Genomic DNA, 288358 nt, shown 5'->3' on the forward strand with positions numbered 1-288358 from the left:
CCACTGAGATACATTTGCTCCATTCCTTGCATTACAGGTGGATGCGAAAATTCCCAGGTAGGCAAGTTGGAAACTGCAAGGGATGTGGGGATTCTGCCTCCTTTTCCTGCATAAATCCAAGCAACCCCTGTCTCACCCCTGCTGCCTCCTTACACGCTTTCACTTGAATTCCCTCTGTGCGCCCTACTACTGTTTCCTCCTGTAAAACAGTTTTCACTTTCACTTCCTCAATGTCTATTTGGAACTTTGTATCCAGCCTTACCCTGCTCTAAGCTGTTTACTGAAAAGTGTTTTGTATACTTATTTTTTTCCCTCAAATACCTTTCTAAATCCTGTGTCTAGTGGACACAGGACACAGCCCCTGCTCTAACAGCTAACAAGCAATGAAGTAGGCAAATCGATTACACTGAGGTAAGAGTAGTGACAAAGTAAGTCACAAATATTGATAGACAGTGGATAAAAGGGCTCTTATGTAGAGATTTGAAGCCACACTCAGTTGAGTGTGAAAGCCAATACGTGTGAGGGTTTTCTGTAAGGCTGTGAACTCTCCGCTGTGCAAACAGAAGAGATAGCACATGTATCAAGGGCATTCTAATCAGCGAGTTCACTTAGTCATAAACTCCACAATTCTGTGAGTTGATGCTTTATTTTTAATTTCATAAACAGATTTACAGATTGTATTCTTCCAAATGAGTATATTTTTCAAATTAACACACTTTTGCAATTCTTCTCTGGAAATGCATCATAGGCTCTGTGCAAGCCATAAAATAAAAGTTATTATCCCCTTAATTTTTATCAGAAAAGGGGCAACTTTGTTAGTTATCTCATTCATTCTGGCCTCTGAATTATCATCTTTTCGAAGGGAAACTGGACAGTGAATGTCTTGACTCATCAATGTGTCTCCCACTGTCCCTTCCACTTACAATACTACATTTGTCCTTTAGTGGAGCAATAAAAATAAAATCAGAAATCATGCCTATCAGTGAATTGCCATGATTAAGAATGTTCAAATCAAATTTTGCAGGTTTTAAAAGCTATTCAAAAAGAAGAATTCAAAGTACTTTAATGATATTGGAAAAAACAATGACATCTTGCTGGAATAAGTTTGATACCTTCCAATGAGATGCCTGAAAAGATAGTAAGACCATTTGTATGTGGAACTCTGGTGCATTTTTTAAGCTATTAGAACTGACTCTCCCTATTACTGGGTTCCACATCCATGAATTCAACCAAGCTTATATCTGAAAAAAAGATTTGTCTGTACTGAACAGGTACAGACTTTTTTCCTTGTCATTATTCTTCAGAAATACAGTATAACAACTGTTCATAAAGCATTTACATTGTATTAGGAATCACACATAATCTAGAGATCATTGAAAGTATACAGGAGGGTGTGCATAGGTTATATGCAGGTGGTACCTATTTTATATCAGGGTTATGAACATCCATGGATTTTTTTTGTGTCTGAGAGGGGTCCTGGAACCAATCTTCTGGGGATATTGAGGGGCACTTTTACTATGCAATTGGAATGAGAACAGGGGGCATGTATTGAGTGCTTACTTCTTACCAGGTACTCTTTGACATTTGTCTCCACTATAGTCTCATTTAACGTCTATCATCATTCTATGAGAGATTTCATCATATCCTGGTTATCATGCTTCATGGTCATTTATGTCACGTTAGCATGAAGTACTAAGAATGTCAGACATCAGCAGCAATGTTGCAAAGGAGGGCATTGGAAGGCTGCAGCCACCATGAAATCTCAATTAGCTCCTCAAACTATCCTACAGACACTCCATCTAAGAAACACGTGATATGCTGGGTCACCGAGAGTCCCACTAATATTTTCCTCTTTCAGGTTTCCTTGGTAGAAACTTAGGAGCCATCACTGATAAGCAATATGAAAAATGTGAGACAATAATATTCCCGGTTTTCTTTGTTCATCCGTTGTTCCTTTCTCTTCTTGACGAACAAGTATGTGCTCACACACACACACACACGCATGCATATGCACAGACTGCACACACATACATGCATAAGTGCACACACACACGCAGCGTACATGTGTGTTCTCTCACAGAGAACAGTATAGTATCATAACATAGCAGAATTAGGAATACATTTCTAGCAACCTTCAGTTTGCTCCAGTCCTTAGAATAAACCTTGACTCTCCACCTGCCAACATCTGTATGTGAAAAATTCATTTTAAAACACATACTAGTATTTGATGATTGTTTTCTATTTGATATTGCTGCTTTTCTAGAAAGGCTGACTTGAACACTCACACTTTCATTTAACACACACACCACTACCATGACTAGAAAATTGCATAGAAGGGACAGTCCCTATCTGTCTCCACACACATTTTTATATGCTCTATGAAAATCGTTTACTTTGCCAATTATATTTCACTGTGCCTAGTTACTAAGGCATCCTTTGTGTCACATTAATGCCTGTGAGGATAGCCTCCATGCTTCCAGGTAACATTAGAGTGACTTCTGATTTCATTTCGGTATACATTTGTCCTGAAGTCCCTCTCATTAGACACCTTTACCAGTGGAGCTTTCAGGTGGCATATTGGGGTTTATGTCACCGTGACAGGTCACTAAAACTTGCCAGTGCTACACTGACATGCGCTTTGCAGTTTGCTTTTACATTTGTTGTAACCTTAATGAAGGCTTGTGCCAGAAAGACAGGCTGGCATAGCAATGAAGTATGAGTCATTACAATCCTCTGCAATCCAGAAAGAAATGTCAGTGCAGCAGCTCAATCTTCTTTGCTTTTTATATCTGAGTGCCAGGTGGATTTTAAATTTCTTTAAAATACTTTAACTAATCAAGCTTCCATTCCAGCCTCTTCTCTTCCCCCAAACTGCAATCTCTTTCATTTTACTTTCTTTCTATTCAATGAAAAAAAGTAATCATTTCGACAAGTATTTGTACTGACTTTTTGTTTGGCTTTCCCAAGAAATTACTAAAAAATATAATCATGCATTAGTTGTAGACATTGCAGCCTAAAGTGATGTAGTTATGAGACAAATTATTAATCTTTACTTCTTAGGTATAATACAGGAATTAACATAAAAAATATTAAGTACATTGAGTTGTAAGTGTTTATATGTTTTAGACATATGCTTATTGACACAGGTGTTCTTTTAAAGGATTTCTTTAGAGAACAGTTTCTGTTTTTTAAAAAAATATTAACTTTAATTTGAGTTGGATAGTTTCCATTTGTATTTAGGTAATTTAAATAAATACCAATATATAATCTGTGTTAACACTCTAATATTATTCTGCTCTTGTCTTTGTTTTTTTTTTTTTTTTTTGTGACACACGTAAGTATCCTTGCCCTACTTAATGAAGAAATTGAATATAGAATTCTAGGTGGGCAGGGTTTATTTATTTTCAAGAACTATATGACATGAGAGTCAGCCATGAGTGTGTAAGGATATACATTTCCACAGGCTTGCCAACTAAGATATTATAAAACTATAAACTTTGACAACTGAATGGGTGAAAACTTTAACTGTAGTTTAGTTTTCATATTCTGTAATACTAGTGATGTTCAAGAGTTTTTCATTTATTATCAAATATTTAATTTTTATTATTGTCACTTTCCTGTGTTTATTTTTTTGAGTGGTCATTTAAAAATTAATTTGTAGTTTTTTATTAAGTTTTACTAATATTATTTCCTTGTTACATATGTAGAACATAATTTCTTTTTTTAATTAATTAATTATTTATTTATTTTTATTATACTTTATACTTTAAGTTACATGTGCATAACGTGCAGGTTTGTTACATATGTATACTTGTGCCATGTTGGTGTGCTGCGCCCATCAACTCGTCAGCACCCATCAATTCGTCATTTATATCAGGTATAACTCCCAATGCAATCCCTCCCCCCTCACCCCTCCCCATGATAGGCCCCGATGTGTGATGTTCCCCTTCCCGAGTACAAGCGATGTCATTGTTCAGTTCCCACCTATGAGTGAGAACATGCGGTGTTTGGTTTTCTGTTCTTGTGATAGTTTGCTAAGAATGATGGTTTCCAGCTGCATCCATGTCCCTACAAAGGACGTAAACTCATCCTTTTTTATGGCTGCATAATATTCCATGGTGTATATGTGCCACATTTTCTTAATCCACTCTGTCACAGATGGACATTTGTGTTGATTCCAAGTCTTTGCTATTGTGAATAGTGCCACAATAAACATACGTGTGCATGTGTCTTTATACCAGCATGATTTATAATCCTTTGGGTATATACCCAGTAGTGGGATGGCTGGGTCATATGGTACATCTAGTTCTAGATCCTTGAGGAATTGCCATACTGTTTTCCATAATGGTTGAACTAGTTTACAATCCCACCAACAGTGTAAAAGTGTTCCTATTTCTCCACATCCTCTCCAGCACCTGCTGTTTCCTGACTTTTTAATGATTGCCATTCTAACTGGTGTGAGATGCTATCTCATTGTGGTTTTGATTTGCATTTCTCTGATGGCCAGTGATGATGAGTATTTTTTCATGTGTCTGTTGGCTGTATGAATGTCTTCTTTTGAGAAATGTCTGTTCATATCCTTTGACCACTTTTTGATGGGGTTGTTTGTTTTTTTCGTGTAAATTTGTTTGAGTTCTTTGTAGATTCTGGATAATAGCCCTTTGTCAGATGAGTAGATTGCAAAAATTTTCTCCCATTCTGTAGGTTGCCTGTTCACTCTGATGGTAGTTTCTTTTGCTTTGCAGAAGCTCTTTAGTTTAATCATATCCCATTTGTCAATTTTGGCTTTTGCTGCCGTTGCCTTTGGTGTTTTAGACATGAAGTCCTTGCCCATGCCTATGTCCTGAATGGTACTACCTAGGTTTTCTTCTAGGGTTTTTATGGTATTAGGTCTAACATTTAAGTCTCTAATCCATCTTGAATTAATTTTTGTATAAGGAGTAAGGAAAGGATCCAGTTTCAGCTTTCTACTTATGGCTAGCCAATTTTCCCAGCACCATTTATTAAATAGGGAGTCCTTTCCCCATTTCTTGTTTCTCTCAGGTTTGTCAAAGATCAGATGGCTGTAGATGTGTGGTATTATTTCTGAGGACTCTGTTCTGTTCCATTGGTCTATATCTCTGTTTTGGTACCAGTACCATGCTGTTTTGGTTACTGTAGCCTTGTAGTATAGTTTGAAGTCAGGTAGCGTGATGCCTCCAGCTTTGTTCTTTTGACTTAGGATTGCCTTGGCAATGCGGGCTCTTTTTTGGTTCCATATGAACTTTAAAGCCGTTTTTTCCAATTCTGTGAAGAAAATCATTGGTAGTTTGATGAGGATGGCATTGAATCTATAAATAACCTTGGGCAGTATGGCCATTTTCACGATATTGATTCTTCCTATCCATGAGCATGGTATGTTCTTCCATTTGTTAGTGTCCTCTTTTATTTCGCTGAGCAGTGGTTTGTAGTTCTCCTTGAAGAGGTCCTTTACATCCCTTGTAAGTTGGATTCCTAGGTATTTTATTCTCTTTGAAGCAAGTGTGAATGGAAGTTCATTCATGATTTGGCTCTCTGTCTGTCACTGGTGTATAAGAATGCTTGTGATTTTTGCACATTAATTTTGTATCCTGAGACTTTGCTGAAGTTGCTTATCAGCTTAAGGAGATTTTGGGCTGAGACAATGGGGTTTTCTAAATATACAATCATGTCATCTGCAAACAGGGACAATTTGACTTCTTCTTTTCCTAACTGGATACACTTGATTTCTTTCTCTTGCCTGATTGCCCTAGCCAGAACTTCCAACACTATGTTGAATAGGAGTGGTGAGAGAGGGCATCCCTGTCTTGTGCCAGTTTTCAAAGGGAATTTTTCCAGTTTTTGCTCATTCAGTATGATATTGGCTGTGGGTTTGTCATAAATCGCTCTTATTATTTTGAGGTACGTTCCATCAATACCGAATTTATTGAGCGTTTTTAGCATGAAGGGCTGTTGAATTTTGTCAAAAGCCTTTTCTGCATCTATTGAGATAATCATGTGGTTCTTGTCTTTGGTTCTGTTTCTATGCTGGATTACGTTTATTGATTTGCGAATGTTGAACCAGCCTTGCATCCCAGGGATGAAGCCCACTTGATCATGGTGGATAAGCTTTTTGATGTGCTGCTGAATCCAGTTTGCCAGTATTTTATTGAGGATTTTTGCATCGATGTTCATCAGGGATATTGGTCTAAAATTTTCTTTTTTTGTTGTGTCTCTGCCAGGCTTTGGTATCAGGATGATGTTGGCCTCATAAGATGAGTTAGGGAGGATTCCCTCTTTTTCAATTGATTGGAATAGTTTCAGAAGGAATGGTACCAGCTCCTCTTTGTATCTCTGGTAGAATTCAGCTGTGAATCCATCTGGTCCTGGACTTTTTTTGCTTGGTAGGCTATTAATTATCGCCTCAATTTCAGAGCTTGCTATTGGTCTATTCAGGGATTCAACTTCTTCCTGGTTTATTCTTGGAAGAGTGTAAGTGTCCAGGAAATTATCCATTTCTTCTAGATTTTCTAGTTGATTTGCGTAGAGATGTTTATAGTATTCTCTGATGGTAGTTTGCATTTCTGTGGGGTCGGTGGTGATATCCCCTTTATCATTTTTTATTGCATCTATTTGATTCTTCTCTCTTTTCTTCTTTATTAGTCTTGCTAGCGGTCTGTCAATTTTGTTGATTTTTTTCAAAAAACCAACTCCTGGATTCATTGATTTTTTGGAGGGCTTTTTGTGTCTCTATCTCCTTCAGTTCTGCCCTGATCTTAGTTATTTCTTGCCTTCTGCTAGCTTTTGAATGTGTTTGTTCTTGCTTCTCCAGTTCTTTTAACTGTGATGTTAGAGTGTCCATTTTAGATCTTTCCAGCTTTCTCTTGTGGGCATTTAGTGCTATAAATTTCCCTCTACACACTGCTTTAAAAGTGTCCCAGAGATTCTGGTATGTTGTATCTTTGTTCTCATTGGTTTCAAAGAACATCTTTATTTCTGCCTTCCTTTCGTTATGTACCCAGTAGTCATTCAGGAGCAGGTTGTTCAGTTTCCATGTAGTTGAGTGGTTTTGATTGAGTTTCTTAGTCCTGAGTTCTAGTTTGATTGCACTGTGGTCTGAGAGACAGTTTGTTATAATATCTGTTCTTTTACATTTGCTGAGGAGTGCTTTACTTCCAGTTATGTGGTCAATTTTGGAATAAGTGCGATGTGGTGCTGAGAAGAATGTATATTCTGTTGATTTGGGGTGGAGAGTTCTGTAGATGTCTATTAGGTCCGCTTGGTGCAGAGATGAGTTCAATTCCTGGATATCCTTGTTAACTTTCTGTCTCGTTGATGTGTCTAATGTTGACAGTGGAGTGTTGAAGTCTCCCATTATTATTGCATGGGAGTCTAAGTCTCTTTGTAAGTCTCTAAGGACTTGCTTTATGAATCTGGGTGCTCCTGTATTGGGTGCATATATATTTAGGATAGTTAGCTCTTCCTGTTGAATTGATCCCTTTACCATTATGTAATGGCCTTCTTTGTCTCTTTTGATCTTTGATGGTTTAAAGTCTGTTTTATCAGAGACTAGGATTGCAACCCCTACATTTTTTGTTCTCCATTTGCTTGGTAGATCTTCCTCCATCCCTTTATTTTGAGCCTATGTGTGTCTCTGCATGTGAGATGGGTCTCCTGAATACAGCAGACTGATGGGTCTTGACTCTTTATCCAGTTTGCCAGTCTGTGTCTTTTAATTGGAGCATTTAGTCCATTAACATTTAAGGTTAATATTGTTATGTGTGAACTTGATCCTGCCATTATGATATTAACTGGTTATTTTGCTCGTTAGTTGATGCAGTTTCTTCCTAGCCTCGATGGTCTTTACATTTTGGCATGTTTTTGCAATGGCTGGTACCGGTTGTTCCTTTCCATGTTTAGGGCTTCCTTCAGGGTCTCTTGTAAGGCAGGCCTGGTGGTGACAAAATCTCTAAGCATTTGCTTATCTATAAAGGATTTTATTTCTCCTTCACTGATGAAACTTAGTTTGGCTGGATATGAAATTCTGGGTTGAAAATTCTTTTCTTTAAGAATGTTGAATATTGGCCCCCACTCTCTTCTGGCTTGTAGAGTTTCTGCCAAGAGATCTGCTGTTAGTCTGATGGGCTTCCCTTTGTGGGTAACCCGACCTTTCTGGCTGCCCTTAAGATTTTTTCCTGCATTTCAACTTTGGTGAATCTGGCAATTATGTGTCTTGGAGTTGCTCTTCTGGAGGAGTATCTTTGTGGCATTATCTGTATTTCCTGAATTTGAATGTTGGCCTGCCCTACTAGGTTGGGGAAGTTCTCCTGGATGATATCCTGAAGAGTGTTTTCCAACTTGGTTCCATTTTCCCCCTCACTTTCAGGCACCCCAATCAGACGTAGATTTGGTCTTTTTACATAATCCCATACTTCTTGCAGGCTTTGTTCATTTCTTTTTCTTCTTTTTTCTTTTGGTTTCTCTTCTCGCTTCATTTCATTCATTTGATCCTCAATCACTGATACTCTTTCTTCCACTTGATCGAGTCGGTTACTGAAGCTTGTGGATTTGTCACGTATTTCTCATGTCATGGTTTTCATCTCTGTCATTTCATTTATGACCTTCTCTGCATTAATTATTGTAGACCATAATTTCTAAATGTCTTTTCTTTATCCTCTAACTTTGCTTTTAAGTACATTTAAAAGTACTTAATTTTGATGAACAACATTTATCAGTCTTTGCTAGGTTTTGTTCTGGAGACTTCTTTATAAGCCCTTTCCTCCCTTTCCAACTTCATGAATATACATAGATATATAAGATATATATGTGTGTGTGTATAATTCATATGTATATATTTGTTTTTATGTCATTAATTCTAGTCCATTCATCTATTCATTTAATACAAATCCTACACTCTTGTAGTAACTTGAAATGTAAAGTAAGTTTCGATATTTTGAAGGAAAGCTCTTCCTTTTTTATTTTCCATAATAGTCTTGGCTCTTTTTGTACATATATTGCATTATATAAATTTTACGACTGTTTTGTCAGGGTCTATAAGAAGTCATTTTAAAGATTTGTCTATGACTATGCTGTACTTATGGGTTAATTTTGGAGAGATGGTATATATGTCATATTGAATATTCAATTCTTGGATATAATATCTCTAGTAATTTGGGTAACCTTTATTTCCTTAGCAGAATTTTTAATTTTTTCATAAATCCTTTCTAGAGTTTTATAGTTTTTATAGTTTTCCTAGGTATTTTGTTTTGCTACTTTAATATTTTATGTCAGTATTTTCTAACTTGTTTTTGCTGATGTATTTGATATTTATTCAGCTATGCACCACCTAATGATATTTCAGGTTGACAATGGGCTGCATATATGATGGTGGTTCCGGTAGATTATAATCTAGCTGAAAAATTCCTATCACCTTGTGACGTCATGGCCATGATAACATCATAGTGCAACACATCAAGGGCTTGCAGTAACGTTGCTGTAAACAGACCTACAGTGCTGCCAGTTGGATAGGAATATAGCACATACAATTGCATACAGTGCATGATAATAGGTGACTGCTAGTGGTTTATTTATTTATCACACTACATTTTCATCATTAACTTAGAATGTACTCCTGCTTCTTACTGAAACAATGTTAACTGTTAGGCAGCCTCAGGCAGGTCCTTCCAGAGGTGCCTAGAAGGCACTGTGATCATAGGAGATGACAGCTCTATGCCTGTCATTGCCCCTGAAGACATTCTAGTGGGACAAGATGTGGAGGTGGAAGACAGTGATATTGATGATCCTCACCCTGTGTAGGTGTAAGCTAATGTGTGCATTTGTGTCTTAGATTTTATTTAAAAAAATTAAAAGTGGGCCGGGTGTGGTGGCTCAAGCCTGTAATTCCAGCACTTTGGGAGGCCAAAACGGGTGGATCACGAGGTCAGGAGATCGAGACCATCCTGGCTAACACGGTGAAACCCCGTCTCTACTAAAAAATATATAAAACTAGCTGGGTGAGGTGGCGGGTGCCTGTAGTCCCAGCTACTAGGGAGGCTGAGGCAGGAGAATGGTGTAAACCTGGGAGGCGGAGCTTGCAGTGAGCTGAGATCCGGCCACTGCACTCCAGCCTGGGCGACAGAGTGAGACTCCGTCTCAAAAAAAAAAAAAAAACTAAGAGTGAAAAAATATATTAAAGAGTTTTCCCTGGTGCACATGTACCCTAGAACATAAGGTATAATTAATAATAAGAAGAAGAAATTCAAAAAGAAGTTTTCCCAATAATGATTTAAAGACAGAAAGTATATTTGTACAGCTATGCAATGTGTTTATGTTTTAAACTAAGTGTGATCATAAAAGTTAAAAAGTTAGACAATTAGAAAGTCTTCTGCAAAGTAAAACAATTACACTAAGCTAAGGTTAATTTATTGTTGTAGGAATAATTTCTTTTTAATTCAGTGTAGCCTAAGTGTATAGTGTTTATAAAGTCTACGGTAGTGTATGGTAATGTACAAGGCCTTCACATACATCCGTCTCTCACTCAATGACTCACCCAGAGAACCTTCCAGTCCTGCAAGCTTTATTCCCGCACCCCATACAGGTATACCATTTGTAATCTTTTGTGCCATAATTTTACTGTACCTTTTTGATATTTAGGTATGTTTAGATACACGAATACTGTTGTGTTACAATTGCCTATGGTATTCAGAAAAGTAACATGCTGTTCAGGTTTATAACCCAAGAGCAACAAACTCTAACACTTAGCCTAAGTGTGTAGTAGATTAAACCATGTAGGGTTGTGTAAATACACTCTATGACATTCACACAAGGATTCTCAAATGATACCTCTGTCATTAAGTGATACATGACTGTATTTTCATTTTCCATAGGCTGTTTTATTTAAACTCTGGTTTTCTAGTGGATTCTTCTGAATTTTCTAGGTTGTCTGTGAAACTACCTAGAAAATTGTCTGGAGTTGTTTGCCATTTTTCTCTTGTGTTTAAATCTTTGTACTTAATTTTATTTCTTTTCTTATGTAATTCACTGGACTTTTAATACAATAGTGAATTTTAATGGCTTCTAGATTCTACTAAGACATTAACGTTACATCAGCTTTTGAGATTCTCCCCAAAATGAAACTTTCACTGATAAAAAAAGCAAGAGAGAGCTTGAATGACTAGAGAAACTCATACAACAACCAAAAGCAAATTGTGGGGATGGACGCAAATGTCTGCATGTGATAAAATGACACAGAATATCCCCGAAACTCACAGATGCATGTTTAGAAAATGGTGGAAATTGAATATGATCTATAGCCTAGTTAGGAATAATGAATCAAAATTAACTTCTTGGTTTTGATGATTGTACTATTAAGTTATGAGATGTCACCATTGAAGGAAGAGGAAGATGGGTAGGACTCTGTACTATTTATGGAACTTCTGTTACTTTTATAATTATTTCAAAACAAAACGTTTAAAAAGTCAAGAGAGAGCACAGTGGAGCCAGGTGCCATAAGGTGGGTAGGTGTGCGAAGGTTGGGGGGATCAGTGCTCTCTGTGAGGTTAGCAACCAAAAACAAAGAAGGGCACCTGCCTTAGCCAGGAACAGGCCGAGGAAATGCCATGTGGAGCTCTTTTCCTTCCTCCACCTTATCCAGGAGAGTCCCTGTCCTGCTTAATGTGAGGTAGACACTAGCCAGGGACCAGCCCGAGAAAGCACAGAGCTTGAAGCCTGCTAGGATTGGGAGCTGGTGCAAACAGGGTGCTGCACCCCGTCCACCCACCCACACATCTCCTTCTCTATTCCGTGTTGTAAGGTGAGGTTTATAGCCGGTATTCCGGTTCATATCTACTTGTGTGTTTTTGCTAATAATTTCATCTTTACTTCTACAGTATAAAATTATTACACAACCCATCTTATTTGGTTCTATAGTTTGTCAGTTTTCATCATTCTTTTTCTTTCCTTGATTGCTCGTCTCAGAATTTTATCTTATTGATCTCTCCAAATAATTAGCTTTTGGATTAGATGACCTACTCCAGTGTTTTTATCCTCTGTATTTTTATTCTTAATTCATTATTTTCTTTTTTCTTGTTTACTGAGTATATTCAGTTCTTCTTAAACTGTTAGAGAGAAGCATTTAGTAATGTGTTTTCAGTCTTTCTTGTTTTCTGATAAATATATTTGAAGCTGGAGTAAATAGCACCTGTTCCTGGCACACTGATACCTGCTGAGGGGCTCATAGGGGCTGAAACCCTTCCTGTCCCCATGGCCAAGCCTGCAGTCTGCATTAGAGGCAGCCTTGAACCTAGTGAAGCTTTGTCTTCCTGAATCCTGGGGGTGTCTGTTTCATTGCCTTTCGGCATTTCCATTTACTGAAGAGAAGTAGCAGGACGGCCTGCTGGTTTTTACTTTGAGAATGTTTTACAAAATATTTTTAATTGTCAGATTTCAGTGATTTTATCCTTTTTTGGCTAGGTATGAAGTCAACCCTTTCTAAAAGTAAGTGTATGGCTTGCTTTAGCCTGACAAGGACTTTGCAGATACATTTTCTTTTATCGTATTTCATTACATCTGTTGCATGTGCTATTCTTTATTAGTCTGAAATTTTCCTGCAGGCATTATACATATATAAACATATTCTATTATTTGTTTTTTATATCTATCATCTTCTTTATTTATATTTCTTCTCCTTGGAATTATAGGCATACATGATCGCTTCATCTCTGATTTATTTTTCTGCATTAATAAATTCCCTCTTTATTTTTAATGTCCTCTGAATTATCTTATGACATGATTAATTTCACTTATTCAACTTGGGCAATCTCTGTTTTCCTTTAAAATTATTATTTTAAAATTTACTAATGTGTATATTTTGTTTCATAGTGTTCTTGTTTTATTTAATTTTTAGAGAAATTCAAAACATGCTGTCTAAAATAGTTTTATTTTTAAAAACATAGAAATCTAATTTACTCTATTTCCTTAGTGCTGGTTGATTACGTCTTTATATTATAAAGTAATTTCACAGGACTCATGCTGGTTTTTCATGCTAATCATTGAGCAAAGAGAGACTAATAATTGATGCTAGTGATTTCTAAAATTGAAAATGAGGGTGTTCCCTCACAGTTCATTTGAATGCTATTAGATATTTTTTCTTGGATTTTATGCTGGGGGAAGAGATAAATGATAAGAGTTGAGAGAGTTGGATTTCAGGGAAATGTCAACATTTGGATTTTATTTCAACAAAGGGTATTGTTTATCTGGTGAAGCCACTATGCCAAGAACCAACTTTCTTTACTTGAACTGTGTTCATGCCATTTGTTTATCCCCTAGAAAACTGGCACCTCCATCAAGAAATAATGCCTACATGGACTTAGTTGTTCAAGCCAAACCTGGGGATTACCTCTGACAGCTATCTCTTCTTCAGCCTTGAAAGTTCTATTAATGCAACTCCAAGGATATTTCCAAAAAATATCCATTTCACTGATGCTTTATTGCCAGTACCCAAGATAAAGTGACCATGCTGTCTCAATAGACTAGAATTATCCCGACTGATCTCCAGCTTTCATCCATGTCCCCTACTATTCATTTTCTAAACAACACCCAAATCATTTTTAAACATTCTGTAATGATATTTTTGATGGTTAGTTTTGTGTCAACTTGTCTGGGCTAAGACATGCCCAGATGACTGGCAAAACATTATTTCTGGATGTGTCTGTGAGGGTGTTTTTGGAAGAGATTAACATTTAAATCAGTACACTGAGTAAAGAAGATCTGCCTTCATCCATGTGGGCAGGTATCATCCCACCCATCGAGGGCCCAAATAGAACAAGATGGCAAAGGGAGGATGAGTGAATTTACTCTCCCTATCCTTGAGCTGGAACATCAATATTCTCCTGCCTGGGACATTGAAGCTTCTGGTCTTAGGCCATCAGATTATGAAACTTAGCCCAGAAGCCCTCTTCTCCACCCCACCCTGGTTCTCAGGCCCTAAGGCTTGGAGCAAATTATACCACCAGCTTTCCTTGTTTCTCAGCTTGCAGATAGCATGGCGGGACTCTTCAGCCTCCATAATGCATAGGCCAATCCCATCTATTTCTGTCTTGTTCTATGTCTATGTCTGTCTATGTCTATGTGTCTATGTCTATGTCAAGGTTGATGTTGATGTTGATGTCTATGTCTAGGTCTATGTGGATGTCAATGTCTATCTCTAATTCTATCCTATTTGTCTGTTTCTCTGGAGAAGAATACATTATCTTTTTTGTCAATGCTACATCATTTATTCAGGAAAAGTTCAAGTTGGTATTCGGTTCTTCAGTGTTCTTTAGTAAAAACCATGCTCAAAGAGTATTGTATGGAGACTGTGTTTTCCAAGTTTGCTGAAGTGATTTTTCTCTCTCAATTTCATATTATGTTTGTGGATTGTTAAGTTGATTTCTGAGGAACAGCAGGAATGAGTGGGTGGGGATCAGTGAGAGGGATGGTGGGTTGGATATCTTTATTTGTGTTATTGTGCTATTGTTTACTCTTCTAACAGTTTTGAAACCTCTGGCCTATATTTGGCTGTTACTTCTTTGATGGTGTATCAGTTTCATGAAGCTGCCTTAACAAACTGCCATAAACTGGGTCCTTAAAACAATATAAATTTAGTTTCTCATCATTCTAGAGGTTAAGAATACAAAAAATAAGCTTTTAGCAGGGACGCAATCCCTCCAAAACCTCTAGTAGAAGATTTTTTTCCTTTCCTTTGCCTGCTTCTGGTAGCCCCAGTGCCTTGGTTACAGAGGCATCACCTTCATCTCCACCTTTGCACCTTGTTGTCACATTACTGACTGTCACTTCTCTTCAGGTCTCTGTCTTCTGCTTTTTTTTTTTTTTTTTTTTTTTTTTTTTTTTTTTTTTTTTTTTTTGATGGAGTCTCGCTCTGTCACTAGGCTGGAGTACAGTGACGCAATCTCAGCTCACTGTACCTCTGCCTCCTGGGTTCCAGTGATTCTCCTGCCTCAGCCTCCTGAGTAGCTGGGACTATAGGCACGCACCACTACTCCCAGCTAGTTGTTGTATTTTTAGTACAGATGGGGTTTCACCATGTTGGCCAGGATGGTCTCGATCTCTTGACCTCGTGATCCGCCCACCTTGGCCTCCTATGAGGGCCCACCCTAGCAACCTCTTCTTAACTTGATCATATCTGCAAAGACCCTGTTTCCAAATCAGGGAACATATACAGGTACCAGGGGTTAGAACTTCAACAGATATTTTTGAGAGACAGAATTCAACCCATATCAGGTGATATTTATGGTTCTTGAAAGCAATTGTGACTTATTCACATTTAAGTCTTCAGAAGGGGAGAGAATAAAATCTGATAGCACAGTTAGTGCCCAGAACATGGTAAAATCATATGGTAATAAGATGGGTTTCTATTGTGTCTGCTAAACTGCCCTATGAAGAAAATTTTAAATTCCATTGTGCAATGGTGGCACCATTGCAGTAAATATATATCTCTCATACAGTCTACTTGATTTATAGTTTCTGATAGATATGATAATACCTAAGCCTTGATATATCTTATTATTATACTCATGATACATATATCTAAGTCACTTCTAAACTGTCATTAGTTTGCACATTTATTTTTGTTGTAACAGGAAATCCAAATGCCCATTTTCCAGCTATGAGTGCTAAGCTATGAGTAGTTGTTCTGTTTATCTTTTCTATCTCATTTGGCTTAAAATGGATGCTTAGGATGCTTAGTTAAGAGTAACAGGATTTAAAGCCTTGTCATCAGAGAGCTACTTGATAACTAGTCTCTTTATGCCAATGTATTCTAGTCGTTGCAGTTGAAGGCAGCATAACCAAACAGTGTAGTATTCAATAGCAATAAAAACAATCTTAGGACAGTGATTTCTCTGGAATTCTTCATTCTTAATGAGTGGTATTACTTCTTATGTGTATCTGGTGAAGCTAAGGCATAAGATGTTACTAATAGATGCAAACTACTCTATTCAAGTGATCATCTGCCCAGTGCTTAGGAAACAATTTTGACTGGTGCTGAATGCATCTGAATGAGCAAATCACATGCTGTGAAACTCAGTATAATAATTGGAGAAGATGCTTTGTCTTCCTGTTTTGTAAATTCTTCTGTATGTCTAGTAAGCTGTGGATAAACAGGTTCAGACAAATATTATGACTGGAACGCCAGTTCTAGATTGTGCAGGAAAAGATTTTTTGTCAATTTTTTCTGACCCTCAGAATTGTGCATATTTTACAGCAAGCACGGATATTAAATCATGTCCCTCACCTTTCTTTGTTCAAACAATGAACACTGCTAGCTTGAGTTGCTATTACAAAGTACTATAGACCAGGTGCCTTATAAACAGTGGATATGTATTTCTCATAGGTCCAGAGGCAGGGAAGTCCAAGAGTAAGACACTGGCAAATTCTGCATCTGGTGAAGGTTGCTTCCTGCTTCCTAGATGATGGCTCTTCACTGTAAACTCACAGTGTTAAAAGGGGCAAGAGAACTCTTTGGGGGTCTCTTTTAAAGAGGCACTAATCTCATTCATGAGGGCTCCACCTTCATGATTTATTCATCTCCCAAGGACCCCACCTCCAAGTACCATCACATTGTGAATTAAGTGTCAACAGCTGACTTTAGGGAGGACACAAACTTTCAGTCCATAGCACACACTTTCGCCCTGTCTAGCGTAGCAGCTAAGAACTCTAAACATTTTCTGGATCATCACTCTAAGTTGCAGTTGACTTAGGTCACAGGTGACACATACCCAAGTGATTAATTCTATGACTCTTTTACAATGAGGCCAAGACAGTTTTCTATATTAGAGAACGTTTGCTATGTTATATCATACAGTTTTCTATAGTATAAAAAAATTTTGACCAAAAAATATTATTTGATTTTTATCTCATCCAAAGAAAGAAAAGTTGTGGAAGAAAGTAAAAAAAAAATCTTGGGAAACCCTGTTAATATTCTTATATGGTATAATGCTGCAGAAATCCTTTGATAGCTATAATACATTAAAATTGTGGATTCTTTTTTCACTGGGGTAATCAGACTCCATTGCTGACTTGTTTATGTAAATAAAATTGAGATTAATGAACATTCCTCTTATGCAAGAAAAAATTGTGTGTATTTTTTAAATTCAGTAGCTAGGACATACAGTGATGAAAATGAATGTTTACCAATTGAATTGACTAAACAGGAAGAGGTAGTTTCTAAATGTCATTGTATTTTTGACCCGGGATATCATTACTATACAGATAGGTCCAACATGAAGAAACAATAATATATTCCTTATCACACAATTTCTTCTTACATGGATTGTAAATGGGTGAAAATTGAAAAAGCTGTACTTGCTTTTTTCATAGTAAATGGAATCAAAACAAAAACAACATGAGTATTTGCATTAAATGCATTGGCATTCACTAGATTCAGTTAGCATAACAACCAACTAGGTGGGCTGATATGGGTATAGCAGCTGCCTGTCATCAAAGGGTAAGGATTTGGTATTGTTTCTAACCCAGATCTAGGGTTAAGTGAAGATTTGTTTTGATGAATAATACAAATTTTAAAATCTTTTAAAAGAATTTTTCCTCCATAGAAATCAATTTACCAAATACCCAAATAAAGCAAACTCTCAGGCACAAAAATATAATTTGTGTTTCTGAAAATATTCCAGTATATATAATGGATCTTCATTATGTTTGGCATTTGTCCAGCTCTAATCAAGTTTTCTGTGCAGTTCTGAAATTTTTAATTAATATTGTTTTTTAAATTTTCTATTTGTATCAGTTTTTTACTGTGAGATTATATTCTTCTATGTGTATTTTCCACTTTTCCAACATGTTTTGAACCATTTGACTTTTTTTTTTTTTTTTTTTTTTAATAGACTGTCTTGCTCTGTCACCAGGCTGGAGTGCAGTGGCATGATCTCAGCTCACTGCAACCTCTGCCTCTCAGGTTCAAGTGATTCTCTTGCCTCAGCCTCCTGCGTAGCTGGGACTACAGGCACACACCACCATTCCCAGCTAATTTTCTGTATTTTTAATAAAGACAGGTTTCATCATGTCGGCCAGAATGGTCTCCGTCTCTTGACCTCGTGATCTGCCCGCCTCGGCCTCTCAGTGTGCTGGGATTACAGGCATGAACCACCGTGCCTGGCTGAGTCATTTGAATTTAAAGTCACATGCTGGGCCCGTTTGTTTACTATTTGGTTGTGTGCTGGGTGTGGGATCATGAACAGACTTTGTTCATAAAGCGCCTCTCTTTTAATATGACTTGTAAATGCTATTTTAGCAAATTGGTTTTAGTCATATGTCATCTGAATCTTATGGCACTATTGACTATCTCCTATCTTTTCCTAGCCAGAGAAGATAAATTATTTTCTCATTCATGTTTTTATACCACGTTTTTGGTATAACATAAAACAGTCTTTTCTGATAAATTCAAACTCTTTAGCATCAAGAGGGTAGGCTGCTGAGGCAACCTCACAGCATCTCAAAATGACTCTTAATCTGTCACTTGTGGATGCAGATTAGTGTGATCTGCCACCTATCGTGTAACACTGCCGGTTAAGTCATTTATCTTTTCCCCATTGCTTGCTATGTAAAGCCCAAATGACCCATCATGGCAGACACACTGTGACCCTATCTTTTACACTTTATGTCCTACCCCATTTTTATTTAAGTACCCTGTGCTTTGGCCATACCAAATCTCTTGTTGTTTCCCATATTTACTTACCTGTCATGACGCACATTCTCTTTCCTCTATCTGGAAAACATTTTATCTTAATTGTCCAACAGATAAAAACCTCTAAGTGCCATTTAAGCCTCTGCTCACGTGGGGTCTTCCATGAGAAGTCTTTGGGCATTTTCAAGGGCTCTTGGTCAGTTTCTCCTCTGTGGGGATCACTCCCTCCCATGGTGTGCTAGTCACTCCTTTACTGTGGCATTTATCATGTGAAGTGGCAGTTTGCTCATTGTGAGTCAATGCTTTCATGCTTCTGGAGGTAGGGATGTGTGCTTGCCTTCCTCTGACCCAGAACACCGCTTCCCTGTAATGCCTCTTCAGACAATGCTGGTGGAACACATGTTCACTATTTCTCTTTTGAACTGGAGAATTGTCCCCTCCATTCTATATGTAATTGACACATCCTAGAGATTTACGATCACCTACCACTGGGTAGATTATAGCATCATTGATAACAACAAGAAGGAAGATAAAAGGAAGCTAGTGAACATTAGTAACTCCAAAGGCACCATACGAAAATTTGTTTGGACATCTCATAAAAACACCTTCAGTAAGTGCTGAAAATGTAATGTTGACTAAGCCAGCCTGTTCTATTTTACGTATGAAACTAAATTGATAAATTTATGATCGCTCTGAGTTTCTTTGTGCCTTGTAAATTAAAAAGTTATGGATCTAAAGGTGACGCATAGTTTGCCAATATAAATGTGTAATGCAAGCACACTGTTTCACTTCTGCTATGAAGGTCTAGTTTGCAGCAAATCCGCTGGATAATGGGAGGCTGGAGAAAAGCGGCATACAATACGTACACAGGAAATCATCTCATCTGTATAAAGGCATCCAAAAGATGCAAAAGCACCCAGGACTCGAGGTACCAAAATCCTGGAGAGAAGGAAAACTCATTGAGGAGAGCTCAATATTTCATGTACCTTCGTAAAACTCATTGAAGAGAGTTCATATTTTATGTACCTTCTCCTTTCACCGTATTTGCCAACTTACAGTTGCCTAAACAGAGAAACAAAATTAGCCCAGAAGAAAGCCCAAGTCTGCTGGCATTGAAGGAAACACAGAGGCATAGGACAGTGGACCGATCACTTTTGGCATTGACTTACAAACTTCATTTCAGCTTTGCCAACATGGAGCAAAGAGAGTGAGATACTCAGTACAATTACCAACATTCTCATGGCACTGGAGAGATACAAAGTTTAGTTCAGGGATTGTCATGTGGAATGACCCTGGGAAGCATGTATCCTGTCAGTTGGCAACCCTGGAGGCTGGAACTCCGGGAGGAAGTGGGAAGCAGAAATGGACCAGCACTCACACAGACTCCCACTGAGAATCAGGACAAGTCCTGATGGCGTTAGGGTGATTTTCTCCCTCATTTAATACTGGAAGTAAGCTCAGCTAAGTCTCTTACCAAAAAAGAAAAGCACCATCCAGAAACTCTCCATTTTTAAGATGCATGAAGTCCAACATTCAATAAAATATAATTACAAGCATGGCAAGAGACAGAACTCAGAGAAAATAAAAGAGAAACCAGTGATAGAAATATTGAGTTTATCGGACATGGGCTTTAAATAACTCTGATTAGCATATTCAATAAAAAGACATGAAAATAGGGATAATTTTGCCTGTAGTCTATATCAAGCCTTCAGATGAAACTTCTAAAGCCAAAATTAAGAATTAAATCAATAATTGTTTTAACTGCAAAGTTGAAGTAAGGATTTATTCACAGTTTGTGAATTCAAAGTTTATTCACAGTTGAAGTAAGGATTAGGGGTCAGTAGAAAACATACTGTCAAAAGCATAAAGAGAAAAAAAAATGGAAAATGTAAAGCATGCAAGAGCCATATTTGACACGGAGAAAACTATAAAGTATTTGTGACTGTAGTCCTAGAAATTGTGTAGAAAATAGATAATGAGAAACATTTGGAGAGATAATGGGAGACAATGTTCCAAAACTGACAAAAATATTAAGACATAGATTCAAGGACTATTACAAATTCCAAAGAAGAAAATAAATAAACATCTACACGTATTAACCAAAATAAAGAGAAAAATCTTGAAAGCAGCCAGAGGGAAAAAATATGCGTCTTCCTTCAAGGAACAAAAATAAGACTGACAGCTGTCTTTTTAACAGAAAGAGTGAAAAGCACAAGATGGTAAAATGCCATATCTAAAACTCTAAAATAAAATAATTATCAAACTGGAGTTTGATTGCCAGTGAAAATAGCTTTAAAAAAAAAAAAAAATCAGTGACTGCCAACAGCACAAGTCCCTATTACCTATCCCTTCCCTGATGACCTCTGTAATCTCTGGACAGATTAAGGACTCTGAAAAATAAACACAAGCAGGCAGATTATGTAAAAGAGTCATCATTTGGGACAAATGACACAAACAGAGATATTTTTCTCATTTTTTCACTTCTCATGGCTTTGCCCAAAGACAGACCTCTGCCAAGTAACATGGTGGTGCAAAGATCCCATTGTGTTTCAGATTAGAGAACCAGGGAAAGAAGTACCAGAAGTCGAGCTTAAGAGGGAAGATCAAGAATTGTGAGGTCTGGGGAACAGGATTTCATAATTCTGCATATGAATCTTCACAAGCCTTAAGCTGATCCCTGAACCAAACACGTGTGAGACATACCCAATCCAGTGTGGCAACAACAATAAAAACTGAGATTTCAAACACCAGCCACCTAAGGTGAGAAATAACAACATTTGATACTAGATTGATTGTTTGCCAACAGTAAATATCATGTTCCAGGAAATTACAAGTCAATTCAGTGTCTATGCCAGGTGAGATTCACGACGTTCAGGATCCAATCCAAAATACCTCAACATACAAAGAACCAAGATAATGTACTCCGTTCATGAAGGAAAAAAATCAGTTAACTGATGCCAATCTTGGTATGACTGAGATCTTGCAATTAGTAGAACAAAGCTACAAAGTACTACTATGGACTGAAGTATGCTCCCATCACACACACAAAATTCATATGTTGAAGCCCTGACCCACAATATGACTGTATTTGGCCATGTGGTTTTTAGCAGGTAATAATTGGTCTGACGATACCTGATCCGTGGTAATGTGTTATGGCAGCCTGCAAGCACCTATATTAGCTCTGCTCCATGGGTTAAAGAAAAGGACATCTGAAATTAATGAAAATACAGGAAACTTTAGGAGAAAAAAATGACAGCTAGAAAATAAGACAAATGAAATTGAGCTCAATAGTAGAATAAAGATGGTGAAGTAGATAGTCAGAAATTGAAGATGAATAAATAGATATTGTTCAATCTGAAGAGCAGACGTAGGATTAAAAAAAGTAATAAAATGAATAGGATTCCAGAGATTCATCAAAAGTTCTAAAGTATGTTTATTCATAGTATGAGAAAGAAGGGATGATGGGGTAGAATAAATAAGGGTAAAATTTCCAATGACCAAAATATTAACAAATTTATAAAGACATAAATTTAGAGATTCGAAAAACTCAGCAAGCCTTGCATAAGTTAAATTCAAAGACACTACCTCTCTCTATATATGTATCATCATAAAACTTCTCAAAAACAAAATTAAATTTAAAATGTTGAAAGCAGCTAGAGAAAATGATGGACTTCACATGAGGACAATAATTCAAATGGTTCTGATATCTCATCAGAAAGTTCAGATAACAGAAGACAAACATAAGTATTCTAAGTGTTGAAAGAAAAACGAATGAACATAAGATAAAGAAAACCACAGAAATCATTTCCTATATGGAGGGAATGAAGAAGAAATTTCAGTTGGAGGAAAACTAATAGAAAGTAATAGAATGTGTTACTAGTAGCTATTTTACAAGTAATACAGAAAGGGCATCAGAAATGAAGTTAACATATTCTACATACACACACACACACACACACACACACACACAAAACATGCACACAAGAAAAGTAATTGCATGGATAGTCCATCATACTATCACAAGCTATGTATTTACCTGCCATTTTCCTCAAGACATAGCCAGCATGGTACAATCATTGTGTCTTTAGAAGTTTTGGTATCTGCAACACAGATTTTTCTCAGCTTTATTAGCTTTAGGGTTGACCCTCTGTCACTTGTTCACATTCCCACTCCAGTAAAAATGCACACATGGTTTTGAACATCAAAGACAAGATGTCTGGACCCCACTTTCCATCTTCCCAGAAGATCTTTCTACATCTCTGTAGATGCAAACAGTTGCACATTGCAAGGAAGCAACATCTGTCTTCATTGACCTTTCTAGACACTAGGCCTTAGACCAGGGCTTGAAAACCAAATCTGGAGGGTAAATCTGACCTATGACCTGTTTTTGTATTAATGTTTCCCTGGAACACAGCCTCTCCCTTGGCTCAAGTCTTGTCTGTGACTGCTTTCACATGACAACAGCAGACTTGAGCCGTTGTGACAGAGAACAGATGGCCTTGAAACACTCATCATTTGTTTGTTTCTATTGGAAGGTTTGTCCTCTAAACAAAGGAAAATAAAATTTGGTTATTTTACTTAGAAGAACTATAAGTGGATGAACCTTCTAGTTTTAAATAATAAAAGGAACATTGTAGTGATACTTTCGAAGTAAAATTAAATTTTCCTCAATATACATAGGCCTATTAACTTAGAAATTAACAACCATCGGCAGTTCTTCCCATATTGCAGATTAAGATGAAAATGTTAGACCTGTTCCTGAGCCCGTAAGTTTTCACGGGACATCCCATTGTAGTGGCACATACATGCACTTACACAAGGAAATAGGGCATAGCATCCTAAAACAAACAATCCAAAAGTAAAGGGGACACTTATACTTCCCTAGAAAAACAAAACCAGAAGCATCTCCTGCCCGCAGCAGTGTACCTAAAGAAATAGTAAAAGTTTTTCTTCAGGAAAAAGGATATCATGGGAAGGCAGGGATAGTTAACAACTAGGGAAAGGTTACACATGAAGTGAATCTAAATGAATATTGACTGTATAAAACAATCATAATTTTGTTTAATGTTTAATCTTCAATGGCAAAAATCATAGAACATAAACATTTAAAATTTACTAAATTTCAGCCCTGAATGTAGAAAAAACACTGATATATATGTATGTGTGTATATGTATATATACACACATATACATATTTTAGATTTTACTAACTTATGGATGCTAATAAGGTAACCAATAAAATAATGAAAGAATAGAGTGATATAATAAAAGTAATAAAAAATTTTTGTTTTATTTTATTATTATTTTGAGAGACAGGGTCTCACTCTGTCACCCATGCTGGAGTGCAGTGGCATGATAGTAGCTCATTGCTACCTCAAACTCCTGGGCTCAAGTGATCCTGCCACCTCAGTCTCCCGAGTAGCTGGAACTACAGGCCTGTACCACCACAAAAGTGTGAATTTTTTTTTATCTAAAACAAAGCAAGGAAGAATAAAAGGAATATAGAACATAAGGAACACAGAGACTTAAATGAAATGTCAGTAATTTAAATGTAGATGCAAATAGATTAAATACTTCAATTAAAATGTAAAGGTTATCAGACTAAATTAAAAATCTCCAGATAGATATAACTTGCGAGAGCTACTCTTAAATACACATAAAGCTTGGAAATAAGGAAAAATAAGCAAATCAAACACTACCTCAAAGAAATCTGGTATAGCTTAACAATATCAAAGTATACTTCAAGGGAAGTAAAATTAGTATAACATGGAGAATAATCTTTTATAAAGTTATGTATCACCTTACCAAGAAAGAGATCAATTATGAATTTGAATGAACTTACCACTATACCTTTACATCATAGGATAAAGATCGATAGAACTAAAAGAAAGGAAAAAAAATCATAGCCAAGTTGGGATCCTTTAATGTACCTTTATTATTATATAACAGAAAGATGAGATTAAACAAAATCAGTATGAATTTGAAAGATCTGAAAAATACCAATAAATTTGATCTGATTGACATATAGAGAACGCTGCATAGAATTGACCACATGCTGGACCATAAAAACTCTTTCAACCTAAGAATGAAAATCATTCAGAGAACAATGTCTAAAAGAGTAAAATTAATCTAGAAATCAATAAGAAGTAGGCAAGTAGACCTCTGAATGTTAGAAAACTAATTAGTATGTTTGTAAATAACCCATAAATTAATAAAGAAATGACAAGGGAGTTGATAAAGTATTTTGAACTGAAGATGATTAAATATGCCATATTTAAGATTGCTAAAGTGAAGAAGACAACATATGAAGGGTTGGCATGACTATGTTGTAACTGACCGTTTCACAGACTTCTTATAGGAGCTGATGTTTTATAGTTTAACACTTTGTATCAACTAAAGTTGTATATATTTATACCTTATTACTCAGAAATCTGCAATTTACCCAATACAATTTCAGTAATATGGACCAAAGACATGTAGAAGCATGTTCATAGCAGAACTATTCTTACTAACTAAAAATTATAAAAATCTAGTTGTCAAATAGATAAATAATGACCTAGGCTGGACACGGTGACTCACACCTGTAATCCCAGCACTTTGGGAGGCTGAAGCTGAAGAATGGCTTGAGCCCAGGAGTTCGAGACCAGCCTGGTCAAAATAGCGAGAACTTGGCTCTGCTAAAAATAAAAATTAGCTGGGCATAGTGGTGCACACCTGTGGTCTCAGCTACTCAGGAGGCTGAGGGAAGAGAATCACTTGAGCCTGGGAGGTTGAGGCTGTAATGAGCTGTGATTGCACCACTGCACACCAGCCTGGGAAACAAAACAAGACCCTCTCTCAGAAAGTATTAGAAAATAAAAAAAATTGATGGTCTATTCACACAGTGATATATTATATGACAACAACAGATAACAATGATTCTCATAAATATACAGTTGAGTAAAAGAAGTCACATACATAAGATTATCAAGTCATTAATAAACATATTTAAAAGGTAAAACTCATTGATAGTTTATGAATTAATAGGGTGATTCCTTTGGAAATGTAGTAGGGGCAGTAAAGATGCTGAGGATAGCTCTGGGTGCTGGTAATCTTCTATTTTTCAAATTTCATGGTCATCAGAATTTATTCACTTTATGAAAATTCATTTAGCTGTACATTTATGATTGTTATACTTTATTATATTGAGATGAGATTAAAAAGTTCACCTAAAATTCTGTAATGCAAATAAATATTTTGAAAAATACCTTTTGGTTAAAAAATGAGAAAGCCAAAATATCATTGCATTTTGATATTTTTATTCAATGTATTAATTATATAAAGTTTTTTTTACATCAATGACCCTCATGTGGGCACATGTATAAAATTTTTCAATGTTGATATTAACTAACGTTTTTGAGAAACTGGTAAGTTTCAGTTTTATTAAAGCATAGTGTCAGTATTATTAAATTGTTGTAAATAAATGAGAGAAAGGTTAAATGACCATAAAGTTTAAATGTTTAAGCATTATGTGTTGAAAAAATGACTTGTCATTAATAAAAGGACAGCACACAATTAAACCTGGTTAGATAAAAAAATAAATATTAAGTAGAATTAAGTGGGTCATATCTGATTAGTCTAAAATTAAGAATTGTTTTCATTTTTATACTTCTATTGTTTACTGTGCTGTTGTTGAAGATACAAAATGTTTGGTTAGCGAATAACTTAAGAGATTTTGAAAAACTTCAGAAGGATGTAATAAAACTAGATAACTAAACAATTTGTTGTCAAATGAAACATAATACACAGTGGAAGATATAATACACTATAAGAAATATTTAATATACATCCACTGTTTTGTAATGATTGCAATCACTGAAAAATTAAATATTAATATACACTTGTACAGACTGTCCTTAACTTACGGTGGTTTGAGTTACGATTTTTTGACTTTATTACAGTGTGAAAGCAGTACATATTCAATAGAAACCGCATACTTCAAATTTTGAATTTTGATCTTTTCCTGGACTAGGAATATGCAATAAATACTCAGCTCCCAGTCATCCACATGATCATGAGGGTAAACAACTGACAGTGATGCCAAATGATTTTGCCAAACTCCAGGCTAGTAAGTGTTCTGATTTTGTTTAAAGTAGGGTAAGCTAAGCTACGATGGTCAGTAGGTTAGGTATATTAAATGCATTTTCAACTTACAATATTTTCAACTTACAATGGATTTATCAGAATGTAACCCCAACCTAAGTCAGGCAGTATGTGTACTTAGTTCATCCTCAATATTTTATTTAGATAATTATGGAGTACCTATTATGGTCTTTAGATTCCGTATATCTCATCTTTCAAAATTATATGGAAAGATCAAGGACCAGGAATAACCAAGACACTCCTTGAAAAAGAAGAACACCCAAGACAAGGTGTGTCCTATTACATATGGAACTCGTTGTAAAGCTGTGTTGCGTTTTATAGGCAGTATTGAAGTAGGGATCGATAAATACACCAGTGGAAAAAATAAAAGAGACACATTCCAGAAACAGATTCATGCATATGTGAAAACCTGATAAATATCAGAGCTGTTGTGTCATATCAGCGGGAACAATAGTTAACACAGAATAAAGGGAAAGCAATTGACTATTCCAGTAAGAAACAAGAAACAGACCCCATCTCAATTGATAAGCAAAAATGTATTCCATACTGACATTTGAATATAGTCTTGATTTTAGATAATCGTTTTGTAATGACATCAATATTCTGGTTGTTATGATTATACTACGGATTTATAGTATGTTAACATTAGGGGAAGTTTGAAGAAGAAAGTAAGTGAACTTCCTGTGTTAGTTTCGTAGCTGTTCTGTAAGTCTATAATTCTTTCAAAGTAAGAAGTTTTTTTTAAGAAAGGTAGTACAAGTAGTATGTGATCAATAAAAATTGAATTCCATGTTGATCATGAGTTTTAATGCAAATAGCAAAAGTTAATAGTCTTTTGAAAACAATATATAAGAATACCTTTAATCCTTTGTACTTGGAATAATTTTCTTAAATGAGACTTAATAAATACAAATCATAAATAAACATATGGATAAATCCAACTACTTTAAAAACAAGATTTTCTGTATATCATAGTTTCTATCTCATTACCACAATTGTTACCATATGTATATATATATATATTTTTTTTGAGACGGAGTCTTGCTCTGTCACCCAGGCTGGAGTGCAGTGGCGTGATCTTGGTTCACTGCAAGCTCCACCTCCTGGGTTCACGCCATTCTCCTGCCTCAGCCTCCCAAGTAGCTGGGACTACAGGCACCCACCACCATGCCCGGCTAATAGTTTTTTGTATTTTTTTTCAGTAGATACAGGGTTTCACCATGTTAGCCAGGTTGGTCTCGATATCCTGATCTCATGATCTGCCCGCCTTGGCCTCCCAAAATGCTGGGATTACAGACATGAGCCACCGCATCTGGCCAATTGCTATATTTTTAAGAAACAGAGGTTCAAGAGGTCAATGATAGCTCATAGAAAATAGTTATTTAGATATGGAAATCTAACTTAAATCTCATTTCTGCCTAATTCCAAATCTTTTTCCTTTGGGTGTTATAATTTTCTCCTTCTCAAAAAATATATTTTAATCAGTAATAGAACTAACCTATAATTGTAAAAGAATGCATGGATAATATAACCTGCATTCATGGCATAGTTGTATGCTCACACCTACCTAAATTTACAAGAGAAGACAGCTTTTAGTTTATTAAAATCCATTTTTCTTTGATTTTGACATTTTGAAATTAGGCATAAATAAGGATATCCTTATATAAAAACGTGTCATGCATATTGCAATTACAAATATAGATTGATACAAGGATGTTGGATTGTGACATACCATGAGCTGTGTGGTTATTGACACTATGATTTTCTGAAATTGTAAACAACTTTTGGTAAAAGTCTGAGCAGAAGTATATGTTTTATTTAACTTACATGATAATTGTATTTCTGAATAATCCCATAAATATTAAATCTCAGTAAAAACTACTTCACGTTTCAAAAGAGTATTAGGTTTTGTGCTCAGTCATCCACCAATAGGAATATTAATGGGACATTTGATTTTCCAGTAGAAAAAACTTAAAAAACTTTTTATTGTACAGGGCTGTTCTGTGAATTTCAGTATAGCTAACCAATGGGACCCAACCAATTACATTCAGTGCATTGCTTTTCTTTGTGACGATGCAAAATCATTCACATGAGGGATCTTCAAAAAGTTTGTGAAAAATGCATTTTGTGAAAAAACTAAGAAGAGATTCTAAGATTGTTTTGGACCCAGATAAACTCATACTAACTTGTTATAACATGTCTAAGCAGGATCTAGTTTGAGGCACTAAGAAGGATAAGACAGTTTGAAAAAAAACCCTATCAGAGCAACATGAATTCTGCTAAAATTAAAGAACACACATAAATTTATGGTGATGCTAAAGTGGAAAAATGGTAAAATCATCGATGCTTTACCTAAAGTTTACGAGGGCAATGCCCTAAGGGAATCAGCAGTATACAAATGGAAAACTTGTTTTAAGAGACAAGACGATGTTGAAAATGAAGCCCATAGTGGTTGATCATTCTCATCAATTTGTGAGGAAAAAAAAAAAATCATCTTGTCCATGCCCCAAATGAACAGAACTAAAGATTCACAACACAAACACAAGCCAGCACCATAGAGAGATTGACTAGTGCGGCTTACACAATTTGCACAATTCTGACTGAGAAATTATAGCTAAGCCAATTTTCCAATTAATAGGTGCCAAAACCATTTCACCCAGATCAGCTGCAGACAAGAGAACTTTCAGTGGAAATTTTCAACAAGTGGGATCAAGATCCAGAAGCATTTCTTCAAAGAATTATAACAGGAGATGAAGCACAGCTTCACCAGTACAATCCTGAAGACAAAGCACAATCAAAGCAATGGCAACTGAGAGGTGGAAGTGGTCCCGTCAAAGCAAGAGCAGACCAATCCATGAGCAAAGATCATGGCAACAGATTTTTTTTTTTTTTTTTTTTTTTTTTTTTGTAAGCTTAAGTTATTTTGCTTGTTGACTTTCTGGAGGTCCAAAAACAATATCATTTGTATATTCTGAGAGTGTCTTGAGAAAGCCAAAGTTTTTGCAGAAAAACACCTGGGAAAGCTTTACCTAAGAGTCCTTTTCCACCATGACAATATTCCTGCTCATCCTTTTCATCTAACAAGGGCAATTTTGTGAGAGTTTTGATGGGAAATCATTAGGCCTCCTCCTCCAATCATTACTGTCCCAATTTAGTTCCTTTCAGCTCCTTTTTTGTTTCTGAATCTTAACACATAAATCTGTAAAGTGTGCTCACTTTTCTTCAGTTAATAATGTAAAAAAGACTGTGCTGACATGATTCATTCCCAGGAGCCTCCACTGGTATTATTGCTTACAAAACTGTCTTGAACTTAATGAAGCTTATGTTGAGAAATAAAGTTTATATTTTCCCTTTTATTTATTAATTCCATTCTCCACAGACTTTTCAAAATCCCCTCATACATTTTGAAATAATTTAACACCTTATTGGGAACCACTGGCTAATTCATATCAAGCTTCAGATTAATGTAATCAGGCCTGGACAGTTTTATGTTTGATAGAAACAACAGAACAGCAGTTCCTTGTGTTTGCTGGTTGTTCTACCACCTTCCAACAACTTTCCAAAATCTTTTCTCAAAAACTTTAGAAGGTAGCCATCTCTTCATCTTAGATAAATGTAAGTTAAAGAGGTCTAGTGCACTTTTGGAGGCTGAGGTGGGCAGATCTCTCGAGCTCAGGAGTTCGAGACCAGTCTGGGCAACATGGCGAAAACCTGTCTCTACAAAAATACAAAAATTAGCTGAGTGTGATGGCACATGTCTGTGGTCCCAGCTCCTCAGGAGCCGGAAGGATCACTTGAACCTTGGATGGGAGATGGGAGGATCACTTGAGGCTAGGATGCAGAGGCTGAGGTGGGAGGATCACTTGAGCCTAGGATACAGAGGCTGCAGTGAGCTGAAATTCCACCGCTGCACTCTAGCCTGTGTGACAGAAGAAACAAAACAAAACAAAATTCTAGAGATTTTCCCCAAGTCAAACACAATTAAACAGCTAGGTAAAATGGATCTCTTATTTAGTTGTGAGTTTTCATTATGACAACCAGAGGGAAGTTTAGCCTTCTACAGTTTTGCTATGGGGTGGATCCTTTCACATCACAACGTGCCATTTTCTTGGCTGAATTCAGCAAAGGATGGCATGGCAGTGGCCATGGCTCTCTGCAGCCTCCTGTGTTGGCTCTGCCACAGGCATCCATGGGCAGCAATTGTTTCTCCCTTGCCTGTATTTCACAGGGCAGCCAGCCGGTCTTTGAGATGTGCACCCAGCACTTCTTGAAGTCTGTGTGATATATTAAGGAACTTTGTTCACTGTTGAAGGCAACCATCTGGTACAAAGTGCTGACACATTTGTTCTGATAGCGCACTGGGAAGAAGCCTACCAGAGCTGCTGTGGGGGAGGTGAGGACAGGAGCAGCTAACAACCCTGAAGCCCCATGAGGACACATGGGAAGACTCTATGGGAGCTGAGAAAGACCAAAACCACTCTTGTGCAAACACTCAAGGTTAAGAGACCTGAAGTATCAGCAAAAGTACAAAGTGCTTCTCTCACCCAGGGAATGTGGGGAGATGTGGGGCAGTCCTGGGGAAGCATACACAAGCATGTGCAAACTCAGCCCGCTTTTTTGGAATAAACAATTATCTTATAAAAAGACAGCATCAAATTCTATTGTTAGATACCCCTTCTTATCTTCTTTTAGGCATAAGCTAAGAACTAACTCGTTCTCCTGTTGTTAACAACACAATGGTGACACAGGTGAGAAGTTATATATTATAGAAGTCTAGACAGGCTTTCATGGAAATAATACCTAATCAGGCACAGAAAGGTGGTATAGTAGACAGAATAGCCTCTCCTACCCAAAAATATCCACATCATCATTTCTGGACTCTGAAAATGTTATGCTGTATAGCAAAAGGAAATTAAAAATGTATATGGAATTAAATTTGCTAATCAGATATCATGAGATGGGGAGACCATCTGGATGGTCTGGACAGTCCTGATGTAGTCACAAACGTCCTTATGAGTGAAAGACAGGAAAAACAGTAAGTTTCAGAATGGTGCAGCTTGAGAAAGACTCAAGAAGCCATTGTGGGTGGCTTTGAGGATGGAAGGGGGCCATGAGCCAAGGAATGCTGACAACCTCTAGAGCTGGAAAAGGCAAGAGAACGAATGGACTCCTAGAGCCACTAGAAAGGCATGCAGCCCTACTGAGATCCATTTGAACTTTGGATGTGCAGAACTGTATAATGACATCTTTGTGTTGTTATAAGCCATAAGGCTGTCTATAGCAGAAATAGGAAACTAATATAGGGTGGATTAACTAGTGCCTTTTTACTTTATTTGTGGGATGGCAGACTTAGAGCAGCAAGTCGATAAATTTAGCAGCAGTGACTTAGTGATGAGAAAGAAAGATGTTTCATGGCTGCTTGTCTTTGCATCATATGTTAAATTCTATCCTAATTTGAGCTCTCCCAATGTAGAAGTAATAGGGACTAGAATCAAACAGTTTCTTTGGAAATAATTCCAGTGTTCTGCTGAGATGAAATTATGAACGATGCCCAGGTACATGAATTTTGCCTACAGTATGAAGGATTTTGTGCTTTGCATTGCATTTCACATTTGTCAAAGGTATAGTAATTTTGAGAAGGGAAGATTCAAAGAATAATGCTTTAAAGAGGCATATGAGATTAACTGAAGGGAACTGAGGCCAGCTAATGTCTTTTGCATTATTTATTCATTTACCAAATGTGTTTAGGAGCTGTGCTCAGTGTAGAGACAATAAAAAAATGGCCAAACTTAATTTGTGTTCTCAAGAGGTTAATCGTCCATTGAATGAGACAATCCTATGGATGATTAAAAGAGGACACAGCAAATACTTCCCTGGAGGCATGGACAGGATGTGGGGAAACAGGGCATGGTGTTGGAGTGTCCCTGGGGAGAATGACCAGCAATAGTTCACTGTGTGATTATCTCGCCTGAGTATTCTTGTTGCATCCATGAGCACTCTATTCTTGAAACAAATGTCATATTGGACTGTTTTAAGTACTTACTTGTCTGTCTTCCCTAGTTATTTTTTATATCCTTAAAGAAAGGCCTGTATATTTTCCCATTTGAATTCCTAGTGGAAACCCTAAACAATGGAGAGAGAAAGAGGCTCCTGAAAAGAAAATGGTATGTATTCCAGAGTAAGCATTGCAATGGGAATACAATGGGCATATTCAGGGAAGCAAAGGAAGGTGAGGGTTTAAAAAGGAGACATGAGGAGGATTACATAATTGTTTTTGGGTAATTATCCTTGGGTGCAAGAATCGGTACCAACGGGAGCACCAGTCTGAGGTTGGACAGGAAGTTGCTGGACAGACATCCTCACAAACATACTATTTTGTGTAAGGTTGCAGTGGCCTTTGTGCAAGCTTGTGGTTTTTGCAGAGCCTTTTGCAGAGTTCTTATCATCAGGCGTACGTGAATGAGAACCCTCCCTCATGGCCTTCCCCGGCGCCATTCGTCAGGGTTTTAACACGAGTGACTTCGTGAGTCTAACAACTTTTACACTAGCAACTTGCTACCGTGTGAATGTTTGTGTCCTCCTCCCCCACATGCATGTGTTGATACCTAGCCCCAAAGGTGATAGTGTTAAGAGGTAAGGACTTTGGAAGGTGATTAGGTCATGAAGGTAAAGGGCTTCCTACCCTTACAAAAAAAAAAAAAAAAAAAAAAAAAAAAGAACATATTGGTACCAAGTAAAGATGCAACAAGAAGGCACCATCTATGAGAAATAAGCCCTCATCAGACACAATACCTGCTGATGCTTTGATGTTGGTCTTCCAGCATTCAGAACTGTGAACAAGAATGTTTTCTCCTTATAAAATCCCCCGTCTGTAGCTGTAGTACCCTTTTATAGCAGCCTGTACAGACTAAGACACAACTACTTCAGGTTACTCACTTGCAGGCTGAGTAAATGAATGGTAGAGTGAGTGAATGAGAGGGTGACTGAGTGAATCAGGTGACATTTGATCTGAAGGATCTTGAAGTACAAGTAAACAATCAGTGATATGGGAGATAGATATATGACAGGTGCCAGGTAAAGACTATATATATATATATATATATATATATATAGAGAGAGAGAGAGAGAGAGAGAGAGAGAGAGAGAGAGAGAGAGCAGGTAAAGCTAACAATATTGTTCCACTTTGATCTTAATTTCAAAGACATCTTTAACACTTTACTATTCTTATATACAAATGCCACGTAAACCTGGGTACAGTCAAACTTGAAGATACTAGCAAGAACTGGTGCCCCTGGGGTGGCCCTGTAAGCAAACTATCCTCTTTCTCCTGATGCATAGTCACAATGGCAAACACAAATGACTCACAACTGTGGACCCACATATCAAGGCTCCAGGACAACACGGCATATGGAAAAGGGGTCCTTGCTTTGTCCCTGGACTCAGAAATGCCCTTCCTTTCTCTCTCTGTTGTTTCCCTTGGACCACTCGCTGTTCTTCCTTTTCCTCCATTCTTTCTTTTGTTCACATCAGCTCTGGCTAAAACCAAAGTCGCTGCATGGTCCAGAATCAATAGCTAAATTCAAGCATTTTCCTGTGTAAAAGGGCTACGAGGACTAAAACAGTCAGAGCCAGGCCGATCATAACCCATTTCTACCACTTCTGGAATTCACATCTATCATGTGTTGTTTTGTATGTTTGTTTGTTCTCCCATCTTCAAAGATACATGAGTCATTTCCTCTCATTTTTCTTGTTCAAGAGAAAATTAGAAAAGAGAGGCTAAAATGATAAAAGACAGGAGTGGGGTGTGTACTCCCCTGTTGCTGTATCAGAGCTCATCAGAGAAGAAAAGTTTGAAGTCCATAGTTTTTAAGGAATAAGTCATAACCAAGCCATGTGAGCTATTTTCCCACCAACAACTTAGAATTGAAGAAGTTTTTGTTTAAATATTCATGTAACAAAGTTATTTAAATTGTACTTTTGATAGTAACATACTGTGGACACTAATGAGCTTTTGTGATGATAGATAATTATAAGAGGTGTTTCAGATGGTTTAACAAGGTAATTTTTGAAATTTTAATTATTAACTAATATTTATATGTGGTTCTTAAAAACATGATTTTCGCATACATTTTATTGGAGAAGAAAGAATAAATTCTATAGTTTGAGGATTTTATTAGGAAATTAAAATTGCTATTATTTAGATTTGCATATATCCAAATGTACTAAAACCCTCTCTTGGATTTTCTTGTTTATAATATTCCCAATGGTTTACAGATTTGCAGAATCATCATTCCCAGAGTTATAAAAAGGCAATTTTCTGCCTCGCTGGTTATTTTCATATAAACAGTTGAGTACATTTAGTTGAGTACATTTAGGGGTTACATTAATAGCAAAATAGAATCTTCTAGAAACAACATTAAAACATGTTACAAAGTCCCAGCATTTACATCACATTGTATGGGTGCCTTTGGAACCGAGTGGTAAGTGCAGGGGCATAGATTTGGAGCCAGTATTAATTTCTTAAATTTGTTCTAAATATTATAGATGGCTATGTACACATACATACAATTTAATCCAAATTTTATAGAATTTGTATGTTTTAAAGGCAGTGTTAGGCTTCTGGGAGGGGAATGATGATATTAATAGTTCCATTTTACAGATGAAAATGCAGAGACTGGTTAAACAAGTAAGCTACCTATTTCAGAAGAGAATGCAAGCGTATGTCACATGTCACACACACACACAGTCACACATTTAGCACAGACTGAATGGGAGAAAGAAAATCACAAGTAACCCAGAAGATCTGAATATAGGGTCTAAATATCCAGAAGGAAAAACAAAGGTATCTGGAAGAAACATTAGAAATATCCCATAAAACTCAGGTCATTTACTACATAAATTCTGAAATATGGCATAAGAGCATTTTTTGGACAATAATGTAAACATTGTAAATTTTTCATTAAGGTTGCAAATGGCAAATCAAACTAATTCATGGAGAATGTTGCAGCTATTATGTTAATTTTTTCCATGGTGTACATCCTTTCTCTCTCATTGTCTCTCTGTGTTTTCTCATAGTGGGAATGGGAGGTTGAAGCCAATGACACACCTTTTTCAAAACTGAAGTTCTCTGATACTGTGGTTTTAAAGCAGCTACAAAATTATGCTCTCTTACTTCTTCCTTCAGACAACTAACAAAAAGTCTAAGAAGTGGAAAACCTACATTAAGGAAACTCCTACAACCAACAGTCTTGAGAAAACTAACCATTTTTGACTTTAAGACTTGAATCCGTTTTGATGTGACCTTTAGCTTCTTAAGAAATTTTCCCAGAGTCCCTTACGCATGAAGCTTAACAGCAAATGGCAAGAGATAGCGGGAAGGTCCTGAAGCAATAAGACTGGGCATCCTGACACAGGCATGTCCACAAGATGATTGACAACATGACATGTGAGCCACTTCTGTATGTCATCAGATGAAGGTGGGGGTCACCTCAGGAGTATGAGTTAAAAAACATGGCATGTGACCTATGGAACCACATCTTCAGACAGAGCTGCAGCAGTAGGCATGCATCAGTGTGCCGGGCAGCACTGTGAGAAGGGATGATTCATTTTCGTCCAGAAAGGCAGCCATCCAAGAGGCAGAACCCTAAATAATGACAGGCCTCAAAGCCGAGACTACCACTGTGCTCCAAACAATATGTGTCTGTTCTACTGAAATAGCTGCTGTGCATGCTGTCAGGAGTGACATTTGTGAAAGTACTCAGTGAAGGACAAATTCATCGAGATGGCAGCTTCTGGGAGGTTGTCAATACAGTGGACACTTAATGTCACTGCAACAGATTTGATAAAAAATCATTTGTTTATTAAGGATGTAAAGTCACTTTTCCAGTATCTTAGCTTCTGATGATCTATGGCAAGGTAAACAATTAAAATAAGGAAAATGAAGACGAAGATAAACAAAGGCCAAAGAGATGGGACCTTAAGCATTTCACTACTGAACTGGGCCTGTAGCATTAGATTGATGAGTAGCGTCATGGAAATAATAAAAGAGTGCTTTTCACACAAAACTACAGAAAATTGGTAACAATTCATTGGGTGCAAGAATTCAAACAGTGAGCCTCTTTGATACATCTTTACTACCATAGATAACATTAGAAATACATCATGATACCATCACACTCCTCTGAGGATGAGAGCTGTGATGAGAGAAACGTATCTTGAGTATGATAACATACACACCAGCGTTTTCACACTATTAGGAAATTCTACAAAAATCAGATTTATCCTTTTATGCCATATTTTAAGTACATGCCACAGGGAGGGAGAGGACAGTGTTAGACATTGATGGTATAGGGATAGAAAAGTTCTAATTCCTGTACCTGAAGCAAATCAGGCCAGACCACCAGATACTTTTCAGTCCTGAGGAGTAGACTATCGAACACAATAATTAAAGCATATTATGGTAAGTATGATTTAACTTATAAATAATATGCTAAAGAAAACAGAGAAGAGAAATGCCTTTTGCTGTTTGGGGAAGGAAGAATGTGAGGTGTATGCCCACACACACTGGACCAAATAGTTTTTTAAATTAGGTGACAACATTTAAACATCAAGAACTATAAATGGTCGCTGGGCACAGTGGCTCATGCCTGTTATGTGAGAACCTAGTCAGGGTTCTCTACAGGGACAGAACTAATAGGATAGATGGATATATGAAGGGGAATTTATGAAGGAGAATTGACTCATGCTATCATAAGGTGAAATTCCACAATAGGCTGTCTGCAAGCTGAGGAGCAAGGAAGCCAGTCCGAGTCCCAAAACCTCAAAAGTAGGGAAGCTGACAGTGCAGCCTTCTGTCTGTGGCTGAAGGCCCAAGAGCCCAAGATGCCCTGGCAAATCACCGGTGTAAGTCCAAGAGTCCAGAAGCTAAAGAACTTGGAGTCTGATGTTCCAGGTCAGGGAGCAGCCAGCACGGGAGAAAGATGAAGGCCGGAAGACTCAGCCTGCTCATTCCACTTCCTTCTGTTTGCTTTTTCTAACCACACTGGCAGCCCAGGGGATGGTGCCCACCCAGATTAAGGGTGGGTCTGCCTTTCTCAGTCCGTTGACTCAAATGTTAATCTCCTTTGACAACACCAGGAACAATACTTTACATCCTTTCCACCGAATCAAGTTAACACTCAATATTAACCATCACAGGAGGCTTTCTGAAGAAGAAAATGTAAAAGTTGAGTCTTGACTGTCCACAAAGAGTTGGCTATTTGCAAGAAGTTGAGGGGAATTTGTTGAGAAGAATTCCTGGAAGAGAGAGTAGCTTATTGGTTATTAAGTTAGTGTGAGAGGTCTAATGTGTTTCTGGTACCACTTTTGAAATATTTTAGCCTCAGGATACTTTATGGTTTTAAAAGTTACTTAGAACACCAAGAAATTTCTGTTTTTGAGGATGACATTTATTAATAAATACTGTATTCAAAATTTAAAAATAAATGTAAAATATATATTTATTAATATATTTTAAAATAGCAATAATAACTGTTGACATCAGCTTATTTTTTGAAAAAATGACTATTTTATTAAAAGAAAGTAGCAGTTAGAGAAGTGGCATTGTTTTCCATTTGAAATCTATTAATATCTGTCCTAATAGAAGACAGACTGGATTCTCATCTGCTTCTGCATTTCTTCCATTGAAATATGTAGTTTTAGTTGAAATTTATAAGGAAAATTTGGTCTCACACAGATATATATCTGAAAGAGGAAGAAGTATATGTAGCTTGCCTAGAAAATTGTGGCTATTCTTCTTTAATATTACACTAAAACTCGGCCAATCATAGTTTCTCAAAGTTGAATTGAATTGCAATGTAGAATATATAGCAATATCAGCAAGCTTTTCATTTATTGTTCTTGTTTTGGTCTATCTTGTAACTTTCAATGGATTTTTACCTATGCATAATTTTGGTCATTTGGAAAATAGTGGTTTAGTGAGGTCTACAGATCTTTAAAACATGGTATATTTTATTGTAGAATATTTTTTAAAATCACATTTGTTAAATATCACCATAGGTCTTATCAAATCTCTGAAATATTAAGAAGTATTTAAGCTGATGTGGATTGGTAGTTCTTTTCCAAAATACTAAATTAAACTTGAAGGCTCAATTTTTATCATTGGCAGTAAATACTATCAGTTATTTTCCTTTGATAAGAACCTTTAAATTTATTAAACAAAATGGCAGTTAGTCAAATATTAATACCTGCAGTAAGTGACTGGGTCATCCTGTTAAGTATTCGTGAAAAAGCAGGTAGTTCAATTTGCCTCTCAAACTGTTCTGTAAGGGCTTTACCTTGCGACAAATGCTTTAGGCATACTTCTCATTTCGTTTTTCAGTATTACAAGATGGGATGCAAGGATTGAGATTTAATAAATTGATACATTTTGCCTCTCTATCAAAGACATTTAGCATTTTCTTGAATCGTGGGTTGTGGCCATGGAGAATTCATTGGTGTTACTGACTTGATTCTTGCTTCTAAGGGATGGGCAAATTCACTGCGACTGCTTCCGAGGGCAAATGGCAACATAGTGTTAGTAAAAAGGTGATGACTTATCATTACTATAAAATTAGTCTTAATGCACAGCACCCTTGTGCATAGATGGAGTTCCTATGGGCAGCCCCCATGGTTCCACAGTTGAGTCCTTAGGATTTGCGAACATGCTGAGATTTCACTTCCTGGATTGTGTTATGTGGACAGTATAAAGAGATGACCTGGATATGGCCAATCTCATCTACAGGAGCTGTGGACAGGAGAGGAGAGCAGATCTCAGAGAGTTTGAAACGTGAGACCTTCACCCACTGTTGCTAACTTTGGAGATGGAGGAGGTCATAGCCAAAGAAGACAGGCAGCAACTAGAAGATGCTAGAACTAACTAGAAGTGGTAAACAGCCCTGGACCAACACACAGCACGGAAATGGGACTGTGGTCCTATGACTGCATGAAACTGAATTCTGCAAACAACATGAATGAGGCTACACATGGCTTTCCCCTGGAATATCCAGTAGGCAGACCTGCCAACACATTGCTGGTGGCCTTGGGAGACCCGGGACAGGGACTCTTCACATTTTACCTGGACTCCTGACCCATGGAAACTGTGAGACCATAAATGTGTGTTGTGTTAAGCCAAAAAAGTTTGCAGTAATTTGTTTGACATGAATAGAAGATTTAGAAACAGAAACAAATACACCATAAAAGGGTCTCTGGGACTCTCAAGGGCCCATAGCCTATATTTTGAGAACTGCTGGCTTAAGACATCATTTGGTAGACAAGCAGGGAGGACTTATCTGGGGCCTGTGCTACCCCTACATCTTATACTTTCTTACATTCTATTTTGGCACAAATGTCTTTTGTATGCTGAATTCAGGCTTTTCTAGGTCAACTGAATCAAGTTTCAGCATTGTGAGATGAAAACTTGGGCACTCATGGCTACATTTGGCCTATAGATGACAGTGTGGACCACACACACTGGACCAAATAGTTTTTTAAATTAGGTGACAACATTTAAACATCAAGATATATAAAAACAGGCGCAGTGGCTCACGCCTGTTATCCCTGCACTTTAGGAAGCCAAGGCAGGAGGATTGCTTGAGCCCAGGAGTTTGGGACCAGCCTGGTCAACACAGGGAAACCTTCTTCTAAAAAAAAAAAAAAAAAAAAAAAAAAATTAGCTGGGCATGGTGGCATGTGCCTGTGGTCCAAGCTACTTGGGAGGCTGAGGTGGGAGGATTGTTTGAGCCTGGGAAGTTGAGACTGAGTAAGCTGTGATCACTCTACCACACTCCAGCCTGGGTTTCAGAGCAAGACCCCATCTCAAAAGAAAAAAAAAAAAGGAAATATAAATGGTACACATGCACAATAAAAACTATTCATCGTAAGAATAAATGAAATTGTGTCTTTTGCAGCAACATGGATGGAACTGGAGGCCATTATCTTAAGTGAAACAAGTCAAACACAGAAAGACAAATATTACATGTTCTCACTCCTAAAAGGGAGCTCACAGATAGTTGAATCATAGACAATGGAGACTTAGAAAAGTGAGGGGGTAAGAGGGGGTGGATGATGAGAAATTACTTAAATACTTAGTTATTCCGCCAAACGCCCTGATTTACACATCACACAATCTATGCATGGAACAAAATTGTACTTGTGCCCAATAAGTTTATGCAAATAAAACAATCCAGACTGCTTTAAAATCCAGGCTTTTCTAAAAACTCACAATGTACACCAAGGTGGGCCCTGATTCTGTCAGGCTGACATTCAGTTGAAGCCCACCTAGTCTTCTAAGAATGTGCCTTCCAACGAATCCGAGGCTGCATATCTGCTCAGGTGCTCCTCAGTTCATCTTCTCTTTCACCTGTGGCGTCTTTCACATCACCTTCCTGATGCCTGTATTCAGTAGCTCCCAGTTAGCCTGGGAGATAGACTGAGTCAGGGGCCAGGTGATTTCCCTTCGGGGAGTCCCTTCCCTCTTTCTTTTCCCGTCTATATCCCTGGGGCTATATTGCTCCTTGGCTATAACTATAGACTGTTTGCTAGAAGGCTGGACTCCTGCTTCGCTTAGTGAAGCTTGGTTTGCCCAGAGAAGGGGCAAGAGAAACAGAAACAGAAGCAGTCCAGATGAGAGAGAAGGTGCTTTAACTTTGATTGCTGCAGATTTTCTTGGCATTTAAATGCTGATGAAGCAGGTATGCTTTGGGAAAGATGCTTGCAAGGTTCCTAACTGGAAATTTTTAAGTTTGTTTTTTTAACTTTTTCTTTGCTGATTGTTAGATCTGGGGGTCCAGGTCTGGCCCATGCTGTGGTCTGAAGGGAGTGGGTGGATGGGCAGAAAGAACACTGAGGAGGGGAGAGGGAGGCCGTGTGCAGGTTAATATGGTTTTACTCAGCATCAGCTCTTATCAACAGCTTTCTCACCCTAGCTCTTTACTGTGTACCCTGTCTTGGCTGCTTGACATGGCTGCGTGGCCGGCTCTCCCCTGCCTTCAGGGTCAGCAGCTTAACTCTTTCTCTCTCTGGGCATGAGTGCAAGCCGTGCATTGCTGTGCCATGCCGACCCATGCCCTGGCTCCCCTCTGTCCATCTGCAAGACAGACAGCTCTGATTCTCTCTCTTTCTCCGGGTGCCAGTGTGCCTGCCATGTCAAGCCATGTTGAGCCGAGCCAAGCCCAGTGCATGTCATCAGCAGGGCAATTATACCCTCTACAGACAATAGTGGCTCCAAGCCAAGCATGAACTTACACAAGGAGGTTATATAACAAGTGGAGGTGTTATATTTGTTATAACAGATATAACTCTGGCATACCAAACTCTGAGTCATGCAGGCCTGGATATTCACCTCGGCCTATTCCTTGACCAGAGCACATCCATGTACCTTATAGAGATAGAAGTCCCCTTTCAATGTGCATGTCTATTGTGAGACTTTGGGATATTTCTAAGCATGAGGAATGTGATAACTGTGAGGGGCTCTTAGCTGCCCTTGTATCTGAGTGTCGCTCGCAAACATAGGGAACTTAGAGTGGTTTTAGCTTTCACCAGGCACACTACACTTGTGGTCAGGTAACACTCTGCTGCTCTTTTCAAGGGGCAATTTAGAAAGTCTTTTCTTTTTTTGTTCATTCATTTGTTTTATTTTGAGATAGAGTCTCACTCTGTCACCCAGGCTGGAGTGCAGTGGCGCGATCTCGGCTCACTGCAACCTCCGCCTCCTGGGTTCACGCCATTCTCCTGCCTCAGCCTCCCATGTAGCTGGGACTACAGGTGCCTGCCACCACACCCAGCTAATTTTTTGTATTTTTAGTAGAGATGGGGTTTCACCTTGTTAGCCAGAATGGTCTCGATCTCCTGACCTCGTGATCCACCTGCCTTGGCCTCTCAAAGTGCTGGGATTACAGGCATGAGCCACCGTGCCTGGCCGATATAAAGTCAGTTTTGAATGGACTTGTCAAAACAGATAATTTTTTAAGGCTTTTTGGATTACATTATAAACAGAAAGGCACACAAATCGTAACTAAACAGTTAATGATTATCCCTAAATCAACACATTCATGAACCTCAATTCAGTTCCTTGCAATTTTTACCTAACAAGGTATCTGATGTGATAGCCATCCTTAAAATCTTTTCTTCTGAATATACTCTTATTGATTTGAGTTTATAATTATATCCATCATGTTGGGGGGAAAAAAGGGATCTGCAGTAGATCAGAAAACAATTGTTCTTTTTCTGTCCCCACTGAGCTTTCAAACCCACTCTGTGGGACAAGTTTTTCTCCTATGTGTGAATGAAGTAGAACACAGATGCAATACATTTTCAGTTCCCTCTTCAGTGATAGACAGTTTTCCAATCATTTTTATCCATCCACAAATAGCCTCAGTTCCATCATTAAAATGTTTAATTCAAGTGAAAAAAGAAAACTTCCAAAATTCATTGGCGATGAACTCCGTTGGTTGAAGCTTGCTAGAAGACAGGGATCCTGTTGTTAGGGAAGGGATTTTGTGCTCTTATTTTCCCCACCCCATCTAAGAACTTTGTTTTCTGATTCCTGTAGAGTTATGGGTGTAGAAGAGAAAGAAGTAGAGAATGGGCAGGAAACTGATCCTCTCCTAAAAACTCCCTGGACGTGGTTATCCCCCGAAGGTGCCTCTGTCTAGGTCTGACACGTAATCTGCAGACTCATCCTCTTTGCTCATTTGTGAGTCTTGCAGGGACCCTGCTGCCCACAGCTGAGGAGCTTTTGTCTTCAGCGTTCTTGACCCCACCCATTTGTGCCTTAGCCTTTTGTGGTCCATGCATCAGTTGAGGTCATCTTTCCATTCCAAATATTTTACCCGGAGAAGATCTAGGGGAAATCCAAGTTCTCTCTCACATCCACTACCTAATGACACTGTCAGATAGGTAAGATTCCAGGGGATGCATATTGATCGCTGCAAAGGGGTCCTGGCAACCTCTGTTCATAAATGTTTACAGGAGGCACTCATTGCTGAGGGGCACTGCAGAGGAAACAGAGGGGATGTTTTTCTTAAATAAATCATCCTTCTAATTGCTTATTCCTACCCTCGTGTATCCTTAATGTAGTGAGGGCTAAGAATGTACAAAACGGGTTTCCAGGACCCCTTTGGAAGTTTTACTTGGTGAATATCATACCTAATTTTGGAATACGGACACAGTAGGTGCCTATTAAGATGCAGTTTTGCTGGAGGTGAGTCAGAGAAGCATCCTATTGTTGTTTTGTGATACAGTCTATGAAAATCTTTTGGAAATCTTGCTGTCCATATAAATGTGTTGTCCTCTTCAGCTTGTTTTTGAGGCAGGAGAGGTCCTGCTCCTTGTGAAGTGGGGCTACCACATAGGTAGTGTGCCCAGAGCACCAGCTTAAAGGCAGTTCTGCAGTCATATTTACATCCACTTTTAATCACATGCAATTTAATCTGCCCTTTTATGGGCAGATTATGCAGAAATCTATAGAAAACGGTGGCAACTTCTGGTCATCAAGTCATTGCCATGAAAAGAGGTGGTAAAATTTGGATGTCACCACGGCAGTGGTAAACTGACATGGCACACGGATGGGAGTGTCTTGTGGAAAGCCGCTTTTTCTGTGTCCCTGTTTTAGCTAGTCCTCAATTTGGTTTGATATCTGAGCTCCATCTCTGGAGTCAAGACCTACATCCTGTGCCAAGTCCTGCCTTCTACCTCAGTTTCGCCCATAGATTTGTGTGCATGTCTCTGATGTCATTAACACTTTAATTAGCAGTTGGAAGAAACTGGCATGATCAGGGGTAAATTGCACATAGTAGGTAAAGATGACTGCTTCTGCGTTGGCAGAATGTGATCTATCAACACTGCTCATGTATGAGCAAAACTGCAGTGCTACCTAACCTCACTATTCCATCGACATCTATGTTATGTTCAAAATTATGTATTATGATTTTTTCCAAATATTTTGTATAAATCCACAGAAATTAATTGTATTTTTAAAAGAAGTTAATTCAAAAGAACATACAAGAAACCCAACGAAAAATTGGCAGTAAAAGGAAGACTATTTTAAACTTGAGATTTCTTGGCATGAGCTTCTGAGATGCTAGAAATTGATAAACTAAGTTTGAAGATCATTAGAAAATTATCAGTGTGAGTAAAAGGCAAATTAAAAACTGGGGAGAATATTTATGACATGAGAGGAAAATGATTAATGCTTTTATGATTTCAATATCTTCATGAAATCAGTGAGCAAAAGACAATGACTCCATTAAAACTGAACAAATATATAAAGAGCAATTCATAAATTACCATGATAAAGTCCAAAATTGTCAATAACCTAAGCAAGGCAAATATAAAAAATTAGAAGCCATTTTTCATCTTTCAAACTGGCAATGGCAAATAGTAATACACAGAGTTGGCAAAGATTCAAGATATTCTCATGTAAAGCTGATAGAAGAGAAAAAATAGATCTCAATATGGAAAAATAAATAAAAATACTTAAAATATGCATGTGCTTTGACCCATTAATCTCATACATAGAAATTTAAATCAAGGGAATATTAAGGGATGGGTGCCAAGATTAGCTACAAGAAAGTAGAGCATTGTGTCAATAGTGAAAACTTTGAAAATAAAATCAAACATAAAACACTAGGTCAGTGGCTGAATAAATTTGTATTTCTTTATAGTGGTATACCTTCTAACCACTAAGTTAAATAGAGCAAATTAAATGAAAAATAAGTATTCTTTCAGAATTTGTATTTACTGAACCTCTGCTTTGTGTGTGGGACTCTTCTAGCTACTGAGGATAAAGTAGTGAGCAAGACAGTTAAAATCCCTATTCTCACAGAGCTTACCGACTAGTGAATGCAAGATAATTTCCAATAAGTGCTTTGATAAAAATAGTGCAGATTAATGTGATAGAATAAACCAGAGTATGAAATAGTATATATAGCATGAACTCATTTCTTATTTTTAATTTCTGTGGGTACCTAGTAGGTATTTGTCTATATGTATGGGGTACAGGAGAAGTTTTGATATAGGCATGCAATATATAACCATCACATCATGGAAGATGGGGTATCCATCCCTTCAAGCATTTATCGTTTGCGTTACAAACATCCAATTACACTCTTTTAGTTATTTTAAAATATGCAATTAAATCATTATTAACTCTAGTCACCCTTTGTGCTATCAAACACTAGGCCTTATTCACTCATTCATTCTTTTTTTTTTTCTTTTTTTTTTTAAGATGGAGTCTCACTCTGTCATTCAGGCTGGAGAGCGGTGGCGCAATTTCAGCTCACTGAAACCTCTACCTACCGGGTTCAAGTGATTCTCTCACCTCAGCTTCCCAAGTAGCTGGGATTGCAGGCATTTGTCACTATGCCCAGCTAATTTTTGTATTTTTAGTAGAGACAGGGTTTCACTACGTTGGCCAGGCTGGTCTCAAACTCCTGACCTCAGGTGATCCACCTGCCTTGGCCTCCCAAAGTGCTGGGACTACAGGCATGAACCACCACTCCCAGCTTATTCATTCTATTTTTTCAAACACTTTAAATAGCCTCACCTCCCTCTCACCACCGACTACTACTCTTCCCAGCCTCTCGTAACCATCCTTCTACTCTCTATCTCCATGGGTTTGTTTTAATACTTAGATCCCACAAATAAATGTGAACAATCAATGTTTGTTTTTCTGTGCCTGGCTTATTTCACTTAACATAAAGAGCACAAGTCCTCCAGTTCCACCCATGTTGTTGCAAATGACTGAATCTTGGTTTTTTTTTTTTTTTTTTTTTTGGCTGAATAGTACTACATTGTGTATACAGACCACCTTTTCTTTATCCATTCGTCTGTTGTTGGACACTTAGATTGGTTTCAAATCTTGGCTATTGGGAACAGAGCTGTAGCAAACATAGGAGTGGCAGTTATCTCTTCAATATATTGATTTCCTTTCTTTTGGGTATATACCCAGCAGTGGGATTGTTAGATCATATGGTACGTCTCTTTTTAGTTTTTTGAGGAATCGCCAAACTATTTTCCATAGTTGTTTTACTAATTTACATTCCCACCAACTGTGTATGAGGATTCCTTTCTCTTCCTAGCCTCATCAGCGTTTGTTATTGCCTGTCTTTTGGATACAAGCCATTTTAACTGCGGTGAGATGATATTTCACCATAGTTTTGATTTGCATTTGTGTGATGATCAACGATATGTGCACATTTTCATATGCCTACTAGCCTCACAGAATGCGTTTGAAGTATTCTTTCCTCCTCCATTTTTTGAAACAGTTTGAGTAGTATTGATATTATTTCTTTAACTGTTTAGTAGAATTTAGCAGTGAAGCCATTAGGTCCCAGGCTTTTCTTTACTGGGAAAATTTTTATTTCAGCTTCAATTTCTTTACTTGTTATTGGTCTGTTCAGGTTTTGGATTTCTTCCTGGTTCAATCTTGGCAGGTTGTAAGTGTCTAGGAATTTATCCATTTCTTCTAGATTTTCCAATGTATTACTATAGAGTTGCTCATAGTAGCTGCTATCTTTTGAATATCTGCAGTATCAGTTGTAATGTCTTCTTTTTCATCTCTGATTTTGTGCATTTGAATCCTCTCTCTTTTTCTCTTAGTCTAGCTAAAGGTTTGTCAATTTTGTTTAACTTTCCAAAAAAAAAAAAAAAAGCAACTTTTTGTTTCGCTGATCTTTTGCATTATTTTCTTTATTTCAATTTCATTTATTTCTGCTTTGTTCTTTATTATTTCTTTTTCTACCAATTTTGGGTTTGGTTTGCTTTTGCTTTTCCAGTTCTTGAAGATGCATTGTGAGGCTGTTTGTTTAAAGTTTTTCTTCATTTTTGATGTAGGCACTTACAGCTTTAAACTTGCCCCTTATATTGTTTGTGTTGTATCCCATAGGTTTTGGTCTATGTTTCCATTATTATTTGTTTCAACAACCTTTTCAATGTCTTTCTTAATTTATTCATTGATCCAATGGTCATTCAGGGAACCTATTATTTAATTTCCATGTGTTTGTGTAGTTTTCAAAATTCCTCCTGTTATTAATTTCAAGTTTTGTTCCATTGTCATCAGAGAAGATGCTTGATATCATTTCAATTTTTAAAAATATTTTAAGATTTGTTTTGTGACCTAATATATGATCTATTCTTGAGAGTGAACCATGTGCTGAGAAAAAGAACATGTATTCTGCAGCCATTGAGTGAAATATTCTGTAAATATTTATTAGACTCATGTGGTTTATAGTACAGATTAAGTCTGATGTTTCCTTGTTGATTTTCTGTTTGGAAGATTGGTGCAGTGCTAAAAACAGGGTGTTGAAATGTACACCTATTATTGTATTGGGATCTATCTCTTTAGCTCTGATAATATTTGCTTTATATATCTGGGTGCTCCAGTGTTGGATGCAAATGTTTAAAATTATTGTATTCTCCTGCTGAATTGATCCCTTTATCATTATATAGTACCTTCTTTGTCTCGTCTTATATTAATAATTTTTTTCTTGAAAGCTACTTTGTCTGATGTTAGTAAAACTCCTGGCCTTTTTGGGTTTCCATTGGCATGGAATATCTTTTTCCATCCCTTTATTTTCAGTCTATGTGTGTCTTTGTAGGTGGAGTGTGTTTCTTATAGGCAACAGATCAATGGGTCTCTTTCTTTTTTTTTTTATTTAATTCATTCAGCCACTCTATGTCTTTTAATTGGAGACGTTAGTCTATTTACATTCAGTGTTATTATTGATAAGTAAGGACATGCTCCTTCCATTTTGTTATTTGCTTTTGGTTGCTTTGTGGTCTTTATTTCCTTTCCTTTCCTTCCTCTCCTCCATTAGTGAAGGTGATTTTTCTCTGGTGATAAGATTTAATTTCTTGCTTTTTATTTTTTGTGTATCCATTATATGTTTTTTGTTTTGAGGTTACCCATGAGGCTTGCAAATACTATCTTATAACCCATTATTTCCATTATTTTAAGCTGATAACAACTTAATACTGTTTGCCTAAACACACAAGCAAAAAGAAAACTAGTAAAGACACATCACCATAACTTCATTTCCCTTCTTTTTTAACATTTTTGTCACTGTTTATATCTTATTGTATGTTTATATCTTGAAAAGTGTTGTAGTTATTATTTTTGTTTGGTTCATGGTTTAGTCTTTCTACTTAGGATAAGAGTAGTTTACACACTACAGTTACAGTGTTAAAATGTTCTGTGCTTTTCTGTTTACTATTAGCAGTGAGTTTTATACCTTCAGGTGATTACTTATTGATCATTAACATGCTTTTCTTTCTGATTGAAGTACTCCTTTTAGCATTTCTTGAGGTAAGAGAGCCCTCAGCTTTTCTTTATCTGGGAAAGTGTTTATTTCTCTTTCATGTTAAAGAATAATTTAATCAGATATACTATCCTAGAGTAAAAGTGTGTGTGGTTTTTTCCTTCAACACTTTAATTATGTCATGCCACTCTCTCCTGGCCTGTAAAGGTTCCCCTGAAAATTCTGCTGCTGCCAGATGTATTGCAGCTCCACTGTATTTTATTTGTTTGTTTTCTTTTGCTGCATTTAGGATCCTTTCTTTCTCCTTGATCTGTGGGAGTTTGATTATTAAATACCTTGAGGTAATCTTCTCTGGGTTAAATCTGCTTGGTGTTCTGTAACCTTCTTGTACTTGGATATTAATATTATTCTCTAGGTTTGGGAAGTTCTCTGTTATTACCCCTTTGAATAAACTTTCTACCGTCATCTCTTTAGCTCTTCTTTAGGGTCAATATCTCTTAGATTTGCCCTTTTAAGGCTACTCTCTATATCTTGTAGGTATGCTTTATTTATTTTATTCTTTTTTCTTTTGTGTCCTCTGACTGTATATTTTCAAATAACCTGTCTTCAAGTTTACTAATTCTTTCTTCTGCTTGATTAATTCTGCGATTAAAAGACTCTGATGCATTCTTCAGTATGCCAGTTGCAATTTTCAACTCCATAATTTCTCCTGTATTTTAAATTGTTTCAATCTCTTTGCTAAATGTATCTGATAGAATTATGAATTCCTTCTCTATGTTATCTTGAACTTCATTGGGTTGCCTCAACACAGCTGTTTTGAATTATCTGTCTGAAAGGTACCATATCTCTGTTTCCCCAGGATTGGTACCTGGGGAAAATTATTTAGTTCATTTGGTGTGGTTATGTTTCCCTGGATGGTGTTGATGCTAGTAGATATTCTTCAGTGTCTGGGCATTGAAGAATTAGGGATTTCTTTTGGTCTTTGCAGTCTGGGCTTACTTCTCCTTCTTGGGAAAACTTTCCAGAAATTCTAAGGGACTTGACTGTTGTGATCTAAGCTGTATCTCCTTTAGGGGGAAACCCAAATCCAGAAGTGCTGTGGTTCCAGCAGACTTGTAGAGGTACTTCTTTGATGGTCTTGGACAAGATCCAAAATAATTTTCTGGATTACCAGACAGAAACTTTTGTTCTCTTCCTTTACTTTCTCCCAAACAAGCAGAATCTCTCTCTTTACTCTGAACCACCTCTACCTAAGGGTAGAGTGACATAAGCACCAGTGTGGCCATCACCTCTCGGACTGAGTTGAGTCAGACCTGAAACCAGCACAGCACTGGATGTTGCCCAAAGCCTGCTCTAATGACTCCCTAACTACTGCCTATGGTTGCTGAAAACACTGGTGCTCTAAAATCAGCAGATGACAAATCTAATCAGGCCTATGTCCTTCCCTTCGGTACAGCAAGTTATCCCAGGCCCTAGGGGCATACAGAGGTGCCAACCGGGAGCCAGGAGCTAGAGTCAAATACCTTTGAAGTCTACCTCGTGTTCTATTGTACTGCAGCTGAGCTGGCAGTCAAACCACAAGGCACAATCCTTCCCACTCGTTCCTCCCCTTGCCAAAGGCAGAAGAGCCTCACCCCATGGCCACCAGCACCTCAGGCCCATTAGAAGTACAGCCAATCAGGTGGGTGTGGTGGCTCAACCTGTGATCCCAGCACTTTGGGAGGCCAAGGTGGGCAGATCACGAGGTCAGGAGATTGAGACCATCCTGGCTAACACGGTGAAAACCCATCTCTACTAAAAATACAAAAAAAATAGCTGGGCGTGGTGGCGGGTGCCTGTAGTCCCAGCTACTCAGGAGGCTGAGGCAGGAGAATTGCTTGAACCTGGGAGGCGGAGGTTACAGTGAGCCGAGATCATACTACTGCACTCCAGCCTGGAGACAGAGCGAGACTCCATCTAAAAAAAAAGTACAGCCAAACCACTGTCGATGTTCCCTTTAGGCCCATGGGTTCTTCAGTTAGCTTGTATTGAATGCTGCCTGGCCTGGGGCTCCCCCTGGCTCTTCTCTAGGCCAGAGTGGGTCCAGAAATGCCTTCCAAGAGCCAAGTTCTGGAACTGGGGACCTTAAAAGCCTGCTTGCTGCCCTACCCCTCTGTGGTCAAGATGGTACTTAAGGTACAAGATAAAGTCCCCTTTACTTTTTCCTCTGCTTTTCTTAAGTAGAAGGAGTCTCGCTCTGTAGCCACCACAGTTGTGAATGTCCTCAGTTTCACCTGAGGTCAGCGAGTTTCAGCATCTCACCTAAGGCCCTCAACATAATACTTGGGTGTCACTGCTGGTTATTCATGGCCCAAGGGCTCCTCAGTTAGCAGGTGATGGATCCTTCCTGAGCTGAGTTCTTTCCTTCAAGACAGTGAGTTCCTTCCTTTGGTTCTCTTCTGGCCCAGGGTATGTCTACAAATGTTCGAGAGCTAGGGCCTGGAACAGGGGCCTCACAACTCTGACTTGTACTTTATCATGCTGTGGCTCAGCTGGTACCCGCGATGCAAGACAAACTCGCACCCACTCTTTGATATCCTCTCCTCAAGAAGGAAAGAAGGGTCTGTTTTGGAGCTGTGAATTGTGTGGCCTGGGGTTAGGGGAGGGGTGATGCCAGCACTCCCTTAGCCACCCCAGTTGGTATCTCAGTAGGTTGTGCACTCTCCCAGTCCATTGTCTCAGCCCAGTTCAGCCCTAGGACTTGCTTGGGTGTTGCAGTCCTTGTGGTCTACATTGTCTTTCAAGTTTATTTAAGGCCCCATTGCATCTTAGCCCGTGGTGGTGAGGCTTATAGATTTTTGCATCATCATTCTCTCATTAATTAATTTTTATGGAAATCCCTCCTGGCGTGCTATTCCCAATGAATTAGTCTCTCTCTCTCTCTCTCTCTTCATTTTTGTACTATATATATAGTACTTCATATATATATATATAAATAGATTATATTTGTATACATATTCATTTTGTTTATTCTTTTTCTCATTTAAATAATTTTGCGAGAAACCTCTTTGTGTTCTAGTACTTTAATTTCTATGGGCTAAATTGAAGAGTGAGGTTTTATTGTTAGAATATATGTATGTATATTATTCTTTATAATTTGATAGATGTGGTCAGATTATTTTCTAAACAAAAGTAGTTTCATTTCTCACTTTCATCAGAAATGTTTGAAAGTATGCTTTACCGCACACACCCTATTGAAAATAGTTTTATAGCTTATATATTTTCAGCCTGACTGATATTAAGTTATATATTACTGTATATTTATTTACATTTGTCTGAATACTAGTGAATTTGATCTTTTCATACGTTTCATGGCCTTTCAATTTGCACTTCTATTGATCATTATGTTCCAGTTGCTCTTGTATTATTTGTTTCCTTCTTGCAAATCTGTAGTTGTCATTTTATATTATAGCTAATAACACATTATCATCTTTATAATAAATTTTTCCAGCTCACATGTTTTTCCACTGGCATTTTTCACAGTAACTTTTGCTATATAAAAGTTTAAATTTTTCTGTAATTCAATATGCCAATTTTCTTTTTAAAAATGCCTGGGCTTCAAGCCTTGGTTAAAAAGAGAATCTCTCCGACCCTTATTTTTAGTCCCCTAGGTTTTCTGTAAGCATTAACTTTTCTATAGGCATTTACTTTTTTAACATCCAGCACCTTTAATTTATATAAAATGTGTTTTAGAATATGGTTTAAGATACATGTGAGTGAATGTAGAGTCCCTATATTTGTCTTCTGGATAGACAGTCAACTGTGGCAATACCATTTATTAAACAATCTATTGATTTTTGATTGAATTATGCTAATGCCTGTGTCTACATACTGACATCCACATGTGTTTCACTGATTGATTTCTCTCATTTCATGTTTCAGTAGCAGTCAACTAGCTTATTGTGTTTTACAAACACCCCAAAATGTCCTTGTTTTAAACCAACAAATGTTGATTTGCTGCTCATTCTGCACGTGTGATGCACCTATTTTGAGATCCATGGTGAAGCAGTCTGTATTTACATGCATCCACTATCACACAGTAAAGAGAAGGGACACATGGTGAAGCACTCACTTGTGTTTCTGCCTAGTGACACACTCAGTATTTACGTTCACATTTCATTGACTAAAGCAAGTCACATGGTCATATTACTTTAAGAAGAATGGGAAAATACCAGAAGAAGTAGAATAATTATTAACAACCATAACGTTTACTCTTCCATACAAATACCATACTGATTTGATTAGTATTTTAATAATGTGAATCAGGTCTGTTTTATCAGTTTGAAAATTCCTTTGACTTTTTCTCTTTAAATATTGCATCCACCACCTTTTCTATCTTTAGTCTTTTACTAGGGGAATAGACTATGTCTGACTTTCTAATTTTTTCTCCATTTTAAAAATTTTCCATTTCAGCCTCTTTGCCCTCTATACTACCAAAGAGGACAAAATAAGTTATTTTGATGTATTTTTCTATCCAATAATTTCTTTTCCTGTTATGTCTGTTTTAATATATATATATATATATATGTTTTTACTTCATTTGTAGCATTTTTCATTTGCAGAAGTTCTGGTTAGTGTTTTTGCAGGATTGCTAAGACATTTTTAATAGGTCCCTATTTTCTGAAGTTCTTTCACTTACATTTATTCAATCAGAGTAAGATAATTGCTGGTATGATTTGGCTCTGTGTCCCCACCCAAATCTCATCTCAAATTGTAATCATCGTGTGTCAAGGTGGGAGGTGATTAGGTATGGGAGTGGACTTGTCCATATTGCTGTCATAATAGTGAGTGAATTCTCATGAGATCTGATGATTTTAAAAATGTTTGGCAGTCCCCACATTGCCTGTTTTTTCTCCCACCACTAGGTAGGACTTGCCTTGCTTCCCCTTTGCCTTCCACCATTATTGTAAGTTTCCTGAGGCCTCTCCAACCATACAGAACTGTGAGTCAATTAAAAGGGAAGCAGACCATAAAGGTTTGAAAAAATTTGCAGCCTAACCATATGAGAGGGGAAAAAAAAGACATTTTCTGGGGGAGGAATTCAAGCCCAAAGAACTTTGCATAAATAACAAGGAGTCAAATGTTAACAGTTAAGACAATGGGTCGAATGTCTCCCTAAGCCCATACTCTAACTGAACTGGAGAACCACAGGTGAGAGAAGTCAACTTCTTGAGTTTTCTGGCTTTCAATTATCTCCTGTGCTGGATACTTCCTGCCTCGAACATCAGACTCCAAGTTTTCAGCTTTTGGACTCTTGGACTTACACCAATGGTTTGCCAGGGGTCCTTAGGCCTTTGACCACAGACTGAAGGCTGCACTGTCAGTTTCCCTACTTTTGAGGTTTTGAGACTTGGACTGGCTTCCTTGCTCCTCAGCTTGCAGACAGCCTATTGTGGGGCTTCACCTTGTGATTCTGTGAGTCAATTCTCTTTAATAAACTCCCTTTCATATATATATCTATCCTACTAGTGGTGGAAACTTACCCTCCCCACCCATGCTGCCATCAGCCTTTTCACCTTAGTCTAATAAGATAAACCATGCACTGACTGAGGCAACAGTGATGGCCTCTTCTGAGGCAGTTGCTAGGTGATTCCCCTCAGGACTCACCCTCAACACATCTATTTGCTTATAGACTAGACTCGAATCTCCGCAGGTTCCTAGAGGTGAGGTTCAGAGTGTGACTCATGAGGAGGTGTGCTACACTCCAAAAGAACTTCTTGAGTTTTCTAATTTATATAAGCAGAAATCTCGAGAACAGGCTTAGGAATGCATATTAAGGGTGTGGGATAATGATGGAAGGAACATAAAGTTGGATCAGACTGGAGAACAGGCATAGGAATGGATATTAAGGGTATGGGATAATGATGGAAAGAACATAAAGTTAGATCAAACTGAATTTATTGATATAGGCCCACTTAGCAGGGACTCTACATTTAATGTTGCAGCTTGGGGAGTTAAAAAAAAAGTTCTCATAGTTTATTAGCTTGATTAGCTGAAATATGAATTAAAAAATGGCCCACTGTGAGTGAGCTAGGAATGTCTAATCTCCCTTGGTTTAATGTAGAGGAAAGGATCCAAAGGTTAGGGAGACTGGGATGGTGATGTGAATTAGTCACTTTAGACCTACTCATCCCAACTGGGAGGTTCCAGAAGACATACCCATTATCATACCCTTGTGAAATTGATTTGTGATGGGAGCGCTTGAGTTTTTGAAGAGCTCTGTGATTATTTTTCTCTGTATGGCAGATCTTACAGTGGGAACCACAGTTACTCAATTAGAAAATTTAAATGCAATGGGAATAATTGGATCCCGAGCTGGCAGGGGCCAACTGGTGGCACTCAATCATCAAAGGCAATGTGGGCAGTAGTTACTGTAATGAACAGCAGAAATAAAGCAGCAATCAGAATAGTCTGACTCATGCAGAGCTCTGGCATTGGTTAATTAATAATGGTGTACCTAGAAGTGAAATAGATAGGAAGCCTAATGCATTCTTACTTAATTTGTATAAGCAGAAAACTTCCAGGTTGAGTGACAAAAGACTAATTTAAATTATGAAAATAGAGAATCATGACCCTTCAATCAATTTCCAGACTTGAACCAGTTTACAGACCCAGAACTACTTGAATAAAGGGGAAGCTGGGTCTCCTTGACGAAGGACCCCACTACACATACCGACAATTTATACTGTTTGTCTTTCTCCCATCCTTCCCCAAGCAGACCTCTGGCCTTTTACTAGGGTGACTGTGCACTGTGGAAAGGGGTATGAAGAAAACTTTCAGGGACTACTGGACACTGGCTCTGAGCTGATGTTGATTCCAGGGGAACCAAAACATCACTGTGGTTCTCCAGTTCAGTTAGAGTATGGGCTTAGGGAGTAAGTTAATCAATGGAGTTTTAGCACAGGTTCAACTTTCACTGGGTCCAGTGGGTCCCCAGTTTCATCCTGTGGTCATTTCCCCAGGGCCAGAACGCATAATTGGCGTAGACATACTTAGCAACTGGCAGAATCCCCACATTGACTCCCTTACTGGTAGGACAAGGTCTACTATGGCAGGAAAGGCCAAATAGAAGCCATTAGAGCTGCCTCTACCTAGAAAAATAGTAAATCAAATAAAATCACATCTCTGAAGGCATTGCAAAGATTAGTACCACCACCAAGGACTTGACAGACACAGAAGTGGTGATTCCTACCATATCCCCATTCAATTCTCCTATTTTGCCTGTGAAGAGGACAGATGGATCTTGGGAAATGACAGTGGATTATCATAAGTTTAACTAAATGGTGACTCCAATTGCAGCTACTGTATCGGATGTAGTTTTATTGCTTGAACAAATTTACATATCTCCTGGTACCTAGTATGCAGTCATTAATTTGGCAAATGTCTTTTTCTCCATTCCTGTCTATAATGCCCACCAGAGGCAAGGCCACAATATACCTTTACTGTCCTATCTCAGGGGTATACCAACTCTCTGGCTCTGTGTTATAATCTTGTTTGCAGGGATCTTGATCACTTTTCACTTCCAAAATGTATCACATTGGTCCATTACAATGATGACATTATGCCAATTTGACCCAGTGAGCTAGATGTAGCAAATGTACTGGACTCACTGGTGAGACATTTGCATGCCAAGGAATGGGAAATAAATCCAACTAAACTTCAGAGACATTCTACCTCAGTGAAATTTCTAAGGGTCCAGTGGTGTGGGGCCTGTTGAGAAAATTTGTGGAAGAGGTAGGCGGATGGACCTTTCTGAGTGGTTAAAAAACTGAAGATATTTGTATCCATCTGAATACTCATCCATGGGTGACCTCAGCAGAGGAGGATCAAGTGGTGACTCACTCTGTGGACACCACTCAGCTTCTTTCCCCAGCCATTCCTGTCATCGCCCGATGGGCCCATGAACAAAATGGTCATGGTGGCAGGGATAGAGGAGTTTATGGAGAACATGGAGTTTCACTTACCAAGGCAGACCTGGCTATGACCTCTGCTGAGTGCTTCATTTGCCAGCAGCAGAGACCAACAGTGAGCCCTTGATATGGTACCATTTCTTGGGGTGATCACTCAGCTACTTGGTGGTAGGTTGATTATTTGACCTCCTCCATCATGGAAAGGGCAGCAGTTTGTCTTCACTGAAATAGACATTTACTCTGGATATGGGTTTCCTTATCCTGCATGCAATGCTTCTGTCAAGACTAGACTCACAGAATGCCTTATCTATCATCATGGTATTCCACACAGCATTGCCTCTGACCAAGACACTCACTTCATGCCTAAGGAAGTGTAGCAGTGGGCTCATGCTCATGGAATTCAATGGTCTTATTCCCCATCTTCCTGAAGCAGCTAGATTGATAGATTGGTGAAATAGTCTTTAAAGTCACAATTACAATGCCAACTAGGTAACAATACTTTGCATGACTGAGGCAAAGGTTTCCAGGAGGTTATGTATGCTCTGAATCAGCATCCAATGTATGGTGCTCTTTCTCCCATAGCCAGGATTCACGGGTCCAGGAATCAAGGAGTGGAAGTGGAAGTGCCACCACTTACCATAACCCCTAGTGACCCACTAGCAAAATTTTTGCTTCCTGTTTCCACGACTTTATGTTCTGTTTGCCTACAGGTTTTAGTTCCAGAAAGAGGAATGCTGCCACCAGGAGATACAACAATGATTCCATTAAACCAAAATTTACAATTGCCACCTGGCCACTTTGGGCTCCTCCTACCCCCAAGGGTAGGAGGAATAACTAATAACTGACCACGTGACCAGTTGCAGAAATTAAGACTGTAATTTTCATGAATATAATTCTTCTTTTGTTAGAAATAGGTTTGTGCATGTATACACTTGTACTAAGAAAACATCTTACAGTGTTGGTTGGGGTGATTGACCCAGACTATCAAGATGAAATCAATCTACTATTACACAATGGAGTAACGAAGAGTATGTATAAAATACAGGAGATTCCACAGGGCATCTCTTAGTATTACCATGCCCTGTGATTAAGATCAATGGGAAACTACAATGGTCCAACTCAGGCAGGACTACAAATGGCCCAGACTCTTTAGGCATGAAAGTTTGGGTCACTCCACCAGGAGAAACAAAGCATGACTCCCTGAGGTACTTGCAGAAGGCCAAAGGGAATACAGAATGGGTAGCAGAAGAAGGTAGTCATCAAAACCAGACATAACAATGTGACCAGTTGCAGAAACGAGAACTGTAATTGTCATGAATATATTTTTTATTTTGTTAAGAATAGGTTTATGCATGTATACACTTGTATTTTAAAAAATCTTAATTTTATTTCCTTTCTTTTTCCTTTTCATGTGACATAAGATTTGCTGACTTCATATTAGCATTTAAGTGTTGTTAACTTTATCTAATAGCATTTAGGTTAAGGATTAATGTGCTTCCAGTTGTGCAAGGGATAGCTATATTTTCTTAGCCATAATTATGACTTCATTATAGTCTTTATTTGGAGATTATGTATAATTTCAGGAGATGTGTATGGGTTCAAGTTGACAAGGGGTGAACCTTTGATGGTTAATATTAAGTGTCAGTTTGACTAAAGGATGCAAAGTAGTGTTCCTGTGTGTATCTGTGAGGGTGTTGTCAAAGAAGATTAACATTTGAGTCAGTGGACTGGGAGAGGCAGAGCCATCCTCAATGTGGGTGGGCACCATCAACTGCCAGTGCAGCTAGAATAAAGCAGGCAGAATAAGGTGGGAGAAGTCAACTTGCTAAGTATTCTGGCTTTCATCTTTCTCACATTTTGGATGGTTCCTGCCCTTGAACATCAGACTCCAAGTTCTTCAGCTTTTGGACTCTTTGACTTATGCCAGTGGTTTGCTAAGGGCTCTCGGGCCTTTGGCCACAGACTGAAGGCTGCACTGTTGTCTTCCTTACTTTTGAGGTTTTGGGACTCAGACTGGCTTCATTGCTCCTCAGCTTGCAGAGGCCTATTTTGGGCCTTCACCTTGTAATCATGTGAGTCAATATTCCTTAATAAATTCCCCATCATATATACATCTATCCTATTAGTTCTGCCCCTCTAGAGAACTCTAATAAAGGAGCCAAGGTATAACTCAAGTCATGGCTTCAGAGGCTGCAAGCCCCAAGTTTTGGTGGCTTCCAGGTATTGTTAGAGTTGCGGGCAGGCAGAAGAAAAGAGTTGAAGTTTGGGAGCCTCCACCTAGATTTCAGAGGTTATGTGGAAATGTCTGGATGTCCAGGCAGAAGTTTGCTGCAGGAGTGGAGCCCTCATGGAGAACCCCTGCTAGGGTATTGCAGAAGATAAATATGGGGTTGGAACCGCTGTACAGGTTTCCCATTGGGGCACTGCCTAGTGGAGCTGTGAGAAGAGGGTCACCATCTTCCATACCCCAAAAATGTAGATACATTGACAGCTTGCCTCTGGAAATGCTGCAGGCACTAAACACCATCCCACAAATGTAGCCACATGGGCTGTATGCTGCAGAGCCACAGGGGCAGAGCTGCTCAAGGCTCTGGGAGCCCACCCTTTGCATCAGCATGCCCTGGGTGTGAAGCACAGAGTCAAAAGAGATTTAGGAGCTTTAAGGTTTAACAACTTCCCATCTGGGTTTAGGACTTGTGTGGGGACTTTAACCACTTTGTTTTGGCCAATTTTTCTCAGTTGAAATGGAAACATTTACCCAGTGCCTGTACCTTCGTCATTTTTTTAAAGTAACTAATTTGCTTTTGATTTTACAGGCTCATAGGCAGAAGGGACTTGCCTTGTCTCCACTGAGACTTTGGACTTGGATTTTGGCTTAATGCTGGAATAAGTTAAGGCTTTCGGGGACTGTTGGGAAGGCATAATTGATTTTGCAATTTGAGAAGGACATGAGATTTTGGAGGGACCAGTGGCAGAATAATGCAGTTTGGCTTTATGTCCTCATTCAAATTTTATCTCCAATTGTAATTGTCATGCATTAAGGGAGGGAGCTTGTGCAACATGACTGGATCATGGGGGCAGTATCCCCCATGCTGTTCTTGTGACAGGAAGTTCTCACAAGATCTGATGGTTTTAAAAGTGTTTGGCAGTTCACCCCTCCCCCACTCTGTTCCCTGCTGCCATATAAGATGTGCCTTGCTTCCCCTTCACCTTCCACCATGATTGTAAGTTTCCTGAGACCTCTCCAGCCATGTGGAACTGTGAGTCAATTAAACCTCTTTTGTTTATAAATTGCCCAGTGTAAGGTAGTATCTTTATAGCAGTGTAAGAACAGACTAATACACTTGCTTTATCATATATGTCTGATAAATATCATATCAAAAGAGTTTTACATCTGTTTTTTAAACTGTTGTCCTCTGATTACTATCAGTCATGGTGTCTTGATTCCTTGACATCTAATTACTTAGCTGCTAATTTTATTTGTGTGGATTGTTTAAGGCACAGGACAAAGTGTCATCAGTTGGAAAACATTTGAATTTGTCTCTGCCTGGTGCCTATTGACATCTTAAAATTGGAACCATTTTAAATTCAATGTATGGCCACAGATGTTTTGAGCCACTTATATTAAATAAATAAGTGTTCACAATTCACAAACATAGTCTTGTGGTTGTAAATCTATCCATATATACATACACACACACACTCACACAAACACACATATATATATATATTTGCATTTGTATGAATGTAGAACAAACATACATACTTGTATTTGCTCTCCTTTTGTTTGCTCTGAATAAGGCAACTTCCTTTGTAGTCACCTGGGAAAGGGACTAATGGGAAGAAGTTGTATTAAAGTGGGATTATCCATTATCAGGGGAACCCAGGTCCATAGGGTCCCACCTTTATTTAGATATCTCCTGTTGGAATTCCCATTTTGATGGGCTTTTTTTTTCTTCTCTCCCTGGTACCTTGCAAGGTCAGTCAAAACTGAAGATCAACTTTTGATTGGTAAGTGGAGTGGTTGGGCAAATGATCCCACAGGTAACAATTAGAAATGTGTTGATCTAGAAATGTGTTCTCTCTCTCTCTCTGTCTCTCGCGCGCACACACACACACTCATACACACACACACACACATGCATGCACACACACACACCTCACCGAGGGTTAATTACAAAGGAAGGCTTCAATTGACCTGATTCTTTTGTTGAAATAAGTGTTTTCCCTGCACAGTACTGGTGCCTAGCGAAGACACTAAATGTTCTGACTAATAGTGTGCTTCATCATCATGGGGACAAGGGGGGGTTGGAGGTAGTTTGTGTAATGGGATCAAGGATTTGCACTGATCCAGGTAAGGTCTCCAGAGGGCTCTGCCTGTGAGGCAGGTTGGATAGCAAGACTATGCCCATGTGATGAGCAGGGTGTTCTGGACTGAACTGTGTTTTCCTCACATTCATTTGTTGAAGTTCTATTTCCTAGTACCTCAGAATGTGACTGTATTTGGAGATAGGGCCTTTAAGAGTTAGATAAGTTAAAATGAGGTTAGTAGGATAGTGTCCAACTCAATATGACCTGCATTCTTATAAGAATCTCTTCTTACAAGAAGAGGAGATTAGGACACAGATGTTCAATAAGGAAACACCGTGAAGACACAAGAAGATAGTCATCTGCAAGTCAAGAGAAATGTCTCAAAAAGAACTGGCCCTGCTGAAATCTCGATCTTGAATTTCCAGCCTCAAGTACTGTGGGAAGATGAATTTCTGTTATTTAAGCTACTCAATCTTTGGTATTTTTTTTTACTGAAGCCTTAGAAACTAATAATATGTAGGTTTAAAATGCCCTAGCTGAGATTTGGAGGTATCCAGGTGCAGGTCAGTGATTCTGGATTTGAATAAGGGAGTGCATCCATCTACAAGGTCTTTCAGGGGAGGACTCTTGGGGCCCACTCTGAGTGCTATGGGTCTTGCTTTGTGGGGCAGCCTCTGGCTGCTGTGCATGTCCTTGCTTTAGTGCAATTGCTATGTTCTATCCTTTTCCTAAAGTAAGCTTGTTTCATAGGCATTGTCCTACGGGGTCCTATAAGTCTACTTTAGTAATCCAAACCCTGTCTGACTGAAGTCATTAGTGCCCTATCTATCATCTATCTATCTACATCATCTATGAATCATCTGTCTATGTATGCCATCTATCTATCTGTTATCTGTCAATCACCTATCATCTCATCTATACATCTCACTTAAAAATATATGATTTTTTAAAGCACAAAGTGTTTTTGTTTAATTTAGTTTAGTTCATAATGTATTTAGACATAATATACATGACAATAAGCACTAAGGATGAGAATGTTAAATAAAAATACATTTCTTTGAAATTTCCTATATTTTACCTGAAGTAATTAAATAATACCTCCAAGATGATTCTAAGTTAAAAATGCATATTGTAATAATTAGAGAAACTGCTGAAATGATTTTAAAAATAGCTGAAAATTCAATACACTAAATAAAATGGAATCATCAAAAAAGTGTTTAAAAGAATGACTAAAGGAGAAACAAAAAATAAAATGGAAAGGAAACATGGCAAAATAATACACCTAAAAAATCATATTAATAATGATGTTATATGTAATAAACTGAATAATCCAATCATATGATGGAAATTATCAGGATAGATCTGGAAAAAGTCATTTGTATTCTGCCCACAAGAGGAGGGTTTACAACACACAAACATACGAGGGGTGAAAATATAATATTAGAAATAATATTTCCTTAAAACAATAAACATCAGAAAGAGAAATAAGATTCAAACTAGACTTCAAGGCAAAGAATTTTACTAGAGTAAAAGAGAGAGAGAGGTCTTATAATGATAAACCTGCCAAAACATAAAGAAGTTATAAATACTGTATTTTGTGCCTAATGAGAGAACTTTAAAACAGGAAGCCAAAACTGTCAAGATTTAAGGGAGAAACAGACAAATCTGCAGCACATTTTGGAGGTATTAATAGATATGGTTGGTGATATTCGTGCATGTTTCTTTGTAACTAATTGGACAATTTGAGAAAAAAAAAAAAATCATGATATAGTAGATCCTAAGGACATTATTGGCCACCTTGACCTAACTGACATTTCTAGAACTGCTCATCCAACAATTGCAGAATACATTATTTTCAAGTGTCATATTAACCATCATATTCCTCCAATATTTCCTCTTCTTTGACGTTCACAAATCTTTATCTCTTCAGTTTTGTATTTTCATTTCTTCATTTGGCTAGAGCTTTCTCTCAGTGTTCTATGAGGAATATCTTTACTGAATTTTTACATACTCTAAGGTTAGACTTTTTTCTTTCTCATGATGATAGTTGTATTGTGTTCCTACACTCTGAAGCTCCTATTATAAACATTTTGTTTTCCTGGCACTACCCTATACTATCTTCCAGGTTCCTTTTGTGTGCTTCAGATGTCCCTTTTTTATGCTGTACGCCTCTAAATAGTTTCTTAACTTGAGTTTGCAGACCTCAGTTTCAACGGTGACCAAACCATTCCCCGGTGCATTTACTGAATTACATAGTATGAAAATCTTATTTTTTGTTTTTCTAAATCCCTAGAAAGATGTGTGTGTGTGTGTGTTACACTCAAACTCCTTCAGTTTGTGCATGTTCTCTTTCTTTCCTGCCTCTCCCTCTCTGTCTCTTAGATTTGTGGCCCTTCCCTGTGTCTTCTCAGGGGTCAGTGTCCCATTTTTTTCTCCCTGGCTTCCCTTTCTCTAGCTGTTTGGCTACCCAACCCAACCTAGATGGTAGGTTGGTTGTGTTGTATGTTTGTTTTTTGACTCCATTCCGTGCTCCTTCCCCCAAAACAACTGCATAGAAGCTGAGAAAATGCCCCCCATTTCCTGCTGAGCATTGGGAGAAGCTTTAGCTCTCTGGCTAAAATTTCTGGCACATGGAAGACTCAGCTCCTCTCATCAGCTGATGAGGCTCTTGACTTTTAATATAACAGAATAGAATAGAATAGAATATTAAATTTCTGTTCTATTTTAATAGAATAGTTTCATAGTAACTGCACTAAAACAATAGAGCTGACAGAATCTGTCATAATCATAGAGAAAGTGACTTAAAGCCACATCTTTAGGTTCCTTTCGAGTCTTTTCTCTGGCTATAATATTGTTTTCCAGTGTTTCTCTAGGGTGATGAATGACCGTAACACATATCTCGTACTCTCTGCTAGGACCTCCAGGGACCCCAGCCATCATGGTCCTAGCGGAGCTTTTTTTCTACCCGACATGCTCCAGTGTCACGTGACTCTTACATGCCCAGCCCCTTTGGACACAATGGCATCTTGAAACTGAAGTTAAAATAGATTTGTGAAAAATTTGACACAATGAGGGGTGACCATCAGCACATACATTACACGAAATTCTTTAGAATCTTGTGACGCTTCAAAGTCTACATGTAAAAGGTAAACTTTTTGTATTATCTTGACCAGAAGTTGGAAGATAAGAATGAAAGAACAATGAAAGTGTTTTAGAAGTCAGCAAAGTCTCATTTCAAATGATGGTGGAGCTGTGAGACATGGGGAATTGCAGGAGTGACCACAAGAGATGAGGCAGGGCATTGCATCCCGAAATACAGTGGCAGTTTGCTCAAGAAAAAATTCCAGCACAACTTTGATAAGGTGTCAGGAATAGAGCCAGGACCATTAAATCCTGAGCTTAATAAGAGTCATTAGTAACAAAGATATGGAAAGGAAATCAACTATATATTTTTGGTTTAGGATTGAGGAAATAGATTTAAATACTACATAAAAATCATCTAGCATTTAGTATAAATAACTCTAAATGATTGGCAGTTAATCATACTATTCACATAAAATAGAAATAAATACGTACATATATTCCACGTAAGGTGTTGAAATGATCTGAAACAATTTACCTCTCTTAATAAATATTCCAATTAAACTTCTCATCTCAAATATAATAAAAGGTAATCTATTAACAAGAAATTACTTTCTCTTTTATTCAAATTTTAGTTTGTATCGCTGGCTGTTAAAACCTTCTATAGAAAGGTTCTTCTATAGAACCCTTCTACAGAAATAGCATGCATATAGACTCAGGACAGAAGGAATAAAAGGATACAATATTGCTTTTCTTGTAAGAAAACTTTCTAGGGAAATGCCAAGTTGACATCAATGTAGAAAGAATATAGCAGGTGTAATGCATGTCCATTTAAATAAAAGGTATTGATCTCTACTTATCGTCAACTGAAAAGCCCAAGGATTGTTGACATTCTCTCTATTGGCTTTTTTTTTTTCAAAACCTGTTCTAGAAGATAGCAATTTGTTATGACAACCTATTCTATTCATCATGACTAGAAAGGATCAGGCATTTGTCAATACACATTCTGAGCAGTGTACTCTTTGTGCAAGGGACCTACTGTGGATGAAAATTAGTCTGCAAAATCAGCTACTTGATACAGTAAGTAAAATACCACATTTAGACCTCTTTTATTGGAATCACAAAATGCAAGAAGAAATTTTGCCATTCACTGTATGCATGTTTATCCAATTCCTTCATCACATTGTATGCTGGGTTGTACTTTGGGAAGTATGAAATGTAAATGGCAATAAAATGCATGCACATAAATTCAGACAACCTTACTTTAATTATAGAAAGTTGCTGAATTTTCTCTAGATACAAGTTGCATGAGTCAAAATAGTCTACATTATTCTGTAATGATAAACACTCTCAGTGAAGTAGTCTCAGAAATAGTGAGTTCACACACAAAGATAGTCCATTTTGTAGCTTGTGAATTCTCAGGACAGCTGTCTCCATGTGTTAGCTGGATATTCTAGGCCGCTTCCATTGAGTGCTACTGATAGGCACCTCCATATCAGTAAGTGCTTCCATGGTCACTGCATCTTGGGAAGGGTCAGCTGAAGAGGTGAGCACCGGCTCATAGGTGCTTCCACCTGGGAATGGCTTATGTCACTTCTTGCTTAGGAAATAGGATCTCAGGTGCCAGGACAAGTCACATGCACTTACCTTCGAGGAGATGAAGGAGTACAAGAATCCCATATGCCCCCCTATAGAAGAGAGCTGGATATTGATGAACAGTAGTTGTCTACTTTCTTTTATGCTCTTCTGAATTTTTCTGTCTCTCAAGGTCACCAATAACCATGCCCTATCACCTTCAAAACTGTAACAAAATAATAGTTAACTTTTACTCAGGTTTTCCTAAGAGTATAACACTGTACTCTACATGTTTGTTATATTATTTTACTTAGTCATTAAACAAATCTATGAGGCCCGTGTGTCATCATCTCCATGATGCAGATGATAGCCTTTTCATATCATTTAGTGTGCATGCAATTAGGCTTCAAATCCACATCTTTTTCTGATTTCAAGGCTTCATGTCCAAGCCATGTCTCCAATTGTAATTGGCTTCCATTTTCCAATTCTTTGCTGCCTGAACTATTTTATTTTAAAACCTAGCGTAACAAAGTGCTTAGCAAATTATATTTGAAAGTAAAGAATGGGAAAGAAAGGATTAGTAGCTGATGTATAACCCATTTTTTTCTATCATATGAACACCAAGAGTGAGAATACAAGGAAAAAATTATGAATAGGTCTTTTTAAAAACATGCTAACATAAATTATTGATGGCATTTACTAGTATAAGTATAAGGAAGAGTCATTATTGAAAGAATGCTTTTAGCAGGTTATATCTGGTCAACTTAGATTTTTTATAGTGAACCAAACTGAAATGTATGAATTTATGGAGCATGACCCACTAAAAATATCAATGACAGTTATGTATTTCCAAAGGTAAAAAATGGAGATATTTTATGATCAAAGTAGCTCCCTTTGTAACATAATATCCTATGTAACATCATGTAGAGATCTCATGTGTTTAATTTGGGCTAGGGAACATTCTGACCCAGTGAGGTATGGGTGCCAGGTGGTCTCAGACTTCATGCTTCATTGTGTCTCAAAGTCATTTATGCCTATCCCTTGGTTTACAGGAAGGTCTGATACAGGTTAAAATCTCTAGTTCTTTTTTGTCTGATTTAACCATCTCATACTTCGTGTATTTTAGTGTCTAATCAATTTTATTACCTCTCATATTATTAACACTTAAGAAATAGGGTTATTTTCCTGTTTTGGAACTATCTAAAGGTAAAAATCAAGACTTTTTGGATTTCTAAACAGGGCAAACCAGAAATCTCTGGACTGCATCCTGGGCAGACCTGGATGCCTGCTGAAGGATCTGGGGAGTTAGAAAAACTGAACAACTGAAGTAGTGGAGAATAGAATATCTTGAGTCAGGGAACTTGCTTATGCTCTAGGTCAAGGCAAAACCTCTTTTAAAACATTACTTATATTTGCAATGAGTAGATACTTAAAACTTACCTCACAGAGTTCAGCTCCTTGAAACCTGCACAATTCTCTGTTTTGCTGTCTGTCTGTCCTGTGTTTTGCTGGCAATGTCTTCACATATGTGGCACGATATTGATTCCATTCATGTGATGGTCAAAATTGAACAAACAAGTTTCAAAGAACAAGCAGAGCACTATCCCCACAGCCAGGGCAAGGCAAGCGTCCTTGGTGACCTTTCCTGGGCCACAGTGTTGGTGCAGGGTCACAGTGTTGGTGCAGGGTCACAGTGTTGGTGCAGGGTCACAGTGTTGGTGCAGGGTTTTATCCGGCAGCTGTGGAACTTGCACGTGCCACTTTGCATGGACCAACATCTGTGCACTGGCCCTGCACACTTGGCCATTTACTGCCCCTGGAACACTCTGGAGACCATGCTCTGGGCTTCAAGATCACATCCCGCACTCCTGGTCTCTTACACATGTTCTTTTCAGCTCTTCTTCATTCCCTGTTCTCTCTAAAGCCCTAACATACAAAAGATAGAAAAGTTTTATGATTCTTAACAACACTTTGAAAAGTCTGTGTACCAATCCCTGTGGATAAAGAGACACAGTTCTTAAAACTGAGATGCCTGATTTCCTGTCTTTGTAAGGAAGGGCACTTCCTTCTCTACCCCATCCCAAAGGCTGTGTGCTAGAAAAAAGAGAGTAAGTCCAAATTTAATTATTGGCTTTTATTTCTATTACTGATGTCTTTGATAGATACCATTTCTACACTTTAAAAAATGAATCTTGCATTTCTCGAAATGATTGTGAACTCCGAGCAGAGGCACTGTTTTGCATGACGTCGTTTTCCATAAAGAGCTGCATCTGGGCCCTGAATGTAGTAAGTTGTCTTTATGAATTCCTACAAAGGCACAGAGAAAACTTCCTTTAGTTGAATAACACATGCACCACACTTCATAATAACCTTGAATATATCACAAAGCCTGCCCAGAAGGAAAATCTATATGGTCAAATAGTTTGGGGAGGATGCATAGTTATAGTTTAGTTACTGTTATAATACATAATAGCACATTAAAGCTTTGAGAAGGATTGAGGGAAAAAACATTTTTCTGTGTTTACTTACTGTATCCTGAATTCTTTCAATATGGACCACTTTTTGTTACATCAGTGATGAGTGAGTTCTTTCTTAAAGGGGCAGTAAATAAATGTTTTAGGTTTCACTGTCAAACAAACATATACCAAAAGCAGAGGGGATTGTGTAGGTACTAAAATAACCATTGAAAATACAACCGTTTGAAAAGATGAAAAGTATTATGTGCTTGTGGGCCATAGAAAAAGAGGGAGCCAGTCGAGTTGGGCTGACAGGACATAGTTCACTGTTCTTTGGAGTAGAAAATACTCACTGGCATATTGGAGTAGTTTTTGGAGCATGCACCATGGAATAGTTGCTAAGTACACCTTCAGTCACTGAAACGTTAGGATTTAAGTCAAAATTTGCTCAAGTGTTTGGAAAATTCTTGCACAAAAAGTAGATTTTAATTTTTAAGATTTTCCTTAAATCTTAAATTTTTAAGATTGTTCATTCTCCTGATACTTGAGGAAAGACAAACATTCTCTTTCTTAAAATTACATACTGTTCATCCAATTATAAAAGGATTGCATACAAAAGAATAAAAGGAGAAAACAATCCCACATATCGGAGATAAACAACCTTAATGTGGTATATATTTTTAAGCTTTTAAATTCATATTTTAAATGCCAATACAGAATCTTTTGGCAGCACACGATCCATGTCCTTGCAGGTTTCAATGATTGGAATAAACTCTGAAGAATGATTTACGTACAGGTTAGAGAGGGGCTGTAAGTTAGCTCGAGTATAGTGGGGCTGCAGTGAGAGATGCCAGCCACTGATTTTCCATTTTGATGAATTTTTTTCACCAGCTTTCATTTTTTTTCTCTAAATTTCTGTTAACCAAAGGAGATGTGAACTGGAGCAACCATTAAGCAGACAGCAGTGATCAAGGTGAAATCTCTTTTTATACAGTATAATAGACCTGACGAAATTCACTCCTTGCACTCCATCTCTGAACTGACATGTGCTATCAACTCAAGGTCGCCTCCAGTCAAGAAATTGACTACCCGTTTAGGACACATGCCTTAATTATTAGGGAGCAGCTTCTTCTACCTGATTTGCAAAACATTTTCTTTATAATGAGCTAAAACCAAATGCAACAAATACTGGACTTCACTGGCATAGCTGCATGTTGCCAAACTCTTCTGCATTTCAAGGCATTTTGCGTTTTGTCAAATGCATTCTGCCTCCTCATGGCCTCTCAGCTACTGGTTCACAGTGAGATTTTCTGCACATTGCCACAAGTGTCTTCTGAAGATTTTTACTGAGATGTTATGCAAGTTGCAAACATATATTGTGTTTTTAAGGTTCAAAATTTATGTGCACGTCACTAATTATTAATGATTATTGTAATGATTAATTACAATAAGGACTGCTTCGTGGCTGTTGGATGGAACAGGGTCGACTGGCGAGTTTTACATCCGTGGGTCTAAAAATGGACTCTTGAAAAGCTCTCTAAATACATTTCCCTGCATGTTCCAAAACGAGGGAATAGTGCCAAGGAAAGAGAGACCAAATCCTGCCAAGAACCTAAAACACACAAGGCTGCCAACAATATATTAAGCACAAATAACAAAGAAATATGGTGTGGATGGCTCTGTCCTGCCAGCTTTATGCGGTCCCCAAATTTTTTCCAATTCTAATGTTGGCCAAGGCAGAAAAACACATCGAGCAGATTGAAAAGACCTGATTCTCCAGGCCACATTTCAGGAAAGCAAAGTGAAGGTTAAGCATCTGTGACAGAAAATAGTTCAGAAAATGAATTCTAGTGAAAAGAAAGGGAAGATAGAGAGAAAAAAAGAAGAGTCAGGGAAATACTGAGGCAGCAAACGTGAGACCCTTGATTACTCACTGTTTGTTACCTCATTTCCTAGCATGGACAGTTTACATTGAGCTTCTCATTGAGAGGGTGGGGTATATGGAAGGTTTAGTTTTTGAACGTGAAGAAACAGGGAGCTGGCTATGCCCCACGGAAAATGCCTCCGAGTGATGCCTGTAATGTGCTGGTGACAGGCCCTGTGAGGGGCTCCATTACCAGGCCACTCAGACATTGCTCGAGTGCTTGCCGATGGGTAGATCTTGACCAGGCCACATTTTCCAGACTCTCTAGTTCATTTTCAGCTTTCATGTGGAGTTCACACTGAAGGATAATGACACTGCATTTCTGTCACAAAAAGTGACTGAGCAGCTGGGAGAAAAAATTAAAAAAAGAGCCTTACTTACTTTTTAAAAGATGGGCTGATGACTTAAGATCGTAGCCATTTGTAATTTCTCCATGTGTCCTTTGAATAGTGACAATGGCATGGAAACATTAACTTCCATTTAGACGGCCAGTAATGGGCCAGTGGGTTGAGATCATCTTGGGGGGACCAGATGCATGCCATGCATGTCATATGGTGAGATTCTTAGGACTTAGGTCCTAGTTTCTGTGTCTAGACTCCATGTAGTTAATAATTTGATGACCGGGTGAAGATTGGCAGGGAAGACTTAACACTACACAGGGAGAAATCTAAATTGTTAGCTTAGGTAGAAGTTGGTTAAAACTTTATGTACCATCCATTATTTACCTGTGTAATTTGTAACTATTTTATAAATTGTTTTTCTTTCAATGTCCTTGAACTAATGTTTGATGCGTTTTTCTGTTGCTGTTCTTATGTCAAGGTTCTTGGATGCTTGATGGAAATAAGGATTTGAGAACATGAGAATAAACAGGAATATGCGGAAATCATTGAGGACACAGGAGACAAAGTCAACCTGTGGCTGAGGGAGAGGGAGGGACATGAGAAGCTTTGTGAAAGATATCAGTGCAAATGTCAGGCAAGTGCCACCCAACTTAGAGCTGTGGATTGAAGTTTGGCATTAGGGTGTCAGCCTGTGATTTCCTGATCTCCAACTCCACTCCTCTTAAGTCACCCGGCCTAAGGCACTGAACCATGTCATCAGAACCTCGGAGTCCAGCATCTTAACCATACCCTTGTAACCCCACTGTTAGGTGAGTTTCAAGTCCTCACTCCCCATAAGCTTCAGACTACTGCTCCCTCGAATGACTTTGTTAACTCCCAGGTCATCAGTTTCCTTAGTCTATTTCCAAGTCCTATCAATTGTAGACAATACGATTGATCATCCAAGTGACTATTTCACTTAAATTTGCATTTCCTCCTCTGTTTGCAATAACTGTCATACACAACTCTAGCTTAACATCCGCATTGCCCTCTCTGTTCTTCTCTCCAGGACAGCAGAACACTAAACATGAAGTTCTTCAATGCTAAAAAAAAATCCTGTAATCATGAAAATCAGCCCAGTACACATTCATGCTCACTACACGTGGTTCTCAGCTGTTGTGGGGCCTCTCTCTTCCCTTCAGTATCCGTAGACTTGCAACGTTCTTCTCAGCCTTTCTTCGTACCACTAAATTATCTCATTAAGTCAGGACCATCTGTTGGGAACTCCTTTAACTTCCCAGGGCCCAGGAAAAATACACCACATTTATCCATGCCTCCCTCTTTCTCCATGCGCCTCTTCAAGAAGAGAGCCTCTTCTCCCAGTTTCTCTCTCCCTGATTCCATACCACCCTCTCTTCTTTGGGATGCTTCTCCAAAGAGTGTGGTCTCTCAGGTGTCATTACCGTCTTATGACTGAGTCATTCCACTTGGCTCGTGAACCTCTTTGTTGCCTATTCCAGGCACTCCGAGTCTCCCCTGTATTCCGTCTCCCTTCAGCACACAACACTATTCATGATGCTTTTTGTAAAGACCTCTGCTTCCCCATCCTCCTTAGATCTTCTGCTACTACTCTGGCCAGTTTTTCTCTGTATACTGCTTATCCTTCCCTTTACCTATTACTTCCTTCCTCCTCCTGAAGAAATCTGATCTGCAGCTCCTCTTCTCTTTTCATCAGTGTCTCACTCTTGATGCTGCTGCTCCTGCAGCTACTGCCAAGCTTCACTTGATAGACAGTACCCACTCCATACGGGGCAAAAATAAAAATCACCAAAAATAGAGAGTTACAAACAAATGTCCCTGCCCATAAGATTTATGTAATAGTACTTTATCTGTGTGTTATATTGCCAAGGACATGGTGACTATGACAGATGTAACATAATAGATGCAATTGACATGTACAGCATTTCTTACAGCTAAACTACATCTAAGTTATTATATTTGAAAAATAACATATGAGATACATCAATAATTGGTTTCATTGTTAAAAATATACACACAAAGCATCTTAAAATAAGGGAAATGTAACAACCTGATAACTATAATAAATATAAACAAACATTATAATATAAGATTGCTCTTAATTTTTGAAATTTAAAGGATACCTTAAGATTTTAGTTAAATAACATCACAAATATATGCAAGATAATTTCAAATACTGCTCTTTTCCTTTTGAATATGTTATAACAAAAGACTATACGATATTATTTACTTGAGAATATAAAGGTTGCTTGCAAATGAATTACTCAATGAGACGTCAAGAATACTTGAACAGGTAATTTGTAGAAAAAGAAATAAGGCTAGCCATGGATATAGAAAGATTTCCTATCACAGAGAAAATCAAGAATGTGCCACCTTAAAACTATGAGATTGTTAGTATGTTAGCATGGGAGCATGCTTTAACAGCAATGGGTATAGCAACATATATGGTGTGGTGATGCACCAAATAAATCTGGCCCTGCTGATTCTTTTAAAAATATTTTCTAAGAAAAATATGAATAATACGTACAAAAATGCTTACACCAAAGATACTTACCAGAGAATTATTTTAAATAATGGAAAAACATGAGAAAAATATATGCATGCAATCATGATATCTTTTGAAAGACTAGGAAGTTACTGCAAATGTCATAAAAGAATACTACATCTAATCCTATTCATAATATACCCATGTGAAAAACAAAAGTGTTTCCAAGCTCTCTGCAGTGGGCTTGTATTATCTATAAAATTTAAAAGCTACCAAATATTCCTTTGACCTTAGAACTTCATCAAAATCCAGTATGTTCTCAATATACCATGTTTACTAATGAATTAGTTATTGCATGTAAAGCGCCTGCCTAGCATAATTTAGATGATGAAATGTAGCATAAATAACAATAGTCATCATAATACTTAAAGTAAAACCTTGGTCAACATTTTTTCTTATAAATTTGGTGTACTTCATGCAAATGTTTGAAAAAAGAATGAGTGAGTATCTTTGTAAAGGAGACTTGTATACTATCAAAACTATTTAATGTTGGGTGTTTTTCTCAATCAAAATTATAAACGCAGCCACTCATAGTATTACAGACATATAATGCTTTCATCTTCTCTTGTATTGGCTGCTATCAGAATACTCCACAATTCACTGAAAAAAGTCCTACTACAATGTTCAACTTATTCATTTTGACCTTAAGTTGTTGCTTTTGTAGTGCTGTATAGCATGACTAAGTTAGGCAGAAGCAGTGTCTTCATGGATCATATGTGTTGTGTTTTGTATATTTAACTATTTACAAAATGTATAGACAAAATAAAAGTAACATCTTAAACAAGAAGAATAAGAATAAATTAATAAGAATAAACCATAAATAATCAGTAGGAATAAACTATAAATATAAATATTTTAACAAATATATACATTAATAAATGCTCAAATGAATGAAATTAAACATGTGGCACACCATAAAATAAAGAGGACTATAGAAAAATAGGAAAATGATATTTAATATACATATACTTATACATATAATCACAATTAATGAATAAATAATATATCTTAAGTTGTATTTTCATCATGTAAGGATGTGAAATAGATACATAAATAATGCAGTGAAATCCTATTTGATATAATACATCAGGTGGTGATAACGTGCTAATATAAATTAAACTTTGTAAGATTATAGCCAAAATGCTTATATATCTTTAACATGATTAACAGTTTCCCAAATGAAGAAACCAAGAATATACTTATATACCTATTAAGTTTTGGGCTCTATGTTTTATACACACAGACACACACACACACACACACACACACACACACACTTCTCATAAAATCTCTTAGGTTTTTGTTATTTGATCCCAAAAACTAGGCTTAGATGAATGAACTGAAGGAAAAGTATACACCAAGTGGAAAAGTTTATATGAAAATCTAGTTATAACATTGCATATTTATGCATTATTTCAAAATGGTGCTGAGAATACAGAAGGCACTCAATAAATATTTGTTGAGAATATGAATAAATGAATGCTAATTGTAGTTTTCTCTTATTTGCCTTATTGAAGTTGTTGGAAATCCATTTATTTACTTCAGGTCCTGGGGAGCCTGAGGAACAAAGGTACTAAGGGTATGGCTGAATGTTACATGTTTCATTTCTCATTTCTTTGTGTGGCCCAGAGAAACTGAATGACTAAATATAAATATCCCAATTTACATGTTATTTGGTTCCTAAAGATAGAATAATGACTCTTCCTTATGAATCTTGATTGGATTATTAATACGGTACTGATACCTCCCTCCAAAGCAACAACAACAAAAAAATCACTCAGAGATGACAAGGTCTTCCACAAATAATTTTAAATATTTAATAACATTCATTCTAAGATTGTATAAAAGTCTAAGTGTGAGATTAAATGAAAAACAGATAACATATCAATGATACTTTCATTCTTAATTTTCAGGGAAAAAATCCAATATTAGGAAAACGCGGAACTCAGTGCCTATCAACTAAGCTCAACTTGCTTTTTGAGAAGTTTATAACATTTTCTCAAATTGACTAAAAGATAATATTAGGAATATAAGATGAGGACCAATATCCAGAAAATATGGCATGAAAAATATTATAAGTTTTCTTTCTTCTTACTTTGATCTAAGATCTAAAGCACTGACCATAAACCATTTGAAAGACCTTAGGTTCTTAAAGCTGTTACTTCACAGACATACAACCAAGTGTTGGTTCTGTGCACTTGGTTTGTTGATTTAAGTCATTCATATAGAATACTGAATGGAAACATACCAGTCTGTAATAGATTAAGTTGATTGTTTTTGCTGACAGATGTGAGAGAGCATCATTGCTCATTATATGGTTGACTTAATTGGTTTTCTCCTGGAATCCATGGATGGCATTCTTTTAATCTGTTCCACACAGAGTACTTACAATCAAAGCCGCTGAATTATTGTTTAATTGTTAGTATATTTTAGATCATGGTTCCATTCTGGGATTGGTTTATGATAAAACACTTGTTTGTCCTTTACACAGGGATTAATGTGGGGCAGAAAAAGGTCATTTCTGTTGTTTTCAAGCATTAGCCACTTGTTATTAGTAAAATGTTGAAATGAGAGTTCCCTGATTTTAAAAACCAAATACTGTAATAGGACACAGAATTTAATGAGAATATTCTCTCTTTGGAGAATGATTTTTGTTGTCATGTTTTATACAGCAGAAAGGTCAAATGATAGATGTGACTATTACAAATAGCAGTGATTTATGATGGGGTATCTGCAAAATAGACAGGTTTTGCTTGGAGAAAAAACTCAAAATCTCTGTTTCAAAGTAGCATTAATATTTTTGTTCTGTAACTAGAAAATTAAGAAACAATGTTTGCAAAGGCCTTTCAGTGGCGATTTTTGTGATTATGGTTTAAATCTAGGCTAGAGAAGAACACTTTAAAATTGTGTTTTAAAATCACATTTGGAAAACAGCCTTTCTTTAGTTTTCATTAAAAGATGGATGAAGACAATAAAACAAAATAAGGACTCAGAAGAACCCTAATTATAGACCAACAGATAACCTATACTCAGAACCTAGGAGGACGGACTTTCCTCTAACTTGAATAAAACTGGGCTACCTTGTAACCTGTCTCAAAACATCACATTCAGAAGAAAACCAGTATGAGACAAACAAAAGAATCAAACAGCAACTTAAATGTTAACTGCAGCTTTACCAAGGGCATCTCAATAAAATAGCAACTTATGATTCACAGGAAAATGACCTACAATCACCTTTATTCACCTGAATGTCCCTGAATCTTCAGAGAAATAGTTCATGTCTCTCCTATATTTCTCTCATCCTCAGAAAACCTGCAGTTCACACAGCCCATGCAAACCTGGGCTCTCATTCTATGGACTATCTGACTGGTATTAGATTTAAATATAAATTAATTTTGTCTCTCTTGGTTGTTTAAATGTCGCGCTATATGCAATAGTCCACATTCAAACAAGGACTAGGAACTAAACAAATACACATAATTAGGATTTCTAAAAGGCAGGAGAAGATACATTTGTGTTCTTGTTTCATTCCAGTGAGCATAAGTGATTAAGAATCTTCCCAACCAGTGCCCTACCCAAGTGTAACCTCACGAAACAGATAAACCTCGTTCACCTGCAAGAAGGAGAAAATAGAAACAAAATATAATATGGTCTAAAATCTGATCAGTGAAGACTTCTTTTCCACTTTTACAATTCTACTCATGCAAAATGCAGCATTTATTCGCAGTATTCTACCCACACCCAATAGATTATCTGCCATTGCCAAACGCAATATAGTCTTAAAGTGTTAATTTTGTGTACCTTTCTTATAGGTGGTCCTACTTGCTAGTCATTTATTATAGCAACGCCCTGATTTCAAACACATCTAGAAGAATAGCATTAGTGTATTGATCATGATAATGTTTGGAGAGCTTTGTAACTTAGGTTTTCATTGATGATCTAATTATATGTTGAGATACTTTGCTAAAAATGTCTTTCAAGACATAGTCTTTTACCAGCCCCTTAGATAGCTTTTTTTTTTTTTTTTTTTTTTTTTTTTTTTTTTTTTTTGAGACAGAGTCTCCCTCTGTCACCCAGGCTGGAGTGCAGTGGTGTGATCTTGGCTCACTGCAACCTATGCCTCCCGGGTTCAAGCGATTCTCCTGTCTCAGCCTCCCAAGTAGCTGGGGCTACAGGTGCACGCCACCACGTCTGCCACGCCTGGTAAATTTTTGTATTTTTACTATAGATGGGGTTTCAACCTGTCGGCCAGGCCGGTCTTGTACTCCTGACCTCTTGGCCTCCCAAAGTGCTTGGATTACAGGCTTTATTCCATATAATTTTTTTTCAATTTTTCCTATTGTTCCATATATGCATATATGTAGGACTATATGTGTGTATACAATTTTTGAATTCTTATTTTTGACATTGTTAAGCATATATAAAAATAAAGTATATGTATAATTAATCCATATGTATCCAATAATTTAAATCCAAAAATTATCCACATATTTCTGTTCTTTTATGTATTACCCCAATTGTTTTTCCTAGAATATGTTAAAAGAAATCCCATATAGTTTATAATTTCATCCTTAAATACTATGGTATGTACCTCTAATGGGTAGACTTGTTTAAGAAGCCCTAAATTGTTATTACATCTAACAAACTAAAATTCTCCTTTATCATAATCTATAAAAAAGTTCATGTAAAATTTTATCCAATTTCTTAAAAATATAATTGTATAGTCAATTCATATGAATCAGGATTCAAATAAGTTTATTCATTGCATTCGGATGATAGGTCTCTTAAGTCTCTTTTATCCATGTCAGTTCATTCTATTATTCCACCAGATCATTTATTCATTAAAAAGTGTGGCTTTTGAGCACACAACTTATTTTTTTGTTAAAACTGCTAAAGATGAGATAATAATCAGTTTAAACATTTTAGAAGAATATTTCATAATTGGTGGGATTTTTTTTTTTTTTTTTTGACCAAGTCTTGCTCTGTTGCCTAGGCTGGAGTGCAGTGGCATGATCTTGGCTCACTGCAACCTCCACCTCCTAGGTTCAAGGAATTCTCCAGCCTCAGTCTCCCAAGTAACTGAGATTACAGGTGCCCACCACCACCCAAAGTTAATCTTTGAACTTTTTAGTAGAGATAGGGTTTTACCATGTTGGCCAGGTTGGTCTTGAACTCCTGATCTCAGGTGATCTGCCTACCTTGGCCTGCCAGAGTGCTGGGATTACAGGTGTGAGCCACTGTGCCTGGCCCCAAATTGGTGTTTTTTACTTTCTACTTCATTGTAAATGCTTGATTTTTCTAACTTTTGTGATCTGACTATTGCTCATAAGTATACCAGTCACATATTGCTGCATAACAAAATTATTACGCATTTACTTAATTAATAATACTGCAAGGCAAGGATAGGCTGAAAGTTCTAATAGACACTTGGCTAGGGTCTCGTTGGTCTTAAATGGCTTTCTTTATATGTGTAGTAGTTAGCTTGGTGCAGGTTTTCGCAAAATTTTTCTTCAAGGAGAAGTACACACTTTGTTTGGAGAGTCATGCAACATATGCCACAATTATTTGACACTTCCATTAAGCTAAAAAACATACATAGATGAAAACATAAATAAATGAACAGGGCTGTATCCCAATAAGAATTTATTTATGAAAACAGCTGAATGGTCGATGGCTTGTAGTTTGCCAACCTCTGATATAATGGAAAATGACAGTGGGAATACATGGTGCTCTTCAGAAAAAAACAGATGAAAAACTAAGGTAATCTAATAAAATATAATAACAGACATTTAAAAATGTCTGATGAACTTACTATAAAATTTTCTATATTTGAAAAAGGAATCATTGGCTTGAAGATAGTGCAGTAGAAATGACACAATTTAAAAAAGAAGGTAAAGGTAAAATCATTTAAAAATTAAAGAAATAAAAAGAACAGGCTGGGCATAGTGGCTCACACCTGTAATCCCAGGACTTTGGGTGGCCAGGGTAGGCAGATCACCTGAGGTCAGGAGTTCCAGACCAGCCTGACCAACATGGTGAAACTCTGTCTCTACTAAAAATACAAGATTAGCGGGGTGAGGTAGCACATGCCTGTAATCTCAGCTATCCAGTAGGCTGAGGCAGGACAATCACTTGAACCTGGGAGGCAGAGGTTGAAGTGAGCTGAGATCATGCCTTGTACTGTAGCCTGGGCAACAAGAGCAAAACTCTGTCAAAAACAACAACAACAACAACGAAAAAGAGTACAGAGATGTGCAAAATAACACAGTAACACAAAGGGTCTAACTTTTGTATAACTGAGATCCCAGATAAAGATAAGAAAGAATGAGGCAGAAAAAATATTTGAAAAAATAATGGCTGTTTCTTTTTTATCAAAATGAAAGATACGAAACCACGCATCCAAGAATGTCACATAATATCAGCCGGAAACAAAGATACAGGTAGAAAATATTAAATACAGCCAGTGAGAAGACACATTACTTACAGTTGTCAGAGATCAATATTACAGCAGACTTTTTATTAGATACTATGTATACCAGAAGACAATGAGTGCCATTTTTTTAAATGCTGAAAGAAAAAAATCTCAAACTAGAATTCTGTATTCAGCAAAAAACATGTCTTAGAAATCAAAAGGACATTAAAGCTTTTCAAAAAATCAAAAACAGAAAGAGCTCATATTAGTCAATTTCCACTAATGACATTGGTAAAGGAAGCTCTTCAGGCAGAAAGAATAAGATGTCATGTAGACACAAGTGTTGCAGTAAGAATGTTGTAAAATTGAAATGATTATGCAATTCATTTTTCTGCTTTTTAAATCAATCTAAAAGATAACTGTGTATGGAATAAATAATACCAACATATTGTTTGTTTCTACATGTAAAATAAAATGCATGAAAGCAATAGCAGAAAGCTTGGGCAGGGGAATTGGGATGATATTGTTGTAAGTTTCATACATTATATATGAAGCACTGTGATATTATTTGAAGAAGGATTGTGATTACTTACAGATTAGTAATATAAATGCTAGTATACTCAGTAAAATTTTAAAGAGCAGAGTAAGAAATAAAGCATAAATGAAGTTAAAATACAGTAATTTAAAAAATCATATAATATGAAAGAAGGTATAAAAGAGGAAAAAATGAACAAATAATAAAAGGAAAATAGAAAATACCTAGCAGCATGATAGATTTTAATCCAAAAATATGAATAATCACATTAAATGGAAATGGCTTGAACCTACCAGTTAAAATAATTCAGATTTTATTAAAAGCAAGACCCAGCTGTATATATTTTATAAGAACTCTACCATAAATAAATAAACATCAACTTAAATATAGATCAAAAGTAAATCAGTGGCGAAAGATATTCCATACAAATACCAAAGAATGCTGGATTGGCTAAATTAACATTAAAGAGTAGATTTCTAAAAAAAAAATATCAGGTATAAAAGATATTTAACAATAATAAAGATTCAAATATTAAATATATATATATTTCCATTGGCATACATATAGATAATAATGTTTGTGTAGGAAAAGGTACACTTTTAAAAAAATTATTCTTACATTATTGTAAAAGAAATCTCTTACAATGTATTAGAATTTCCTTCATTTGGTAGTTATTTGCTCCTTGTCATTTTCCTATTGAGAATGTATACTTTCATTCTTTCCTATTATTTGTGTCAATATTTATGTATACTGCTGAGTTAAAAATAAAACGTTTGAACTGCTTGATTTGTTCTACTATTTTTTATTGTCTAATTAAATAATTTGTATTTCAAGTTTCTGTATCCAGTGAAAATATCATTTAAAAGATAAACATGAAATAAATATTTCCAGTTGGACTACACTGTATAAAAATGAAGTTCTTTGGGATGAAGAATAATGACACAACGTAGATAATCATATTTTCAGTAAAAATGAGCAAAATCAAAAGTAAATAAATTGATACACATATGTTTGTTTGTATGTATGTTTTTAGTCATAATTTTATTTAAGGTATCTAATTGTCTAAAACAAAAATTATAAATCTGAGATAGCTCACATAAAAGAAAAATATCACAACAATAGCACCAATTATAATGTGGGAATGAAATTAAACCGTTGTCAGTTCATTGCATTTGTAAAGTAGGAAATTGAAGCTTTAAGTGTGAAGTGAAAAATAAAAAGCAACTTTCAGATGTGAACTGAGAAGTGTGAAGTAGGACATGGAGAATGCCGACGTGTGATGTGCTACTGACTTTGTTAAATGGTAAGTTTTTCATATAATATGCCTTTCATATTGTATGCCCAAATCAATCATTTAGAGAAGGGCTAAAATGAGAGGTGGCCAACAGTACTTTCAGTAAATAAAATGGAGTGCAAAAATAATATTTAATCAACCCAGAGGATGCAAAAAAGGAATAAGAGAGAAAAAAAGTCATAGAGAAAAATGAAAAACGAATGACACAGTTTACACTTAAACATAACCCTATCAATAATTATATTAAATGTCAATTAGTTAAATATACCAATTAAACACAGAGAGTGCTAGATGGGATAAAATCATTTACTATATTCTGGCTAAAAAAGACATATTTAAAATTTATAGACACGTGTACTAAAATTAAAAGTATGAAAAATACACCATAGAAAGAGTAAGCATAAAAATGGTATGGCACATTAATATCAGACAAAAGCAATTGGAAGAACTATTGTACATAAAATACAATGGGAGACATTTTTAAACAATAAAACTGAAAATTTAAGTGGAAGCACATTCACAGTTGGAAATGTAAAGCCCTTCTTTAAAGAATGGATAAAATAAACAAACAAAACCCAGCTTGGATACAAAAGGGTCAAGCATATGGATATCCAGATGCTCCTTGGCTTACGATGGTGTTACCTCACAATAAACCCATTGTAAGCTGAAAATATTGTAAATCAAAGATGCATTGTATACACCTTACCCATGGAACATCATAACTTAGCTTTGCCTACCTTAAACACGCTCAGAACACTTCCATCAGCCTACAGTTGGGAAAATTGTATAACACAAAGCCTTTTACAATGAAGCATTGAAGATCTCATGAAATTTATTGAATACTATAGCTAAAGGTGGAAACAGAAGGATTATATGAGTACTCAAAGTACATTTTCTACTGAATACTGACCATTATAAATCAGAGAGTCAGGGACCACCTGTGATTTTTATTTACTCTAAACTGCTACAGAAATAACGTGGATGTGTCCATACCTTCTTAGGACTTTAGCATAACTGTTGGTATAAAACATGACAAGCACAACAAAAAATAAAATTTCTGACTAATTTCTCTAAAAAATTAACAAATATTAGAAACTTAAATTCCATAATACATATAAAGGATGCTACATGACAACCAAGTAGGGCTTATCATAAAACTCTGAAGTTGGATAACAATTGATTATCAATCAATGTTTCCTTTAACCACATTAAGAATCAAAGTCATAACAACCATATCATTAGATAATTTCAGAAAACATTAAAAATTTAATACCCATTCTTCATTAAAAATTACTATTAAACTAATAATGAGAGTCCTTTTCATTTAACTAATTAATTAATAATTTTGAGGCAGGGTTTCACTCCGTAGCCAGGGTTGGAGTACAGTGGCGTGATCATGGCTCACTTCAGCAATCCTCCTCCCTCAGCCTCACAATTAGCTGAGACTACAGGCATGTGTCACCACACCTGGCTAAGTTTTTAATATTTTTGTAGAGATGAGATCTTATGATATTGCCTAGGCTGGTCTCAAACTCCTGGGCTCAAGCAATCCTCTCACCTTGGCCTCCAAAGGGAGAGCACATTTTTAATTGAAAAAGGAAAACTATTAATAAAGCCATGATTTTCAATGCTGGGATATTGAAAACATCCCTCCACCACCTCTTAGATCAAGAAAAATCAAGAGATGCTTGTTACTCTTATTCAACGAAGTTCTGAATTATCTAGCCTCTGTTACAAGGCTAAAAAAGAATTGCACATGAATTTTAAAGGTGAAATCAAGCCTGTCATTGTTTGCAGATGTGATGGTATATCTGGAACATCCAAAGAATCAACAAACTATTTAAAATTAATATTTAGAATTAACAAGGTTGCTGGACACATGGTCATTAAAAAAAGTAATTGTATTTTATGTTCTAGCAACAAACAGTTGGAAAATATATATTTCTAAAAGCTGCCACTTGCTATTGCAATATCAATACAATATTGCAATACTAATAATATCAAACACTAGAAATAAATCTAATGAAATAAATCTAATATTTCCCAATTGTATGTTCACAGATTGAAACATTCAATATTGTGAAGATATCAATATTCCCAAAATTTTCCTATAAATTCATTTCAATCTCAACCAAAATTCAAAATCCAAGAAAGTTTTTTTAGAAAGTGATACAATGATACTAAAATTACAGAAATGCAAAAGCACAAGATTAGTGAAGGTGGTCTGGAAGAATAAATCTGGTGAATTTATATTCACAAAATCAAGACCTAACAAAAAACTATATTAATTAATACAGTGCAGTGGAAAAATTGGTAGTTGGTGCTATGTAACTATATTCTTTCCTGGAAAATAAAGTGTACATGGAATCCTATTTCAGACAAAACACAAAATCAAATTTCAGATGGAATTCATATTTAAATTGATATTAAAATGAAAACTATTTTAGCAGGAAACAAGAGAACATCAGGTTGACCTTGGAGTTGGGCTGATTTCGTAAAGAAATAAGAAAAAAGCAGTAACTACAAAAGAGGAAATATATATACTGAAATATATTACAAATTATTTAAAGTGATTAACATATTGCAAAAGCAAGCCCCATCGTGGGAGTAGATCTTCTAAATACACACAGTCAACAAGAGGCTGATCTCTGGAATACATAAAGAACTCTAATAAGCAAGTCAGTCTAAGATGGACAATCAAATTTTAAAAATGAGCAAAACTTGAAAAGACATTTCACAAAACAGAATACTCAAACTGCCAATAAACATATTAATTTACTCATCTGTGAGTCATCAGGGAAATGAAAATTATAACCATAATGGGATACAAGTCCACTTGTACCATATTAGGTAAAATGGAAAATACACTAAACCAATTACCAAGTGTGTCAAGAAGATGATGCAATTAGAACTGTCCTATAATGCTAATGGGAGGGTCAACTGGGAAAACTCCTCTAGAAAATTGTTGGGAAGTAGCTCTTCATATGGAACATGAGTAAATGCATGACCCAGCAATTCCATCAAGAGGTATATACTCAACAGAAATGCTCACCTGATGTACAAGAATACTCATAGCAAGATCGACTGTAACAGCTATGAAAGATATTTGATCATTGGCAGTAATGCCTTACAAGATCCATACTTACTCATTTGCAGTATTTAAAAAACATCTACCAAAAATAGAAATATGAAAAAAAGTACGAGATTATTTATATAAACAAAATCTGGAATATAAATAGTAAGTGGAAGATTATCATGATGGGAGATTTATTCTTAAGATATTATATAGTCATTAAAATCATACTCACAAATATTACTTAATATCAAAGATTAATGATTCTTAAAATGTGACCTGAGAACCCCCGAAGTAAGTGCAATCGACTTGTAGAGGTTTTGTGGGATCAAGATTAAAATGTTTTTTCTCACTCTTCTTTCTCTCGCAAGTGTACAAGGTTTGCTATGGTTCGAGAGTCTATATTTGCAACTAACTTTTTTTTTTTTTTTTTTAAGAGTTGGAGTCTCTCTCTGTCTTCCAGGCTAGGGTGAAGTGGCATGATTTTGGCTCACTGCAGTCTCAACCTCCTGGCCTTTACCAATCCTCCCACCTCAGCCTCCCAAAGTGCTGGGTTGTGAGCCACTCCTGCAGGAACTAACCTTTAAGAAACTGCTAACTATTGACTTTGGGTTATTTATACACATCACAGTTATCTAGAAAGGCAAATATAATACTCCTTCCTTTTCCAAAAACGTATCTGTGTGACGCCAGTTATTTTTAGTACATATATTAACAAAAGCAATATATTGCACTACATTGAATGCAGAAGCAGACATGGAAATTCAGCTGTCTTCTTTTAAGCCAGACACTAAAGAGATTTGTTAAAAACTTTAAAAGAATGACCCCCTTCTCAATAATATTTTGCTTTGACAAGCATAGGTATCAGAAGTTATATTATTTTTGTTAACATATAATAGATTTATTATTATTCAATGACTAAATACATATTTTAAGTTTTTCTCATTTTAAATCCTGATATGGCAAAGTCATTGATATATCTTACATAAACCAAAGTTCTTGGTGGACTCAATAAATTTTAATACTGTGGTTACAGAGATTAGAATGATTAAGGGCTACTGACACATGTAGCAACATTACAAAAAAAAATATGTAAAAACACAGAATATAAATTGAAGGCCTGGATTTTGCCAGTGTATGGCAGGTGACCTGGGGATAGGTTGCTCCTCCATGACTCTGTTTTCTTACCTTTGACATATGAAAAGAAACATATCTATCATGTGTGTTTTTTGTTTTAATAAAATAGATTTTGACTCTGGCGTACTAAAATGCTCATTTTGTATATCTACTAATAATTAGTATATATTAGGTTAGAAAATATCTAAAATTAATTTTGCTTTGTACATAAAAACAACTTTTGTTAAAATGAGAATAGTTAGACTGGATGTGGTGGCTCATGCCTATAATCCCAGTATTCTAGGAGGCAAAAGAGGGAAGATCACCTGAGGTCAGGAGCCTGAGACCAGCCTGGGTAACATAGCGAGACTCCATCTCTACAAAAAATTTTAAAATTAGCTGGGCATACCGGCACATGCCAGTAGTCCCAGCTACATGGGAGGCTGAGGTGGGAGGATCACTTGAGTCCAGGAGGTTGAGGCTGCAGTGAGCCATGATCATGCCACTGTCTGAGCACCAGCGTGAGAACCTGTCTCAAAAAAAAAAAAAAAAATTGAGGGGAGGGGTCGATCACATTTGCCACAACTGAGCAATTACATTCTTGATATCTAATCTTAAAATAACCACTAAGAATATGCTAATCCATTTCATTTTTAGTAAAATAAACAAATATGTTATTTCCATATATTTAATGAATATGGTAATTTATATCATTTTTAATTTTATTGATCATCTTGATTGGGACGTCCGGAAATCCTCACTTAGAAGGAAATCACATAGTCTCATCAGGGCTACTCTGCTGGTAAAATAAATAATCCTTATCATTTATCTTCACCCCAAACTCCAGGTCAAGTGACTGCATTGAACCTTGAACATCACATTGCTAACATAAGTGCTGCCAACCTACGGCAGTTATGGGAGAAATAAGGAGTCTCATACAGAATGTCGATAAAACAAGTAAAGTTAAATGCATTGAGCAATAAATGCAATAATGCTGAAATTGAATGTCATGTTTTTTGCTCTGATTTGAGGAGATGTCTTCTGTATAATGATCTGAAGAATATGGAGAATCCTTCTCAGGCTCAAGGAGGCAATGTGAGCCTCTTGCTTGTTGCAGTTGTTCTTGTTTTAAGATTTCTTCCATACTAGAGAGCTGTACCTGTTGAATGCTGAATGTTCCTTTCTTCCAGATCTATGGTTCTTCTGCCGTATGTTCCCCAAATTGAAAAGAGATTTCATTTTTTTAAACAAAAATTCTTTTGACATCTTAGCTTTCATAACCTAATCTACTCAGCCAAACTTCTTTTTCAATTATCATATGGGTGCTAAGATGTCATGTAAAAATTTTCATTTAATTTTGAAACTGCCATTGAACATACTTTATAATTAAAGTAAAAGCATTATTAAGATTGAGCTGCAATTGTATTTGCTTTGATACACTCTGCGTAATATTTCTTGAAACACGCTGATTCAATTGCATATTCAAAGACAAAGTTTGTCAAGTTAGCACCATGGAAGAATGACAGGTCTAAAACAAAGTAATCTTGCTTTTAAGAAAAGGAGAGAAAGAGACACTATGAATGTGTTGTGGGAAAGGAATCCCACTAAGCAATCCAAATATATTCTTTGCAAGTTTGTTTGTGGAGAAGAAAGTGGTTTTATCCAGATGTGTTTAATGTATTTGGTTAAAAAAGTGATGAGCTTTGAATTATAACTTTTTATCAATAATTTGGTGTCTTAGTATTGTATGTACTTACAGGTTATGAAAAGTTACTTTAATTTCACAGCAATTGTGAGGATCTCTGAACAGGAGCTATTTGTGCAGGAAGAGACAGGCAGAAAATTCAGTTAAATTGCTCTAATGGATTTACATAGTAAGGAACCAGGTATGTTTTTGTCTGAGGATTGTTTCTTTCTCTTGTATCAAAACTTCTTCCTGTCTCCATAGGGAGAAAAAAAAAAAGGAAAATAAGATATTATCTACAAATTTTCCTGGAGATTCAGTAACATACATTTCCTAGAATGTAGTGGACACATTATTCATATCTACTGAAATATGCACCCTATTGGTATTGGCATAAAGAGGTGTAGAACTGGTTTTATGGTTTCTCAATAAGATATTCTGTTAGATTATGAATTGTACTGGAAAATCCTGCTATTTATGTAAGTCGGGCAAAATTAGATATGTAATAGCTTTATGCTTTTAGCAATGATTTAATTTACAAACCCTCAAATAATACAAACATTTTAAACAAACAGACAGATGTGAATGTAGACATACAGATTTTTAACTGAAACAGTGTTGTGCACACTTGTACATGGGTCCGCATACGCAGTATGTGCAGTTCTTATTCTACTTTTATACTGTCATTGCAATAATGGTTCCTAACTTCTATTACTTTTATTAACTCATACCATACTCTGCCTCATAAGGTTTTATCAGAGCTTCGCAGAAACACACATGAAACAACAAAATGTAAAATTTAAATCAGATGGATGAGGAGGGCAAGAAAGCAAAGCTAAGAAACTGGGGGGGTAAGAAAAGTAAGAAAAAGATAATGAGAAAAAAACTAAGATAAAGTCACACAACATTTATGATGTAAAATTCCAGTGACGTCTCTCTCTCCCCACTTACCTCACAAGGCTCTTTAGGGGAGGGCCACATGTTTGGTTTCTGACTTTTAGAGACTACTACCAAGTCAAATGAAGGTCACATGCCTAATCAGTGGGGTCCCTTGGCTAAAACCTAACTGGTAGCCAGAAGAAACTTAGTCACTCCTAGATGTCGGCCAAGTCCAGTGTAGCATGTGCTTTGGACATTGTTGCTCTGCCCATGAGGATGTCCATGCTCTTCCAGCGGAGTTTCTACCACTCCCTTTTCCCTGGCAGGCGTGGCGCATCAATCCTGTACTAAAGGTATCTTCCCTGCCCACCATCGCACCTTCAAAAGTCATTTCAGGCATCTACTCCAATACACAAATCTCCTCTTTAAGTTTATGTCAGCTTGTGTGTCCATCAGAGGAGAACAAGAGAAAAATGAATAAACAATAGAAACAGTATCAGCAACAACGATGAAACAAGCATCTGGACAGCGCTTTCTGTTTCTGAGCTCGCAGTCATTAATTTTTCTGTCACTCTTTTTATATCAAGCAGCTGAGAGAGTGTTAGAATTTAGAGCTTATTTTCCATCTGTTACCGTGGCTCAGCCCATTATGTGCAAGAGCTTAACTGGAGCTGCTCGAGATGCCCGGGTCTTACGGTTGTCTAACGGTGGGAGAGGAGAGGAGGGGGTTCCCAAGAAGAATGAGGTGCCCACTGGTTTACTCTCCTCCAGTCACCCAGTACCACGACTAAGTGAAATACTCTATTTTACCGATAAGGGATATTTCTTTCTTTCCACATGAACAATGTTACTCAACAACCATCACCAAAAACAAAACAAAACCAACCAACCAAACAAACAAACAAAAATACCCACACCATTTTAATTTTACTAACCTGGAATTACCTGAAATTACCATGGTAACAAGTACTGAAGTAACATAAATTGCTTATATAACCATAGAAACGGTACTACAAAATGGGAATTATCTGTAATTTATCTCAGTTTCTTACCATGACAATAATATAATGTGCATTTTTCACAAAACACGTATTTTAGCTACAGTAGCAATCAAGAAGTTATTCAAAACTCATTTAAGGCTTTCCAAGAGGTATCAGTTGTTATTTAGTTGCTATGGTTATTTCTTATTAATAATTTTCTAGGTAAATGGCACATAAAATGAATGAAAATATAAGACTTAATGCAAACTACAAGCAACAAATTAAAATGAGAACAAATGTTTTGTGAAGGAAAACCAGATACTTCCGGAAGATACTGATACAAAGAATGCTCTGATCAGCCAAAGATGGAACAATTGTCTGTGTCAACTCTGTTTAGTTTCAGGTTTCTTTTTCTTTGAACAATATTTGATATTTCTATTTTTCTATATGTATTTATAGATATACAATGGTGTTATGTCTGTTTTATATACCCCACCAAGTCAAAACTGGCCCATCAGATCCCTACCTACATATACCGGCAGGGTGCAGGAGGCAGGAGCCAGGCCTTGGTTTCTTCGTACTCAGTTCCCACCACACGCACGTCAGGGGATCCATGCTAGCTGCTCAATTTCTCTAACTCCATTGAATCAGAGAGTCCCACGTTGGGCCCGTGAAATAACTGAAACCACCTGAGGCCTCAGGCTGAAAGACATACTCAGAGGGGCGGGGATATAAGTTCCCCGGTCACTTCACAGACTTCACCAATATCCTCCTATTTACTTTGACCGTGTAGCCTCTCTGGTGATCTAGAATAGAGTTCTAGCATACATTAAGCCCCAAAACCTTGCATTTGATTTCATTAATAATGAAATTCGTTCACCTAGTGCTCATGGATAGTATTTTAAATAGTTTTATTAAGATATAATTCACATACCATAAAATTAACTCATCAAAAGTGTAGAATTTCGTGTTTTTAGTATACCACTGAGTTGTGCCACTCAAGATCACATTTTAATTCTATACATTTTTACAGCCCCCAAAGAAACCCCTTATCCATCAGTACTCAGTTCCTATTCTCACTCTCCCACCCACAGCTACTAATCTACTTTCTGAATTTGTATGTACCTATTCATCCTTATTCTACTGCTGAAGCAAATGTGGTAAAATATCTGCATTTGGGAAATTCATATAAATGACAGATGGAAGTTCTTAAAAAAATTATTGCAACTTTACTACAAGTTTTACATTGTTTCAACAATGTAATAGGTACAAAAGCCTATTTTGCACCCTCTCATGGTCTTTTCTTATTTTATGTGTTTTAATTTCCAGTCATCTCTTATTCAATAGAGGTTATTTTGAAATATGTATATTACATATTTACATAATTATGTTCTTATACACAGGACATGCAGTCCTTAATAGGTGCTGTAGATCGAATATGGTCACAATTTTCTGCATAACCCCCTTTAAGAGATACAGTCTACATCACTGACCATTAGATCTGTTCCCTGTGATTTGCTTTCACCAACAGAACCTGGCAGAAGTGACACTGGGAAAGTGTCAGAGCCTGGGTCTCAGGAGCTTGCAGCTTCTGCCTTCAGTTTCTTAGATTGTCCTGCTGCCAAATACAGAAGCCTGGGCCAGCCTAGTGAATAAATGGAGAAGGGTACAGGGAGAGAAATGGGTGAGAGAGTGGTGGGAGAGAAAAGGGGTAAGAGAGTGGTGGGAGAAAAGAGAAGAAGGTTCCAGCACCCCACCAGCTCCCACCACGAGTATGTGAGGACAGATCAGAATTCCACCCAGGTCTGAATTGCTGACTGATGCCGTCATACATGTGAGCCAAGCAAGAGCAGCAGAAACATTATGGTTGTTTTGAGCCACTAAAATTTAGGGTGCTTTTTGTTCTGTTTTGTTTTTACAAAGCAGTAGGTTTGGAAACTCAGTCATTCTTTGTTTTTATTATTAGTTGTCTGCTTATGTATGGATACATTGATCCCTCAGCTAATCTCTTGTCTATTCTGTCTTTTGTGGACATTTTTGCCCTTCCCAATCCTGGTGCACTACTGACAATATTGTATTTGGTCTTCTTTTTCAAGCCCTCTTCTGAATATCTCTCAAATGAAGAAAGCATGTCTTAGACTGCTTTTGAGACAAACAAAAAACATCAGGGAAAAGCAATTTTATCTTCAATGAATGCTGAAATACCAAACTGCAGGACAGTAGGCCAGCAGAGCCAATGGGACCATGACTCCAGCTAAGTGGTTTCCCATGGGACTATGACTCCAGCTGAGTGGTTTCCCACTGTTCAGTTGCTGCTCAGGGAAAAATGTTTCTGGCAACACATTACGTATTTATTACATATTTAGCTTTGAAATCTAAAATATGTAAATACATATTTACATATAATAGCTACATATTACATATGTAAATTCTTACATATTTAGCTTTGAAATCCACTGACCCTTAGCATCAAAACAGGTCCTGGCCCATCGTAAGTAGTCCACAAATATTTGTTAATGAAATCAATAAATGACCTCACAGTACTAACTACCTCTTTGAATGGCAAGATATTAATCCACAGGGTTGAGCCCTTGAAATCTGAAATAGTCTTTGTCTCACTAAAGCGCCTGGATTTTGAGAGCTGGCTCCTTTTGGCTGTTTTTCTGATTTGATTTACTACACACACACACACACACACACACACACACACACACACACAAGAATGTCAAATGGTCAAAATTAAGAAGACTTTTGGGATTCAGGAATTCCCCGCTATCTTTACTACTTCCTGGGTTCGTTTCTTTACCAAAACATGATGTGTTTAATTTGGTCTTTTAACAGCATGTCCAATTATGCCACATTATGGCAAACCTGTAAATGCAGAGAGCAACGTAACAGTTTTAAACTTTTGTTTCTACATGGTTGAAAATTTTATCTATAGCAAAAATAATAACAAATGCAACAAAAGGATGGAGTTAGTGTTGCACATGGTTTATGGAATATCTGCAGAGACAGTAGATAGAGAGCAATTATAAAAATAATTGGAGTAGAGGCACTGGTTCTCCACTCAACCATTCTTTACTATTATTATGGTATCTGTATGCATAGTGCTTCTGCCTGCTAACAGACCACAACCAATCCATTCTGTATAATAAAACAGAATTGTCTGGAGCTTTATTTTATGAACCGATAATTTGAGTCTTACATTTCCCTTTTTCTGCTTATCAGGCTAAGTATTACAGATATTTTTCCATTGATTAAGGAGGGGAAAAAAAAAAAACAGAAAATAAATCCTTCTAACTGGCTCTTTCTAGTGGTCCCCCTGCTGCTGTTCCGCAGGGGTGGGTTGGGCTTGGCAGCTGCCACACTGAAACCTCTGACCACCTGTGAGGATCAGGAAGCCTTTTGAGTCACTGCAATTTTTCAGGAATAATTCTACACGAAGATGGAGACCAAGAGAGGCTTTATGCTGCATATATTTAATAGTTATTCTTTCCTTTCTGTTATAAACAACAGTAAGAAACAGCTTCTACTAGAAGTAAAGAAGAAGAATTTTTTTTAAGTAGTCATTAGATCAGTGCTCACAATACACACCCTAAATACTGAGGACTTTTCTTTTCCATAATTATAAGGCTAAAACCAAAATACAATCAATAGAGGTATTAAGTACATTATTTTTTAAAATCTAATTTCCATGCTTAGAATGGTGCCAAGGAAATAAAGGGCCCTTAACAAATATTTATCTATTAAATACATGCAGATAATTCAGTAACTTTTTTAAAGAGTAAGCATTTAAGAGAAAATGCTGAGTAACTATGATGGTCCCACAAATGACTGGCTAATCAATCACAGCTGTATTGAGTCATTAACTCATACATTTTAGATAATTTCCAAAGGCACCAAAACCCAATGTCTTAGGCCCAAGAATTTTGTTCGTTTCTTTGAAATCAAGCCTTTTTGTTTGCCAGTCTTTACATCATGAGTTTGCGTTTCTTGTGAGTTTTTGTTTGCTACAATATTTTTGTGAGTGTTTAGTTTGTATCATGACTACATTTACTGCACACAGCTGAAATACAACACTCAACGGAAGGCTTGACAGCAGAATGGAGGGGTGCATGCTGGCTGTTGTCTTAGTCTGTTGGCTGCCATAACAAACTACCACAGACTGGATGGCTTACACAGAAACTTATTCCTCACAGTTCTAGAGGTTGGGAAGCCCACAATCCAAGTTCCAGCTGATCCTTGTCCGGTCAGGGTTCTCTTTTGGGCTTGTAGATGGCCACCTGCTTGTTGCGTCCTCACATGGTATTTCTCTGGAGCACTCGCAGTAACAGAGAGCGAACTCTCTGATGTCTCATCTTATAAGAAAACTAATTCTACCTGATAACGACCCCACTCTTATCAGGACTCATTTAATCTTAATTACTTCCTTAGATGCCCCAGCTCTAAAGACAGCCACACTGGAGGATAGGGCTTCAGCATATGAATTTGGGAGGATACAAATATTCAGTCCATAACATTCCGCCTCTGACCTCCTGAAATTCATGTTCTTCTTGTGTGCAAATATCATCCTGACAGCCCTGAATATTTTAACTTATTCCAGCATCAACCTTGAAGTCTAAATTCCAAAGTCTCATCTAAACTCATCTAAATCAGACATGGGTGAGACTCAAGGTATGATTCATGATGAGGTAGAATGCCTCTTGAATTAGTCCTTTTTCACACTGCTGATAAAGACATACCCAAGAGTGGGTGATTTGTAAAGAAAAAGAGGTTTGATGGACTCAAGTTCCATGTGGCTGGGGAGGCCTCACAAACACGGTGAAAGGCGAAAAGCATGTCTTACATGATGGCAGACAATGGAGAAAATGAGAACCAAGCAAAAGGGCTTTCCTCTTATAAAACTATCAGATCTCATGAGACTTACTCACTACCATGGAAACAATATGGAGAAAACTGCCCCCATGTTTCAGTGATCTCCCACGGGGTCCCACCCACAACATGTGGGAATTATCAGAGCTATAATTCAAGATGAGATTTGGGTGGGGACACAGCCAAACCATATCACCTCTCTACCTGTGAACATGTGAAAACAGACAAGTATGTGCTTCCAGAATATAAGACAGGCACAGCATGGACATTCCTATTCCAAAGGAAGAAACAGCAAAGAAGAAAGAGGTGATGGATTCTATGCAAACCAAAAACCTAGCAGGCAAATTCCAATAGATCTGAAGACAAGAATACACTTTGGATCAATGCTGCTTCTTCCAGGCCCACTGAGATGGTAGCATCACTCCCATAGTTCTGCAGGGAAGACCTGCTCCTTCAGTTGTGGTGGCCCTGCCTTTGAGACTTTGCCAGGTGGTTCTGCCTATAAGGACTTGCGTGACAACAGCCAAGCCCATTGAAACAGAGGTGGTAGCTCCGTCTTTGAAACTGAGGAGGAAGCCCTAATGACCTCTGAATCCCCTTCAGGGACATTCTTTTCTTTTTCTTAAAGGCTGAAGCATGTTCACAGTTCAATAGCTTTATGGTCCCCTTCTGTAGATTCCAGAAGTCCAATAGCCTTCTTCCATTGTGTCACACTTTCTTAGGTTCCTTTACTTCAAACTGGCAGTGTCTCTGCAGGTATAATCCCATTTCTATTTCTGGCTTCTGCAGAAGTGGTTGATTACATTTGTGGTTTACAGAAACATGAATCTTATCAAGTAGTTGTTCATCTACACCCATAGTGTTCTCTTTGGAACATGTTTTCTCCTTTTTTGCAATATGGATAGTCTAGGAATTTTCTAAATCACCAAGTTCTGGTTCCTTTTTGCTGAATACTTTCTTCAATTTATCTCTCTCCTCTCATATCTTACTCCTCATGTAAGGACAACTTAATATGCTTCAATATTTTTCTTAGAAATCTCCTCAGCTAAATATCCAATTTCATCACTCTCAAAGTCCACCTTCCACAAAATGTCAGTGCACAGTTTAGCCAAGGTGCTTGGCACTTTATAAAAAGGATCACCCTTACTTCAGTTTCCAATAACCTGTTCCTCATTTCCACCTGAGACAACACTAGAATGACCATTCCTATCCATATTTCCAACAACAATCTGTTTATGATGATATATGCATTCTCAAGAAGAGGAAGACTTTCTCTTCAGGTCTTCTGTTTTCTTGCTGTCCTCCCCAGAGTCACCTTTAATGTACACATTTCCACCAATAGTCCCTTCATGGTAATCTAGGCTTTTTCTGGTATGTACCCCAAAACTCCTCTAGCCTTTACACACTACCCAGTTCTAACGCTGCCTCCTCATTTTCAGGTATTTGTTACAAAAGCACCGAGCTTTTTGTATTCAAATCTATCTGTTCAGGCTGCCACCACAAAATACCACAGACTGGGTTGCTTAAACAATAGAAATATATTTCTCACAGTTCTGAAGAGTGAGTAGTCCAAGATCAATCTTCTGGCCAACGTGATTTCTGGTGAGGGCTCGCTTCCTGGCTGGCAGACAGCTGCCTTCTCACTGTGTCCTCCCATGACTTTTCTTTGGTATGTGTATAAATATAAAGAGAGAAGCAGGGTCAGGAGAGAGAGAGAGAGAGAGAGAGACACCTGCACAAGCACAAGCTCTCTGACAAGGATACAAATTCTATCAGATCAGAATTCCACCCTTATGATCTCATTTAACCTTAGTTACCTCCTTAAAGGACCCATCTCAAAATACAGCCAAAATGGGCTTACGGCTCTAACATATAAAATTTTGTGGGACACAAAATTTCAAGCTTTAACAATGGGAAAATTGAAGATAGGACATTAGAACTTACCCAGTCTGAGCAATGGAGAGAAAATAGACTGAAAATAAGCAAGAGAGCGTCAGAGACTGTTAGGACTTTAACAAAATATACATTTATGTCATCAAGATCCCAGCAGAGAAGAGAAAGTAGTTGGAGCTAAAATAGTGCGTTAAAAACTAATGACTGGAAGCTTCTCAAATGTAGTCAAAGACATAAAACCACAGATTCAAGGGGCTGAGTGAAACAGAAATAAGGTAAAACCAAAGAGATTCATATTAAGACTCATCATAGCCAAACATCTGGAAACAAAAGAAAAAGAAAAAAATATTAAAATTAGTGAGAGAGCAATGACACCTTAATCATAGGGAAAGGACTAAAAACATGACAGTGTATTTCTTACCAGGAGCAATAAACACCAAAAGAAAGTGGCACATTTTTTCACAGGCTGAAAGAAAACAACTGTCAACTCAACAATTTCATATCCAGTGAAAGTATCCTTCAGGGACGAAGAGGGAATCAAGACATTATCAGTTCAAAAAAAAAAAAAAAAAAGAGAGACTATTTATTTTCAGAATACTTAACATGAAAGAATAGCTCCAGGAAAAAGAAAAAAAATTATACTGTATTAAAATATAGAGATATATATTATACAATGATAAAAGTGTCAATCCACCAAGAAAGATATAAAAATCCTAAACATGTATTCTCCAGAAAACAGAGCTGCAAAGTATTTAAGGTGAAAACTGATTGAACTGAAAGAAAAAAAATAGACAACTTCACAATCAAATACCCACTTATGATAAAAACTCTCAAGAAATAGTCAAGAATGGACTTTCTCCACTTGACAAAAAATATTTACAAAAAACCTATGCATATTATGATACTTAATTAGGAAACACTGAATGATTTTCTCCTAAGAGCTGTATCAAGGCCCAGATATCTGCTCTCACTACTCTCACTCAACACATACAGTAAGGTCCAGCCAGTGCAATTAAACAAGAAAAATAAATAAAGTGTATACAAATCTAAAGGAAAGAAATAAAACTACCCCCATTTGTAGACTGCATGATTACAGATGTAGAGTAATCCCCAAATGCCCATAAAAAAAGTACTAGAACTAATTTAGAGCTGACCAATGCCATAGAATATAAGATAAACATACAAAATTTAACCATATTTTAATATACTAGCAACAAGCACATGCACACTGAAGTTAAAAACACAACACCATTTATGATGTTTACAAAAACTTGAAATGACCCAGATATCCCTCAATGGGTGAACAGTTAAACTTTGATATATCCATACTATGGAATACTACTCAGCAATACAAAGGATAAACTATTAATAGATACAGCATGGATGAATCTCTTAAGAACTATGCTGAATGAGAAAACAAATCCCAAGTGTTTATATGTTGTATAATTCCATTTATATAACATTCTTCAAATGACAGAATTACATAAGCAGAAAAGATTAGTGACTGCCAACGTTAACGAGGGGATATGAGGGGCAGAAGAAGAAAAAAAGCAATATGAGAAATCTTTGTGATGATAAAAATTGTATCTGTCAGGGTTCTCTAGAGGGATAGAACTCATAGGATATATGTATATATATGAAAGAGAGTCTATCAAGGAGAATTGACTCACATGATCATAAGGTGAAGCCCTATGATAGACCATCTCTGCAAACTGAGGAGGTAGGAAGCCAGCAGTGGCTCAGTCCGAGTCCCAAAACCTCAAAAGTAGGGAAGCCGAAGTGCAGCCTTGAGTCTGTGGCTGAAGGCCGGAGAGTCCTTGTTAAACCACTGGTGTAAGTCCGGGAGTCCAAACACTGAAGAACTTGGAGTCTGATGTTGGAGGGCAGGAAGTATCCAGCATGGGGGAAAGATGAAGGTCAGAAGACTCAGAAGGTCAGCTAATTCCACTTTCTTCTGCCTGCTTTTTCTAGCTGCGTTGGCAACCAATTGGATTGTGCCCACCCAGATGGAGGGTGGGTCTGCCTCTCCCAGTCTACTGACCCAAGTGTTAATCTTCTGTGGCAACACCCTCACAGACACATCCAGAAACAATACTTCGCATCCTTCAATCTAATCAAGTTGACACTTAATATTAACTATCACAGAAATGTGCCATGTTGTGACTCTACTAATGTCGATATCCTGGTTGTGATATCGTCCAATTACAACAAGATGTTACCATTGGAAGAAACTAGATAAATGGTTGTATGAGATCTCTCTGTATTACTTGGTACAACAAAATATAAGTCTATAATTATATCTAAATAAAAATCTAATTAAGAATAGACATATATCATCCTTGCACTTCTGAATGAGATGGAGTACAGGATATATCCTCCCACTACAAACAACCTCCAGCAGACAAGATATGTGAGACCACGGTTAGCAAGGCAATAGGTATCAGACAAGTGGACAGTGATCCATAAAAGGAGAAAAATAAAGTGAATCCTATGACTGTCCCATTTCACTGCCTTGAGAGGGTTTGTAAGCCATATGGATAGGAACAGTAGACAGGAAGGGCTCCTGAAGACTCCCTGAGTTGAGAAGACCGAGATGAGAGTCTTGGAAGGAGAAGGTACTTGAGTTCACAGGTTGAGGTAACACAGAAGAGGAAGCTGCACAGCATCCTTCCCAGGGTCCCCAGGGAGTATTCAGTGGAGTCCCTTATCACCACACATATGCAAGGAAACTCCCCAGGGCCAGAGAAAGAGCCACCCTGAAGGATCAGTAGTAACAGTGCTGAGAATAGTCTCTTTCCATAGGTAGACGGGAAAAACTCCATATTCACAAGCAGCCTGTAGACTGTGCCGAAGTATCTGGCTGCAGGGTTCGGAATAATTTACATTAAACTGAGCAATGCCCTGAAAAAAAAAAGTAAATAAAAATTTAAAAATTTCAAGCTGTTTCCAAGTAACTGAAGTGCATTCCAGAATAAAGTTCAAGGATATTTCTAGGAGTTAAAAAAAATCAAGCACACAAGTTAAAATTTACAAACCTGGGCATCCAGTAAAAAATTACCAGGCATGTAAAGAAACAGGAAAATGACTCATAATGAGGACTAAATTATTCCATCCATCCTTCCATCCATCCATCCATCCATCCTTCCTTCAAAATTGACCCAGCCCTGACACAAATGTGAGAATTGGCAGAAAATTACATTAAAACAGTTATTATAACTGTATTTCCATATTTCAAAAAGTCAAGTGAAGACAGGGAAGACATAAAAAAGACCCCAATCAAACTTCTAGGGATGAAAATTATAGTATAGGACCTGTAAAATTTCTTGGACAGAATAAAAGTGAATTAGACCTTGCAGAAAGAGAAATTAGTGAGTGTGAAGACTTAGAAATAGAAATGATCCAGAATGAAACACAGTATGAAAAATGCATTTTTTAAAAATCAGCAACGCAGGAGTGAGCTGTGGGACAACATTAAACAACCCTAAAATGAGTAACTAGAGTCCCTGAAGAGTAAGGAGGGACTAGAAAAACCATTTGAAGAAATAATGGCTAGAATGTTTCCAAATGTAATGAAAATTACACTCATACTTCCAAGAGTCTAAAATCTCGCTAAGCATTGGAAACATAAAGGAAACACCACCAAGGAATATCAAAATCAAATCTCTCAAGAGCAGTGACAAAGAGAAAATCATGAAAGCAGAAAGATCAATTTGACATCATATCATCCATTGATGTAGCTGTCCACTGTCTGACCCTGGCTCTAGCAAGTAAGTGTGTAAGTCACCTATTTCTGCACATCAAACTACTACCAAAGTCTTTAACCTCAGATAGCAAACATATATCCCCTCAATGTTATTATGGGGCATGGGGCAGGGATCTGGGAGCAGCTTAGCCAGGTGCCCCTAGCTGGGGGTCTCCATCAGACTGTAATAAAGTTATTGGCCAAGGGCAGGCAGCTACATCGGGCTCACCCAGCGTGTCTTGCCCCAAGTCCACTCATTGGCTGTTGGTTCTTGATGGTCCTTGGGCATATCGGTTTCTCCCACTGTGGGCCTCTCTCAGGCAGCTCACAATATAGCAGGTCTTCTTGCAGAGCAAATGGGACAGAGCGAAGAGAGGGCACCCAAGAAAGAAGCCACAGTCTCCTGGTAACCTAATGTGGAAAATGACATTCCAGAATTCTTGTCAAATTCTGTTAGAAAACAGTCATTAGGTCCATTCCATGTGCATAAAAGGAGGAGGAGACTACACAAGGGCGTGAATGCCAGCTGGCAGGTATTACTGGGACCATGGTAGTGGTATGTATCATAGCAAGGTCCCTGGGCTCCAGCACTCTTGTTTACCACTGTATTCCCAGCTCCTCCATGGTGGCCGGCATCGAGTAGACATTTAAGTATTGGGATGTGTGAAAATACAAATGAATTGTCTGCTAGCCTGGAAATGCATAGTACAATGATCTGAACCAAAACAACAACTTTGATGTTATGATCCAGTGCCATCTGCATTACTAATCAATAACCTGGGACAATTGGTGGTACACATTTTTACAGTACCCTTTATTTTCAGAAAGCAAGGGTTTAACTCCCCCTGAGGTATTGAGCAGATGTGCCAAATTCTAATTTCACTTTTTAAACTAAATAGATTTTTTTCATTAAATCATTAGATCGTGGCTTGTGTTTTTATGAAGCAAGAAACAACAAGGAAATTCTTTTCATAGCCATAGAATGGGAGATCTAACTTTGGTAATTCCTTCAGCATTTCATAAACTTCTTGTATTTATATAGTAATGAAAAAATACAAATCCACACATATTTCACTGCAGGAGAAATAAATGAAGCCCAGTCTGGGGAGACTTGTCTTTAATCATGAAATGTGCAACATTTGGCTGCAGTGAATTCGCCATTTGTCTCACTAATGTAAACCCTCAAGGATGCTGAGGGCCCCCGCAGACAAATCCTCAGGGCTGTGTCTGTGCCCTCCAGGGACTTGGGCGTGAGTTAACCGTAGAGATGAGAAGATCCTAGGATTCTGATTCTAGATCATGTCTCTGTCAGGGAAGTCCTAACTTACACAATTCTCTTTACCCTAAAATGCCCCCATAAAGACATACATCAGAAACACTGCACATTTTCAGCCATAGGACACCAAATAAGAGACAGTGATGTTCCGTTGTCTTGTGATTTATCTTCAGGTCTGTTGGAGGCATTGTGGACTCAGTCACCTTTGCTGGATCCAGAGGTTCCTGTGTTCTTAGTATGTTTTCTGTACCTGTCTACGGGTTTCCTTGAATTAGGTGTTACTGCCTAAAACAACAGGAGAAAAAAAGTCAGTATCAGAATATTCAGATGTGCAAACAGACACTCACGGGAGATCATTTTTATCATAAATACGGCCATTTTTAATTACAATTATGGCCATTTTTGTTAACTTGGTCCACATGTTATTATTGCACACTGTTCATCAGAGCAGGTCAGTCCTACGTGAAGGCCATTAGTATTTGATAGTCTAGTTGAAAAGGCAGCAGAGGCACTAATCTTCTCAGCTGTGCATGACTCATGCTAGTTTACTATTCTAGTCTTGTAGGCCTTTTAAAAACTCACATCCCCACCAGATAGCATAGTATTTTCAGATCAATTTAACCAGATTTATTCTCTGACCTCATCACTCAGCTGGTGCAGGGAGATGGTTACCAGCAGTATTAAATCCCACTTCATCTGTAATCTTATATCTTATAAGGAATTTTATATTTTTCCTGTTTTCCTTACTTTTCAAAATGATGCCATTATTTAAAATATAATTATATGTAAAATATAGTAAGACTAGGCTGGGCGCAGTGGCTCACACCTGTAATCCCAGCACTTTGGGAGGCCCAGTGTGAGGATCCCTTGAGGCCAGAAGTTTGAGAATAGCCTGGATAACACAGTGAGACCCTATCTCTACAAAAACAAGAAAAAAGAAAAAAGAAAAGAAAATTATCTGGGTGTGTTGGCATACCTGAAATCTCAGCTATTCTGGAGGCTGAAGATCACTTGAGCCTAGGAGATTGAGGCTGCAGTGAGCCGTGATGATACCACTGCACTCAGCCTGGATGAGAGAGCAAGACCTTGTCTCAAAAAAAAAAAAAAAAAAAAGAAAATTGTAAGAGTAGAGCTATTTAAGAAAGTCATTTAAGGATGCTAAATACAATGACATATAAATGAGAAGCTGAGTTTACCTTCTTAGTTAATGTTGACATCCTAGAAATAAAAGGTTATCTTTAGAGCCCATCATAAAAAATACTAAAATTCTAATACATTTTATAGTTGTGTTAAAAAATAAAAACAAGACAATAAAAACAGAAGTGTAGGAGAATATACAGGTGGATTGTCCTTATCTAAAACGCTTGGTATATTAGTCAGCATTCTCTAGAGAGACAGGACTAACAGCATAGATGTATATATGAAGGGGAGTTTATTAGGAGAATTGACTCACATCACAAGGTGAAGTCCCACAATGGGCTGTCTACAAGTTGAGGAGAGAGGAAGTCAGTCTGAGTCCCCAAACCTCAAAAGTAGGGAAGGTGACAGTGCAGTCTTCAGTCTGTGGTTGAAGACTTGAAAGCCCCTGGCAAATAACTGGTGTAAGTCCAAGAGTCCAAAAGCTGAAGAACTTGGACTCTGATATTCCAGGGAAGGAAGCATTGAACATGGGAGAAAGGTGAAAGCCATAAGACTCAGCAAATCAAGTCCTTCCAACTTCTGCCTGCTTTATTCTAGCCATGTCAGCAGCTGATTAGATGGTGCCCACCCAAATTGAGGGTGAGTCTCTCTCTCCCAGTCCACTGATTCAAAAGTTAATCTCCTTTGGCAACACCCTCACAGACACACCCAGGAACTATACTTTGCATCCTTCAATCCAATCAAGTTGGCACTCAATATTAACTGTAACAGTTGGGATCAGAACAGTTTCAGATTTTGGATATTTTTTAAATTTTGAGATATTTGCATATAAATAAAGTATCTTAAGGAGGGGGCCCAAGTCGAAATATGAAATTCATTTATGTTTTATATACATCTTATACATGTAGCCTGAAAGTAATTTTATGTAATATTTTAAATAATTCTGTGCATGAAATAAAGTATTGACTGTGATTTGACTGCGTCAGATCACATGAGGGTGAAATGTGAAATTTTCCACACGTAATGTCATGTTGAAGCTCAAAAAGTTTTAAATTTTGGAGCATTTTGGATTTTGGACTTTCAGATTAAGAATGCTCAACCTACATATCTGATCTTGAAATCAAAGTCTTTTTTCAAACCCAAATCATTACAAAATACAAAGAAAAAAATAAATATAAATTTGAATTTAAACATGTTAAAATAATCACAAAGCTAACTTTAACAATTGTAAATGAAGGAAATAATGCAACAAATATATAAGAAGAAGAAATAAACTATTGTAGAACGAGCCCATGTAAGTAGGTAAGAAAAAAATGCTAAAATTCAATAGGAATTTAATTAAAACCTGACTATTAGAAAAGAAGAATTACAGATGATTTAAAAAACTATTAAAATTGTTCCACTTAATAACCAAACAAAGCAAAATTAAAAGAAAAATATGATTTTTCAATTTAAGAGATTAGTAATTTTTTCTTCAATGATAATACGCAATTCAGGAAAGAATGGAATAAAATGAGTTCTCTGACACTTATTGAAAAATCTGCCATTTTGAGAGATGGCAATGTAACCCTTTCTTTCTCTCTCTTAAAATGTTTGTTACTTCTTGGAAAGTATTTGTATTAGTCTATTTTCACACTGCTAGAAAGAACTGCCCGAGACTGGATAAGTTATAAAGGAAAGAAGTTTAACCTTAAAATTGACCCTTGTGTTGTTCAGGACTGAAACTGCCTTTGTAAGACTAATGAAAGGCCACAGATTAGGATTATGGGAGAGGCTTGAACTCTGCTAAAACATAGGTGTAGTTAAAGAATAATCAGCTGTGGTTCCAGAGTTCACAAGATTTTTAACTTTCCTTCATTATTCCTATAGATAACATCACTATTGTCAAAATTTAAAATTGGTCTTTGAGATGGTTTTCAGATTTTTGCATTCTGGTGACCAACTGACTCCACCAAGGTCCATGAATCATGACTCAACTGGTCCCATAGCCCCCATCCAGAGGCTGACTCAGCAACCAGGAACATTTTCCACACATCTATGATTTCATCCGTAACCAACCAGCAGCATCAATTCTCTAGCTCCCTTCCCACCACCCTTTGCTGACTCCTTTTTCGGACTCAGCCCACCTGCACCCAGGTGAAATAAACAGCAATGTTGCTCACACAAAGCCTGTTTGGTTGTCTCTTCACACGGACACGTGAGACATTTGGTGCCGAAGACCCGGGTCAGCGGGACTCCTTTGGAATAGCAGTCCCCTGTCCTCACCCTCACTCCATGAAGAGATCCACTTAGGACCTCGGGTCCTCAGACCAACCAGCCCAAGGAATATCTCACCGATTTTAAATCAAGTAAGTGGCTTCTCTTTACTCTCTTCTCCAACCTCTCTCACTATCGCTCAACCTCTTTCTCTTTTCAATCTTCATGCCACCCTTCAATCTCTCATTTCTCTTAATTTCAATTCCTTTCATTTTCTGGTAGAAACAAAGGAGACACACTTTATCCGTGGACCCAAAACTCCAGCACTGGTCACGGACTCGGGAAGGCAGCCTTCCCTTGGTGTTTAATCATCACGGGGACACCTCTCTGATTATTCACCCATGTTCCATTGGCATCTGATCTCCGCAGGGACACCTGCCTTGGTCATTCCCTTGGTGGTAAGTCAATTGCGGGGACACCTGCTTTGGCCGCTCCCCACCCCCATTCTCCGTGTCTCTACCCTTCTCTTTAAACGTGCCTCCTTCACTATGGACAATCTTCCACCCTCCATTCCTCCTTCTTCTCTCTTAGCCTGTGTTCTCCAGAACTTAAAACCTCTTCAACTCTTGCCTGACCTAAAATCTAAGTGTCTTATTTTCTTCTGCAACACTGCTTGGCCCCAGTACAAGCTGGACAGTGGTTCCAAGTGGCCAGAGAATGGCACTTTCGATTTGTTTATCCTAAAAGATCTAGAAAATTTTTGTCAAAAAATGAGCAAATGGTCTGAGATGCCTGACGTCCAGGCATTCCTTTACACATTGGTCCCTCCCTAGTCTCTGCTCCCAGTGAGACTCATCCCAAATCTTTCTTCTTTCCCTCCCACCTGTCCCTTCAGTCCCAACCCCAAGTGTCTCTGAGTCTTTTGAATCTTCCTTTTCTATAGATCCGTCTGACCTCTCCCTTTCTCCCCAGGCGGCTCCTCACCAGGCCGAGCCAAGTCCCAATTTTTCCTCAGACTCTGCTCCTCCACCCTGTAATCCTTCTATCACCTCCCCTCCTCACACCTGCTATGGCTTACAGTTTCGTTCCACGACTAGCCCTCCCCTACCTGCGCAACAATTTCCTCTTAAAGAGGTGGCTGGAGCTAAAGGCATAGTCAAGGCTAATGCTCCTTTTTTCTTTATTCTACCTCTCCCAAATCAGCTAGCAGTTAGGCTCTTTTTCATCAAATATGAAAACCCAGCCCAGTTCGTGGCCCGTTTGGCAACAACCCTTAGATACTTTACCGCCCTGGACCCAGAGGGGACAGAAGGCCATTTTACTCTCTATGCATTTCATTACCCAGTCCCTTCCCAGCATTAGAAAAAGCTCCAAAATTAGATTCTGTCCCTCAAACCCCACAACAGGACTCAATTAACCTCGCCTTCAAGATGTACAATAATAAAGTAGAGGCAATGTATTTCTGAGTTGCAATTACTTTCCTCCACTGTAAGAGAAACCCCAGCCGTATCTCCAGCGCACAAGAACTTCAAAATGCCTGAACTGCAGCTGCCAGGGGTTCCTTCAGGACTGCCTCCCCCAGGATCTTGCTTCAGGTGCTGGAAATCACTGGGCTGAGGAATGCCCACAGCCCAGGATTCCTCCTAACCCATGTCCCATGTGTGTGGGACCCCACTGGAAATTGGACTGTCCAATTGGCCCAAGGCTCTGACTGATTTCTTCCCAGATGTTCTCGGCTTTATCGACTGAACATTGATGCTGCCCAATCGCCTCGGAAGCCCCGTAGACATTCAAGGACACCGAGCTTTGGGTAACTCTTACAGTGGAGGGTAAGTCTGACCCCTTCTTAATCAATATGGAGGCTACTCCACATTACATTCTTTCCAAGGGCCTTTTCCCTTGCCTCCATAACTGTTTTGAGTATTGACGGCCAGACTTCTAAACCTCTTGAAACTCCCCAACTCTGGTGCCAACTTGGACAACATTCTTTTATGCACTCCTTTTAGTTATCCCCACCTGCCCAGCTCCCTTATTAGGTTGAGACATTTTAACTAAGTTATCTGCTTCCCTGGCTATTCATGGGCTACAGTCACACCTCATTGCCACCTTTTTCCCCAGTTCAAAACCTCCTTCACATCCTCTCCTTGTATCTCCCCACCTTAAACCACAAGTATAGGACGCCTCTACTCCCTCCTTGGTGACCTATCATGCACCCCTTACCATCCCATTAAAACCGAATCACACTTACCCCGATCAACGCCAATATCAAATCCCACAGCGTGCTTTAAAAGGATTAAAGCCTATTATCACTCGCCTGTTACAGCATGGCCTTTTAAAGCCTACAAACTCTCCTTACAATAGCCCCATTTTACCTGTCCAAAAACCGGACAAGTCTTACAGCTTAGTTCAGGATCTGCGCCTTATCAACCAAATTGTCTTGCCTGTCCGCCCCATGGTGCCAAACCCATATACTCTCCTGTCCTCAAAACCTCCCTCCATAATCCCTCCACAACCCAGTATTCTGTTCCAGATCTCAAACATGCTTTCTTTACTATTCCTTTGCATCCTTCATCCCAGCCTCTCTTAGCTTTCACTTGGACTGATCCTGACACCCATCAGGCTCAGCAAATTACCCGGGCTATACTGCTGCAAGGCTTCACAGACAGCCCCCATTATTTCAGTCAAGCCCAAATTTCTTCCTCATCTGTTACCTAGCTTGGCATAATACTTCGTGAAAACAGTGAGGTACTTCCACCTTTGGATACCTAGTTTTACCATCCCAACTAAACCATTATATAAACTCACAAAAGCAAACCTAGCTGACCCCACAGATCCTAAATTCTTTTGCCACTCCTTTCCATTCCTTAAAATCAGCCCTAGAAGCTGCCCCCACACTAGCTCTCCCTAACTCATACCAACCCTTTTTCATTACACATAGCCAGAGTGCAGGGCTGTGTGGTTGGAATTCTTACACAAGGACTGGGACCGCGCCTTGTAGCCTTTTTGTCCAAACAACTTGACCTTACTGTTTCAGCCTAGCCCTCATGTCTGCGTGCCATGGGTGCTGCTGCCCTAATACTTTCAGAGGTTCTCAAAATCACAAACTGCTCAACTCACTCTCTACAGTTCTCATAACTTCCAAAACATATTTTCTTCCTCACACCTGACACATATACTTTGTGCTCCCTGGCTCCTTCAGCTGTACTGACTCTTCGTTGAGTCTCCCACAGTTACCATTGTTCCTGGCCCGGACATCAATCCAGCCTCCCACATTATTCCAGATACCACACCTGACCCTCATGGCTGCATCTCTGATACATCTGACATTCACTCCATTTCCCCATATTTCCTTCTTTCCTGTTCCTCACCCTGATCACACTTGGTTTATTGATGGCTGTTCCACCAGGCCTAATTGCTACTCACCAGCAAAGGCAGGCTATGCTATAGTATCATCCACATCTATCATTGAGGCTACCACTCTGCCCCTCCACTACCTCTCAGCAAGCTGAACTCATTGCCTTAACTCGAGCCCTCACTCTTGCAAAGGGAGTACACATCAATACTTATACTGACCCCATATCCTGCATCACCATGCTGTTTTATGGGCTGAAAGATTTCCTCACTATGCAAGGGTCCTCCATCATTAATGCCTCTTCAATAAAAACTCCTCTCAAGGCCACTTTATTTCCAAAGAAAGCTGGAGTCATTCACTGCAAAGGTCATCAAAAGGCATCAGATCTCATTGCTCAGGACAACGCTTATGCTGATAAGGTGGCTGAAAAAGCAGCTACCGTTCCAACTTCTATCCCTTACCACAGTTTTTCTCCTTCTCGTCAGTCACTCCCACCTACTCCCCCACTGAAACTTCCACCTATCAGTCTCTTCCCACACAAGGTAAATGGTTCTTGTACCAAGGAAAATATCTCCTTTCAGCCTCACAGACCCACTCTATTCTGTCATCATTTCATAACCTCTTCCATGTAGGTTACAAGCCACTAGCCTGCCTCTTAGACCTTCTCATTTCCTTTCCATCGTGGAAATCTATCCTCAAGGAAATCACTTCTCAATTGTTCCATCTGCTAATCTACTAACCCTCTGGGATTGTTCAGACCCCCTCCTTTCCCTACACATCAAGCTCCGGGATTTTCCCCTGCCCCGGACTGGCATATTGACTTTACTCACCTGCCCTGAGTCAGGAAACTAAAATACCTCTTGGTCTAGTTAGACACTTACACTGGATAGGTAGAGACCTTTCCCACAGGGTCTGAGAAGTGCACCATGGTCATTTCTTCCCTTCTGTCAGACATAATTCCTTAGTTTGGCCTTCCCACCTCTATACAGCCCGATAACAGACCAGCCTTTATTAGTCAAATCACCCAAGCAGTTTCTCAGGCTCTTGGTATTCAGTGGCTCCTGGTTTTACCTCAAACTGCCACCCTCAAGTCTCTCTTTAAGTACATAGAAGATCTTCAGTGACAAAGTACACTCCAATACTTTCAACCTGCTGAAGACCTATTCTTTACTTTTATACTCACTCTTATTCTCATTCCCTGTTATTATCCCACCCTCTACCTCTCCCCACCACACTATCAACCTCACTCACACTCTCCTAGCCGTTTCTAATCCTTCTTTAACAAACAATTGCTGGCTTTGCATTTCTCTTTCCTCCAAATTTGATGAGGCCCTGACTTACTGCTAAAAAAAAGGGGGGGGGGCACTCTATATATTCTTAAATGAAGAATGCTGTTTTTACCTAAATCAATCTGGCCTGGTATATGACAGCATAAAAAATTTCAAGGATGGAGCCCAAAAACTCACCAACCAAGCAAATAATTACGCTGAACCCCCTTTGACACTCTGTAATTGGATGTCCTGGGTACTCCCAATTCTTAGTCCTTTAATACCTGTTTTTCTCTTTCTCTTATTCCGACCTTGTGTCTTTCGCTTAGTTTCTCAATTCACACAAAACCGCATTTGGGCCATCACCAATAATTCTATATGACAAATGCTCCTTCTAACAACCCCACAATATCACCCCTTACCCCAAAATCTTTCTTCAGTTGAATCTCTCTTACCGTAGGTTCCCACACCGCCCCAATCCAGCTTGAAGCAGCCCTGAGAAACATCGCCCATTATCTCTCCATACCACCCCCCCAAAATTTTCACCACCCCAACACTTTACCACAATTTTGTTTTATTTTTCTTATTAATATAAGAAGACAGGAATGTTAGGCCTCTGAGCCCAAGCTAAGCCATCATATCCCCAGTGACCTGCACGTAGACATCCAGATGGCCTGAAGCAACTGAAGATCCACAAAAAAAGTGAAAATAGCCTTAACTGATGACATTCCACCATTGTGATTCATTTCTGCCCCACCCTAATGGATCAATGTACTTTGTAATCTCCCACACCCTTAGGAAGTTCCTTTATAATCTCCCCCACCCTTAAGAAGGTTCTTTGTAATTCTCCCCACCCTTGAGAATGTACTTTGAGATCCGCCCCCTGCCCCTAAAACATTGCTCTTAACTCCACCACCTATCCCAAAACCTGTAAGAACTAATGACAATCCCACCACCCTTTGCTGACTTTCTTTTCAGACTCAGCCAACCTACACCCAGGTGAAATAAACAGCCATGTTGCTCACACAAAGCCTGTTTGGTGGTCTCTTCACAAGGACATGTGAGACAGGACTTATCTAGAGTTTTCATCATTTTGAATCATCCTGTCACTTATAAGTAACATTTGGAAACATATCTCTCTGTTGTTATTACCATGTGACCCATGGCTGCGGGTCAGTTCTTCTGTCCTTTTCTAGAACTCCTTGCCTTACTTAAAGTTTGCTGTATTAGCTCTCAGGCATGGTAGAAACAAATAAATGTCTACATTTTATGAGCAGATATGTAACTAATTAAAAACATAACTACTCTCTTGGGCTTCTAAAATTTAGTTTAAAGCACCAGTTTCTCCCACTCGCGTAGGAGCCTCCTTTGTCATTGTGGCTTCCAGCAGCTCACTGTATACTCTGGAAGCCCTGACGCAGAAGCAGTTGAAGGACTCCGACAGCCTCCGCTACTGTCTTGTTTTGCACAGGGCACTCTTAGCAGTCACCCTCCAAACCAACTCCCTGTGACTTTGTGGGACTCCTTCCGTCTGCGCTGCACAGCACAGATCCGATGATCTTCATACCTGGCCTCATTGCATCTGGCTCTCCAAGGCGCAGATCTTTAGGTAATTTCTTTTTTTTCTTTTTTTTTTTTTTTTTGAGACAGAGTCTCGCTTTGTCGCCCGGGCTGGAGTGCAGTGGCTGGATCTCAGCTCACTGCAAGCTCCGCCTCCCGGGTTTACGCCATTCTCCTGCCTCAGCCTCCAAAGTAGCTGGGACTACAGGCGCCAGCCACCTCGCCCGGCTAGCTTTTTTTGTATTTTTTAGTAGAGACAGGGTTTCACTGTGTTAGCCAGGATGGTCTCGAACTCCTGACCTCGTGATCCGCCCGTCTCGGCCTCCCAAAGTACTGGGATTACAGGCTTGAGCCACCGCGCCCGGCCTAGGTAATTTCTAATGAAGATTTTATTTGGTTTTCAGCATGGGGTTCATCACTCCCGGAAGTGTCCTCAATCAGACAAAAAAGGTCTGGGCTCCTCTCTGATGCCTCTCCATGAGTGCTTACCTTAGAATTTAGGGGGACACGCTGACATCGAATTCAAAAGGCAAGAGATGGCTATATATTATCCACAATATATTTTTCACCCATCACCCTTCATTAGGTATTAATCATTGTCTCTCAAAACCATGTGGTATTTCCTGGGGCTTTTCCTCATCACAGCTGTTAGAATCATCTCACCCTGCCCAAAATGCGTGTGCTTGGGATCCTGGGACCGTCCTTCTCAGCCTGTCAGATAGGATGCCAACTGGCTGCCATGGAGAGCAGGAGGGGGCCCTGGGCTGATCGATAGGCTCACACTAATGAGCTGTGTGACCTTGAGTGAGTCACTTGACACCCCTAAAATTTTGCAGTCTGCAGATTGAGCCGACTGGACAGGGCCATTGGGTTGCAAGAATCAATTTTTTGAAAAAAATTGTATGTGAAACTGATACAGATCATCTGTGCTGAGCTCTCATGATGAGCTCCTGGGCTGCTGAGCGGTATCTACATTTGCAAAAAGCAAACAAACAAACAAACAAGAAAACAAGTAGGGAGTGCCGGACAACATCCCACTTTTCTCACTTCTCACTGGACATGCAACACTCTGTTTTCTGCTCTCTTGCAGTTCAGCAGAGACCAGAGACTAAGTTCTTGCCAGGCTCAGCCACGCAGACACCTTTTTCAGGGAGTATGCACCAGGGTGAAGGCTGCAGAGCTGGTCTGTGGAGCCCAGCTTGGCTGCAGACAGAGGTAGCACTACTGTCTCTGGCTTCCAGGAGGGTAGTACCAGGGATGCTGTGGTAGATGGAGGTTTCCAGGCTGAGAGCAGCCACAGTGTTCCAAGCTGTCTCATGAGTTTTCATGGTGATGGCTGTGCTGTCCTCAATGGATGTCTTATGGGACAGCATTTTTGCCATCTCGTTTCCCCTGATTCTGTCCATTTTAAAATCTTGTTTTAAATCTTTCTTAGAATTCAGCAAGCTAGCTAATCCTCCCCACCAAAATCGTTTTCTACTTCAGACTGAGGTTTTGCTGCTTGCAAAATAAGTAAATAAAAATTGAAAAGAAAAGATAAAAAAAAAAAAGCATATTAAAAGAGGTTGTTAATGGCAAAAGACATTGTGATTGTACAGGACACAAACAAAATGATTTGCGACTCCCACCCAAACATAGGAAATGACTGTTTTCAGAGACTAGGGAGAAGGCCGGCTTCATGTCAGATGACTAGCATTAAAATAGCCAATGTCTCAAAGGTGAACGTCTGTTTATGGACCAGGTTTGAGGGGGATGGCTGTCAAGGAAGGAGCCTGGGGGAGTGGTGGAGGCACGAGTTAGAGGTGGGAGGTAGAGATGGAGCAAATCTATAAAAGCCCTGCTTTCCTTAGGACACATTTTACAAGCTGCCAGATAACTCTCTTAAGTCTATTTCAGCTTTGAAATACTATAAATCTAAAATTTAAATATTTAAGCATAGTACGAGGCCTTCATCAGACATTTGAGCATAAGAACTTCACCAAGAACCTGAACACGACAACACTGACCTCGTTCTCCTTTCAGCAGCTGTCAAGTACTGTTTCTAGTGCGCATAAGCTAGATAATCTCTCTACTCATGCTGTAGACTCTTTAAGGGTAAAAGCTGTGTCCCTTTTTTTCCCCCCCACATTTCCTTCAGCATTTGCATTAGGGCCGCTGTATCAGAGAATCACCAACATCTGGATGAAAACAGCAGAAACGTCTTCTCTCACAGTTCTGGAGGCTGGACGTCCAACACCCAGGCATGGCAAGCCATGCTCCTCTGAGACTCAGAGTGGAGTCTGGCCTCACTTTTCCCAGTTCTGGGGTAAGGGGGCGTGGGAGTGGGGTGGGCAACCTCTGGTATTTCTTGCCTTATAGCCACTTTACTCCAGTCTTTGTCTCTGTTGTCACATGGCCTTTTTCTCCCTGTGTCTGTCTCTGTGTCTCTCCTCATCTTCTTATAAAGACATCAGTTACGTTGTACTAGTGCCCACCCTCTATCCTCAGTATGACCTAATCTCGACTCCATCACATCGGCCAGGAGCCTATTTCCAGGTGAGGTCACACATTCACGGGACACAGTGGGTAGCACTTGGATTTATCATTTAATGGGGACTAATTCTCCCTATAACCTTGCCTGATCCAGGAAAACAAGCATAACTGTGCACTGTTGAGCACACATGCAATGTATTTCTCTTCTCCTGCTCTCTCTTCACTTCTGAATAAATCAGTTGCCCAGGCTTCTTTCTTCTCCTACCTGTATCTTTCCATGCATCTTTAACTTGGAAATTAAAATACTTTTCCCATCTGCAATAATCACATCCTTTTCCTTCTTGAGAAACGCCCAAGGGAGTTGTTGCAGCCAGTGATGCTTTTTTGCCTTCTCCACCACCATGACAAAGGCCAGGTATCTGATCTCAGTATCATTCCTCCAATCAGGCCTCCTCCTCCCCCTGTTCTGGGAATAGGACTGAACAAAACAAGGGGTGAGGTGGGTGTGTCTTATGAGAGTACCTCCTGGACTAGTCAATTCATTTTGGTTTCTTCCACCTTGGCTCATCTGAACCCATCACTTTGCTCCTTACATGGCAGAAAGAAAAACATCTGGAGAGGAGTTCAAACGGGAGCACTGATGGGAAGGAAAAACAATGCCTTAACTCTGCTGTGAGATAACCCCTGTCCCTGTAATGGATCCTGCTCTCAGCCAAGCTCTGACACACAGCTCCGAGGATGGATGACTTGGCAGCCGCAACACACATCAGCCTGTCTGGCTGCAGACAAGAGACATGTTTGATTTGTGTCTTTGCTGAAGCTCAGTAACAGGCAGAATCTTTTCTCTACCCTTGGAATAGACACAGAGGAATCCACTAACTTACGGAAAGAGAAAATCCACCCTGTTAACAAATTTAGGTGTTCCCCACAGCCCTCCCATTTCTCCAGCCTCTGAGGTGCTGTTTGGAAAGACTTATAGATTAGCATCTGGGAAGCTTTCCAAACTGCTTGTAAAATGAATAGAAAGAAGGAAAAGACAACAAGCCATATTAGGCTGCTTTTCATCTCCTTAACCACAACACTGTCTGTGGTGAGCTGAGATCAAGCCATCTTTTCTAGGGTTTCTCATGGAAGATTAGATTTCCAGTTTGTACATTGGCTTGGATCTAATTGCTCACCTGTTTCCACTCCTGGCTGTGTCCAGCAAAAGCTCTAACTCATTTGTCTGCAATAACAGTGGCGTGATGGGAGGATCTCCCCAGCCTCGATGTATTCCTGCTTCTTGGACAGAGATTTTTGCTCGGAGTAAGAATGCGTGGTCATTTCAACTCTAAATGCCCCACAGTAGCTAACGATAAATTTCATGGAGGGTCCCCATCCCTAAAAGCAATAATTAATTAACTGTACAAGTGACTAATTAACGAGTCTTCAGAAAAGATGACGTGAACAGAATCCATGTAAACTCTGACTGCTATAAGCATTATGGCAGATTCCATTATTTCAAAGTTTACTATGTGCCAGGCATGGTGGCAAATAATTGACAACCATTATCTCATTAGATCTTCTCCAAATGTCCATGAAAGAGGGACTGTTATCTCTGTTTTTCAGATAATGAAACTGAGAATTAGAAAGATTAAGTAATTTTCACAAAATCACAGAGATAAGCTATGGAACATTTGTGATACGAAATTAGGACTTCAGATTCCCAAGTCCTTAATATAATTACTGTGCTATGCTGAACAATCAAAGGGCAGAAAAATGGAAATATGGAATGGAAAAGCAGGAAAAAGCAAAAGCTTAAATATTAATTAGCAGGAGATTCAAAATAAGAAAATCAATGCTGGCATGAAAATCAAATGATCAAAATTGGAAAGAATTACAGGACAAAAGTTTCCTCAAAGAAGTAAGTTCCGAGCTAAATTTGGAAGCGGGAAAGATATATTTAAGATCCTATATTTCTTTATGTGTACTTTCTGTTTTAGAAGTACCATGGTTCTTGAAAAAGAGTCACATAGAAATACAGAGATAATACTGGTCTTGGATAGATTCTATAATCTGTCATGCTTGTGGTGAAGGAAAGGAAAACCAAAAACCATAAAACAAACAAACAAACCAAAAAAACCATGTGTTTGTGATAGCAGCCAGAGGCAGGTCAATGCCTAGGCAGATAGGGGCAGGTGCCTGGTGAAACTCCACCTTCAAGCTGAAGACAGTTCAAAGCCTAGCTACAAGTCTAGGGTAACTCTGCAGACCAGATTGAGAACCTGTCTTCCCATTTGGTGTGCTTTCCTCTAATTGATCCCCAGCCATCACTTGTTTTACATATGCCTCCCTTTTCCTAATTGGTTTTCTACACTGTCGTGCCCACCTTTGAGTGGTACCTTTGCTTTAGCTTTCTTTACATATTCACAAACCAAGCAGCATAGACTCCTGTATTCTGAGCCCATGAAAGTCCTGGACTCAGCCACGCTGAGAGAGAAACCACCCAACTGAGGGGATGAGGGACCATGTCGCATCCCCTCTCACTGCTGAGAGTGTTCCATTGTTCAATAAAATTATGCTCTGCCCTCCTCAGTCTTCAATCATCAGTGTATTCTCATTCTTCTTGGATGTTGGACAAGAGCTCCAGAACCACTGAACGTGGGTACAAGCTATAACACAGGCGAGCTGGGGCACACCTGGCCCAGCCATGGGCTAAGCCAGTGTGCAAGTGAGACTTGACCCAGGCGAGCTGAGTGGATGGGGTGCCCCGGCTGTGAGCCCAGCCAAAGGGCCGAGAAAAATCATGTGTCATTTGAACAGCAGATTCATTTATTTTATTGGTTACAAAAGGCCTTTCAATTGGCTTCCAATCATTGATATCCCTCGACAAAAGTCAGAATAAATAGGCCCTTACCTGAATTGGGTGTTTTTTCACTACATGGAAGGGAGAATTTGGGATGGCCTGAAGACAACTTTTTAGTATGTTTTGAAAATAAGGTGGAATCTTTGCCTAGACCTTAAAGTGCAGGAGTTACAGGATGTTGCCTGAATAGTTGTACTCAACCTGTGGAACTAGAACAAAACAGGACGATGACTGCAACACAGTATACAAGCTTAGAAAGTAGTTATTATGGGCTATGAAACCTGTAGTTTGAAAGCTTGGCTGTTTTTATGTTTCCTGTTTTTTTCTTTGCTGTTTCTGTTTTATTCTCTCTTTCGGAGTTTGTTAAAGATCTTTTGGAAAAGTCTAACCTGTGTCACCATTCGAAAGAGAATTGTTGAAGAGAATGCCTGTCTTTGGATGGAGCTTTTTGTTTTAAACAACTGTAGTATTGGTATGTTTTTTCCTCAAAACAACTTATATTTCCTAGACTACAATGTAATACATATTTTTCATAGATAAAAATAAAGAAAAGTATAACATAATTTTTCCATTCTAAGAGAACTTTAAAAAAGTTTTTGGTATCTTTCCACAATACATAGACTGACAACCTTGACTGAATCACATTGCACACGTTTTCATAACCATTTATTCATAAATATATTTCATGAAATCACTGGTGGCAGAGAGGTGGATCTCATAAAAATACTCTATTTTATTTAGCTTATCCACCACTGCTTCCAGTTCTGACTTTATAAGTAAAACTGTGAGGTACACAGAAACATCTCTGCATATATTTGTTTTATATTCTCAATTAGTTATTAAAAAATTTCCCTGAACATCCCGAGATTCTCATTACTGTCATATCTAAGAAAACATCTCTTTTAAATGTGTGTTATTTTGTCATTATAGTTTCAATATTCCTCTTTCTCCATCTATAGTGGCAAATTAAGATGTCTCATTATTTGCCTTGTTTAGGCAGTGATTAACACATCTATTAGCATGGTAGGAGTTAAGGAAAATTGTTAAAGAGTGTTGAAAACTGTAGTAACTGTTAATAGTTACCAACTGTTCATAATGCATTTAGCTTAATTTGCATGGAAAAATCGTGTTTGCAACAGTACTTGCCAATATGAAATTTTGCCATCAGTAATGATCCTTTGCTTCAAGACCTGTGATTGATTTCCACCTGGGGTCAGAAATGATTTCTCCCTGTGCTTGAGTTTTTCATGGTTAGCTTCATTGTGGGGCTGTCTGCTTTCCTCTGGAACATCTGGCACCAGCTACCATCACATGCAGAATCCTGACTCAATGGTCCATTAGTTTTTGTGCAGAAAGATATGTGAATTTTAAAAAGGCACTCCTGAGTGTCTCTAATCAAGGCCATGTGTTATCAATTGTAGAGAGGGGAGAAATTAGTTTTCTTCAAATCATTGCCATTCCCCCATGTGGAAACCTCTGTCCTAAAATAAACCAAGCACATCCTGGGGCTACGCGGTTAAAGACTATCAGAGACTGCTACTGGACTCCCCTCAAGTGGGCATCATCACGTGCTTGGAATCACCAGGTCAGGATTCCCTGCATCCAAGGCATTCCGCAAACAATGGGGAATCAGACTTCACCAACTGTAGAGACAGCGGCTGCTTCTAGTGTGATTTTAGGAGTACCAAGAAACTTCCTCTGGCCCCCAAATAATTCCTCCTTCCTGCCTTTGGCACCTCATTTCCAGAGTCAAATTATTTTTCCAATTTCAGTAGTCCATTGCTTATGTGTTAAAATAGTAACACCCCACGGAAAAGTCACTTCTAACCTGATAATGACTATTTATATTGAATAAAATGAGTTTGTAAAATGACAACTAGACATGTGTGGAGGAGCATTCATATGAATCAGTGAAAATTCATGTCAGTTTGAAGCATAGATGAGATAGAAGAGGAGTGTTTGCTGTTGGGAGTGCCCAGCGGGTGGGGGAGCTGCAGTGGCTTGGTGGCTGAGTTCAGAGCCCAGAGTTAGTGTGCACTGGGGGTCTAGGTTTAGGCTGTGGCCCCTGAAGAGCATGGGCCATTTTATCATTGTTTTTCTGTGGACATTTGCTCCTGATTCCCGTCCTCTATTCTCACACCCTGGAAGAGTTATCTTGGCCTCCAATTTCCTCCTTAGAGCCTCCCTCCATTATAACACATTGCACTGACTCAGATTGATTTACTTCCAGATCTAAGTATCCAGAGTTCTGCTGGCATTAAAGAAAGGGGCTGTGCTTTTCCTTTCCTCATATTCTCAGTGCTCTTAAGAGCACCTAACAGAGAAGAAGCTCAATAATAAAACTTTTCTGAAAAGAAAGTTTTAAAGTAACATGTGCTGGTTTACTCCTTAAAATACTGTATCTATACATTCATGCCTCTTCAGCAAAGGGAGAGTACAGGTGAACCACCAATAATGCATGTGTTGTCTAGTGGAAGAGTGTGAGTCCTGAGACCTCAAAAGCACACAGCAGAGATTCCTTGAACTTTTTGACTACTGTATGATGAAAATACAAATTAATAGAAAAAGAGAATTGAAAAATTGAAAATAGAATTGAGAAAGAATTGCTCCCTCCCAGTGGACCCATGACTCAACAGGACTGGGCATTGTTCTACGAATAGTCACCGAGCACATGGTAGAAGCAGGCACTGCTATTCCCCACCCTGGGCTATAGCATCAAATAAAACAAAGCACAGCCCTTCTGGAGCTTCCACTCCAACAGAAAGTAAACAATCTATGAGTAAAACAGAATCTACCCAATGGTGTTAAGAACCATGGAGAAACACAGGCAGGGAAGGGGAAAGGGGGCTATGGAGTTTCAGGAAAGACATTGTTGTTTGATGTAGGGTTGTAAGTAAGGTCTGCCCATGATTCAGAACCTAGAAGGGTAGAGGATGTCACTCATGATTCAGAACCTAAAAGGGTAGAGGATGTCACTCATGATTCAGAACCTAGAAGGGTAGAGGATGTCACTTGCATTGGCATCCTAGCCATGGCTGTTGAACTATATCTTACCAGATGATAAGCCTAGTGTCCTGCCATAGGAAGGTGATAGGATTAAAGGAATTTCTTCCCTATGTCGGCCTATTCTTCTAGATCGCCATAAAAATAGCTGTCAGTCAGTTTAAAGATAAGAGAATATTGGGCAGAACAGAGACCTACAGAAAGAAGATCTGAGTCTTCAGGTTTAGCACAGCGTACAGACAAAAACTGTGGCTGTGAATACTCACACTAGGGGCTGGCTACATGCAAATACACCAGACAGCTAGCAGTTTTCATAGGAAATGGTATTGCCAGAGACATCTTCAATAGCATCTATCAGGTAACCCCTGAAACAACCTGGAGTCCTGACTCATGAATCTGCTTCATGAAGAAGGAGGCTGAAAAGTCTATACAATGTCCCAGAAGAGTGGACTCCCTAAAGCTCACAATGAACAATATTAGAGAAGGAAAAACTTCCCAGGGAATAAGGCACCAAAAAAGACAATGAGGAAGTAAGTGGGGGCTCTTGGACACATGGAACCCGAAGCACTGAATCTGGCCTGGGGCAGCAGTGCATGGACTCATGCACGGAGTCTGAGATTATTCTTGCCCATCACTGACTGTGGGTTCCATTGCCCCCTTTCCTGAATAGAGGGTTCTCTAAAGTTATCCCCTTTCTACTCTCCTTTCCCATTGGGCATGTTATGGGCAGGTGACGTATTTTTTATCTTATTGACACCATGGCACAAAGATTCATATCTAGGTTGATGAAGAGGTCTGCAAATCTCTAGACATCCTGGCATTTGAATGATGTGCAAAATAATTGGAGAGTACCCTGGGGTCGTGTATTTTGGGGAGAGAGTATGTACAAGAAATATACACAGGAATATTCAGGTGACAAAAAAATAAAAGGAAAAAGAAAGAAAGAGAGAAGAGAAAGACTGCAAACAAAACAGTACTTTGTGCCACAAATAATGATAATTTCTCCTTCCTTAGGAACAGTACCTCTAAATTTTAGTGGAGCACAAGATCACCTTGAGTAGATACTACATTGCCTAGGATTCCTTGCATTCAGATGTGACCCTGTGACCACATCCCAGCTAATACGAGGAGAATAGTACAGTACTGTGTGTTAAAGATGAATGCTTTAACATCTGGTTTTTGTGAAAAGGGATTTATCCAAAATATTCTGCAGGCTTCTTTGTCTCCTAGAGGAAGCGGGGGCGGCTGTTGGTTTGTAAGTTTGGAAAGAATAACTATACATGCCTGTCTCCATTCTACCTTTCTTTCTCTTTGGAATAAGATGCTCGCAGGGAGAATGACCCCTGCTTCTCTATGGGGAATCTGCCTGTGGTCTGGTGTGAAGGTTCAGTGTTGTCTGCGACCATCTGACCAACATACATGCAAGCAGGATTCTCTGTGCCATTAAATTTATACGTTAGCTGGCCGGGCGCGGTGGCTCAGGCCTGTAATCCCAGCACTTTGGGAGGCCAAGGCGGGCAGATCACAAGGTCAGGAGATCGAGACCATGGTGAAACCCTGTCTCTACTAAAAATACAAAAAATTAGCCGGGCACAGTGGCGGGTGCCTGTAGTCCCAGCTACTCGGGAGGCTGAGGCAGGAGAATGGCGTGAACCTGGGAGGCAGAGCTTGCAGTGAGCCGAGATCGTGCCACTGCACTCCAGCCTGGGGGACAGAGCGAGACTCCTTCTCAAAAAAAAAAAAAAAAAAAAAAAAAAAAAAATATATATATATATATATATATATATATATATTATGTTAGCTTCAGTCTGCAACTTCTTTCTTTCTCAAATTCATTAGAAATGATGCATGGAAATATGTATTACATTTGTTTCACAGATCCTAAATTATGTGAAATTTCTAGGACGTGTCCTTAAAGGCCAGGGTGGAAATTTGTATATTTCTTAATCTTTCCTTACTTCCAAAGGCTAGTATGTATATTGGGTGGCTAGAATTAACTAAAGCATTTCAGCTCCTGAGGTGAGAGTCACAGTGTGAGCCTTGAAGAGCAAGAAGATGGGCATGGCAATAAGAAGACAAAAGCAAAAAGATAGGAGAGGGAAGAACGTGGCAGGAGTGAGAAGGTGAGAGGGTGAGAAGATGGGTGGAGTGAGGAAATGGGAGGATTGAGAAGGTGGGAGGGGTGAGAAGATGGAAGAGGTGAGGAGGTGGGAGGATTGAGAAGGTGGGAGGGGTGAGGAGGTGGGAGGATTGAGAAGGTGGGAGGGGTGAGGAGATGGGAGGATTGAGAAGGTGGGAGGGGTGAGGAGATGGGAGGATTGAGAAGGTGGGAGGGGTGAGGAGATGGGAGGTGTGAGAAGATGTTGGGGTGAGGAGATGGGAGGAGCCTATGATTCTGATTACTGTGGAGCAGTCATGTTGATCCTGGACTCTTCATGTTTCCATAAGGTTGAAAAAATGTTATTTTGCTTAGGCCAATCTTGTTTGATTTTTTTGCTCATTCAGAAATATTGCCAGGTCTGAAACAAAAGGAAAACTCAGCTTCTTTTGGATGAATTGGTATAGCAAATGGAGATGTTGAGTAGACAGCTGGACACAGAAACTTTTTAAATCTAGTTTGTGTCTATTTTCTTTACCAAATCGTGGCAAGTAGTTGATATTATCTATTAACAAATCCATCATATATATGAAAAGTTAAGTTAAATGCATATGGCCCAGGAAAAAATATATATTTTGCCACTCCTCAAAATAAATTATTAGAAGTTTAGTAGTAGTCGTCAGGAATGAGGACTATGTTGCAGTATTGATTGTGATGGTCAGAAATATCAGGAATCTGGGTGTTCGGAGCTGGGAGAGGGTATGTACAGATGCAATGTGGGTGACTATTATGCTATCCTCTACAAGAGTTAGTATCAAAAGACTAAGGGTACAGACTACATCATGGGTAAAAAATATATCAGTTATAGTAGTTACCAACCTAAAAATAAATTTTCCCCAAAGGAGGTAACTCTGCAATAGAACACAAGACTATTTCATGTTCAAGTAACATTCTTGAGTGGTACCAAGCCCAGGGCTAGGGGAAAGGAAGAGGCAGGATAAGCTGTCTTGCAGACATTTTAGTAATTCAGACAGATGGAAGCTCTGCCATCTTTGACATGCGGTTTCCAAGTCAATATTTTTTTCTACATCTGGTCTATGGAAAGATCAAAACATGGGATTATTATAAATACAGGATGTGGGCAGGAAAGGTCCAGACACAAGAGAAAAACAGATGTAACTTAAAGATGTGCCATAGCCTGGTTTATCACCACTAAATGCTGGTTTCAATTTTTCCCTTGATGTATATAATCACTTTTATCCAAGGGAGATGACCAGAGTCCCACGCAATCCCTGTATTCAGGCAAAGCCCAAGAATCTTTAGGTGATGATCATTCCTCTCTAGAGTTCTAAATATGGTTCCTTGGGCTCAGTGACCTAAAAGGACACTTATCTTCCCAACGCACCCCTATCAAGTATGAAAAGATCAACCAGTGACAAGAAATGCTGCACTCTGCAAAAGAGAAACCCTGACTGGGGAGGGGAATGGCATTTTTACCAGGAAGGCATATGAGGAACCCCTATCTGAAGGTGGGGGGATGCCTTGACAGGTTCTCAACTTTGCCTTCTGAGTTGAACTGTCTTGTTCGCCAGGGTTTTCTGGGAGTCCCTCCTTTGGCATTTCTCCCGATGATCTTCTCTGCCTTGGGGATTGAGGAGCACACCTTCCTTGGTTGCTGCCTGACGTTTGTAGACTGTTCTCTGTGCAATTTTGGATTGGGTTTATTCCTGAGGCTAGCAAAACTGTTACAGGGTTGTATTTTTTTTTTAAATCAGCCTCATGGTTTCTTTGACAACAACATTTCCTCCCAATCTTTTCCCTCTTCTAATCTGTTTGCTTCCTATGAGTTCTGTTGCCAGTAAACACAAAACAAACAGAGTATGTCCTTTTCTTGACATATTTTCAGGTCTGCTTTGTTAATTTGTTTCTTGCCGTCCTGCTTGTCTCTCCATTTAGCAGAAACTGTCTTGCTGAAGTCTGAGTACAAAGGCTTAAGCAGGAAGGCTATCTCCTTGAATGACTTTGCTACAAATCTCTTTGAGAAGTTTCAGTGAGCACCCCCATTTTTTGCTTTTTCTTTTTTATATGAGTTTGGATCCAAACAATCTTTTATTTTCCAGAACATAAAGGTCCCAATCTTATGGACTATTTTATTTTCTTTCTACTTCCAAACCACGCATATTTTTTCCTGAGTGGATCTCTTCCTCGTAATATCATAGTATTAACATATACCACTCAGCATATACTACTAACACACTGACTTCTAGTCCCTTCCCTTGAAACTGAATTACTCACGGACATGCTCTGCCTTCTTTGTTCTCATTGTGTCCTAAATGTTCTGTACTTGTTTTAGATACACATCATTTCTCAGACAAATGTTTTTCAAACATTTTTTCCCAACCTGTGGCTTTGCTTATTATTTTTTGACAATATATTTTGAAGAGCGAATGTTTTTAATTTAAATTTATCACCTTTGGTTATGGGTATCAGACTACCTCATTTGTGCTATCCAATAACATCACACAAATAAATATGTACCAATGTAGGTAGGAATAGCCTTGCCTTTTTTGTATGAGAGATTTACATCTGCAAAATAAATTTCAAGATATTGGTACAAAACATAAAGGCAATTCTGCTTTAGTTTTCATTCTGTTTTATTTTAATATATGCTGCCAATTGCCCTCCTTAATAATATAGAAGTTTGTATTCCCACCAGGATTGTTTTCAAGTATATATTTTCTTTTTACCTTACTAACAGACTATGCTGTCAAGTTTTCGTAAATTTTGCTGACCTGAAAGGAGATATGTGGCATTTCAGTGTAACTTTACATTTGCATATCCTTCATCTGAGTAGTATTGAGAACGAGGACTTTCTTGTGAATCTTCTTATGTTCATAAACTATTTGTGTATGAATTTTCTATTGAAAATATATGTTCTTATTTGTATCTTACTCTTCTGAGATGCAGAAATAATATCTTGGAGATACTTTTCTTTTGTTTTCGTGTGATCGACAGAGTGAAGCTTTAGCACAGAGGAGAGAATTGTCAGAACACGTTCCTGCATTCTTCTCAGAAGTTGCTTCCTGAGATGGGCTTCCTTTGGCTCCCTGTAGAGGGCTTCCTCCACCGTCCTTCCTGTCTCCCTCAGAAACCCCGCCCTGTGCATGGGGCTGCCTCCAGCTGGGTACTGCTGTTTCAGGTACCCGAGGCAGCACTCTTCTCCCTGCACTTCCCACCACACCAAAACGTCCCTGCAGCTTCTTCTGTGGATTCTGCTCCCCTCACTTCCTTTGACAACACTGGATAACAATTCGGAGTTTGCATGTTTTCTCAAGTTTCTCCAAAATTTCAGACTGTTGTCATTCAGTTTATTTCTCTCAATGTTTCTAGAAGAAGACAAGAAACAATTCAGAGCTTAACCAGCACCATATTCCTATCAGCTGTAGAATAATATATACACATATTCTATACACATGCATATAAACACACACTCATATATAAACACACACACATATGTAAACACATACACACATACACACAGGTATACACAGATATATATATATACACACAAACATATGTATACACACGTGTGTATATCCTCATTCGCTTGTAAATTATTTATAAATGCACATGCCATGTTATATTGCTTTCAAGAGGTTTGAAAACCAGCGTTCGGAGATAGACAGAGAAACATTTTTTAAGTGCAATGATACATTTTGGTGGGAGAAATAAAAATTTATGCTGAGAGAGTTAGGAGATGGAAGAGAAAGTTCTTCATAAAACTGTTCTTTAGAGTTTCCCGAGAGAGTAAAGCTACACATTTTTATTTCCCCCTTACAACTGAGATGTTTATGAGGAAGTAAAACACAAAGTTAATTCTATATTTGGTATACAACACTTGTAGGCTTGAAAGTTTGTCTTTTGCTTTAATGAGGACACAACAGACTCTGAGGTTTAATGTAACCTGCGACGGACCCTGGAATTAAGACCGTGAAGCCCATATGTGTTAAGGACATCTCTGTCTTTTTCATGGATTCTCTCTCTGGTTATTTTTCTTCTCCTCATAGAAGTAGGCAGTGTCTGATGAGCTTAACTCATGCAGCACTTGTGCTAAGCTTTTGATAGGGGATGTCTATGCGCAAGCAGAGGAAGTGGCTTTAAATTAAGAATCATAAGTTACTTACCTGTGGATACCGCCTGGAAAGCAAGCATGTGAGTGAGATTCTATTCATGTAGGTTTATGTGGTGGGTTAAGTTTGTGCAGTCTCTTCTAGTTTCTAGTTTCTCAGAGAAATAAAAACTCTTGTTGTCAACTGAGAGTAAGGAAAAGGGGGAAAGTACAAAGTTAAAAATGAGATGTATTTTCTCTATGCACCTATGTCTCTAAAAATCTACCAAGAGTGTTAGCAATTGAAAGGGTAAGCCATCCACCCTTTACTCTAGGTAAGGTAGACAAGGTAGACAGAGCGTCAGCCTCTAAGCTGTGATCTACAAGCAGACATCCATTTCCTGAGTATCTGTGAGCTGACAGCTCTGCAGGTTGGGTGTGGTTGTGCAACTGTGACCTGCTTGACTCTGGGACCTCTATTTGGTTGCTGTCCTTTGGAAGTTGTCTGATGACATATTCCCTAGATCTCCCATGTCTAGGAAGACGGATTTATGGAGATTGGGGAAGGGATTGAACTGAGGATGCTGAGACTTTTCCCAAACTCCCAATCCAGTGAATACAAAACATTTCCAACTTCCCTTTGGTTTTTCATCAGCTTTCTTTTCTCACTGTATTAGTCCATTTTCACGCTGCTGATAAAGACATACCTGAGAATGGGTAATTTATAAAGAAAAAGAAGTTTAATGGACTCACAGTTCCATGTGGCTGGGGAGGCCTCACAATCATGGTAAAGGGTGAAAGGCATGCCTTCCATGGCAGCAGGCAAGAGAGAATGAGAACCAAGCAAAAGCAGAAACCCTTTATAAAAGCATCATAACTCATGAAACTTACCCACCACAAGAACAGTATGAGGGAAATTGCCCCCATGATTCAACTATCTCCCACCAGGTCCCTTGCACAACACGTGAAAATTATGGGAGCTACAATTAGATTTGGGTGGGGACACAGCCAAACCATGTCACTTACCTACAAAAGATGTGATGTTTCAGGTTTTTCAGGTATTGGATGTGCCCAAAGCAAGAATTTTATTTTTGGATTTTGATTTGTTTTTCAGATTTCTCTCTTCTGGACGGGAGACATTAGGTTAGAAAACATTGAGGGTTGGTGATCTAGAGCTGGATTGACCTTTGGTTCTGACATTCGTCTCTTCTAAGGCCATGTGCAAATCATTCTGCTGCCATGGTTCATCACTTGTAAATGACAACATATATCTACTCTGCAAGATTGTGAAGATTGGATAGATTGTACATAAAGTGTAAAAGTCTAGCATAAAAGTGGTGCTAAATCAACTGTAGCTGATACAAGTTAACATTTCTTGAGTGCTCACTATCTGCCAGATGCTGTGGTAAGTAATCTGGATGTGCAGCCATGCATCACTTAATGATGGAGATAGATTCTGAGAAATGCGCCATGGAACATCATGGAGTGCACTTACACAAACTTGGATGGGACAGCCCACCACACACTTAGGCTCTACAGTATAGGCTGCTGCTCCAGGCGATAAACCTGTACAGCACATTACTGTGTTGAGTACTGCAGGCATCTGTAACACAATGGTAAATACTTGTGTATCTAAACTTAGAAAAGGGTCAATAAAAATATGGTATAAAGGCTTTTGAAAATAGTACACGTGTCTAGGAGACTTACCATGAATGAAGCCCGCAGGACTGGAAGTTCCTCTGGGTGAGTCAATGAGTGAGTGGTGAGTGAATGTGACATCCTGGGACATGACTATCCACTGCTGTAGACTTCATCAACACTGTACACCTAGGTGACATTAAATTCATATGTTTTTGTTCATCAATAATAAATTAACCTTAGCTCACTGTAACTTTTTTGCTTTATAACTTAACATTTTTAGCCTTTTTGACTCTTGTAATCACACTTAGCTTAAAATACAAACACACTGTACAATTTTACAAAAACATTTTCTTCATTTATATCCCTATTCTATAAGCTTTTTGTCTATTTTTAATTTTTTAAACTATTTTATTGAAAAAACTGAGATATAAACACACACATTAGCCTAGGCCTACACATGGTCAGGATCATCCATATCACTGTCTTCCACCTCCACATCTTGCCCCACTGGAAGGTCTTCAGGGACAGTAACATGCATGGACCTATGATTGCAAAGCTTTTTTCTGGATACTTTCTGAAAGACCTGCCTGAAGCTGACAGTTAACTTGCTTTTTAATAAGTAGACTCTAAATAACAATTAGAAGTGTATATACTAAATACATAAGCCAGTAACGAAGTTGTTTATTATCATTATCAAGTATTAACGTACTACTTGCATAATAGTTTTACAGGACTTGGCAAGGCAGTAGACTTGTTTACACCAACATCACCACAAACACGTGAGGAATGCATTGTGCTATGACGTTAAGATGACTACAGTGTCACTAGACAATACAAAATTTTAGCTCCATTTTAATCTTATGGGACCACTATAGGATATGCGGTTCATCATGGACTGAAATATTGTTACACAGGGCATGATTGTATTGACTCATTTATTCCTAGCAATAAATGACACACATACTCTTATAATTGTCATTTTACAGGAGAAGAAATTGAGACTCAGAGAGGAAATATTGCCTCCCTTACAGCCAGTGGTAGTAAAATTAGTTTTCAAACTCAGTCTGACTTCAGGGTCCTTGAATACTACACATACGTACAGATGCTACTATCTCTTTGGCTTCTATCAACAATGCTTATGCCTGCTTTGGTTTTGAAGTACTGTCGTCTGAAAGTTACCAAGAAAATAATGCCATCAACTTACGTTTATGTTCAAAGAAAAAAGTAACTTTCGTGAATGCCAGTGTGATTTTACAATACGAGAAATTCAGTGAGAAGCAGTCTAATCGTAATTTGAAAACTGCAGATTTCACTTTTCTTTTTTGCTCTTTCTCAGCAAAATCAAGCAAGCTTTATTTTAAATTGTGAAACTGTTACATTTTTAAATTTCAAACTTGGAAAATGAAGCTCTCAAACAAGAAAATTATCTGTGTGTACAGAGATGAAAGGAATCAGGGTGAGTTAAATAAAGTCATGGGAAGTTTTAAATGCAATCCTTAATGTTTGTGGTGATAATTCTTAGTCTCTCTGTTGTAAATACATGTACAAAAAATTCCAACTACAGGAGGACTAAAGCAAGTACAGTAACTTTGGTAAAAAATGATCAGGTGCTATGAAACTTTCACGGGCTTACATAGAATTTCCGGAGAGTTCTTGAATTTTTAAAGCTGTTTACAAAGTGGAGCTAAAAGGTCTAAAACCTGTGTGCTCTTAGTATTCCGCTGAGGCTGTGGGTGCATTAAATAATGAGTTAGAAGTTTGCAGGAACCACTTTGTGGCAATCGAGAAGCATAAAGCATATTTAATTAAATTAAGTAATCTCTATTTAGATGAAAATAAATCATTTTAGTGCTTACTGATTTTAACGACTCAGCTCTCATTCAAAAAGAGAACAGGAAACTGATAAACTACTTAGAACTCCATTTATGGGGCTTTTATAGCAAAGCACTAATGGGACTTTTCTTGCCAGGGAAATGTCATATTTTATTAATAAACGATTCTGAAACACTCACAATAATTAACAGTGTCTAACACAAAATGTGCCAGAAAAGAGGAAAGAAAACCACAAAGATATAAGCATTTTTGAAAGTACAAAAAGTTTTTAGAACATTTAAAGACTATGCTTATTTAATCCATTTTTAAGTAAATTTCTATTAAGAATATGAATAAGAATATTTACTAAAATCTCATTTTTTTTTATAAGAACACAATTAATGGTTCAAGATTTTTCCTTGACAAGACTATTTGTAGACCTCAGAGATTATAGGCCTTTTCATATTTGGGAATGTTAACTTATATTGAACATAGTCATAGGCAATACCTAACTTAATTTTTCCCTAAAATTGTTATTATATTTTATAATTCATCTTTTAAAAATTTGAAATTTTCAACTGGCTGTGTTTCTTCAGCACTGTTTGTACATACTTGAAAATTCTTGAAATTTAAATAATTGAATGAACTGATTATCTTCATTAATACAATTTTTTTGAATATCATAATTTATCCACTAATGAAATTGATACACTACTAAGTTTGGTGGAAACTTAACATCCACGTCATGGTTGGTTGTACTTTCATTTCTTAATTTAGAGATAATAATTCATTCTTCACATCTTAAACAATTCTGTAGTCCTCTAATAACTGTATAGGTTTAGGTGCTGCACCTATATCTGGCTTATACAATTCTCTTCTTAATTTGCAATGTTTTGAAGATAGGGATAAAGACAAATACATCTTTGATCATTTTGGGCATATGAGGAAGGCTTGTAAGAGATTTTGTTTTTGTTTTTTTTTTTTTTTGAGACAAGAGTCTCGCTCTGTCGCCCAGGCTGGAGTGCAGTGGCCAGATCTCAGCTCACTGCAACCTCCGCCTCCTGGGTTTACGCCATTCTCCTGCCTCAGCCTCCCGAGTAGCTGGGACTACAGGCGCTGCCACCTCACCCGGCTAGTTTTTTGTATTTTTTAGTAGAGACGGGGTTTCACCGTGTTAGCCAGAATGGTCTCGATCTCCTGACCTCATGATCCGCCCGCCTCGGCTTCCCAAAATGCTGGGGTTACAGACTTAAGCCACCGCGCCCAGCCAAAGATTTTCAATACGTATATGTTAAAATAGTAAAATGCTTAGATCATGTGGTCCAAAGAGAGTCCTAGAAGCCACTAGATCTTCCAAAATCCATTGTTTCCTCACCTCCCTTCACTCCAAAGAAAGTGAGCCCCTGGCATTTTGGTTAATCCAATAGTCTACTTGATGATGATGATAACTAAATTGTTTTGAACACCTGATACATTTTATCTTTTTCACCGTAGCCATCCTCTTGAGTATAGAGTACATGATGATTTAACTTACATGTCCTGTTGACATATGATGTTCAGCATTTATTCAAATGTTTATTGGTCATTTGGATCCACTCTTTTGCCCGTTATTGTCTGTCTTTTCTCTCACGATTGGAAGAGTTCATTATACATTTTGGATATTAGTTTTTTTGTGAAATACACCTACTGCAATCCACATTGGTTTTCTCAGCCCCTTTAATTTCCATATAATTTTAGAATCAGCTCATCAATTTTTATTTTAAAAAACCCTATTAAAATTTTAACTGAGGCTCACACATAAACTATAGATTAAGCTGAGAAGAAGAAATAAGTTCACAATATTGAATTTTATAGTATCTATAAACGTAGAACATCTTTCCATTTATTCTATTTTAGTCTCAATAATATTTCACAATATTTTCACATTGTGCACAAAGATCTTGAAAATATTTCATTAGTTTTTTTCTAAATGTAATATATTTTAACATTTTAATAAATCATTTCATAATAAGGTTTTATTGACTCTTGATGCTTTACAGAAGTATAATTGAGATCTATATATTGATGATTTTATTAGTCCATTCTCATACTGCTATAAAGAAGTGCTTGAGACTAGGTATTTTATAAGAAAAAGGTTTAAATGATGAACAGTTCCTTATGGCTAGGGAGGCCTCAGGAAACTTACAATCATGGCAGAAGGAGAAGCAAACACATCCTTCTTCACATGGCAATAGTAGAAGAGAAGTGTTGTGCAAAGGAGGAAAAGCTTCTTATAAAAGAGTCAGATCTCAAGAGAACTCACTCAGTATCACAAGCACAGCATGAGGGTAACAGCTCCCATGATTCTACTACCTCCCACTGGGTTCCTCCCACAACACTTGGGGATTATGGGAACTACAATTCAAGATGAGATTTGGGTTGGGACACTGTCAAACCATATCATTATGCCCCAGCTTCTCCCAAATCTCATGTTCTCACATTTCAATACAGAATCATGCCCTTCTAACAGTCCCCCAAAATCTTAACTCATTCCAGCATTAACTCAAAAGTTCAAGGCCATTGTCTCATCTGATACAAGGAAGTCCCTTCTGCCTATTAGCCTATAAAATGAAAATCCAGTCAGTTATTTCCTTGATATAGTGGGAGTATAACCATTGGGTAAATACAGCCATTCCAAATGGAAGAAATTGGCCCAAATGAAGGGGCTACAGGCCCCATGCAAGTCCAAAATCCAATAGAGCAGTTGTTAAACCTTAAAGTTCCAGAACGATCTCCTTTGACTCCATGTCTCACATCCAGGGAATGCTGATGCAAGAGGTAGGCTCCCATGGTTTTGGGCAGCTCTGCCTCTGTGGCTTTGCAGGGTTCAGACCCCCTCCTAGCTGTTTTCATGGGCTGGCATTGAGTACCTGCAGCTTTTCCAGGAGCACAGTGCAAGCTATCAGTGGATCTACCATCCAGTGTCTGGAGAACAAAAGAAAAAGATCCTTCCAGCATCCTCACACCAACCATTAAGGCTTGGGAAGGGCTATGGTGGAAACTCAACCAATAATGTCTTCTCTCTTAAATGAGGAGAAAAATCAATGCAAGAACCAGCACTCACCTCCCTTAGGTGAAGTCTTGCTTCCAGCCTGTAATTTCTGCAAAGGAACTGGATAAAACTCAACCACTAATTCTCCCTTGAAGAGACAAATAAATTGATTCAAGAACCAGCACTCACCTCCTTTAGGTCAGGACTTGCTTCCAGCCTGTATTTTCTGCAAAAGAACTGGATAAAAAGGGGAGGTCTCTGATTGGCCCTCAGTACGCAGGGCGGAGAGAGACCTTTCCTGCCCAGGGTGGAGCCGCCCCGCTGAGATTAACATTGGGTGATTCCCAACCACTGACCTCAGACTCACCTTGACATCACCTGGGCCCCATCCTCAGGGATTCAGCTGTAATTGGGCTGCAGTGGGCTTTGGGGAATCACGGCTCGCTAAATCTCCCCAGGTGAAGTTAATGTCCAATCACGGTTTGCTAAATCTCCCCAGGTGAAGTTAATGTCCAATTCCCTTCCTAGACAACCAGGATCAGGTGTGATAGGTGATGGACCAGGAAATACACATTTTGGATTTTGCAGGGTACCTGGCTCCCAGCTCTAAAAACTCTTGTAGAGAAAAAAAAATTAAACAAAAATAAATAAATAAAAATTAAAAAAAAAAAAAAGAGGATTAAAAACTCTTGTGACTTCCTAAGTTACAAATAAAATAAGTCTACTTTGTGGCCAACTGTGGTGGCTCCTGCCTATAAATCCCAGGAGGCCGAGAGGCCTAGGCCAGCGGATACCTAGGGGCCAGGAGTTTGAGACCAGCCTAGGCAACATAGCAAGATGCATTCTCTACAAAAATATTTAATAATTAGCCATGCATAGGCTGGGCGTGGTAGCTCATGCCTGTATTCCCAGCACTTTGGGAGGCCGAAGTGGGTGGATCACCTGAGGTCAGGAGTTCAAGACCGGCCTGGCCAACATGGTGAAACCCTGTCTCTACTAAAAATACAAAAATTAGCCGGGCGTGGTAGCGGGTGCCTGTAATCCCAGCTACTCGGGAGGCTGAGACAGGAGAATCACTTGAACCCAGGAGGCTGAGGTTGCAGTGAGGCGAGATCACACCATTGCACTCCAGTCTGGGTGACAAGAGCAAGACTGTCTCAAACAAAAACAAAAACAAAAAAATTGTCCATACATGATGGCCTGCACCTGTAATCCCAGCTATTCAAGAGGCTGAGGTGGGAGGATGACCTGAGCCCAGGAGTTTGAGGCTGCAGTGAGCTGTGATTGTGCCACCTCACTTCAGCCTGGGCCACAGAGGAGACGCTGTCTCAAAAAAATAACTGATATTTAATTTTTTTTTTTTTTTTTTGAGATGGAGTCTTGCTTTGTGGCCCAGGCTGGAGTGCAGTAGTGCAGTCTCAGTTCACTGCAACCTCCGCCTCCCAGGTTCAAGCAATTCTCGTACCTCAGCCTCCCGAGTAGCTGGGACTGCAGGCACATGCCACCATGCCTGACTAATTTTTTGTATTTTTAGTAGAGACAGGGTTTCACCATATTGGCCAGGCTGGTCTCGAACTCCTGATGTCAGGTGATCCACCCACCTCGGCCTCCCGAAGTGCTGGGATTACAGGCATGAGCCACCGCACCTGGCCTAAAATTGTTTTTAAGTAAAATAGTGTATGTTGTGGAAAGCATTCAGCACAGAATTTTGGTAAACTGTTAATTTAATGGAAGCAAATGGTCCCACAAATGAAGACATCTGTATCAGCTGCAGCATGCCAGCTATAGAGACAGGCACTATGGAGGCCGGGCACGGTGGCTCACACCTGTAATCCCTGCACTTCGGAAGGCCGACGCGGGTGGATCATCTGAGGTCAGGAGTTCGAGACCAACCTGGGCAACATGACAAAATACCCCCACCTCGCTCCTAAAAATAAAAAATTAGCCAGGCATGGTGCTATGTACCTGTAATCCCAGCTACTCAGGAGGCTGAGGCATGAGAATTGATTGAACCTGGGAGCCGGAGGATGCAGTGAACCCAGATTGCACCACTGCACTCCAGCCTGGGCAACAGAGACTCCATCTTAAAAAAAAAAAAAATGAAAGAGATGGCCAGTCACAGTGATTCACAAATGTAATCCCAGCACTTTGGGAGGCTGAGGCGGGAGGACGGCCTGAGTCCAGGAGTTCAAGACCAGCCTGAGCAACATGGTGAGACTCCCTCTCTGAAAAAAAAGAAAATAAAAACAATCAAAATAAATTCTATTCTAGCTGACCAAAAAAAAAAAAAAAAAAAGGAGAGAGAGAGAGAGTATATTTTGTTAAAGCATTTGACCTTTAGTCCTAGAGCAGCTATGGAGAGAGAAAGGTAAAAGAGGTATCTCTTGTTATGCATGGCCAGGCCCTCCAACCACACCTGAGTTTATGTTAATGAGGTGATTTTTGGAAAGGCCCTAGATAACCCCACAAGGGCAGGGGACTGGCTGCCAATGACGGCGATTAGACATTAGGAACTTTCAGCCCCAGGCTCCAAGCGGCCTCCAGGGAGGGGAGAGGCGCTGAAGGTTGAATTGATTATGAACTGCCAACTATGTGATCAGCATTGCCCACCTAAGGAATCCTCCATAAACTCCAAAAGGAAAGGGTTTGGGCAGGGCGTCATGTGGCTCATGCCTGTAATCGCAACACTTTGGGAGGCCTAGATGGGAGGATTGCTTGAGCCCAAGAATTCTAGACCAGTCTGGACAAAATAGCAAGACCCTGGCTCTACAAAAAAAATGAAAAATTAGCCAGGCGTGGTGGAGTGCACCTGTGGACCCAGCCACTCAGGAGGCTGAGGCGTGAGAATCACTTGAACGCAGGAGGCAGAGGCTGCAGTGAGTTGAGATCACGCCACTGCACTCCAGCCTGGGTGACGGAGTGACACTGTCTCAAAAAAAAAAAACATAAAAGGGTTCAGAAGAGCTTCCTGGTTGGTGAACCAGGGTGCACCCATGTGCCAGGACTGTGGTGCACCCCAGGTGCAGAAGGGACAGAAGCTCCTGCACTCAGGACTCCTCTAAACATCCCCCAATGCATCTCCTCCTTCACTGTTCATTTATATCCTTTAAAATATCCTTTGTAGGCCAGGCACAGTGGCTCAGGCCTGTAATCCCAGCACTTTGGGAGGCTGAGGCAGATGCATCACTTGAGGTCAGTAGTTTGAGACCAGCCCCAGCCAACACGGTGAAACTGCGTCTCTACAAAAATACAAAAATCAGCCGAACATTGTAGCTCACGCCTGTAATCCCAGCTACTTGAGAGGCTGAGGCAAGAGAATTGTTTGAACCCAGGAGGCAGAGGTTGCAGTGAGCTGAGATCGCACCACGGCACTCCAGCCTGGGTGTGACAGAGTGAGACTCTATCTCAAAAAAAAAAAAAAAAAAAAAAAAAGAAGAAGAAGAAGAAGGAAAAAGAAAACCCTCTTTTAGTACAAAAACAAAAATGAAAAAGTGTGAATCAGCCTGCACTCTGTCCCGCGTCCTGGCTGCTGAGTGTCACCTGGCTCTAGACAAGGCACATTTGCCTCCTCATTGTTCCTGTAGATAGGATTTCTGACAGGAGGGTCATAAAACGAATTTGCATCTGCATGATTCCTATAGATAAAACTCTGAGACATTAGAATGACAAGGCTTTTGTTTAAGGATGGTTTCAGATGTTTTCAGACCCTGAATTCCAGCCAAACAGCTGACGCTAACCAGTGTGAAGACCCCACTGAGGAAAGGGGTCAGCATGAGAACACTGCGTCTTCATGTCCCCGTCTCCACCAACAGTCACCATGGCCACACTCTGGCCCACACCAAAACACTTAAAAACCCTAGCCATGGCCGGGCGCGGACACTCACACCTGTAACTCCAGCACTTTGGGAGACCACGGCAGGTGAATCACTTGAGGTCAAGAGTTCAAGACCAGCCTGGCCAACATAGTGAAACCCCGTCTCCACTAAAAATACGAAAATTAGTCGGGTGTGGTGGCAGGTACCTGTAGTCCCAGCTACTTAGGAGGCTGAGGCACGAGAATCGCTTGAACCCAGGAGGTGTAGGTTGCAGTGAGCTGACATCGTACCACTGCACTCTAGTCCGAGTGACAGAGTGGGACTCCATCTCAAAAAAAAGAAGAAAAAAAAAAAAAAAAAAAAACCAGCCCTGGCCAGGCACGGTGGCTCACATCTGTAATCCCAGGACTTTGGGAGGCCAAGGCAGGTGAATCATCTGAGGTCAAGAGTTCAAGACCAGCCTGGCCAACATAGTGAAACCCCGTCTCTACTGAAAACACAAAAAAATTAGGCAGGCGTGGTAGCGGGTGCCTGTAACTCCAGCTACTCAGGAGGCTGAGGCAAGAGAATTTACTTGAACGTGGGAGGCGGAGGTTGCAGTGAGCAAAGATCCGGCCACTGCACTCCAGCCTGGACCACAGAGTGAGACTCCGTCTAAAAAAAAAAAAAAAAAAAACCCTAGACCCAAACTTCTGGGGGAGATGGATTGGAGGTTTCCTCCCATCTCCTCATTCCTCAGCCCTACGATTAAACTTCCTTCTCTTCTGCAACCCAGTGATGCAGAAAATGGACTCACAGCGTGCACTGGGCAGCGCACCTACTGTCAGAGGCGTGTGAACCAGGGCAACTCCATCTTGAATAGGAGCTGAGTAAAATAAGGCTGAGACCTACCAGGCCGCATTCCCAGACAGTTAAGGCATTCTCCAAAAAAAAAAAAACATGCCAGGCACGGTGGCCCAGCACTTTGTGAGGCCGAGGCGAGTGGAGGTCAAGTGTTTGAGACCAGCCTGGCCAACATGGTGAAACCCCGTCTCTACTGAAAACACAAAAATTAATTGGGCGTGGTGGTGCGTGCCTGTAATCCCAGCTACTTGCGAGACTGAGGCAGGAGAATCGCTTGAGCCCGGGAGGCGGAGGTTGCAGTAAAAAGAAGGAAAAAAAAAAGCATTCTAAGTCATAGGACGATATGGGAAGTCAGCACAAGATACAGGTCATAAGGATCTTGCTGATAAGACAGGTTGCAATGTAGCAGGACAAGCTGCAGACGAAACTCCTCAGACACCGAGTTAAAGAAGGAAGGGGTGTATTCAGCCGGGGACATGGGCAAGACGTCCGTCTCAAGAGCCGAGCTCCCCGAGTGAACAATTCCTGTCCTTTTTAAGGGCTCACAACTCTAAGGGGGTGCGTGTGAGAGGGTCCTGATCGATTGAGCAAGCAGGGGGTACGTGACTGGGGCCGCATGCATCAGTAATCAGATCGGAACAAAAAAGGACAGGGATTTTCACGGTGCCTTTCTATACAATGTCTGTAATCTATAGATAACAGAACTGATTAGGTCAGGGGTCGATCTTTAACTACCAGGCCCAGGGTGCGGCGCTGGGCTGTCTGCCTGTGGATTTCATTTCTGCCTTTTAGTTTTTACTTCTTCTTTCTTCGGAAGCGGAAATTGGGCATAAGACAATGTGAGGGGTGGTCTCCTCCCTTAGCAATAAAGAAGCCAGCCAAACTCCACCAAAACCAAGATGGTGACGAGAGTGACCTCTGGTTGGCCAGACGCGGTGGCTCACACCTGTAATCCCAGCACTTTGGGAGGCCGAGAGGGGCGGATCACGAGGTCAGGAGATCGAGACCATCCTGGCTAATACGGTGAAACCCTGTCTCTACTAAAAACACAAAAAATTAGCTGGGCGTGGCGGCAGGCACCTGTAGTCCCAGCTACTCAGGAGGCTGAGGCAGGAGAATGGCGTGAACCCGGGATGCGGAGCTTGCAGTGAGCTGAGATCAGGCCACTGCACTCCAGCCTGGGCGACAGAGTGAGACTCCGTCTCAAAAAAAGAAAAAGTGACCTCTGGTTGTCCTCACTGCTACACTCTCCACCAGCCCCAGGACAGTTTACAAATGCCATGGCAAAGTCAGGAAGTTACCTAATCTAAAAAGGGGAAGCATGAATAATCCACCCCTTGTTGGACAAAACCAACAGCAATTAAATTAATATTGCAGCTGCCAGCATAGGTAATAGCAATTGGGAAAAACAATGAACTGAACAAAAAGCTTAAAAGACAAAGATGGAGAGTGAGATGAGATGTTCACAGGGGGCTTTGAAAAGCTCTAAAATATTCCTAAGAACCTAGAAGGCCATAATCACTTGTTCAGCATTGCATGTGGACAAGGCTATGTACATTCCTAGAAAAGACCTAAGGAAGCCCTAAGTTTTCACCTGTAGTTGACCTTGAGGCCTTGTGCAAAAAGACAGTGAAAACTCAGGTAGAATTGTAAACTGTATGTATGCCTGACAATTGAAGGTGTGCCTCAATGTATACACAGAGCCCCCAGCAAAAGCTGATTCTAGACAGTTCTCTGTCTAATCAGCTGATAATTAAGTCAACTTCAGTGGCTACAAATAAAAAAAAAGTATTACACAATTAGTCAAAACCAATAGCAATAAGAAAAAGAAAAACGATAACCAACAACAAAAACGAATCCTGAGAATAACGTGATATGATTATCAAAGTTGCTATATATTATGTAGGAAGTCCAGTTTCAACAAAAACTATGAGATATCAAAGAAACAAAAAACTAAAGTTCATACAAAAGAAAAAAGTAGAAACTGTCCCTAAGAAGGCTTAAGCTTTGGACTTATTATACAAAAATTTTAAAGCATATATTTTCAATATTTTCAAATACTAAGGAAAACATTTCCTAAAGAACTAATAAAATGGTGTCTTACCAAAAATAGAATATCAAAAGAGACATATAAATTATTTTTAAAATGTGGTTGTTCTGTAGTTGAAATGTACAATAACTGAAATAAAAAATTAACTGTAGGAACACAAAAGTCAGTTTGAGCTGGCAAAGAAAAAAATTGTGTTGTTTTAAATTGAAATCTTAATTATAGTAAACAAGCTAATACTAAAACAATCTAAAATACAGTAAAATAAATGATGAGGAAGTAAAATGCTTCAATGGAAAATATTTAACACAAAAGAATGGAGATGAAACAAGGTATAGACCTGTTGAAGGCAAGCAGCAGAATGGAACATGTATAGACAATCTTGGTTAATTATATTAAATGTAAATGCATTAAACCATTGAATGAATAGGCAGAGATTGACAAAATGGATTAAAAATAAAACCACTCATGTTATGCTATCTACAAGAGACATACTTTAGCTTCAGTGACACAGATATGTTGAAAGGAAAAGATATACCTTGCAAATAGAGCTGCAGTGGTTTAAAATCAGACAAAATAGACTTTAAGACAAAAATTATTGCTAGAAGCAAAGAAGAATATTTTGTGAAGATAATGGGCCAAATCTTCAATAACATAAAAATTTAAAACATACATGCGTTTAAAAACAAAGGCCTAAAATGCATGAAGAAGAAACTGACAGAAATGAAAGGAAGATAAGCTATTCATCAATAGGTGTTAGGGAATGCAAGACCCTACTTTCAATAATAAATATAAAAACCAAATAGAAGATCAATGTAGAAATAGAAGGCATGAATGATACTAGAAACGATTAGACTTATTAGATATTGATAGAATATTTCACCTCAAAATAAAAGACTACACATTCTCTTTAAATTAAACATTTAATGTTGAACATTCTACAACATAGACCATAAATTAAGCCATAAAACAAGGCTCAACCAATTAAAAAGGACTGAAATCATTAAAATTTGCTATTTGGCCACAGTGGAATAAAATTGGAAATAAAAAAAATTTGCAAATTCACAGTATGTAAAAGTTAACATAATGCTAAGTCACAAATGGATCAAAGAAGAAATCACAAAAGAAATTAAAAAATATTTTGTGTTAATAAAGACAAAAACACAAGATACACTTATAGGATGCAAAGTAATGCTTAGGTAGAAATACATAGCTGTAAATATCCATATTAAAAAAGCATAAAGATCTTAAATGAATAACCTAATTTTGTATCTAAATAAACTAGAAAAAGAGAAGAAACTAAACTAAACCCAAGGCAAGCAAAAAGAAGGAAACAGTAAATAACTGGGTGGAAATAAATGAAATCAAAAACAATAGAGAAAAATCAACGATACCAAAAGTTAGTATTTTGAAAAGATCAACAAAATTGACAAACTTTTCTCTAGAAAACCCAGAAACAAAAGAGACTCAAATTAGTAAAATCAAAAGTGAAACAGTTGCAATTACCACCAGCCTTACAAAAATACAAAGAGATGTAAGTTATTATTCTGAACAATTGCTTGCTAATAAATTAGATAACTTCAAATAATCAGACAAATTTCTAGAAAGACACAAACTACTAAAATTGACTAAAAGATAGAAAACCCCAGCAGACTTATAAAAATAAAACAGATTTAATGACTAATTAAAATCTCCTCCACATACACCCACATAAAGTCCGGGCCCAGTTGGCTTTACAGTTGAATTCTACCAAATGATTAAAGAAGAACTAACACTAATCTTTCAAATGATTCTTAAAAATATAAGATAAAATAATCCAGTTTATTTTATGTGGTCATTATTGTTATCTCAAAGCCAAATACCACAAAAAATATACAGAATGATATGCCTTATGAATCACAAACTGTCCTCAACAAAATACCATAAAATTGAACCCAGCTGCATACTGATTTGCATTTCTCTGATGACACATGATGCAGAATACATTTTCATATGCTTATTTGTCATCTATATACTTTGTTTGTTGAGGTATCTCTTCAGGTCTTTGCCCCATTTTTAAATTGGGTTGTTCATTTTCTTAAAGTTGGGTTTTAAGTATTCTTAGTATATTTTGGATAATAGTGCTTAGAAGATATATTTTTTAAAAATAGTTTTTGCCAGTTTGTGGCTGGTCTTCTTACTGTCTTAGAAAGAAGACAATTTTAATTTTAATGAAGTCCGCTTTATCAATTTTTCATGCCTTTGGTGCTGTTTTTAAAAGTCATTAACAAACTTTAGGTCATCCAGATTTCCTACTGTCTTATCTTCTACGAAATTTAGTTTTAGTTAATTTTTGTGAAGTGTAATGTCTGTGTCTACATTCACTTTTTGCATGTGGATGTTCATTTGTTCTCATACCATTTGTTGAAAAGACTATCTGTTCTTCTGTGTATTACCTTTTCTACTTTATCAAAGATAAGTTGATTATATTCACATGGGTATATTCCTAGACTCTCTATTCTGTTCCAGAGATCTATTTGTTTATTCTTTCACAAATATTACATTGTCTTGATTAGTATAGGTTGACCATAGTAAGTCTTGAAGTCAGGTAATGTCAGTCCTCTGACTTCATTCTTTTTCAATACTGTGTTGGTTAGTCAGGACTGTTTGCATCTTCATGTAAACTTTAGAATCAGTTTGTTAGTATCCACAAAATAACTCAGTGGAATTTTGACTAGGATCATGTTAAATCTACAGATCATGTTAGAATAACTGACATCTTAACAATATTGAGACTTCTTATTTATGAACATGGAATTTCTCTATATTTAGTAATTTGATTTATTTCATCTGGGTTTTACTTTTTCTCACATAAATCTTGTACATATTTTGGTAGATTTACACCTAAGTGCTTCATGGTTGAGGGGTTGTTAATGTAAATTGTATTATGTTTCTAATTTCAAATTCCACTTATTCATTGTTAGTATATAGGAAAGTAATTGACTCTTGTGTATTTACGTTGGATACTGCAACCTTGCAACAATTGCTTATTAGTTACAGGTATTTGTTTGCTTTTGCAGATCCTTTTACATTTTTATAATAGACCACCATGTTATCTGTGAACAAATGGCTTTATTTTTCTTCTTTTTTAATAGATATTTTATTTTATTTTATTAAGCTCCAGGTTACATGTGCAGGATATGCAGATTTCCCTAATGCTCTCCACCACCCCTGCCCTGGCCCTCTCCTGATAGGCCCCAGTAAGTGTTGTTCCCCTCCCTGTGTCCAAGTGTTTCCATTGCTCAGCTCCCACTTATAAGTGATAACATGTGGTCTTTGGTTTTCTATTCCTGAGTTAGTTTGCAGAGGATAACGGCTTCCAGCTTCCTCCATGTCCCTGCAAAGGACATGATCTCGTTCCTTTTTATGGCTACATAGTATTCCACGGTACATATATACCACGTTTTCTTTATCTAGTCTCTCAGTGATGGGGATTGGGGTTGATTCCATGTCTTCACTATTGTGAATAGTGCTGCTATGAACATACGCACGCATGCATCTTTACAATGGAATGATTTTTTCCTTTGAGTATATACCCAGTAATGGGATTGCTGGGTCAAATAGTATTTATGATTCTAAATCTTTGAGGATTTGCCACATTGTCTTCCACAATGGTTGAACTAATTTACATTCCCACCAACAGTGTAAAAGTGTTTTTATTTCTCCGCAACCTCCCCAGCATCTGTTGTTTCTTGACTTTTTAATAATCACCATTCTGACTGGCATAAGATGGTATCTCATTTTGGTTTTGACTTGCATTTCTCTAATGATCAGTGATGTTGAGCTATTTTTCATGTTTGTTTCTTTCTATTCTGTATACCTTTTACTTCCTTTCCCCCTCTTACTCCATTAGCTAAGATTTCCAGTGTGATGTCGAAAAGCAGTGGCAAGAGGAGACCCCACCTTCCCTTGTTTCTGATCTTAGGAAACTTCAGACCATCCTGGCTAACACAGTGAAACCCCGTCTCTACTAAAAAAAAAAAGTACAAAAAACTAGCCGGGCGAGGTGGCAGGCTCCTGTAGTCCCAGCTACTCAGGAGGCTGAGGCAGGAGAATGGCGTAAACCTGGGAGGCGGAGCTTGCAGTGAGCTGAGATCCGGCCACTGCACCCCAGCCTGGGTGACAGAGCGAAGACTCCGTCTCAAAAAAAAAAAAAAAAAAGAAAAGAAAAGGAAACTTCAGGTTCCTCACCATTAAGTATCATGTTATTCGCAGGACTTTTTCTAGTCTTTATCAAGTTGGGGTAAGTCCCCTTTATTCCTAGTTTACTGAAGAGTTTTTTTTTTTAATCATGAATGGCTGTTGGTTTTATAAAATGCATTTTTCTACATCCATTGGTATAATTTTTCTTCTTTATCCTGTTGATGTGATGAATTGTATTAAATGATCTTCTAGTGTTTAATCAGTCTTGCACACTTGGAATAAACCTCACTTGGTTGTAATGCATATATATATATATATATTTGGATATGATTTGCTAATATTTTGCTGAGAATGTTTGCATTTATGTTCATGATAGATATTCATTTGTAGTTTTCTTTTCCTGTAATGTCTTTGTCTGGTTTTTATATTAAGGTAATTCTAGTTTCATAGAATGAGTTAGGAAGTATTTACTCTGCTTCCATTTTCTGAAAGAGAATGTAGAAAATCGGTATAATTTCTTGTTTAAATGTTTGGTGGAATTCACCAGTGAATTCATGTTGGCCTAGTGACTTCTGTTTGGGAAGGTTATAAATTATTGATTCAATTTATGTAATAGATGTAGGTTTATTCAGATTGTTTATTTGTTCTTGTAAGAGTTTTGTGGATTGCATTTTTTAAGGAATTTGTCTGTTTCATCTAGGTTATTGAATCTGTGGGAATAGATTTGTTCATAGTATTTTTAAAATTATTATCCTTTTAATGTCCATGGGTTATGAAGTGATATTTAATCTTTGACTTCTAATACAATTGTTTGTATTCTCTCTTTTTTTTCATAAGTACCCTGGCTAGAGCCTTATCAATTACAATGATCTTCTTAAATAATAAACCAAATTCTTGGTTTCCTTGATTTTCTCTATTGATTTCTTATTTTCAGTTTCACTGATTTATGTTCTGATTTTTATTATTTCTTTTCTTTGTTGACTTTCTATTTAATTCACTCTTCTTTTTCTAATTTTTGAAGCTGGATGATTAGGTGATTAATTTTAGATCTTCTTTCAAGTTTATGCATTCAATAATATAAATTTCCTTCTAAGAAGTGCTTTCTCTATACATCATATTTTGACTAGTTGTGTTTTCAGTTTCACTTAGTTCAAAATATTTTACAATTTCTCTTGCAAATTATTCTTTGACCCACACATTATTTAACTGTGTGTTGTTTAATTTTCTAAGTATTTTGGGATTTTCTGGTTATTTTTCTGCTATTGCTTTCTATTTTCATTCCATTGTGGTATCAGAACAGGCATTGTAAAATTGTAATTATTTTAAATTTATTAAGGTATGCTTTGTATCCTAATAAGAGGTCTATAATGGTGAATGTTCCATGTGAGCTTGAAAGGAATAAATATTCTCCTCTTGTTGGAAAAGGTAGTGGTTAGATGTCCCTGATACCCAGTTGATTGATGGTGATCTCGAGTTCAACAATGTACTGGATGAATTTTTACCTGCTGGCTCTGTCCATTTCCGATAAATGGGTGCTGAAGTTCCCAACAATAAAAGTGGATTAATCTATTTCTTATTGCAGGTCTATCAGTTTTTGCCTCATCTATTTTGATGCTCTGTTGTGAGGCCCATATACATTAAGGACTATTATATCATCTTAGAAAATTCACCTCTTTATCACTAAGTAATGCCCCTCATTATTACTGATAACCTCCCTTGTTATGAAGTCAGCCCTGTCTAAAATTAATATAGCTACTTCTACTTTCTTTTAATTAGCATCAACATGGTATATTTTTCTCCATCCACTTATGTTTAATCTATATGTGTCTGTATTTAAAGTGAGTTTCTTGTAGAAAACATATAGTTGGGTCTTGTGTTTTGATCTACTCTGACCATCTCTGTATTTTAACTGGCATGTTTATACCATCGATATTCAAACTGATGCTGATAAATATACCATATTTCTTACTGTTTACCATTTGTTGCTTTGTTCTTTGTTCCTAGATTAATCTTTTGCACTTTTTTGCTGCCTTTTGTGGTTTTAATTGAGAATTTTACATGATTCCATTCTCTCCTCTCTTAGCATATCAGTTGTATTTTATTTCTGCTTTTTAAATGGTTATTTTACTGCTTGTAATAAGGTTTTACAATCAATCCAAATCCACTTTTAAAAAACACTATACCACTTCACAGGCAGTGTGAGGACCTTATAATAACAAAATAATCCTACTTTTTCTTTTATTTCTCTTGTATCAATGCTGTCACTAATTTCACTTATATATAAATATATGCATATATATATATATACACACACACACACAAACACATAAGTTTACATAATTAAATGTACTGTGGCTAGTACTATTTTGAACAAACTCTTACCTGTTTGATCAATTAAGAATAAGAAAATAAGAGTTTTCATTTTACCTTCACTTATTCCTGTTCTGATGCCCTTCCTTTCTTTGAGTAGGTAAAAGTTTATGACCTATAATATTATTTACTTCTGTCTGAAGGACTTCTTTTGACATTCCTTGAAGGGCACGCCTGCTGGCAATATATTCCCTAAATTTTGTTTAAACTGAGAAAACCTATTTCTTCTTCATTTTTGAAGAATAATTTCACACTGCACAGAAAACCAGGTTGGGGTACTTTTCTTTCAACATTTAAAATATTTCATTCTTTTCTCCTCTTGCTTGCATGGTTTCTGAAGATAATCAGAGGTAATTCTTACCTTTGCTCCTCTGTAGTGAAGATGTATATTTCTTCTGGCTTCTTTAGGATTTTTTTTCTCATCTTTAATTTTTTGTAGTTTAAAAATGATATTCCTCATTGCTGTTTTTCTGCTATTTTTCCTGCTTCTATTTTCTGAGCTTCCTGAATCTGTGGTTTGGTGTCTGACATTAATTTGAGGAAATGCTCAGTTTTTCAACAACTCAGATTGTTGTTTCAAAATTTGTTTTGTCCATCCTTTCTCTTTTTCTTTTTCTTCTTCTGCTATTTTCATTACACATACATTACTTATACCTTATGTAGTTTCCCCATAGTTCTTAGATACTCTGTTCTGTTTTTGTCTGTTTCTCAGTATCTTTCTCTTTGCTTTTCAGTTATGGAAGTTTCTATTTAGATACACTTGATATGGGTTTGGCTGTGTCCTCACCAGAATGTCACCTTGAATTGTAACTCCCACAATTCCCATGTGTCGTTGGAGGGACCCAGTAGGAGGTAATTGAATCATGGGGGCAAGTCTTTCCTGTGCTGTTCTCATGATCGTGAATAGTCTCATGAGATCTGACGGTGTTAAAAAGAGGAGTTCCCCGCACGAGCTCTCTCTTTGCCTGCTGCCATCCATGTAAGACATGATTTGCTCTTCCTTGCCTTCTGCCATGATTGCCAGGCTTCCCCAGCCACGTGGAACTGCGAGTGCCAAATAAACCTCTTTCTTTTGTAAATTGCCGAGTTTTAGGTATGTCTTTATCAATAGCATGAAAAAGGACTAATACAATTCTTAAGCTCATAATTATTTTTTCTTCAGCCATGTCCAGTCTTCTAATAAGCCCACCAAAGGCATTCTTCTTTTTTTTCTTTCTTTTTGAGACGGAGTCTTGCTCTGTCGCCCGGGCTGGAGTGCAGTGGCCAGATCTCAGCTCACTGCAACCTCCGCCTCCTGGGTTTACGCCATTCTCCTGCCTCAGCCTCCCGAGTAGCTGGGACTACAGGCGCCCGCCACCTCGCCCGGCTAGTTTTTTGTGGTTTTTAGTAGAGACGGGGTTTCACCGTGTTAGCCAGGATGGTCTCGATCTCCTGACCTCGTGATCCGCCCCTCTCAGCCTCCCAAAGTGCTGGGATTACAGGCTTGAGCCACCGCGCCCGGCCTAAAGGCATTCTTTATGTCTGTTACAGCGTTTTGATTTCTAGCATTTCTTTTTGGTCCTTCTTTGAATTTCCATCCTCTGCTTACATTACCAACTTATTCTTACATGCTGTTTACTTTATCCATTAGAACCCTTAGCATAGTAATAATGGACATTTTAGATCCTCAGTCTGATGATTCCAACACCTCTGCCATATCTGAGTCTGGTTTTGATGCTAACTGTGTGTCTTTGAACTATTTTTTGCCTGTTAGTGTCTTGTAATTTTTTCTTGATAGGTGAACATGATGTACTGGGTAAAAGGAACTGCTGCTGTAAACAGGCCTTCAATAATATTGTAGTAAGGTAGCAGGGGTAATCTTTCTATAGTACTATAATCAGGACTCAGTCTCTCAGAGAGCTTGTATCACTGAACTGTGAAGTTTACAAGTGCATCTCTTCCCACCCTTAGGTGGAACAGGATGGTTGGCATGGCCTGGAGTTGGCTGGCACACTTCTCACAGGTCTGTTAGGCTCTGACAAATGCTAGCCGATTAGGCTTTCAATAAATACTTTCTCCTGAGGATAGGCCTTTGTGAGATGAACCAAAGACTCTGGTGTATTTTTTAAAATGATTTCTTTTCCCCTCTCCCTATCAGATAACTTGAGGGTTTTTCTTTTTTTTTTTTTTTTTCCCAATATTCATTGTGAGAACTGAAAAAGCTCCACAAGGTCAAACTCACAAAACTGTCAGAGTCTCCCGGGGACTCGGTCTCCCTGAAATTCTAATTTTTTTCAATTTGTCCACCATGGACCTCCAGGAGTTTTTTCTATCCCAGCATTGGTTCCTGAAGAGGTATATTAGTCTGTTCTCACACTGCTGTAGGGAACTACCTGATAGCTTATGAAGAAAAGACGTGTAGTTGACTCATAGTTTCTCAGGCTGTATAGGAAACATGACTGGGGAGGCTTCAGGAAATTTACAATCATGGTGGAAGGTGAAGGGGAAGCAGGCATGTCTTCACATGGCGGAGCAGGAGGGAGAGAATGGGGCAGTGTTACACACTTTTAAACAACCAAATCTCATGAGAACTCACTCACTGCCACAGGAACAAGGCAGAAGTTCACCCCCACGATTCAACCACCTCCACCAGGCCCCTTTTCCAATACTGGGAATTACAATTTGACATGAGATTTGGGTGGGGACACAGAGCCACACCGTGTCAGGAGGTGGTTTCTGCTCACGGGTGTCTGCTCTGGTCAGTTGTCATTCTCTGTATTTGCCTGTTAGTCTCTCCAAATGTGGGGGCAGCAGGTGGCCCTGTGACCTCACTGCTCTTAAAGACCTAAGAATAATTGCTAATTTTTTAGTTTCTTCAGCTTCTTACTTATTGTTGAGATAGAATGGTGACTTCCCAGCTATTTACATGTCAGACCAAAAACTGAAACTCTTTCTCTCACTTTCAATGGATAATCATGATAGATACATAATTCTAGGTGGGTGATTTTTATCTTTCAAAATGTTAAGCATTTTTCTCTACTCTCTTTTTTCTTGTTTGATAAAAGGGAGTCTAATTCTTTATATGTAGAATGTCTCATTCCTCTGACTTCTTTCAATATTTTGTCTTTGTCTTTGATTTCCCACAGTTTATATCTATGTGTGTGTGTATACACAAATTACATACATACACACTTATGTGTATGGTTTTCTATATAATTTGTTTATATCCTGCTTGTTGTTCTCTGAGCTTTCTCAACGTGTGGTTTGATGTCTTTCTCTAATTTTAAAAAATTTTCCATAATTATTACTTCAAATTTTACTCAGATTTTTTAATTGTTTTAAACTTATTCGAATTCTTGTCTGTCTGTTTCTTCACCTTACGGTGTTACCATTATGAATGTTTTGCACTTTTGTAATTGTCTCACAGTTCCGGAATACTCTGGTTTATCTCTTAATTAGCATTTGCCTTTCACTTTCGGAAACTTCTATTGACTTACCTTCAAACTCCCTGGGTCTTTCCTTGGTCATGTCCAGTCTATGGCTGAGCCTCTCCAAGGCATTCTTCATTTCTATTACAGCGTTTTTTTTTTTTATTTCTACCATTTCTGTTTGAGTCTTTATCACAGTTTTTATCTTTCTGCTTACATTTCCTATCTGTTGTTTTTCATGTTATTCACTTTTCCATTAGAGCCCTGAGCATATTAATAACAGTTGTCTAAAACTCCTGGTCTGATCATTCCAAAACTCTGCCATGTTTGTCTGGTGGTGGTGCTTATTCTGTCTCTTCCAGTTATTGTTCTTTAATCTTTAAATATGCGCTTGTAGTTGTTTGTTGATAGTCAGACATGGTGGTTGCATTAAACAACTCAAGTAAATCAGGCTTTAGCGTGAGGTTTTGTGTTTGAATGGCTGTGAGTTAGACAGTGTTTGCTGTTTTCTGTAGCTATCTGTGTCATTGGAAAAAATTTCCTCTTCTGTCCTTGTTTCTGTTTTGTGTCATGCTTGGGTTCCCTACAGACTTCTTAAATAAGGTCTGAAACACGCACTTCTTTCTGCTGTATTCTCCCTGGTATCAGCTCCAGTAGCAGTTTCTGCTTCTGGGCTTCTGCTTTGATAATCTGTGATTCTCCATCTGTCTATCCCCTCTCTAATTTGGGGAGCAGTGGTTTGTCCTGTGACCTCAATTCTCCCATGGAGCCATGAAGAGTTGGTGATTTTCAGTGTATTCAGCTCTTTTGTTGTTGTGAAAACAAGATTGATGACTTTGAAGCTTCTTACATGCCAGATCAGATTAGGACCAGTTCTGAACATTCAGCAGAGAGTATTCAAGGAGTTCAACCCCCAACTTGAATCATATCTAAAATTCTTACAGTTAAACCTCACTTTCTAAGTAGTGATCAGATCACCTTTTCTTTCAATGTTCCAGTTTTTACTGAGAATATAATCACTTAATAATTCCCACTATAAAGCAACTTCTCAGAATGTATCCAAATGATCTTTTCTTGATTTTTCATAACACACTCAAATATTCTTTTGTCACATTATACTCACTGTAAAATCAGATTTTCAATAAACTTAGGAAAAACAGAAGATATAAAAACATTATTATTAAGCAAGTTAAAAAAGGGGTCACATAGCATGTTAAGTCCCACTTTCTGACTTATGTGACTCCAGCTATCACTATGCATAACCTTTTCTTGGATTAAAAGACAGAGCCACTTGCGAAGTGAGAGGGGTGAGTAATGGAGGCCTGGATTTGAGCCCTGTGCCATGGTTTTACATTGCTGTGTTTGCTGGATACTTAAATCCTAGCCATGTATTAAATCAAGATAAAATTCATGAACTCTTGCTCAACTTTAATATTACCATTTCTCCAATAAAATTAATTTCAAGCATTATTAATAATTACAAAGCATTTTTTTTTTTTTTACAGTGAGTTTTAAATGCTACCACCTCTGATGGGGCTGATTTCTGATTAGAGTATTTTAAACCTTGACCATGGTTCTATGCAGTAGATTAAATTTGCACACACACATCACAGTGATACGGGCAGGAGACAGGGAAATATTGGGTAGAATAGGGCTGTTCCCTGGCAAAGGCCCCACCCTCAAGCCTGAAGACCCCCGCCCTAAATGAGGAGAGGGATTTCATTTTCATGCTCAAAAAGTTGCCTTTTGATTCACCACATCCCCTATCCTGCCCCCATGTAAAACTGAGACCTTAGCAGGGACACACACAAGCAGCTAAAGACCAGTTATGCGGAACAAGGCAGAGAAAGAGAGAAGAGGAAGGACATCTGGACGCGGAGGGGAGTTCAGCCAGAGGTGGTCAGGAAGGAGTCCAGCTGTTGAGTGGCCCCATTCGAGGGGAAGACCACCTTTCTACTCCATCCCCCACTTCCGGCTCCCCGTCCATCTCGCTGAGAGCCACCCCCATCACTCAGCACTCCATCCCCCACTTCCAGGTCCCCATCCAAATAGCTGAGAGCCACACCCACAACTCTGCAATCCATCCTCCACTTCCGGCTCCCCATCCATCTCTCTGAGAGCCACCCCCACCACTCAGTAAAACCTTGCACTCATCTTTCAAGCCCACATATGATCTGATTCTTCCTATACATTAGGCAAGGACTTGGGATGCAGAAGGCTGTGACACTGGCCCCTGCCTTTGGGATAAGGCAGAGGGTTCATTGAGCTGATTAGCTCATGAACCATTTGCAGATGGCAAATCTAAACGAGCTTGATAACGTACACCCTCTTAGGCTTCCAGAGTCGCAGACACCCTCCCCTAGATGCTGTCCTGGGGGCAGAGCCCAAAAGTGCTCTTGCCGGCCTCTGCACCTGCCTGTCTCCATGCTCCCCCTAGGAGTTTGAGCTGTGGTGTGACCAAGCTGGGGACACCCCTGTCGCATATTCTGCAAGGAGAATCAGGGAACTCTCCTGTTTCAACAGTTTGCTGTGAGGTATTTGATAACTAGTTTCTCCACACATATTACAAAGGCAGGAGAATGTGGAAGGGGTAAGGATGATAGATGAGGGGCAGGGAAAGAAAGCTCTAAAGACAAACCTGATGGTGCTGCCAGGGACAGGCTGGAGCTGACGAGATGCCATCCCTCACTGTCAATGCGGCCAGTTATTCAACGTGTTCATCCTTCCTGCTGGCATAAGGTCCCACACTGGCCCTAGGAATCTTGTTGTCATTTGATGAGATGTCTTCACGAAGCAAGGACATGCTATCACTTGTCTCATTCACCCTCTGGCTGTCCCTGGTGCCCATACAAGTTGTCTGACCTGATTTATTCACCTATCGAGGCAGAACAAAGACAAACAAGGGCAATGCTAACAGTGGTTCTTATTGCAGAGTATTGGATGCTCTTAAGGAAGAGGAAAGACTATGATTTGGAGCTGGGTGAGATAACAGGTATTTGGAAAAAGGCTTCACTTATTTTCTTCCCCAAATGGTATTTTCAGATAAGGAAAGATTCAAACACTAGCTTTGATAATTATATAGCAAATGATAAAATGAGGAAATAGCTTCAGAATAAATATGGAACATAGAAACAAATCAATATTAAAGAAGATTACTTATTTGGGTCTTCATGTGTTATTCAGTTATAAGCTCCTCTTTCACTACTCAAACTGTGGACTCAAGTATCACAATAAAGTTTTTTTCATAGCAAAAACTGTTTAATTTTCAAATTATATTCAGATACAGCTAATACAAATCACATACCTGGTGAATGAATTGGGTTATATTATTACACATAATGTTTGTTATGATTGAATATTAAAGTAGATGTCAAACATACAAATCAAATGACCTGGTAAAATTGTATTACACCCTCATTTACAACATTGTAATATATTTATTTGTTTGAAATTATATTTTTTACTTGTGACTTGCATTGCTCAGAGGAAAAATTTATTAAAACAATTTTCCTAGAAATTATTAAAATTTTATAGAAAATTATCTACCTTGAGTTCCAAAAAGTCACATTACTTCTAAATATAATATATTTACTATTCAAAATAAAAACAAATCAAAATTTGGCTTAAATATTTCAAAATCTTTTGAAAATTTTGCATATACTTGTAATGATGGGAAAACTTTTTTTCTATTTTAACATAAAACACCAATGTAACTTTTACTTAGTACAATAAGGCTTTTGAATCCACTCACACACACATGCAAGAAAGGAAGAGAGAGAAAGAGACAGACAACATTTTAAGAAATATTTTTGCATAAAATTAAATAAATGGCAATGGAACTTTCTTGGTAATGGGATATTATAGGTAGAGGCAAGTGATCACTCTTGCTACGGTAACTGGAACAACTAACACAGTTTAAAAATTATTTTAAAATGTATGTGGAATCTAAAGAAGCCAAAAGGACTAGAACTATAATTCTAGATAGAAAAATGTTCTCTTAAGTAGACGGAAATCATCGGACACCTAATGTCTTTCAGAGAATTTGTTGAATTAGGTTTGCCATCCACAGAAGTCCACTTGAAACAGCAACCGAGTTTTAAAGGCTACCTGGGTTGAGATTATAGGAACTTCAAATGCATGTCCTTTTTAAAAGACATGTGATATCTGATGGGTGCTAAGGCATAGGAACCCGGAGGAGTGGACTGGAAAGACAGACTGAATCACCTGCAGGTTCACTGTGCTGTAGGAAACCGTCTCGAGAGAAATTCAACCTCATAACATTTGAAACAAAAAGTGGCTGAAACTAACTAAAGCTAAAGTCCAAACTGGACATGCCAAAATTCATGATGGTATTGAGTTGATCACCCTCTTATCCTATATGCCTAATAAATAAATTGGAAAACCACATCTGCAGATAAATAACATTGACTTTCTTCTCTATAGTTTACTTAAAAACAGGGTCCTCCCACCAAAATAAATGATAAGTATGTGAGGGGATGCATAGGCTGATTTGCTCAACCAAGCCATTTTATAGTGTATGCATATTTTAAAACATCATGCAGTACATGATAAATATATACAACTTGTGTCCATTAAAAACATCTAAGAAATGCCAGATACTGAAGTCTTCCTGTTCTATTCTCTGCCTTTTGGGAGAAGTTGCAGAATATTGAGTCCAACTCATTTTGTTTACAGCGAGGAAAACAGGGACCCCGAGACCGACTGATTCCACGATGGCCTGAGTCCACCAGTGGCACAGATGGAGAGCCTGACATTGGAACTGTATCAGTCTCTTCTGCAGAAAGAGGGGTCATTCAAATGTTGACTTGAAAATCCAGTCTGCAACTGGTGAAACTGAGTCAAACTTGCCTCCACGCAGGCTTTTTGCCACACCCAGCTAGTTGATTCTTCTGACCTACCTGGGCTTCAATATGCTGGTAAAAACTGACCATTTGTGCTTCATGGATTATCCCTGCCGCTGTTTGTCATTTGTTTTCATGGATCTTCAGTGAATGTTAGTTGATTTTTTAAAATTAGACTGTTAAGTCCTGAAGGTCGCTGACTCTGACAAAATAAGTGCTCCATCTATGTTTGTGGAATAATATTCTTGTTGTTTTGAAAAGACTGATTCAAATGCAACACACTTTTTAATTTAGTACTTTGAAAAAGAGCTAATTTTGTAAAACTTCCTCTGAATGCTATAAGAAATGTATTAGGACCTGATTATTTGTTGTAAGTCCAGCTTGGAAGAAACTAAAATCTATTTCTTACTTATAATTTTACATTGGTCCTCAAGTCCAGTGCATTACCCAAAGCATCCTTGCCAACTTAATAAGGTATTCTTCCCATAAGGACAGAAAACATAAAAGCTCAAAATCAAAGACTGCAAAATTATCATATTTCTCTATCAACTGATGAGTGGTTAAACAAAATGGAATATATCTAGGCCATGTGAAATATTATTTGACTGTAAAAAAGAATTAAGTACTAATTCATGCTACAGTGTGGAAGAACATTGAAAATTTATGCTAAGTAAAAAGCCAGACACAAAGGCCACGTGGTCTGTTTTTCCATTTGAGTTAAAGGTCCAGAACTGGCAAAGGTATAGAGACAGGAAGAACACGGATTAGCTGTTGCTTTTGACTGGGGACTGGGGGAATGATGGGACTGAGCTGGTCATAGCTAAAGAGTACAGGATTTATTTCTGGAGTGATAAAATTGTTCTCAAATTTGTTGTTTTGATGGTTGCACAACTTCATGAATGTACTAAAAAAAAATGCTGCATTGTATAATTTGTGGTTGAATTGTATTGTAAGCAAATTGCACCTCAATAAAGCTGTTAAAAACACATAAAGGAAAAAAGCAAGGTCCAACAAAATAATGACAGGAGAGTAAAAGAGATAGGAAAACGTAACATATAATCAAGCAAAAAAAATCAATAATAACAGCCACCCCACAGCTGACTTAGGCAGTGACTTTTTAGATAAATAATATAAATTTGTTAAAATATATAGAAGAAATGTAAAATGAGTAAAAATGGAAAATTTAATGGTAAATTGTAATCTATAAAAAAAGAATAAAAAATGCTCTATAACAAAATAATGAAATAGAATTAAGAGCTCATTGAATGATTTTAACAACAGCCTAGACACAATATTGAACAAAATTAGTAAACTGAAAGACATGTCAATGGAAAATATAGTGTCAATAAAACAAATATGTTAAGAAAACTGTAATAAATAGGTAGACTATGGTCAGATGGTCTCACATACATACATATATATGTATATGAGTCTGACTGTACAGAAAAATGGATAAGCGATGCAGTACCAAGAGGACTTGAGAAATGATGGGTGATTTTGTTTTTTCAGTGAGAGATAATGGACCATGTGCTTTTAAGGGATTTTTATGGAAGCATTTATATATATATATATATATATATATATATATTTGGCGGCTTTGGACTTCCAGTTGGAGAGTGGAACAAAAGCAAATAACTGAATATGCAACAATTGAGAATTTTCAAATAATGATGAAATATATCAATGCAGATACTCAATGTTTTTACCTAAACCCAAGCAGAGTAAATATGAACAAAACTACACTTAGGTACACCATAGTCAAATTGCTGAACAACAAAGATTGAATTCAGGAAGAAAAACACGCTGGAAAATATGCATTTGTGAGTAAATATTAAAATATAATTACTGTTTAAACCAAAAATAATAACTATATCTATTGAAATTTGCAACAGGTGTGGAGAAAATAAAACACATGGCAACGTTAACACAAAGATGCACAAGAGGTAAAAGATCTAAACTCCTATAAGATTCTTTCATGATTCTGGACATAGAAAAAGCATTATTTTATTAAATAATCTAGTACAGGGTAGATTTTAATATGTAGACTTACAGTTAAAATAATAGAGTGAAAAAGTTATGAAATATCACTAATAGAAAAGATTATGATTAAAAATACTTGATTATCCCCAAAGAAGATTAGGAAGGAGTAATAAAGAAAAAAAGAACAGATAAGACAAATATGAAACAGATAGTGAGATGAAAAAGGAAACAACAATAATATTACATGAAAATGCAAAAGCCAAGCCTGATGGCTCATGCCTGTAAACTCAGCACTTTGGGTGGCTGAGGTGGGCGGATCACCTGAGGTTGGGAGTTTGAAACCAGCCTGGCCAACCTGGTGAAACCCTGTCTCTACTAAAAATACAAAAAATTAGCCAGGCGTGGTGGCACGTGCCTGTAATTCCAGCTATTAGGGAGGCTGAGGCAGGAGCATTGCTTGAACCCGGGAGGCAGAGGTTGCAGTGACACAAGATTGTATCGTTGCACTCCAGCCTGGGTAACAAGAGCAAAACTCCATCAAAAAAAAAAAAAAAAAAAGAAAAGAAAATAAAGAAAAAGAAAAGAAAAGAAAATGCTCTTCACACTGGAAAACAATGCATTGTTCTCCTAAATGGTAAACTCACTTAGAAATCTATGAAGTTGCTGGCTGAAACTGGAGGGGTGATAAACTTTGAAAAACAGGTTTGATGAACTCCAACATTTAAAAATTATGCAAAGAAGAAGCCAGTAAAGGAGGATGTGAACCAGGAATCCGAAAGCTTGAGAAGAAAACTAGGATAAAGCTGTCTCACCCATGTCAAGGAAGGAAGGTTTTGTGAAAGCGGAAGTTAGGAAGTACCGAATGTTGCTGAGACATGGCGAAGGTGAGGACAGAACGGGGTCTACTGGAATTGGAATCATGGCCTGTTCTTTTGTGTCCTTATAAAGAGCATTCTTTGTGGAATCTGGGAGAAAAAATATGTAAATTGAAGAGCAAAGTATTGTTGAGAAGTGAGAAGCAAGTGCATTTGTAACACTTTCCAGAAGTCTGACTGTACAGAAAAATGGATAAGCGATGCAGTACCAAGAGACCAAGAGGACTTGAGAAATGATGGGTGATTTTGTTTTTTCAGTGAGAGATAATGGACCATGTGCTTTTAAGTGATTTTTATGGAACCATAATATACACACAGAAAAAATGCACAAATAACGTGTACAGGTAGATATTACCTAACTCTTGTGAAACCTCCTTTCCTTTTCAAGACATGCACCAGTACAAGAAACTTAGAAAAACATCCCCAGTTTCCTCCTGGTCTTTACCTCTTTCAAAAGAAAGAAATTTGCAGATTTCTATCACCATTACTTTGCTTTGCATATTATTCAACTTGATATAAGTGAAATCATACAGCACATGCTCATATATGTAAGACTTCCTTCACTCAGTCTTCTATTTATAACTCTTTCTTTTTTTTATTGTACTTTAAGTTCCAGGGTACATGTGTACAATGTGCAGGTTTGTTACATATGTACACATGTGCCATGTTGGTTTGCTGCACCTATTAACTCATCATTTACATTAGGTATATCTCCTAATGCTATCCCTCCCCCCTCCCCCCACCCCACGACAGTCCCAGGTGTATGATGTTCCCCTTCCTGTGTCCAAGTGATCTCATTGTTCAGTTCCCACCTATGAGTGAGAACATGCAGTGTTTGTTTTTCTGTTCTTATGTTAGTTTGCTGAGAATGATGGTTTCCAGCTGTATCCATGTCCCTACAAAGGACATGAACTCATCCTTTTTTATGGCTGCATAGTATTCCATGGCATATATATGCCACATTTTCTTAATCCAAAATGAATGGATTAATAAAAAATTGGGATATATTCACACAATAGAATACTGTGCAATAATTAGAATAACTGATCTAGAACTACTCATAACAGCATATGTAAATATCACAAACATAATCTTGAATGAAAGAAACCAGACAAAAACAGGGGAAACTAATCAATGCTGTCAGATGTCAGGATTGTGATTACTCTTGGAGGTGGACATGGGGCGGCCTTCGGGGATACTGGTGATACTTTGTTTCTTGATCTGGGTATTGTTTACCTGGCTGTGTTCAGTAAGTGAAAATTCAAAGAGCTGCACAGTTATTTATACTTTTTTGGTATTCATACAATAGGTCAATAAATTATTTATAAAATGTTAAAAAAAAAAAAAGAAAAAGTCCCCTCCTCTTCCAATGACTTCAAACTCCAATTTTTATTTCTTTGTTTCTGTGAGGATGGCAAAAGCTCTGCTTAAGGTTTTCACCTCTTAGGGATGGCTTCCTCCTTGATTTCTCAATCTTTCACTCCTGAGCATGTAAGGATTTGGCTGTGGCTTCAAGGGCAAAAACCTTGGGGAACACAAGTTATGGGGATGAAGTCGGAGGGTTCCTCCTTCAATAAAATGATGAGTATCCCAACAGGAAGAACTAAGGAAAAGATACACATGCAAGCGGCTGTTTCTGTAGTTGTGTTGGTTAAAAAGTAGATGGTTGTTATACTGAGTACTTATTCTCAATAAAGGAAAGAAAGTCATCAGTTGACATCAAGCCAGAGAAGTTGATAGCAAGATAAAGTGAGGATACAAGAGAATTTGAACAGAAAGGATGATACTGAGAACTAGCAATCTTAAAAATGAGAAAACGTGTATTGTAGGAAAAGGCTGGTGAATTGCCAGGCAAGTTACATAATTGTTCTGTAAGGGAATTTTCTCACTTGTTTTATTTATTCAGCCCATTTTGCAGGGTTGTTGCAGACTCTTAAGAAGTAATGACTGTAAAATGCCTGTAAAAGCTACAAAGTGTTATAAAATGAACAAAGTGCAAATAAAAAGTAATGATCAGTAAAAGAGGAACATGGGGTTGGGAGGTGTCACGAAAAGCAGAGTAATGAGTAACATCCAAGTTCTTACAGTTGACCCTCGGGAGAAATAGGGAGACCTGAGTCAAGACATCTGGTTTTAGAAAGGCGTTCCTATCTTTAGCACGGAGGAAGCGGGAGGTATGGAAGCTAAGTGGCATCAAGTCCAAGAACCTTGCTAGTGTACCAGGAAAAGGGTTTGAGCCTAAAACTCTTGTGTGAAATTTTAGAAGGCTGTCCATTTTCTGTTTCTATTTTTCAATGATTAGAACATCTGAGCAATTCTGCATTTCTGAAGCAGGCAAGATGGAAAAACAGGAGTTAAGATTCATTACTGTTATTATTGTTATTGTATTTTTTAATAAATGCAGACTCTTAACCTGCTATCCCAAAGAGTTTCTGCAATCGCTAGGCATTCAGCCAAACAGTCATGTATTATCCATAAGGATGGTTTGTTTACTTTAAAAGATATTCAAGGGCTGCTACAATTGCATATTGCCTCCAACTCTCAGATAGCATCTGTGAGCCGTCAATGTTTCCTGGAAAATTCTTTCCATCTTGAAGGCTTAAGACACTTGGTGTGCACCCTCACTAGGCTTCTGTGATTCCTGTGTCTTGGCCATGCATGTTCACACTGCAATGTGTCATAGTCAACATTTTGAACAACCAGTACAATCACATTGATTGCTGAGTACCAATCTTGCAAGCAGCTCTCTTTATACAACTCTACTATTGTATGAATCACTTTTGTACGCTTGTCTGTCTAAGTAGTTTTTGTGTTTCTTGAGGACAGGATCTGTAGCTAAGAGCCTTGGAAGGATTCAAGATTTTCTGAAGGTTGCCAGTAATATCCCAGGTACTCAGGCAACAGGATTGGTTAGTGTTTTCCACAGTGAATGAGGTTGAGAACTATTTGTTAACTGAATGACTTATTCCTTGGTCTGGTAATAAATGATGAAGCCTTAATCTGGGCAACATACATTGAGTACCTACAATCTGCAGTGCTCAGTGCCTTGTGTTCCTATTAAACTTCTATTAAGTCAATGGAGTAGAAAGCATGGTTCATCCCCATCAGTAAAGTTTAATTCATTGAAGAGACAATAAATGCATTTTAATGATAACAACTCACCTTGTAGAGAATGTAATACTTTACAAAGAACTTTAACCACATGGGAGCCACGTACAGCTCATATAGAATAAGTAAAGCAAGTTCTATAATCCCATTTCACGAGCATTGAGAAACTGAGTTTCAGAGTTACATATACTAGTGAATGGCAGAGCAGAGGCTTCAACTGCATTTGAATGATGCTCCTGGATTTGTGCAGCCAGGTAGCCCTGTCAGTGAGTGTGGGAAGCAGCACATGCTAAGACCCCGTGGTGGGATCAAACCTGGTGTGGCTGAGGAACTGCAGCCCCCATGTGTCTGAAACCAATGGAACCTTGTAAAATAAGTTTGGCCCTGGACTCAGAAGATGGTGCATGCTCACGGGAAACAAAAGTTGGAGAAGATATGCTAATCACATAGAAATATGTGAGACCAAGTTTTCAGTGAATACTCAGCTTGACATATCTGATGGACCACCCAGGGCTCTACCTAACTGAAGCTGAGGTCTGGGTTTTATGTAGATAAAAAATTGGCTAAGAAAACAGTGGGTAAGTGGAACTGAGCAGACAATGGGAGTCACTGCTAGATTTCATCAAGGAATTGACACTGTCAAAAAGGTTTTAATCTATTCATTGAAAAACTTATTTCATTGGAACTTTGGGCAAAAGAGTGGTTGTGTTTATTGTGTGTTACATAGACCATGATACATTATTTTTATACAATTGTAAAATAATCTTTTAAATCACCACTTTAATAGGGTTGTAATTTTACTCAAAACTAGAATAAAAAATGAAACCCATATATATAAATAAATAAATATATATATATATATATATTTAACTTAGAAAGATGCAGCTGGGTTTCAAAATTGGCCTCATGCATTTTCCTTCCATAATTTGGCAAAACTACAGCAACCTCCTCTCAAACATTGGCCTCCTTCCTTGTTTTAGCACAATGAGAGCTTTCACATTTCTTCCAAAAGGCTTATTCACAATTATGCAACCCTTTATGGGAGCTTCCTACAGAAAACCACACAGAGTGATGCAGGCACCCTGGTTGTCTGGGTTCCTGCCGAGAGGTAGCAATTTGATGAAAGCAAGGAAGCCAGACCCCACCGTAAGTAAGATTTTAATGCGTGAGCCTAGCATACTAAAAGAATAACGGCCCTACTCATAGCATTCACCTTAATGAAAATGCAGTCAAACATTCAAAATGCACTTAATTTTAAAAGTATTCCTCATTCACACACAGCAACCAGATTATGCACTACATCTTTGTGTGTGTGTGTGTGAACGTAAGTTCATGGGTCAAAGAGAAATATGCTTTCTGTGTTTAAACTGAAAAAAAAAAAAAATTCCCTGCAAATTGCAATGAAATATCATATTTCCACTCTAAGAGACTGAAAATTATTCAAAAATATGTATTTAAAAAAGACTAGCAATGAAGCATGAAATATTTAGTTTCCTGAGACAGCAGTGCTAACTCTCTTTTATTGTTTTCGTAACATCCTGTGAGAGGTTGCGTTCAGATAAACAGTTCAACCACTTCAGATTTGCTGACTGTTTACTTTAATATTTTTCAATAATTATGTAATTAGCTCATCAACTCTTTCACACTCAGTATTTCCCTCCTAGCTACTTGGTTTGTTTACTTTAGGGACTGTCTGAAGTTCTGTGCACAGAATTAATAAGTGGAATAATTTATCTCTTTGCCTTTTGCAAAGAGTCATTCTAATTCAGAACACCTTTACCCTCATAAAGTCCGTGACGCTTTGAGGCTGCCATGGTTCTTAGTAGTTACCGATCCAGGAATCGATTTAAAATACAGTTCACTCTTTATTCTGTTACATTGTTATTTCTTAACCAATAGGTTTTGTATTTGAAGTGATTTCTAAAGAAACTTTCAGTTGAGGACATTCATTACTAATCAAAGGGTCGTAATATGTAAAATATGAAACTGGTACAGATTTGGGACTGAAAAAAGATAGAGATATAGTGACATGCTTCTTGAGGAGATGAAAGCACAAGTAAATAATTTCTAAAGTTTTGAATGAGAATTGCTGGCATTTTTTATTCTTGTGTTTTTAGATGTGCTAAGGTGCAACACAGCTAGGCAGGAAGCCCATTCAGAGAGCTGGCCTGAGCCATGCAAGCGGTGAGAGGGGCAGTTGAAGGGAATGAAGACAGGGCTCTGTCCCCTCTGAATGGAAAGGGGGGCTCGACAGAGAGAAGCAATTGCCAAGTGATAGAAAAGCAGGAGGCTCTTAATAGATGTGCCCAGGACTGAGGTCATAGGCAACAAGATAATAGTCAGATCCAGTTATAAAAGCTACAAAAGAAATCAGTGGAAAAAAATGCACATAGATTAACTAAGATTTTCTCAAGATCTGGGAAGTCACACTAAAGAAGTACAAAGTGGTAGAGTAGAAATTCAATTGCAATAGATTACTTAAAGAAAGAACTCTGAAATAATTCCAACTCTTCTAAAAGTTTACTGCCCTAGCAAAGAATAAGCTTTCTATGACTTAAGGTGTTCAAACACAATTTACCATAATATCTTGAGTTCATTTCAGGACTTACTCAGATGTTAGCTATATGATTATACAAAATTACCTAAATGTTCTATTTTAATACTTAATCCATGTTCTAAACTTTTTTCTTTTACTAATTTATTTTGTAGCCATTCTCATGGTTAGGAAGAATCAATATTATGAAAAGGCCATACTGCCCGAAGTAATTTATAGATTCAATGCCATCCTCATTGAGCTACCAATGACTTTCTTCACAGAATTGGAAAAAACTGCTTTAAAGTTCATATGGAACCAAAAAGGACCCCGCATTGCCAAGACAATCCTAAGCCAAAAGAACAAAGCTGGAGGCATCATGCTACCTGACTTCAAACTATACTACAAGGCTACAGTAACCAAAACAGCATGCTGCTGGTACCAAAACAGAGATATAGACCAATGGAACAGAACAGAGTCCTCAGAAATAGTAACACACATCTACAGCCATCTGATCTTTGACAAACCTGACAAAAACAAGAAATGGGGAAAGGATTCCCTATTTAATAAATGGTGCTGGGAAAATTGGCTAGCCATAAGTAGAAAGCTGAAACTGGATCCTTTCCTTACTCCTTATACAAAAATTAATTCAAAATGGATTAGAGACTTAACTGTTAGACCTAAAATCATAAAAACCCTAGAAGAAAACGTAGGTAATACCATTCAGGACATAGGCATGGGCAAGGACTTCTTGTCTAAAACACCAAAAGCAATGGCAACAAAAGCCAAAATTGACAAATGGGATCTAATTAAACTAAAGAGCCTCTGCACAGCAAAAGAAACTACCGTCAGAGTGAACAGGCAACCTACAGAATGGGAGAAAATTTTTGCAATCTACTCATCTGACAAAGGGCTAATATCCAGAATCTATAAAGAACTCAATCAAATTTACAAGAAAAAAAACAAACAACCCCATCAAAAAGTGGGCAAAGGATATGAACAGACACTTCTCAAAAGAAGACATTCATACAGCCAACAGACACATGTAAAAATGCTCATCATCACTCGTCATCAGAGAAATGCAAATCAAAACCAAATAAGATACCATCTCACACCAGTTAGAATGGCAATCATTAAAAAATCAGGAAACAATAGGTGCTGGAGAGGATGTGGAGAAACAGGAACACTTTTACACTGTTGGTGGGACTGTAAACTAGTTCAACCATTGTAGAAACAGTGTGGTGATTCCTCAAGGATCTAGAACTAGAAATACCATTTGACCCAGCCATCCCATTACTGGGGATACACCCAAAGGGTTATAAGTCATGCTGCTATAAAGACACATGCACACATATGTTTATTGCGGCACTATTCACAATAGCAAAGACTTGGAATCAACCCAAATGTCCATCAGTGACAGACTGGATTAAGAAAATGTGGCACATATATACCATGGAATATTATGCAGTCATAAAAAAGGATGAGTTCGTGTCCTTTGTAGGGACATGGATGCAGTTGGAAACCATCATTCTCAGCAAACTATTGCAAGAACAGAAAACCAAATACCGCATGTTCTCACTCATAGGTGGGAATTGAACAATGAGATCACTTGGACACAGGAAGGGGAGCATCACACACTGGGTCCTATTGTGGGGAGGGGGTAGGGGGGAGGGATAGCATTAGGAGATATACCTAATGTAAATGATGAGTTAATGGGTGCAGCACACCAATATGGCACATGTACACATATGTAACAAACCTGTACGTTGTGCACATGTACCCAAGAACTTAAAGTATAATAAACAATAAATAAATAAATAAATAAACACTATCTTTGCTAGTATTATAAGAAAGGCATAAAAGTGATCTCTAATTTTGCTGCAGTACCATACTTCCTGGCTTGCACTGTAACCTTTTTTTGTGATGTTATTCTGATTCAACAAAAAAAGTAAAGAGACCACTTCTTAAAAGTGCGTTTAGACTAATAATTGCTAAAAATGCACGTATGACAACCTTTTCGCATTTAACTTCTGGACTCATGCATATAATATTAACACATTTTTTAGTAGCTATAGTGTGTATATCCTAGTATGCAGATAGAAGTAGAGAGAAGTGGGCCTAAAATCAACATGAGAGCTAAATAAATTGCAAATAATAAATAAATATTACCATATTTATAATAAAATATTCATAATAAATATATTTATAATATAATAATATATATTTATGATGTAATCATTATAGTAATTTATAATGTTTATAGTATAATAATTATAATAATAAATAAGCAATTAAATAGTAAAGATACATAAAAATTCCAGTACAATGACTGGCACATAGCTTGCGTTCGGTATGTATGTCATTATTATTTTTACAACTGTTTAATTATGACTTCCCAGCATAAAATCATAAGCTTTAAGTAAATAAAAGAGAAAAATATCTTCACAGATTGTTATATTTTCATTCAGTTGTATATATTGCTTTATTTTCTTTGAGACACTCCCTGTGACCTATGTTGTACTCTGAAGTATGTGTTTAATTTCCAAGTGCTTGGAGATTTTTCATGTTGTCTATCTAGTGTGGATTTCTAGTTTGATTCCATTACAGTTAGAAAACATAGTCTGTGAGACTTAACTTATTTTAAATGTGTTGAGATTTGCTTCATAAACCAGAACATGATCTATCTTTTGACTGTTCCATGGATAATCAAAAAATATGTGTTTCTCACTGTTGTTGGTGGAGTGGTCTGCAGAGGTCAATTGGACCCTGTCGACTGATGTTCATTCACAGACTACTGAAAAGCTCCTCTTGTATTAGGTTTCACGGCTTTATATATTAGATGATATCACTTGTTTAGCTTTTATTTTTTTAAAAAATGCAAGATATGTTGCATTGTCTTTATAAGGCTGATAGTCTTAATTACAGTGTAGATTCCCACACAGCCTTCTCTCAGAACACTGTTTCAAAGAATTTTAATAGTTGCTCAAAGGATTTCATTGTTATGAACAAAGGACCCCATTATAAAGTGTAAAATTAGGCCATGATAACAGCTTTACTTACTCCAGTAACTTCTTAGAAATATCAATGTACTAATGTAACACTAATATGAAGAGACCCCACCGATGCCTGCATGTCTTCTTTCGTGGTGGGCACTGTAAGAGTAGCAATTTACTTCCCGCTTTAGCAGACATATTCTTATATGTCCAGCCTCATGGACACCTAGAATCGGCTCTTCAACACTTTAAGATGGGAAAAGATGGGAGAGGATATAGAAGGGGAAACAGATAATGCTGATATCTAAGCTAGATGAAGCATGCCGTGAACTTCTGTCTTCCACTGTTTCTCAACAACAGAAGCTGAAGGCATTAAATGTGCATGGACACTGCCTCATGCTGTATCTCCTCCAGGATCAACACTGCCATCCCATTTCTGTGATGAGTGTCTTGCTCTTATCGCCTGTGACTTCAGATGGTTTTCTCCTGCCTTGCAATCTGGGGTCTGTTCCTGCCTTTGTCAATGCTCAGTAGGACAAGAGCAAGTTACATGTGCCTGCCCCTTCCTTCCCTCTCTTTACTCTGGGCCTGAGAAGTGGGAAATGAAGAAAAGAACAAGAACATCTCTGAGGTCTCTCAACTTGGGCCATTATTTGTGACTCTTCTGCTCCGCAGACCTGTACTTGCAAAACATGTCTACATGTTGAATGTACCTGATGCACTTCACAATGTATGAATCAGCAACTTGCCACAAAATACCACATAACAAATCATTTCCAAAGCTTAATGACATAAATAGAAGCACATCTCATGTTCATGAATATGTAAGAGGAGTGAGTGCCATTTGGCTGATGTGGGAAGTGCCTGGCTGGTTGCCCTACTCCAGGTTGTGGGTTCCTACCCGCGGCTTCAGCTGCAGTTCAGGAATTGCATCCTTGTGTTTGCTCTTGATCCCAGGCTGAAGATGTATTCCCGTAGGAGATCTTTATAGCATCAGAGCAAAACCTTACAGCACAGTATACTTAGAGCCTCTGCTCACCTCGCACCCACTAATATCCCATTGGCCTAACCAAGAGCCATTGCCAAGCTGTCCACGTCACAGGGCTAGAAGGCACCGTCTGCTCTCAGTCACAGGTTGGGGGAGAAGGTACTGAGAACCTTCTGAATAATAATCCAAACTATCACGTAAGCCCAGAGCTGTCCCCTTATCCATAGTAATGAGTTGTAAGAATACCGACTTCTTCAATATATAAGATATATACTTACAATCTTTTTTCCTCCAATACAAATAATTTATTTAAGGGGACCAGAGAAACAAATATATTACAATTAAATAGAGGGAGAAAGGGAATCACATAGAGTCTTCTTACAATGAATCTTGATTTATTTAAAATAGAGACAACAAGTTGAAGATAAATGATAGTCGAAGTAAGAATAATAGTTGGTAGAAAATTAAGGCACAGATAATGCTCTTCCAAGAGAATTAAACAGTAGAGAGTGATTAATCTGCTTTTCCTTTGTCTTGTGTTAAGTTGACTAGATTAGTTGAATAAGAGTAAAGCCCAGTGCTAAAGCAAAAAACAAAACAAGGCCGGGCGCGGTGGCTCAAGCCTGTAATCCCAGCACTTTGGGAGGCCGAGACGGGAGGATCACCAGGTCAGGAGATCGAGACCATCCTGGCTAACACGGTGAAACCCCGTCTCTACTAAAAATACAAAAAAACTAGCCGGGCGAAGTGGCGGGCGCCTGTAGTCCCAGCTACTCGGGAGGCTGAGGCAGGAGAATGGCGTAAACTCGGGAGGCGGAGCTTGCAGTGAGCTGAGATCTGGCCACTGCACTCCAGTCCGGGCGACAGAGCGAGACTCCGCCTCAAAAAAAAAAAAAAAAAAAAAAAAAAAAAAAAAAAAAAAAAAAAAAAAAAAACAAAAAACCTCTGGTGGCAAACTCATGTGTGCCTGTCTTCTGCTCCTCTGGAATGTAATTTGAATTCTTGAATTCTTTTTTTAAGTGCCTTTAATTAGTTTCTTAAGCTGAAATTTGTTCGTGTGTGTTCATTATTTGATTGAATTTACTGCCTGAGGAAAACCAGATTATAAAAATAACACCTAGGTTGTAACATGCTTACATTATGGAAAGCAGCTCATTTTTTCCACAGAAAGTAATATACGGATTGATCGGGGGGATGACTAAGTTCATGAATCCACAAGTCACTCCCATGCATAATTTCTAGATATAAGGGGAAGGGCATTTTTAGACAAATAAATATGAACAAGGGTATACAAAGTACCACTAGCGGACCCCAAATTATAAGCCATTTCCAAAAGGTAAAAGGCAGCCTAAACATACATCAAAAGAGATCTGCAACGGAGTAGGTACTGCTCAAATCAAAGCTAATAAATGTATATGACAATGTATATTATTTTAGTTTCTTCATAATGTATACATAAAAACCTTTTTTTTTTTTGAGACAGGGTCTCACTCCCATCATCCAAGCTGCAGTGCACTGGTGCAATCCTGACTCACTTCAGCCTTGACCTCCCGGGCTCAAGCAAGCCTTTCATCTCAGCCTCCCAAGTAGCTGGGACTACAGGTGCACACCACCACATCAACTATTTTTTTGTATTTTTAGTAGAGATGGGGTTTCACCATGGTGCCCAGGTTGGTCTCAAACTCCTGAGCTCAAGCGAGGGCCTCCCAAAGTGCTGGGATTACAGGAATGAGTCACCACGCTTGACCTATAAAAACATTTCTAAGAGATTATGTTAAAAAACACAAGTGATATTTTAGAATAATAAGTATAGAAGGAACTCAGTTACTTTTAACCACACAAAATTATGTATTTATTTGAATATAAAATTGCAGTTAGATGTATGGAAAAGCTCTGAAAGGAAAATACCCTGAGTGAACTCAGACATGAGAAGTCAAAACTCAAGTAATAATTTTACACTATCTATATTATATTAATTCTTAAAAGTGAGATTGGCTTCATAAATATGTCATTAAGAAAACATATGATTGAAAAAGGAAATCAATTCAAATCATTAGAACAATACTTAGAAATACAGAAAAAGAAGAAGAAAGCCATCCTCTATCCTGCTGCTGTAGAAGAATACTATAAGTATTTTGGGAAAGGTTCTTCATTATGTGCAGATTTTATATGATTTAATTTGTTTTAAAGCAGATACTGTTTTTCACTTTTGTTTTTGTTTTTACCATTTCCTCAGCCTATCATGTGTATGATTATATCTGTGCCTCTTATTTATTCAACTGTTTTTGTTTTTCATGCCCTTTTCTACAATCTCTGTTTAACGTCAATTTTGCCAATTAAATATATGTTTTAAGACCTAACTATGATCACACTTAATCCAGTCTTTCTTACAAACCATCCAATAATACATGGGTTTTTCAGCAGTTAATTTGTTTGCCAATTATCTTGTCATCCAATTATATTCTCTTGTGATGCTTTAGATATATGGAGTGTGTGTGTGTGTTTGTTTGTTTTGTGTGTGTGTGTGTCCTTTTCAAACAGAAAACTCTGAAAACAGATACTGTTCTTTGGCCTTTTTTTAAAGTTACAGCACCTGGAAGGGACAGAATGGATCATTCTTGATGAAAGCACAGAAGAAAACAAGGGAAAAAAGAAGAGAGGAAGAAAGAGAGGGATGGAGGAAAGGAGAGAATGAGAAAAGGAGGAAGAGAGCCCGTGTGTGTGTGTGTGTGTGTGTGTGTGTGTGTGTGTTTAAGACAATCAGTAGATCACCTTGGCTGTTCATGAGGGTCTGAGGGCAACAGTGTCAACATATATCTGGCGAATATTTTCCAGGTCACTTGTCTGAACCAGAGAATAATGGCATGGTAACCTTGCAAGTTTGAAGAAAAGTACAGAGGTTGTTCTCATATTCACTCTCATTCTTATTTCCATCTTCTCCACCTTCTACGGAGAATCACTATTTTACTGAGCTAGCCACACAAAGAAAGATTGATATACAGTGGCTGAAAGGGTGTATTAGGGAGAGAGGATTGGATTATTCCCTTTGCCCTCTGCAAGAAAAAAACAAAAAACAAAAAACAGAGACAAACAAAAAATCCTCAGAAGTGTGTTAATTGCTCACAGGAACACCATCAACCAACTTCACCCTTTAAGATCATACCAAGTGTCGGCCGGGCGCGGTGGCTCAAGCCTGTAATCCCAGCACTTTGGGAGGCCGAGACGGGCGGATCACAAGGTCAGGAGATCGAGACCATCCTGGCGAACACAGTGAAACCCCGTCTCTACTAAAAATACAAAAATCTAGCCGGGCGAGGTGGCGGGCGCCTGTAGTCCCAGCTACTTGGGAGGCTGAGGCAGGAGAATGGCGGGAACCCAGGAGGCGGAGCTTGCAGTGAGCTGAGATCCGGCCACTGCACTCCAGCCTGGGAGACAGAGCAAGACTCCGCCTCAAAAAAAAAAAAAAAAAAAAAAAAAAAAAAAAAAAAATCATACCAAGTGTCTTATTTCTGTCCAAAATTAAATTGTCTCAAAAATCAATGATAAAAAGATATCTAGGTAATCTCCAAGTACTTGGAAACTATACAACACAACTCAGGTCAAGTAAAAAAGCTAAAAGGCAAATTTTTAAAAAATTTAAATATAAATTAAATCACAATCTATCAAAAATACTAGGAATGAAATAAGGGATATCATATCAAATATACAGACATTAAAAGGATGACATGGGGGAAATTATGAGCAACCTGCTTCAATTAAATTGGAGAAATGCATGAAACAATACTTTGAGGAACATAAATTTCTAAAATCTACTGAAAATTTTTATATAGGGAGAAATCATGAGAACACTCCATAACTATTTAAAAAATTGAAATTGTAGTTAAAAACCTTCCCACAAGGCACACTCAAGACTTAGATGGTTTACCTTGTGAATTCTTCTAAATATTTAAGAAGAAATAACAAAAGTTATAAGCAAAATTTTCAAGAAAACACAGAAGAAACAGGTCTTAACTCATGTATTAGGCCACCACTATAGCAACAGCAAAATAAATGACATTATAATTTTAAAAGAACTACAGATGACACAGCTTCTAATAAAAATTAGAAAATTATTCCAAATGTAATGTGGCAATATCTGTCATGACCACCTGGGTTTTTTTCCCAGAAACTCGGGGCTGGTTTAACTCTTAAAAAAAATGTGATTGATCTTATCAGGAAACAAAACAGAGCAGAACTTAAGATTATTTCAATAAATATGGGCATAACATTTGGCAAAATTCAAAATCAATTCATAATGAAATTTCTGAGAACACAAGGAAGAGAAGGGAATTTCCCTATATTAGAAGAAACAGCTATTTACTCAAGAGCAATGAAAACATGTATCCACTCAAAGAACTTTTCAAAGCAACTATCCTCATAAAAGCCAAAACCTGGAAGGAGCCTAAACTTTCAGCTGGTAATAGAGAAACAAATTTTGGTTTGTCTCTATAGTGAAATACTATGCAACAATAAAACAGAATGTAGTATTGAATCATTCCAAACGTTGTACAACAATGAGTACAGCACCTGTACAGCCATCTTGCTTTTTAATCTCTCATAAAGTTTACAAACTAGATGGGCAAAAGGTAAAAATGAATAATTATTCAAGTTATTATTTTATCACAGTCACAATAAGGGCTTCATGGAAAATATATAGTATTTACATTGTGAAATATAATGAGACCAACGTGGTCTCCACTATGACTTTGCTGAGATGCTTAGCCCAGGTCCTGGAGGATAAATGTGAGTTAATCACAAGAAAGTGGAAGAAAGGTTGTGGTGAGAGGTCTTTAGGATAATTTCATGTGCAAAGGTCAGGACATAGAGAAGGGGTTGATGAATATAAGGAACGGAAAAGGAATCAAAGTAACAAGAGCAGATTTGAGAACACTAGACTGGAACAAAACACTTAGAGCATTTTATTTATTATTTTTATTCAAAAAATTGGAAGCCATTATTTCGTTGTAAGCACAAGGGAGGCACTTTTACGTGTATGATTTTGAAAAATCTTTGGACACTTTGTGAATGGGGGTGCAAAGTGAACTCCTCAAGAGATTATTGTGGCAGGTAAGTTCATGTTGGAGTGACAGCATTAGGGATGAGCAAAAGGGTGGATTGTAAAACAAGTCTTAGCCTATTTTCTTCACAGACGTGGTATTAATAAAATACCACAATTAGATTCATCAAGGACTTGCTTTTTTTCTTACATTTTATAATAACAACATTTCAAATGTACAGGAAAATTGAAATAATTTTACAGTGAGCATCCATATATCTGTTGCCTAGATTCTATCATCTATATTTTACTTTTCCACATATCTATTCATCTTTTCATCCATCTCTCCATCTGCAGACTTTTGTTCTGTTTTGAAGCATTTCAACGTGGATGCAGAAATGAGCACACTTTGCCCTAAATACTGCAACATACATACCATTACCTGGAGTTTAATACTCAGAAAAAAAAAATTTAGAAATAAAATTTGCAAGCAATGAAATCTACAAATCTTAAGGTACCATTTGATAGGTTTCGACAAATGCATAGATCTGTGTAGCCCAAATCTTTATCGGGATAGAGTACATTATCCTTACTCACTCAGTCCTCACCCTCATCCCCACAGGCTTCCGCTGTCATTGTAGGATACAATTATCTGGATGAATGGTAAGAACTTTTACATAGTCTTGTTTTGCCATTTGCGTATTATCTGTAGTAAAGTGTTGTTAAAAAAAAAAAAAAAACTGCATTGGGTACTTTGTTTTTTAATATTGATTTGCAGAAGGTGTTACTATATCTTGGCTACCAGTCCAATTTTAGCTATTTATTTTATGAAGATTTTCTCTCAGTCTTGCCTATTTATTTTCTTAATTATGCTGTTTGATGGACAGCAATTTTTCATTTTTTTATTATCCAATTTAATAATTTTTTCTTTCATGGTTATTGTGTTCTCTATCTCGTCTGAGAAACCTTTGAATATTCTCAAGCAAAAATGATATTCTGCTATATTTTATTGTAAAATGTTTATTTTCAATGTTTTAGTGTTTATGCTTAGACCTATGGTCTGCTTCTAATCAACTTTTGTGTATGGTGAAAGGTAAAAAGGTAAAACTTGAGATTTTTTTTTTTTTTTAAGATGGAGTCTCGCTCTGTCACCAAGCTGGAGTGCCGTGGCTCCATCTCAGCTCACTGCAACCTCTGCCTCCTGGGTTCAAGCAATTCTCCTGCCTCAGCCTCCCAAGTAGCTAGGACTACAGGTGCACACTGCCATGCCCAGCCAAGTTTTTTATTTTTATTTTTTGTATTTTAGTAGAGACACAGTTTCACCATGTAGCCCAGGCTGGTCTCCAACTCCTGAGCTCACGCAATCAGGCCTTGGCCTCCCAAAGTGCTAGGATTACAGGCATGATCCACTGCGATCGGCTTTTTTTTTTTTTTTTTTTTTTTGACATAGGTATCTTGTTGTTCCAGTATCACTTCCTAAAACACTCCCCTTTCCACTGTAGAGTTCTTTGGCATTTTTGTCAAACATCGAAGGAATGTGTAAATATGGGTCTATTTCTGGATTCTATTCTATTCTACTGGCCAGCATTAGATTGCCTTTATTATTTTAGTTTTAAAGTAAATCTTAAAGTCTTCAGTGTAACTCTTTCTAATTTATTCTTTATTGAGATTGCTTTGGATATCCTATGTCCTTTGCATTCCAATGTAATTTTAAAATCAGCTTGTTAATTATAAAAACAGAAGGCTGGTGGGATTACAAATGGGTTTATGCTGAACATAGAGATCAATTTGAAGTAAAATGGTTTCTTAAAAACACTGAGTTTGCTGACTCATGAACATGGTTGACTGCTCATTTACTTGGATCTTCTTTAATTCTTTTCAGTAATATTTTACAATTCTCAGGTACTGAAGGTCTTTTGCTAAATTTATTCAACAGTATTTAATGTCTGTGATGTTATTGTAACAATCTTCATCTTCCAATTGTTTGTTAACATACAAAATTCAATTGACTTTTGTGTTTTAATTTTCTATAACCAAGCTAAATTTAATTATTACTTTTGGTTTCTGTTTTATTTATTGTTCAAGATAGTTTATGTAAAATTATGTATATATAAAATTATATACATATACATATTTCTTCTTTCTTTCTGAACCTTCTGCCTTTTACTAATTTTTATCTTATTAAAATTTCAATGCCATATTAGACAAAAGTGAAAAGAGTGAACTTTCTTTAATTTCTTCCCATCTGAAAAAGAAAACATTCAATAGTTCATCATTAACCATTAGTTAACTGCAGGACTTTATAAATTTCCTTTACCAGGCAGAGGGTGTTCTCTTGTGTGACTAGTTGCTGAGACTTTTTAAATAATGGACGAGAGTAGAAGTTTGTCAAATATTTTTTTCCTCTTTAATAGTCAAAAGCGTGGTTTTTTTTCTTCTTTATTGTACTACTTGATGAATAATATATAATGACCCCCCAAATATTAAACAAACACTCCATTTCTGGGATAAACTCCACTTCGTCAAAACATATGCCTTTTATATAGGGTTAGATATAATTGGAAAATATTCTATTAATCATTCTTGCAATTATTTTTATGAGAAACATTAGTCTGCAGTTTCCTCTTGCAATATCGTTATTAGGTTTTAGAGTTAAGGTTATGTTGGCATCATAAAATGTGTTAGAAAGTGTTTTCATCTCTATTTTCTGAGAGAGTTTGTGTAAGATAGGTTTTATTTTGTGTATTATCATTCATATTATCTAAGTTGTAAAAGATGTTGGCATAATATTATAATTACCCCTTTATCTTTTTGCTATCTGTAGTAAAACCTAACTTTTACTCTCGATATTTGTGTTTTAGGCATCTCTTTTTTATTGTAATAAATCTAGCTTGGAAGTTGTCAGTTTGTTGATCTTCCCAAAGAACCAACTTTCGGCTTTGATAATTTTCTCTCATTTTTCAGGTTTTTCTGTGTTTGGCTTCTGTCCTTAACTTCATTAATTTTTTCTTTCTACTTACATTATTTTATTATTTCTACTTATATTAATTTCACTGTGCTTTTCTTTTTCTAACTTCTTAAGTTGCAAACTAGTGTCATTAAATGTAAATATTTATTGCTGTCAAATACGTGTACTTAATGTTATACGTTTCCCTCTCACTTAGCTACCTCCTACAATAGATTGTAGTTTCCTTTCAATTTTATTCAACATATTTTCTAAACTTCTTCATGATTTCTTCTTTGATCTATCTATTATTTAGAAGTAGGTTATGTAATTTCCAAGTATTTTTGGAAATTAATAAATAAAAATAAAATGGTGAAATAAATACAAATTCTGATTTTTATTTATTTCTTCATTTAATTACATTGATAAAACATACTCTATATAAATTAAATCTATTACACTTATGCACGAGGGCATAATTGATCTCAGTGAACATATCTTGTGCACTTGTAAAGAATGTGTATTTAGCAGGAGTTGTGTATGATCTTCTATAAATAACAATTAGGTCAATGTGGTTGATAGTATTGTTAAAATTATTTATGCCTTTACTGTTTATATAGTTTTCTATCATCAGTTTCTGAGTGAGGGAAATACTTGTCACTGGAGAGTATGTATAGCCTATGATTATGCAATCATATTTATTTACATCATGTTCTACATTTTTTGTGTCCTAAAATATATATGTGTATATCTGTATGTATGTGTGTGTGTATATATATATACACACACAAATATGTATTTATGAAGCAATCAATATACGTATAAGATATATAAAATAATATATAACAAATATACACATATATAGTTAGGACACATAATTTAGGTAATATTTATGACAGAATTATTAAGGAAAATCAATTTATTTTTAGGAAAATGGCAAACATGCCTCTATTTTCTTTACATTCTTTTTTCTTTCTTGGTTATATAAATGTTTGGAAAATCCAGCCGATTAGTCATGAAACCAGGGCTCTCAACTCACCAGGTGGCAGTCTCCAAAATTTCACACCATTTATTAAGAAATACTCAACCTCCTAAAATCAACATAGCAACACAAAATCCAAGCAACGATAACAAAATACATTCTTTATTAATTTTCCTCTCAAACTGAAAAATTTGCATAGTTTTCCATAAATAAGTACTCCATATTGAAGGTCTTTATTGTGGCTCAAACCTAAGTGACAAGATGTGTATTACTCAGGATGCTTCCCTCGTGTTTGAACAATCGATGTCACCACACTCTGAATACGTTTTATGTGAGTTGATAGTTGTTTAATTAACAGTGTTATTCTTTACTAGTAATACATGACAAAATATAGTACTTTAATGTTCTGTTTATGACCACATTAAATTTCATCTACTTAAAGATATTAATTTATATACTGATTAATTAAGTCATTTTAAAACGTCACAATTTAGGAGAATATTCCAGTGGCTTTGTTCTTCCTCTTTTACTTTGAACAGTACAGGTATAAGGTTAGTTGAAAATTCTGCATGCAATCCTGCTTTTGTTTTGAACTTACGGCATCCTTGTTATATATTAGGTGTGTTTATTCTATGTCTCTCTGTGAATGATGTCGCTCAGCAGCGCTTGGCCTCTGGGTAAGAAGAAACTATTGAGTTGGCCTTGGCTATAAATTGGTACCACTGGGATGGACAACTACTTAAATTATTATATTATTTTTCACAAGATGCTGTACTCTGAAGTCCTTCCCATTCATCAACCTAATAGCTCAGCAGGTATCTCCCGCAGCCTTTATTGTCTGGGTCAGTTAGCTCTGGAGGTTAGAGTGGTGATTATGAGGGCCAGGCTTGTGGTTTTGATCCCTGTATGGGCCAGTTAGTTTCTCAGTTAGGAAAAACCCTTGTGCACAGCAATCACTTGCACCTCTAACCTTTCTGTCTTGCAGTTGCACACCAGGGGTTATGGAAGTGACCTGTCATGGGAATGTAGACGACATAGTGCAATTCATCATTATTGCTAGAGAAATAAATCAAGGCACATATTCCCTTGACTAGATATTTCTTTCATCCTTAAGTAGGGGAGCATATACATGGATTTGAAGCTACATATGCTTGTGCTTAAATGAATTTTTTTATTAAACCAAATATAAATGGAATAGCTTCATTGAATTTTAAATATGAAAAGATAAAGCAGCTCAATGCCTGAACTTTGGAATCCTTTGAAAGCCCACAATGCACCATATCCAAAGGCCCCAGAGATGTATTTTACTAAGCTCAGAAATTCCTTCAGAGTAATTCGAAACTATCATGTTTTCCAGTCTTCCACAATCATCATATTAGGCCTTTTCCCCCAGGTGCATTTATTGTTCCTCCTCGTTTGGACTGATGGTCCAGTTCTCACCTGTCTAGGTTGCTGAGCCTTTAAATAGCCTGAATTAAGTCCTCTATCTTTCTCACAGTTGCACTGTGCTGTAAGAATCCACATTCTCTCACCAACACTATCTTTTGACTCCGTTATGAAAGGAAAGAAACTGGGCTCTTCACTCATCATCTTCCTCCATCTATTCAGTCAAAAATGTTTTCTGATTATCTGCTTTCTTCAAAGTGCTCTGTAGGAGGGAGGAAAAAATAATGAACTGCTGTAAAAAAAAACTTATGATTAGGATATGGAAAATAGGAAGTGGGCATACTTAATTTTAACTCAGGAAAGACTATGGGCCGTGAAACCATGTGTGTGAGAAAAGTATAAGCAGGGCTGTAAGAATACTTAAAATCCTGAGCTATCTTCAGTGTTGAGCTTCATTGTCCTGAACTGTGTTCTCCCCATAAAGCAGAATGGGATTTGAAGGCTAGTGATATGGTTTGGCTCTGTGTCCCCACCCAAATCTCACCTTGAATTATAATCAATAGTAATCCCCATTTGTCAAGGGAGGGACCTGGTGGGAGGTGATGGGATGATGGAGGTGGTTTCCCTTATGCTGTCCTCATGATAGTGAGGGAGTTCTCATGAAATCTGATGGTTTTAAAGTGCGGCACTTCCCCTTTGCTTGCGCTCTCTCTCTCACCTGCCACCGTGTAAGACAGGCCTTGCTTCCTTTCCCACTTCTGCCACGATTATAAGTTTCCTGGGGCCTCCCCAGCCATGAGGAACGGTGAGTCAATTAAACCTCTCTTGTTTCTAAATTACCCAGTCTCAAGTACTATCTTATTTATTTATTTATTTATTTATTTTTGAGACAGAGTCTCACTCTGTCACCCAGGACGGAGTGCAGTGGCATGATGTTGGTTCACTGCAACCTCCGCCTCCCACGTTCAAGCAATTCTCGTGCCTCAACCTCCTGAGTAACTGGGATTACAGGCATGTGCCACCAAGCCTGGCTAAGTTTTGTGTTTTTAGTAGAGACAGGATTTCACCAGGTTGGCCAGGCTAGTCTCAAACCCCTGACCTCCAGTGATACACCCACCTTGGCCTTCCTAAGTGCTGGGATTACAGGCATGAGCCACTACGCCCAGCCTCAGGTAGTATCTTTATAGAAGTGTGAAAATGTACTGATACAGCTAGCACAATTATTTTTAAATTGTTCCTTATCACTTTAAGTTATGTGATTTAAGTTACTTAACACCAGTCTTATGTTTTATCATACACCTGCTTTAAAATTAAAAAAAAAAAAAAACTATTTCAGTTATCAAAGCCTGATTTTCTTATCATTATCTCCTGCTATTCCTCTTTTTTACATAGCAAAAGAAACTCAAAAAACAACCAACTCAACCCATTTACTTGCAATACACATCCTAAATAACCTCATAGCTCACATGTAACACGTGTAGATGGATGGAATCAAAACATTAATATTTGTTAATTTTTGTCATCAAAATTGTCTTTATCTTTTGCTGCGGTTTACCAATAGCTCTCTCTGTACATCAAAAATCCAGTTTTTTTTTCTTTTTATGTTTGTGTAAAAAAGAAAGATGGAATTGATTTTTCCTTTGGCCTTACAATCTTTCCTGCTCCAATGATATGTTTTAATTACTGGAAAAAAAATGTATTTCCAACTATATTTCTGGTGTAGTGGGTTAAAAGGTTGAAAGAACAAATGTTTTGACACACTTTTTCCTCAGGACATTTTCAGTACTGAAACTCAAGTCATGGAGAAATAAGTTAAAGTGCTGTTTTAGAAAGACTGTCAAGGGGCAGATGCAGTATTCTTTCCGTACGCTTCCCACTTGGTGTACACAGCACTGCAGTGTGCATAGAAGAGGTCCCCAAGATTACTGCACCTGTGGGAGGAGGAGCTTCATCTCAGTCCATGGGAAACCCTGTCTCTGTGTCCCTATATGCCTCTTCCGAATGCCACCCAGACCTGCTTGGTTCCTTTAAGAGAGACAAATATTAATACATCCTTTTGTCCCATATTCTTTTCATGCCCCATGTCTTTTTGACCTCTACTGAAAGCCGTGTGCGCCTTGCCTCTCTCACAGCCATCATACTTTGTGGTATAATTGTTAAGGTCACATAAAAAATCAACCTTGAAAAAGATGAATCAAGTTGGATGTTTTTCTATGAAAAAGAAGTGTATGTTAATGCACTCAGAGAAAGAAATAAACATTGTATCTTATCCTGTGGGGTGCAATAAAGTTTTTATTGCCAGGAGCTGGGAATAATCACATTACTCATCTGTGTCACAAATATGAGTGAGCTAGGAAGATTTTCTCTGTCAAATTGCTATAAAGCTTTTCTCGGTACTGTCCCAGCCCATTCCAATTTTTATTTATGACAGGTGTTATCTCCAGTTTACTTTGGACTTTATTTTTCCATTTTTAAGTTTGTGAGCAATAGAACTTATATGCTTACCCTTGATAATGTGCTAAAGAGTACATAATTAATTTGGAAGCCTGGGCGTTTGGTCATTTCATGGGATAAGAGTTGCATAGCATGATGGAGACATAAGATAGATAATGAATAGATAGAGGCACAGAGATTCACTGAGTTTTGACTGGTCTTTGTCTGACACTTAAGAAATCCCTGAATCTGCTGTGAAAGCCAGCGTATTTCCAGTTTTACAGACATCCATTGGCATCCTTTGCGGAAGGTGTCTCTGTTGAGATGAAAGGGTATTGTTTCAAGAATAGGTTTGTGACAGAATGATTCTGAATCCTCAGAAAGATACATAGGTGATAAAGAAAGTTTAGAAAACTAAATATTAATAGAAGACAGTGCTCAGTGCTCTAATTCTATTATCATAGAATATATATAATAAAATTACAATTATTAAAATAGTAGAATGTCATAGATTTTGTTTCTGAAAATAATGGAATATCAGGAATTAGATTTAAATTCCTGTCTTGAACAAATAGAATACCAAACAAAATATATTAAACACTGGTTTCCAGATATTGGAAACAAGCCACACAAGATAGTGATCCTTGACGTAAGAGAATGAGGGAAGTGAGCTCTATGGTTGACTCAGCTTACAGCCTAAAGAGAATTCTGGGCTGCAGTACAGGGAACCCACAGAGCGCCTGGTTGCCTCTCTAAGTTGAGAAGGAAGAATTTATAATTTAGGGAGGGCAGGCAGCTAGAAATCACAATGCAAAATATTAGCAGAAAGGTAGATATGATGAGACCTTTGGAGTTTTAAGGATGGGTCGCAGTAGGAGTTCAGCCAAATACTGAACAGTACTCACAACTGGGCAAAGATAACAGGGATGTATAACTATCCTAAGAGCTGACTCTGGGCTAATAATAGTAATGTGTCCCCCTAGGCAGAGTGAAAAGACTCACTAACACATGGAATGGCACATTGAGTAGAGTCCTCAGAAGGGTATGACGTGAGCACTCTGGCCATGTGAGCTCTAGATTAAGGACTGCTCTTTTCCCAGTTAAGAATGTTTAAAAACAAGCCTGGAAATAATTGACTGATTCAAAGCAACTTAACTGAATCTCAGAAAACAGCTGAAATATAGTCAAAGATATATAGGGGAAAATATCACCTGACAAGACAAAATTTCTAATGTTAGGCATCTAATAAAAAATTACCAGGCATGAAATGAAGCAAGGAAAATGACCCACAGTGAGGAGAGTAATCAATCAATAGAAACAGACTGTAGGAAGTGGAATTATTAGACAAGGATATTAAAGAAGCTATTTTGAGTATGTTCAATACATTGAAAAAGTAGATGAATATGTGAACATTTTGAGGATGGATATGAAATGCAAAAACACTCAAATGAAAATTATGTAGATGAAACATACAATGTCTAATATAAAAATGTATTGAGTGAGATTAACATCATACAGCTTTGCAAAAAAGGGGGGACAAATTAACTTAAAGACTAGAAGTCAACACTATCCAAAAGGAAATCCAGTAGGACTAAAAGATTGAAGAAAAAATGAGCAGAGAATCAGTAGGCTGGAGAACATCAAGAGGCTAACAATATTTATAACTGGAATCCTTAAGAAATATTTGAATAAATATGGCCACTGTTTTTCAAATTTAGTAAAAAGCATAAATACATAGACCTAAAAATTTTTATGAACCAAAAGAAGAAACATTAATAATAGAACAAGGCTGATCACAATCAAATTGTTTAAAATTAGTGGGAAAAAATCTTTAGGAAAAGCAGTCCCAAAAGCTACCTTATAAAGGTATCTTATAAAGGCCAAAGGAAAAACAGTATGGGAGACCTCTCATTAAAAAATGTCAGCTGTAAGTCCATGGAGTTGCACATTTACAGTAATGTCAAATATATATATATATATCAGAATTCTATATTCAGCAATATATTTTTTATTTTTTTGAGACGGAGTCTCGCTCTGTCGCCCAGGCTGGGGTGCAGTGGCGCCATCTTGGCTCACTGCAAGCTCCGCCTCCCGGGCCCACGCCATTCTCCTGCCTCAGCCTCCCGAGTAGCGGGGACTACAGGTGCCCGCCACTAGGCCCGGCTAATTTTTTGTTAATTTTTAGTAGAGACAGGGTTTCACTGTGTTAGCCAGGATGGTCTCGATCTCCTGACCTTGTGATCCGCCCGCCTCAGCCTCCCAAAGTGCTGGAGTTACAGGCGTGAGCCACCGCACCCCGCCACTCAGCAATATTTTTAAAAATCAAGGTAAAATAAACATTTTTTTGGATCTACAAAAGCTGAACAAATTCATCTCCAGCCATCTAGCAACTAAAGAAGTATTAAAGTCCTTCAGTCAGAGGGAAAGGATTCCAGGCAGAGATACTGATCACACAAAGGAATGGAATGAAGAATGCTGGAAAAGGTCTAGCATTCACTCATTCAGATTGACCTGAGCACCAGAAGAATTTTATTAATGGTATTTCATCTCTTCTCATCAGGCAAAGTAAACAGTTGGGTAATAGAAAGTTATATTTCCTTATTTTTTAAAGCATTATTTAAAACATAACTGAAACACCTCAAAGGAGTAACTGAAACTTTCACTTCAAGATACCAGAAAGAACATAAGAAAATAAATCCAAAACAAGTAGAAGGAAGGAAATAAGATGCAAGCAGAAATCGATGAAATTAAAAACCTAAAAACAATTTAAAAATCAATAAAACCAAAGCTACACTTTTGAAAGGATCAAAACAATTGATAAATTTCTCACAAGGCTGACAAAGAAATCAAGAGATCAGACAAATTGCTAACATTAGGAATTGTGTAAAGGGGATATCACTAGAGACTACAGAGGTATTATAAGAATTATAGTACTACAAAGAACTATGTGTACATAAATTTGACCAGTTGGATAAAATGGACTAATTTCTTGACAACTACAAATTGACAAACTATTCACTAACAAGAACCATCTTCATACCCGGGTGATTTAATTCTACTAGGTAATGAAAGAGTAACAAAAATCCTACGCAAATTCATCCAGAAGTAGATGATAAATGAACACTTCTCAAATCATTTTATGACACCAGTTTTACTTTGATGCTAAAAATAGAAAAAGATAGTATTAAAAAGACAACTCCCGAATAATATCCCACATAAACACAGACATACAACTCTTCAGCAAAATGTTAACAGATCAAATCCTGTTATGTATGTATAAATCTATCTTTCCATCCATCTGTTGAAATAATAATATATTACTAATAAATCAGATTTCTTCCAAAATTCTGAACTTGTTGAACATTTAAATATCAATTAAAGTAGTTCATTATATTAACAGTCTAGAGAAAAGGGAAAACACGCACGGTAGTATTAACAAACACAGGAAATGCATTTGATCAACTAGCCATTTTCTTAAAACTTTTCAGTGGCTTCTGATGGCTCCTAGACTAAAGAATAAATTATATCTTTAGTCTAGTACTAAAGATACCCTGTACTATGACTCAATTCTGAGATGGGCCCCTACAATTTCTGTGGTTCTACTCTCCTATATGCTTCCATGAGCCATGCATAGTTTCTCAGGGTTCATGGATTATGATAAGACCTTGTATGCCTCGGGTTATCCTCAATCAAAATTGTCTCTGCTTTGAAAGATTTTTTCCACCTTTTTATTTCTCCGCATCACTGGGTTTTGGCCTGTGTATAATTTAACCAGAGATACTTTCATGGAAAGGCCAGTTCACATAAATTATTTTGCTTTCACAACCCTTTATACCAATTTCTATTTATGATTATATTCATATGATAATTTAAATTTTATCTACACGTGTGCATGCTTACTGTTCTCTTCCATCTAATTCATGTTAAGCATTCATAAATAGTTAATAAATGAGTAAATTATCTGCTTTCTTTTTATACCTTTATAAAGATTTGAGCAGCAGAAACATTTTATTAATGGTATTTCATCTCTTGTCATCAGGCAAAGTAAATGCTTGGGAGAAAATGAGAACATGCTAAAAGTATCATTCAATCCATTTTATTTTATATTTAAATAGTTTTATTATTTTAACTTCAATGCTATAATAAAATGTTTATTAGCATTTGTTGTTTATTTGTTAAATGAACATTTATTGAGTTCCTCATGTGGCCAGATACAAGTGATGGAAAACTGAACCAGAGAAACCAAAGCCCCCAAATCTGTGATGTATACAAGCATGTGGGTCTCTATCATGGTTGTTCCTTTCATTTTTAAGAAACGCAATATAATGAATTACAAGAAAAAGCAGTTCTTAATCTTCCTCCTTCAAATGACTAATATGAAAGAGTACTATTCATATACAGTTGAAATATTTAAACCATTAAGAAGGAAATACATGAAAAGTAAAAGCATCTATCCTCATTCCAGCCTTCAATTTATCTTACTGGAGGTGACTGGAACTGGCCCAACTGTCCCATGGAAGTGATGTTAATGGTTTATTTGAATAAACATAGAAATAGATGCTCCCAGTCTTAAAATTTGAAAAAGTTACATGTGTCTTATCCGAGTTTCTTTCTCAGGGAACCAACCATCAGGCCTCCCAGAGAGTTTCAAAAACCTGAAATGCATCAGATCACCGCATCTGAACAGTGAGACGCCAGACCCCTCACCCTCATGATTGCCTAAGCAACCACCTGTTGCCTGTCTACCAAGTCCTCTTCCTTAGCTCTCCCTAATTCCTGTTTTCCCACATATGGTTACATTTTTTCCCTGCTATATAAAACCTTAATTTTATAACAGTTGGTCAGGGAAACAGATTTGAGATTGAGCTCCCATCTTTTTGGCTGCAGCACCTGATTAAAGACTTCTTCCTTGGTAATACCTGTTGTCTCAGTGATTGGCTTTCTGTGTGGTGAGCAACAGGACCTAGACTGAAACCCCGGGATTTTGGTAACATAACCACCATTTTCATTTTTTTATGACTCTTACTGAAAAAAATAAAAAATACATGTGCATTTTCTTATTTATTTAGAAAAAAATGATGCTAGTTATTCATCTGTTTTTAACAAATTATACTTTATAATTTCTTGTATCAGCACATGCATATGTACCTCACTTTTATGGCAATGTAATATTATGAGACTATCATAATTAATATAACTTGTCCCCTACTTAGTAGCTATAATTTTCTATTTTTTGTATTACAAAAGAATTTTGATAAATATGTGATATGTTATAATTAATGTTATCAGTAAGGAATGTCATAGAATATTTAATTCATTCAAAAGAAAAAAATGGGACACTGTAATAATAAATGTTATTCTGATACCTGACCGTTCTGTAAAGGGGAGTCCAGTATTTCAGTAGCCATTAGTTCTCTATCTAATGAAGGACAAGAAGGTCAGTCCTGAGACAGGGAGTGACTAGTTCCTGAATCACACTTGGAAAATACCAAGTTGTTAACTATTTTTCTTGTCTTTGGAGCAGGGATAAGAGTTTTTCAATAAAAATGCCCATTTTTAAAAGTCACTATTCCAAAATATACATATGTATAATAAAAAATTACTGCTATATGTTTTGTTAAGCTTGTATAACAGTAATGGCAATTTCTTTTGACTGACAATTTGGAGTAAAACTTGGAAATTTCTACTCTTACATCTTTGAGAGTATCTACTTTTTTATGGAGGTAGTTTATACAATATATAGTAGCAGTTTTGCTCAAGGTAACATCTTCTGCATCCAAAGTGCTGTGAGAAACAAAGACAGTCCATGAAATTCATCACATATTAGCACATTGACAAGGAAATGAGAGCATTCATCTGAAACAACCCACCAGAAGCTGCCATGATATCTTGTCAATATGGTTCACTTAATTCTCTCAAAGCCTTTATGACAATACGGTTGTTTTGTCTTGTAATTGTCAAAAATACTCTTGTATTGGCAGGCCCAGCAAGTATCATTTCTGAGCTTCTTTTCATTTTTTTCTTCAAAACTCACATGATCTCACAGATTCAGTGAAAGACTGATAAGACTGATCAATAAATCACACATTCATGGGTGAGCTAACCCATGTTGTTGTTTAAAAATTATGCTAGAGAGACAATGTATATAAAAGAAACAGATAGTTGGTCAGTTTCTAATGCATTGCTGCTTATACTGCTTAGTTTCTCCTTTTTCAGAGGTTAGTATTATGAAGTCATATATTTTCATTTTTCCTTTTATTTAGTAACTGGAAGATGGTGTGACTATATGTGTTGTGTTTCTTCCTGAAACCTGAAGTATTTCTGACTGACCATCTCTCTGAATGTTGAAGGTAATGTTCTCAGAAGCAGAACACTTCAAAGCTCAAACAGATCAATTTGTGGACACAACTGAACCAACCACAAGACTTAAGTTATAAAAGAGAAGTATCCAACGAACTGAAATATCAGTAATACAGCAGCTCAATTGGATTTTGACCTAGAGCAATATTGATTCCCAATGTGTCAGGAAGTTTCTTTCTCAAAAATAAGATTCATTTTCTCAGTAGATTTTTTAAACTTTAAATTTGAAATAGTTTAGATACAAAAATTTGCAAAAATTAGTGTTCCCACATACTTTTCATCCAGCTTCCCCCAGAGACAACATCTTACTAAACCATAGTACATTATCAAAACCAGAAATTTGACATTGGGCACACCCTACTTCCAATCCTAAACCTTGGCAATTATGGAATTGTCTTCATTATTGTAATTTTGACATTTGAAGAATTTTTTTATATATTAAATAATAAAGTTTATAAACTGTTTTAACAGTTTAAATGAGATAAAACTCAGATCATAAAATTAATCCATCTAAAATAAATAAGCCAATAGATTTTGATATATTCACAGAGTTGTGCAGCCATCACCACAATCTAATTTTAAAATATTTCTTCACCCCGAAAGGAAACTCCATACCTATTACCAGTCACTCCCAGTGCCCTGACCTCAAAGCCCACACAGCCCTAGACAATCAAGAATCTCCTTTCTGGCCTGGCATGGTGGTTCATGCCTGTAATCCCAGCACTTTGGGAAGCTGAGGCAGGAGGATTGTTTGAGCCCAGGAGTTTGAAACTAGCCTGGACAACACAGCAAGACCCTGTCTTTATTTTAAAAAGACAAAAAAAAAAAAAAAAAGAGTACTTTCTTTCTGTCCCTCTCTATAGAATTTCTACTCTAGATATTTCAAATGAATAAAATCATACATGTGGTCTTCTATGACTGACTTCTTTAACAGAATACTGTTAAGGATATTTTATATTTTAGCATGTATTAGAATTCCATTACTTTTTATCACTGAGTACTATTCCATTTTATGAATATATCACTTTTATTTATATATTTATCATTCAATAAAAATTAGGTTGTTACTATGACTTTACTATCATGAACAATACTACTATAAACAATTGCATTCAGGTTTTTGGTGTGGACAAATGCTGCCCAATTATTGAGTCATATGGTAACTCTATATTATCATTTGGGCAGATCACATCTTGCTTAGGCCCGCGATCCAGCTTTTTGTGTGAAGATGTTTTCATTCCTTGATTATAAATATCTAAGAATGTAATTTCTGGGTTCTATCGTGTGGATTTATATAGTGTATATTTAACTGCCAACCAAATCTGTTCTCCAAAATGGCTATAACCATTTTATAGTCTCAGAAGCAAAGTGTTGAGATCCATTTTCTCCACACTCCTACCAGAATTCAGTATTAACAGCATATAATTTTTTTTTTAAAAAAATTTGCCATTCTTACAAGAGTGTACTAGCATCTCATTGTGATTTTAATTTATATTTCCCTAACAGACAATGATGTTAACGTGGTTTCATGGACATATTTGCTATTGTATATCTTCTTGGATGGGTGAAATGTCTCTTACGTCTTTTGCTCATGTTCCAGCTAAATTGTTTGTTTTTCTTACTGTTACATTTAGAAAGTACTTTCTACATTTTCGAAACAAAAACTTTGTCAGATGTGTGATTCGTTGATATTTCCCCCCGTGGCTTACCTTTTTATGCTCTTAACAAAGTCTTTCCTAGAGCAAAACACTTTAATTTTGGTTAAGTCCGATGTTTTGTTTCTGTTTTTAATGGATTGAGTTCTTGGTTTCATGTCTAAGAACTCTGCCTAATATTAGGTCACAATGACTTTCTCCATTGTTTTTGAAAGTTATGATTATATATTTTATATTTGAATCTGTAAGTTAATTTTTAAATAAACTCTGAGGCTCAATGAGTTTTTAAGTTTGCTTGTTTAGATTTTCCCTGTGGATGTCCATTTGTTTCAACACGATTTGTTTAAAAGATGAGACTTTCTTCACTGAATTGCTTCTGCAAATTGTTGAAAATTCAGTTGGGTGTGTTTGTGTTGGCATGTTTCTAAGTTCTTGACAATGTTGGATTTTACCTGAGCCCTGTGGCCCTGGGAAAATAAAGGTGAAGGATCGCTCTATCCCATGTTCTGGGATTTGTCTCACCCTAAGGAACCGTGCTTCCTATGTGGCTACAATGGAATCAAGGACGCCACTTGGTTGACCTAGAAGACGGCTAGACACAGAGTCCCCAAATTCCCATTCGTTATCAGTGATAAGCTGAACGGCATGTCCCCACTGATCAATGGAAACAAAATGCTTCTTAACAAAATTTAGTTAAGATTCTCTTGAACTTTGGCCCACCCAGCCTTAGCCAGCACCCCATCCTTCCTTCAGGACCCCCTCTGGAAAATAGGCTGACTTCAGGGTAAAACATACTCTCATCTACTGTCTGAGCACATCACCCTTTCTTTCCACTTCCCTATACCCAGTGCCTTCTCACCTGCTTAATCTGCTCTATAATCCTTGAGATGCTTACTGACCTTATTTAGAAAAGTGTTCTCCACATTACAATAGCCTATCCCCAAATAATTATTTCTAATAATCTCTTTCCTTACTGAGCCTGAATATATTTTTCATTTGACACTGTATATTCTGTTCTGTTGATCCATGTCCACACATCCAACAGTATCACATTGCCTTGATTATGGTAGCTGTAATATAATTCCATTTGGTAGTGGGCTGTCTTCAACTTTATTGTTATTTTTCAAGATTATTTTAACTCTTCTAGTTCCTTTGCTTTTCTGTATAAATTTTAGAATCAGCTTGTGTATATTTGCGAAAATTCCTGCCACAATTTTCATACTAATTGGATTAAATCTGTTGACTGATATGGAAAGAATTTTTAGAAATTTAATTTAAGTTTATGTTCCAGGATAGATGTGCAGGATGTGTTGGTTTGTTACATAGGTAAACGTGTGCCATGGTGGTTTGCTGCACCTATCAACTAAATATTAAGCCCTGCATGCATTAGCTATTTATGGAGATAATTGACAGCTTTACTTTGTTGAGTTTCCTAGTCCTTAAACATCATGTTTTATTTATTTGTTTTTTTAAGCTTTTATCAGCATTTTTAGCTTTTGACATACAGCCTCTGTACCTGTTCGTTAAATGTATAACTACTTTTTGGAGTCATTCTAAATGTCACTGTTTCAAATGTTGTTTCTCAATGGATTATCGATATAGATACGAAACTGATCTTTGTACCTTGACTTTATATTAATTCAAAGAGTTTTTCATTTTTTAACTTAGTATTTTTTTAAAGATGAGCACTTGCAAGTAAGCTGAGTTTTATTCTCCTTTTCAATCTGCATGCTTTTTATTTATTTTAGTGCCTTATTACACTGGTTAACATTTTAGTACTGTGATCACTAGCAGTGGTGAGAATGGGCATGCTTGCTTACTCCTGATTTTAGATGTAAAGGATTCAATCTTTCACTAATAAGCGTGACGTTAGCTGTATTTTTTTTTTTTTTAACAGATGTTATAATGTTGATGAATTTTTCTTTATTCCTAGACTAGGGAACGTAAAATGTAACCATAATGAGATGTCATTTTGCAAACAATACAATGACTATAATTTTGTTTCTAAAAACCCTGAAAATAATAAATTGTAGCAAATATGTGAAGCAACTAGAAGCCTCATACTTTGCTGATGAGAATGCATAATGATGCAGCATTTGGAAGTTTGTTTAACTTTAAAAAGTTAAATATACACTTACCATATGAGCTAGCAACTCTACTCTGGAATATTTTACTCAAAAGAAATGAAAACAAAAAGATTTGTACACGAATATCACAGCACTATTCTTTATGATAAACAAAATGTAGAAATAATGTAATTAGCCATTAACTGGTATATAAGTAAACATAACGTGTTATATCTCACCAGTAAAAAGGAACAAAGTATGGATATGCCAAAAACACGGATGAAGCTCAGAGACATTATATCCGATGGAAGAGAAGGAACAAAAAGATTATATACTATATTATCTCTATATAAAACAATAGGAACATAAACCATAGACGAACAAAGCAGATTTTTGGTTGCCTGAGGCTGGGGGTGGCAGTGTAGATACATTGTGAATAGTCAGGTAGGAACCTTTTGAGGTGATGGGAGTGTTCTAAAGCTGAATTGGGGTGAAAGTTGCATAACTGTATACATTTGCCAAAAGTCATTGAACCGTACATTGCAACTGATGAATGTGTAGTATGGTATGCCCAGTTTAAGTGCATACATTTTCTTTCTATCTTAATATACAGCCCAAATATTCACCAAGTTTGTATTTGTTTGTTTTGTTTTATTTTGTTTTTACTTTTTCTGAGATGGGATCTCACTCTGTTGTCCAGGCTGGAGTGCAGTAACATGATCTCAGCTCACTGCAACCTCTGCCTCCCGGGTTCAAGCCATTCTCCTGCCTGAGCCTCCCAAGTAGCTGGGATTACAGGCACCCACCACCATACCCAGCTAATGTTTGTATTTTTAGTAGAGACAGGGTTTCACCTTGTTGGCCAGGTTGGTCTCAAAGTCCTGACCTCAGGTGATCCACACATCTCAGCCTCCTAAAGTGCTAGGATTACAGGTATGAGCCACCACGCCTGGTTTTTTTTTTTTTTTTTTTTTTTTTTTTAATCTCCCAAAGCTGATCATCAAAAATAAAATCTTGAGAAGTTCCCAACAACACAGCTGTGGGGAGTGAAATGGGAGTGACACTTCCTGCTTCCGGCAGCATAGGTGACCCTCAGGATTTGGAGGGTTGGCTGAGTCATCACGTCTCACCCTTTCTGTTTACAGATAACATCAGTGAAACTGTGGCCAACAGAAGATGCAATATATGCAACAGGGAGCTCTTCTTGTCTTCTGTGCTCTCTAGTGTTTTCTGACACCAGTATGGAGAAATCATTGTTCACTTATGTGGGCTGCCATATACTTTATACATCCCATTTTTATAGAAAATTATTCAATGTGTAGTAGTTTTTAAATTACATTACTTTTAGCCTGAAAGATGGATTAAGCATATGGATATCACTTAATTAATTTTTGTATTGTTTTATTATACTTTAAGTTCTGGGGTACAAGTGCAGAATGTGCAGTTTTGTTACATAGGTATATACGTGCCATGGTGGTTGGCCGCACCCATCAACCCGTCATCTACATTAGGTATTTCTCCTAATGCTATCCTTCCCTCATCCCCTGATTCCCTGACAGGCCCCAGTGTTTGATGTTCCCCTCTCTGTGTCCATGTGTTCTCATTGATCAGCTCCTACTTATGAGTGAGAACTTGCAGTCTTTGGTTTTCTGTTCTTGTGTTAGTTTGCTGAGAATGATGGTTTCCAGTGTCATCCATGTCTCTGCAAAGGACATATTTTTAACACTAACCACAATACCTTATAGGTAATAGGCACTCGATGAAACATCAAACTGTGTATGACAAGGCAGTCTCTTTTTGAGCTCTAGCTTTATCTGAAAAGAATCTGAAGTTATGACAATGGAAAACCAGTGAAAAGACATTACACTTGCTCATGGCGTAGCTTTTGTCAAAGTATTAAGTCCATCTTTGGCTCAATGTTTACATCCGCAAAATAAAGATAATAACAGTACCTGTATTGTGTGATCATGTTAAATACGATATAGGACATTACACATAAAACACTTAGCATAGTGCCTAACACACTGCTTATCATCAAAAAAGTTAGCTAAAATTATAATCATTCTTAAATTATTTATAGTTAAAAATGTTGATATTACTTATTTTCTTAAATGAAAATACTAAAGAACTAAGTAAACTATGTAACCTATAACTTTTTATATTAGATACTTAATTGAAGGCAAAAGAAATAAAATATTAATAATTTAACCTGAAGAGGAATGTATTAAAACAATATGGTGTGATTTATAGAGAGTGTAGGAAATCACAGCAAACAAGATTTGGAAACTACATAAAGAGAAACAATACTCAAGATTAAGCCACCTGTAATCCCAGCACTTTGGGAGGCTGAGGCGGGCAGATCACCTGAGGTCAGGAGTTCAAGACCAGCCTGGCCAACAGGATGAAATCCCATCTCTACTAAAAATACAGAAAATTAGCTGGGCATGGTGTGCATGCCTGTAGTCCCAGCTACTCGGGAGGTTGAGGCACGAAAATTGCTTGAACCCGGGAGGCAGAGGTTGCAGTGAGCCAAGATCACACCCACTGCACTCTGGTTTTGGAGACAGAGTGAGACTCAATCTCAAAAAATAAATAAATAAATATATAACAAATAAATAAATAAATAAATATTAAGCTAGCATAGATACTGCAACAGAAGACAGAAAAACTGTGTTCCCCAAAACGCATACTGCCAATAGTGGACAGCACAGTAGGTCCATTCCTATTATTACCTCTAGAACCTGGAGGTACCCACTATTTGTCATCATCACTCATAGTAAATATGGGTTCCTTCCTCATTGGTTCAGTTCACAAGCAAATGATGAGGTCAGCATGTCCGCCCTGGTTAGTTGGAGAATCCTGGATCACATGGCCTCCCTTACATGCAAGAGAGCCTGAGAAAGTGAAACTTGAGCATTCTCAGTTTCTATAGGGGAAGGTGAAGCTCGCTTCCTAAGATGCCATTCCTTAATCACAAAGGCAATTCTAAAGCCGAGCAGCCAAAGAAATTGTAAAAAAAACCTTGTCTGTCTCAGATGGGTGAAAATGCAGAATTCATATTATATCAAATCAAGGTTAAAGTAAGTTCAAAAAATATACTAGCTTGGGTTTAATCATAGATCAGACTTAATGCTTTTTGTTGTTGTTGTTGTTTTGAGACAGAGTCTCGCTCTGTCACCAGGCTGGAGTGCAGTGGCACCATCTTGGCTCACTGTAACTTCCGACTCCCTGGTGGAGGTGATTCTCCTGCCTCAGCCTCTCAAGTAGCTGGGACTACAGGTGCACACCACCACACCCAGTTAATTTTTGTATTTTTAGTAGAGATGGGTTTTCACCATCTTGACCAGGAAGGTCTCGATCTCCTGACCCCATGATCCACCAGCCTTGGCTTCCCAAAGTGCTGGGATTATAGGCGTGGGCCACCGCACCCGGCCTTAATGCTTTCTTTAAAAGATCTTTTTATCATTAAACTAGTCCTCATTCTCCTAAGAACCAAAGTGCCTTTTCCCCTCTCTCTGTGTTATAAATATTTACAATCCTAATGTTTTCTGCTCTTGGATTGAAATTGTGATGTGGTGACGGAAGTGACGGCTGAGACTAACATTTAGTGATTTCTGGGCTGTGTGTGGCAGGTGAGAGGCATTTTTCAACTCTGGCACACTCTGAAATTCTCAGAGGGAATGCTTAAGATCAATTGTATATGTGGAGTGTGGTTATTGTATTCTCTCCCTTTGCTCTATATTCAAATTGTCTCTAGATTTCACTCAAAATACAAGCACATCCTACCTATGTCTACTAAAAAAAAAAAAAAAATGCATGGAGTTTCTACCAAATGCACTCAGCAATTGAATAAAGCCTTTACTTCTACAACTTTTTGAAGCAATCCTTTAAACTTTATCACTTGCCTTTCGTATTTCCCAGGGACATCTTCTTGAATGTTATTCCAAAGAAATAATGTTTCTGGGTTGAACATGGTAAATGTGTAACTAGAATGGATGTGAAACCCTTAACAAAAAGGATTTCTCATGAGTGTTTCACAAGTAATATAATGAATTCTCGCTATAGTCTCCATAAAAAGGCAAGTTTCTTATGATAGTAAGGTATTTCAATTCACTCGGTGTTCGAACAATCAGGAGAAGTCCCATATTTAAATATGTTGATTATGTGTGCATATAAATATTCATATTGGTACAGTTTATTAGTTATACCCTATGTCACTAAGCTCAAGGGTACAGTAAAATAATTTCAGATATATCTTCCACATGTCAATGTTCAAAACATTTAAAGTCATTATAAAATATCTAGCAGCTAGCAACGTTAATATAATTTTCTTTTGCAATAGTTATGTGTATATTCATATTTATATAAAATATAAAAATTATTCTGTTAAATATATTCTTCTAAATATGATTTATATTCCATAACTATCAAGACCATGTTAAATGTTGAATAAGAGTAGATTAAACTCATTTCGAGTGAGTTAAAACTTAAAGCAAAGATGTGAAGATTCTTACATAACATCCTGGCCAGAAACAAAAATAAATCAGGGCGATCAAAGACTGAAGCCAGTATTTTCCCCAGGATTATATGCCAATTTCTGGTGGCTTAGAACATATTTATGAAGCTGTACATGGGAGACAGGAGGCAGATCCAAATCCCAGAGTAGGGTGAGAAATTTCACTGACAAAACCTTCCTTTAAGTAAGGACCGCTGATAGGTGGCATATTTAGTGAATAAAGTAGAAGAAATTTTCACTTCACACCCAAGCTGAACACTTAGTTTATGTCAATATTAGATTGGTTAGTGCTCATGGCTCTTAGAATAAAAAAATAACAAACGAAAGGGAGTTGTGTACATGAGAGGAGGACAGAGAGAGAAAGAGAAGGCCCATTCAGAGGAAGCACACTTAACATTCAGGTTTTGACTAACAATGCTAAAGGAAAAAAAGTGTCATATCAAATCTCTAAATATAAATGGAAAGAGGCCATAATTGCTTAAAGACCGTCAGAAAAAGAATAACAGAAACACAATGACTATAAATGTTAGAACCATCAATGCAGTGTTTAAATTGAGTACATTTGGTATCTAAAGAAATAAAACTGACTAAAAATATGATAAAGAAAAAAGAGAATATAATGTGTGAAAATAAATTTAAATATGAGTCAAACACAAATTCTAGAAATGAAAATTACAATGGAAATGAAATGGCCGTACACCAGAATAAACACAGCTGAAGAGAACATTGGTGACAGATACAAAAAATGATACGGATAGTGTTAGGAAATTACTCACGCGGAAGAGAGGGAGTACATATTAAAGAAAAATAAAGAGACATGTAGGGTAGTTTGAGAAGGTCAGCACACGTTCTATCAGAACCTCAGGAAGAAATACAGAATTGCAAAGAGAACAAATTAGAAAACGTGGTTCAAACTTTACAGATTTGTTGAAAAATATCAATGTGCACATTTAAAAACCCAGTGAGCCTCCGCCAGAATGTATTAAATATTCATGTAGACATGTCTTACTGAAATTACAGAACATTGAAGACAACACAAAATAATAAAAGCTGCCAAAGAGAAAATCAGATTGCCTCAAAAGTAAGCCAAAATTAAACTAATGGTTGAGTTCTCGGCACCAACAATAGAAGGCAAAGACAGATGGCTGACACCCTCAGAGTCCTGAAAGAGCACACTGTCAGTCTCAAATTTTGTGTCCAGTTAATCTATCTTCAAAGGAAAATATAAAATTGATACATTTTCAGTCAAGCAAAATTGAAATTGTTTATTCTTCACCTGCTCTCAGCCAGAGAAACTCTTTAGGGGAAGAAGGAATATTGTCACAGAACAAGTGTATAAGGAAGTGACTAGAATATGAGGAAGGAAAATGAAAAATACATGAGTAAATCTGAACAAATAAATACTGACATAAATAATAATATTTAATATGAAGGTTAAACTATGATGTAAGTAAAATACGGACAGCAACATCATTAAGCATGTAAGTAAAACACTGGGAGTTCTTACAGAGTTTAAAAAAAGGATGAATAAATGGATTAATTTTAGAATTTAATAAGTAAAATAGAATGGGAAGATGTCTAGATTATTTACTAAAGGAATTGACAACAGGGTGAATATCTTCTGAATAAATAGAGGGAAAAATGAAGAGGAAAAAGCTCTAATTATTTCAAAAGTTTTACAGAAAGAGAAAAGATGAAAACCAAGATGTAAATAAAATATAAAAAAGATGGCTCTTCCCAATAACCCAGTAATCTCAAACAGTGTGTTGCAATAGACTCTTCATTAAAAAATAGGTGAGAAAGAAACAGAGTGGTTTACAAAGATCCACTATATTCTGCTTAGAAAAGAATTGCCTCAAACAAGAAAAAAAATGTGAAGAAGGATCGGAAAACATGCACTAAGTAAATATCAATCAGAAAGGAAATCAGAAATAGAACTAGGTGTCTGCATGGAAGGAAACGCAATGATGAGAGACTGATTACTTACAGAAGAGGATGATCCAATAAGTAAATACGTTGGGAATGACTGAAGCCAGGTTTATTGTTTTTTGAAATAAACGTTACAGATATGGAGGGGAAGAAAACTAGAATGAGCTTTTATTATTAGATTGGATTTGGAAATATATTGAAGTCTTGGTTTTAGTTATATATGTATACAATTACTGTCTCTTTCTCTCCTCTCTTTCTCCCTATCACACCACACACACACACACACACACACACACACACACACACACACACACACACACCCTAGTTTTAGTTATGTCCACAGAAAGGGCCTGGGAACAGCAATACGTTAATATCTATGCGCACTCCCAGCAACCCCCTTCTGTGTTTTCAAAAATCCTTCTCAACCAAAGGTTACCAGGATGCTAGAAATGCAAATTTCAGGACTGGTGGATGGGGAAATAGAAAGGGAGCCTGAAGTATTTTGTTGTGGAAGCAAGCAAGGAAGTAGGCAAAAAATAATAGGGCATGTGTAAAGCCCCATTGAAGCCTAATTTAATAGTATTCCCAGTGGCAAACTCTGGCACAATTTGAGCATCAAAATAAATAAAAATGTAACAGTTTACAATCCATTATTATCCATACTGACAAAAGTAAACAAATGAATAAATGAATGCAAAGAAGATAAACGTTTTCCCTAGAGTGGAACACCAAGCCATAAATACAATAAGGATGATACAATTAGAAAAAGTACCACTTAGCAAATATCATAGCAATAATTATTTCAGCTAGGAAACCCGAGGGATGCGAAAACTAGTGAGTGAATATTTGAGGTGTATATCGGTGTCAGCCAGGATTCTGCAGAGAAATAGAACCAACAGAACCCTACTGGCTGTGTGTGTGTGTGTGTGTGTGTGTGTGTGTGTGTTGGGTCACACAATTATGAGGACCAGCAAATCTGAAATCTGCAGTTTAGGGTCATAGCTTGGAAAGTTTTTAGGCAGAATTACTTCTCAGATAAACCTCAGATTTTGCTCTCGGGGCCTCCAATTGACTTGTTGAGACCCACCAACCTTATTGAGAATTATTTCCTCTACTCAAATGAACTGATTATAGATGTAGTCATGTCTACAATGTAGGAAAACAATAGAGAAAATAAACACAACCAAAATATTTTAACTATGAAGCAAATTGACAAGTTTTTAGAAACTGTGACCAAGAAAAAAGAAAAAACTCAAATTACTAAAATCAGGAATGAAAAATGAAAATTACTCTTGTCCTTATAGAAATGAAAAAATTCATCAGGGAATACCCTAAATACATGTATGTCAACAAATCACACAACATAGATATGCTTTTAGGATGATATAAACTACCAAAATTGAAGAAGAAATAGAAAACCTGAATATATCCATATATAGAGAGAGAGATTAAGAATATTTTACTGAATACTTAATCTATGTTTACATGGATGTATTCCATATAAAGATAGAAATTAAAGAAGATCTAAATATATGGAAAGGCTCCTTGTTTGTCGACCAGAAGACTTAATATTGTTAAGAAGGCAATACACTCCAAGTTGATCTACAGATTCAACACAATCCCTTGTAAAGTGAGTTGGAGCAATTTGTGGCACTAGAAAGAAAGGAAGTGCTAATTTATATGGATATATTCCATGTAAATATAGAGATTAAGTATTCAATAATACTTCCCACGAAGAAAAACCCAAGGCCACATGATTTCACTGTAAGCTAGATCACTTATTTGAGGAAGGATAACACCAATCTAAGAGTAAAGAACACCTTTTAACTCATTCTTTGAGACCAGTATTACTTGACACCAAAACATCACAAGAAAAGTAAATTATACACCATTATTATTTATAAACATAAACACAGAAATCTTCATCAAATTACTAGAAAACTGAATTCAGCAGCTTACCAAAAAGATTACACAGCATGACCAAGTGGGATTTATGGCAAATTGAAAGGAAAATTCAACATCAAAAAAATCAATCAATGTAATACACCAGATTAATGGAGTAAAAAATAAAATAATCTCAATGGACACATAAAAATTTAACAAAACCTAACATTCTTTTATGATTGAAATAGTCACTTAATGGGAAAATTCTAAGGCTTTCTTTTATAACCAGAAACCAGACAAGGATGTCTATTTTTACCAACACCTTTCAGTATTATGCTTGAGGCTTTATCCAGGGTAACCAGGCAAGACAAACAAAAGAAAATCAGGTTAAAAAGGAAGAAGTAAAATTATCTCTTGTGATGATATAATCTTATAAATAGAAAACTCTAAATGATACACAAAGAAACCACTTAGAGCTAATAATTTCGGCAAAGATTCAAATACAAGATCCAAATACAAAGATCAGTTGTATTATTATGATCTTTGTATCATAGAACTTTGAGAACTTTGTTAGAACTTTGAGAAGTTCTAACAATGAACTTCTCAAACATGAGATTAAGAAAACAATTTCACTTACAAAGCATCGAAAAGAAGAAATACTTAAGATTATACTTAACTAAAGAACTGCAAGACTTCTACATGAAGATTATAAAACATTGTTGATAGAAAGTAAAGAAGATCCAAATATATGGAAAGGCTCCTTGTTTGTCTGTCAGAAGACTTAATATTGTTCAGAAGGCAGTACACTCCAAGTTGATCTACAGATTCAACACAATCCCTTGTAAAATGACCTGAAGCAATTTGTGGTACCAGAAAGTAAGGAAGTGCTAAAAAAGAAATCCCAAAATAATGGGAATATGCCAAAAGACACAAAAGCCAACTGAAAAGTTTCCTAAAGTCTAAGCTGAATTAATTAAGCAACAAGATTAAGTAGTATTGGATTATAACCCAAATAATAAAATAAATATTCAGCATTCATAATGTGAACAGATTAATCGTTTCTATAGGTTTTGTTTGGAGAGAAGCAGAAACAGAATTGCCTTTGGCTATAAAAGAATAGCATAAGAAATTCTTCTGATGAAACTGTTCTGTATTTTAACTGTGGTGATTGTCATACGAGTCTATATATGCGATTAAATTGCATAGACTATACATACATATATATGCATGAATATAAAACTGATGAATTCTGAATGAGGTTAATAGATTGTTTCAATATGAAACCCTTGGTGTTGATATTGTACTATATACATGCAAGATGTTACAACCATTGGAAAAATAAACTAAAGGTTTATAGTTTTTTATATTATATGATTTCTTACAACTTCATGTAAATTTAGTTATCTCAAAATGCAAAATTTGAAGAAGTCAATAAATAAGTTGAGCAACAGATTGAACATTGTACAAAGAGAATTAAGCTTGAAAGAAAATCAATAGAAAATACAGAAATAAAAACACATATGAAAGGGTATATTTAAAATTTAAAATAAATCATAAAATAAATATAGGATTCATTCAATAGCTTTAATATATGTGTCAAGAAATCTCAGGAGGAGAAGAATAGAGGAATGGGTTAAAATTAATGTTTAAAAAGTTAATGATAAAAAATTTTCACAATACGATAAAATAAATCAGCCCTTTCCTATGTTAAGTAAAACCATCTCAAATACAATGAACATAAAGAAAACTATATGTAGGAAAAATCATAATGTAACTGATAAAACAGTGTACATTAGGACTTAGAAGAGACTTTGATAGACATAATGGAAGCCTTGAGCCAATGGAACATCTTTCAAACAGCTAAAGTAAAATTCCATGTTTGGAGATTATATTCCTTAAAAATGAAAGTAAAATTTAAATAAAAATAAAAACTGGAGGTATTTTTTCTTAACAATTCTTCACTAAAAAACAAACAAACAACAATAATGTTCTTCAGTAAGAAAGAAAAGCATTTCATGTTGAAAAAAAAGCAACTCCAGGAGGAAATAAAGATCAAAGAAAATAGGAACGATGTGAGTGAACACAGTAAATAATAACTGTTCAAAGATGATGATTGTAATGTCATTTGGAATTTAAATTATATTTAGAAATAAAATTCATGATAAAGATAAACACACAAAAGTTAAAGAAAAAAATGTGATTAGGCCGGGCATGATGCCCATGCCTGTAATCCCAACACATTGGGAAGCCAAGGTAGGAGAATCATTTGAGACCCGGAGTTTAAGACCAGCCTGGGCAACATAGCAAGGCTCAGAGCAATATAGCAAGACTCTACAAAATTTTTCTAAAAAAATAAGCTGGATGTTGTGTCACACACCTGTAGTTCCAGCTACTTTGGATGCTGAGGCAGGAGGATATTTAACTCCAGGAGGATGCAGCGAGCTATGATGGCACCCTTGCACTCCAGCCTGAGTGACGCGGTGAGACATTGTTCCCCTGACCTCTGCAATCCTCCGCCCCCCCCGCAAAAAAATGGGACTCAAATATTCTATGGTTATAGTAGTGTCAAGAACTGACAAAATAGTAAGTTAATTATGCGATAGTTAAAATAGTAATAATACAATATGGTTACAAGGAAATAGAAGTAAAAAATAAAATACAGAAATCAGTAACAGAAAAATATCTGGGAAATTTTGAACTATTTAGAAACTAAATAACACATATTACAAATAGCAAATGGGTCAAATGGAAATGATAAAGTTAGAAAATATTTTGATTGAATTAAAATGAAAATACAACATAAAATGCATGAGATGCTGCCAAAGCAGTGCTGAGAGGGAAATCTATAGTATTAAATTTTCGTGTTTAAAAAGAAGAAATATTACAAATCTTTGATTTATACTTTAAAAACAAAAGAGAGAACAAAAATGCTAAACAAGCAAAAGAAAAGCAGAAATCAGTCAAATTATGAACAGAAAAATAGAGAAAATTAATAAAACCAAATGCTGTTTTTTCTAAAGGTTTACTCAAATGGATAACCTGTTGCCAGATTGATGAAGAGAAAAAAGACTAAAATTACCAACCTGAGGATTAAAGGAAGCGAGCAGCACTATAAGATCTACAGATATTAAATGTGTAGTAGTGAATATTATGAGCAGCTCTAGTCCTACAATTTCACAATGAGGATGAAATTGAAAAATTATCACAAGGATATAAACTGTCAAACATAACTCAAGAACCATGGAAAAACTGAATACCCCATATATCTTAATTTATAGGTAAATAACTGCAGCCACAAAAAAACAATTCAGAGTGGCTCATGCCTGTAATCCCAGCACTTTGGGAGGCAAAGGCTGGTGAATTGCTTGAGGTCAGGAGTTCGAGACCAGCCTGGCCAACATGGCAAAACCACATTCCTACTAAAAAAAAAAAAAAAAAAAAAAAAACCAGCAGAGCATGGTGGTACTTGCCTGTAACGCCAGCTACTTGGGAGGCTGAGGCATGAGAATCACTTGAACCTGGGCGGCAGAGGTTGCAGTGAGCCAAAGAGACCGTGCCACTGCACTCCAGACTGGGCGACAGAGCCAGACCCCATCTCAAAAAAAAAAAAAAAAAAAAAAAAAAGTCCAGGCACAGTTGGTTTCATTATTGAATGCTAAATGTATATATGGCTTCATATTCAATAAAATGCTAGCTCCTATAAAATACTATCTAATCATATTGGTACATGCCATTATTACAAGAAGAGAAAATTGAGAGTAAAAGAGAAAACAGAATGTGAATAAGTAATAAAAGAGAAATGATGTTTCATAGCTTCAGAAGTGACAAAACTAAAGCTTACATGCAGTGATTCAACCTTAGTAATGCTTTCTTTCCTTTCTGTTTTATTTATTTTGATCTTTTCTCTTTTTCCTGATCCAGCTAATGCTTTGGTTATTTTTTTATTTTTTATTTTTTTTATTTTTTTGAGACGGAGTCTCGCTCTGCCGCCCAGGCTGGAGTGCAGTGGCCGGATCTCAGCTCACTGCAAGCTCTGCCTCCTGGGTTTACGCCATTCTCCTCCGGCTAGTTTTTTTTAGTAGAGACGGGGTTTCATCGTGTTAGCCAGGATGGTCTCGATCTCCTGACTTTGTGATCCGCCCGTCTCGGCCTCCCAAAGTGCTGGGATTACAGGCTTGAGCCACCGCACCCGGTGCTTTGGTTATTTTTAACTTATAAAAAGCAAATCTTCTGTTTTGTTGATCTTTTGTTCTTTTGTATTGTTTTTCTAGTCTCTGTTTTGTTTAGTTCTGCTCTGATCATTATTATTTATTTCCTTTATTAATTTTTGGGTTTGTTTGTTCTTGCTTTTCTAGTTTTTTTATGTGCATTATTAGGCTGTTTATTTCAAATTTTCTAGTTTTTTATATAGAGAATTATTGCTATGAACTTTACTCCTAGTGCTGATTTTGCTATATCTCTTTTGGTATGTTGTGTTCCCATTTTCATTTGTTTCAAGAAATTTTTTGATTTCCTTCTCAATTTTTTTTATAAACCCATTGATTGTTCAGACACATGTTGTTTAATTCCCACTTATGTGTACAGTTTCTAGAGTTCCTCTTGTTACTGATTTCTGGTTTCATTCCCTTGTGGCCTAAGAAGATATTTGACAACATTTTGATTTTTCTATATGTGTTGAGATTTGCTTTGTGTCCTAAAACATTATTTATCCTGGACAATTTTCCATGTACAGATGAGAAGAATGTGCATTCTTCAGCTATTGGATGAAATGTTCTGTAAATGTTTGTTAGGTCCATTTAGTCTATAGTGCAGTTCAAGTCTTATATTTCTTTACGGATTTTCTGTCTAGATGATCTGTTCAATGCTGAAAGTGGGGTGCTAAAGTGTCCAACTATCATTGTATTATGGTTTATCTCTCTCTTTAGTTCTAACAATATTTGCTGTATATATCTTGGTGCTCTGTAGTTGAGTGCATACATATTTACAATTCTTATATTCTCACTGAATTATTCCCTTTATTATTATTAAATGATTGTGTTTGTCTCTATTTTTTTTTACTTAAAATCTATTTTGTCTAATATAAGGATAGCTACTTCTGTACTCTTTGTTTTCCATTTGCATGAGATATCTTTTTCTGTCCCTTTGCTTTCACCTTGTGTGTCTTCGCAGGTAAGATAAGTTTCTTGTAGGCAGCATGTAGTGGGGTCTTGTTTTGTCAGCCATTCAGCCAGTCTATATCTTTTAATTAGGAAATTTAAACCATTTACATTCAAGGTTGTTATTGATAGGTGAGGACTTACTCCTGTCATTTCGTTAGTTTCCAATTGCTTTCTGTATATTCCTTCATTCTTATCTTCCTTTCTTATTATTTATCTTTGCTATTTGGGGGTTATCTGTAGTAATAACTTATTCTTTTCTCTTTCTTATTTTTATATTTGCTCTAACAGTGAGTTGTATACTTTTTTGTGTTTTCATGATTGTAGATTGTGTACTTTTGCACCCAAATGTACTACTTCCTTTAGCATATCTTGTAGGACTGGTCTCACGGTGACAATTCCCCCAGATTTTGCTTGCCTGAGAAAGACTTTACTTCTGTTAATTTCCAAAGGATGGCTTTGTTGTATATAGTATTCTTGATTGGCAGTTTTTTTCATCCAGGCCCCTACCACTTCTGAGACCCACAAAGTTCATATTGTTTATATAATATTCATATAACATATTATATATGAGCATATAAATATTATATATGAATACATAATATTCATATAACATATTATATATACAATATGAACTTTGTGGGTCTCAGAAATGGTAGGGGCCTGAATATATATGTATAAAATTATTAAAAGATTACAAATCAAGCCACCAGAATGTTACATAAAATATTCTCTATCCTGCTACCTTAATAAATATATCTTCCTAACAACCTGAAGTCTAAGGTAAAATTGAGAGTCCTCAGAGGTTTTCCCCAAGTTAGTGGTTTAACACCACCTCATCTTATTTCCAACTTTCAGCTGCACCATAAGGAGCATTGTGTGCATGCTCATGGAAATGCCCACCTGTACACCCAAGTTGAACGAACTAAAGAGTCAAGCATCCATAGAACTGAGGTGAAAAACATGCATAATATGGTCCACCTTTAGGAGAAGAAAAAGCCCATACTGGCAAAAGAATTAGGCTGTGGTCCTTTGGGCAGGGAACACTGTGGTCCTGGGTACCTGGAACATGGACTACAGTGTAGAGTAATGACCCTAAAAAAAATTATCATGTGACCCAAGATTCATGGACAGCGGACAGAGCTGTGGTCACCGAAGGACAATAGTGGAGCCCTCGGAAGAAAAGTTTCCCTTTTCTTTGTCTCTGAGGATGGCACAACTTCCACCAATTACTTATATGATATCCAGCAAATCTTGTTATTCTCATCTGTGGGATGGATATAATATTTACTCAATGAATTATTATGAGAATTAAAGAAAATAAGATAATTTTTAGAAAACAGCATACTACATTGTCTAATGCATACAATAATAGGAGTTAAGTTCTCTCTTCCTCTTTTCAATACTACCTTAATTTCTTCTGGAATCTTAGATTACTCATTTGATGTATTGCTTGTGTTATTCTATATAATAAGAATAATCTCAGTATCTTATCCTCAAGGTTTGCATAATGAATATATGACGTAATATGTAAAAATTAAGTAATAAGAGGTCAAGGGGTATAAAAAAATAGTCAATACATGACGTACTCAAACAAAAGAGAAAATCTCAACTTGGAAAAATGTAGGTGGGATTTATAATTGTCTCAGACTATTTGGGCTGCTGCAACAAAATACCTAAACTAAGTAGTTTATGAATGCAGGAATTTGTTGCTCATAGATCTGGAATCTGTGAAGTCCAAGATCAAGGCACTGGCAACCGTCCATGTCTGGAAGAACCTACTTTTGGGTTCACAGATGGTGTGTTCTTACTGTGTCCTCACATGGTGGAAGGGCCAAGGTAGCTCTCTAGGACCTTTCAAAACCAAGGGCACTCATCCCATTCATGATGCTTTCACCCTCACAACCCAATCATCTCCCAGTGACTCCACCTCCCACTAACATCACATTGGTGATTAGGTTTCAGCATACAAATTTTGGAGGGACACAAATATTCAGAACATAAGAATAACCATTTAGGAGGGTTTAGTAGGACCATTTTGATACGTTTTGTATTAAATTTTCTTTTACTGGTTTATCTAGAAATTCATGTTTTTCCTAGTTTTAGTCACTCTTGATTATATACAAATGCAGTTAGGAAAACTCACCAAAAATTGTTCATATAATATCAAAAATATGTACCAGGGAGGTTTCTGCTGGTGCCAATCCTCAAATGTTCTGCTTTCTTCTTGACCTGCATAAGCAGATTGCATTTGCATGCAAGGTGGCCTGGGCAAGTAACTAGAGAAATACCTATTTCCATTTATTCTGAAAGCTATCTGAATCATGAGAAAATATGGGTATTGGTGGAAATTTGATGTTTAGTAGGAATCATCAAAAGAGTGAAATATTCTCCTCAAGTGGGTCCTGAATACTCTCATTTATGCATCCTACTTATATGCATGCCAAAAAGTGCAAAACCTTCTCGTTTATATTTTTTATATCAGCTTTATTTAACCACTGCTACTGCTAGCATGCTCACCACACATCCTCAAGGTCAATGAAACTATACATTTATTTCTAAGCAATGTATTCTCCAGACTAATCTAGAAAGTTTAGTGAAACTTGATTCATGAAAATCTCTTTGATACTGATGTTCTAACTGACACTTGGCCTATAATAATATAAAGTTAGCAAATTCGTATTGTTTATTTGAGAAGAGATCATGCTTGGTTTTGAAAAGTCAATAAATGTGATATGTAGTTCATTTCGTTGTAGCAACAAGGTTTAATGAAGAGCATTGAAGTACAGATGGGAAAGAGAAAAAAATTGTTAAGGTTTTCAATTTGTCTCCAGCCCAGTTTTCCCAAAGTAATAAACTAATATATGTTTTCCCAGGTTCCTTTTTGATGAGAAAAGTTGACTGTCTTTACCCAATGTTGCTATATCATGTGAACACATTCTAAAATAAAAAAGGCATATGGCTATGCATTACTTATTTTTAAAAATATGCATAACATGTAATACATTATTTTGTTCATATAAAGATAAATTTCACTGAGAAATAATTCAGTTTATGATTTTTTTGAAAAGAATAAGCACTTTAAATTACAACTTAATGAAAATGTAACAGTCAAACTTACAGTGCTCTAAGTGAAAAAGAGACTTCTATCTTTCTATTTATTCTTATAAAAGACATAAAGAGAAAAATGGTAAAAGATTGACAAGGAACCCATTATTTCTACAAAGTTCAAGTTAAAAATAAACTAAAAATATAGCTCAACTTTAAAAATCAACAACTGAAGTATGAGTATAAAAGTATATGATTATTTAGCTTTGTTTTTTTACTCCATACTATATTGACAGAAACTTAAAAATATTCCTCAGATATGGTTAGGCTAAGGTATTCTCTGCTATTTTATAAGCATTTTATTACATATACATTTATATATGTTATGGGCACTTCAGAAGAAACTGTAAAACCACATTTTAAAGTGCTTAAAGAAAGAGAAAATAGTATGGGAATCTACATCTTTGAAAAAAGAAAGTTAAAGAAAGACAATTTCAGATAACTGAACTTGGAGGAAATGTGTCCCCAGATGACCTGCATACAAGAAATACTGAAAGAAGTTCTTCAGGGAGAGAGGAAAATTACACCAGATTAAAACCCAGAACTGCCGGTAAAATAAAATGAAAATAATAATGTATGATATGGCTTATGATGTTTGTAGAAGTGAAACATACTTCAATACAAGCACAAATTATCTGGTGAAAGGAAGTTAATGATAAGTAACTATTAGAATGATCAACTATAATCAGTTAAATATGTGTATTATAATCTTTAGGACAACTATTAAAACATAACACAAAGAGGTACACAATAAAGCAAATAGAGAATAATAGAAATGATATCAAAACAATTCTCAAGTTATCTTAAGAGGATGGATAATGCAACCAATAATTGCATTCAACATAAATGGACTAAATAGCCGGAATAAAATGCAGATTTGTTTTTAACCTGGGTGAAAATGGAGAAAAAAATTAAAACAGACAAAACCATCCAAACACAAATGTATCATTTATAAGATGCATTATTCAAATACAAGACATTAGCACGTTTAAAATAAAATGGTGAAAAATCAAATGATATGAAAGTATTAAGCCTAAGAAAATTGGGGTAGCTGTAATGAATCTCAGACAATTATAACTCTAGGTAAAAAAAAAAAAAAAAAAAAAATCATCAGAAATGCAGGAGGCCATTTTAATATCATAAAATTGCCAGTTCATCAGGAAAGCATATAAACAATAACCATGTGTACATCTAATTATAAAGTTTCAAAATAAAGAAAAAAAAACCCTAAAGGAGCAATCAACTAAGTCAATAAAGGTAAATGATTGAGATATTATTGAGAGATTTCTGGTTTCTGGTCTGGAATGTAAGGAGCTTAAAAGTTGTCACTGCAACTTCACAACAAGAAAAAGTTGAAAACAAAACCCACTAAAAATTGACGACTCTTCTTAGATCCGTCAGGTGAGGATACCTGATGTCACAAAGCGAAATACTGACTGAAAGAGTATTGAAGAGAATATTGAAGAGGAAGACAGGATGCAGAGAATCACGGGTTCCTGGAGCAGAACCCCAGGAACAAAAACTGTGTGGATCCATACTGAGGGCAGGAAAACCTAAACTGCAGTTGACAAATTGCCAAGGCTCATCGTGGACAATTCTGAGAGTGAGTCTTGCCGAGAGTAGTGGAAAAACAGGCAGATAGAGTACATATTGCATACATTCAATTTACATTTCTCCTACATTTTATTTGTGCTAGAACAGGAAAGACTCTTCTGTGGTGACAGTAATGAGAAAAGTGGCTATGAGAATTAGGCGAACTAATTAGAAAAGATTACGCAGGAACTTTCTAGGGTGATGACAATAATGTAAAATTTAACAGGGTTGTAGGTAACATGGGTGAATACACTTTTGGCAAACTTATTAGACGCTATACTTAGGATCTGTACATTGAAAAGTATATAAGCTGTACTTCAATAATAAATTTTTAAAAATTAAATACACATCTAACTGTATTACTGCTTACTCTTTCTATAAGTAAAAATTTTAATTAATTAATCAAAGGCCTCAATTCCACAATGCATTATTACCCCCACATGCCTCTGTCTGTGTATTTATGTGTGTATGTGGTTGTGTATATGTGGAAAGAGAGAAAGAAAATGGAAGGAAAGAGAAAGAGAAAGGGAAGGAGAGAGGGAGAGAGGGACGGGGCAAGGGAGAGAGAGGTGAAAGATACTGTAAATAGAAGAAAATATTTAAAATAGAAATAAAAAAAATTTAAACATATTGCTGAAATTCAGGAAAGTGACTTAAATCTCTATTCCCCCACAGGGAAAAGGCAATGTACCTATTAATGAACCCAACAGTACTATCCTTTTCAATCAATATAGCAAACCAGAAAAATATAGTCAGAGGTGAATGCAGAAACCAGAGGCAAGGAAGGTTAAATTAGAAATGCAGGGTAACCAGTACTTTGGGAGGCTGAGGCGGGAGAATCACGAGGTCAGGAGACCGAGACCATCCTGGCTAACACAGTGAAACTCCGTCTCTACTAAAAATACCAAAATTAGCCGGGCTCAGTGGCGGGCGCCTGTAGTCCCAGCTACGCGGGAGGCTGAGGCAGGAGAATGGCGTAAACCCGGGAGGCGGAGCTTGAAGTGAGCTGAGATCCGGCCACTGCACTCCAGCCTGGACGACAGAGCGAAACTCCGTCTCAAAAAAATAAATAAATAGAAATAAAAATAAAAATAAAAAAGAAATGCATTGTAATTGATCAACAGGGTGAAACTCCGTCTCTACTAAAAAGACAAAATTAGCCGGGCATGCTGGTGCATGCCTGTAATCCCAGCTACTTGGGAGGCTGAAGTAGGGGAATCGCTTGAACCCGGGAGGCGGAGGTTGCAGTGAGTAGAGATCGCTCCATTGCACTTCAGCCTGGGCAACAAGATCGAAACTCCATCTGAAAAAAACAAAACAAAACACCAAAAAAGAAAAAACCACACACACAAGAACTAAAGGCTAACTGGTAACATTCTCCACAAAATACCTGAGAGCTTTGCACCAGTTTCCCTTCCATTTTTACGTGATCCTCGCCCTTCCTGTGACAAGAATTCCCAGCTAGGGTTTAGGGAAATAAGGCACAGAGGAAGTCAACAGATAGTTGCAGTAGCTTTTCTATTTCAAGCTGTCACAGCTGCAAAATTGTTCAATGTAACTCCGCAGGGAGTGCTACCCAGCTATGCAAATGAATTCCAAATGTGACATTTGCCAGCATGGGGGTGGTGGCTGTGAAGGCTGGGTGACTGCCACCAGTCTGTCTGATGGATTGACTCATATCACTGAGGAGCCAGCCACCATTGATTTCTGCCTTTCCGTCACTTCACAGTGACATTCTCCTGCAAGGAAGGAAAGGGAAAAAAAAAAAAAAAAAAAAGTGGACAAACAAAAAAAGAGGTACAGATTCAAAGAGGAAGTTACAGTGTTCCTTCCTTCATTTATCTCTCTTACTCTCAAGTGCTTTCATTATTATGTTATTCCCCTCCACCAAGCCATTTCCTTTTACCCTCACCACGTTCCACACTCATACAGTAGTATAACCAGATTAATAACTAGTCCTCATTCTTCCTCTGTTCTTATTATGTGATTTGGTTTGCCGTTGCTTAATTGGTATTTTTGTCATATTTTTAATGCACTAATTAAAAATGGAGATTAAGTAGAGAATGATATTCTAGTACGATATGAATTCTAAACCATGTAGGTAGAAAGTTAAAAGTATTGTCAGTACTCTTTCGCCAAGAAAACCCCTGTGTAATGTTATTTTCACTTTTGTCAGAAAATCCCCCTTCTATTAGTAAAATAATCCCTGTTACTTCATGAAAATATTTGGTAGATGGAAGGTAACAAGAGAGACGAGGTAGTGTCAGAAAAGGGGATAGAATTAAAGGATCAAAAATGCCCCCAAAGAGGTTCATGTACCTAGAGTCTAAAGTATATTTTGTTCTAAATGTTTTTTTTTTTTTTCTCTTAATCTTCTCTGTCTGTACTGGCCCAGGTCATCCTCCTATATAAAAACAGATTTTGATAAGAAAAATTGTACCCTCTATTTAATAGTTTAAGAGTTATATTTCTTGTTAAAGAGTTACAGAAGAAGGCAGTGGTTCTATGGTAAGTCAGGACCGATGTGCAAATGAATTTCTGCTTTCTCCTCGGAGATTTACACTGATGCCTATGACTCCTTTGAGATTCTTGGCTAAGTTTGCTTAAAACATCCTTTCCTCAGTGGTGTTCAGTTGGTAAGTCAGATATAGTAACAGAGAAGACCTAAGGTGCTTTGGTTGGAGAATTAAATTTAAAAATATTCTTATGCTTAGAAGGTTCTCTAAGTAGAAGACGTCAGAGTACAGTTGAAATGAGCTTGTAGCTATAAGATACATGTTAAAGGACTCAAAGATTGACAACAGTGATAAGAAGCCTCTTTCAGCTAGAGTTATAAAAGGGCTTCCAGGAGTCATTGGTGCCTTGTCTGCAATTGTCTCACACAAGGACCAAACCATGAAAGGACCTACTCAAAAAAGAATTATGGATCTGGCTTTGGGACATTATATGAATTCTGATCAGATTCATAGGTAACTCACAAAGGTTTTATAAATGTTGTAGTGAAAGACAACTCCACAACTAGCTTGGACTAAAAGGGATAGAGATTGTAATAAAAAGAGGGATCTGGGTCTTCAAATCTTTATTGCTAGGAAGCAGGATGAGAGCTACTCAGTGGCAAATTTAAATTGTCTTTCCATCTTTATTTTTAATCAACTTTATTGAATATGTGTGTGTATATATAAATATATATGTGTGTAATATGCCCATTATACTTGAACAATTCACTGAGTGTTGACAACAGTATAGACCCATAGAACCACTGCCACAATAAAGATATAGAACATTTCCATTTCCCTAAAAGTTTGTTTTTCCAGGGAATCTTAATCAATGGTGGATTAGATAAAGAAAACGTGGTACATGTACACCACAGTATATTATGAAGCCATATAAAAGGGTGAAATCATGTCCTTTGCAACAATGTGGATGCCATTATCCAAGCAAATAAACCCAAGAACAGAAAGCCAAATACCGTATGATCTCACTTATGTTACTTAATAAGCAAACATTGAGTACACATGGACACAAAAGAGGGAACATGAGACACCTGGGCCTACTTGAGGGCAGCGAGTAGGAGGAGGGTGAGAGTTGGAAACTATTGTGTCCTATGCTCACTACCTGTGTGTCGAAATCATTTGTTCATCAAACCTCAGTGACATGCAATTCACCCATATCACAAACCTACACACATATCCTCTGAATCTAAAACAATAGCTGAACTTACTAATATATAAATAAGTAAATAAATAAATGTAAACATATACAACCAAAAGTAAAGTCCAGTGTTCGAGGACCATATGTTGAAAGTCTATTCTTCTTCCCATTAAATTACCTTAGCTTCTTTCCCCTTAAGTCTCTTTGGGTGAAAAAACTTAATCATGTCTATGCAGGGCAACGGGCACTCTTTTCATCAAAATTAATTGACCCTTTACATTTAGTTCTATTTCTGAACTCCTTAATTTTTGTTCCATTGGATTGCTTGTCTATTCTTGTTAATATAACATTATCTTCATTACTATAGCTTAATATAAGTCTTAAAGTCAGGCACTGGAAGTCCTCAAATTTTGTTGTTTTCTTAAAGATTGTTTTTTCATACATTTCTTATCGAGCCTAATAATTTCTTTACCAAAAAAGTTGCTTGTTGGGGTTTTGATTAAGATTATGTTTAATATTTATATCTATTTGTTTTTACATAATAACAATTTTGAATCTTCCCATACATAAATATATATTTTTCATGTACTAAATTCTTTTAATGTCTTATACCAATGTTTTAAATTTTCATTATATACAACTAATAAAATTTTGGTCAATACATTCTAATATGTATTAATTTTTGAAGTTATGATAAATTGTCTTCAATTCCATATTGTGTATTTTTAGTATACAGAAATACATTTGAGTTTTGTATATTGATCTTATAACATGATTCTGCAAAATATGTATTTATAGCTGTTTATAGCTGACTATAGCTGTTTATGGGTTTGCTTGGATATTCTATCCATATGTACATAACAGTGGTCAATAAAGAGCTAACTTGTTTTGTAACCTGTAACTCTAAGGATTTTTCTTTTCATATCACACTGATTAAGACGTCTAGTACAATGTTGTATAGAAGTGTGAACATAGACATCTTGCCCTGTATACGATAGAAAAAAAAAATCTTTCAATCTTTACTCCTTGGTATGAGATTTCATATAGGTTTTTGTAGAAGACTTTTATCAGGTTAAAGATGTTTCCTTTTATTTTTTATCTTTCTGAGCTTTTATTTTATATATTAAAAATTTTAAATTTTGTCAAATGTGCTCTCTTAATCTATTCACATCATATTTTTATCCTGTATGCTTTAAACTTGGTGATTTGCCTTTATTGCTTTTTAAAACATTGAACAAAGATTGCATTTCTGTGATAAACTTCCATATATATATATATCCCTTATATATATATATTCCTAATATATTATCCATTTCATATATCAGTAACTTCAATTGCTAACATACAGTTAGGGATCGTTTTATTTTATGGTAATCAGTGATCTAGGCCTGCAGTTTCTGTGTAATGCCCTTATCTGATTTTAGAATCGGAGTAATGTTTGTCTCATAAGATTAGTTGAGAAGCATTCCCCTCTGTTCTCTATTCTGGGAAAACAAAGAATGTGTAAAATTAATACATTTTTGTCCTTAAGCATTTGATATAATTCGCCAACATCTTAGCTTGAAGTTTATTTGGTAGGGAAATGTTTAACTACTTACACAATTTAGAACAGTTTATGCAACATTCTAAAAATTAATAGATTACTATTTATTGACATGTATCAGCGATTTGAAAGCTTATCTTTGTCAAAGAATGTGTCTATTTTATCTAAGCTGTTGAATGTCTTGTCCTAAAGATTTCCATGATATTCCTATTTTTAATATTCATACAGGCTGTGGCAATATTCTGTCTATAATTCCTAATATTGGTGTCTTGTATCCTTGCTCTTATATTCCTGATCAGTCTATACAGATATTTGTCAATTTTATTGATCTTAACAGAAATTAATGAAAACTTGTGCTTCTTTGTTTTCCTTTTTTTTGCTTTTCATTTCTTTGACTTCTGCTGTTATGTATTTATCACATTACTGTTTCTCTTGAGTTTAATTTTCTCTTCCTTTACTTGTTATCAGGTGGAAGGTTAAATTATTGTTCCAATGCCTTTATAATTTTATATAACTGTGATCAATTTTGAATCAATTTTATAGCATAATGTGCAAAAAAAATCAAGACTTCTTTTTGAATTTTTTTCTACATAAATATCTTGTTTTCCAACAGCCTCTCCCCCCCACATTGCTTTCTTGGCTCCTAGTGAAAAACACTTGACTGTATATATATGGATATCTTCAATTGTTCTATAGACAAGAACTGTAGTGTGTTTATGGCAAACAACTCCACCTAATGAAAAATTTGACTTCTAAGCACCCAAAGATGTGGAAGATTTAATCCTGCCTTTCCAGCTCTGTTTTTTCAGAGGCAAGAGACTCCCTATTTTTTGGAATAGAGCATGTCAGGACTCTGTCTTTTCTATCATGATTGTTATTCATTTCAGTTTTCAAACTGATATTTCTTTTGCTTTCTGTACCACATAAGTTGAAATCTTCAAGTTGTTTTAAGAGGGAGAACAGTTGTGTGTTTGATATGGGTGTCTTCAATATGGGTGTTTTCCTCTAATGTGACTAAGTATGCATAGGCTGTGGGAATATTGTTCTAAATTTCTGGCCCAGCCTCAAGCCTCCATAGTCCAATCCCTCAGGTAATGTTTCACGGGATAAATTATGATGTCCTTGGGCTCCTGTAGATTTTAATTTGCCACTTTACTCATAACATTATCAAATGCTATTGTTATTGTTGATGTAATATGAATGCTACCATTATGTTTAATTATTACCCTCAAAAACTACATATATAGTTAAATATATCATTTTTGGCATAAGCATTACATAATGTAAGTGAAAAAAGACAATAAAATTGAAATATGTCGATTTTCTGAAAGATAACTTAGCCAAGAGCCGAAATTTTGGTAATTTTTTTTTTTTATTTCATAAAAGGTCTCTCTGCATCTAGTAGAGAACAAAGCTGAAATCTTTTCTATCCAAAACATAGTTTTCATGAGACTCATAACCACTCAGCCAAAAAATAAATGCCACAGTGTAAATTCCTTAGAGTATGTGCACTTTACCTGTGTTTTTACTTGACTTTTTTTTCATCCAATTCTAGTTGGTTTACACATATGTTTGAAAGCTCAGAGTACAACTGAAGTTATAATTTAAAAGTAGATAATGCCTATAGCAATAATAATAATAATAATAATAAGAGCTACCAGAACACAATATTAGCAAATTGAAGACTAACATGCCCCAGTCTTCACTCCCTTACAAATTCAACTGCCCATGGAAATAAATAGCTCTGAAAGAGCTCCAGTATATAATCAAGAGTATGCTTCAACTCAGTGAAGCACAGAAACCATGGGTGGTATGGATGGTGACACAGAATAGTGTATAAAAATATTTATCTGTGTAACCCATCCCCCACACCTGGCACAGCTCAGTGCCAAGAAGGATCCCCTCAAAAATGACTCTCCTCTGTGGGAAAAAGGAAGATCAAGAAGACCCTAGCAGCCTTCACCACTGAGGACCCCAGAAGCAACTGACACCACCATGGACACTCACAGCCTTTGCCATTAAGATTCCCAACAGTTTTTGCTAATGCTGATCTCAGGTAATGAAGATTTCCAGAGTCCGTGAAACTGTGCCCTGTAGAGAAAGAGATACCAGTATGCTTCCTTGAAACCAGAAACATGATTGCACCTTTCCCCTGCCCTAGTGCAGAAGTTGCCACTGCACTCCCCAGAGATAGACCTGTACCAGTTGTCTCCATAACATGGCACTCATTGCTGTCCCCCAGCCCATGGAGCTGCAAATGCTGCATTGCCCACCTGACCTTGGAACTGGTGCTGCTGTGCATCCTCTGGTACCTGCAGTGCCACTTGCCCCTGGAACTGGCATTCTTGTATGCTCCTGGGACCAGCATCCCTGTGCATCCCTGGATCTGACTTTGGACCTGGCACTATCACCAACCCAACTCAGCTGGTGACCTTGTATACACCAGTAGGTGAAGGTATTTTTCTACTGAAGCCAGTACATAAACACTATAAGAGGTGACGACTCCTTTAAACATGCAGACACCAACACAGTGCCACAACAAACACACAAAAATCAAGGAAATATGACACCATCAAAGGAACACAAATTTCCAGAAACTGACTCCAAAAAAATTGAAGATCTACAAATTGCCTAACAATAATTTCAAAGTAATTGTTTCAAAGAATCTCAGTGAACAATCAAAGAAAACAGTTGTAACACTCAATAAGATGAGAAAAATATTCATAAACAAAATGAGAAGTTCAACAAAAGGGTAGAAATCATTATAAAAGAACCAAACAAATTCTGGAGCTGAAAAGTATGATAAATGAAGTGAAAAATGCACTAGAGAGGTTCAACAGAAGACTCAACTGGGTAGAAGAAAGAAACAGTGAACTAGAATACAGGACATTGCAAATCATCTAGTCAGAGAAGAAAACCTAAAAAATAATAAAAAGAGAGAGGAAAGGCTACAGGCTTCATGGGACAGCATCAATTCAACCAATGTATTGTATTCACAACATCTTAGATTTGGAAACATTTCAAATTTTGGATTTTCGAATTAGGGATGCTCAGCCTCTACTAAAATAATGATAATAATTTAGAAAAACTGCATACTATGATTCCTATACCTGGAAAAACTATTATTTAAAAATGAAGGAGTGGTAAAGCCTTTTTCAGGAAACATAAAACTGATGCAATTCATCACCACTAAACATGTCTTACAAGAAATACTTAAGGGAGTTCTTCAAATCAAAATGAAAACATACTAGACAGAAATATAACAGCATATGAAATCATGAATCTCATTAGTAAAAGAAATACATAGAGAAATACAAAATAATGTGAGCATGCAATAGTGTTGTATAAATTACTTTTAACTCTAATATGAAAGTTAAAAGATAAACATTTGTTAATGGATAAACAACATAAAAGGAAGCAAACTCTCACAGAAAGAACACGAATTACCTGGTGAGGAAGTAAAAGTGTAGAACTTTGTATTTGATTGAAGTCAAGCTGTGATTAACTTAAAATAATGGAATATAACTACATAATATTTTATGCAATCCTTGAGGTAACCACAAAAAAATCCATAACACACACACAAAATAGTTAAAAAATAGTCAAAGTAAATCTACAAAAAATCATCAAATATTGAAGAAAGATAGCAAAGAGGAAGAGAAAAACAAAGCAACTGCAAAATGTGCAGAAAACTAAATACATGGATGTGAAAATCCTTAATAAAAAATGTTAGCAAACCAAAGCAAACAAAGACACGTTAAAAACATTGTACACCATTACAAAAAAGGATTTATCCTAAGGATACAAAGTTGATTGAACATATGAAAGTCCATCAATGTGACATACCAGATCAACAGAATGACAGAAAGAAAATGACATGATCATCTCAATAGTTGCAGAAGAAGCACTTGCCAAAACTCAATATTCATTCATGATAAATATATTCAACAAAGTAGGTACAAAATGACTTCTTCAACACAATATTTGCAAAAATCCAGATACAGAAAGACAAATACTGTGTAAACTCTCTTATGTGTGGAACATTAAATAGTCAAACTCACAAAAGCAGTGAGTAGAAGGGTGGTTTCCAGGAGCGTGAGGCAGGGGACAAATGGGAAGATGTTGGTCAAGGGTACAGCATTTCAGTTATGCAGGATGAATAAGTTCTAGAGATCTATTGCACAGGATTGTGACTATAGTTATTAATACTGTTTTGTATACTTGCAAATTGTTAAGAGGGTCAAGCCTAAATGTTCTCATTTCATAAAAAGAAAGAAAGTGGTAATTGTGAGTTGATGGATACCTCAAAGTATATAGTGGTGATTATTTCACAATGTGTATGTATTTAAAACATTAAGTTGTACACATTTTATTGGCCAAATATAACTCAATACTGTTGAAGAAAAAAAAAAAAAAAAAAAACAACTAAGAGCTAGCCGGGTACGGTGGCCCATGCCTGTAATCCTAGTACTTTGTGAGACTGAGGTGAACGAATCACCTGAGGTCTGGAGTTCAAGACCAGCCTGGCCAACATGGCGAAACACCATCTCTACTAAGAATACAAAAATTGGCTGGGTGTGGTGGCGCACACCTGTAATCCCAACTACTCGGGAGGCTGAGTCAGGAGAATTGCTTGAACCCAGGTGGCAGAAGTTGCAGTGAGTTGAGATCGTGCCACTGCACTCCACCCTAGGAGACAGAGTGAGACTATGTCTCAATAATAGTAATAATAATAATAATAATTAAGAACTACAATGTATTGTGCATCTACTGCATACTAGGCTCATTGTTTATGTTATTCTCATCTGATTCTCCCCTGAGGATTTTGAAGTAGGAGTTTTTGAAAATGCAAAAACTGAGGCTCATAGGTAACAAATAACCAAGAACACATAATAATGGCATACAAGCCTGACACTAAAGGATAGTCATAATCCTGAATACAAAGCACGTTGCCTTGATTATAGTCATGCAAGAATCTAGAGTCATTTGCTGTGGGATAGCAGTTCCCTACTTTTCTGTTGAACTCCTGGATGTCACAGCTCAATAATTTTTCAATACTGATGTGCCTTAAAATACGAAATTAAAAGGTAAAATTGTATTTAATAAGTCAGAGAACAACGAAATGTATTTTTGAAATATGTATTATTTTCAGAGTATTTTGTTTGTATTATATAGTAGCTAATTTAAAAAATCAATCTCATATGTGAAAAATAAAAATACAAAGTAAAAGCAAAGTCAATATGAAAATATACCCAAATTTGCAGACATTAACAAAACCAGTATTACTCTTTTGGTATTTTCTGCAAACCTTATTTTTATTTTATTTTTTTAATTTTTAGATTATTTTTGTTTTTTGAGATGGAGTCTCGCCCTGTCACCCAGGCTGGAGTGCAGTGGCATGATCTCGGCTCACTGCAACCTCCACCTCCTGGTTTCAAGTGATTCTCCTGCCTCAGCCTCTCGAGTAGCTGGGATTATAGGCACCTGCCACCACTCCCAGCTAATTTTTTGTATCTTTAGTAGAGACTTGGGTTTCACCATGTTGTCCAGACTGGTCTCGAACTGCTGACCTCGTGATCCGCCCACCTCGGCCTCCCAAAGTGCTGGGATTACAGGCATGAGCCACCGGGCCCGGCCAAACTTTCTATTTGAAGATTAGAAGGAAATCGAGAAAAATAAATTTTCTTTCAGGTAAAAATAAAAAATAAAATGCATTTATAAATACCTCAATTTATCACTTGAAGTCTGCTGGTAAGACCCTTGTGCTTTTTAAAACAGATATTTTGTCACAGATAATTATAGCATGACTTATCTAGAATTCAATCATTATTGATCATTATAGTTTATAAATAAAATTAATGAGACTCTTAATTTTGTTATACAGTATCTGTCTGGATAGTCTGGGTTAAGTGGCAGTAACAAAGTTCACAAAATCTCAGTGACTTAATGTAAAATTTACTGCAGTTTGGGTTCTCGGTTCCTGTTGTCTCAGCATTACAGACTGCCTTGATTGATCTTATGGTACCCGTCTCCACGCGGCAACAGGTAAGAGCATTCTGGGGAGTCCAGCCCTGGTCGTCAGGTGCACTCAGCAAGGCTTTCCATTTTCCTGGGCCCGCGCCAAGTCACTGAGCTGCGCCTTATCTTGGGATGGTGGAGAACCGCAACAACTTTATGGGTGGAAAGAGTTGAACAGAAAATATTGGTGAGTAATATTAAAATCTACCACCAATATATATTTGAAAAAGTAAGTAAAATGTTTTTTCTTTTTTTTAACTTTTACTTACAAGGAAAATGATTAGTGATTATTTTAACCTGCCAAAATGAACTATGCTGGGCCAGGAATAGCTCAAGTTTCCCAAGAAAGAAGATTTTACAAAAACACTGAGAACTTCGTTCTAGGGCTACTGGTATAAAAATCAAGTAATAGATTATTAAACACATTAACTGATTATGTTAATGCATCGATATGGAATTATTGACTTAATTAATGTGATAATATGTTAGTTAATAGCTAAAACTAAGGACTGATTTGATTTTTCATAGAGTAAAATGTATATGACTACTTTAAATCATGTTAACACAAATAGAAGTTTTTCTCATCTAAATATTATACAATGTTCAGTGGATTAGAAAATGCTTAACTTGATTATTTGAGGAACTTTAAAAATATAGCAAATGTCTAGAATTATTAACATGATGAGAAGAAATATTTGTAGTTTGGCAAAGCAACTCATTCCCAATTTTACATGCATGAAATATTGAGAAATATTGCCCTAGTTATTTAAAGACATAATGACAATAAAATAATAAAAATGGCAAGTATGCACCACTTTGAGTAATAATTCATCATTCTTTTAACTTTACTAAATTAAGTAATAAGCTTTAAAACGCTGTTAGAATCATAGACTAAACAGGTAAACTAAAATTTGAGGAATCTTTAATTTAAGACAAAATTTCCCAGAAATATAGAATATATTTTAACTCAATAGTTTAAATTAGTTGACATATTATTTTCAAAGAACTGAATGGACCCAACATGTTCGCATTTCCTTAACTTTTACACTGCAGTGATAAAAATTGCTGAGGACAAGAGCATTGCGGGCCTCAGAAACAGCAAGTATAAAAGTGAAGAGGCGGTCAAGGGTTATAAGATTATATTCCCAACAGCAAAGGAAGCTCTCAGGAGTAGATCATAACAGTGAAGAGAGGAGAGGAGGCTCAATGCAGGCAAGGTCAGCCAGAGCCAGACTGACAAGAACTTTCGGGTTTAGCAGCACATTAAAAAGTACCCAGATAATATTCATAATTCTTCTTTGTTATATCTTCACCTTAAACAGAAGTCTGCCTGCCTGCATTACCTTGCAAATTATAACTACCATTCTGACACAGTTGGGAAAAAAACTACTGAAAGTGAAGACATGCTTCTGAGACTTTTGGGAATAAGCCAATGTTGACATGTTGACACTGCATTACCTTGTATTGAAAACACTGTGCCACATGAGGGGAAAATCATTTGAGGGATTTCATATGGTATGGAGAAGTTTGATTTTAGCAGGTATTTCTGATGCTTAAACTAAGACCGCCCTTTTCCAAGAGTGTGTGTGAACACACACAGCAAATGGACAAGTATATTTAAACTTGCATAGCACCCTGATTTCTTGGTAGACATTGAAGTACATCTAATGAAATACTGATTTAAACTTTTTTGGAGAATAGAGGGTGCGGGAAAAAAATGAAGGACATTCTATATGTGTATTTTAATAGTCATTTTTATATTGATAAAGGGGCAATTGTATACCTGTATATGTCTGTGTCTATCTCATAATAATAATTAAATTTTACATGGTGCTTTCTTTGTGTGAGAAACCCTTGCACACTAAATAAAACTCACCATGGGCTTACATAGTGAGGAGTATTATGATTTCCCTTTTAGAGACTCAGAATGATTTCCAGGCTTTGCTGATATTGTTGCTGCTTAATTTCTATATATTCAATATATTAAGTTCTGCAAATACTTATAAAGATAGGATTTTTATAATGTTATTATTTCTTTTCATTTGTTTGGTAAAATAATTTTCTAAATATATATTTTTAAAATCTATTTAGTTGCCCATTGGTACAATTCATAAAGAAAAAACAAAATAAATGCCCAATTTTAATAAAAAATGAATTGCTTTCCTAACATCTTCAGAAGGTGACTAAATCATTTCACTTAAAATCATTTATCATTTGAGTGTATTTGGTGGGCCACAATCCTTTGCATATGTTATCGTTATCGTATGTCAAATTGTCCCATTTCGTGTAGTGAGTGCATTTCCAAATCAGTCATTCATTCTTTGGATATGAAGCTCGTAATCTTTGACAATTTTTTATTTACTTGTTTTCCTGCATTTTTCTTTCTCAAAATCTAGATTAGTCTGTTTCTTCAAGAAGATCTTTAGATTTGCTTTAGATTTTAGAAATGGTATTTGAAGTCCAAAATCTAAACTCTCTGGGCATAAATGATGACTATTTCTTCTTGGCTTTTAGTTCTAGGTCCTTTTACTGGCTCACACCTGGAATTTTATTGTAAATATAAATACTCACGCCCACATATATTCTATTGTTGTATAGCAAATAAACTACAAAATTAAAGCAGCATACATGTATGTCAGAGCAAAGCTTAGCTGGGTCTTCTATATAGGGTATTACAAGGCTGACACTGCTGTGTTCACAGGGTTGTATTCCCATGCAGAAACTCAACGAGAGGGCCCGGCGCGGTGGCTCACGCCTGTAATCCCAGCACTTTGGGACCCCGAGGAGGGCGGATCACGAGGTCAGGAGATCGAGACCATCCTGGCTAACACGGTGAAACCCCGTCTCTACTAAAAATATAAAAAAAATAGCAAGCCATGGTGATGGGCGCCTCTAGTCCCAGCTACTCGGCAGGCTGAGGCAGGAGAATGATGTGAACCCGGGAGGCGGAGCTTGCAGTGAGCCGAGATCGCGCCACTGCACTCCAGCCTGGGCCACAGAGTAAAACTCCGTCTCAAAGAAAAAAAAAAAAAAGAGGAAAGAAACTGAATGAGAGAAGCGCCCACTTTCCAAATCACTCAGGTTGTTGGCAGAATTCAACTCCTTGCGATTGTAGTACCAAGAGCCGTGACTTCTTGCTGGCGGTTGGCGGAAGTCTGTCTTTAGCTACTAGCATTGTCAAAGACCTTTGCCATGTGAGCTTCCCTAATTTGGCTGCTTATATCAAGTCCTAAAGGAGAATTCTTAGAGTTAATCCATTAGCAAGATGGAGTCTTATATAATATTATTTTAATACCAAATGTGACGTCCAATCTCTGCTATAGTCTATTGCTTAAAAGCATAACCCACAGTCAGGGAATAAAGATTGCATAAGAATATGAACCTCAGAAGGTGAAGGCCATTGCGGGCATCCCAGGATCGTCTGCCGCCATATATATGTAAAAAATATATTTGTGTGTATATAAATATAAATATGTGTATGTTATACATTATATTTTATATGTATAAAAATATACATTATATATTATATACGTATATAAATATACATTCTATATTTATTATACATTAAATATACATTATATGTTTATTTATTATACATATATTAATTATACATTAAATATACATTATATATTTATGTATGTATACACATAAATACGTATATTAACACACACATATAAATATGTATATTAACATACACAAATATATTTACACACTTACATATCTTATATCTTCTTTTTTTTTTTGCGGCAGAGTCTTGCTCTGTCACCTAGGCTGGAGTGCAGTGGCACAATCTTGGCTCACTGCAACCTCTGACTCCTGGGCTCAAGGAATTCTCACGCCTCAGCCTCCTGAGTAGCTGGGATTACAGGCATGCACCACGACATCCTGCTAATTTCTGTATTTTTAGTAGAGATGGAGTTTCGCCATGTTGACCAGACTGGTCTTGAACTCCTGGCCCCAAGTCATCTGCCTGCCTCGGCCTCTTAAAGTGCTGGGATTACAGGCAGGAGGCACCACACCTAGCCTCTTATCTTCTACGTTATATGTGTATCTCTTTTTTTTATACTAAGAATTCTACTTGTCCAGTTCATAGGAAATGATAGAGCTAGATTATTGCCCATACGTGTGTCTCAGAATAGTAATACAAATACTACATTATAAATTATGATTACTGAAACAGTTAACTTTTTATATTTTTTCTACATTATCTCCCCATTTTTATATTTGTGCTCTATCCACATTTTCAGATTATATAGCTACTAAACACTCTAATTTCCCATTTGATTGCCTCCATTTAATCTTAGTTCTATTAATAATTATGCAGCATATTTAATGTTAACTACTCATCCTCATGCAAATGGCTCTTCAGTTATTTCGGCCTTCTGATGTGAATTCTTCAGTAGATTCCTTACGAAGCATTCATGGGAGTAACATTCCCTTGAGAGTTACTGGATGTGACATCTTCTCCTTGCCCTTGATATTCAAGGTCCATTTTCATGGTTTACATAGTTACTCGGGAGTCTTAAATATGATGCTCCATTCTATTTTGGATAAAGTGTTGCTATTAATTTGGAAGATATTCTAATTCTGTTTCTCTTCATGTCACTTTGTCATTTTGCCTAGAAACATGAAAGATCTTTATTTTTTTAAAACTAGTAATTTTATCAGAATACACATGGGTGTGGGTTATTCTGCAGCAACATTATCATGTACGGTATTCTTTTTTTTTCAACTTTTGTTTCAGCTATTTAAAAATATGTATTTTAAAAAGTTTATTTGAATTATGGTTTAAGAACTTTTTCTTTTTCTTTGCTTAGTTTTCATCTTCAGGGCTTCTTGTTCTCTGCGTGTCAAATCATCTTAGCCTATCTTGCACTTATGTTCCTTTCTCTTGAATGTTATTTTAATCTTTTGATTGAATTTTCATTTTTTTATACTTTTCTCTTTCCATCTTCCATTTCCATTAATTTTCATATGTTTGCTCTTGTGTCCTTCTAATTTTATTCTTCAGTATTAAAATTATATTTGCCTTATATGTCTATCTTTCTTGAGTTCTCCCATATAATTTATTATTCTAAATTATGCTCTTATTTCATGTCATATCTTTATGTCTTTTGGATTGGTCTGAAATCACACGTTAGAGTTACTATTATTTTATGCATTTATTTCTTGCATGCTTTTATTGTTTTGGGGAAATCTTTTGTCTTCTAAATAATTTTTTATTATAGTTACTGCTTGTGAAATTTTACCTTTAGATAGTTGATTGCTCATTTTTATGTAAATTGTACCTTACTTAACTTGTAGAACTAGACTGTTTAGGTGGCGTTTCTAACTCCTCTGTTGTTTTTGTGGAGTTTTAAAACCATTGCTGCGTGTCTCATATTTTCTCCTTCTTTATATTTCTAACTTTGATCTTTACCTTATTTATTTCTCTTACCTTGATTCCAACCAATTTTAAGTCCACTCTCAGTAATTTCTCCTCAGTGTAAAGTCCTGTGTGGAAAGGGGGCCCTCGCAGGATGGTGTTGACAGTTCATGGTGGCCACAATGTTCTGATCTCCTCAGTTTTCAGTGAGGGGCTCCTGGAATTCACCTTCTACTGAACTGGACAAAACATTTCTCATTTCAGGAGCTGTCTTCAAATTGGCCTGCAATTCTTTTAGTTACCTTGAGGATTTCCTGTTTTACAATCAATGCCCTCTGGCTTTCTTCTGCTTTCTCCCTGCAGATATCAATTATGTATTTAATTTTTCTGTAGTCAGTGATTTCTCCCTACTTTGCTGTATTTAAAGGTTATACTTTATTATCCAGTTATGTTATAAATGTTGTTCATAAATTTTAAAAATTTGTTGTATAATTTTCACTGTTCTGTAATTATGTGGGCATTTAGAAAGATATAAAAATTTTAGTTGCCATCTCTACTACCTTCTTCACCAAATACTTTTATACCACATTTTATTATTTTAGCTAATATTAATTCTAATGGTTTGTTCCTTTATCTATTTTCCTTACATTTCCTTGATTTGTCAAGCTGCTGATCTTCCTATATTTATCTGTTTTATCATATTTCCTACTAATTTTACCTTCTCTTTTCCTATATGACTAAATATAAAATCTGTTTCTCTACTAATTCCTCTTCTAATGCTTGGTGCAACTAGTACCACTGTCAAGGTACCAATTCAACTATTGCTTCCTCTAGATTATCAACTATTTATGATCGAACCAATTATTTTCTTTTCTCATTGTTTATTTATATCCCTAAAATGCATTTACCCATATGCCTCACTCTCTTAAGATAAACTGATGTCTTACACAGATATGTGTATACATGTATATATAATTTGTATCTGTGTATATGCATAATTATTTTCTTTTATCTTCCCATCATCTCTATTCAGATGAAACCTGAAACACCCATACTCCACCTTATGTTTTTCTGAAATACCTTGATTTTTGTTTTCAGACATATTTTAATATATTTAAAATATCTATTAGAATTTTCTTTGATACCTGAATCCATGCTTCAGGAGTTCTAATTTAGCACTTTTATATATTTTAGATAATATGTTAGTTTTAATTTAGAGAAAAATGCAGATGTTATGTTTTGAGTTTGTTAATATCTGTAAACCTATTTTTGTCTGAACATGTGACTATTGCATTGGTTACAATCTTATTCTTTCAGTAAACTAGATGTTATTTCACTGCCTTCTACTTTTCAGAGTTGCATAAAAGAAGCCTGATGTCAATCTAATATTTTTTCCTTTGAAGAAAACAAGTTATTTTGATCTAAAGAATTGGAAATGGTTTTAACCAGAATGAGCCAAAGTATGTGCTTTTTCATATCAATTCTGTCTAGATTTAGGTGCATTCTTTAAATTTACAGTTGTAAATATTGCTTTAACTCATGAGAATATTCCTCTGTTTTTTATATAATTCTTATCTATCCTACATGTGTTCCTTTTTCTCTTACTGGAACTTAAACCATTTAACAATCTCATGATTTCATTCATTTTATATTTTTGCTCTATGGGTATGAAATATTAATTCATGTGATCCTCAAGGCCACTAATAAACGTACAAAAAAGATGATCTTTTGCTTGATTTCTATTATTGATATCTGAGTTAATGAATAATGTGTGCTTGTTTTTAGTTTCATCATATCTTTTTTATGATTCTCCTTTATCTCCTTTTTCTTTTCTTGCCTATTAAATACATGGTTTCTGTGGAAGTTAATTTTATGTGTCAACTTGGCTGGGCTACGGTGCCCAGAAATGTGGCCAAATATTAATCTGAATATTTCTGTGAGGCTGTCTCTAGATGAGATTAACATTTAAATTGATAGACTGAGTAACGCAGATTGTCTTGCAGTATGTTTGTGGACCTCATCCACTCAAGTGAAGGTCGAATAAAAAATAAATAAATAGATAAATTTTAAAAAGCCTGACTTCCTCTGAAAAAAACGTGGAATTCTACCAGTCTGAAGGCCTTTGAACTTGAACCACAACATCTCCTTTTCTCTGAGTCTCCAGGCTCCATGCTCACCCCACACCACAGATTTGGGTTCACCAGCCTTCATAAATGTGTGAGCCAGTTCCTTGAAATAGACTTCTCTCTATATATGTGTGTACACATGCTATTGGTTCTGTTTCTCTAGAGAGCACAGACTAACACAGTTTTCCTGAGCAGCTATGTTTTGCTGATTGTTGCTTGTTCCAGTCCTTATCTCCCTTGCTTCTGTTGGATAACCTTAAATGCATTGCCAGTTTTCTTTCATGATTCACTGGAGCTCACAACTGTTTTCTGGACAACTCTAAGAGGTGACAATTTCTTTTCTTTCTTTTTTTTTTTTTTTTTTTTTGAGATTGAGTCTCGCTCTGTCGCCTAGGCTGGAGTGCAGTGGCTGGATCTCAGCTCACTGCAAGCTCCGCTTCCCGGGTTTAAGCCATTCTCCTGCCTCAGCCTCCCAAGTAGCTGGGACTACAGGCGCCCGCCACCTCGCCCGGCTAGTTTTTTGTATTTTTTAGTAGAGACAGGGTTTCACCGTGTTAGCCAGGAGGGTCTCGATCTCCTGACCTCGTGATCCGCCCATCTCGGCCTCCCAAAGTGCTGGGATTACAGGCTTGAGCCACCGCGCCCGGCTGGGTGACAATTTCAAAAGTGGTGAAAGCAATGGGTAAGACCTGTCTGGCTTGAAAGAGTGAAGTGAGCAGGCTAACAAACTCTACTGAGGCATGGGGAAAAACTCTCGCTCATTCCCTTCTTTTCCTCTCTGTTTTAGAGGATCCAACCCAATTGATCAGAACCTTCTTGGTCTTTCAAAGGCAATGGTGTTTGGTTAGATTCAGATGGTACCAATATAGATTTTTGCACAGGCATATTCCGGTGTCACAAGCTCTTTCTACAATCCTTAGCTTTGCATTTCGAATCTCAAGTTTATATTTGGTGTCATCCAAGTTTTGTAAATCCTAACATTTTTAAAAATCAAGGTAAATATACAGTTTAGATTTCATAAAAGAGGAGGAGGCAGCTGTGTTCAAAAGTTGGCTTCAAAAAAAATCTTATGTTATTTGAGTAGATCTTTGCTATTTCCTCCAAATTTCTTATTATAATATAAATGAATACTAAAATAAATAACAATGCACTAAAATTATAAAACGATTTTATTAGAATAAAATATATACTAAAATAGATTTCAGGAGTCTAGACATTTTTTTCAATTTTATTCAAAAGAAGCATGATTGTACACAATTTTTTAAGTCTGTTTCAAAGAAACATAGTGATATTTATTCTTCTCACATATATTTATGTTTCAAATGACAACTGATTTCACCACATTTTGCAAAGATGAGCAATTTATTTATTTAAAACAGAAAAAGAAAAATGAATAAGTTGTGTGACCCATGGCCTGATTTAATAGAAAAGCATTTACTCAACTAAGATGTGATCATTCACTCCCCCAAACCATCCCACTTGCTCCAACCATCATTCATCTCTCATTCAGTTATTAGGCAAACATACTGAAGTACCATTATTAACTGGATACTGCAAGAACATACCATGCAAAGTAAGAAGCAGGCAAGTTAACTAAGAATTTAGGAAAATATCACAAATCCTCTCAGAACTGCAAACCTACATTTCTAAGGAGATAAAAATGTTCTTACTAAGCTGTTTTAACTTGTTTCTTTGTATTTTGTATGACGCTTTTGTGTTTTGCTGTATAATTGCCTTAAGTCATTGTTTTTAAAATGCCAATAAAGATAGCAGCATTTTATTTTATTCAGAAAATAGGAATGGAATACATTTTAAAGTGAATCTGGAAAAGACACTGAAACATACATCAAATTCTCATTTGACTTTCTGGAGGTATCTGAAAAAATAATATTAGGGAGTGTTCAGGGTATTTTTAGCATACCAAGTCATGTCTCCTATATTAATCTTGAAATACACCATTCAGGTGAAGATGAAATGCTGAGCTACAGTCCAGAGAGTACTGTCTGCAAGAGCTGTGTTTGCTGAATTTCCTAAGCAAGTGGAGTAGAAAGAATCAGAACTATATGGGAATTGACCTGGAAATGCATTACATCCAGGAGGTGGAGATGGGAACAAGAGAGAAAGACATAATAACTCACTCGAGAGAAGTTTTCCAATTATGCAAAATGTTTCTGTGGAAAACTTATTCCTCCAGGAAGTAACATTAGGTTCTGAAATTGAAATCCTGACACAGCCAAATAAGTTTTTATCAAAATTTCTATAACTAAAAGAGAACAGAGATCCTAAGAAACTATGTACCAAACTATTAATCTATACTTCGGTATTTATATTTAAGTAGTGTTTTTTTTTTTTTTTTAACTTGGGTTATCAGAGGTAGAAATTACAGAGAGGTGGGGGCGCAAAATATGTTTTCCACAAGGTTGGCAAACGACTTGAGGAGAAAGCGGCGGCCTCTCTTGATCTTGTAATTCTGAACCAAACCATTTTCAGGATCTACATACATTACTAATAATGTAATGAAAATAGATAAGATTGCCAGAAGCTAAATGTGATTTAAAAGTAAATAGTAAATAGTAAAACTAAATGTATAGGAGAGCTTCCTATTATAATAACAATCAAGATGTGTGATGAGTTGAGGTGGATAATTTGGAAAACCACCTATTAAGGCAAAATAGATTTTTTCAAAATAATTTTTTAAGGGGTACAGATACAGGCTTTAAAACTTTTTTAAGGTTTTTGAAGCTGTAAAAGATTTGTCATAATAAACAAGAATTACTACATAATCATAAACATTAAAAACATTTCTGCAGCATTTTTGAAGGGTAATATAGAGGATATTTGAATTGTCTGTGACAATTTCATTCCATCCTCATCTGATTCTCCCACATCATGCTTTTCTAATTCCTGGGTTTATAATATTCTCTGCTGGTAAAATGCTATGGGAATCCAACAATGACACAGAGCAGACCCGCAATAGATTAAAATGTTCCCTCTGTCTCATGCCTTGAGTCTTTTGAGAAAAGTTAATGAAGAGTTTCTTTCCTTTTCTTTTCTCCACAATAGTAAAGAAGTTGTGATTACTTATTTTCATTCCTTCAGTGTATTTAAATATGAAATAGAAAACTAATTTCTGGATTATTCGTGATTTAGTCACATTCTCAGTGGTATTTGACACAGTGTGACTATCACAGACATTAAAAAAACCCAAATGTCTCTTGCTTTGTGACTGATTGTGTGGATACAGAGATAATAAATTGAAAAACAGCAAGACAGAATGCACATTGGGCGTGGTGCACGAAGTGGAACCTATAACATTCTCATTCTTTTCTTGTATTCAATTAAACCCCCTGGCAGCTTAACGAAGAAGGAAAATGTGTTTAACCCAAAGATACATACATTCCAAGAACAAGGACATTGTCCAAGGAAACAATTCATCTCTGTCCAACTGGAGGTATGCTCAACTTTTCAGTAGAAAGAAATAATGATTTCTTCTAAAGGACAGAGACTGACAACATTTGAACAACAGATTAAGTACTTCCATCTGTTAAAAAAATAAAAAACTGTTTTTCAATTTCACTATGGACCATGACAAAAGTAAAACATAAATATTATTTAAAGATTTGTAATCTGTTCCATAATTTCGATAATTTTAGTTCTAAATTTTATGTGTTGGTACATTGTGAAAATAATAACTTTTTAGCATTTAAAATCATAAGTTCATCTTGAGAGTCTTTCCCTAAAAAATGGTTATATAAAATGTACTTTTTGTTTTCATATTTTCAATAAACACTACAATTTCTCTCCTTATTGGAACTTGAGTTTGAACTCTTTATTACAAGTAGGAGCATATATCCAATATCCTTGAGGAAGCAGGTTATAAATGACTACCTTATCCTTAAACTATATTAAGGAATTGTTTTCAATAAAAACTTTTAAAAGTCTGATAATCATGACATTTTATTGGTTTGAACTGATCCTTCCAGATCAGAGAACACCATTTAAAGTGTGGAGATCATACTAAATGTATTGGACAACTCATTTCAGGTTTGTTGTTGCTGTTGCTACTGTTGTTTTAGGATTCCACTGGCTTTTAAAGTAATGCTAGTAAAAAAAATGAAAGTCTGAGGGACATGCTTTTATTTTTATTTATTTATTTATTTGTTTGTTTATTTATTTATTTATTTTGAGAAGGAGTCTCGTTCTGTCGCCCAGGCTGGAGTGCAGTGGCGTGATATCTGCTCACTGCAAGCTCCGCCTCCCGGGTTCACGCCATTCTCCTGCCTCAGCCTCCCGAGTAACTGGGACTCCAGGCGCCCGCCACCCGGCCAGGCTAATTTTTTGTATTTTTAGTACAGACGGGGTTTCACCGTGTTAGCCAGGATGGTCTCGATCTCCCAACCTCGTGATCCATCCGCCTCAGCCTCCCAAAGTGCTGGGATTACAGGCGTGAGACACCGCGCCCAGCCTGTTTTTATTTTATAGCTGGAGATATTCTTCACTCAATGGAAAAAATTTGGAGGCCACGTCTGCACTGGGTGTAGTGACTACACACAAATAGGGCAGCAAAGCACAGTTTTTGATTGCCTCATTCCCTGAGCAGGGGTCTTTCGTTTTATTTTCATGCATCATTTGCAAGTTGCTGCCATGATTCCACAGAGTCAGCATATCTCAGCAAGTTAACATAAAGTGAATTCGAAGGGAAGAAATACATTCTGTGATATCTGGGCAAGTTTGTTTCTGTTCATTGATTGCATTTAAAACACAAGTCAATCAGAAAGAAAGATTAATACTGTGAGTAGGTTTTAGCAAGTGTGCAGATCTGCACAGTGAGGAAATGATCACTGAGTTTCAAAGGAACAACATGACAGAAGCAAGCTTTTTTTTTTTTTTTTTTTTTTTTTTTTGAGATGGAGTCTTGCTCTGCCGCCCAGGCTGGAGTGCAGTGGCCGGCTCTCAGCTCACTGCAAGCTCCGCCTCCCGGGTTCACGCCATTCTCCTGTCTCAGCCTCCCGAGTAGCTGGGACTACAGGCGCCCGCCTCGTCGCCCGGCTAGTTTTTTGTATTTTTTAGTAGAGACGGGGTTTCACCGTGTTAGCCAGGATGGTCTCGATCTCCTGACCTCGTGATCCGCCCGTCTCGGCCTCCCAAAGTGCTGGGATTACAGGCTTGAGCCACCGCGCCCGGCCCAGAAGCAAGCTTTATATTCCACACTTGGGACATCAAGATGCAGACATTACATTATTTACATAAACATGTGTGAGGAAAAGCATGTTTATAAAACAATTATATATTTAATAATATAATTGTAATTTCAGGTTATTTAAATAAAACATACTTTGGATATACAGAAAAGGAATTGTTAAATCAACTGGCTAACTCAACAGAATTAGAAGTTTCTAGTTTTAGAGACATGTAATCTATGAATTCAGATTTGTATTGAGCAAATAAAAGGGTGACATTGTCATTCTCTGAGAAAAAGAAGTCAGAGAGTGGCAGATGCTATTATTTAGACAGAGGTAACCTGAATGAAGGAATATCCAGGGATATTCCTGCAGGACATGAAAACATATCAGATTCAGGTTTAGCATTTGTCAAGGTATTGGTGATATCTAAGCTATAGGATTGGATGGAAAGACTATAGATTAAAAAACAAAGAGTTTTAGAGCTAATTTCTGGTGTATTTCATGTGTAGAAGCTGAACAAAAGAGGATAATCCTATAACGCGAACTGTCGTAAAATATCTAGTTAAGTAAGAAAGAGTAAAGTGAACACAACGGGGCTCCAGAGTCCAAAGGAAGAAATTCTCTTAAGAAACAGTGATCTGAAATGCTGTTTTTGAGTAGTTAAGGTGAGAACTGAGGATTGGATTTAATAATGAGAAAGTCAATAGACACAAAGAAAAAAGCAAATTCAATGAAGTCGTAGAATCTATGTTTTAGGGGCACAGGTATAAGGGAAAATAGAGACAGTCAATATAGGTAGGACTTACTGCAGAAGGGGACAGAAATATCAGATTCTAACTTGAGGTAGTTACTTGAGTTCAAGGGAGGTTGTGTTAAAAATCCATAAGAAGGCAGATTTAATGCAATAGAGAAATAATAATAATAATACATATTAAAGAGGACACAAAAAGCCTTTAAAGGGGAAAACAGAAAAAAATACAGAAGAAGAAAGGTCCATCATAAAATGCAAAACACTAACAAATAATATACAATCAAATAAATGACTACCTTATCCTTAAACTATAAAAACACTTGTGACTGGAAGACACTGAAAAATCTATGGAATCTAAGGCAGTGATCTTGGGAATACATCACTCTGGGGAGAGAAGAAAGCTTGGAAAGAAGCACTAAGGAAACTGTGTAAAAACACAGAAAATTATCAAGTCAGGAAATACTTAAAATCTCTTCTTACCTACAAGAAAAACTACTGAATAAACCATACCTCACTATAAGAATAGAAGCTATGCTCCAAGCCAAGAAACTGTAATCATCTAACCAAAATCTTAACCACATCTGTATACAGCTGTTATGGCAGGTACTTAGATTATAAAAAAAATATAATGCAGAAAATGGCATATGACATCTGTATTGGTCCATTTGTGCTGTCATAACAAAATATCTAGGGTAATTTATAAAGAATAGAAATTTATTCCCCATAATTCTGGAGGCTGGAAGTCCATGATGATGGCACTGTAGGTTCAGTATCTTGGTGAGGGTTGGTCTCCACTTACAAGATGGCTGCTTGTTGTGTGTCCTCTGAAGAGAAGAACACTGTGTCCTCACATAGTGGAAGGCATAGAAGGGGTTAAAAGAGAGAGAGAGACAGAGTTGAATTCTTTCTGTCAAACCCTTCTATAAGGACACCTAATCTCACTTACCTCCTAATTACCTCCTATAGGCCACACCTTTTAATACTGTTGCATTGAGGATTAAGTTTCAACATGAATTTCGGAGGGGACAAAAACACTCAAACCATGGCAACAGCTAAAGAAATACACACATTCAGACCAGAGTAGATACACATTCTCTGAAATTGACCTAGGAATTCAACTCCACATTAATAAAAAATGCAGCAGTGGTTTTTAGAAAATCTACAAGCTGGAAAAATATCTATTCCTTTGTGAGTATTCTTCAGCACTCTTTTTCCTATAATTTGTCCATTTCATGAATGTTATCTATTTTTTTGGCATAAAGGTATTCCTCATATTTCCAGCCATTGATTTTTCTCCATCATTTTTATTGTTTTTGATTTTATTGATTTCTACTATTTATCATTTCCTTTCTTCTGATTAGAGTATTTTACCAGAGATATTAGTCAGTGTATTCAGGCAAGAAAAAGAAACACTTACAACTGGAAGAAAACATGTAAAGCTATCATTCATTGCAGAAGAGGATTGTCTACATCAAAATCATAAAGACTCCACTAAAAATTTATTACAAATAAATAAGTGATGGGAGGCTCAGGTGGGAGGATCACTGGAGCCCAGGAGTTTGAGAGCAGATAGCAAGACCCAGTATGGGAAGGGAAAGGAAGGGAAGGGGAGGTAGGGGAGGGGAGGGGAGGGGAGTGGGGGGAGGACAGACGAATATGGTAAGACCACATGATATAAGCTTAATACTCAAATTTAACTTTATTTCTATATATTATCAATAAATGGAATTTAAAGTATCAAAAGTGCTATTTACAATGGAATGAAACCCATGACTTAGGAGTAAATCTAACAAAATATAGGCAACATGTTTATGCTGAAAATAACAAATTTAATGATGAGAGAAAACAAAGACTTAATAAAATTGAGAAATATACCACACAAAGTAATTGGAAACCCAATATGGTTAAGATATTGTCTTTGTCTGGTTTTGCTACTATAATCAAAGACCTTGGACTGGCTAATTTATGCAGAGCAGAAATTTATTTCACAGCCCTGTAGCCTGAGAAGCGCTAGATCAAGGCATAGGCAGGCCTGGTGTCTGGTGAGGGACTTGTTTCTCACAGATCACATCTTCTAGGAGTCCTCACATGGCAGAAGAGTGGAGGAGCCAAGAGGGTCTAAACTAGCCTTTTTATGCTGCACTAATCAGTTTGTGAGGGGGGTGCCCTCAACATTTAATCACTTCCCAAAAGGCCTTACCTCTTAATACAATTACAGTGGGAATTAAGTTTCAGCATGAATTTTGAAGGGGATGCACATTCAGACCAGAGCAGATATAAACTCTCTCAAATGTACCTGTGGATTCAACCCCGAATTAATAAAAAATGCAGCAGTGGTTTTTAGAAAATCTATAAATTAATTATAAATCAGTGGCTCTAGACTACCTAAAACAGTTTTGTAAAAGAGAAGTAAAGTTGGAAATTTCACAATATTTATTTATTTCTTACCTACTTTGCTATAATCAAGACAGTTGGGTGTTGGTTTGAAAAAAAAAAGGAGACATAAGTATTAATGCAACAAAATACATAGCTTAGAAGTAGACCCATACCTGTATGCTCAATTTCAGACAATGGTGCTAAGATAATTTATGTACAAAGGACATAACACAATCAATTGTGTTGGAAAAAAACAGATGTTTATGGGTAAAAAAATGACTTCCACTAATACTTCACATAGTAATTAAAAATTAACCCAAATTAGATTAGGAATCTAGGTGTAAAACCTAAAATGATAAAATTATAGTATAGGAGAAAATATTATAACCTAATGGTAGGATAACGATTCTTACATAAGTCTCCAAAAGCACAAAACAGAAAAAAAAAAAAAAAAAGCCTAAGTTGAACTTCATCAAAATTAAACACATCTGCCCTTCCAAAGACTCAGTTAAGGAAATGAAAAGCAACCTAACAACACAGAATGGGGAGAAAATATTTGTATAATGTATAACTGAAAAGGATTTATATCCAGAATACATAAATAACTTTCATATACAGATATGAAGAAAAATATAATTTAAAATGACAAATGATGCTTATTAGAAAGGTTAAAAGAAAACCCCCAAAATCTGCTAACTGGAGGAGATAACTCTCAACATTTTGGGTGGGAATGCAAAATCTCACAGCCTCATTGGAAAACAGTTTGGCTTGGCCATATCTTATAAAGTTAAGCATGAACTTAACCAGTGACTCATCCCTAGGTAATTACCCAAGACAAACATAAGCATATATCCACACAAAGACCTGTACACACATTTTAATACAATCTTTATTCAGAATCCGCAAGTGTAGCCAACTCAAATTTTCATGGCGAATGGGTAAATGGATAAATAAGTTGCAGTACACTTATCCACTGGAACACCACTCAGAGATAAAATGGAAGCACCCACTGATATATACAACTTCATAAATGATTGCTAAATGAAAAACTCCTGCACAAAAACGGCTACATATTTGAAGATTTCATTTATGTACAACATTTGGAAAGGCAAAATTATAGAAATAAAAAAAAGAACAGGTTAGTGGTTGCCAGGGGATGAGAATGGGAGGAGGTGTTTAACTGCAAACAAGCGTGAAAGAACTTTATGGGGTCTTGAAAATATTCAATTTCTTTAACATATTGCTGGTTTCTTGACTGAATCATGTTTGTCAAATCTCATAGAACTGAAAACCTTAAAAAGGTGAATTTATTTTCTGTTAAATGTACCTCAATAAACCCAGTGTAAGATATGTATTATATATGTGTGAATGTGTGTGTATGCGTGTGTGTGTGTGTGTGTATACAATTTAAAAATATAAAGATTAGGTCAGTGTTTCCCAAATGTGCATATACATTGCTGGGGGATTTTATTTAAAATGCAAATTCTGAAAAAGTAGATCTGTGGTATGTCCTGGGATTTGGCATTTCTAGTAGTTTCTCAGGGAATGTCCAAAATGCTCACCCATGGATCACTCTTTGTGTAGCAAGGGATTAGGCTATGGTATAAATCAGGTGGGACCATATCCATGGAGTTAAACAAAATAAAAAATAATTGGAATAAATTGTAGCCTATAATTTGGAACAGATCTTGAAATTTTGGAGACTTGGCGGGGCCCATGTAGCTCAAATTTTGTAATGAAATAGAGTCTATGAGGAAGGACTTCTTGATTTCAGCCAGTTACAAGCTGATTTTGATTGACACAATCCCTTTTGATGATCAACAGGATCTGAATTTCCAAGATTTCATTCATAAAATTCTTGTGAAATTTTGTGCCCGAGTCTACTCTCATTACAAGATACAATGGGCGACATTTACTTTTTTATACCTGAACTTTTGGAGGCGATGTGATATTTTTAGTACAATTGTATTTGGGATTGGCATAGCATGTCTCTGAGCAGATCAGTGATTGCTGTACAGCTTTTGCTCTGTATTAGTACCCTAAGGAAAGTTTTCATATCAGTGCTTCCTTCTAAATTAGTAAGGAAGATGTCTCATATTATGGAGGAAAACTTTTACAGTGTCAAGCCACATTCTGTTTCTTATTTTCCTTGATTTAGTTGATTTAAAAAGAAGACCTTAGCAAATTAACATAGTAGACACCAGAATATAAATGATTCGGCATAATTTATGCCATAATGCTAATTTTATCTAATTTATTAAATGATAAAAATGATACAGTCAAAGTGTTTGCACAATATTAGGAAGGTATTTTCTTCCCGGGGGATAATTATAACTGCATCATGTTCTAGATATTTTATTTTCTAGGTTCAATACTTTATGAATAAGATGTGTTTTTAAATCCTTAGCTTGACCTTATCCTGGTTAATGACAAAGATGAAAGTGTGGAATACCATGAAAAGAGTTCTTTTCTCTCTTGATAGTGTTAACGCTTACCACACACTCCAAACCACCTTCTTTATTTCTGTTTGTTCTGCAATCTTATCACAGAATTTGTTAACTCTTTTCCAGTATCCAATTTTTTTTTCAAATTATCTTCCCAAGATATATAAAACTGGAAACTAAAATCCAGTATCAAATGTGGAAGGAATGAATGTCAACACTTATGACAGCAAGAGGAAATATGTCTAATTTTGCCCTTCGGGACAGAATTTTTTAAATGACTTTTTAACAGCAAAAGTGATTTTTATCAAAGTTATCCAATGATTTATGTTAAGTGCAAAAAAATTACCATCCTCAAATGTTACCCTTATAACTACTATATGCTCAATTGATTCAAATATTGAAATATCCTAATGGATATTTTAGGAAATATCATATTAGAGAAAAATTGGATTGGCACTTAATTCTTGTTCAACAGTAAATGAGCAACTGTACTGCCTATTACAGGAGAAGTACAGTATATTGACTTTGCTTTCTTTCCAAAGAATATTTGCTAACTGAATTTTTATTGTTTGTGATTTTATTGGTTTTATTTATTCGAGTCACTAGCAACCCTATAAAATTTTAAAAATCCGTCTTAAATAGTCTTTGATCTCAGACAACTTTGTAACATACAATATCTCTTTGAGATGCACAACTGGGATAGAGTTTTATGATATATATCTACTTCCAGAGCTGAACCAGTCGAGATTAATTAGATCAGAGTTCCTGCTACTCCGTAGGAAGCCATGACACTCTGGGGTTAGCTCTTGTCAAATCTCATCAGTGAAACAAGGCATTGGTCAATACCTAGATTAGATGGCTCTAAAGAAATTCAACAAGAATGAATACTGGCGACACAGTAGATGGCACTACTTCCTTTGAGACATTTCTAATGAATACCATTGGCAAGAGATCACTACTTTTAAAATATGGAGCATTAAAGCCACCAGGTAGAATCGTAAAGCTACCTAATATTCTCAGGGTTTTTTTGACAATCAAATGAATGTCAGAGTTGCATTTTTTAACCACTTACAAAAAAATACAAGAAAGCTTTCCCACAATACCCTCCCTTCAAAAGCAAAACAAAAAGAAAACGTCAAACACGCACACACACACTCAAAACAGAGAAGCTTCTGTAAGTCCCTGATTAGTAGAACGTGGAAGAAAATTAGATAATTCAGCTTCAGTGAGAGGTCCTCTAGCCTCCTCTCCCTACTCACTTTTCCTCTCATTAATCTGGTTTATTAATACCTAATCTCATGTCATACTAGAGCCCAAAGTATTAAAATAACCTCTTACTATGAATCATGGATGCACAGATTACTGTGTTGGAAAAAATGTTTAAACTACTCATGGAAATCTTGGATTTGTATCACCATTTCTATCACCATGTCTCCTCTACGTTTAATACCAGAAGTCCCAGAAACAGCACCTTTCTTCACTGTGCAGCTTTGTCTGTGAGAAGGTACTTCAGTTCTGTCCAACTGTGTCTACATGTGTCTCTCTATAACTGCTAACCTGCAGGGAATGGGTCTGCCTCTTAGGGCTACACAATAGGCTAGCTCTCTTGTATGTGGCAGACTTTCTCACTGCATTTTCTTCCAAAGTCATTTTTTAACAAATGAAGCATTTAGATATTTTCTTATAAGACAAACTGGAGTGGCTCCATCATTCTAGCACTGGTATTTAAAATGTATGTTTAATAATTATTTGGTATGCCAAGATTTCCAGGAAAATGTTTGCAAGTCCTATTTTAAACCTACTCAATAATCTGATGGTTGGTGGTCTATCTTCTAAGATAGATTTCTCTCTAGAAAAATAAAAAATAAACCCTGGGACAAGGATTTCGTTGTTTTCTAGAATAAGACATTGCATTTCTTTAATGAATATGATGTTGCTGCGATTCATCACTTTCTAATAAATTGATTTATTTATTCATTAAATGTGTGCAAGGCTATATGCTAGGTTTATAGAGTATATAAACGAGAATCAGACATCAATCCTGGTGGCAAGGGATTGTAGTCATTGAGAAACATAAGACACATTCTGTAAGTTGTAACATGCAATTAATTCCTCAAGGTTGAGTATAATGGTGATTCAGAGGTGGGAAGACTACTTTTAAGTGAGGCTCAACTTTATTCTCTTCTTTGAAGATTTTTTAAACAATTGTTTTAGAGCTAGGTCTCACTGCATTGCCCAGGCTGTATGGGAACTCCTGGGCTCTAGCAATCTTCCTGCCTCAACCTCCCGAGTAGTTGGGACTACAGGAACACACCACTGCATCCTACTTCTTGTGTTAAGATTTTTATACAATTTAACATTTGAACGATTTGATGGTTGTTTTAAAAGTAGTAAGTTCTCTTTGCTTTGGTAGTAAAATATGAAAGCTGGAAATTTTGTTGTAAAAGGGAAAACATCCTCTAGAGTATATTGCTGTGAATTGTTTTGGCATATGTTTTAATCGTTATGACATCCTAAACACGGAACGTTTTAATACATTAAAGATTACATTACATTCTGTATAATATGTTCACTCTATAGTTGTTGACATGTTTGGATTGAGCCCAACAAACCTTTGAAATCGCTGATCTGTAATCCAAGCAAATTCAAACTGTATCAAGCAGATACCATGTGTTTTCTAGGCACTTAAATAGGCAGATTTATATTTCATCTCAAAAAGTTTGCAAAGTAGATGTTAGACCCAACATTACCAAGAAAGTTATCAAATTTTGGATATGTTCAATCATTGGCTCTGTCATACAGTTAATAAATCACAGATTCTGTTCTGATATGACCGCAGACAGACATGGGTTAAATAGTTTATACTTTTCATATAGCATTTTCATTTTCCTGCTTACCAAAATGGCTTATCTTGCCAGAAGACCTGAGAAATTGTAGACGTGACCAGAGAAGGAGCTGTTTACAAGTACTTCTCAATCACAATGATTATAATGATCCGTGTCTGTATTTAGAAACCAAGACGCCTAGGAAAGGTATGTGTTATGGACGTTACTCTTTTTCTAGGGTTTCTAAAGAGAATATAATTTTGTGGTCTTTTCTTAAAGACATAAATCTGAAACTCACATATCCATCAAAGTAAATTGGGAGGTTTGAATCAGATTTTATCCTAAAGCTGTTCCAGTAAGAAATTACTATGAAGCATTTTAATGCACAGATATTTGAAAGTTCAAATGATAGTTGTGAGAAGAGCAGTGTGAAATTAGTATAGCTCAGGTTCTTCTTTCTTTAATGTATTAGGATAATGAAGTTAGTGTCTATGTTTCAGGAAAATGGATGATGACATCCACTATTGATCTCTGGACAGGTTGAGAACAATATTATAATAATCCATACCAGTCAGCTTGACCTTTTACTGATTTGGCTTTTACGTGGAGTGGGAGGGAAAAAAGAGAAGAAAATAAAGGTTTCTATATGAATCAAGGATAACATAAGAATTGTCACATCCCTGTACTTTATTATTATTTATCATCAAAGCACAGTGATCCATCAAGCCATTAATCTCATTAAAGGCCTATAAAGTCAAGAAGACAGGCCATGGTGCAGCTTCATAGGATCTGCTCAGCAATAAACTTTTAATGCTTCTTAAGTTCTGTATGAGAAAATGGGCCTGAGAAGTAATAATGGGGGCTGTAAGTTATCTGTCACAGCTCAAATATCACCTCCATAAAGGTTTCTGGGATCTTCCCACTTAAAATCCATTTATGCTTCCTACATACTGTACCTCTATTATAGGTCATGGTTGATAACTGTAGAATGTTATGGTTCTGGGAAGACCCTTAAGAATTAAGTGGTGACTCACACCACAAAGCTTGGAACAGACAGCTTTTTAGAGAATCTGTCTCCTTCACTAGATTATAGTTCCTGGATATTAAACCAAGTCCTCCCAACTATCTTTTTTATTTTTTATTTTTTATTTTTATTTATTTATTTATTTATTTATTTTGAGACGGAGTCTCGCTCTGTTGCAGTGGCCGGATCTCAGCTGACTGCAAGCTCCGCCTCCCGGGTTTACGCTGTTCTCCTGCCTCAGCCTCCAGAGTAGCTGGGACTACAGGCACCCGCCACCACGCCCGGCTAGTTTTTTGTATTTTTTTAGTAGAGACGGGGTTTCACTGTGTTAGCCAGGATGGTCTCGATCTCCTGACCTCGTGATCCGCCTGTCTCGGCCTCCCAAAGTGCTGGGATTACAGGCTTGAGCCACCGCGCCCGGCCCCAACTATCTTTTTAACCTACACTTCACATCTCAGAATACTAGTGAATAAGATTGTCCAGGCAATAAAAAGCTGATCAGGGAAAAAAAAAACAGAATAATGACATAGTTGTGCAATAAACATGGGGGTGCAAGTATCCCTTTAACATGCTGATTTCTCTCCTTTGGAGAAATACCCAGTAGTTAGATTGCTGTGTCAAACACTGTTTTTCTTGGAGAGAGACCCTGACCAATGACAGGTGGTGTCAGAAGCTATCCCTGGAGCAGAACTCTAAGGATGGAAGTGTGGAGCTGGACCACTGACCACCTGATTGGCCATGAGGATGCCCCACTGCAGGTAGATGGCATACTCAGAATGTGGCGGTCTTGCAATTGATAAGATTTTCGCCTCTGGGGGACTAGGATGGGATACAAACGGAAGAGGACGCACTGGCTCATTCAATGTCTTACCCATTGGAGACACGTGGGGAAATGATAACTACTGTATTATAAAAGGGAAACTGGGGACCTGTTCCCACTTTCCACAGCTTGTGGAAGAAAAATGGGAGGTTGAGATCATGAACCTTTAACTAACACCAGATATAACAAAACGATACTCTAGCACCTCCATGAGTCACGAAATTACAAGGGTGCCAGGAACTAGAGATGGAAATCAAATACAATTCACCCTCTGTACCTTTGGGTTGTGCATCTGTGGATTCAATCAACTAGGCACTGAAGATATTTGAGAAAATATAACTGTGTATTTACTGAATATGTACAGACTTTTTTCTTGCCATTATTCCCTAAACTGTATGGTATAACAACTATTTACACAGCATTTACATTGTATAAGTAAATGCTGTATAAGTAATCTAGAAATTATTTAAAGTATATGAGAAGATGTGCTTAGGTTACGTGCAAATACTACATCATTTTACATGAGGTACTTGAGCATCTGAGGATTTTGGTATATGCAGGAGATCTTGGAACCAATCCCCCAGGGATATCAAGGGATGACTATAAGTATATATATATGTATTTCTTATTATATCACAATATAACACTTTACAATGTAGAAAAACCAGAATAACAAGTTTTTTCCCATTCTTTTAAATTCCCACATGGCTCATAATTCTCAGAGGAATAGTAATCTTAATAGGCTGCTTTGTTGCGGGAAACATTGTCTTTCTATTAATTTGCTTTTGTTTATGAATATGACTTTTCATAAATGTGTCTTCTTATTTTTATTTGTATTTCTTATATTGTAATAGTAAAATGTCAAAATATGTCAGTTTTATGGCAGATTCAGGGTTATATATTTTCTAGAATAGGAGTTCAAAAAGACAACATATTTTATTAGTTTGGCTATTAGCAAAAAATAAATAAACAAAACTAGAAAAACGAAAGTGAAGCCAATTGATCAGGGAAAAAGTAAGAAGATCAACAGACAAGCTAAATCATCTATTTTATTCAAAAATATTACCAACAAGGAGTAAAAGAGAATGAGAGGTATGCATAGTTAATGGAAATTTTGCCTTCAGCGTTGAGAACTGTTTATAAAGCAAATACTCTTTAGGCAACTTTTGAATGAGAAATCTTGGTATTTGAATTGTACCATGACAGACACAATACAAGATTTTCACTTCATACAGTGTTACTTATTCCATTAAATTAACTATATTTTTCTCCGTGTTCTTAATGAGGGTTATGAGCCACAATAACACCAATGCCACAAATATGGGTGGAGTTGACTCTCTTTCAACATAGCCCAATAAATCAGTCCCTGCACTGTTTCCTACCATCATTGTAAATATTTGCTTATATATGAAGTTAACTAGTTCCAAATTAAATGTCCCTTATAGGTTCACAGTATAATTATATACACTCTGGGTGATTATCTGTTTCTCTTTCACCAACAGTATTATACTTTTCCGTGTTAGTGTCAGTGTTTGCTTCTAAGAAAGAGAGAGGTGAGTCTTTGAGGTTAGGTTCCCACACTTGGTTCTTAGATCTAATAGTATCTGTTCTTCAGGAAGAGCATGTTATCATTAGGTTCATATACATATATACATACAGTCAGAAATATTTGAGCTTAATAAATAATCCTCGCTCTGGTGAGAGGTTTCAAGTGGTCTGAATTCATCCAGTTACAAGACAGGAATTAATTTCCTATGCAATGTTTTTGTTTGTGTATTCACTCACTCTGTGGTGGAGATTCCTGCTCATCTTACAATAAATCTATTAATCTGGATTATTTCCTAAGTTCCATGAGTACTAAACATTTTCCTATATCCTTTAATAGAGTTTAGTGTAAATAAATAAGCCACTCAATTAAATACACATACAAATGCATATATATATTCAATATTATTTATATATTCAAATAGTAATGCATATACACATGACAAATAATTCATGTAGTTTGTGTATTAAAAAGTAACTGTCTTTCATAATTACAAGCAACCTATTTTAAGGTTTTTGAATCCTTTCAGAAAATATAGATACATATTAATTTCTATACTTAATTTTTACCCTCATGTTCTCCCTGTATACCATATAAAAGTTTTACAAGATAATGCATGCTACACGCAACTTTAAGTAGCTTGTTTTTTCACTGAGGAATATATGTTGGAGGTCTTCTCATATTAACAAATATTAATACATTTTAAAAAATATTTGCAGAGTGTTGTATCACAAATATACCACAGTTCAATTAAGGTATGTGTCAATGATAGCTTTATACACTGTTTGCTGTTATAGTAAACATGGTATAATACATCTTTCTCTACACATGCAAGTGTTTAAGTTGCCTACACACATAAAAGTAGAATTGCAGAGTCCAATAGTGTGTGCATTTTAAATTTTGGTAAGTATGATAAGTATATAACCTACTGGATATACTGACTGTTGAAACATCTTTGAAAGACTTCCTGGACCTAACCAAGATAAAACTGCCTCATGTCTAATTGCTTGATCCTTGATAATCTAGTGGTTTTATTAGTCCCAGCTACTCGGGAGGCTGAGGCAGGAGAATGGCATGAACCCGGGAGGCGGAGCTTGCAGTGAGCTGAGATCTGGCCAGTGCACTCCAGCTTGGGTGACAGAGCGAGACTCCGTCTCAAAAAAAAAAAAAAAAAAAAAAAAAAAAAAAAAAAAAAAAAAAAAACAAGTTCTCCACTGTTACGTTTTTATTTATTTAATTCTGAAGTGAGATAGAGCATACCTTTGAAATGTTTTTAAGTGCGTTTCTGTATCAGGAGATAGTCTGTTCACATCCTTCACCTAGTTTGCTATGAAATTTGCTTTCGTTATATTAATTGGTAAGGGTTTCTTATAATGAAATTTGCTTGCTATAACTGTGGGAAATTTTTGTCCTAGTTCATTATCTTTAAAAACAACATGCTATTTTTTTCCTATACAAAATTAAATAATTTTCATCTATACAAGTATAATTATCATTTCCTCTAGAGTTGATTGGTTTTGCTATTGATTAATTTCTTCTCCAAGATTGTATATGCAACACATCATATTTTTTCTTACAGAACTTTGGCAGTTTTTATTTTTAATGATCAGAATATTCATTTATCTGGAAGTTATTTTGGAGTGATCAGGACCTGCTCCGAGATGTACAACCTGTGCAACCAAATAGAGCCCCACACTTAAAAAGACCGATGCTTGTTTTAACACTGCTATTTCTGTCTTTCCATCTTGAAATTCTTAATAATTTTTGAATAAGAAGCCCCATGATTCATTTTTCACTTGGCTTCGCAAATTATGTAGCCACATCTGCTTATATCATTAATTTTAACAATCCACCTTATCCCACTGCTTTGAAATACTGACATCATTTTTTGATTCCTATATGCATCCAGTTTTGTTTATGAAATATCTAGTCTGTTTCATTAATCTATTTATATATTCAAAAACTGGTCCACATTTTTAAAAATGCTGCCCATTTATATCTCTAGTATCTTATAGATTATATTCTTGCCTGCTCCTCTCATCTGCCAGAAATTTCTTAGTAATTGTTTCATGCTTATTATAGTAGTAGCACTTTATTAATATCACTTATTAATATTATAGCCTCTTAAAATCAACCTGACCAATTTCAAAAAATAGATAATTTTAAATAATAGCATTTAATCTAAAAATAATTATAGAATAAATTATTTTCATTATTATCATTTACAATATGTAAATAATTTTGTAATATTCAAACAGACGCATATTTATATTTACTCATTCTTTTTATGCACATTGATAGACTTTGTTTTGTTTATGTCTAAGTATCTTACATTTATCTTTATTGCAAATCAAGTGTTTCCTTAAATATAATTTAAGTTGTTGTGCATATATAAAACTTGTTTGTTTTTGTATATTGATTTTAATCAGCATATTTCTCTAATTTATCTTACATGACAAGTAGATTTTCTTAGTTCTTATTCAGCTTTTCTATCCTATGCAAACAATGATTATTTGGCTTTCTCCTTATATTCACTTCATTACTGTTACTTGTAAAATTTCACTGATAATAACTTTTAGAACTATGATGAATCAAATTAGCATTAGTGACTGATATGGTTAGGCTTTGTGTCCCCATCCAAATCTGATCTTGAATTATAATCCCCACGTGTTGATCCAATCTCCGGGTGGAAGGTGATTGGATCATGGAGGCAGTTTCCCCCATGTGTTTCTCGTGATAGTAAGTGAGTTCTCACGAGATCTGATGGTTTTATAAGGGGCTCTTTTCCCGTTTGCTTTCTACAAACACTCTCTTATCTGCTGCAATGTAAGATGTGACTGCTTCCCTTTCTGCCATGATTGTAAGTTTCCTGAGGCTTCCCCAGTCATGCAGAACTGTAAGTCAATTAAACCTCTTTTCTTTGTGAATTACCCAGTCTCAGGCTGTTCTTTATAGCAGCGTGAGAAGGGACTAATACAGTGGGTATCCTGGAATTGTTTTATGTAGAATGATATTTCTTAAGTGTTGCTCCTTTAAATATAAGGTTGAGAAATATATTAAGAAGTTCATATTTGTATTAAGAATTTTTATATTGCAAAGAAATCATAGTTTTCCCCCTATCTTTGGACACATTGATAATCAAATTTTTACTCGATTTTCAAATAGACTGAATCATTCTTGCACTCCTGGGAGAAATTCAGTCTTAGTGATTTACGTCTTTAATGGTCTGCAGATTCCTTCTTTGTTATCTTTTTCAGGATTTTATGGAAGTAGTATATTTGCTACATAAAAGGAGCCTAGTTGTTAAATGTTCCTTGAAGTTTTGATAGAATTCACTTGTGAAATTAAATAGCCCTGGTTGGTTGGCTGTTCTTTGACATCTTCTAAATTTCTCATGTGGTCATTGATCATGTTAGACTTCCCACCCAATAGGCAGTTGCTTTTCTTAGGCTGTATTTTTCTAGAAAAATTTTCATCTCTCCAGCGTTTTAAACATATTTCAAAAAAATCAACATATTTAGTTTCCATATTGAATTTCCTCTGAATCTGTAATTATTTGTCCATTCTAAGTAACAACTTTATAAAATTATACTCCCCTTATATTTTTGATTATTATGGCTAATGCTGCCTCTTAATTACTTTTCTACAGAGAAGCAGAAATTGCATTTCCTTTTTTAGTAGTGATTAAAAACACCCAGTTTTTAATCAATTTATCTCTTTTGTAACATCATTTAGTATTTTTCCTTTATTTGACATACATCTTATAGTTTTTCCAATTGTTTGAAGTGAATATCTAATTATTTTAAAATCTCCATTTTAAGTATTCAGGAATTTATGATTATAAAGTTTTCTAACTTTTTACATGACTAATTTGTTTAAAATGTTTTGAACATTGGCTTTGAATTAAAATTTCATCTGATATTTGATCAGTTTTCCTTTTAATAGTCATTTTGACACTGCTTATATTTTTATTCGTGTTTTTTTGTTACAAAATTTGCATATTTATATTGTTTGTATTTTTGGACTTTATTGTTATTTTCTTGTTTTACTTAATACATGATTAACTTTTTAGTACATCTTATGGACATTTTTAAAAGGTATACTTTTTAATTATAAAACATACAACTCTAAAGATTATATACATACATAATGTATGGATTAGATTTTAGATAAGCTTCTATATATCTTATATTACAAGTTCGTATTTGTCTCATTTATTTTACTTGTATTTTCTGTATTATCACATAATTTTGGACTTTTACCTTTGTCTTGAACTGAGAAAAGTAAATTAACCTCAGAAATTCACATTATTGTGTTTTTCTCAGTTTCTGTTTTATTTCATTCAGTTTTGTTGTGATTTCAATTATATTTGTAAACTGTAATGCTATACGATGAGCTTCGACCCTGATGTTCTATGGTAGATCATACATTATTACTGTGTCTGTCATTTATATTTTTAAAAAAGCTTTCTTTGCTTTATTTTATTATTGTATTATTATTTTATTTCACTCATTATTATAAACTTACCTGGAATTCAAGTTTTCTGACATTGATATTTCTTGCATTCATTTATATGACATTCACCTCGTATGTCTGTTTCCTTTTACTTTTAATCATGTCTGAAAACAACATTTTGGGTACTTCTTCTTACCATAAAAGTCAATTTTGTTCATATATACTTTAAATACTTTGTTTTAATTTTCATAGACTAATTTTCATGATTTACACACACTTGGGTTTTATCATTGTCTTTTATGATATTCCTCCTATTATTAGTACTTTGTATTTTCATCTTCTCAACGTGATTTATACTTTTTCTGCTGCGTTTCTCTTATGAAATATTAGAATATCAACAGTTGGAATTTTTGTTTTTTATTAATATTTACATATTACATGTAATGTTTACTTACCTTTTTTGGTAATATGTGTTACTTCCCTACTTTAAAACTGAAAAAAGTCTTTCAACTATGTTGTCTTCCTTTCCACTATTTGATTTTGGGTAGTCATATTATCATTCAAGAGTTCTTTTCAAGGCATCATCCATCTTTTATCATGTGCTGTGGCCCTCTAAGGCAAATATCCATTGGGGAATACTGTGTGGTTGGGGGGAAGGGAAGCTAAGTAGAGCTTGTGTTGGCTAAGCACTTCAGCTGCCTGTGGGGATTTTAAGCAGCGTTCTCTGAACATTTTCCTATTACCTGTTTGCCCAAGGCTATGCCTCCATTCAGGTCCCAGGAAGTCTCCTGGCTCACCCTCAACCTCTATATTTTGCTAGTTAGGGGTGATTACACAGTAACTTCAGGTGATGAGGATTGCTGGCTGCCTGATTTGATGCTGCTCAGTGTTTTTTCCTTTATTTACCATGTCACACTAAGAGCAAAGATGGTGCATTGAGAATTCATGTCTCTGTGACCCTTCCTCCTACAGCGAACCAAGCATTCCCCTACAGTCCTAGACTTTTGCATCCTAAGTAATACATTGCTTACTGGACCCTATAGACTAGGCATCCATTTTTGGTAGACGTTCGCACCCAAGACACCTGCAGATAAATGAGTCTGATATATACTTCCTTTCTTAGACATCAAGGATTGTAATTGAAACTGCATTCTAATTGAATTGAAGATGAAGTTCTTTTTCATTCTTCTCATTTTCTTTCAGTTTCAAAGGAAGAGAATAATATAACGAATTTTATTATCTTTAAATTAAAATCGTCAATATGAATTTGAAGTATTGTATCAATATTAAATACGATGAGTGGTGAGTGTCATAGTGAAAATAATTGATATCGTTTATTTTTATTTGAAAAAATGAAAGTTCCATAAACAAACATTACCACTTGACAGGTGACAAAGCGCATTCCAATCAGTGGCTTCATTTCGTGTATGGCACCGACCCACCTTACTCCACACCCTGAGATTCTGATGTCTGTACACTCCATCAACAAGGCCCCTTCACCCTCTGGCTTTGTTTCTCGTCCTGCCAGTTGAAAGCGTAGGCAGAAAATGAGTAGGCAATGACATGCTGGCAAGCTAGAGGTTGGGTATCTACTTTCTTAGCTACTGTCGGATCACCGTGGCCGTGGCAGTGTTCCTGAATAGTTTCTGATGGGCATGGGCGCCTGACGCTACAGCTGTGACTGGTGTTTGTAACAGCTCTCTCCCTAATCCCTTTGAAGCTTTTGGTAGTGACAGTATCTTCCTATTGCTGGTCTCTCTGGCTTCTCCATCTTTCTGACAGTGTCTCTTAACCCCCCAGCAAGCACTTATATACAGTCACTTAATTTAACTTTTTATATTATCTTTCATCCCAATGTGTAACATACATGCAGTAAATTGTGTATAGTGAATATGTTTTAAGTGTATACAATGATTGGTCTTATAATTATACATTTCTTTAACTACATCCAGGTGAAGATGCGTCTAGCATCTCATAAAGTTACCACGTGCTATTCTTGGTTTACCATCATCACTCCCCACCTTGTGTCCTGTGGGCAACCTGGCCAATACAGTGGAAAGGCTGAATAAATGACGTGAGATGATAGACATCAAAAAGAAAGGTGTCCCTTTATCAAACCATATACAAAAATCAGTTACAGGTGAATTAAGGAAATACAGGTGATAGCCAATAATAAGACTGTCAGAATATAATAGAATATGATATCTTCCTACATTTCTGCAAGAAGGAATCTCTTAAGCTAAACAGAAAGTATACTAACCATACAAAGAAATTGCAGACACATAATACACTTGACCAAATACATATCAAACATCTCTATTCACTAAATATACAAGTTAGGGTGTGAAAAGCACAGTAAAAAGTAAGACATTTTAACACATGTTATTGATAAGAAATAATATCTATAATATCAAAGTAATTTGTACATATTAGAACTAGGCAAAGAAAAATGAGAAAATAATTGAATATCCACTTCACTCCAAAAACCCCCAAAGCCATTAAAATCTAAGAATTTGCATCACAGCCCAACTGCTGCTTCTAACAATAATATGCAATAATATTAAAGCAAAAAGAAATTTTTTTTAAGTGGAGCCATATCTATTAGATGAAATGAAGAACTGAAGTTTTGCATATATAACTCATATTATTTTACTACCTCAATTATTAAACTAATGCACATACACAAAAAAGGAAAACTATAATATAAGAGCAAATAGCAAAAGGATATGAAAATCTATTAATAAAATTTATAAAAATAATTTAAAAATATACCTCAGTGTTATCAAAGAAATGTAAATGAAAATAAATTATTCAATAGTCAGAAAGATAAAAAAGAATGTACAAAATATTATAAAATAAACAAAAATAAACCATTAAAAAATAACAAAACAAAACATTATTTTTAAAAGGCAAAACAACAGAAAAAAAAATACCCAGTCCAAAAAGCCAGTCTCATAAACTGCTAGTAAGCACATAAATTTACTTGTACAACCACTCTGAAAGACAATTTTGTTTATTAATCTAAATTATTAAATAGAAAGATTGATCAATGATAGATGAGATAGGTGATAGATCAATAGTTGCAACTCTCCTAATTTATTATAGACAAATTGTTAAGGTATGGATATTCATATGTTGAGTTAAAAGTATCCACTTTTGCAGTGCTTGTTTTAAATAGTGAAGAAATGAATATATTTTACAATAGGAAACAGGAATTCTTTTAGAACCAGGCCATAAAATGTTATGCAACTATTAATAATAATGTTATAGAAGCATATGTCTTTGTATGCAAATGTTAATATATTTATGTGTATTCATTGATTTAATGTATGTGCATGTGTATATGTATGTTTAAAAACATAAAACAAAGTTTCCACAGAATATGTATACACCATTGTGAATTTTGTTCTCTCTTTTTGCGTGTTTTGCTTGTATTTTGAGATGAACTTTCATAATAAGAAAAATGCAACAAAATATATAATGGATTAGAAAACCAGAACACGGCAAAAAACATTAGCCAAAGTTTATGAAAGAACCACAAATAATTACGTAAAATAATTTAATCCCCATTTAAAAGAAAAGTATTATTAAAGACAGTTAACATTTTTGACTGGCACAATAGAAAACAATTTTGTAAAAATAATAGTATTCTTTGAAAATATGTAATCATTTGCTGGGCCAATATTGGAAAATGGGCACTACACTGCAATGGGATGCATGAATTTTATGAATTATAATTTGAAATGTAAATTAAAAGCAATCAATAAAACAAACTATTTAATACAGCAATTCCAATCTTACTTATAGATATTTAATGTAAAGAATTCACCAAAAATATCAATATTTGGATTATATAAAAGTAACATTTCTAATATAAGGGAAATAATTAAACATGATATGTTTTATCAATATTGGCAAACTTTTCATTGGTATTATTTTATTTTTAACTTCTAGTTAATGAATTAATTGTTCTTATTAATAAATGGTAAAAAAAATAACATAATGAAATTCTATTGTGGGGAAAACAGTATGTTTTGTGTCTCTTGCTGTTTGAATTATTTTCTTTATACAAGATAACTCCCCGGGGTTAATGAACCTGTAGTTATGCACATAATTTTAAGTGTAATTTAATTACTTCAGGAAACAAAAGTGGAATTCTCATTATATAAATAACAATATAAATGATCAGTTTTACAGTTTTTTGGTGGTGTAGATATTGTAGAGAAAGCAGTGGCGGCCGGGCGCGGTGGCTCAAGCCTGTAATCCCAGCACTTTGGGAGGCCGAGACGGGCGGATCACGAGGTCAGGAGATCGAGACCATCCTGGCTAACACGGTGAAACCCCGTCTCTACTAAAAATACAAAAACTAGCCGGGCGAGGTGGCGGGCGCCTGTAGTCCCAGCTACTCGGGAGGCTGAGGCAGGAGAATGGCGTAAACCCGGGAGGCGGAGCTTGCAGTGAGCTGAGATCGGGCCACTGCACTCCAGCCCGGGCGACAGAGCGAGACTCCGCCTCAAAAAAAAAAAAAAAAAAAAAAAAAAAAAAGCAGTGGCAGTATACCACAACGTGACTGGCAATGTCAGTCAGCACACCCGAGAATCTTGGTATTAATCTGCAAGAAGATTTGAAAAAAAAAGGATGGTTCTCTGCAAGAGCTGTTTATTAGTTTTGATCAAATTATTTCTGTCAGTTTAAACTGGCAACTGGAATGTCATTTTGGGTTCATGAGGTAATTGATTCAGTAGACGGCATTCTTCCTCAAGTTCATATTGAACCAATACCCCAGGCAGCAGTTAGGAGAAATTATACTAGTAAAACTGACATGGCTGTAAAATTGGGCACATTTTACGAATGCTCGCTCATTTATTTGCACCACTGTGTCAGTAATCATTACTGTATTGTGTTGCTAGATTATTTTTTTCCATAAACTTTAGACCAAATTCTTATTACGTATTTGTTATTCCTCCGGGTCCTGCGGAATGGTGTTAATTTTTTTCACAATTTAAAGTAACTAGATAGTACCCCCAAAATACAGCCCATTAAACAACTGTTGACAGAATCAGATTTTCTTTAGCATTGTTTTCATTATGTTGTGCTGTAACATTCATTTTAAAATTTAGATGGATTTTAGTGGTATTATATTTACTGTAATACTATTCTCAGTTGTCTGGTAATATGACATCCAACCTTAGATAATTCATACATCAATATTTTATTGTCAATTGATCTATGAAAGCTATGTGACTTAAGAACCCAGTGATGTAGTTGAAGGAACACTAGATATAGAGTCAGTAAATGTGAGTTTTAGAATAAGTTGACACAGCTAATCCTCAGCAGATCTAAGGTTCAAACTTGTATTCTGTCTCTAAAGCCTATGGTCTTCCTACTGCAAAATAATACCTCTCAATTTAGAAAATATTATCTATTTATATTCATTGTTTAATTTTGTCTGCAAGCAATTAATGTAATAAAGGCTGCCTATCTCAAGTCAATAATCTATAGCTTTCATCAAACTTTTTCTTTTGAGATGATAATAAATGCACATGCAATTTTAAGAAATAATACAGGGACATCCTGAATACCTTTTACTCAGCTTTCCCAAATGGTAACATCTTGCAAACCCATAACACAACATCACAACCAGGATGCTGATATAGTCAAGATACTGAACATTTCATCACTGTAAAGACCACTTATCTTGCCATTATAGCCACACACAATCCCTTTCATCCCTGCCCTGTCCTTAACTGTAGCTAATCTGCTCTGCATTTCTATAATTTTGTCATTTAAAGAATATTATAAATGGAATAATGTAATATTTAGCTTTGAGAGTGGCTCTTTTTTTTTTTTTTTACTCAGCCATACTTCTCTGGAAATTCATTCATTTGTGTGTATCGATAGTTGACTTTATTATTGCTAAGTATTCCACACTATGGCTGTACCACAGTTTGTTTACCCCTTTACCTAATGAAGGACACCTGTATTATTTCCAGTTTGGGGCTTTTACAAATAAAGCTACTATGAATGTTTATGTCCAGGTTTTTGAGTGGCATAGTGTTCCATTCTCTGACCCAAAAGTTCACTTTCTGAGTTGTTTGGTAGTTTCATATCAGCCTTTTAAAAAAATTGTCAAACTGTTTTCCAGGGTGGCTGCAGAAATTTACATTTCCACCAGGAATATATGAATTATCCAGTTCCTCCTCACCTTCACCGGCATTTGGTGTTGTCAATAGTTTTTTTGTTTTGTTTTGTTTTAATTTTAGCTATTTTCACAGATAAATGGTAATATCCCATTGTGGTTTTAATTTGTTTTCCTAATGGCTAATAACATTGAAGATTCTTTCGTGTACTTATTTGCAAACCATATATTCCTTTCAGTGAAATATCTCTTTATTTATTTTGCCCATTAAATTGTTTGGTCTTTTATTGTTGAGGTATTAGAGTTCTTTATGTATTCTAGATACTATTCCTTTGTCAGATGTATAGCTTAGAAATATGTTCTTTTACTCCCTAACTTACTTTTTCATTCTTAACAGAATCTTCCACAAAACAAAAGCTTTTTAATTTTGGTAAAGTAAAATTTATCATTTTTTCCTTTTATAGATTGTTTTTGGTGAGAAGTCTAAGTATTCTTCCTAGCCCTAGATATTGAAAATTTTCTCCTATGATTTTTTCTCAAAAACTTTTATATTGCCTTTATATTTAACTCTATGATCTATATTGTGTTAACTTTGTATAATATGAGATTTCATTTTTTTCAATATCAAGGTTAGTTTATTTTGCGTATGGATGTCCAATTGCTGAAGCACTGTTTGTTGAGAAGGTAATTTTCTCTCCACTGAGTTGCTTTTACCACTGCCAAATCAGCGGGGCATATTGTTGCAGTTGATTTGGGGGTTCTCTGTTCTAGTTAATGGGTCTCTGTGTCTATAGCTTCCCCACTACTATATAGTCTTGGTTAATGCAGCTACGTAATACATTTGGAAATCTGGTAAGCTACTTTCTCCCACTTTCTTATTTCTTTTCAAAATTGTTTTAGATTACTCTAGAAGTTTTAAAATAATCTTGTGTATACCTGTACAAATTTGCTAAATTTGACAAAAAATGTGTAAAACCAGTATATGAATTTTAGTAGAATTGACATTTTTTCTTTGTCAAGTCTTTCAACCTGTTAATATAGCATGTCTCTGCATGTATGTAGATCTTCTTTGATTTCTGTCATCAGTACTGTGCAATTTTCCACATAAACATTTCTGCATATATTTTGTTAGATTTATATCTAAGTATTAAATCTTTTGAGTAATTGTAAATAAGAACTAAAATTTTTACTTTTAATTTTAGTGTCTGTGTGTTCATTGCTAGTATACACAAATACAAATTGATGTTTTTATGTTAATATTGTATATTGCAACTCACTTATTCGTCCCAGAATTTCTTTTAGATTCTTTGGAATTTTCTATATAGACAATCATATCATCTGCAAATAGGACAGTTTTTTTTTTTCCTTTTAATCTGCATACTCCTTATTTCCTTCCATAGTCTTATTTCACTGGCTATCACTTCCAGCATTATGTTAAATTAAGAGTGGTGAGAGCAAACAGTCTTGATTTGTTCTAAATCTTAGGATGTAAACATTGTCTTTCACCATTAAGTGTAATCTTATCTGTTCAATTTTTGTTAGTGTTTAAGTTGAAGAAGCTCCCTTTTATTCCTATTTCCTAACATTTTTTTTTTACCATGAATGGATGTTGAATTTTGTCAAGTGCTTTTTCTGCATCCATTAATATGATCATTTATTTCTTTTTATTTACTCTATTGATAACGGTGGCATACACTGAGTTTTAAATATTTATCAGCCTTAAATTCCTGCAATCCACTTCCCTTGATCATAGTGTAATTTTTTTAGATAACATGGATTTATATTTGCTAATAGTTTATTTTAAATTTTTTGTCTCTGTTTATGACTTGTTGGTTTGTCATTTTATTTTTAGGTACTATCTTTGTCTGTCTTTGCTATTAAGGTAATACTAGCTTTGTAAAACAAATATGAAATGTCCCCTCTGCTAATTTTTGGGAGACATTGTATAGAATTGTGTTAATTCTTTAAACATTCTGTAGAATTCTGTAGTAAAACCATCTGGAGCTGGAGGCTTCTTTTTGGGAAGTGCTTTAAAATCAAAACTTCAGGGCTGGGCGTGGTGGCTCACGCCTGTAATCCCAACACTTTGGGAGGCTGAGGCAGGTGGATCACAAGGTTAGGAGTTCAAGCAGCCTGACCAACATGGTGAAACCCCGTCTCTACTAAAAATACAAAAAAATTAGCCAGGCGTGGTGGTGCGTGCCTGTAATCCCAGCTACTCAGAAGGCCGAGGCAGGAGAATCACTTGAACCTGGGAGGTGAGATCATGCCATTGTACGGCAACCTGGGCAACAGAGCAAGACTCCATCTCAAAAAAAAAAAAAAAAAAAAAAGAATGTAAATTATCTCATCAATAATTTTAAAAAAATCAAAATTTCAATCTCCTTAATAGTTAGAGAGCTATTTAAAAATTATCAATCTTGTATTGGGTGAATTGTGCTACTTTGTATTTTTCAAGTGCTTGTTCCATTTTATCTAACTTGTCGGATTCATGTGCATAGAATTATTCGTGGTATTCTCTTGCCATTGTTTTGACGTCTACAGGGTCTGTAGCAATAACGTATTTTCCATGCCCGATCACAGCCTTGCAAGTCCTGCCTTGGACTTAACTGGCCTGTGTGAGGGTGGGGGCACAGACTCTTCCGTGGTGTTCACCTGGAGTCGTTGTTTGAAAGTCTTCTGCATTGCTCTGCTGTTTCTTTCTAAGTCATTTGGCTATCGAAAGAGCAGCCTCCTTTGGAGGTTATTTTTGTCTGTGTTCATTATAGTTTCTAAATTTCAGACTTCTTCATCACCATGATTTGGATAGATGAGGCAAAAAGAAAATCCAAGGAAATTACCATGAGTTCATGTGCATGAATTCTGAGGTCCATATGAAGTCTATGTTATCTCTACCTTTTGGAAACTTCTTACGTTTGTCATGTGCATCATATCTTAGCAATAGAAATTGGGGAAAGTATGTCTACCTCATCTTCAAATAAGCAGAAGTTCTTATTTTGAACTAATGATGGTTTAAGTGTCACTTACTTAGTCATTTATACCCTGTGCTTATATCTTCTCTAAGACATTCCTCTGATTAATGGCTTTGGATTGGCTATTGTTATTGACAGTAGCCAAGAGTATAACTCCTGTTACATCTTGGAGTAGCCTCTCATTAGAATATTCTTACCTATGTTAGAAGAAATTTTAATAAGGAGAGTTGATTGTTTTTCATATTTAAAAGATATAAACAATTTTTATAGCTAGTCTGATTATTCATTATTGCAAATGTTAAATTAGAAAATGTTCTAGGGTCAATTTTTAACATACAAAACTATTCAATATAAAGTTCAAGTAGCTATATTTATCAAAGTAAAGAGTTATTTTATAATCACTTTTATACATGAAAGAAATATTCTATGAGTCCTCTTCTTGTTTTTATGCTTTGATGACAGAGAAGCCAGGTAATCTGGGCATAAGTAAAATCAGGTGACAAATTATTTTATTTACGACTTTTTAAATCAGTGACAAGAATGTGTGTTGCTTCCCCTATGAGTGCTTCATACTTATTAAGATTTGTTATTACCTCATGGTAAATGAAGTTTAATCTCCCACTACACCATCCTTTTTGTAGTACACTCTCTAATTCAGTTCAAGGGTAAGTGTGAGTGTGTACATTTTTATCTGCTTTTCACCATTTAAAAATAAAGATTCAGATTTTCAGTAGCTCAGCACCAGTATATATTACAAATACTGAATGACAAGTAAAGAGCTATCACTGTTGATCTATTTTTATTCTTTTTTGTCTTTCCTGATAGTGACTAACTCTATCAGAGTTTGTTTTCATTTGTAAACCAAATAATACATAAAAATAAGTTCTACCTACTTAAAGAGGTACAGGGTGATATATCACACAGCAGGAAACATGAAGCTTTCTCTGAATTCTGACAATAAAATTTTGACAGTAGTTTATATAAGCTACACACAAAAATCAAAACGAGAAAATGTCACATGAAAAAATGGCACGGCACTTTATTTTGTGTAGAATTAAATTCAACCTCGAACTCAAAGGCAATGCAAATTAATATGGATGCAAGTGGGAAAGGAAAAAGGTAATTATGGGTTTGCATATAACATGTGGTTATGTTATACGGGTACTCTCAAAATGATGGAGAACAGTTCAATCAAGAGGAGAAAGCTCCCATGGATGACAGTGATTGCTAATGACTGAATTTTTAAAAACCCAATCTAATGGCTAGTGCTCAGTAAGCAAATAGAGGATCTGAAAAATTTTGAAATATAAAGCAATGAAGTGTTACATGACACGAAAGCCACCAAAACCATTAGAAAATATTAAAGTTTGGTTAACAAGAAACAGGGTGGTGCATATTCCTTTGCTGTTGCCTACCATGAATTCAGGATTTCACACAATTGGAAGGCTCACCGCATATGTTTCTCTCTTCTCAGGATTCAGTCCTTTCCTATCTGAAACCCAATACAAAAAGACGGTTTTTCATATGTTTGTCCAGTTTTCTAATTGTTTACGGTGAATCACATACCAGTTCCTCTGTCATGACATTCTAATTTGTGATATCTGTATTGATTCTTATATCCTGCAATGGAGTTTTGCAATTATAGTTAATATTTATCATGCACTTACTTCCTTTAAACTTTCATATTAAGTAGATGTTATCATTTTTAATTTTATTGATTAAAAAGCTGAGGCAGAAATAGTTTGGGTAATATAACTCAGATCACACAGCTAATAGGTGTTTGAACAAGGATTCAAATGTCTGGGTGTCCAACTCCAAAGCACACCTATATTACTAACGTCTATGATTTAATAACCTAAAGTGGGGTGCTCACTTATGCAACTGGCTTAGAAGACAAAATTCATCTTTCAGCAAAGCTACAATTTCACGTTGGAAACTCTGAGAACTGGAAAGCATTATAGAAATGTTGAAAAAGGTGATGATCGGGGAGATAGTGACAACTCATGAAAGAGGGTCTTGATTGGGTTCTGCGCTTTTATTTGCTATCCTGCCCTAGACATATTTACAAATAAAGAAGCATTTTCTCATCTGGAGTTTTATCCAGTGCAGTCACTTTCTGGCCATCATTCATTGAATATCTACTGTGGTAGCCTCAAGATATAAAGAGAAAATAAAACATGAACCCCAATCTGCAAGAGGGTGACATCTTGCAGCAATGCTAACTGGGACCTCTTTAATTTATCACCACAATTCCCAAGTGGGCCTTTCTCACTGCTTGGCAGTCCTATAAATTTCTATTGTTAAATTACACTCCTACTCTCTGACACATCTATTGTATGTCTTCTCCTCCCGCCTCGAAGGCCCAGCATCCCTGTTTCCACCTCGCTATTAGCTCATGACATCTCATCTCATTCTACTTAGGAAACAGAAGCCACCAGAAAAGAAACAGCCAATCTCTGTGAATCCTAGGCAGCTCTGCTTTCGTTCCTGTTGAAATGGATGAACTGTTCATGTGCATGTCAAATAACTCTATTTTTTGCTCTGGATTCCATTCTTCTTGCTTTCCCCAGGACTTTACTATTGCAATTATATCTTCTCCCTTCTGCATTATTATTCTGTCACTCTCTACTGGATCATTTTTAGCAAACAAACACGCCATTATTAAAGAAATCAATAGATAAATGCATGAACCTCTTTGGAGCCCATAATCAGCTTCAACTCCTGCACCTGTTCCTCTTATAGCACAACTCCTTGGATGGGTTGCTTCCAATCTCTGCCTTCATTCCTCACCTGTCTTCACCTACCCTTCAGGATTTGACTTCTACTCTTTCATAAGTCTGTTCATGTCAAGGAAGCCAATAACTTGCATCCTTCCATGTACAATAGTCAATTTTGTGCCATTCCTTAATGATTCCTTCTTTCTGGAAACACATTATTTACATAGCTTCCATCACACCACAATCCTAGTTTTTTTCTCTTTTCTCTACCCCTTCTCTATCTCCTTTACTAGATCCTCCTTTCCCTGGTCTCTGAGTTCCAAAGTTGCTTATCATAGCTCTATTTTGTATGTGCATTTACTACCTGGATGACTGTCAAGTTTACATTTCCAGCTCAATCTCCACTGCATCCAAAAATTCAATCCACTGTTCTCCCCTTTGATGCCTGACACTCATATCCAAATTAACACAGCCACAGAGAATTCTTCATTGCACCCTTTTCCACATTAATGCCTTCTCTACCTTTCCATTTCATGAATTTCACTGTTATTTGATTGTTAAGGTCCAAAACCTAGCAATCATACCTCATATCCTATCACTCATCAAGTGTTACCAGCTCTTCCTTCAAAACGTATCCTGAACTGATTACATTTCATCATCTTAATAAGTATAACTTAACTGCAAACTACTCATGAAATTAAATCCAAATTCCTCCAGGCCCTGGCCCTTGTCCAACGTCTGGCCACAGGTCCCGCCACTCTTGCCTGAGCTTCCCAATCTGCTGGCCCAGGCTTCTTTGGACATCACCCAGCCTGTGCCTGCATGGTCATACTTCCTGTGGGGGAGGCTCTTTCTAAGATATTTCATGGCTTTGCTTCTCTCTTTTAGCATTGTGACCCAATGTGACTCCTTAGCTGAATGACCTCTGATGATTTTAGTGAAGCAGTTCCTGTTTACATTACATTTGCTACCTCCTATCACACTGCCCTGTTTTATATTTTCTTAGCAGGTATCACTGCACGAAATTATTATCTGTTTTTTCAGTCCGTTGCTGTTGCAGATCTCTAAGGATAAAAACACTGTTTTCTTGACCAAGGCTGAGAACTCTGCTACCACCAGTCCCGATGAGGGGCCTCTGTGGCTTAAGCAACCTATCCTCTTAGTGTGGAAACGAGATGGATTGCGACCTATCACCCCTGCTGATGTTGCCTCTGCTGCCTCTGCCAACATTTCCACTGCCTGTCAGCCTGCGAGAGTGGGCCTCACCCATCTCGCCTCTTACATTCACAAGCTCCTGAGTCAAAAGCTACTGTGTCACATGTGTACATGCTGGTTGAAAGAAGACATAGAAATCAAGTTTCTGAAAGTCTCAGTTTCCATAGAGAAAGACAATCTCTGCCTATCAACAAGATGTAAAATGAAAAATCCTGGCAACCTCAGAAGAGGGTTCAGATTCTTGCTTGCTGACATGTGGGAACATCCCCTAAACTTGCATCACAACTAACTCATGGACAGAGGAAGAGAAAAGCGGGCTATGGAGAGTGGCGTCATTGAAGATGGAAAGAAGAGAGATTTTTAAACATTGTAAGTTAAGTTTGTGTGCTGTAAACAGAATGAATAGTCTGAGAACCAAAAAATGTTCACTGAGTCAAACTATGTGACGTGAGGAATAACAGCTTCAATAAAGTGATAGATTGCAATGTATTAAGGAGGAAATACAAGAAATAACAGTGAGTTTTCTTTATACAGTTTGGTTGAAGAGAGGGAAGAAAAGGACAGACAATAGGGAAGGGGGAGTCAGGAGAAGGTTTTCACTTAGTGACAGAAGAGAATGACTGTATTTACTGTTAGGAACAGAGTAAGAACCAATATAGTAAGATTGTAGATCTGGAAAGAAGCTATAATCATATCGAATGTTTGGAAACATTCCCAAAGATATTATAAGGGGCTTATTTTAAACACTAAGAAAGATTAGCTCATAGCTGGAAGAAACTGCATCTTCTCCTGGAACTAGAAGAGAGAGAATGAAGATGGATCGCTATAGGATCTGGGTGAAGCCTGGCTTTTTAAAGTGATATGGGAGAAAAAATTGTGCGTAATTTTTTCACTTCCTCCACCTCTGGCTTCTCTTCTGTCTGAGGTAAGGGACATTACCTCCTGAGAGTTTTAGGAAAGGTAGAAGTAAGCTGACCGGGAATATATGAAAGAAGAGGAATTCAGTCTTAAGAATCACCAGAGGCTGAAGACAGTGAGTTGACAGTGGTTGCATTCTGTGATTTTTCATTGTTCAGCAATCTTGTTATAGAAGTAAAAAAGATGAATTATTACAGCTTCAGGTCTAGGATTTTGATAGACAAAGGGAACACATGACAAGGTGCCCACCAGAAATAAAAGTAGTGATAAGAATGATTTTATTGCTTGATCTTGGTATTTACACTGATTAGGAGAGTGGTGAAGCCAGAAAGGAACTAGATGGACAAAGGAAGGCACTGGAAATGTTTATGCTGGAGAAGAATAGTGGTTCATACCAGAAACTGAGTGAGATAACTGGAAACACCAGGAGTTGAATAAGACACCAAAACTTAAATGAATTTTAAGACTTCAGGGAAGCTGTCATTCCAGGTAAAGAGATGATGAAAAATAGAGTCATGTAGTTAAGTGGCTGAAGGTGAATGTTTGAGAAATTAGAAATTTTGTTTGTTTGCTTGTTTGTTTTAAATATGGAACAGTGTCTAATGAGAAGAGTTCAAAGGGTTTGAAGAAGTTAGTGAGAAGGTGAAACATAAAGAAAAAGCCAAAAGAAATATAGAAATGAAAACACTGGTATATAGAAGATACACTGGTATATAGAAGATTGTAAGTTTCTTGAGGTCTCCTGAGCCATACTGAACTGTGAGTCAATTAAACCTCTTTCATTTGTAAATTATCCAGTCTTGGGCAGTTCTTTATAGCAGTATAAAAACTGACTAATACAGTAAATTGGTATCAGAGAGAGTGGGGTGCTACTATAAAGATACCCAAAAATGTAGAAGTGACTTTGGAATTGGGTAATAGGCAGAAGGTGGAACAGTTTGGAGGGCTCAGGAAAAGATAGGAAGATGTGGGAAAGTTTGGAACTTCCTAGAAACTTGTTGAATGGCTTTGACCAGGATGCTGATAGTGATATGGACAATGAAGTCTAGGCTGAGGTGGTTATCAGATGGAGATGGAGAACTTTTTGGGAAATGGAATACAGGTGATTCTTGCTATGCTTTGCCAAGAGAATGGTGACATTTTGCCCCTGCTCTAGGGATCTGTGGAAATTTGATTTTGAGAGAGATGACTTACGGTATCTGGCAAAAAAATTTTCTAAGCAGCAAAACATTCAAGAGGTGACCTGAGAGTTATTAAAAGCATTTAGTTTTATGCATTCACAAAGATATGTTTAGAACTGGAACCATGTTTAAAAGGGAAGCAGAGCATAAAAGTTTGGAAAATTTGCTGCCTTATGATGTAATAGAAAAGAAAAACCCATTTTCTGAGGATAAATTCAAGTTTGCTGCAGCAATTTGCACAAGAAATGAGGAGTCATATGTTAATTACCAAGACAATGGGAAAAATTTGTCCAGAGATGTCAGAGGTCTTCACAGCAACCCCTTCCATCACAGGTCCAGAGGCCTAGGAGGAAAAAATGGTTTTGTGGGCTGGGTGCATAACCTTGCTGCATTGCGCAGTCTTAGGACTTGATGCCCTGTGTCCCAGTCTTGGCTAAAAGGGGCTAATGTACAGGTTGGCCAATGGCTTCAGAGGGTGCAAGCCCTAAGCCTTGGCAGCTTCCATGTGGTGTTGAGCCTGCAGGATTACATAAGTAAAGAATTGAGGTTTGGGAACCTCTGACTACATTTCAGAAGATGTATGAAAACACGTGGATGTCCAGACAGAATTTTGCTGCAGGGGCAGAGCCCTCATGGAGAACCTCTGCTAGGACAGTGTGGGGGAAAATGTAGGGTCAGAGCCCAAACACAGTGTCCCCATTGGGGCATTGCCTAGTGGAGCTGTGAGAAGAGGGCCACAGTCCTCCAGATTTAGGAAGGTAGATCCACAGGCAGTTTGCACTGTGCACCTTGAAAAGCTGCAGAGACTCAACACCAACCTGTGAAGGCAGCTAGGAGTGGAGCTATACCCTGCAATGCCACAGGGGCAGAGTAGCCCAAGGTCATGGGAGCCCACCTCTTGCATCAGTGTGACCTGGATGTGAGACATGGATTCAAAGGTTATCATTTAGGAGCCTTAATATTGAGTGCCCCACTGGATTTTGGACTTGGGTGGTGCCTGTAGCCCCTTTGTTTTGGCCAATTTCTCCTATTTAGAATGGGTATATTTACCCAATGCCTGTACCCTATTGCATTTAGGAAATAACTAACTTGCTTTTGATTTTACAGGCTCATAAGGAGGACAGATTTGCCCTGTCTCAGGAGAGATTTTGGACTTGGACTTTTGGGTTAATACTGGAATGAATTAAACCTTTCGGGGACTTTTGGGAAGGCATGATTGGTTTTGAAATGTGAGAGACATGAGATTTGGGAGGGGCCAAGGTTGGAATTATATGGTTAGGCTTTGTTTCCCCACCCTAATCTCATCTTGAATTATAATCCCTATAATCCCCATAATTCCCATATGTCAAGTGAGAGGCCAGGTGGAGGTAATTGAATCACAGGGGTGGTTTCTTTCATGCTGTTTCTTGTGATAGCAAGTGAGTTCTCAAGAGATCTGATGGTACCCTAGAACTTAAAGTATAATAATAAAAAAAAAAAAAAAAAAAAAAAAAAAAAAGAGATCTGATGGTTTTCTAAGGAACCCTTCCCCCCTGTGTTAGGCGCTTCTCCTTCTTGCCATCTTGTGAAGAAGGTGTCTGCTTCCCCTTCTGCCATGATTATAAGTCTCCTAAGGCCTCCTGAACCACGCTGAACTGTGAGTCAAATAAACCTCTTTCCTTTATAAATTACCCAGTCTCAGGTATGTCCTTATAGCAGCCCGAGAACAGACTAATACAAACTACACATTATTCTCACATCCAGTGAAAAGTATCATTCACAGGTTACTAAGCTATGTCACATTCCCTTGAATTAAGACAAGTCTATTTCTATTATCATGTAATTTGATGTTTAAACCTAAGTTTAGGACTTCCATATAGCCCAGCTAATTTTCTGTTTGTGGGTTTTAGCTAAGATTCAGGTCATAACAAATAAAATAAATAAAATTGCTGTATTAGTCCATTTTCATACAGCTTTTTTTAAATTAAATAGACTAATACAGTGGACTAATAACATACTAGACATAGACATATAAATACACATGCACATATATATGTATATATTCATGCAATAAAGTTAATAGACTATTACTCCACATTTTGATGTATGCCCCTCAAAAGGAGTTTATTCTTCATGTATAACCCTAATTTGTCCCAATGATCTTTTATGCATGTTCCAAAGTACGATGTGTCTATGTCATAATGACCACCTTGCTGGTCTTGCCCTAACGAGAAGCAGGGCTAGACCAGGAGAAGTGAGGAGTAGGCACCCCTATTCCTAGCTCTGCCATAGTCCTGTGATAACTGGTGCTCTTACTTAACTTCTCAGGAAGACTGTTTACTCATTTGAAAAACAAAGTGTTAGAATTTGATAATCTCTCATGTCTTTTTTAGCTTTGACGCTATACCAACTACTTGGTAGTTTAAGATGAGGAAAAGGAGGCCGAGTGTGGTGGCTCATGCCTGTAATCCTAGCACTTTGGAGACTGAGGTGGGCAGGTCACTTGAAGTCAGGAGTTTAAGACCAGCCTGGCCGACATAGTGAAATCCTGTCTCTACTAAACATACAAAAAAAAAAAAAAAATTGCCAGGTGTGGTGGTACATGCCTGTAATCCCAGCTACTCGAGAGTCTAAGGCAGCAGAATCACTCGAACCCAGGAAGTGGAGATTGCAGTGAACTGAGATTGCCCCATTGCACTCCAGCCTGGGAAACAAGAGCCAAACTCTGTCTCAAAAAAAAAAAAAGGAAAAGCAGAGATGCTGGGTTTATCTCAGAACCCCCAATTTTGCTAGCAATACCATCATATTTTTTTCTTCCTTGAGAGAAGGAAACGGAAGACATGGTGCAAGTATATTTCTAAGTGATTTATTAAAGCATTCTATGGACTTACTAGAGCCATCAGCATGGGTGAAGTAATAATAGCATGTGGCCAGTTTCCTCTGTCCATGTTCCCTGCTTGGGTTTTGCTCTGTGCTTGCATATAGCCCTGAGCACAAGTTGTGTTGAAATAGACAGACACGTCTCCACAGTCTGAGTGCATGCTTTCCATGCTGGAGGACTTTCATTTTAGGTTGTGAACTTAAAAAAAAAAAAAAAGGATAAAAACAGAAAAATCATACTTGATTTAATCTATGAACAGTTATATCAAAACATAATACCAAACCTGAAATATCAGCACAGGAAAGGAAAAAAAGTTAATTTGAGAAAGGGCATTATTAATCTCTATCATACAATCTATGTATTTCCTGGCATTTGGCTGCATTCTGTAATTTCACTGCCTTTCACTGCTCTGACATGTTCAACCCCATCTATTCTCATTTTCTTCTGGTTATAACATTAAATTACAGATGATTTTTCCCAATCTTTACTTCTCTGGAGAGGTGAAGTCATTCTCTATAGCCCTTGTATTCTGAGAATTCCAAAGCTCAGCTATTATGTCTAGAATAAGCAGCTGTTCCCTTTTGTTAGAAAAGGCAATGGGTAACACGTTTGAGTTGTGAAGACACTTTTTCTTCTCAATTTTGTGAGTGACAGTGGAGAATTGGGAATTACATGCCTAGAGACTCTTGTATTTATCTTACACTTGACAAATACAAGATTACTTAACAGCCATTGCTCTTATAGGACCAACAGAGCAATACTGATCATTATCCTTACTAACAGTACCTGCTCAGTGACAGAAATTGTGCTGTTTTGATAACTTTTTATTTAATCTTCAACCATTCTCAAATTCATACACTTTCTGAGATTAGTATTTATGCTCCTATTTAAGATATGAGAAAGTTGAGGGATTTTGTTGTTGTTGTTGTTTTGTTTGGTTTTTTTGAAACAGTGTCACTCTGTCTCCCAGGCTGGAGTGAGGTGGTGGAATCTCTACTCTGCCACCTCTGCCTCCTGGGTTCAAGTGATTCTCGTGCCTCAGCCTCCTGAGTAGCTGGGACTACCGGTGCATGCCACTGTGTCCAGCTAATTTTCGTACTTTTAGTAGAGACAGGTTTTCACCACCTTGGCCTGGCTAGTCTTAAATTCCTGGCCTCAAGTGATCCACCCTTCCCTGACCGCCCAAAGTGCTGGGATTACAAGCGTGAGTCACTGCACCTGGCAAAATTGAAATTTAAGGAGATTATAAAAATTGCTCAAAGCTTCATAATTACTTAATGTGGAGATGAATATTTGAATCTAGGTTGAACTAGATCAAAATATCTGGACTCTTCAACACTTGTAAACTTTTCACATCAGAACAAAGAAAACCACTAGTGAATATGAACATGCAGGATTTGTTTAAACATAGTAATGATTCTTGGGAAACCTGTATTGCAATGTTTCTCCAGTGTAATATATCAGAACTTATTATTCTTGAAAATGGGTCTTCATTTAATGAACAATTATTTGTATGGCTGCAGTTTAATTAAGTAAAGCAAACCCGTAATGGGCACTTGCCATGTTTAAGGCAAGCAGCAGAGATTAAAGAACAAAGTCACGGCTGGGCGTGGTGGCTCACACCTGTAATCCCAGCACTTTGAGAGGCCGAGGTGGGCGGATCACGAGGTCAGGAGATCGAGACCATCCTGGCTAACACGGTGAAACCCCATCTCTACTGAAAATACAAAAAACTAGCTGGGCCTGGTAGCGGGCACCTGTAGTCCTAGCTACTCGGGAGGCTGAGGCAGGAGAATGGGGTGAACCTGGGAGGCAGAGCTTGCAGTGAGCCGAGATTGTACCACTGTACTCCAGCCTGGGCAACACAGCAAGACTCCGTCTCAAAAAAAAAAAAAAAAAAAAAAAAAAGAACAAAGTCAGTAAGACAGTCTCCACCCTTATGGAATACTGTTCTGATTACTCTTTATAGGCCAACAGTGAATAGTGGTACGAAAGGGAGACAAAACATTTTGTGAGCAAAGAGAATGAGGTACTACAGCACGGCTGAAGGGAAGGGCAGTTTCATAAAAGGGGTAGCATTTGAGCTAAGCTTTGAGGGTTATACTCGAAGATCCTCTGTCTTGGTTAATTTTCTGTCTTGATTAATTTAATGTCTTTGTTAATTTTCAATCTGATATTTTCAAGCCTAAGGAAATAGTGAAACATAGAAGAGGGACAATGTTATGGCAGCTGACTGGATCTACATCTTACCTAAGCCTTTACTTATTACAAACCTCTGACTGGCTGTATAACCTTTCTGCATCTTGTCTAATGTGTAAAGTGGGGAAAACAAATCTGCCCATCTTATAGTGTAGTTATAATTCAATGAGACGATGCATCCAAAGCCTTTAGCAGATGCCTTGTAGTGTGCAAAGCTTCCAAAAATGCTCGTTTCTAACACTGTTTGTAAAAAAGCCATGTGCATGTTAGTCTGGTAATTCAATGCATAATATAAAAATGGAGACTAGGTTCAATGGTTTTAAGATATTGTGTTTCACGCCTTGACACAATAATAAATATTTGTGAGGTAAAGTAAATATGAGTTTACTTGTTTCAGCAGATTTTTTCAGGGGAGAATTCCAGGACACAGTTGTGATAAAAAACCTGATTGTTCAGGGCCACCCAGTTCTATGTTCATGAAAATGATTGGAATATGCAAAACATGAATGGACTTATATTTATTTCTAATGATAATAATTAATAAATTCTAACCAAAATCTTATTGCACATAGAATTGCATTGTTTGGGATCAGTAAAATTTGTAGATAGCTGAATTTAAAAGAGACTTGAAGATGTGATCTTAAGTATTAATAAAAAATAAATCCTTACTCTCAGAACTATAGGGGTCAACGTTTTAAAAGGAATCAAATAAAATATATGTGTTATCTGGAATGAAAAATTTAAGAAGGAAATTTTTTAAAGAGCAAAATAAAGCTAGCTTTTGATAGAATTACAAAATTAACTGGTTAAAAATAAGTGCAAAGATATATAAATGGTCAAAAAGTACAAGAAAAGATATTCAACATCATTGGCCAGAGGAAGGTAAATGACAACCACAGTAAATGCCACATCCCAGTCATTTAGATAGCTATGTTCCGAAAGACTTACTAAGCAGTGCTGGCAGAAATGTGGAGAAATTAGAACACTTATACCTTCTTAGGGGGAATATAAAATGGTGCAGTCTTTCTGGAAAACAGTCTGGCAGTTCTTCAAAAAGTTAAATGTAGAGTTACCCTGTGACCTAGCGATCCATTCCTAAGTGCACAACCAAGTTAGATGAAGCATGTGTCCGCACAAAAACCTGTACATTCATGTTCATAGAAACACTATTCACAGCAGTGAAAAAGTGGAAACATCCCAAATGTCCATCAAGTGATAAATGGATGTATAACATGTGACACATCCATAATGGAAACTGTTGGGCAACAAGAATGAATGAATTACTGGCACACATTACAACGTGAATAAGCCTGGAGAACATCTTGGTGACCAAGTCATAAAATACCACATATGATACGATCCCATTTCTATGAAATGTCTGGAATAAGCAAATCCAGAGACAGAAAGTACATCAGTGGTTGCCTAGGGCTGGATACATAGGAGGGAAAAGGGGAGCAACTGTTAATAGGCATGGGGTTTCTTTTTGGGTTGATGAAGATATTCTAAAACTTGTAAAGCTGATAGTTGAACAACACTGAATATAAAAACATTGAATCACACACCTCAAATGGGTGATTTATATGGTATATGAATTATATTTTAATACTATTTTTCTTAAGAAAAAATGACATCATAGATGCTATCAATTTAGACTTCAATGAAGTTTTTGATGGTATTGTGTTTTTAAAAACTTAGCTCAAAAGGCAACTATAGTACAAATAAAATTAACTACACTGGAAAAATTACCCCAACAGGTTATAATCTCCATCTTATTATGATAAACAACAATATATAGTTCAAGGGTAATACATTGCAGAGTGCTTCTGAACAGGTTGTTCAAAATTTGTCTATTACCATTTTTTAACAAGCTTGAGATTCCTGTAAATTACGAGGTTGAAATTAACAAAGAGACATATATCAAGAAAGATCATACATATGCATGTAAACTTAAAAAATAAGTAAGGAACAGCAACTAAAGTTAATTAAAGTTAATTTAACAAGCATGGTTTTTAATAAGTGGTTGAAACCCAGAAAATTTTACACTAAATATTTTTACCTATTTCCATAAAGTTACATTTTTTAAATCTTTACAGATAGCTTAATTGGACTTTTTATTTAAAAATTAGTGGATAATGATATATCACCTCTTAACAAGTGCCTTAAATCAGGGGTCCCCAAACCCCAAGCCATAGGCAGATACCAGTTCATGACCTGTGAGAGACCAGGCCACCACATAGCAAGTGAGCAGCGAAGCTTCATCTGTTTGTTTGTTTGTTTGTTTGAGACAGAGTTTTCCTCTTGTTGCCCAAGCTGTAGAGCAATGGCATGATCTTGGCTCACTGCAACCTCCGCCTCCTGGATTCAAGTGATTCTCCTGCCTCAGCCTCCCTAGTAGCTTGGATTACAGGCATGAGCCACATGCCTGACTAATTTTTGTATTTTCAGTAGAGACGGGATTTCGCCGTGTTGGTCAGGCTGGTCTCAAACTCCTAACCTCAGGTGATCCACCCGCCTTGGCTTCCCAAAGTGCTGGGATTACAGGTGTGAGCCGCCATGCCTGGCCAACTTCATCTTTTTACAGCCATTCCATATCACTTGCATTACCACCTGATCTCTGCCTCCTGTCAGATCAGTGGCAGCATCATTAGATTCTCATAGGAGCACCAACCCTATTGTTGGGATCTAGGTTGCACACTCCTTATGAAAATCTAATGCCTGATGCTCTGTCACTATCTCTTGTCGTCCCCCGTTGGTACCATCTAGTTGCAAGAAAACAAGCTCAGGGTTCCCTTTGATCCTATATTATATAATATATGTAATAGTATTTATTATATATTACAATGTAATAATAATAGAAATAAAGTGCACAATAAATGTAATGCACTTGAAACATCCCGAAACCATTCCCTCTCCCCCTGGCCTAACCGTGGAAAGATTGTTTTCCACAAAACCAGTCTCTGGTGCCGAAAGGGTTGGGAACCATTGCCTTAAATGAAGGCTGGGATAATGATCAGAAATATTTGTATAGTAACATGGAGAGAACAAAAGAGGATACAGAAAACACAATGAATTAAAAAGCAGAGAAACCGAGGCTGCTGATTCCTAACATCTTGACTAAATAATGACTAAGAAATGCTAGGATGACATTAAAATAAGTGGAGACATAAATGTAACTAAAAAGGAAAACAGCATTTAATTGGTAGAAAAAAAATTTCAATGGAAACAGGAAAATCATCGAGAAAGCCAGACTGGACTCTTTCGTAGGGTTTCATCTCACTGTTCAACAGCAAAGGGCCTCTATGCTGTCACTTTCTCTGAAAAGTTTTCAGATTTCTTTTTATCAAAACCTTCAGCAATCGGGAAGAAACTTTTCATAGCTCTGCTTTTGAGATGACATTTTGAACTTGGAAAGAAGCAGATGAGGGTCAAAAATATATGTCCTGAAGTTGCAAGAAAAGAGCGCGGTAGAAATCATGACCCTAACTTCCCTGACTTTGTTTTTATGACCAGGGTGACTCAGGATCAGGGGCTGGGTTAGTAACGTCAAACAACAACCCTATCATTGCTCTTTTCCAGACCTAATTGTTCCCTCTTCTAAACCCAAAAGAAACAGTCAGAAACCCAGGAGTAAATGAGGGAGCCAAAATAGCTTATAATTGCTACTCCTAAAACAATGCACTTTTTGAAAAAAAATCCCAGGAGTTAATTAAAAACTGTGAAACGTCTTTATGTTGCTGGTATCCTTCTGTTTCAGTGATTATTACATTTTCAAAAGGGTTCTGGCACAAGGAGATGATTGCTGGGTAGGGTATGAAAAGCTGACAGCTTTCTTAGGAATAAAAAATTACAAAAGTAAAATTTACAAGTTGCATATTGTCAGCATTATACCTAAAGGGATTTTGACCAACTGTGATGGTGCCTTTCTCCCATGTATTATTATTTTTATTTTGATATTTAAAACTTTGTAGATGCTGGATATTAGACTTTTGTCAGATGCACAGTTTGCAAAAATATTCTGACGTTCTCTAGGCTGTTTACTCTGTTGATAGTTTCTTTTGCTGTGTAGAAGCTCTTATGTTTAATTAGATCCCATTTGTCAATTTTTGCTTTTGCTGCAATTGCTTTTGGCATCTTTGCCATGAAATCTTTGCCCATGCCTATGTCCTGAATGGTATTGCTTAGGTTGCCTTCTAGTGTTTTTATAATTTTGGGTTTTACATTTAATTCTTCAATCTATCTTGAGTTAATTTTCATACACGGGAGAAAATTTTTGCAAACTATGCTTCTGACAAAGATCTAATATCCAGCATCTATAAAGAATCTAAACAAATTTGCAAGAAAAAAACAAACAACCCCATTAAAAAGTGGGCAAAGGACATGAACAGACAATTCTCAAAAGAAGACATACATGCACCCAACAATCATATGGAAAAAAACTCAATATCACTGATCATTACAGAAATGCAAATCAAAATCACAGTGGGATACCACCTCAGGCCAGGCACGGTGACTCATGCCTGTAATCCCAGCACTGTGTGGGGCTGAGGCGAGCGGATCACAAGGTCAGGAGATTGAGACCATCCTGGTCAACATGGTGAAACCCCATCTCTACTAAAAATATAAAGAAATAGCCAGGCGTGGTGGCAGGCGCCTGTAGTCCCAGCTACTCTGGAGGCTGAAGCAGGAGAATGACGTGAACCCAGGAGGCGGAGCTTGCAGTGAGCCGAGATCACACCATTACACTCCAGCCTGGGCGACAGAGTGGGACTCTGTTTCCCCCCCCCAAAAAAAAGAGAACAGAAGAAGAGATACCACCTCACATCAGTCAGCATGGCTATTATTAAAAAGTTAAAAAATAACAGATGCTGGCAAGATTGTGGAGAAAAAGGAATGATCATACACCATTGTTGGGAGTGTAAATTAGTTCAGCCATTGTGGAAGACAATGTGGCAATTTCTCCAAGGCCTGAAAACAGAAATGCCATTCAACTCAGTAATCCCATTACTGGGTATATACCCAGAGGAATATAAATCATTCTATCATAAAGACACATGCACGTGTATGTTCATTGCAGCACTATTCACAATAACAAACACATGGAATCCTATGCAACCATAAAAAAAGAATGAGGTCATGCCCTTTGCAGAGCCATGGATGGAGCTGGAAGCCATTATACTTAGAAAATTAACACAGGAACAGAAAACCAAATACTGCATCTTCTCACTTATAAGTGAGATCTAAATGATGAGAACACAAAAATACATAGAGGGGAACAACACACACGGGAGTCTATTGTAGGGTGGAGGGTGGGAGGAGGGAGAGGATCAGAAAATTAACTAATGGGTACTAGGCTAACTACCTGGGTGATGAAATAATGTGCACAACAAATCCTCATGACACATGTTTACCTATGTAACAGCTCTGCACGTGGACCCCTGAACTTAAAATAAAAGTTTAAAAAAATAATAAAAATAAAACTTTATAAAATAATATAAAGTTAAAAATAGAATTTACATATATATACACGTATACATTGATAAAGAGTTTCTTAGAGTTTTGGATACATTAACATGGATTTGTAAACATATCTTGAACTCAGATAAGCTTCAAGGAGAAATTTAACACACTGTAAATTGAACACTAATGTTCAACAAAAGAGGCAGGACTAATCATGTTTAAAATGTGCTCCATGGTATTCTTCTTGGGCTGCAGATGGATTATCACACAATTTGGTGAAAGGGCTTTATACAGAGGCCAAGAGATGTAATTCCATCACGCAAGCAAAGACATAAATCTTCAGGCCCGTGTTTCTTCTCTGTAACACTAGAAGCTTTTGAATTGATACTTTTCAGGCTGCCTTTGGTTCTAGCAGTCTCTGACTCCAGATTAGTAGGATAAACAAAAAAATGACAGAAGAAAGGTGACTTTTTCCCATTTGGAAAATAATAATGACCCATTCAGAGCTAGAATCAAAAACAGCATTTGGCAACAGACCACCTGTGACTTTTAAAAATATTTCCAGTATTTCCTTTCTGAACCTAGTCTACACAGAGATTTTGGTTGTGTTACTTCGCTGTATCTTCAACTACTACCCCTCTAATACTCCAAGCATATTGGTGCAGAAGAAAAATACTGGAAATCCCAGGCCTAGAATGCAGTGTATCAGTGTTTGTATTTGCCTTGATATCATCTGGGATTTCTGCTGCATTTTTAACTTTTACTTAATTTTTAAAGAATTATCCCAAGGGCACTGATGTATGGTCACTCCTGGAGGATACAAAGATGAACGGAGCTTAGTCCCTATTTCCAGACCTCAGGACTCACAGTGAAGTGAAACAGGCAGACTCACAGGCCAGGAGCAACCTTCATCACTAAGACTGTCACATAAAAACTGCACTGGACAGGGTTAAACAGGAAAGGAAGATACTTTCATCCTTGGAGGAAGGCTGGTGGGGAGGCCGGCCAATAGGCTTAGACCAGCTGCATTTGCTAATGGTGCTTATCAAAGTTAGGCTCTGATACAGTTTGGATGTGTTGTCCCCCTGCAAATCTCATGTTGAAATGTGATCCCCAGTGTGTGAGGTGGGGCCTAGTGGGAGGTGTTTGTGTCATGGGGGCGCATCCCTCATGAATGACTTAGTGCCCTCCTTGCAATAATGAGTGGGATTCTCTATTAGTTCATGCAAGAGCTGGTTGTTTAAAGGAGCCTGGCACTTCCTCCTCTCTCTTGCTCTCTCTTTTTCACTATGTGATATGCCTGCTCCCGCTGCACCTTCTGCAATGAGTGGAAGCTTCCTGAGGTCTCACCAGCAGTAGATGATGATTCCATGCTTCTTGTACAGTCTGCAGAACCGTAAGCCAAAACAAACTTTTATTTATAAATGACTCAGCCTTGGATAGTCCCTTATAGCAACACAGAACAGACTAACACAGGCTCCTACTCTCCCACAGAGACTGGGAGACGGAGGCAGTATCTTTCTTAATGATTACATTTCAAAGAGGTGGCTCCCAGTCCCAGTCCAGGAGCCAGAAACCCAGACAAGAGGTTGGGAGATTTACATCTCAAAGGGATAAACAAAGAATTTACAGTGACAAGTTGTCTAAAGCAAATGCTCTAACAAAAGGGAGGCCAGAAGCCTAAAGTCAGGAAGAAACCTGTCTAAAGTTTAGTCAAGCTGTGGGGGACACGTAGGCATCTTGGCTGAGATAAAAGACTGTCTGAGAGCACAGAGCAGGAAGTAGTTTATTTACTTAGATGAGTATAAATCAGGTCTTTAAAGAAAGACCAAGAAAATGAACAATCTGTCCCCCGTAGCAAATCTCTATTTAATCATTAAATCATAATCAAAGTTTTAGTGGGCAGTTTCTTATGAACCATAGGAAAAAGAAATTGTTGTGACTGCTGAAGCACTTGATTCATGATTGTGTGTAGTGGTGACCTGATTAAAATTAAATGTGTTTCTTTTGTTCTTTCTCTGTGTCATCTACTTAATGATATAAATGTCTGTGAACTCAACATAAATGGTGTGAGTCCACACGACGGGTGGCTAAGGGAAAAGAAGGTAGATGATGGCAAGGAAGGAAAAACAGAACCTGAGAGAAGAAAGCCTATTTCTCATAGTTATGCCAAGGGCCCCCTGAGCCCCATGCCATGATTCCACCTTCCTAGATGTTTACATTTGTCAAGACTCAAAGAAGCATCACTCCATCAAAGGCATTTTGGCAAATGGTTCAAGAGACGGGGGGATGCATTCTGTTATCCAGGAAGGTGCTATTTAAAAAAGGTTGCTATTATTAAAAATAAGAGTAATCTACCCATTCAAAATGCATGTCTGTGGACCAGGTGAGGCAGGAGAATAGGGTCTGGAGGCAGGGAACAAAAGGCCAATCCACGCTGACTTTCTAGAACTAAATCAAATGGAAGCACTTCAGCTGTAACAGGAAATAGTCTCTCCATTTACGCCCTATGGCATACACCCAGTAAATAACTTTGTAATGTTACTTCAACCCCTTCATTTACATAGAGAGTACACCACGTAACCAATGGAAACCTCTAGAGGGTATTTAAACCCCAGAAAATTCTGTAACGAGGCTCTTGAGCCCCTAAAAGCTCAGGCTTGCTCCCAGCCTGTGAAAAGTACTTTCATTTTCAGTAAATCTCTGCTTTTGTTGCTTCATTCTTTCCTTGCTTTGTTTGTGCATTTTGTCCAGTTCTTTGTTTAAGATACCAAGAACCTGGAATCCCTCCACCGGTAACATAAAGAAGCTGTTTATTTTGTGTTTGTGTTTGTTTCTCTTTTGTCTCTATTCTGACTTGGGGGGCAATAAATAAAATATTTAAAAGGTTTGGCTAAACCTGTGTAACACTCTTAATTTCTAAATGGCAGTTAACATTATAAAGATACCACAATCACGCACATATACACATTAACATTGAGACCAATATTTAAGTAAAATAATATTTACATTTTCTGTCCATTTCCTTTAGTTTTTAAAGCACCAAACCCATGCAATACTAACTTTACCAGATTAAACAAAAGGAAGCACCTGCAATCAGAGGCTATACCTAATTCTACTGGGATGATTACATCACATGTTCAACAAGTCAAATTAATTTTTCCTCAAAAAATAGGGTTTTTAGGTTCACCCAATATGGTATTGAAGTTTTAATTGAGGATTCAAAACAAGTTTAAGAATGTTCTTCTTGTTAATATACTTTTTTAAAACTTTAGACAAATTAGATTTTACTGAGTTTAATCGAACATTGAATAAAGAACAATTTGTGAATCAGGCAGCCCCCAGACCAGAGTAAGTGCACAGTGAACCAGGGCTGCCTGCTGCATAGCAATTACAGGAAAGAAAAGGAAAGTGAATCTCAGAAACTATGGGCTGGGTACAGATCGGCATTGGCCTACTTGAACAGGGTTTGAACAGTAGACTGCCTGTGATTGGTTACAACACGGCTGCGGTGATTGGTTGAGGCTGAGCTGGTTGTTACAAGAATGGATTACAGTCTGTTTACTCAGCAAGCTAGGCTGCAGTTCCCCATGCATGGAGAAACCTTCAGGCCAAACTTAATTCAACTTAACAATATAAATTTTTCTGTGCCCTTATAACTCTTGGTGTACCTGTGAGGCCTTTTTTTATGATTTAACAAGACAAGTACAAAGATTATGTACTGGTAAATGAACTTGAAGCATATCAGCAAGAGGAAATTAAAGCAGCATAAAGAGAAAAGATAAATTATGTTGTGAAAACAAGCAAGAAGTGAAAATTAAGAAAGATAGAGCAAGAGAAAGAGAGAGAAGGAGAGAAAATGAGAGAGACAGAGAGGTGGAGAATGAGGAAAAAGGTAAAAGACAGAAAAATAAATATGAAAAGACCTGTGTCCTCTCTTGTACCAACCCTTACAATCCTTTACAAGATTTGCCAGGTCATGCTCAATGCATCCAGAAATGGTTCCATGTCCTTCAAGTCATGTGAAGTCCTATGCATATGTCCTCACTCATTCACACATATTAAGACACATCATGAACAGAGTAAGGAGGCAGGAGAGTGAGACCCACAGAACAAGAGGTGAAGGAAGTGGACACGATGTAGGAGACAGATGCAAAGTCACGGCAGTCAGGTTAAGGAATGTGACAGCCAGTGAGCTAAAGGGCTTTTACATCTTTATAATTTAGAGATTGAAAATGGCCAAGAAGAATGTCAAAGTTGCCCAGAGAAATACTAGAATTATTTTAGAGCATAGAAATGTCTGGTTGGATGTCCTATTGAATGTCAAGTCAATTTAGATTAAATTTCTTTTATTACTCTGTCACTAAAGTTTTAAAATCCACAAAGTACCTTGAAATGGGCAATTTACCAGGTACTTGCTGCATATATTTATGAACATCCCAGAATATTCAAGCAATGTCAGATTCCATCAAATATTGCTCCTGCTTAGCCAAGACTCCAACAGTTCTTCAATACTTCAGAGACCGATCAAGAAGGTGCAATAGAGAGACCCTAGATTGATTTTTATAATATATTTATATAAGTAATGTTCACTGGGAAAATATAAAGCATTGTTCTATTTGCCATGGAACAAAAAACAATGAGAGGCTCTTCATACTCATGTTCCAGTCAACGAGAGCGCACGATGCTGTCCCTTTCTAGTTTCAATGACAGTATAATAAGCAGAGAGTAACCTGAAAGTTGACTTGACATTCAACCAGTCAACACCTTTATTGAGGGCTGAATATGTGATATCCAATGGGCTGAGTATTTCACAGATATTTATTTTAATACTCCCAAGAAACTTTTGGATAAGAAATTCTTGTTATGATTTTATACATGAGCCAGCTTTGCCCCAAATTATGTTATGGCATACACACATGCTCACACTTTTCAAAAGGAAAAAGAATGGTTTGAACCCAAGTCTTCAGATCACTGGTATTTGTATCACATCAGTGTTTTCTCACAATTCCAGTGAAGTAATTCCAGGCAGAAGAAAAAGAACAAGTATTTCTAGGTGCCTTTGGGTTCCTGATTTTAGTATTTATTTGAAGTCTTGTCTTTCAACCAAACAACAATAGAATGTGTATTTTATCCTATTAGACAGCTGTTTTAACTTTTAATATATAAAGACAATGTAGATTTTTCCAACTTTATAAGTAAAATCAATGATCCGAGAAGATTCACAGCATGAATCCTGTGTTTAAGGACTCTTCAGATGATCCTATACCTTGGAAAATAGGGAGGGGCATGCACCCCACTTGAGACTCTGCACTTGCTAGTAATATATTTTGGCCTTTAAATTTAGAAAATTGAGATTTTGGTGAAGAGAAACATTTTATTTTATATATGTTTTAACATGCAGTTTCCTGTGAATTAAAGTACTATATATCAAGAAAATAAAAGCCATTAATGCATATTTTCAAACCCTTTCAAGAGGAAAATACAAGAAAACTTCTTCTAAGAGGTTAATATCTCCAGTGATTTTAATAATTAATGTGAACTTATTTATATTCAGACTTCATCAGACCCTCATGCCGTCAAATTAAAGATTTTAGCCTTAACCATCCACCCTTCATCCATTAATTAATTTACTTGGTAAACATGTCTTGAACAATAGTTGTGCTAGATACTCAAACACTTAAATACAAAGGTAGATAAGACCCCTGCTTTCAAGAAGTTTACAGTCTAATCGTTAAAATATGGTTAATTTTCTGATTGCCAGAAGGAACTATACTCACTATAATAGAATTTACATAAAGAGCCTCATACCAACAAATCCAATATACCAACTATTACGTTCCTATTAACTTGATTTATATTCGGTTTTCTTTATCTAGCATATTATAAAGAAGTCAGTTTTTAAGTTGCAGTAATATGAAGATGATAATATACAATAACGCAGTAGTGTTATATATTTATAGATTAATGAACAATATTAAAAATTCAGACCATTTATTCTAAGAAAGAGCTAAAAATTAATCTCTTAGGCAGTTCACCAGAATCACATTACTTCTGTTCTCCAGTGAATATAATTATTTGAACATATTTTTTAAAGGCCATGCATCTTCCAAGAACTTGGAACTCCATGAAATAGAGGAAAAAAGTATAAGAAAACCTACTTTGTTTGATTTTTGCTTTATACTGTACTTAGCATAATTAACTTACTGGAGAAAAGGAATTCAACTGATAAAAAGTAATAACTGCAATGGTGAGTCTTCTTGAGGGCCATAGGCTCTCAGTTGGTCAATTAACAAACCCTGTACAACCTTGGAGCCTCTTCTGTTGACGGTATGTGAACTTCCTTAGGATATTAGTTAATCCACTTAGGAATGTGTCATTCAGGGAGATGCACCCCAGAATGGCTTCTCGTTATTATTTTGTGCAGTTGAACAAATAAAATATCAAAATGTAGATTCTAGATCTCATTTCATATTAGGTAAATCCTGGGGTATGTCAAGATGAAAGTGCTTTAAGTGCATTTCATATTTAATGGTAACTGCGATTTCTCCAGTGACCTGACCTGGCAGTGCATCTATGGAACAAAATTCACCTGGTATCTAGCCTCAGTCAAAGATAAGTGCATGCTATCTTCTGAGTCGTGGTTTCAACAAAATCCTATTATCTGATTATTCACCTAAGCCAAGCTAAACTACAAGATTAGCATCATATCAAAGATATGAAATGGAATTGTACCAGAGTTTAGCAATGAAAAATACCAAGCAAGAAAAAGTGTGCCACGTTTTTTCAAGAATACAGATTTCATCCCAGTTTGTCCCATATTGCTCTAATCTGAAGAGAGGGATTCTGTTATTTATATCACTTTGACAAACCACTAAAATAACCTTTGAAAATGGGATGGCATGTGCCTTTAAAAGCTGATAGAGACAGTCCCGAAAAATAGTTTACCAAGCAACAGAGTCAAATTGTTGGGGAACTGCTCTTTAATGCATTAGAGAGTCTATTCCTATGGCACTTACGCTAGCCAAAGTAATAAATATAAAATGGTAATTTTTCTCCATGAGCTGTTCTTGCTGCTCCCACATGATTTCATTCCCACCCAGGAGTAATATAACACTGCCTGCTAGCAGGCTCCTGAATTCATGGAAGAAGGCAATGTGCTTCTGCTACTTGGTTAAATGTACTCAAAAGAACTTAACAATTACAATTAATCCCTCTGTTGCCCGGCACAGCCTGTCTCTATTTCCATCCAGAGTGTGAGTGTCAATGGGGTGTTTCCAGCGCAAGGAAATTTTCGGCCCCAATAATAGAGTGGTTGAATACCCTTTTGTAACAGGCTCCTTGTCTTCCCTTTCCTTCCCCCACTTCCCTGGAAAATGCTGACCAAAGAAGAATTTCTGTCAGTCCTACTAATTTAAATAGCAATAAAATCACTTTGAAGGAGAAACACAAATTTCCAAAATTGAGTCATACATGGAAAGCAGTTTATCAGAGATAAAAGATGAATTCACATGGATAAGACTATTAAAGAAGGTTAAAAATTTAAGATAAGTAGGATGTTATAAAACTGGAGTCACTGTACCTTGTTGCTGATGGATCGTTTTCTAGAAACTCTAAAGAGCCGTTATTTAATGCAAACAGGTAGTACTGACTGCTTTGTTTTTCTAATAGTGAAACACTGATATAAGTCATTGACATTTTATATAATTGAAGTTATCATAGTTCCAGAATTTGAAAATCTGAATTTTCCTACCATCTTTTATTCTCTGGCAATTTTAAATATATCCTTTATTAACCACCTATGTGCACATTGCTAGGTAACGTGATGAGAAAATATAGTCAGATGCTGATAATCTAAAAAAGGTAAAAATAAAAGGCTATATATATTAATATAAATATAATTAATATAAATTAATGCAAATTTCTTTTTTGTTTATTCCCTAGTTTCTGGAGAGGGTACTCTCAAAGAAAATGGTCTACTTCTAGTTAGGATTAATAAAGCTAGAAAGTGTCCACTTAAAAACAACAAAAATGGCTAGGAAAAAAGAAAATATTTTCTTGAGCCTCATAGAAAGCCACGGTTGCAGAGCTCCCAAGGAAATCCAAGGCACGCTAGGCCTCCCCAAGGACATTTGAGGGAAGCATTTACTTACCTGCAGTAACCATGAGAGTAATCGATGCCAGCTGCCATGCAGTTGTGTATTAGCCCTTTCTCACACTGTTATAAAGAACTGCTCAAGACTGAGTAATTTATAAAGGAAAGAGGTTTAATTGACTCACAGTTCCACATGGCTGGGGAGGCCTCAGGAAATTTACAATCATGGCAGAAGGAGAGGCAAACACATGGTCCTTCTTCACATGGTAGCAGGAGAGAGAAGCGCAGAGTGAATGGGGGGAAAGCTCCTTATAAAATCCCCATATCTCATGATAACTCACTGTCACAAGAACAACATGGGGGAACTGCCCCCATGATCCAATCACCTCCCACAAGTTACCTCCCCCAACACATGGGGATTACAATTTGGATTACAATTCAAGATGAGATTTAGGTGGGACACAGAGCCAGACCAAATCATTCTACCATGGCCTCTCCCAAATCTCATCATTCTCACATTTCAAAACACAACTATGACTCACCAACAGTTCTACAATTTCAGCATTAACCCAAAAGTCCAAGTCCATAATTTCATCTGAGACAAGACAATATGAGCTTGTAAAATCAAAAGCAAGTTAGTTACTTCCAAGATACAATTGGGTATGGGTATTGGATAAATGCACCTTTTCCAGTGGGAGAAATTGGCCAAAACAAAGGGGTTACAGGCCCCATGTAAGTCTGAAATCTAGCAAGGCAGTCATTAAATCTTAAAGCTCTGAAATAATCTCCTGTGACTTCATGTCTTACCTTGGGGACATGCTGATGCAAGAGGTGGGCTCCCGCAGTCTTGGACAGCTCTGCCCCTGTGGCTTTGCAGACTACAGCCCCACTCCCAGCTGCTTTCATGGGATGGCATTGAGTGTCAGTGGCTTTTCCATACACCTGGTGCAGGCTGTTGGTGGATCTATCATTTTGGGGTCTGGAGGACAGTGGTCCTCTTCTCACAACTCTACTAGGCAGTGCTTCAGTGGGGACTCTGTGTGGGGGCTCCAACCCCACATTTCCCTTCTTCACTGCTCTAGCAGAGACTCTCCATGAGGGCTCCACCTCTGCAGCAAACTTCTGCCTGAATATCCAGGCATTTCCATGAATCCTCTAAAACCTAGACAGTGGTTCCCAAATGTGAATTATTGACTTCTGTGCACCCGCAGGCCCAGCACCACCTGGAAGCTGCCAAAACTTGGGGCTTGCACCATCTGAAACAACTGTATGTTAGCCCCTTTTATCCATGGCTGGGATGCAGGGCACCAAGTCCTGAGGCAACACAAACAGCAAGGCCCTGGGTCTGGCTCACAAAATCATTTTTTCCTCCTAGGCCTCCAGACCTGTGATGGGAGGTGCTGCCATGAAGTCCTCTGACATGCTCTGGAGACATTTTTTTCCCATTGTCTTGGTGATTAACATTCAGCTCCTTGTTACACAAATTTCTGCAGCTGGCTTGAATTTTTCCCCAGAAAATGGGTTTTTCTTTTCTATCAGATTGTCAGACTGCAAATTTCCAAACTTTATGCTCTGCTTCCCTTTTAAACATAAGTTCCAATTTCAGATCATCTCTCTCAAGTTGAAAGATCCACAGGTCTCTAGGGCAGGGGAAAAATGCCACCAGTCTCTTTGTTAAAGCACAGCAAGTGTGACCTTGGCTCCATTTACCAATAAGTTCCTCATGATCTGAGACCATCTAAACCTGGACTTCATTGTCCATATCACTATCAGCATTTTGGTCAAAACCACTCAACAAGTCTCTAGGAATTTCCAAACTTTCCTATATCTTCCTGTCTTTTTCTGAGCCCTCCAAACTATTCCAATCTCTGACTCTTACCCAGTTCCAAAGTCACTTCCACATTTGGGGGCATCTATATTGTAGTGCCCCACTCCCAGTACCAATATACTGTATTAGTCCATTCTCATACTACTACAAAGAACTGCCTGAGACTGGATAATTTATAAAGGAAAGAGGCTTAATTAACACAGTTCTGCATGGCTTGGAAGACCTCAGGAAACTTATAATCATGGCAGAAGGAGAAGCAAACACATGGTCCTTCTTCACATGGTGACAGGAGAGAAAAAGTGCAGCATAAATGGTGAGATATGAAACCATCATATCTCATGAGAAAAATCTACTCCCATTCTCTAGAACCCAGTTCATTGGGCTTACCTAGGACTGGGTAAGGAAAAAGAAAACAGAGACTTTCCCTTCCCTCACCCCTAGTAAGCACTCAGTAACAAGACAAAGAAGCCTAACACTGGGGGACAAACAAAAGCCTAGAGCACCATCCCCTGTGTGGCATAAATGCATCCCAAAAAACAAGGGTGAATGGTACAAGAACAAAAACTTCTTGACTAGGTAACTTCGCTGATAGATTCTACCTAATATTTAAGAAAAAAATGTCAGTTCTACAAAAACTGTTATGGGAAATAGAGCAAACACTTCCCAATGTATTTTATGAGGTCAGCATTATTCTTATCCCCAAAGCCTACAAAGAGTTTATAAGAAAAGAAAATTACACACCAGTATCCCTCATAAACATGGACACAAAAATCTTCCACCAAATAATAGCAAATAAAGCCTAAAGCCCAACAATATATGAAAAAGATAATACATGATGATAAAGTAGGTTTTGTCATGTGAATGCAAGTTTTGTTTCACATTTGCCAAAATTCAATGTGATTCATCATGTCAGCAATCTAAAAAACAAAGAAATATATTATCATTGTAACAGTTGCAGAGAAAGCATTTGACAAAGTTCAACATCGATTCATGCTAAAAATCCTAAGCAAGCTAGCAATTAATGGCAATTCTCTTAACCTGAAAAAGGGCATACATCAAGGCCTACTGCTAACATCATACTCTTAATTATAGAAGATTGTATTATTTCCTTCAGATCAGGAACAAGGTAAGACAACTCAGCTCATCACGCCTACTAACTATAATACTGGAGATCCTAACTAGTGCAATAAAGCAAAGAAGGAGGTGGAAGGGAGAGAAAGGCAGATTAGATAGGAAGAGATAAAATTGTCTTTTTTTGAAGGAAGGCTATGAAAAATATCAAAAAGCGTCATCAAAAATATTATAAGAGCTTATAATTTACCAAAGGAAATTTATGGGTACAAGTTCAATATACAGAATCAATAACCTTTAAATATATTAGCAATGAGCAATGAGGAATTAAAATTTAAAATCTTCACTTATTATAGAATCAAAAACCTGAAATACTTTTGTATAAATCAAATATATGGAGGATCCATATGTCAAAAATTACAAAACATTATTGATCTAATTCAAAGATGGCTTAACTATCAAGATATAACATGTCATGGATTGCAAAATTTAATATTGTTAAGATGGGAATTCACCCCAATTGACCTACAGAATTTGTATCAAAATTATAGTAATTGTGTATAAATTGACTAAATGTTACTAAAATGCATATAGAAACAAATAAGAACTGAAACGATGAAATGATTCTGAATAAAAACACCAAAACTGGAGAGCTCACACTCTCTGATTTCAAGATGAACAATAAAGCTAAAATAATAAAGTTAGATACTAGAGAAGGAATATACATATATGTAAATGAAATATAATAGAGACTACAGATACAGACCCACATATATTACATGAATGAATTTCAGCAAAATTACTATAATAATTCAAATGAGAAATTATAGTCTTTTGACAAATGGTGCTGGAACATCCAGAAGCAAACATGCCTTCAATCCATATCTTGCATCATATGCAAAAATTAACTCAAAAGAATCATAGATCTGAATGTAAAAATCCAAAACTATAAAACTTCTAGAAGTAAAAACATAGAAATGATTATTTTAATTTGACTAAAAAATAGTTTCTTAAATATAAAACAGAATCCATAGGTAAGTAAGAAAGGGCAAATTAAAACCTCAGTGAATGCCCAAGATAATTATTAAACCATTAATCAAAGAGAAAAATAGTAATGAAAGTAAGGATCTTCAGTAATGTTGAGATCATGAAACATGTGATATGATGTAATGTGAAGAACAAATCCTTCCTTTTGTATTATTGAAAAAAATGTATAACCTAAGTCCAATCACAACAAAAATCTGACAAACTCCAGTTGAGAGTCATTAGAAAAAAATTAGCAGATCAATACTCTATGGGTGTCAATGTCATGAAAGAGAATGATGGAAGAATTATCACAGACTTCTGGAGACTAAGAAGAAATACCAAGTAAATGCAATGTGGTATTTTGGGTAGAATTCTGGAACAGGAAAAGGACATTAGTGGAAAAATTGGTGCAATTCAAATAAGGCTTTACGATTAGCTAACAGCATTGTACCAATGTTAATTTTCTGGTTTTGATCATTGTACTGTGCTTACATAAGATGTTAGCATTACAGAAAACTGGATGAGAGCTATACCATTTTGGGGATGTTTTTATAAAATATTCAAATTAAAAAGCTTAAAAATCACAATAAAATAAAGCAAATGCTAAGTAAAATAAAATTGATGAAATATTGTCATGCATAAATAATGAAATTGAAAAGTTATACTTTATTTCAAAAAAGCAAAATCCTCAGTGAGATACCATTACATTAAATACCAATGAGAACACAGAATAAAAGGAGAACTCAATATATAGTACTTAATATATAGTTACATAGAAACTATATGTAATGTCAATAGTAACTATATATTTACTGTTGTATTGTTGACAAAAATGCATAACGTAAGTCCAATCACTAAAAAAATTAGACAAATTCCAATTGAGACTCATTAGAAAAAAATAGGTGATCAATAATACTCTTCAAAAGTGTCAATGTCATGAAAGAGAAAGAATGATGTAGGAATTATCACAGACTGCTGGAGACTAAGAAGAAATACCAAGTAAATGCAATGTGAGGTTAAGTTATACATTTTTGTCCATAATATAACAGTATAGTTACTATTGACATTAACATGTAGCAATTCTCATACATTGTTGGTGAATATACAGAATATCAAGGTACCTTGGAAAAGAGTTTGACAGTTTCTGATACAGTTAAACATAAACTTCTCATGCCACCAAACAATCCCAAACCTAAATATTTACCCCAGAGAAATGAAAAAAAATATATTCACACAAAAACTTTTACATGAATGTTTATAGTGGCTCTATTCATAGTCACCCCAAATTGGAAGTAACACAAATGTTCTTGTACTGACAAATGGATAATCACCCAAACAATGGAACACCACCTAACAATAAAAAGCAGCACACTACTGATTCATACTACACAGCTGGGTATCAAATGTGTTACACCTTATGAAGCCAGATTCAAAATGTTCCATACTCCCTGGTGGTCTAGTGGCTAGGATTCGATGCTTTCAAAATGTCCCATACTGTGTAATTCTATTTATACTGTAATCTAGGAAAGGCAAAACTATAGGGACAGGTGTGTCAGAAAACAAATTAATGATTACTTCGGACTTAGGATGGGGCAGGTGTTAACTCCAAAAGGGCTCAATGAACTCTTTAGGAAATGGAAATTTCTGTATCTGATTGTGTAAGCAGTTACATGACTGTACGTTTTTGAAAACTCATAGAACTGTGCACTAAAAGGGATATATTTTACTACATATAAAATTTGCATCAAAACCCCCAAGTTTTAAAAAAAGTAAATATCTTATGTTTTCCTAGAGATGTTGAAAGAGAAGCTCAGAGTCCAGAGAATGGGCCAGTGCTTCAGGCCTAAGGGGTAAGGACGAGCTGCCCAAGGCCTTTCAAGGGGCCATGGCAGAGCGTGCATGGTTTGGGCAGCTGGCAAGAAAAGAGGAAAGCTGAGCAGCTAAATCTTGTCAAAAAATTCTACCATGTGCTTACAAAATATTTGATATTTTAGCATGCAGCAGTTCTCATAGATTTACGGTGTATTAAGTGAGATCAGGAAGACCTGCATTAAAATTCATGACTCGATATAGAACTAGTTGTACAATCTTCAGAAACTCAGTTAGCTTTCTCAGTCTCTAATTTTCTTATCTAAAATGGCTGTAATAATAGTAACTGTTACAGACTGAATTATATCTTCCCCTAGATTGATATGGTGAAGCCCTCACCCCCAAATGTGGCTGTAACTGTAGAAAAGACCTTAAAAAGGTCATTGATATAAAATGAGATCTAAAGATGAGGCCTTATTCCAATCTGAGTGGTGTCCTTATAAGAAAAGGTAATGACATCAGGGATATGCTCCCACATATGAAAGACCATGTGAGGACCAGAGGGAAGGCAGCCTTCAGAAGCCAAGGGGAAAGGTCTCAGGAGAAACCAAACCTACCAGCACCTTGATCTTGGACTTCCAACTTCTAAACTCTCAAAAAAGTATTTCTGCTGTTTAAACAGCCCAGTCTGTAGTATTTTGTTATGGCAGTCCCGGAAGACTAATATAGTGTCTTTACAACGTTATTCTGAGAATTCTTGAGTTAATATCTATAAGGCCTGAAACACAGTAAGTGCTATAAAAGATTACCTAATATTAGTAGTAGGATCAGTATTATTGAGTTAGTTGTTGATACTGAAGTTTAGGAATGTAGCTTTGGATTGCATCACTGAAGACCCTGAATAACATACTAGAATTTATAATATATTCAGGGGCAAGTGCAGAATTTATTGAAAACCGGTAAGCTGAGGGGTGACATCATCAGAGTTATACTTTAGAAAAAAAATAGTTATTCAGGAAGTCATAATGTGAAAAGACTGGCACCTAGGGAAACCAGTTTGAGAATCTAAGTGATATACTCAAGGAAGTAGACCTGGGATGAAAAGGAAGAGCGTGTTTCAGTTAGCACCCACAAAACGTGGCATCCGAATCCCAGCCACAGAGGAAACGGACGCATTATAACCACCGCAGCATTTTCAAGACTGGTTGATAGGATTTGGGATGGGAATAAAAGCCTCTAAGAAGAAGTAACGATCCCCTGGGGAAGAAGAGGCTGGAGTAATGAGGAAGAAAATGTTCTCAATTACAGATAGAGTAAACTGCAGCTTGTGCTTGTATTGATTGATTGATTGGTTAGTAAACTGAAAATAGTACCCTGCCTTCCTAAGCCAAAGAGTTATTTTAAGAATCAAATGGGATTATCCATGAAATTTCTTTTTGCAAAAGATGACACAAACACTATTAAGATGTCAAAGATTAGAATTGCTTAAAGCAGAATCGTTATTGTTTGGAAAGGCACAGAAATACTAAAGGCAGGAACCCTTTCGTGATGCTTTATGTTTCTCTTAACAGCAATGAGATAAAGAGGACAAATATGATGCACTCTGTGTACTGATGCCCAAACTAGAAGCTGCATCTCTAGCTTTATGACCTGACAACGTCAAGAGCTTTGAGGAGGAGCAAGCTGCATTTCCATACTTTAAACACAGAGCGTGCTGCCTGTGAAGAACTAAGAGGATGGAACTGTAGGAGTCTTCATGAAATGAGTGCGCATCCTAACTCTGCAGTGGGAAACAAAGCAGTGGCCTGTGTAGAGGAGCCTGGCAACCTGGAGCCAACCTCTGTGTCCCTCCTCACTTTGCAAATCAGTTTTCCTGTTGGATGCAGGGAGAAAGACGGCTCCTTGGCAGGGAGGGGAGTGATAACTTGGACCTGGGAACCAGGCTGCTTCTGCCAAGTAAGGAGTCCTCCATCCTCCTTCCTACTAAACAGCAGCTGCTCCATTCAGTTCCAGAAAGCCACTTCTGCAGTGAGCATTTGAGGACAGGCACAAAATGAAAATGGCAGATTTCATTCCAATTC

The sequence above is a fragment of the Rhinopithecus roxellana genome, chromosome 4 (genome assembly GCF_007565055.1).
Source record: "Rhinopithecus roxellana isolate Shanxi Qingling chromosome 4, ASM756505v1, whole genome shotgun sequence".
NCBI classification, from domain to species: domain Eukaryota; kingdom Metazoa; phylum Chordata; class Mammalia; order Primates; family Cercopithecidae; genus Rhinopithecus; species Rhinopithecus roxellana.